Genomic DNA, 288,358 nt, shown 5'->3' with positions numbered 1-288,358 from the left:
AGCGGAAATTGATATTTTTTATTTTTTTCTCACAAAGTCTCCCGTTCCGCTAACTTGGGACAAAAATTTCAATCTTTCATGGACTCAATATGCCCCTCACGGAATACCTGGGGGTGTCTTCTTTCCGAAATGGGGTCACATGTGGGGTATTTATACTGCCCTGGCATTCTAGGGGCCCTAAAGCGTGAGAAGAAGTCTGGAATATAAATGTCTAAAAAATTTTACGCATTTGGATTCCGTGAGGGGTATGGTGAGTTCCTGTGAGATTTAATTTTTTGTCACAAGTTAGTGGAATATGTGACTTTGTAAGAAAAAAAAAAAAATTCCGCTAACTTGGGCCAAAAAAAAGACTGAATGCAGCCTTACAGAGGGGGGGGGGATCAATGACAGGGGGGTGATCAATGACAGGGGGGGTGATCAATGACAGGGGGGTGATCAGGGAGTCTATATGGGGTGATCACCCAACTGTCATTGATCACCCCCCTGTAAGGCTGCATTCAGACGTCCGTATGATTTTTACGGATCCGATCAGTCTATCAGTGGATCCGTAAAAATCATGCGGACATCTGAATGGAGCTTTACAGGGGGGTGATCAATGACAGAGGGGTAATCAATGACAGGGGGGTGATCAGGGAGTCTATATGGGGTGATCACCACAGTCATTGATCACTCCCCTGTAAGGCTGCATTCAGACGTCCGTATGATTTTTACGGATCCGATCAGTCTATCAGTGGATCCGTAAAAATCATGCGGACATCTGAATGGAGCTTTACAGGGGGGTGATCAATGACAGGGGGGTAATCAATGACAGGGGGGTGATCAGGGAGTCTATATGGGGTGATCACCACAGTCATTGATCACTCCCCTGTAAGGCTCCATTCAGACGTCCGTATGATTTTTACGGATCCGATCAGTCTATCAGTGGATCCGTAAAAATCATGCGGACATCTGAATGGAGCTTTACAGGGGGGTGATCAATGACAGAGGGGTAATCAATGACAGGGGGGGGATCAGGGAGTCTATATGGGGTGATCACCACAGTCATTGATCACTCCCCTGTAAGGCTGCATTCAGACGTCCGTATGATTTTTACGGATCCGATCAGTCTATCAGTGGATCCGTAAAAATCATGCGGACATCTGAATGGAGCTTTACAGGGGGGTGATCAATGACAGGGGGGTGATCAGGGAGTCTATATGGGGTGATCACCTCCGTCATTTATCACTCCCCTGTAAGGCTGCATTCAGACGTCCGTATGATTTTTACGGATCCGATCAGTCTATCAGTGGATCCGTAAAAATCATGCGGACATCTGAATGGAGCTTTACAGGGGGGTGATCAATGACAGAGGGGTAATCAATGACAGGGGGGTGATCAGGGAGTCTATATGGGGTGATCACCACAGTCATTGATCACTCCCCTGTAAGGCTCCATTCAGACGTCCGTATGATTTTTACGGATCCGATCAGTCTATCAGTGGATCCGTAAAAATCATGCGGACATCTGAATGGAGCTTTACAGGGGGGTGATCAATGACAGGGGGGTGATCAGGGAGTCTATATGGGGTGATCACCTCCGTCATTTATCACTCCCCTGTAAGGCTGCATTCAGACGTCCGTATGATTTTTACGGATCCGATCAGTCTATCAGTGGATCCGTAAAAATCATGCGGACATCTGAATGGAGCTTTACAGGGGGGTGATCAATGACAGAGGGGTAATCAATGACAGGGGGGTGATCAGGGAGTCTATATGGGGTGATCACCACAGTCATTGATCACTCCCCTGTAAGGCTGCATTCAGACGTCCGTATGATTTTTACGGATCCGATCAGTCTATCAGTGGATCCGTAAAAATCATGCGGACATCTGAATGGAGCTTTACAGGGGGGTGATCAATGACAGGGGGGTAATCAATGACAGGGGGGTGATCAGGGAGTCTATATGGGGTGATCAGGGGTGATCAAGGGCTAATAAGGGGTTAATAAGTGACCGGGGGGGGGGGTGTAGTGTAGTGGTGCTTGGTGCAACATATTACTGAGCTGCCTGTGTCCTCTGGTGGTCGATCCAAACAAAGGGGACCACCAGAGGACCAGGTAGCAGGTATATTAGACGCTGTTATCAAAACAGCGTCTAATATACCTGTTAGGGGTTAAAAAAATCACATCTCCAGCCTGCCAGCGAACGATCGCCGCTGGCAGGCTGGAGATCCACTCGCTTACCTTCCGATCCTGTAAACGCGCGCGCCTGTGTGCGCGCGTTCACAGGAAATCTCGCGTCTCGCGAGAGGACGCACCGGCGCGTCCACCCAGAACAACAGGACCGCCGCAAAGACGCAATCCTGCGTACGGTGGTCCTGAGGAGGTTAATCACAGAATCACACTTCTATCAGCACGCTAGCGTGTGTCTTAGGTTTTTCTGAATGACACTATCAATACCTTCAATGTAAGATTTTCTTTTTGGGATAGATTTCAAGTAGGCCTCAAATACCAGAAACTAGTTATTTTGAGAATGGCAAATTTGGGAATGCTTTTTCAACCCAGAACAAAAAGTCTGCTTTTACGGTCACTACAAATAACTTGACCAGATAAAACACTGCAGATTTGGTTGAATAGAGATGTGAGACCTGTTTTTTTTTTGCGCTGTGTGACAGGTATAGGTTTAATCACAGAATCACACTTCTATCAGCACGCTAGCGTGTGTCTTAGGTTTTTCTGAATGACACTATCAATACCTTCAATGTAAGATTTTCTTTTTGGGATAGATTTCAAGTAGGCCTCAAATACCAGAAACTAGTTATTTTGAGAATTGCAAATTTGGGAATGCTTTTTCAACCCAGAACAAAAAGTCTGCTTTTACGGTCACTACAAATAACTTGACCAGCTAAAACACTGCAGATTTGGTTGAATAGAGATGTGAGACCTGTTTTTTTTTGCGCTGTGTGACAGGTATAGGTTTAATCACAGAATCACACTTCTATCAGCACGCTAGCGTGTGTCTTAGGTTTTTCTGAATGACACTATCAATACCTTCAATGTAAGATTTTCTTTTTGGGATAGATTTCAAGTAGGCCTCAAATACCAGAAACTAGTTATTTTGAGAATGGCAAATTTGGGAATGCTTTTTCAACCCAGAACAAAAAGTCTGCTTTTACGGTCACTACAAATAACTTGACCAGCTAAAACACTGCAGATTTGGTTGAATAGCGATGTGAGACCTGTTTTTTTTTGCGCTGTGTGACAGGTATAGGTTTAATCACAGAATCACACTTCTATCAGCACGCTAGCGTGTGTCTTAGGTTTTTCTGAATGACACTATCAATACCTTCAATGTAAGATTTTCTTTTTGGGATAGATTTCAAGTAGGCCTCAAATACCAGAAACTAGTTATTTTGAGAATGGCAAATTTGGGAATGCTTTTTCAACCCAGAACAAAAAGTCTGCTTTTACGGTCACTACAAATAACTTGACCAGATAAAACACTGCAGATTTGGTTGAATAGAGATGTGAGACCTGTTTTTTTTTGCGCTGTGTGACAGGTATAGGTTTAATCACAGAATCACACTTCTATCAGCACGCTAGCGTGTGTCTTAGGTTTTTCTGAATGACACTATCAATGTAAGATTTTCTTTTTGGGATAGATTTCAAGTAGGCCTCAAATACCAGAAACTAGTTATTTTGAGAATGGCAAATTTGGGAATGCTTTTTCAACCCAGAACAAAAAGTCTGCTTTTACGGTCACTACAAATAACTTGACCAGCTAAAACACTGCAGATTTGGTTGAATAGAGATGTGAGACCTGTTTTTTTTTGCGCTGTGTGACAGGTATAGGTTTAATCACAGAATCACACTTCTATCAGCACGCTAGCGTGTGTCTTAGGTTTTTCTGAATGACACTATCAATACCTTCAATGTAAGATTTTCTTTTTGGGATAGATTTCAAGTAGGCCTCAAATACCAGAAACTAGTTATTTTGAGAATGGCAAATTTGGGAATGCTTTTTCAACCCAGAAAAAAAAGTGTGCTTTTACGGTCAATACAAATAACTTGACCAGCTAAAACAGTACAGATTTGGTTGAATAGAAATGTCAGGTCTATTTTTTAGGCGCTGGGTGACAGGCTCAACTTGCCCCTGATGTAATATATGGACAAAAAATAACCACACTGTTGATGGTTAAATGCACTTAGGGGACACAGGCTCAGCCTGCACCAGATGTAGTATATGGCCAAAAAATAATCAGACTGTTGATGGTTAAATGCACTTGGGTGACACAGGCTCAGCCTGCACCAGATGTAGTATATGGCCAAAAAATAATCAGACTGTTGATGGTTAAATGCACTTGGGTGACACAGGCTCAGCCTGCAGCTGATGTAGGATATAGCACAAAATAACCACACTATCGATGGTTAAATACACTTGGGTGACACAGGCTCAGCCTGCAGCTGATGTAGTATATGGCCAAAAAATAATCAGACTGTTGATGGTTAAATGCACTTCGGTGACACAGGCTCAGCCTGCAGCTGATGTAGGATATAGCACAAAATAACCACACTATCGATAGTTAAACACACTTGGTGATAGCTCGTGCTGGCGCACCACAAGTCACAAAATGGCCGCCGATCACCCCAGAAAAAAAGTGATCTAAAAACGCTCTGGGCAGCCTCAAAAAAGTGAGCAAGTCAATAATAGCACTTCAATGATCCACAGCTGCAGATCGATCACAGAATGAAGTCTTTTGGAGGAGTTAATCTGCCTATTCTCGCCCTAACGTCGCAGCTGCAACCTCTCCCTATACTGATCATAGCAGAGTGACGTGCGGCGCTACGTGACTCCAGCTTAAATAGAGGCTGGGTCACATGGTGCACTGGCCAATCACAGCCATGCCAATAGTAGGCATGGCTGTGATGGCCTCTTGGGCCAAGTAGTATGACGCTTGTTGATTGGCTGCTTTGCAGCCTTTCAAAAAGCGCCAAGAAAGCGCCGAACACCGAACCCGAACCCGGACTTTTACGAAAATGTTCGGGTTCGGGTCCGTGTCACGGACACCCCAAAATTCGGTACGAACCCGAACTATACAGTTCGGGTTCGCTCATCCCTACTTGCAGGTGTTCTGAAGAGGAGTACGACAACTTTGTTATCTGCTGTAATGGGACACATAGTACCCAACAACCTCCAGACTTGTCTGTTGGGTCTTCTTAATCAGGACCACTGGGACTACCATAGTCGAATACTATTAATAAAACCCTGTTCCTAGCCAGGAAAGCGATTACGCTGAGATGGATGGTGAAGTGCCCCCATTCAATCCCTCAGTATATAGTTTGAGAACAGGAATAGATTGGAGACCCTCCATAAAATATGGGATATGTGGTATCATTCTCATCTAACAGTCTATACCCAATGTGGCTTCCAGCATTGATTAGATTCCTTTCAGTCCTCCCTTTCAAAATAACTTTAATTTTGATGATATTTGAATAGCTCTGATGTGTTCTGATGTTTTTGAATGCACAGTTTGGCTTGATACTCCTTTGGGCTTTGTCAGTGATATATCTTCGGGTGATGACCTCCTCAACTGTATGTCTCGAATACCTTATGTCTGTACTCTTTATTGCAGGTTGGCATATCTTGTTTGATTATGCTTATATTCCTTTGCTAATATACTTACCTGTATCTCCTGCCCATATTTTGCCTAATTATCATTGTCACACATGACTGTTCTGTTGTTTCAATTGAGCTAAAAAAAAAGGTCATATATAAGGTTTGTGATTTATTTATTTTTGCCGCCAGAAGACACCTAGTGAGATACTAAATCTCTCCCAGTGTGTCTTACCACAATAAAAGACCAGATTGTAAGGAGTAGGTTCAAGAATAAGGCAACAAGTAATTGGCTGTCATCAAGGAGACCCAAGGGCAATTTCAAGTGTGGGAATTGCTCCTTCTGCAATTATAACAGTGAAAAAAAGTATTTGTCTTTTGGGGGGGTTTCGCACCCAGTCACTTAATTCATTACTTGCAGGAGTAGTTATGTGGTCTACTTGGTCACTTGCCAATGCGGAGCCTTCTATATAGGCAAAACTATCCGTCCCCTATTCGAGAGGTGTAGGGAACACCTAAAGTCTCTAAAAACAGGAAAAGGTTGCACCAGGCTCATTGAGCATGTATGTAATGAACATGGAGGCAATCCACAGTGCCTCTCTTTTGCGGGGATAGAGCAGATGTTAATTAGGTCCCGAGGTGGGGACAGACACCGGGCACTCCTGCAGAGAGAATCCGGGTGGATTAAAAGAGCCAAAGCTGTGGGTCCTTTGGGACTCAATGACAGGAATGACCTGAGTGTGTTCATTAAAATTTCCAGTCTTACCGCTGTGAATGTGTTAATTGTATTCAGCTGGGCTTGACCGTATGGGCGGTAGCAGAGAAGTCTAAGCGTCGTGGTTGCTATGACGACTAGACGCAGTGACGAATATAAGATGCGCCTGTGAGCGCTACCCAGTCACTGGCCTGATGATGCGCAAGTTAGCGCGAAACGGCCGTCGCCGCTGACCTCAGCTGTGTCTTACCGCACCATACGCTCCAGTCCGAAGTGCCTTTCTTTTAACTTTTGTAAGAATAAAGAACCATCTATCAACGCTGGTGAGTGCCGCCTGTTCTATCATCTTCCACATTTGTATACTTATACTATTGAGGTTGTGCACCACCGACAGTGTTAAAGTGACAGGTGCTGGGGACCGGGTAACCATTACATATATGACGTCTCGCAGTGCTGCCTATCTCTCTCCTTCTCAAAACTCGCGTTTTGGCTTTCCGTTTGTGAGATCCGTTCAAGGCTCTCACAAGCGGTCCAAAACGGATCAGTTTGCATTCTAATGCATTCTGATAAGAAAAGGATCCGCTCAGAATGCATCAGTTTGCCTCCATTCCGTCTCCATTCCACTTTGGAGACGGACACCAAAACGCTGCTTGCAGCGTTTTGGTGTCCGTCCGATGAAACTGAGCCAAACAGATCCGTCCTGGCACACAATGTAAGTCAATAGGGACGGACGGATCTGTTTTCACTGACACAATCTGGCACAATAGAAAACAGATCCATCCTCCATTGACTTTCAATGGTGTTCAAGACAGATCCGTCTTGTCTATGTTACAGATAATACAAACGGATCCGTATTGAACGGATGCAGACAGCTGTATTATCTGAACGGATTCGTCCATGACGGATCCGCACAAAATGCGAGTGTGAAAGTAGCCTTACTCCTTCTGTATAAGTGAAAACACCATGAAGAAAAGAAGTAAGGCTGAGTTCACACTTCAGTTATTTGGTCAGTTATGTCAATCAGTTATTGTGAGCCAAAACCAGGTGTGGGTAAAAAAAACACAGAACAGGTGCAAATCTTTACATTCTCTGAGTAGACTTCACTGCTGGTTTTGGCTATCAACAACTGATGTAACTAACTGACCAAATAACTGAAAACACCACCTAATGACCAAAATGCCAGGAGCAAAAAATTGCCTGTGTGCCTTTCATTTCCCATAGACCTTCAGCTAACATCTAAAGCTGGCAGAAAAACAGCACTGAAAAACTACACGTTAAGGCACCCTTAAACTTTATTTTAATGTAGCCCATTATTGAAATACAAAAATGTGGAAAACAAACTTTTTGCAATTTTTTCAAAAATATTAGTACAAAAGAGAATTACTAATATAAAATGATACATAACAATAAAAGCCTAATGTAGCATGGAAAAAAGATACTACAATTATTCAAGTAACCAGTAACAGTAATAAATGTATACCTTTCAAACCCACATGTACTAACAAAATAAGCTCAACTATGTCTTGTCATTGCATGGGAAATGTTGAAGTCCTTAAGTGGTTAAGTCAATAAAAAAACATTACAGATAACCATATGCTATACATGGAAGCATTTGTAGTTCAGACTGTTGTTTATCAGAGTCTACATTTTAGTTCAGTTTTATTTTTATTCTTTAATTTCAAACTGAGAGAAAATTACAGAAATATGCCCTGAAGGCCAGCAGATACCAGTGTATGGATTGTAAACAAGTCTCTTCTAATCGTTATGATTTTGTTTACTGGCTTCACAACAAATGCCCAGAAGACAGTAAGACAATTTTCGCTTCATATTTTCCTCTTCACATTAATGTAATGTTTTCTATTGGAAAATTCACCTTTTTTTTACAAATATTTAGAACATTTCCAGTTAGTTGACATTTTATTTCTTGCTGTAAATACAAAATACTCCTAAAAGGAAAACCATTTCAAAACTGTACATCTATACATAAACCCTTGTTGGCTTCAGAGCGAACTATGAAAAAACTACAGGGCAGATCTCAAACTTTTTAGATCACTTTTACAGCCTAAAAACATTACAAGTTAGGCCCCCATGCACTTGACCGTAAGTCCGCAAACCGTCGATCTGCAAAAAACAGATACCGGCCACAAGAATGCTGTCATTTTTGTCCACCTCCAACAAAATGGACAAGAATAGGACATGTTCTCTCTTTTTTGGGGGCTATGGAACAGACATATGGATGTGGACAGCTCACAGTGTGCTGTCCGCATTTTTTAAAGCTTCATTGATATTAATGGATCTGAATCCGATCCGTAAAACATGCGGATCAAATGTGCCCCTAAAATATGTTCATGTGCATGGTACGTGCCATATTTGCCCCATAATTTAAGACTGTTCACTTTTCTTGCCACTTTTGAAAAGATTTATTATAATTTACATCAGAACCTGGATTAAAATTCTAATCTACAATAGCTGGCCTGGGTTTGATTTTATGGTGAACAAACTGACTGAAGATGTGACCCCTCCAACCCCCATCAACCTTAGATCAGATACCCATCAGCCTCAGATAAGATACGCATCAGACTCAGATCAGACCCCCATCAGCCTCAGATCAGGTCAGACCCTCATCAACCTCAGATCAGACCCCCATCAGCTTCAGAATAGACCCCAATCAGACCTCAGATCATACTCCATCAGCCTCAGATCAGACCCCAATCAGACCACAGATCAGGCTTTAAAAATAAACACCTCGCTTGCTCCGGATGGCGCTGTCACTCACTCACCGCTCCCTGGTTTTCTTCCGAGCCACACTGCATTGTGACCTGATGTTGCACAGCATCAGATCATAGTGTGCACCTACCTGACGCTGTGCACATTTAGGACACAGTGTAGAGTGGGGCCAGGAAGAAGACTAGGGAGGGTGAGTAGAGCCAGTGCAGCGCTTCCCTCAGCACTCCCCGCACCTCCCACATGCTGATGAATGCTTCCATAATGGAAAGCACTCATAAGCATTTGGACTGTAAGACACACTGCCACTATACCCTCTTTTTGGGGAGAAGAAGTGCATCTTATAGTCCAAAAAATATGGTATATCTGTCACTGCATTTTTAATTGAACAATGGCCCACATTTGCTATTGTGGCTATTCCAGAACTGTGGTTTAAATTGCAGTTTTGTGCAATTTGATTCATCTAATTTTAGATATAATTAAGGAGTATGCAGAAAAAAATAATGTACTGCATCTCACATGCTAAGGAGGTGTGGCTTTACAGGAAAGGGATGTAGCTTAAGATATGACATTTTGCACCGCAATTGTGACTTAAATTCTGTTGCAAAGCAAACCAACCAATAGGTGATACGGTTACACAAAATGTTTAGCCCTGCACCAAATTTATCATCTAACAGAAACACTTAAACCAGTGATTGACTGCAGTGGTAAAGTGTATGCATGGCATGTAATCACTGCATGGAAATAAACAAAAACCAGCAGGGAACACTGAAGCAACACATTTCCTGCTGGCATTTGGAATATTTGCCAAATTTATTAACCACATTCAAATTACTAGTGTGCATTAGAGATGAGTGAGTCAATTCTAATCCCAGCCACCAGAGAGGCTGAAGCTTTCTCCTATAGTGTGCAAGCACGACCACCACTGATGGATTGCAGGGTGGTATGTCACCATGGAAACAAGCAGTGTACAATGTGATGGAAAAATGAATCCAGCAAAGGAAGCAATATGGACAATAACAATTACATTAGTAAGTGGGTTGTATTAACTTTCTCTACATGATAAATGCAACTTACTGAAGTGACACAACCCCTTTAAGGGAATAATACCCTGGATGTCAGTGATGAGTTATAAGGGGGCTGTGAGCCCACTTAGCTTGTATGCAAATTAAAACACACAAATCAAGGGGGATTTTTTTCAGTTGGAGTCAATGGTCTATTTATTCAACTTAATAGGCAATGAGGCATAAGGTTGTATACGCTAAGTAATATGTTTGGCAGCACTTTAGTTTTACCATGTTTTATAGTTATTTTCTCTTGGTTGGAAAATGTATTGACTTGTATATGCCAGTAAAAATGATCGTTATGTGGGGCTTGTGGCATATAAATGATATTTGAGGCTACATAACTACAGAAATCAGAGTTCTGATGGGAATAAAATCAACAATACACTAGCCGCATGTTTGCTTTAATAGAAAACCGAAAATGTGATGGTTATTGGCACAGAGATCGGGGTCTATATTCTACCTTTCATTTAGATGGTAATCACAGGTTCCTTATTTTATTTAGGTTTTATGAATAGTATTCATTTTTTGAAGAAATATAAAATATATTTTACGTTTTGGAGAGACAAAACTGGCAGCTTTTGTTGCATTTTCCAGTATTTACGGTAATTGTTCAAAATGCAAATTGTGCAGGGAAAGCGCTGACCAAATAGATAAATGCGCTCCCTTCGGTCAGAGATGTTTTTACATTAGTAAAGTGGGATTCATTAAACACTTTTGATGTCAAAGCTATTTCAGGCTTCTGTGAGGTCTCATAAATGAATGACCAATTATCTAAATTAATATGTACCATCACAGACATGGTTTCTTTCAAAACACTGCATTGTGACTAGGTAATAAAAGTACAGGAAAGCTTAAATATCAACTCCAGAAATGAGAATTACTCTGGACAGTAATTAATTTTTATTTTTTTTATTTTCCTCTTATTAAAATTTTAAAATTATAAATAGAGTCCAGTGGCAATGGTTCACAAATGGGTGATGGACTTTAATAAAAAATTAAATTTTATGAGGAAATGAACATGTTGTCAGTAATACTTGACAAATCCATGAATAAGTACTGTATGTACATAACCGTGTTACTTAAAGGGTTTCTGTCACCCCACAAAACTCATATTTTTTTTTTTGGATAGTTAGATTCCTCATAGCGCGATATAGGAGAATATAATAGTCTTACTTACTTTCATGCGGCCGATTCTTTATAAAACGAAGTTTTATAATATGTAAATGAGGGCTCTACCAGCAAGTAGGGCGTCTACTTGCTGGTAGCCGCAGCAGAAATCCGCCCCCTCGCCGTGTTGATTGACAGGGCCAGCCGTGATCTCCTTCTCCGGCCGGCCCTGTCAGTAATTCAAAAATCGCGCGCCTCTGGTCATTCGGCGCAGGCGCTCTGAGATGAGGAGGCTCGTCTCCTCAGCACTCCCTCAGTGCGCCTGCGCCGATGACGTCTTCTATTTCGGTGATGTCATCGGCGCAGGCGCACTGAGGGAGTGCTGAGGAGACGAGCCTCCTCATCTCAGAGCGCCTGTGCCGAATGACCGATTTTTGAATTACTGACAGGGCCGGCCGGAGGAGGAGATCACGGCTGGCCCTGTCAATCAACACGGCGAGGGGGCGGTTTTCTGCTGCGGCTACCAGCAAGTAGACGCCCTACTTGCTGGTAGAGCCCTCATTTACATATTATAAAACTTCGTTTTATAAAGAATCGGCCGCATGAAAGTAAGTAAGACTATTATATTCTCCTATATCGCGCTATGAGGAATCTAACTATCCAAAAAAAAAAAAATGAGTTTTGTGGGGTGACAGAAACCCTTTAATGTAATGGATCTGTATTAGGGCAGCCATAGAAGTCCATAGGACCTCTACGGTATCGCCATATTCCTGTCATAAAGATGCCTGCAGATTCCACACAGTATAAAATAGTGACATACTCCTTCAGATTCTACAACCTTGATTTATCAAGACCTCTGCAGGTTTGCGCCCGTCTTGATAAGTTCTGCGCAGTCGGAGGAGGCATGCCATTTATGACAAAGTGCAGAACTTGTCACCAATTAGAACCCTCTTTCAGCTGTCCGTGCGCCAAACTGCAACTAGCTCAGAGCTGCCGAAAAAAAAAAAAGTTGCAATGGTATTGAAAAAGTAACAAAATCAGGGTTTTGCTACATTCTTTTAAGCCAAAAAAAATGCAAGGGGAATGATGAATTTCCACCTATATGTATGCAAGTACAAAATAACAAACAAAAAACTGTATCTGCTACAATTTATGTGGGAAAAATCAGCTTCAAAAGTTAACTGAAAAAGTGAGTGAGTTTCCAAGTATGGTTTGATCCCAGATGTGTTTGTCTTAAAGGGACACTGCCAAAAAACTTGTATGTGATTTTCCATTTTTTTCATTTTAGTTTTTTTTTTTACTCTTGGCCTTCCAGTAACCTTAACTCTCATTTTTCCATCCACATAGCTTTATGAGGGCTTATTTTAGGTGGGACAAGTTACACTTTCTTGATATTAAATCCGATGTAGGGGGAAGCTGGAAAAAAATTCTAAATGGGGTGAAATCACCTGCTTGACAGTGGAGGAGACCACTGAACTGCATTTATATGTACGGGGAGGGGCGATGGCTAATGCCATCACTTGTCCCTATACAGATTCATTGTTCATCAACATCAGACGGTGTTTAGACAGCACAATCTGCTGCCGGCAAATGATTTAGGTGTCCGCATGAATGATCCTACTACCTGATGAATGGGTGTTTCGGTAGTTCATCAGGGAATCTGTGGCGTTCAAAATATCGGATTGCCGGATCCTTTCTTCCAGTCTGCGCAAACCGAAAAAAAAGGTGAAAGAAATAAATGCCGGATCCGTTTTGCCGGATGACACCGGAAAAACGGATCCGGCTTTTTAATGCATTTTTTTTGACTGATCAGTATCCTGATCAGTCTTACTAATGCCATCAGTTGGCATACGTTTTGCTGGATCCGGCAGGCAGTTCCGGCGACTGAACTGCTTGCCGGATCACTCTGCCACAAGTGTGAAAGTAGCCTAAGTCTGTTTCTCATTGTGTGGTTGCACCAAATTTATGAAATTTTTATGTATTTGGTGCAACGCACTGTTATATAACTTAGTCTTAAAAAATAAACCAGGGGGCTGCCTGGAGTAGGATGCAACTTTCTTGTAAATGTGCCATAATCCAGGTCTAGTCTTGTGACTTTTTTACGCCACAGAACAAACATATGTGATTTCATAAACCACCCCCTATGTTACTATGTTGACATGTTAAATAAACAGTTGCATGAAAGCTTCACTTGGCTTTTTCAATGGACTTCATTGGCTTTTGTGATGTGATTATCAACCTATGACATGAACTCGCAGTCAAGTTACAAACTGCTCTATCTGTACATTTGAATACTATTTGCAGGGGCCTTATGAGTATGGCAGTGTTCTGTCCTGTGCTGGTGGCATTCACAAGTATCCATTTTTCTTACTGTGTTTTAGTATATTTTTACAATTAAAATTACATAATGTAATGCATAAGTGCCTAATAAGAGCATCAGATAATTACGTACCCAGTTCGCGTCTCTAAGAAGGGCTCAGGAGGCCCCCTGGGCATCGGCCCACCAGGAAATTTTCCTGTAGGGTCTATGGCCAGTCCAACCCTGCCCATAACATTTCTCATGTTTAAATATTTATTATGATATAGATAGTGTTATCGAACCTTAATCAGGTTCCATTGATTTTCATGTGAAATCCACATTAGTAGAAAGTTACCACTCATTAATTAATAGGTGACTACTGTTGACCTGATGAAGGGGACACTTTGAGCCCCGAAACGCGTTGTTCTATTTTATTTATGCATTAAAAAAGATTCACCTACAAGAGACGGTTTGGATCCTATGTGTTTTGCGCCTGACCAGAAAACCCTCTTCTCTACCACTCATTAATTGGCTGAGACGGACTGAAAGGGATTATGGGAAAGCCTGCTGGCCAGGACACCACCCAGGGGTATGTAATCCTCCTTCTTCATCTTCCCTGCTGTCCTCTGAAGTTCTGAATGATCTGTAAAATGGTAGATACTATTTTTGTCAATTTGTCTGAAATAAATACCAAAAATGATTGAGAGATTTAGCAATGCTATCTGTGAGTGCAACAATGTTAAAAGTGCATTATATTATACACTCACCTGAAGAATTATTAGGAACACCTATTCTATTTCTCATTAATGCAATTATCTAGTCAACCAATCACATGGCAGTTGCTTCAATGCATTTAGGGGTGTGGTCCTGGTCAAGACAATCTCCTGAACTCCAAACTGAATGTCAGAATGGGAAAGAAAGGTGATTTAAGCAATTTTGAACGTGGCATGGTTGTTGGTGCCAGACGGGCCGGTCTGAGTATTTTACAATCTGCTCAGTTACTGGGATTTCCACGCACAACCATTTCTAGGGTTTACAAAGAATGGTGTGAAAAGGGAAAAACATCCAGTATGCGGCAGTCCTGTGGGCAAAAATGCCTTGTGGATGCTAGAGGTCAGAGGAGAATGGGCCGACTGATTCAAGCTGATAGAAGAGCAACGTTCACTGAAATAACCACTCGTTACAACCGAGGTATGCAGCAAAGCATTTGTGAAGCCACAACACGCACAACCTTGAGGCGGATGGGCTACAACAGCAGAAGACCCCACCGGGTACCACTCATCTCCACTACAAATAGGAAAAAGAGGCTACAATTTGCACGAGCTCACCAAAATTGGACTGTTGAAGACTGGAAAAATGTTGCCTGGTCTGTTGAGTCTTGATTTCTGTTGAGACATTCAAATGGTAGAGTCCGAATTTGGCGTAAACTGAATAAGAACATGTATCCATCCTCTGATGGCTACTTCCAGCAGGATAATGCACCATGTCACAAAGCTTGAATCATTTCAAATTGGTTTCTTGAACATGACAATGAGTTCACTGTACTAAAATGGCCCCCACAGTCACCAGATCTCAACCCAATAGCGCATCTTTGGGATGTGGTGGAACGGGAGCTTCGTGCCCTGGATGTGCATCCCTCAAATCTCCATCAACTGCAAGATGCTATCCTATCAATATGGGCCAACATTTCTAAAGAATGCTATCAGCACCTTGTTGAATCAATACCACGTAGAATTAAGGCAGTTCTGAAGGCAAAAGGGGGTCCAACACCGTATTAGTATGGTGTTCCTAATAATTCTTTAGGTGAGTGTATGTTGTGTCAGTAGTATCTGTCTTCTTTGGCCTTGAGATAGTCTGAAGATGTCAGTTCTGGACATGCACTGAAAGACTGAACAAGAAGGCAAAAAAGAGGAGTACAAGAGGATGTCTCTCAATCATTTTTGAGATTCATTTCAGACAAATTGACAAAAATAGTATCTACCATTTTACAGATCATTCAGAACTTCAGAGGACAGCAGGGAAGATGAAGAAGGAGGATCACATACCCCTGGGTGGTGTCCTGGCCAGCAGGCTTGCCCATAATCCCTTTCAGTCAGTCTCAGCCAATTAATGAAGGACTCTCTTGACAAGTCTCATAGGAACAATATATGATCCCAACCAGGAAATGTGTGTGCTTTCTTGGCTTACCTTGCTGGCATATAAAGCCTAACAGAAAGAGAAAAAAGATCATATTGCTAGTTTCGTGTCAGGGAGAGTTCAGGATCAGAGAAGACAGTAGCTTGTTAGATTTAATTTATTGACAGACAAAGAAAAGTTTTAGAGACAGGAGTCAGTATAGTGTGTCACTGTGTAACTCAGTCAGGCTGCCAGCCATTTTCAATGAGTGCTGCAGCAACATTTAAAGCTATACTACTCAATTTCTTATTAATTTGTATCACCCCAAACTACATCACATAATTCACAATCACAGACACAAATACTCTAGAATATTAATCCTGATATTGATAGCACTGTATATAAAACTGCACTCTGTCCACATGACCATTTAAAACAAGCCATTGCTTCTTAAAATACCATTGTGTGTATATAAACATTGTAAGATAATTGCCCTCAAAACGGGATAGTTTTTGGACCTTTTTTTTTTCATTTTAAAAAGCATAAAAAATCTGAGTGCAGTGTGCATTTAAACTGACTGTTACCATGTGTTATTCTACATTTACCCATAGCCATATACAGTGTGCATGTCATATCAATGTTTGACATTACTAATGCTGTCTTGGCATTAAGAGCATGAAAGGCATTGGATATAGGCCTCGGAGACCCCAGAGTTCCATACACAACATTTCAGGAGCACCTACGATTTGGGTTAAAATTATTCAGTACCGAATTTAATCCAATGACTGCTTCATTTGAATGGAACATGACGTTTGTGAAATTCTTTCATCCCTAGTTTTTATCTTTTTTAATTTTGCTAATTTTGACAAATGTGTTGTCTAGGGCAGAGCTCCCCAACAACCACCTGAGACATCATGCCCCCTATGATGTCAGCCACCAACAAATCTATATACACCAAGCAGCAATACTTCAATTAGGATCTTCACTGAATAACTGAATTCAATAAAAAAACATTTAGTTTATATCATAAAGTAAGCTAGTGGCAGCATCATGCTGGGTACCTATCTGCTGCAGGCACTGGACAGCTTACAAAAGCTAAAATGAATGCAGATGTAAATACATGGAAATCCTAGTGGAAAATCGACAGCAGAAATGAGAAATGCTGAAGAAATGAGACTCGGGAGAGGATTTAATTGCCAGTAAAAATCTCAAGTGGTCTGCGTGGAAATGGGCTTGTGTCTTGAGGAACCGCTTGAGGAAGGAAATATATTTTCCCCATACTATTTTCCAGCAACTTTTTGATAGTAATTGAAAGGAATCCATGTTTTTATATGTTAAAACTAATTCTGTTTTCTGCTAAGTTTCTGTTCTCTGTAACCATGAATCTTATCTCTTTGGCACTACTCCCGGACAATACCCCAAATATGGAAGTTCCGCTTTTTGCTCTATTTGCCTGTAGAATAGAACGTGTTAATATATGATAGGTTGAATAAATAACTTACGTTGATATGCTAATAAAGGGGGTAAAACCCCCTCTATATAACCTGTGTGCACTAATAATAAACTTCAGAGCATTCATTCAGTACATCATTGTTGTGTCTGTTATTCCCTACTGAGTGAAGCGCTCTCCTGACGTCAGAACAAGACTCAAACCAAGCCGATACTAGAAGTTCGGTACCAGGGGTACCAAGTGGGACGTTGAGATTTCCTATCAGTAATTAACCAACTTTAAGTGATTTGAAAAAACTTAAGAAGCTGCATAAGTCTCCCGACTCCTTCGGAGTTCTTTTAAAGTAGTTAGAAACTAATTTCAGTAGCTACAAGGTTAGCAACCTTAAAGGCTATGCACACCTTTGGGGGCATTTTTGTTATAATTGTATTTTTACTCATTTTGCAATTGGTTGTTATAAAAAAAAAAAATTCAACTGTTTCTGAAATACAAAGGTTAAAAAAATCAGTCTGTTTGCAAGCTATTAATTTGTTTTCTTGGAATTCCATCAGCTGACCTCACGTAGAGCTCTTATCTCTGATCTTCTGACCTTATAAACACTCATTACAGCTCAATTCTTTTCAAACGGATAAAATATTGCTCAGATAAGTGTTTATGGGGTCAGGAGATCAGAAATAAGAGCTCTACATTAGCTGTCAGATGGTGAAATTCAAAGAAAACAAATTCACAGCTTGCAAATAGAGATGTCCCGAACTATTCGCCGGCGAACATCGCTTGTTCGCGTTCGCTGCGGCAGGCGAACATATGCGATGTTCGGTCCGCCCCCTATACGTCATCATTGAGCAAACTTTGACCCTGTACCTCACAATCAGCAGACACATTCCAGCCAATCAGCATACCCTCCCACCTCCTATCAAAAGCAAGGACAGCATCCATCTTAGATTCATTCTGAAGCAGCAGTGTTATTTAGAGCAGGGAGAGTGCTGCTGCTGCTGCTGAATTAATAGGGAAATCGTTAGCTAGGCCAGTGTTCTGTGTCCACTCCAGTCCTCAAAGACTCATCTGCTGTAAGGACAGCGTCCTGACAGCACCCCAAAAAGCCCATTTTAGGGCTGGTACATCAGTCTGCTTTTATTTTTATTTTTATATATATACAGTACAGACCAAAAGTTTGGACACACCTTCTCATTTAAAGAGTTTTCTTTATTTTCATGACTATGAAGGCATCAAAACTATGAATTAACACATGTGAAATTATATACATAACAAACAAGTGTAATACAACTGAAAATATGTCATATTCTAGGTTCTTCAAAGTAGCCACCTTTTGCTTTGATTACTGCTTTGCACACTCTTGGCATTCTCTTGATGAGCTTCAAGAGGTAGTCACCTGAAAAGGTCTTCCAACAGTCCTGAAGGAGTTCCCAGAGATGCTTAGCACTTGTTGGCCCTTTTGCCTTCACTCTGCGGTCCAGCTCACCCCAAACCATCTCGATTGGGTTCAGGTCCGGTGACTGTGGAGGCCAGGTCATCTGGCGCAGCACCCCATCACTCTCCTTCATGGTCAAATAGCCCTTACTTTCAAAGTTTTCCCAATTTTTCGGTTGACTGACTGACCTTCATTTCTTAAAGTAATGATGGCCACTTGTTTTTTTTTTACTTAGCTGCTTTTTTCTTGCCATAATACAAATTCTAACAGTCTATTCAGTAGGACTATCAGCTGTGTATCCACCTGACTTCTCCTCAACTGATGGTCCCAACCCCATTTATAAGGCAAGAAATCCCACTTATATTGTATATATACTGTATATATATATATTGCAGTTGCCTGCCCGTGTGTGAGAGGCCACAGGCCCACAGGCTGTACTGTGTGCACACCACTCATATCGGGTGGCACAGTACCTTGCAGATAAAAAAATTTAATTTTTTTTCTGTAATATAATTGCAGTTGCCTGCCAGTGAGTGTCAGGCCCACAGATTGTACTGTGCCCACTGCCCACCACTCATATTGGGTGGCACAGTACCTTGCAGATAAAAAAGTCATTTAATTTTTTCTCTGTTATATAATTGCAGTTGCCTGCCAGTGAGTGTCAGGCCCACAGATTGTACTGTGCCCACTGCCCACCACTCATATCGGGTGGCACAGTACCTTGCACGCATAGTACCACTAATCTAAAAAAAATGACAGGCACAGGCAGGCCACCCCGCAGGGGCCGTCGTGGTCGTGGTGCTGTGATTTCCTTTGGCCCTAGAATAATGCCCAGTGTTCAGAGGCCACGTACCCTGAACTCGAAAAGTTCTGAGGACATAGTTGACTGGCTTACACAGGACACCCAATCTTCTAAAGCTTCCGCTCGGAACCTTGACGCACCATCCTCCTCCAGCTCAGCTTCGGGCACCTCTCAAGTTACCAATCGCCCGCCCGCCACCAACACTAGCACCACAGCCGCTTCACTTGATCTGTCAGAGGAGTTATTTACACATCAGTTGGAAGAAATGAGTGATGTGCAACCATTATTGCCAGAGGATGTAGATAACAGGGATATGTCTCAGTCAGGCAGCATTACACACATGGACGTACGGTGTGATGATGATGATGTTGTACCCGCTGTTGCTTCCTTTGCTGAGTTGTCAGATACAAGTGAAGCGGTTGATGATGACGATGTGTACGTGGATGTCACGTGGGTGCCCGCTCGAAGAGAAGAAGAACAGGGGGAAAGTTCAGATGGGGAAACAGAGAGGAGGAGGAGACGAGTTGGAAGCAAGGGGAGGTTGTCGCAAGGAGCTAGTGGCACAGTCAGACAGCATGTATCGGCACCCGGGGTCAGCCAGACTGCACGCCAATCAACACATGCTGTTGCCACCACCAGAATGCCGTCATTGCAAAGCTCAGCAGTGTGGCATTTTTTTTTGTGTGTCTGCCTCTGATAACAGCGATTCCATTTGCAACCTGTGCCAAAAGAAACTGAGTCGTGGGAAGTCCAACACCCACCTAGGTACAACTGCTTTGCGAAGGCACATGATCTCACATCACAAACGCCTATGGTATCAACACATGATGAGTACAAGCAGCACAGAAACTCAAAGCCACCATCGTCCTCCTGGTCCAGCATCTTCAGCCACGTCAACCACTGCTGTCCTCCTTGCCCCCTCTCAACCACCCGCCACTCCGCCTCTCACCTTCAGCCGTTCCTGCTCATCTGCCCACAGTCAGGTGTCTGTCAAGGAAATGTTTAAGCGTAAGAAGCCAATATCACAGAGTTACCCCCTTGCCCGGCGTCTGACAGCTGGCTTGTCGGAACTCTTAGCCCGACAGCTTTTACCATACAAGCTGGTGGAGTCTGAGGCCTATAAAAAATTTGTAGCTATTGGGACACCGCAGTGGAAGGTACCCGGCAGAATTATTTTTTCACAAAAGGCAATCCCCAACCTGTACTCTATTGTGGAAAAGGAAGTCATGGCATGTCTGGCACACAGTGTTGGGGCAAGGGTCCATCTGACCACTGATACCTGGTCTGCAAAGCACGGTCAGGGCAGGTATATCACGTACACTGCGCATTGGGTAAACCTGCTGACGGCTGCCAAGCATGGAATGCGTGGCTCTGCAGAGGAGTTGGTGACACCGCCACGACTTGCAGGCAGGCCTGCTGCCACCTCCACTACTCCTCCTACTCCATCCTCTTCGCTAACCTCCTCGGCGGAATCCTCTTCTTGCTCCACATCAACTGCACCCCCCAGCTCCCCAGGGGCTATTCCACATCCCGGATACGACAGTGTCACGCCGTCTTGGGGTTGACTTGCCTGAAAGCAGAGAATCATACCGGACCAGCACTCCTGTCCGCCCTGAACGCACAGGTGGATCAGTGGCTGACCGCGCACCAACTGGAGATCGGCAAAGTGGTGTGTGACAACGGAAGCAATTTGTTGGCGGTATTGAATTTGGGCAAGTTGACACATGTGCCGTGCATGGCACATATGTTGAATCTGATCATACAACGCTTTGTGCATAAGTACCCAGGCTTACAGGACGTCCTCAAGCAGGCCAGGAAGGTGTGTGGCCATTTCAGGCGTTCCTACACGGCCATGGCGCACTTTTCCGATATTCAGCGGCGAAACAACATGCCAGTGAGGCGCTTCATTTGCGACAGCCCGACACATTGGAATTCAACACTCCTAATGTTCGACCGCCTGCTCCAACAAGAAAAAGCTGTCAACGAGTATTTGTATGACCGGGGTGCTAGGACAGCCTCTGCAGAGCTGGGTATTTTTTTGCCACGTTACTGGACGCTCATGCGCAATGCCTGTAGACTCATGCGTCCTTTTGAGGAGGTGACAAACCTAGTCAGTCGCACCGAAGGCACCATCAGCGACATCATCCTATTTGTTTTCTTCCTGGAGCGTGCCCTGCGAAGAGTGCTGGATCAGGCCGTAGATGAGCGTGAAGAGGAAGAGTTGTGGTCACCATCACCACCAGAAACAGCCTTATCATCATCGCTTGCTGGACCTGCGGCAACGCTGGAAGAGGAGTCTGAGAAAGAAGAGTCAGAGGAGGAATGTGGCTTTGAGGAGGAGGAAGACCAACCACAGCAGGCATCCCAGGGTGCTCGTTGTCACCTATTTGGTACCCGTGGTGTTGTACGTGGCTGGGGGGAAGAACAGACCTTCAATGAGATCAGTGAGGATGAGGAACGGGACATGAGTAGCTCGGCATCCAACCTTGTGCAAATGGGGTCTTTCATGCTGTCATGCCTGTTGAGGGACCCTCGTATAAAAAGGCTGAAGGAGAACGACCTGTACTGGGTGGCCATGCTACTAGACCCCCGGTATAAGCATATATCAACAAAGAGAACAGGTACCAAAAAATACCCAAAATATCAAAAATTTATTGGACATAAAAACATATACACTAATACACATTAGAGACAATACAAAGTGCCCACATCGGCAGCTCACAAAGATCCCATAACAATACAGCTAGAGGAGATTACATGTGATATTCACAGCGAGACTACTAAAAATCAGCATCACATATATCCATCAAGGAACATATCTATCTTAATCATTCACCTCAATATGCGATGCGAGTCTATCGGGTACCCATGATATATATGGAATATAACAGGCTCAGTACATCAAGTATACACTTGTATGCATCAGAAAGGTGCAGTCATATGTGTACCGAGCAGGTCAAATCTCTCTTACCCGATATCTCGCTGTGTGTGAGTGAGCTGTCGCTGCCTGGCATGGTCCTCTACGCACGTTTCGCATTTAGCTTCTTCAGCTTCTTCAGGAAAGTGGCTGAAATGTTACCGAATTAAGGATGCAGCAGTTCCAAAACAAGTTAAAAAGTATGCTTTGCACAGCGTATAAGGGTGATGTCACAGAACAACGGGAATCTAACAGGGGAAGAGGTGAAAGTAATCCTCCTCCTACCACGACCACGCCGGCAAGGACAGGACGCTTTACAGACGTGTTGTTGATGGAGGACATGCAGAGCTTTTTAAGTCCTACGAATCGCCACAGACCTTCGGGGTCCACCCTCAGAGAACGACTCTACCGACAGGTAGCAGACTACCTCGCCTTAACTGCAGATATCGACACTCTGAGGAGTGATTAACCCCTTGACTACTGGGTGTGCAGGCTTGACCTGTGGCCTGAGTTATCCCAATTTGCGATAGAACTTCTGGCCTGCCCCGCTTCAAGTGTCCTGTCAGAAAGGACCTTCAGCGCAGCAGAAGGTATTGTCATTGAGAAGAGAAGTCGTCTAGGTCAAAAAAGTCTAGATTACCTCACCTTTATTAAGATGAATGAGGCATGGATCCCGAAGGGACTGACAGTGGGGGATGCATTTGACTAAAAAAGGCCTGATGAGATGCCTTGGGCTAAAAATGGTCCACACGCTGCTGTATTTAATCTCTGCATGCCGGATGACTTGCGTGACTTCTCCGCCACCAACTAGGGTTCAAGCCGCAATGTTTTAGTGCACTTTCTGCCTGGAAAACATATTTTTTTCCGGCCGCTGCTACAGCAGCGGCTGCAACAATACCTGATTTTTCAGGCATGTGTACATGCCTAATTTTTCTGGCCTCTGGTGCTGCACTGTGGCTGCAAAAACAAAACCAAAAAAAAGGCACATACATGTGTCAATTCCCCTTCGTGATCGTTACCTTGTTGTGATGAAGGGGCTTGCGTATCTCAATGAAGCGATCACCTCTATGAGTGTGTTGGCAATGTTGGCACACCCCAGATGATAGGGTCGTTGCTTAATTGTGAACAGATCAAAAGCGATCGGCTGGATAATTTTGCATAGAAAAAACATACATTTTCTTTGTGATCATCTAAGGTGATCATTAAAGCCTACTAGGCCAACAATGAGCCCACACTGCAGAATCATTGTTTTCTGGGTCACTTAACTGTCACTGAACTACCTCAGCACGACCATAGGCTTTGAAAAACCGCCATCGCCTGCAATCTCCCAAACGTGCGCACGCGCACAGTCATCACTACACCAAGATTGACGCATAGAGGAATAAAATTTATATCATGAGTGTGTCAACTATTGACAACTCTTTGCGGTTGTCTAAAATCTATTCGATACACGTCCCCTGATAGGGGACGTAACAGGGATTAAACTGATAGGAATAGTACTACTTAACACACCACTCATATAGGGTGGCAAAGTACATTGCATGGCGCACGCGCAGTGCCCCAAATTGGAAGTAAGCGGACTGACCAACCATCTTTTTCCATCTCCCGGTTCCTAAAATCTATTCCATACACCGGCCCCTGATAGGGGACAAAACAGAGATTAAACTGGTAAGAACAGATTTTTTTAATAAAAAAAAAAAAAGAGGACAGCCTCTGCGGAGCTGGGTATTTTTTGGCCACGTTACTGAACGCTCATGCACAATGACTGTAGGCTCATGCGTCCTTTTGCGGAGGTGACAAACCTGGTCAGTCAAACCCAAGGCAACATCATCGACCTCATCCCATATGCGTTTTTTCTGGAGCGTGCCCTGCGAAGAGTGCTGGATCAGGCCGTAGATGAGCATGAAGAGGAAGAGTTGTGGTCACCATCACCACCAGAAGCAGCCTTGTCATCGTCGATTGCTGGACCTGCGGCAACGCAGAGAGAGGAGTCTGAAGAAGAGGAGTCAGAGGAGGAAGGTGGCTTTGAGGAGGTGGAAGACCAACCACAGCAGGCATCCCAGGGGGCTTGTTGTCACCTTTCAGGGACCCTTGGTGTTGTACGTGGCTGGGTGGAGGAAGAGACCTTCAATGACATCAGTGAGGACAAGGAACGGGACATGGCTAGCTTGGTATCCAACCTTGTGCAAATGGGGAGTTTGCGGTTGTGCAAATGGACTGTTTGCGGTGCGTTAAACGGGGAATTTGGTCTGTCAGAGTTTGGTCTGTCACTGTGAAGCAGGCGTAACCCTTACACTACCTGACCGATACAACATCATACCTGATCGTATACACACACTGGATGTTTTAAAGCACGTTATTCCAAACAATTTAGGAATGTTAGGTGATTTATGCCCTTTATGGATTAAAACCCGACACTGCGTCAACTACGTAATTTTCCATGGGAGTTTTGCCATGGATGCACCTCCGGCATGCCACAGTCCAGGTGTTAGTCCCCTTGAAACAACTTTTCCATCACTATTGTGGCCAGAAAGAGTCCCTGTGGGTTTTAAAATTCGCCTGCCTATTGAAGTCTATGGCGGGTCACCCGGTTCGCAAACATTTGCGGAAATTCGCGTTCGCCATCCGCGAACGGAAAATTTTATGTTCGCGACATCTCTACTTGCAAACAGACAGATTTTGTAACATTTGTATCTCAGAAACAGCTGAACTTTTTTATTGAAGACCATTTGAATTAATTATTGAGTAAAATGCAATCATAAAAAATATCCCTAATGGTGTACACAGCCTTTGAATCATGTGCTGACAAACCAGCTCACCAAATACACGTATGCTGCTCTCAGGACATAAGCTGGAATGAGAACTGACAAGCTTTATATGCTAGGCCATCGGAGGGCATGACTCTTGGTTCGGGTTCTGTTAGAAAATTAAGGTCTGCCAAATGGTACCTGTAACTCCCTGCTAATGTAGATCGTGTTGTGCCTGTAGTCTTAGATTATTGTATTTTTAGTTGCCTATCAATTTCACTTTGTAGCTGGCTTTCTGAGACATAGGGAGATTTTTCTGTCAGATATTGTATACAGGACACTTATATAGGTCCAAGTTTAGTGTTTTGTTTATTTGTCATATAGTTACTTCTTCTCCACATATTGTAAGGGTAATACATAATTTCTGTGCTGTAATTACCCTGGATTCTCGTTTCTGTGACAGATTGGATTACTAAACAGAGGAATGCAAAGTCCACGTGAAGACTTTCCCTAATATATTACTTTTTCTGTATTTGATTAGTAAAGGTGCTTACAATACATCAATTTCCAACATAAAGCCAAAGGAGTGGCTTGAAAAACTTGAACATATGGAAATGGACAAATGACAGTCCAAATTTCAACATGTAAAATATAATAGATTATATTGAGAATTATATATTTATTGAAATGACAAAGAAAGCAGGCATTGCAACATCTATCACGCTTCAACCGGCCATTATATCAGCCATCAGGCTGATTTTAAAACAGCAGCCAACTGGTCTGTACAAGCAGTAACAAAATTGATTTTGAACATATTGCCAAAGTGCAGGCTCAGTTTTTCTTCTGTTGTTTTACAAATTGAAAGAACATAAAAAATGTGGTAGGTTATATAAATTTACTGTATGAACTTATGACCGATAAGAAGGTCACTCTTGGTCTTTTTGGAAAAATCTATACATTTCAGAGCATTAGGTCATGATTAGGTGTTCAAAAGAATAAATATAAATGAAATAAATATGTCAATCTATCATAGGGTGATATTTTGCTGGTACCTTACATACAACCAATTTTTCCTGGGTTATTAACTGATGGAGTGCATTGTTTGCTGTAGATCACTCAATGGAGTTAAATAGAGTGAAATGTGTGCTGTATCAAATAATATAATGACCCTACTGCTTACGAATAACTATACAATATCATTGAGAAAGCTTAAAGGCTATGTACACCTTTTGGGTAATTTTTTTTATTATTGCATCGTACTTATTTTGAGCTACAAATCATTTTTTCAATGTAAAAGCAGAGTACAGTACATGTGAATCTGTGAAACAGTCCAGGGGGCAGGGCAGGCAGCACAAGGTCAGAACAGTGAACAAGCATGGGGCAGGTCAGGTGGCAGAGTCAGAATCCAGGAATCAGTCAGAAGTCAGTACCCAGGCATACAAATGGATTATAGCCTTTTGCAGGGTCTAGCAAGCTAGAGAAAGCTAGGGGATTTCTCTGGCAAGGGATAGAAAAAAAAGCCCAGCATATATAGCAGAACTGATCAGATCATTAGTCAAGCAGCTAAACACAGAGCAAAAGAGGCATTAACAATTGCAGTAGTGCAGGGTGAGGTTTAACCCCTTAAGGACGTCATTTCTTTCTGGGACTTAAAGACCCGTGACGTACATGTACTTCATGGGGATCGGGCGGGTGCAGGAGCTAACTCCCAAGATGAACACCGTAAAAAAAAAATAAACTGTGCTAAATAAACAATTTTTTTGTCACCTTACATCACTAAAAGTACAACACCAAGTGATCAAAAAGGCATATGCCCGCCAAAATAGTACTAGTATGTCACCTCATCCCGCAAAAAATTAGCCCCTACCAAAAAATGCTGTTATTGTGTAAAACTTAAGTAAATAAAAAAAGTATACATATTAGGTATAGGCGCGTCCGTAATGACCGGCTCTATAAAAATATCACATGACCTAACCCCTCAGGTGAACATCGTAAAAAGAATTAAAATACAAAAAGTGTAATAGCAAGCGATCAAAAAGTCATACGCACCCCAAAATAGTGCCAATCAAACCATCATCTCATCCCGCAAAAATCAAACCCTACCCAAGATAATCGCCTAAAAACTGAAAAAACTATGGCTCTCAGACTATGTAAACACTAAAACATGATTTTTTTTTGTTTCAAAAATGAAATCACTGTGTAAAACTTACATAAATAAAAAAAAGTTGACATATTGCATATCTCCGCGTCCGTAATAACCTGCTCTATAAAAATATCACAGGACCTAACCCCTCAGGTGAATACCGTAAAACATAATAATAAAAACGTTGTAAAAAAAGCCATTTTTTGTCACCTTACATAACAAAAAGTGTAATAGAAAGCAATCAAAAAGTCATTTGCACCCAATAATAGTACCAATCAAACAGTCATCTCATCCCGAAAAAGTATTTGCACTTACACAAGACAGTCGTCCAAAAAATAAACAAAACTACGGCTTTCAGAATGTGGAGACACTAAAAAATCTTTTTTTTTCAAATGTGCTTTGTTATGTAAAACTGAAACAAACAAATGAAAAAAGTTGTCATATTTGGTATTGTCGTGTCCGTAACAACCTGCTCTATAAAAATACTACATGATCTAACCTGTCAGATGAATGTTGTAAATAAAAAAATAAAAAAAACTGTGCCAAAACAGCTATTTATTTGTTACCTTGCCTCACAAAAAGTGTAATATAGAGCAACCAAAAATCATATGTACCCTAAAATAGTACCAACAAAACTGCCACCTTATACCGTAGTTTCCAAAATGGGGTCACTTTTTTAGAGTTTCTACTCTAGGGGTGCATCAGGGGGACTTCAAATGGGACATGGTGTCAAAAAATCAGTCCAGCAAAATCTGCCTTCCAAAAACCGTATGGCGTTCCTTTCCTTCTACGCAATGCCGTGTGCCCGTACAGCAGTTTATGACCACATATGGGGTGTTTCTGTAAACTACAGAATAAGGGCCATAAATATTGAGTTTTGTTTGGCTGTTAACCTTTGCTTTGTAACTGGAAAAAATGGATTCTAATGGAAAATCTGCCAAAAAGTTACATTTTGAAATTTATTTTCCATTAATTCTTGTGGACCACCTAAATGGTTAACAAAGTTTGTAAAATCAGTTTTGAATACCTTGAGGGGTGTAGTTTGTAAAATGGGGTCATTTTTGGGTGTTTTCTATTATGTAAGCCTCACAAAGTGACTTCAGACCTTTACTGGTCCTGAAAAAGTGGGTTTTAGAAATTTTCTCAAAAATTTCAAGATTTGCGTCTAAACTTCTAAGCCTTCTAACGTCCCCAAAAAATAAAATGGCATTCACAAAATGATCCAAACATGAAGTAGACATATGGGGAATGTAAAGTAATAACTATTTTTGGAGGTATTACTATCTATTATAAAAGTAGAGAAATTGAAATCTGGAAATTTGCTAATTTTTCCAAATATTTAGTAAATTTGGATTTTTTTTATAAATAAAAACACATTTTTTACTCAATCATGAAGTACAATATGTGATGAGAAAACAATCTCAGAATGGCCTGGATAAGTAAAAGTGTTTTAAAGTTATCACCACATAAAGTGACATGTCAGATTCACAAAAAATGGCCTGGTCCTTAAGGTGAAAAATGGCAGGGTCATGAAGGGGTTAATGAATAGTCACACAATACACACACAGATTTAGCTTGTGACCTACAACATATAACACAGGAGTCTAGCTGCTAGCCCCAGGCAGAAGTTAGATGACTGATGAAATGCCCATGCCCGGCCTGGATAACGAGACAGTGGCAGGAACAGTGTCGCCATGACAATGACAAATATACAAAGAGCATATAATTAATATAAAATTGTCCCCATAAATATACTGTGAAGTCCTGCAGTGATTGCATGATACCATGAAAGTTCAGTTTGGCACAAAACAAAGTTTAAAAAAAATTGAAACACAGTAACATGATAACAAAGAGAAAAATGCTAATAATTGTGTATAGTTTAAGAACTCATAGCCCAATACTTTTAGAACTTAAGTATACTGTATGCCCATGCAATGCACTACACTATATCAGTTGGTAGAGAAGGCAAGGCTTCCAAGTTTTCTGAAATAGTCCCCCTTTCCCCCTTCTGTAAACATACATAGTAACATAGTATATGTAGCCAAAAAAAGACATTTGTCCATTCAGTTCGGACTGTTATCCTGCAAGTTGATCCAGAGGAAGGCAAAAAAAAAAAGCTGAGGTAGAAGCCAATTTTCCCCACTTAAGGGGGAAAAAATTCCTTCCCGACTCAAATCAGGCAATCAGAATAAATCCCTGGATCAACGACTCCTCTCTAATAGCTATAGCCTATAATATTATTACACTCCAGAAATTCATCCAGGCCCCTCTTGAATTCTTTATTGTACTCACCATCACCACCTCCTCAGGCAGAGAGTTCCATAGTCTCGCTGCTCTTACTGTAAAGAATACTTTTCTATGTTTGTGTACAAACCTTCTTTCCTCCAGACGCAGACGAACAAATAAAGAAACACACTTGTATTCCATATAAGCATATTGTCCACCACAGAAATACAGCACAGTAGCCCTTGTCGAGTGTATATACTTGATAAAGCTTCAGCTATCTTAGAATGGAAATTAATAAGGGGTTGGGTCAGCACAACCTGCCTGTAGGTGCAGATCACTATGGCGAAATACATATATAAACGGAAAATGCAAATGTGATCGCACACTACATCCAGCACTCTGCCCTCCATGCTGGATGAGACATTGGTTTATATTTTGGCCAAAGCATAGTAAGCCACTCACCGCGTCAAGGTCGTCTCATGAGTGGTCCCTAACTCTTGTTCCTACCTGTTCATGGGGCATGACAGCCACATAAAATCCAGGGAATGCAGGTCAGCATGCAAGCCAAGTACACTTTGCTTGTAACCCCGTCCGGTGCCATTACAGCTTTCATCGGATCCAGGGATGCAAGTACCAACATGCATGCTGAACCCACCATATACTTCTCCTGGAGACAGATGGCTAATGGTAGGTTCTATACAAGCAGACTCAGTTTTATACTGACTTTAAAACCAGCCTCAAGGACAGATTAACTGGTCAGGTGTGCAATGACTCCAAGGAGATCGCCACGCCTCCAATATATACTACAAAGAAAAAAATAAGGGGTTGGGTCAGCACAACCTGCCTGTAGGTGCAGATCACTATGGCGAAATACATATATAAACGGAAAATGCAAATGTGATCGCACACTACATCCAGCACTCTGCCCTCCATGCTGGATGAGACATTGGTTTATATTTTGGCCAAAGCATAGTAAGCCACTCACCGCGTCAAGGTCGTCTCATGAGTGGTCCCTAACTCTTGTTCCTACCTGTTCATGGGCCATGACAGCCACATAAAATCCAGGGAATGCAGGTCAGCATGCAAGCCAAGTACACTTTGCTTGTAACCCCGTCCGGTGCCATTACAGCTTTCATCGGATCCAGGGATGCAAGTACCAACATGCATGCTGAACCCACCATATACTTCTCCTGGAGCCAGATGGCTAATGGTAGGTTCTATACAAGCAGACTCAGTTTTATACTGACTTTAAAACCAGCCTCAAGGACAGATTAACTGGTCAGGTGTGCAATGACTCCAAGGAGATCGCCACGCCTCCAATATATACTACAAAGAAAAAAATAAGGGGTTGGGTCAGCACAACCTGCCTGTAGGTGCACATCACTATGGCGAAATACATATATAAACGGAAAATGCAAATGTGATCGCACACTACATCCAGCACTCTGCCCTCCATGCTGGATGAGACATTGGTTTATATTTTGGCCAAAGCATAGTAAGCCACTCACCGCGTCAAGGTCGTCTCATGAGTGGTCCCTAACTCTTGTTCCTACCTGTTCATGGGCCATGACAGCCACATAAAATCCAGGGAATGCAGGTCAGCATGTAAGCCAAGTACACTTTGCTTGTAACCCCGTCCGGTGCCATTACAGCTTTCATCGGATCCAGGGATGCAAGTACCAACATGCATGCTGAACCCACCATATACTTCTCCTGGAGCCAGATGGCTAATGGTAGGTTCTATACAAGCAGACTCAGTTTTATACTGACTTTAAAACCAGCCTCAAGGACAGATTAACTGGTCAGGTGTGCAATGACTCCAAGGAGATCGCCACGCCTCCAATATATACTACAAAGAAAAAAATAAGGGGTTGGGTCAGCACAACCTGCCTGTAGGTGCACATCACTATGGCGAAATACATATATAAACGGAAAATGCAAATGTGATCGCACACTACATCCAGCACTCTGCCCTCCATGCTGGATGAGACATTGGTTTATATTTTGGCCAAAGCATAGTAAGCCACTCACCGCGTCAAGGTCGTCTCATGAGTGGTCCCTAACTCTTGTTCCTAGTGTGCGATCACATTTGCATTTTCCGTTTATATATGTATTTCGCCATAGTGATCTGCACCTACAGGCAGGTTGTGCTGACCCAACCCCTTATTTTTTTCTTTGTAGTATATATTGGAGGCGTGGCGATCTCCTTGGAGTCATTGCACACCTGACCAGTTAATCTGTCCTTGAGGCTGGTTTTAAAGTCAGTATAAAACTGAGTCTGCTTGTATAGAACCTACCATTAGCCATCTGTCTCCAGGAGAAGTATATGGTGGGTTCAGCATGCATGTTGGTACTTGCATCCCTGGATCCGATGAAAGCTGTAATGGCACCGGACGGGGTTACAAGCAAAGTGTACTTGGCTTGCATGCTGACCTGCATTCCCTGGATTTTATGTGGCTGTCATGGCCCATGAACAGGTAGGAACAAGAGTTAGGGACCACTCATGAGACGACCTTGACGCGGTGAGTGGCTTACTATGCTTTGGCCAAAATATAAACCAATGTCTCATCCAGCATGGAGGGCAGAGTGCTGGATGTAGTGTGCGATCACATTTGCATTTTCCGTTTATATATGTATTTCGCCATAGTGATGTGCACCTACAGGCAGGTTGTGCTGACCCAACCCCTTATTTTTTTCTTTGTAGTATATATTGGAGGCGTGGCGATCTCCTTGGAGTCATTGCACACCTGACCAGTTAATCTGTCCTTGAGGCTGGTTTTAAAGTCAGTATAAAACTGAGTCTGCTTGTATAGAACCTACCATTAGCCATCTGTCTCCAGGAGAAGTATATGGTGGGTTCAGCATGCATGTTGGTACTTGCATCCCTGGATCCGATGAAAGCTGTAATGGCACCGGACGGGGTTACAAGCAAAGTGTACTTGGCTTGCATGCTGACCTGCATTCCCTGGATTTTATGTGGCTGTCATGGCCCATGAACAGGTAGGAACAAGAGTTAGGGACCACTCATGAGACGACCTTGACGCGGTGAGTGGCTTACTATGCTTTGGCCAAAATATAAACCAATGTCTCATCCAGCATGGAGGGCAGAGTGCTGGATGTAGTGTGCGATCACATTTGCATTTTCCGTTAGAATGGAAATTGTGAGGGCCTAAAGTGGTCGTCTTATCAGTACCCACCCCTTTGAGATAAAAAATGCAGCCTCAATCAGTTAATATTTAATTTGCACACTAGTGATAATTATTTGTTGATGATATATTATTTATTAAAAGATACAATATATCAATATCCCAGGATAACAAAACAGAAGTCTGTGGAAGAACACCGTTTCATTACATAATTTTTTACATAAAATAAGATGTAAACTGAGCAGATGGCTTCACATGCAACAAAGTATATGATTGGACTGAATTATAACTTTCATGATAAATGTCCAACACCTATTTGTAGTAAAGTATCATTAACTGTAATTGTATCCATTTCTAGCTGAATTCTATATGTTAAGAAACTTATCAGATCTGTAATTAGCAACAGATCAAACAAAAAGTTACAAGTCAAGAAAACTGTGGTAGAAAAACACAAATGATTGCTGTCTGCTGTGGGTTTCATGGGATAATGAAGTTGCTTTTACATAAAGGCACAGTTATTACAATATATTCCTCCACATTCTGTGGGTGGAAATCATCGATTTTAAAAGAACAGAGTCAGAAGTCACCAAAATATCTTGACGTAACTGTAATTTCTACTTTTTCACCACTCTCTTCTATGCACTCTAACAGGGAAGAGAATAAACATAAAGAACTGCTGCACCCCATTGTCTGATGCAAGTAGTCCAGAGATTTATTGTGCTAAATAACAGTCATTATGTCTTATGCATGCTTCATCCAATTTGTATATAATAAGCAAGTACATCCATAATATACAGTTGCAAAAAAAAGTATGTGAACCCTTTGGAATTATATGGATTACTGCACAAATTGGTCATAAAATGTGATCTGATCTTCATCTAAGTCATAACAATAGACAATCACAGTCTGCTTAAACTAATAACACACAAAGAATTAAATGTTACCATGTTTTTATTGAACACACCATGTAAACATTCACAGTGCAGGTGGAAAAAGTATGTGAACCCTTGGATTTAATAACTGGTTGAACCTCCTTTGGCAGCAATAACTTCAACCAAACGTTTCCTGTAGTTGGAAATCAGACGTGCACAATGGTCAGGAGTAATTCTTGACCATTCCTCTTTACAGAACTGTTTCAGTTCAGCAATATTCTTGGGATGTCTGGTGTGAATCGCTTTCTTGAGGTCATGCCACAGCATCTCAATCGGGTTGAGGTCAGGACTCTGACTGGGCCACTCCAGAGGGCGTATTTTCTTCTGTTTAAGCCATTCTGTTGATGATTTACTTCTATGCTTTGGGTCGTTGTCCTGTTGCAACACCCATCTTCTGTTGAGCTACAGCTGGTGGACAGATGCCCTTAAGTTCTCCTGCAAAATGTCTTGATAAACTTGGGAATAAATTTTTCCTTCAATGATAGCAATCCGTCCAGGCCCTGACGCAGCAAAGCAGCCCCAAACCATGATGCCCCCACCACCATACTTCACAGTTGGAATGAGGTTTTGATGTTGGTGTGCTGTGCCTCTTTTTCTCCACACATAGTGTTGTGCGTTTCTTCCAAACAACTCAACTTTGGTTTCATCTGTCCACAGAATATTTTGCCAGTACTGCTGTGGAACTTCCAGGTGCTCTTGTGCAAACTGCTAACGTGCAGCAATGTTTTTTAGGACAGCAGTGGCTTCCTCTGTGGTATCCTCCCATGATATCCATTCTTGTTTAGCGTTTTACGTATCGTAGATTCACTAACAGGGATGTTAGCATATGCCAGAGACTTTTGTAAGTCTTTAGCTGACACTCTAGAATTCTTCTTCACCTCATTGAGCAGTCTGCGCTGTGCTCTTGCTGTCATCTTTACAGGACGGCCACTCCTAGGGAGAGTAGCAGCAGTGCTGAACTTTCTCCATTTATAGACAATTTGTCTTACCGTGGACTGATGAACATCAAGGCTTTTGGAGATACTTTTATAACCCTTTCCAGCTTTATGCAAGTCAACAATTCTTAATCGTAGGTCTTCTGGGAGCTTTTTTGCGTGAGGCATCATTCACATCAGGCAATGCTTCTTGTGAAAAGCAAACCCAGATCTGGTGTGTGTTTTTTGTAGGGCAGGGCAGCTGTAACCAACACCTCTAATCTCATCTCATTGATTGGACTCCAGTTGGCTTATACCTCACTCCAATTAGCTCTTGGAGATGTTATTAGTCTAGGGATTCACATACTTTTTCCACCTGCACTGTGAAAGGGTTCACATACTTTTTATTGCAACTACATAATAGACAGGATCTTTATTAAGTCATATCTGGGAAAGATGGACAATAGTAAACATCAGAAAGACAATTTCCAAATATATAAGCAGAGACAGATCCTATAAGTGCTCAATACAGTATACTACTATAGAAAGCCCACCCTTATAGAATGGAGTTTTCCGTTTAGTGGTAAATTTGATTTTGTAGTAAATTTTTAATCCAAGAGCAATTCCATTGTTTCCCAAAGATAGCTGAACAGTTACCTAATATAAATGGTCCTTAATAAGAGCTTCATCAGTAAAAAGAGATCCCTAAAATCCCTAATTGCCCACCCCCCCCCCCACCCTTCCCCATTACTAAAGAAGGAACATTAGTGTTCTGTCGGAGTTACCTGGATGAAGAAGAGCATCAAAGTGAACAGATGGACTGTCAAAGGGAAGCAGTGTGCATGGGAAGCCTGCCTCTGTACATTCCACACAGTCGTCTTTAGTGCTCAGTAGAAGCTATTGTGACACTATAAGTGGCTTTTATTCAGGTGAACCACTGACATCACAACTCTGCTTCCTTCAAATATGCTGCTTGCATCAGAAATGTGTTTGGTAGTCTACTGCAAAATAACAAATAGCTTTTAGTCAGCTGAGCTGCTGTGACATCACTAGTGGTTTTCCATCAGGTGAGTTCCGGTGACATCACAAGTGCTTTCCATCTGGTGAGTTGCTGTGACATCAGAAGTGTTTTCCATCAGGTGAGCTGCTGTGACATCACAACTGTGTTCACTTAGGCAAGCTATTGTGACATCAAAATTTTGCTTTATTCAAGTGAAGTTCTGTGACATCACAGCTGTTTCCATCAGGTAAGCTTCTGTGACATCACAAGTGGCTCTCCATGAGGTAAGGTGCTATGACATCACAAAAGTGATTAATTAGGTAATCACATGACAAGACAGTTTTATTCAGGTGAACTTCTGAGACATCTCAACTCTTTTCATCAGGTAAGACTCTGTGACATTACAAGCTGGTTTCTGTGAAGAGATGACCACTCAGTCAATCACTGGCCACATTGGTGACCCACCTTAGCCAGTGATTGGCCGAGCAGTCATTTCCTGCTTCTCAAAATGAAGCATCAGAACAGTAGAGAATGGGTTAAGGTTTAGTACGACTTATTTTAGCTGATTCAGTGTAAATTGGTTCTTAAGTATATTAAAGGGGTTGTCCAGAATTCCCATTAAAAAAAGAAAAAAATGGCCAGAATCAGTCTTAACACTCATAATAACTCTGTGCAAGAGGATCGCTGTGAACATTTTAGCTCCTTTGGGTCCCTGTGACAGCTTTCAGCCATTTTATTACATACCTGTGTAGGCATTTCTTGTTCACATGCTGTGTCACAAGTATACAGGATGTAGCTGCTCCCTCACAGACCTCTGCTAGCTCTCCTCCACATCACTCTGTAACCTCCCTTCTGTCTCTCCATAGCAGGGGACAGAGGAGCTTACAACTGGCTCAGTATGAGCCACATTACACAGTGTCTGCAGGGTTCTTATCTTCTCCAGTTCTCTTTGCATCCTGGTGTTCTATCCTCCCCTTCCCTCCTCAGCTCGTCACTGTCCTCTCTTCCTCTTCCACATATGAGCTTCTTGCACTGTCCTCTCTGCCTCACAGACATTCTCCCCCCTCTTAGACCTCACTTGCAGGTCTGTGCAGCAGTCACTAGCTCCTCTCTTCCTTGTCCAATTTCTACAAAGATGGGGAATGGTAGTGCCGAGCAGGGGAGAGAGGCATTGACAATACAGAGAGCTGAGGAGCGATGTGGAGGGCATGGGTAGAGGCTGTGCAAGTAGAAGGCTATAAGGAGATGGGAGGGAGTGTACACAGCAGCAGCACCATCCTGCCTTACTGAGGTTACATCTACAGGTCTGGGCTACACAGGAGGGAGACAGAGCACAAGACTGCAGAAATGAGGTCAGATGGCTGCTTTGTAAAGAAGCTAAAGGGAGCAGAAAAGATAATAAAACTATATTAGAGATTTGCTGCTCTGGCCAAGGAAAGTTTAAGGGGTCATAAAAGTCTAATCCCGAGCTACTGCGGCAGGTGGCAACTATTCATAAAAATAAACTTTTAATAGGTTTATTGCATGTCCAAGTTAATTATTTACAACCCTGTACATAGATGGTCAAATAAAAAAATAAAAATAAACTATGTTCTGCAAAAAGTGTGGATAAACTGCAAATAAATCTAATTTTTATTGATAAAATGCCACCGAAGGACCACCTACGTACACAGCCTGCTAGATGGTTATATATATCTTGATCTTTCTACCAACCAACATATGAGTTTGTGAAACTGGGTGCAAAACTGGTCCCCATCATGGTAGGAAAAAATCCCCTTCATAAATAAAACACACTTCCCTATAAAATAAATCAGTTTTTAATGGAAAAAGTCCTGATTTACCCCCAAAAAACTTGGATGCCTCACGTTCCCTTACAAATTTTATGTAATCATGTATAAGCATTGCACATACAATGGGCCTATATTAAAATGTGGTTCCCATTCACCATGCCTTATTGATATTAATAAATCATGCTTCATTTTCATTTAGTATTCCTTCTGATTACCCTTTTTTTTATCTATTCCTCCAACACCCTTTTAAAAAAAAAAACTGCAACAGCATTACAGTGTTACCTCCCAGTGTCACTAAGGGTGTCTCATTATGCACATACAGGTCCCATTCCCGACAAAGCAAAACACAGATTCTTCCAAAACGTGCAGAACTATTTCGGTCTATACTGCCATCAGCCAAGATCATGTTTCTAGGCGCTGTCAATGAGTGCCAGCTTTAAAGCTTAAGAGTCGTGCTACTGGTCAAGGCACTCTCTGTGAATTGTGCAAGTGCCTACTGGACATATAAGACCTCATGGGCTTGCACTAGACCAAAAGTTCTAAATTAAGTACTGAAAAGTAGACAGCACGATGTTAGAGGATTTGTCCCTCTTCTGAAGCACTGACTAGATTACAAGCACAAGTACTGGTACTTATCTGGCTATTGCATACAGGTAGCGTTTAGTAGTGATGAGCGGCAGGGACTATATTCGAATTCGCGATATTTCACAAATATTTTGTAGAATATTCGTGATATATTCGCGAATTTCGCGAATTTGAGATTTTATTGAATGCGATAAATCAGTAATGTAAAAATTGTGTAATGCGAATTCGTAACGCAAAATACAGGCGTGGGTCACTTTGGATACATTTTTCAAGCTGGTAGAAGTTTCTTGAGACTGGAGAAAATGGTTGGCACGACAGAACATTAGAATAGCTTTATATGCAGATAGTCAAGTGCTCCAATATATTTGCGATTGCGCTAATCGGCAGCGATTAGAATATTTTTTTGCACTACGTGCAACTTCACATTTTAGCAGGTCTGACTACAGATTACTGATTGGTGCACTAAGTATTGTTGTGAACTTGACATTGCTTACTTCTCATTGGCCCACAAGCAAGAAACAGAGAGGAATCATGTGTTCAGATGGAAAAAAATGTTGAATATTCGATAGAACGAATATATAGCACTATATTCTAAATATTCGCGAATTCTCGAAGTGGCGATATTCACGATAAAAATTTGCTATTCGAATATTCATGCTCAACATTAGTGTTTAGTAAGCGAGCTATTGCTAGTGACCTTGGAAAAATCACATGAGCGTGACTGGGTTGATAGCGCAGATACATTTGTATATTTGGATTGAAGAGGACTACTGGTGTTGTGGAGAGCAGAACCACAACATACTTGCAGCACTTCCCAGAGTCTTATTTACAAGTAGCAGCACCAAAGAGTTTTTGATTTTAATAGTTATAGAACTTAAAATGACATATTGAATTAAAGTCAATGGAAAACTTTGGAGGCATTTATTTTTTATTTTTGATTCTACTCGTTTTGGGACAAAATAAATCTTTTTTTTTCAGTTGGTCTTTATTGAAAAAAAATGTCTCTACATCTACATCTTTTATTACTGCTACCCCCTTCTCGGTGAATCAATCAAGCAGCAGCTCTGATGGGCCGATCTGTAGCACTTATCTCTGAACTTCTGGATAATTGTGACGAGGCAATCGCCAAATGGAACTACCCAGAAAGCAAAAGTAAAATTTAAACAATCATTTAATAAACTTGTAGATATACATACATTCTCTAAAAAATATAAAAGAAACTTAAGACTTTAAAATATTGATAAAATATCAATAATGTACCCTAAGTGACGATCCTTCCTATAATATGTAACCCCATGGACAGCATCACATATATTGCCAATTTCTATAAAGGGTCACTAGGTTGGATCACTTAATACACTTGACTTTGGAGGGTTAGTTCACAAGTTATCACTGTCACTGCGTAGATAGTATTATTCAAATAAATACCAACAGCCGCTTCTTCTTGTTAGGCTACTTTCACACTAGCGTTCGGGGCTCCGCTTGTGAGTTCCGTTTGAAGGGGCTCACAAGCGGCCCCGAACGGATCCTTCCAGCCCTAATGCATTCTGAATGGATGCGGATCCGCTCAGAATGCATCAGTCTGGCTCCGTTTGTCCTCCGCTCCGCTCAGCAGGCGGACACCTGAACGCAGCTTGCAGCGTTCGGGTGTCCGCCTGGCCGTGCGGAGGCAAACGGATCCGTCCAGACTTACAATGTAAGTCAATGGGGACGGATCCGTTTGAAGTTGACACAGTATGGCTCAATTTTCAAACGGATCCGTCTCCCATTGACTTTCAATGTAAAGTCAAAACGGATCCGTTTGCATTATCATGAACAAAAAAAAATAAATAATAATAATTTTTTTTTTTTTTTGTTCATGGTAATGCAAACGGATCCGTTCTGAACGGATCTAAGCGTTTGCATTATAGGTGCGGATCCGTCTGGGCACATACCAGACGGATCCGACCTAAACGCAGGTGTGAAAGTAGCCTAAGTTTGCAAAGCTTGTGCACAATATTTGGATTAGTTATTGCAGTTAGTATCCTCAAGAGTTAATAGCAGTTGTTAGCTCATAAATATTGAATCAAATGCTTAATAACTGTCCCGTTTCATCAATTGTGGTATAGTGGTTGTAACGAGCCCCTGCTCGCTCTATTCTGCTCTCAAGGCACTCCCTGATGTGACCACAATATCTGCTGGTTCCGCCGTTGATGATCCGGCCTCAAACGACCGCTCGTGCCGTTTTAATTCTCACAGAACTAACACCAGTCAGGCTGTATGTGAGTTCAAACTGACAGAATCTTTATTGAATGCATCACATATATTTATAATTACAGTTGGAACACCTCTTTCAATTGGTAAATTGTAAAACCCCCTCTGATTGGCTATGCAAATGAGGTAAGCAGAGATTAGTTCAAGAGCTTGGCTGGGAGGCAGATGGGTGTGGCCATTGTCACAGAATGAGTCAAACCATGACATTACCCCCCCTCCTGGGAAACAGTACAACAGCCACAGTGGGGCCCTCACGGGGTCAACTCGAGGATGTTGGAAAAGTAGTCTTAAGATTCCAGGTCCGTTTGCTGTGACAATCCATCCGCATTCCCGTTTTGAGGCCCTGGCCGATATTGTATGGTGAAATTGTAGGGTTGCAAAGCCAGGCTCCACCTTAGTAATCGGCCATTCTCTCCCGCCACCCGGTTTAGCCATATCAAGGGATTGTGGTCCGTCATGACGGTAAAAGAGCGTCCATAGACGTAGGGCTGCAATTTCTTTAAAGCCCAGACTAAAGCCAAACATTCTTTTTCCACGGCAGCATATCCAACTTCACGGGGTAACAACTTGCGGCTGAGATACGCCACCGGGTGCTCCTTCCCATCGTCGCCAACTTGACTTAGTACGGCTCCCAGTCCGAACATGGAGGCGTCTGTATGTACGACAAAGCGTTTGTTAGTATCGGGTGCCGTCAGTATGGGAGCTTGTGTTAGGGTGGTTTTCAACTGTTGAAATGCTGTTTCGCACTCCGGGGACCACAGGACCTGTCTAGGGAGATTCTTTTTGGTCAGGTCCGTCAGTGGTTTGGCTATGTCACTATAGTGAGGTACAAACTTTCTGTAGTACCCGGCTGTCCCTAAAAATGCAAGTACCTGGGCCTTGGTTCTGGGAACCGGACAGTTTAGGATGGCCTCGATTTTTGCAGGCTCCGGCCTCTGCTTCCCACATCCCACTCTATGTCCCAAATATTGTACCTCAGACATCCCGATATTACACGTGTCTGGCTTCAGGGTCAGGCCTGCAACTCTGATTCTGTCTAGCACTATGCCCAGGTGTCTGAGATGCTCCTCCCATGTCTGGCTATAGATTGCGATGTCATCAAGATATGCGCATGCAAAATCCTGCAGACCACCGAGGAGTTGATCTATCATTCGTTGGAAGGTAGCCGGAGCATTTTTCATCCCGAATGGCATTACCCGGAACTGGTAAAGGCCAAACGGGGTGATGAAGGCCGACTTTGGAATGGCGGCTGCCTCCAGGGGAATCTGCCAGTAACCCTTACACAGGTCAATAGTCGTCAGATAATGTCCCTGAGCTATTTTGTCCAACAATTCGTCCACTCGGAGCATGGGGTAGGCATCTGTCACAGTGCAGTCATTCAGTCGTCTATAGTCCACACAAAATCGAGTCGTGCCATCCCGTTTTGGGACTAATACTACAGGGGAAGCCCAGGGGCTTGCTGATGGTTCGATCACCCCTAACTCAAGCATCTCCCTAATCTCTGCTCTCATCCCTTCTTGCACAGCTCCAGGAATCCTATAGGCTGATTGTCTCAGGGGCTTCTGCCCGAGGGTCTCCACCTTGTGCACTGCCAAGTGAGTGTATCCAGGGAGTGTTGAGAACATCCCTTTCCGGTCCTGGAGTAATTCCCTGACCTGTTCTTGTTCCTGGGGTCCTAACCCATCTCCTAACTGAACATCTTCCACTTTCCCAGAATGATTACTGATTGCAGGAAGCTCCAGCATCGGCAGGTATTCAGAGTCCCCGGTGGCAGGAGCGCATATGGCGGCTACTGCCTCAGCCCTCTCGTGAAAGGCCTTCATCATATTTATGTGGAATGTCCTCTTAATTCTTGTGTCTGCACAGCTGGCGACCACGTAGGTGGTGTCGCACAGCTGTTTTACCACCTGATAGGAGCCCTGCCAGGAGGCCTGTAATTTATTTTGCTTCAAGGGTTTTAGTACTAGGACCTTCTGTCCGACACAAAAAGTGCGATTCCGAGCAGATCGATCATACCAAACCTTCTGCTGACTCTGGGCTGATTGCATATTCTCATGGACTAGCTCGGTAAGTTCCCGCAGTCGATCCCTGAGTTCCAAGACGTAACTAAGGATGGGGAGGCCTTCAGAATCCTCTCCCCCTTCCCACTGGGCCCTCACTAAGTCTAAGGGTCCCCTAACCCTTCGCCCATACAACAGCTCAAATGGTGAAAACCCTGTGGACTCTTGAGGTACCTCCCTGTATGCGAACAGTAGGTGGGGAAGATATTTTTCCCAATCCTTCCTACTCTCCACGAAGGCCCGAAGTAGCTGTTTTAGGGTCCCGTTAAATCTCTCGCACAGCCCGTTCGTTTGGGGGTGGTAGGGTGCACTCTGGAGGGTTTTAATACCACAAAGGCGCCAGAGCTGCTGGGTCAGCTCAGCGGTGAACTGATTTCCTTGATCAGACAATATCTCCTGGGGAAATCCTACCCTAGTAAACACCCGCAGTAAGGCATCAGCTACCGTGTCAGCCTGGATATTGGATAGGGGAATAGCTTCCGGGTAGCGGGTGGCATAATCCACCACTGTAAGAATATACTTCTTCCCAGTAGCACTGGGGCGGGTCAGTGGGCCAATAATGTCTACTGCTATCCGGCTAAAGGGTTCCCTAATTATCGGCATGGGGTGCAGAGAGGCTTTTGGATGAAACCCCGCCTTTCCTACTCTCTGGCAAGTCTCACAGGTCCGGCAGTATTCTCGTACCTCTGCATTTAACCTAGGCCAGAAGAAAGCACGAGACAACCGACTCCGGGTCTTAGCTATCCCTAAATGTCCGGCCAAGGGGAGGTCGTGAGCCAGCCTCAATAGCTCCTGTCTGTACTTCTGGGGTACGACTAGCTGTTTGTGGGGGCCCTCGCGTTTCCCGTTGCCCACCCCTTCAGTGTAACGATAAAGAAGCCCTCCCACTCTATTCTGTCTTCCCCTAACCCCCCTGGATCCTTGCCCGCCCTGTCCCGATAGCACGCTAAAGTAGGGTCTCTCCGGGTTTCTTGCCTAACGTCGGAAGGAGAATCCCAGGACATGGGGTTGTCAAGTCGGGGTAACGTGGGAGGATTTGGTCTTACCTGGGTCCCCATAGGAGTGGAGTTGCCTTGTAGGTGGCTTTGTTGTCGGGTGGTCACGGCCATGGCGGTCTCTGGTGCAAATGAAGAAGTCAAATGCCCCAAGTCGTTCCCCAAAAGTACTTCTGCGGGTAACTCACGGAGTATCCCTACTCTCAATTGTCGCTTCCCTGAGCCCCAATTGAGGTGAACTCTGGCGGTGGATAAGCGCAGCACCTTGCCCCCTGCTACCCTGACTGCCACAGTCTGGCCGGTTCGGGCCGATTGAGGAACCATGTGAGGCTGAATAAGGGTAATCGTAGCCCCGGAATCATGAAGTCCCTGGGCCGGCTGCCCATTAACCCATACCGCCTGACGATGGTGCTGCCGATTATCTTCAGCTGCGGCCTGGACGGGATCCGCCTCGAACAGCTCACCAAACTCTTCCTGAACATCTAGCGGGTTGGCCTCGTTCTGGAGGCAATAATTTGCCGACTTGGATAACTGGGCAGTCTCTTTGTACCTCGGGGATCGGTTAGGGCAATAACGCTGCAGATGACCCGTTTGATTACATGTATAGCACTTAGGCCCGGTAGAAGATTTTGATTGGGCTAAGGGTCTAGAGGCAGCCCACTGAGATACTGGAGTTGGGCTCGAGGTTGGTACACTGGGCCGCGGTAGTGGATAGCGCTGGCCTCCAATGGATCTCCGAGAGTCCAGATATTCATCGGCCAAAGTAGCTGCTTGCTGTACCGTCTGTGGCCGCTTATCTCGCACCCAATCCCGTACTATCGGAGGGGTGTGGTCAAAGAACTGCTCTAAGAGAACTAGCTGGGTGATGTCCTCTATTGTATGAGCATGGCTTCCCTGGAACCAGCCCTTGAGGTTCCGCTGCAGATGATGTGCCCACTCCACGAAGGTTAGGTTGCCTTGTTTCCGGGATTCTCGAAACTTAATCCGGCTGGCTTCAGGGGTAATGGCAAATCGGGCTAGCAGGGCTTCTTTTACCCGGTCATAATCCATGGCGTCCTCATCCTCCATGGCCCGATACGCATCCGCAGCTTTGCCAGTTAGGTTACTCGCCAGTAAGGCGACCCGATCTTGGGACGGCACTTTATGTATCTGGCACAGTCTCTCAAAGTCCTGGAGGAACTCTTCTATTTCCTCCTCTCCTTCCTTAAATAATTTGAATGCGCGAAAGGGCAACTTACGGACAGGTGCTGTATCTCTAGGTGCTGTCTCTGATCGCCGTATTTCCGCCATTCTCCACTCATGTTGTCGCTCCAATTCTCTCTCGTCGCTCTAGTTCTTTCTCTTGCCGCTCATCCTGCAGCTGGATGTCTCTGATGGCATTCTGTATGGCGGTCTCAGATGGGTTGGCACCATATAATGCCAACCGTTCTCTAACTCGTTGCTGAAACAAGGCTTCCACGGACCGAGGTCCAGCATCACCATCCCTCTGATCCATCTCAGCTAACTCACTGATCAAGGTGGCCTTGTTCTTTGTCCCAGCGATCCCTCCTCGGCTCTCAAGTAAATCTTTCAGCGTGTCTCTCCTGCAGGCTGCGTAGCTGGTCATTCCTAGTTGTGATTTGGAGTGTCCCAGTAACTGGAGAGCCAATCCCACCGCTGCCACCAATGTAACGAGCCCCTGCTCGCTCTATTCTGCTCTCATGGCACTCCCTGATGTGACCACAATATCTGCTGGTTCCGCCGTTGATGATCCGGCCTCAAACGACCGCTCGTGCCGTTTTAATTCTCACAGAACTAACACCAGTCAGGCTGTATGTGAGTTCAAACTGACAGAATCTTTATTGAATGCATCACATATATTTATAATGACAGTTGGAACACCTCTTTCAATTGGTAAATTGTAAAACCCCCTCTGATTGGCTATGCAAATGAGGTAAGCAGAGATTAGTTCAAGAGCTTGGCTGGGAGGCAGATGGGTGTGGCCATTGTCACAGAGAGAGTCAAACCATGACAGTGGTATGTCAGATGTCTATAACAATGTACCATACCACTAAATGTCCATCAATTTGGAATTATACAATCGCTAGATAACATTTATAATCACCGCTCCACCGTGGCGTCCCACGTGGCGGTCAGTGGTGCAGTTTGTTTTACCTTCTCCTGCAGACAGCGCTGAATGCAATACCTTGACTCCCGATTCTGCCGTCAAAGATCCCAGAGGTCTACGCTCGGCGTGTCATGTGGCTCGATGTCTCGGAGCTTGGCGTCGTACGTGTGCCGGCTTTACTTTTTCGGTCCCACCACCTATTTGGTAAGGCGTCGGGAGGGAGATTAGGTATTCAATTAGGCAATCCTCCTGTTATCCATTTCCAGAAGGTGAAATTGTATCTTGATCCAGATGGTAAAAATTGTAATAAGCCGGTATACTGTCTAACAGACGCGTTTCGGAGTGTACACATGCTCCATCAGTGGTTACCTGCTCCGCCATTTTTAGTACATTTATATACCCTATTAGACATCTGAACAGACTGGTCTTCACAAAAATCCGTACTGGAACCGTAATATCAGTTTAAATATTAATACATTCATAGTATTAATATAATTTATTTATAGGCAAAGTAAACGCCCTCTGAGCTATAAGAGACATAAATTGCAATGTCCCTTAAGAACCCGCAAGAAAACGCTCTTGCGTTTTTATTGCGTTTTTGACAAATAATATGTTTTTTGCAAATAATACCTTTTTTGTTTTATCTGCATATACAATCTGCCGCTATATCCCTCATTGACTAACATGTAGCTCACCTATTTTAGTTTCAATCACAGTAAGATAGATAATAGAATAATCCATTGGACTATCCAGATCTTATGCTGATATTCCCTATCCCTCTAAAAACTTGCCTCAGTTTTTCAAAACGATAAAACGTACTTGCGTTTTATATGCGTTTTCATTGCGTTTCTTGGCAAAATAGTATATTGTTTATTGTATCTGCATATGGGTTCTTCCCACTGTATCCTCCTTTGTCCAACCTATAAATTAACTGCTTTGATTTTGAAAAGGAAGTGAAATAGATGAATAAAATGATGAATAGAGATGGCCTTGTGGTTTGCCTGGCGGTCCTTTCGCGGCGAACTTTGCTCGTTCGCGGTTCGCCAAACAGGCGAACATATGGCGATGTCCGCCGGTGCCATATTCTTAGCATTGTGAAGAACTTTGTCCCATGACACATCCATCAGGTGGGACAGGACAGCCAATTGAGATGTTTCAGCACATGTATTACAATAACAAACAGAAGGATCCCTCAGGAGGTTGCGACGCTGTATCAGTTTTGCAAAAAAAAGTTAGGTGGTCACTTGGACCTTAGCGTGACTTTGCAGCCTCTCTCTAACTAATAGTAAAATAAATCTTTATTAGGCTACTTTCACACTAGCGTTCGGGGCTCCGCTTGTGAGCTCCGTTTGAAGGGGCTCACAAGCGGCCCCGAACGCATCCGTCCAGCCCTATCGCATTCTGAGTGGACGCGGATCCGCTCAGAATGCATCAGTCTGGCGGCGTTCAGCCTCCGCTCCGCTCAGCAGGCGGAAACCTGAGCGCTGCTTGCAGCGTTCGGGTGTCCGCCTGGCCGTGTGGAGGCAAGCGGATCCGTCCAGACTTACAATGTAAGTCAATGGGGACGGATCCGTTTGAAGATGACACCATATGGCTCAATCTTCAAACGGATCCGTCCCCCATTGACTTTCAATGTAAAGTCTGGACGGATCCGTTCAGGCTACTTTCACACTTAGAATTTTTTCTAAGTTTTAATGCAGACGGATCCGTTCTGAACGGATGCAAACGTCTGCATTATAGGAGCGGATCCGTCTGATGAAACATCAGACAGACCCGCTCCGAACGCTAGTGTGAAAGTAGCCTTAATCACTCTATTAAAAGACATAAACTTCTTGGGAACTTAATATTTAAAACTCTCAGGAATAATAGGATCAGGGAGATGAATGACACTTACAGTTATATGTGTGTTCTCACATCGGACTTAGCCGAACAGAAAGGGTTAACCACCCCCTGAGTCTCCAATTCTCCAAATATATGTGTGTATCTCACTCACTACATTGCATGTCCCATTGCGCGGTCCCTGCCTTCTATTCCTGACCTAAAACCTAGATTCCTGCATCCCTACATGTTTCGCCGAAGATTCAGCGTCTTCGGGGGATACTATACAGGCTCATGGACACATCCCCTACCCTATAAATAAACCCGATCTGGCAGCCATTTTACATTCTGTTTTTTGCCAGTGTAGGAAGAGGTTTCTGTGTGGAGCAGGGACAGACTGTTAGGGACACCAAACGCTAGCTAATAGGGCTACAAAAGGCCTTTTAAGGACTGGAATTGGTATGCTATCGATAGGTGTGACCTACAGAGGGGTGTGATATACTTATAATATACTTTCTAACATAGAAAGTATATTATAGTGCATTTGTATTGTGCAGCAGTTGTGTGCGGTTCTCCTGAGATACCGCAGCTAGATAGAGGGACAAATGCTATTCGAATAACTAATTGCAACTGGTGTGATATACCTGTTGCCCCCAAAAAAACTGATTAAGGGGTGCAATCTACCTGCTTCCACAAAATACTGATTGAGGGGTGTGATACACCAGCTTCCACCAAATATTGATTAAGGGGTTTGATTTACCGGCTTCCACAAAATACTGATTGAGGGGTGTGATACACCAGCTTCCACCAAATATTGATTAAGGGGTTTGATTTACCGGCTTCCACCAAATATTGATTGAGGCCTGCGATACACCAGCTTCCCACAAATATTGATTAAGGGGTTTGATTTACCAGCTTCTAGCAAATACTCATTATTAGGTTCTATATACCTGTTTCCACAAAATACTGATTGAGGCCTGCGATATACCTGCTTCCACAAATACTGCTCTTCTATAGGGAGTTTGTCACAGGGTCATTTTGAAAATTATAGGCAGAGAAAGAGGCAGGCCATTCCGCAGGGGTGTAGGGGTCTGGCAGGTGCACCAGGCTGGAGCCTAAGTGGGAAGTTGGAGAAGGTGCGTGCGTGGTTACATCAAAGGACGCACCAGAGTTGGTTGAGTGGCTCACTCAGCCTTTAGCTTCTGCACCATCTTCATCCTCTGTATCAGCACCATCCTCACACTCTGCTGTGTGCACCCCCAAAGACAGCACCACCACCACCATAGCCCCTCCACTCGAGTCAGAAGAATTATTTTTCCATGCACTCCCAGACCTTACCGATGCGCAGTCATTCTTGGCATCGGATGAGGAAGAGGAGGTAGCAACGGCCGCCACCCAGCGGTCTGACGACAGTACCCAGATCAGCCCAAGGAGGGTGGTCCCCGCTGTAGCTGCGTACTCCGAGATCTCTAATGTCAGTGGTGGTGAAGGTGACGATGATGATGTGTTGATGGACGTCACGTGGGTGCCCACAAGAGAGGAAGAGGAGGGGAGTTCAGTGGGAGAGACTGAGCAGCAGATAGGGGGGAGAAGAAGGAGAAACAGGCAGAACTCGCAGTGCACAGGAGGCAAAAAGCAGACTGCAACGGCCTCTTCCGCTGCACCCCCCAGCTCCCCAGAACCTATTAGACATGCCAGGTGAGACGTTGCCATGCTGTGCTACGGCTGTTGTGCCTGGAAGCCAAGAGCCACACCGGTCCTGCACTCCTTTCAGCTCTGCGGTTGGTTACAGGCCGATCAGTGGCTAACCCCACTCAATTTCACAGTTGGTAAAGTGGTGTGCAACAACGGTACCAATCTGCTGAGTGCACTGAAACAGTGCAAAATGGCACACGTGCGTGCATGGCACACGTCCTGAACTTAGTCGTGCAGCGATTCCAGGGTCCAGGACGTCTAGCGGCAGGCCAGGAAATTCTCTTACCATTTTAGATCTAACACGGCCACGGCTCGCCTTGCTGACATTGAGTGGTGACACCACTTGCCCGTCAGACGTCTGATTTGTGACTGCCCAACGCACTGGAACTCAACCTTGTATATGCTTGATAGGCTGCTCCAGCAGAAACGTGCCATTAACGACTACCTGTACAAACTCTGCGGCAGGACAGGTTCTGGGAGCTTAGTTTTTTTTCACCGCGCCAGTGGCTGCTCATGCGTGACGCATGCAGACTTCTGCGGCCATTTGATGAGATCACCAAACTGGTCAGTCGCAGCCAGGGCCCCATTAGTGACATCGTACCTTACGCCTTCTTTCTGGAGCGTGCATTGTGTTGTGTCATTGATCAAGCCGTCGAGGAGCAGGAAGCTGCAGTGCTGAATAAATTCCCAGGGGGGGCTACTCCTTCTGAGACAAGTCAGCAGGAGTCTGAAGAGGAGTCAGAGGAGGATGGTGCCTGAGGGGAGGAGGAGGAGCAAGAAGAGCATGCTTTAAACTTTTCTAGGATCCCTGGTGTTGTCCGTGGATGGGGGGAGGAGACCAAGGACGACGAGCAGGAGCCAGGCCGCTCCACCACTTCCAAATTAGTGCAAATGGGGGCCTTCATGCTCCAGAGTTTGAAGAGGGACCCCCGTATAAAAAGCATAAAGGGCAAGGACCAGTACTGGGTGGCAGAGGAATTTCCACTCACAGAGAAACAGTTGCGGGTACCAATCCTACAGCGCATGCAAGAAGACAGCAGTTTGAAAATGTGTTGGTCACTTCGGATATGAGATCATTCTTGCAACCAACCCATCGACAGCCGCCCTCCAGATACAGCCTCAGGGAACGCCTAGACCGACAGGTGTCCGACTACATCGGGTTAACGGCCGATGTGAATGCTCTGAGAAGTGAAGAACTCCTGGACTACTGGGTGTGCAGGCTTGACCTGTGGCCAGACCTGGCACAACTTGCTATAGAACTCTTGGTTTGCCCCTCGTCGAGTGTCCTGTCCGAAAGGACGTTCAGCGCAGCAGGGGAGATCGTGACCAATAAGCGCACTCGCCTAGCTCACGACAGTGTGGACTACCTCACATTTCTAAAAATGAATGAGGAACTTAACACCTGTGACGACCACGTTTACTTGAATTTCCTCATGCCAGCCCACACATATCCGCCACGACCTAGAACAAATAATGGTCCTTGTCTTATGTAAGTACAGCGGCATAAAAGGCCTTTCCTGTCCGGTGAATGCCAAATGTTTGGGGCCACGGAGTAATTCAACACCTGTGATGGACCATGTGTTATCGAATTTCAACTATTATCATTTAATTTGTACGTTGAATGCATAATTTTTGAGGCCTGCAATCTAACTGGCCAACAGTAAAATTGCTATAAGATGACCGCCTAATGTACCTCCAGCCACATAATCGCTTGATGTTTTCTGTACGGTGAATGCATAATGTTTGGGGCCTGTACTCCACTGGCCTGCATTAAAATTGATAACCAATGACTGTCTTATATACCTCCAGCCACATAATCACTAGATGTTTTCTGTCCGATGAATGAATAATTTTTGGACCCTGTACTCCACTGGCCTGCATTAAAATCGATATCCAATGACCATATAATATACCTCCAGCCACATAATCACTTGATCTTTTATGTACGGTGAATGCATAATTTTTGGGGCCTGTAATCTAACTGGCCAACAGTAAAATTGTTATACGGTGACCGTCTAATGTACCTCCAGCCACATTATCAATAGTTCTTTTCTGTACGGTGAATTTATCATTTTTGGGGCCTGTAGTCCACTGGTCTGCAGTAAAATTGATATCCATTGACCGTCTAATATACCTCCAGCCACATAATCACTTGATGTTTTCTTTCCAGTGATTGCCTAATGTTTGGGGCCTGTACTCCACTGGACTACAGTAAAATTTATATCCATTGACCGTCTAATATACCTCCAGCCACATAATCACTTGATGTTTTCTTTCCAGTGATTGCCTAATGTTTGGGGCCTGTACTCCACTGGCCTACAGTAAAATTTATATCCAATGACCGTCTAATATACCTCCAGCCACATAATCACTTGATGTTTTCTGTCCGGTGAATGCCTAATGTTTTGGGCCTGTACTCCCGTTGTCTAAAATAAAACTTTTCTAGGCTCCAGCAGGGCACATTTTTGACAGTTTCCCTTTAAGACGCATAAAAATGGCCCCTGATTAAAATATATTTTTTTTGTGGGAATTTTTGCCATTGATCCCTCTTTGGTATGTCACTGTCCATGTTGTGGGACGATTTGTGCACTTCTAGTAAGTATTTGGTGTCTGCAAGTATGACCTGAAGGTTTTTCAGGTTCGCCTGCCATTAAAGTGAATGGGGCCTGCCGAGAACTTGCGGTTCGCGAACATTTGATCGCGTTCGCGCAATCGAGTTCATGAATCGTCCAGGCCGATGTTCGTCCATCACTAATTAAGAATAAAATGATATACTAAGCTGGCCAAATCTTATTTCTGGTGATTCCATATTGATGATGTTCCTTTTTCCCTAAAAACATGGACTTGTCTCAAATTTTCCAAAGTGACAGTTCGGTAAATCGAGGATTGGGGTGGGGGCCTCCCTCCAAGTGGAGATCGGATCATGTTGCAACAGAAAACACGATCTCCAGTCAGTGGGGGACACCCACCCAGATTCTATAGAAAGCCGAATAGTTCCATTTCAGCATTCAGCCCTCCTGGTTGGAGTGTATTAAATTCAAAGATACGTCTCAATTCTAGCAGAGACATTCTCATGATGTGGTCTCCTCCCTTCCAATGCCTATTGTTCGATTGCTGCAAAAGTAAGGCCTTTAGGATCTTGGTTATGGTATTTTTTTTTATGCTGTGATAGTATATGGTTCTCATAATCCTTCTTTATATTCGTAATATGCTCAGAAATTCTTTTTTTAAGAGTTCTTTTAGTCCGGCCTGTATATTGTTTCCCACATGGGCATTTAATCATATATATAACATTGGTGGAAGTGCAGGTCAGGAACTCTCTAATTTCCTGTACATAGTCATTTAGTGTGGATCTGATTTTATCCGTCTTTCTTTCAAATGTCGTAGCTTTGCAATTTCTCGCACCTATAGAACCCCTTCAAATTAGCCCATTTGTGTATCGATTGTTTATTCTTTGTATTTCTATATTGTTTGATTGATGATGCTATTTTAAGGCATAGTTTGGGGGCCTTAGTGTATCAATGGTTTAGCTGTTAATATTGGGCCTATGATTTTGTCCTGCAAGATAAAGTGGCAATGTTGTTTGATAATTTGCTCAACTTTTTTGGATTGCGAACTATATGGTAGAACCATACGAATAATGTCTTCTTTTCTGTCTGACTGTCTAGTGGGGGGGTCTAAAGAACGATTGTCTTTCCAGTTCCCTCACTTTAGATAAGTATGTCTTGATCACGTTCAACGGATACTCTTTTAATATAAATTGTTCTATTAATAATGTGGCCTCTTTCTCAAACTGTTCTACAGTAGTACAATTTCGTTTGATATGACTGAATTGGTCCATAGGTAGTGTCTTTTATGTATGATCTAATGTCTTTCACAGTTGGTTGGAGCAGCTTGTCAATGTATTGGGACAGGTTTGATGTTAGAGACCCAATACCTGAAATAATTGGTTGTCCTGGAGGGTTTTCTTAATTTTTGTGCAATTTTGATATACAGTAAAATAATGGTAATCTTTTTTGTGTGTTTAATATGAAGTGGTATTCTCGGTCTAAAAGAATTTGATTTTCGAGTCCTTTCTTACAGTATTCAACAAATTTTAGATGAAATTCTTTTGTTGGATCACCCTTTAATTTTTTATATGTTGTCCCATCTGTCAGCTGTTTTCTACACTCTTCACTATATTTTTTGGCATCTAAAACCACGATCGCGCCCCTTTATCGACAGTACGAATCACAATATTTTCCTCTGCTTGCAACTGTTTGATGTTTCTTCTTATTGCTGCATCTTTCACTCTCCTTATATCATTGTCTACGCATTTCCGAAAAGAGGCGATTTCCTAACTTATTTCTTGTCTCGGGAACTTCCTTGACTTTAACTCTGTATGGTTGTATTTTTTATTGATATTAGTAATTTCGTGTTAAACAGGATTCTTTAAAAAATACTTTTTTAAGCAAAGTGAACGGATGAATTTCTCTGACACACTTGCCCAAAAAATACGAAAAATGGTTATTATAAGGGTACTTTCACACTAGCGTTTTTCTTTTCCGGCATAGAGTTCTGTCCTAGGGGCTCTATACCGGAAAAGAACTGATCAGTTTTATCCCCATGCATTCTGAATGGAGAGCAATCCGTTCAGGATGCATCAGGATGTCTTCAGTTCAGTCTTTTTGACTGTTCAGGACGGAGATAATACCGCAGCATGCTACGGTTTCATCTCCGGCCAAAAATCCGGAACACTTGCCGGAATGCATTATATTTCCATAGGAATGTATTAGTGCCAAATCCGGCATTCAAAATACCGCAATGTCAGATACGTCTATCCGGTCTGTGACCAAAATAAATGCCGGATACGTTTTTCCAGATGACACTGGAAAGACGGATCCGGCATTTCAATGCATTTGTAAGACGGATCAGGATCCTGATCAGTCTTACAAATGCCATCAGTTGGCATACGTTTTGACAGATCCGGCAGGCAGTACCGGCGACGGAACTGCTTGCCGGATTCCTCTGCCGCAAGTGTGAAAGTACCCTAAGAAGGAAGGCACTCATATCTGGTGTTTTATCAAGTAGAAACATAAATTTATTCAAGTTAAAAGGTATTGTTTAGATAAAAATATATGTATAAAAAGAGAATATATACATAAAACAGGGAGAAAAAGATTGGATATATGTCTCTACCCCTGTTCTTATCATGTAAAAATCTATAGAACAGGGATATGGACAGAATGCTTTACCAATACATATGTAAACATAAAATTTCCTTCTGAGTACATAAAGTAAATGCTAAATGCATGCGAATAAAGATATGAACATATTAGTATAGGTCAAAAAATCCTGCTAATTGTCAGCTGCTTGGTAAAAAAAAGGGAAAAAAAGGTTTTTCTGTGTATTAATTGGCTAGGTACATCAGGGTTTTGCTGGATACACAAGTATTAATTAGCCGAGTACATCCGGATTTTGCTATATACACAGGTTCATGCTGAATACATCCAATCTTCATTGAATATAAAAAACATAATTTTTACTGAATATAAAAGTTCAAGCTGAATATACAGTATGTGACTGTCCACTGAGTACAGGTGTATAAGGGTTCAATCTTTGCTGTGTTTAGTTATGATTTTTTCAACTGTACGGTAACACCGTACAGTTGAAAAAATCATAAAGAAACACTGGTATCATATACAACGTGATAAAATAGTGGGATCTATACTACCGAATACCCCCTTAATCACATATACAAAAGCACCCAGCTTGGGCCTAAGAGTTGCCCCGACAGTAAAAAGAAATACAACAAAACAGATTAATTGGCTATTCTCAAAAGGGTTCCACCGATGTGGGAGATGCAACAATTGCAAAACCACCCATTTTCCTAAAAAGATAACACAAGTACAATCTACTCAAAACACACTTTGTTACACCATTAAAGACAGTTTATGCTGTGACACGACAGATGTAATATACATCTTGGAATGCCCATGTCAAAAACAATATGTAGGAAGGACTAAAAGAACATTAAAACAAAGAGTGTCAGAACATATTGCAAATATCAAAAAGGGATTTGAGAATCACTCTGTTTCACAGCACTTTAAGATGTACCATAAGGATCCATCTAAACTCACCTTTGTAGCTCTGGAAAAAATTAAGACATCTTGGAGAGGTGGCAATCATGTTGCGAATATGTCTAGAGCTGAGTCCCGGAAATTTTTTGAGTTCGATACAATGATCCCCGTCAGTCTAAATGCTGAGATGGAGCTGTTTGGTTTCCTATAGTAAGGGATGGCTGTCTACAAGCACCTCGATCCCCCCTCCCTGGCTGGTCCCTTCCCCCATACACATCTCAAGTTTTGGGCCAAATTTTCTCTCTCATCACAACAATTAAGCATTATAGATACAGATATAAAATGCATAAGTATATCATAACATATCTTAATATATTTGTGATATATACAGATAGAAATGTTAAAATTATACACTTAAGGTGGTATATATAGATTCATGATCTGTAATATGCATTTAATATGATCGCACCAGAAACGCACAGAAACCACAGGTGCGTTTCCATATATATATATATATATATATATATATATATATTTTTTTTTTATATATATATATATATATAAATGTGTATATATATATATATATATATACACACACAGTACAGACCAAAAGTTTGGACACACCTTCTCATTCAAAGAGTTTTCTTTATTTTCATGACTATGAAAATTGTAGATTCACACTGAAGGCCTCAAAACTATGAATTAACACATGTGGAATTATATACATAACAAACAAGTGTAAAACAACTGAAAATATGTCATATTCTAGGTTCTTCAAAGTAGCCACCTTTTGCTTTGATTACTGCTTTGCACACTCTTGGCATTCTCTTGATGAGCTTCAAGAGGTAGACCCCTGAAATGGTTTTCACTTCACAGGTGTGCCCCGTCAGGTTTAATAAGTGGGATTTCTTGCCTTATAAATGGGGCTGGGACCATCAGTTGCGTTGAGGAGAAGTCAGGTGGATACACAGCTGATAGTCCTACTGAATAGACTGTTAGAATTTGTATTATGGCAAGAAAAAAAGCAGCTAAGTAAAGAAAAACGAGGGCTATTTGACCATGAAGGAGAGTGATGGGGTGATGCGCCAGATGACCTGGCCTCCACAGTCACCGGACCTGAACCCAATCGAGATGGTTTGGGGTGAGCTGGACCGCAGAGTGAAGGCAAAAGGGCCAACAAGTGCTAAGCATCTCTGGGAACTCCTTCAAGACTGTTGGAAGACCATTTCAGGGGACTACCTCTTGAAGCTCATCAAGAGAATGCCAAGAGTGTGCAAAGCAGTAATCAAAGCAAAAGGTGGCTACTTTGAAGAACCTAGAATATGTATATAATTCCACATGTGTTAATTCATAGTTTTGATGCCTTCATAGTCATGAAAATAAAGAAATCTCTTTGAATGAGAAGGTGTGTCCAAACTTTTGGTCTGTACTGTATATAATTTTTTTATTATTATTATTTCTTTAAGACTTTTTTTACATTCTTTTTATTTTTATCATTTATCTTATCCATTTGTGGAGTTTTATAAAATATGAAAAGCTGAACATTAACATTTGGAGTACAAAAAGACAATGGAAGGTCCACACTATGTCCCGATCCATTTCATGTATTATGCTGAATTTAATCAGAGTGACAAGTACCTCCCCCCTCCATTTGAGTATAAAAGGTTCATAATTGTGCATAGCATTATCTCCCACTGATGAAGGAGCAGGAGGCTCCGAAACGCGTCTGGTTTGAGATAGTTAATACATGCACCTATAATCATACTATCTGTTGGATCTATTACAGATGACATCTATTCACAACAAATAGGAGCGCTCTGTAACTTTGAAGGATTAAGCCAGCAAAGGGAAGCTGGGGACTGGCAATCCAAGCACACGTGGGACGCCACGTGAGACGCTAAGACCAGGAAGGAGAAGAATCTTATGAAATACATCGTGATCCACATCGATCCCCAAGCACGTACAAGTTGCGGTAACGTAATCTCTGGTCCCCCTACTCCCTCCTCAATTTATGCCATATTAAGAGAAAGAAATACTGTATACAAATTAACAGGGGGTTACGGCAATTAACCCTCTATGGGCCGAATCTGAAATAATATTCTACAGATATTACTGAACGCCACCTATTATCAAAAGAACATCTGAAACAGGTGATGTAATCATAATACAGCTGGCTGACAATGTTTAATATTGGAATACAGGTGGACAAAAAAAAACTTTTATATTTATGTACTCAGTGGACAGCCATATGTATCTAGAGTACACTTCTATTTTCAGCAAAAATTTAACTTTTTATACAGATGTATCCAGCGTGCAACTATATGTATTCAGCGTGAACCCTTATATTCAGCAAAGATTGAACCCTTATACACCTGTACAGTATATTGTTTTTTATATTCAATGAAGAATTGATGTATTCAGCGTGAACTTGTGTATATAGCAAAATCCGGATGTACCTAGACAATTAATACACAGAAAAATCATTTTTTTTCCCTTTTTTTTTACCAAGCAGCTGACAATTAGCAGGATTTTTTTACCTATACTAATATGTTCATATCTTTTTTTGCATGCATTTAGCATTTACTTCATGTACTCAGGAGGAAATGTTATGTTTGCATATGTATTGGTAAAGCATTCTGTCCATATCCCTGTTCTATAGATTTTTACATGATAAGAACAGGGGTAGAGACATATATCCAATCTTTTTCTCCCTGTTTTATGTACAGTATATATTCTCTTTTTATACATATATTTTTATCTAAACAATTTAATTTGAATAAATTAATGTTTCTACTTGATAAAACACCAGATATAAAAGTGCCTTCCTTCTTATAATAACCATTCCAATAAATGTGTCAAACTTGTTTATTTGTACTGTGGGTGCAAATTTTAAACCCTTGTTAAGTAGTTTTATTTGAGTTTCCGTTAACATGAACTCAAATTTACTATTAAATCATTAAATCATCCATATTATTAGTTGTTACTTGTTGTTTTCGGTTCTTCTTGCCCTGTCCCCTTCGTATTTTCTTCTTCCTACTTCTTGATTGTGATCTGTGTAATGATGTCTCTGTGCAAATTACTGTGTGGTGGATGTTGATACGTGCTCCATGGTTGATGAAAATTGTGCTGATGATGAGTATTGTATTCTTGATTCATGTGCCTGTGTCTCAGGTTGTATTGGTGTCCCGTAGGTGTCTGTGAGTGGTGGTTTGGTACAAGTTATCGTGATGGTGTTTTCCGAATCAGTGTTCTGTAATGTGGTGGAGTCCCATCTAAAAAATGTTGTTCTGATAGTGTCTCAAATCTGCTTGAGGTAGGTATCGTGAATTTAGTGTGTAACCTACTGTATCTGCTTTTGTGTGTTGGTCTTCTTCACATTGATGACTTTGTATCTCCTGTTTATTATTTTTCCGTTGCTCGTTTAACGTTATCTCTATATTTTTTTCACTTTTTTATTAATAATTTCATGTTCTGTTTAAACTTTTACATAGTCTTACCTGCCAGATATTATATTCCTCATTTTTTGGTAGTTTATCCGTTGTATCTTTGATTACATTTATTCTCACAGTTAGCTCGTCTAATATTTGGGTTCTTCTCTTGATAATCAACCTAATCAAACCCATTGACTGAGTTGTCAGGAGAGAGTCCCATTCCCTATTAAATTCTGGACTACACAGGTCCTGTGCCAGGTCTTTAGACAACAGGAGACCCTTTGGGACTTTATTCTGTTCTACATATTGACTCAGACTCCTGATCTCCCACCTCTGTCTTAATTGTTTCTGCAGGAGGGTATCCAATTCTCTAAACACCCCAGACATATTTCTATTGTTTGTACTGTCCTCCATTTGCGGATCTGTCTCAGAAAAAGTCAACCTTCAACCGTTTGTTTTCTATGTGGCTGCAAATGTCCATGATCAACAAGGTGGGGAGCTCAGCTCAATATGGGTGATAAATGAGTGCAAATTATAATAAAAGTATTATAGAGGCTCACCCTCCAAGTGTCATGAATATGGTGCTCTTATGCTTTTGATACACCCTATCAAACTTCTAAATATGAATATATGGATAATTGTGACAAGGCACTCACCAAATGGAACTACCCAGAAAGCAGAGTAAAATTTGAACAATCATATAATAAACCTATAGATATACATACATTTGCTAAAAATCTTAAAAAACGTAAAAGACTTGAAAATATTGATAAAATATCAATAATGTACCCTAAGTGACGATCCTTCCTATAATATGTACCCCCAATTGGACAGAATCACATATAATGCCAACTTCTATAAAGGGTCACTAGGTTGGATCATTTGATACACGCGACTTGAGGGTTAGTTCACAAGTTATCACTGTCACTGCGTAGATAGTATTATTCAAATAAATACCAACAGTATGTCAGATGTCTATAACGATGTACCATACCACTAAATGTCCATCAACTTGGAATTATACAATTGCTAGATAACATTTATAATCGCCGTCCCACGTGGCGGTCAATGGTGCAGTTTGTTTTACCTTCTCCTGCAGACAGCGCTGAATGCAATACCTTGACTCCCGATTCTGCCGTCAGGGATCCCAGAAGTCTACGCTCGGCGTGTCATGTGGCTCGTTTTCTCTGAGCTTGCTGAATGCCACCTATATATTATCAAAAGATCATCTGAAACAGGTGATGGTAATCGTAATACAGCTGGCTGACGTTTAATATTGGAACACAGGTTGACAAAAAAAACTTTTATATTTATGTACTCAGTAAACAGCCATATGTATCTAGAGTACACTTCTACATTCAGCAAAAATGTAAATTTTTATACAGATGTATCCAGCATGCAACTATATGTATTCAGCAAAGATTGAACCCTTATTCAATCGCTAGATAACATTTATAATCGCTGCTCCACCGTGGCGCCCCACGAGGCGGTCAGTGGTGCAGTTTGTTTTACCTTCTCCTGCAGACAGCGCTGAATGCAATACCTTGACTCCCGATTCTGCCGTCAGGGATCCCAGAGGTCTACCCTCGGCGTGTCATGTGGCTCGATTTCTCAGATCGTGGCGTCTTACGTGTGCCGGCTTTACTCTTTCGGTCCCACCACCTATTTGGTAAGGCGTCGGGAGGGAGATTAGGTATTCAATTAGGCAATCCTCCTGTATCTAATTCCACAAAGCAAAAATGTATCTCGATCCATATGGTAAAAATTGTAATAAGCAGGTATACTGTATACCAGACACGTTTCGGAGTGTACACATGCTCCATCAGTGGTTACCTGCTCCGCCATTTTTAGTCCATTCATATACCCTATTAGACATCTGAACAGTCTGGTCTTCGCAAAAATCCGTACTGGAACCTTAATATCAGTTTAAATATAATACATTCATAGTTTTAATATCCTTTATTTATAGGCAAAGTAAACGCCCTCTGAGCTATAAGAGACATAAATTGCAATGTCCCTTAGTTACCTGCAAGAAAACGCTCTTGCATTTTATATGCGTTTTTGACAAATATGTTTTTTTGCAAATAATACCTTTTTTGTTCTATCTGCATATACAATCTGTCCGCTATATCCCTCATTGACCAACATGTAGCTCACCTATTTTAGTTTCAATCACAGTAAAGATAGATAATAGAATAATGCATTGGACTATCCAGATCTTATGCTGATATTCCCTATCCCTCTAAAAATTTGCCTGTTTTTCAAAACGATGAAACGTACTTGCATTTTATATGCGTTTTCATTGCGTTTCTTTGCAAAATAGTATTTTTTTTTAATAGTTTATTGTATCTGCATATGGGTTCTTCCCACTGTATCCTTCTTTGGTCAACCTATAAATTAACTGTTTTGATTTCGAAAAGGAGATGAAATAGATGAATAAAATGATGAATAAAATTATATACTAAGCTGGCTAAATTCTCCAAAGTGACAGTTCGGTAAATCGGTAAATCCCCGAATTACCGAACTGTCTCTTTGGAAAATTTGAGACAAGTCCATGTTTTTAGGGAAAAAGGAACATCATCAATATGAAATCACCAGAAATAAGATTTGGCCAGCTTAGGGTACTTTCACACTTGCGGCAGGACGGATCCGACATGCTGTTCACCATGTCGGATCCGTCCTGCGGCTATTTCGCCGTGCTCCCGGACCGCCGCTCCGTCCCCATTGACTATAATGGGGACGGGGGCGGAGCTCCGGCGCAGCACGGTGGTGCACGGCGAAAGGCCGCCGGACTAAAATTACTGCATGTCAGGCTTTTTAGTCCGGCGCTTTAGCCGTGCACCGCCGTGCTGCGCCGGAGCTCCGCCCCGTCCCCATTATAGTCAATGGGGACGGAGCGGCGGTCCGGCGGCATGGCGAATTAGCCACAGGACGGATCCGACATAGTGAACAGCATGTCGGATCCGTCCTGCCGCAAGTGTGAAAGTAGCCTAAGGGTACTTTCACACTTGCGTCGTTTGATTCCGTCAGGCAGTTCTGTTGCCTGAACTGCCTGCCTGATCAGGCAAACTGTATGCGAACGTATGTCATTTTTTCTGACTGATCAGGCATTTTTCAGACTGATCAGGATCCTGATCAGGCAGAAAAATGCATTGCAATACCGGATCCGTTTTTCCGGTGTCATCAGGCAAAACGGATCAGGTATTCATTTTTTTCTCATTTTTAGAGGTCGGCACTAATACATTCCTATGGAAAAAAATGCCGGATCCAGCATTCAGGCAAGTCTTCAGTTTTTTTCGCCGGAGATAAAACCGTAGCATGCTACGGTTTTCTCTTTTGCCTGATCAGTCAAAATGACTGAACTGAAGACATCCTGATGCATTCTGAACGGATTACTCTCCATTCAGAATGCATGGGAATATGCCTGATCAGTTCTTTTCCGGTATAGAGCCCCTGTGACTGATCTCTATGCCGGAAAAGAAAAACGCTAATGTACTAAGGCTACTTGCCTTAGTATATCATTTTAAGTAAAAATACAAGAAAAAGAACTGGATTGCACATCCTCAATACTATGCTTCTATCTAACTGCTTCTCAGCATTATTTACATCGCTTCTCAGCGCAATTTATCGTATACCTACCCCTATGCTACAATCTGATCAAAAAGCATAGGCCCACTCATCGCGACAAGGTTGCCTCTTAAATGGGACCCTATTCTAAATATAGTATATCATTTTATTCAGCATTTTATTCATCTATTTCACTTCCTTTTCAAAATCAAAACTGTTAATTATAGGTTGGACAAAGAAGGATATAGTGGGAAGAACCCATATGCAGATACAATAAACAATAAAAAAATATACTATTTTGCCAAGAAACGCAATGAAAACGCATATAAAACGCAAGTACATTTTATCGTTTTGAAAAACTGAGGCAAGTTTTTAGAGGGATAGGGAATATCAGCATAAGATATTGATAGTCCAATGGTAGGGTTGAGCAAACCCGAGCTGTAAAGTTCGAGTTCGTACCGAACTTTAGAATTTTTGGACCCCGAACCCGAACTTTTCAGTAAAAGTTTGGGTTCGGGTCCGTTGTTCGGCGAGATAATGGCGCTTTTTGAAAGACTGCAGAGCAGCCAATCAACAAGTGTTTAACTCATGTGCCCTTAGAAGCCATCACAACCATGCCTACTAATGGCCAGTGCAGCATGTGACCCAGCCTCTATATAAGCTGGAGTCACGTAGCGCTGCACGTCACTCTGCTCTGATTAGTGTAGGGATAGGATGCTGCTGCTGTGAGGGATAGAAAAGGAAAGTATCTTTAATCAGAAGTGCTTGTTAACTCCGCCATCTACATAGATTTTGTTTTGTGGGTGCAGTGCACAATCTTTTTGCCCTGCCCTGAGCCCAGTGAAAAGTAACTTTTATCCATCTGTTAGTTAGGTGGGCGTCTGCGGCAATTTTATGCAAGTTGAAATACTGCAATTATATTCTGGGTTTAAAAAAAATCACCCATTTTTTTGCAAGACTCTACATATGGGGCCTTTGCAGCATTTGTCAGTGTGAAATACAAGCTTGAAATACGGCAATAATTTTCTGGGTTTAAAAAAAACAACTTTTTGGGCAATGCCCTACATCTGGGGCCTATGTTGCATTTTTTTGTGTGAAATACAAGCTTGAAATACTGCAATAATATTCTGGGTTTAAAAAAACACCCATTTTTGGCAATATCCTACATCTGGTGCCTTTGCTGCATTTGTCTTTGTGAAATACAAGCTTGAAATACTGCAATAATATTCTGTGTTTAAAAAAAAAAACGCCCATTTTTGGCAATACCCTACATCTGGGGCCTTTGCAGCATTTGTCAGAGTGAAATACAAGCTTGAAATACTGCAATAATATTCTGTAGAAGAAATGAAAAAATGCTCCAGCACCGCAATGGATGAAGTGAAATCCCGGTCTTTATTGACACCAATATTCAGGCATGTACAGCAGTCATATAACTGGCACCCTCCGGTTCCCAAGATCCAAGATCTATGCGTTTCGAACAGTCGTGTTCTTATTCATGGGGGATCATGAATAAGAACACGACTGTTCGAAACGCGTAGATCTTGGATCTTGGGAACCGGAGGGTGCCAGTTATATGACTGCTGTACATGCCTGAATATTGGTGTCAATAAAGACCGGGATTTCACTTCATCCATTGCGGTGCTGGAGCATTTTTTCATTTCTTCTACCTTCAACCAGGACTAGCTTGAGTCCGCCCCGTGCACCACCATGCAGGACACAGAGGTGAGCTGGCTGTAACTTCTTATACAAATAATATTCTGTGTTTTAAAAAACACCCATTTTTGGCAATACCCTACATCTGGGGCCTTTGCAGCATTTGTCAATGTGAAATACAAGCTTGAAATACTGCAATAATATTCTGTGTTTTAAAAAACACGCATTTTTGGCAATACCCTACATCTGGGGCCTATGCTGCATTTGTTAGTGTGAAATAAAATCTTGAAATACTGCAATGATATTCTGTTATTAAAAAAACACCAATTTTGGGCAAAATACTAAATTTGCGGCCTTTGCTTTATCTGTCAGTGTGAAATACAAGCGTTAGATACTGCTGTTATATTCTGTTTTTTTAAAAAACACCAATTTTGGGCAAAATACTAAATTTGCTGCCTTTGCTGCATCTGTCAGTGTGAAATACAAGCTTCAAATACTGCAATAAGTTTCTGGGTTTAAAAAAACACCCATTTTTGGCAATACCCTACATATGGGGACTATGCTGCATTTTTTGTGTGAAATACAAGCTTGAAATACTGCAATAATATTCTGTGTTTTAAAAAAAACACCCATTTTTGGCAATACCCTACATCTGGTGCCTTTGCAGCATTTGTCAGTGTGAAATACAAGCTTGAAATACTGCAATAATATTCTGTTATTAAAAAAACACCAATTTTTGGCAATACCCTACATCTGTGGCCTATGCTACATTTTTTAGTGTGAAATACAAGCTTGAAATACTGCAATAATATTCTGTGTTTTAAAAAAAACATCCATTTTTGGCAATATCCTCCATGTGGTGCCTTTGTAGCATTTGTCAGTGTGAAATACAAGCTTGAAATACTATAGAAGTTATTTCAAGCATTTGGTGTGCTCGTTAAACCTACTGTTTCCATAGAACGGCGCTAGAGGAATTACAGAGTAACAGACAGTCTGGTTAGACTAAAAGTCAGAGATATCAAAGTTCTTCTAATTGAGCCGAGGGTGGGAACTGCTATTCAAAAATGAGACTTTGAAGTCATGTGCAAGAGGTTTAAATCATTTAAACACCTTCCACTGACAGACCATGGCTCTATTACCAAAGCTGCCACCTAAAAGTCTCTCACTAATATACAAACAGATCTTAGCAAAAAGGGACGATCAACCACCCCCTTACTTGAGGGATTGGGAGTCTGAATTAGGCATCAGATTAGATGAGCCTAGTATTGCGTTCATAATGTCTCACACTCATGGGTTTTCCAGGTGTGTCCGGGTTGAGGAAAACTCACTTAAAATCCTCACAAGATGGTACCGCACACCTGAATATTTGTATAAGATCCATCTAAATATGACAAGCGAGTGCTGGAGATGCCTCGGGGGCACAGGCAACATATCTCACATTTGGTGGTTTTGCCCTAAAATCAGGCAGTTCTGGATAACCATAGAGGAAACCATTAATAAGATCTGCCCGGGCCACTTGACGCTCAGTGCACCTTTGATATTATTATGGAGACCCGAAACTAACTTCATCCCCCATAAAAATTCTTTACAGACCCACATGATTACAGCAGCCAAGCTCCTTATTCCTGTACTCTGGAGATCCCCTGACCCGCCAACCATATCCATGTGGTATGAGAAAATGAATCACCTATGTAGGATGGAGGAGTTGGCGGGCTGGGGGACTCACAACAGACGGGGGTTCCTGGACACTTGGCAACCTTGGCTGACGCATATTAGAGAACAAACGGGAACAGGAACTCACACAGACACTCTGGGAATTCAAGATCCCCTAAACAGACACTAAAATCCTGGGACCTTTGGTACCCCGGAGGTATGACAATGCAGTAGCTGTGTAGCTCTTTCCATCCACCCCCCCCCCCCTTCCTTTTCTGTAGGTATTAGAATGTCAAAATATGAGACTATTGGGTGAAATTGAAAACACTAGTAACTCTACGTTACGTATCATCATCAGCTGAAATCAGGATTATAATGAGATCATACCCGACCATATTCCCCCCCACCCCCACCCTCATCAGTTTATGTATTTAGTCTATTGATTTTTATTCTGCTTAGTCATTGGAAACTGGCCTCTCTATGAAATCGTATGATTCATGAAGCGTGATATATAAGGTCAGATGTCCCAAGCTCCAGTGTCTAACACCTGTCATTTTTGTGAATCTTGATGTAATGCCTTTTGACCAGTTGCACTGGTCCTGCCTTTTCTCCAATGACGTTTGACATGATATCCATATACTCTTTGTTCTCATAAATAAAAAGAGATTGATGAAAAAAATATATATTCTTCTAATTGCACAGTGCAAAAGGCACTTCATAGTGCTGCGCCTGCCACTGCGGCGGTTGGTATTTATTTTAATAATACTATCTATGTGATGCTGTCTACATATATATATATATATATATATATATATATATATACACACACACTCACCTAAAGAATTATTAGGAACACCATACTAATACGGTGTTGGACCCCCTTTTGCCTTCAGAACTGCCTTAATTCTACGTGGCATTGATTCAACAAGGTGCTGATAGCATTCTTTAGAAATGTTGGCCCATATTGATAGGATAGCATCTTGCAGTTGATGGAGATTTGAGGGATGCACATCCAGGGCACGAAGCTCCCGTTCCACCACATCCCAAAGATGCTCTATTGGGTTGAGATCTGGTGACTGTGGGGGCCATTTTAGTACAGTGAACTCATTGTCATGTTCAAGAAACCAATTTGAAATGATTCGAGCTTTGTGACATGGTGCATTATCCTGCTGGAAGTAGCCATCAGAGGATGGATACATGTTCTCATTCTGTTTACGCCAAATTTGGACTCTTCCATTTGAATGTCTCAACAGAAATCGAGACTCATCAGACCAGGCAACATTTTTCCAGTCTTCAACAGTCCAATTTTGGTGAGCTCGTGCAAATTGTAGCCTCTTTTTCCTATTTGTAGTGGAGATGAGTGGTACCCGGTGGGGTCTTCTGCTGTTGTAGCCCATCCGCCTCAAGGTTGTGCGTGTTGTGGCTTCACAAATGCTTTGCTGCATACCTCGGTTGTAACGAGTGGTTATTTCAGTCAACGTTGCTCTTCTATCAGCTTGAATCAGTCGGCCCATTCTCCTCTGACCTCTAGCATCCACAAGGCATTTTTGCCCACAGGACTGCCGCATACTGGATGTTTTTCCCTTTTCACACCATTCTTTGTAAACCCTAGAAATGGTTGTGCGTGAAAATCCCAGTAACTGAGCAGATTGTGAAATACTCAGACCGGCCCGTCTGGCACCAACAACCATGCCACGATCAAAATTGCTTAAATCACCTTTCTTTCCCATTCTGACATTCAGTTTGGAGTTCAGGAGATTGTCTTGACCAGGACCACCCCCCTAAATGCATTGAAGCAACTGCCATGTGATTGGTTGACTAGATAATTGCATTAATGAGAAATAAAACAGGTGTTCCTAATAATTCTTTAGGTGAGTGTATATATATATATATATATATATATATGTACATATTATAGGAAGGATCGTCACTTAGGGTACATTATCGATATTTTATCAATATTTTTAAGTTTTTTAAGATTTTTAGAGAATGTATGTATAACTAAGTTTATTAAATGATTGTTCAAATTTTACTCTGCTTTCTGGGTAGTTCCATTTAGTAAATGCTTCGTCACAATTATCCAGATATTTATATTTAGAAGTTTGATAGGGTGTATCAAAACGACGAGAGCACCATATTCATGACACTTGGAGGGTGAGCCTCTATAATACTATTATCTCTGAACTTCTGACAGCTCATAAAAACTCATTATGTAGCTACAATTTTATCAAACTGATACAAATTTTGCTATAATGAGTGTTTATGAGTTGTTACAAAGGGACAGATAATGGATACTGATCTAGCCATCAGAGAAACTCTTTTATTCACTATTACGCAAAATGCAACAGTCTGCAGGTACACTGAAACTGAAAGTTGTAGAGGAAAAACTGTTGGAAATTCTTAATAAAACCTAAATGAAAAAAATATATATTTTTATCCAAAAATGAGCAGAATGCAATGATGAAAAAATTGGCCCAAAAGGTGTCCACAAGCCTTTAAAACTTCCATAACTCAGTTCTGTATTTTGATAAACCTTTTGTAAATAAAAACATTAAATTGTATTAGGAGAATCATTACGTAAATCATTTAAAAATGCACAGGGTATTAGATGGGGGCTTAAATACATTTTTTATTATATACTACCTGGGACACATAAGGGTCCTTCGCTTGACAGGCAAATGCTCAAAGGTTTACTGCATAGTTTGAGACTTGCTGTGTTATGAACTTGACACACAGTTTTACCTCCTCTCTACAGAACACATTGCCTCCTAAGGTATTAAGAGTTTACACACTAATGTATGTTATGTATGCCATGGTGGGATTAGGTTTCATACCATAATTATATTCTCATGCATTATGAATACAAACAGCTATGGACACCATGTACTGTGCATATTGAAAAGACTGCAAGCTGACTCCAATAAAATGTAATATTTTATAACAGATTTCAAAGTTTATACAACCCACTGTCAGCCAAACCAATTTCAAAGGACCAAGTAACTGAGCATCAATAATTTAAGTTAGGGTGGCAATTCAGCTATTGAATTAGGGTTGCACTGGGTATCGAACTTTCTGCGCAGCCTAGTATCTTTTCTCAGTAGAGGCCATGTTCTCATCAGCAACACAGTGGAGAAGTAGGGAGTCGCTCCGTCCCGACTGTGACACGCCGTAACTGCCACCAATTAAAACATTAAGGGAAGGAGGCTCTGAAGCTGCCACTGCCACCAATGGAAATAATTAACCCCTAGACAGCCCCCACCCACAGTATTTTCATTGGTGGCAGTGGCAGCTTCCAATCGGAGCCCAAGCAGTGCAATTGCGGGGCTCTGATCGGTTACCATGGCAGACAGGATGCTGCTGAAGCCTTCTATGGCAAGATCCCGGCTGCTGTGTGCAAAAATTAATTAAGTGGTTTGATATACCTGCTTCCAGCAAATACTCATTAGGGGGTTCTATATACCTGCTTCCACAAATACTGCTCTTCTATAGGGAGTTTGTCGCAGGGTCATTTTGAAAATGACAGGCAGAGGAAGAGGCAGGCCATTCTGCAGGGGTGGTAGGGATCGGGCAGGTGCACCAGGCCGGAGCTTAAGTGGGAAGTTAGAGAAGGTGCATGCGATTACGTCAAAGGACGAACCAGAGTTGGTTGAGTGGCTCACTCAGCTTTTTGCTTCTATACCCTCCTCATCCTCTGTATCAGAACCCTCCTCACTCTCTGCTATGTTCACCCCCAAAGACACCACCACCATAGCCCCTCCACTCGAGTCAGAGGAATTATTTTCACATCCATTCTCAGACCTTACCGATGCACAGCCATTCTTGGCATCTGATGAGGAAGAGGAGGTAACAATGACCGCCACCCAGCGGTCTGACGACAGCACCCAGATCAGCCCAAGGAGGGTGGTCCGCGCTGTTGCGGTCTACTCCGAGATCTCTAATGTCAGTGGTGGTGAAGGTGATGATGATGACGTGTCGATGGACGTCATGTGGGTGCCCACAAGAGAGGAAGAGGAGTTCAGAGGGAGATACGGAGCAGCAGTTAAGGAGGTGAAGGAGGAGAAGCAGGCAGAACTTGCAGTGCACAGGAGGCAAAAAGCAGACTGCAAATGTATCTGGAGCGAGACATCCACCATGCACGGTCACATCTGGCGCTCCCAGGATGCCGGCACATGGCTCCGCAGTGTGGGCTTTTTTTTTAACGTGTCAGCTGCTGACAACAGTGTTGCCATCTGCAGCCTGTGCTGTCAACGCATAAGTCGCGGTAAGCCCAACACTCACCTAGGGACGACAGCCTTAAGAAGGCACCTGGCCTCCCATCACCAAGCCCAGTGGGAGCAACACCGTCAGAACCCAAAAAGCCACACTCCCGGCACTCCACATACTGCCTCTTCTCCTTCTCCTCGAATTTGTCCTCCACTCCAACTTCTACCGTGCAGTCGTCGCGTTCATCTGGAAAAGGCAGGCTTCCGTGGTCCTAATGTTCGAACGTAAAAAGTTGATGACGCCTGATAACCCTCTTGCCTAATGGCTGACCGTTGGCTTGTTGGAACTGCTAGCCCGCCAACTACTGCCATATAAACTGGTGGACTCGGAGGCCTTTAAAAAATTTGTGGCCATTGGCACACCATAATGGAAGGTCCCCGGAAGGAAATATTTCTCCCAGAAGGGCATCCTAGAGCTATATAGCCATGTTGAGTGGCAAGTGAATGTATCTCTGGCACACAGTGTTGGTGCCAAGATACATCTGACCACAGACACGTGGTCTAGCAAACACGGGCAGGGAAGGTACATAACTTTTACTGCCCGATGGGTGAACCATCTGACGGCTGTCAAGCATGCAACCCGTGGCACCCATGTAGGTTTGGTGTTATCGCGGATTGCATGCAGGACTGCCTCTTCTCCTCCTCCTCCTACTCCATCCTCTGTCTCCTCCTTGGCTGACTCCTCCTTTTCCACTGCTACCGCCTCTTCCGCTGTCCCCCCCAGCTCCCCAGAACCTATTCGACGTGCCAGGTGAGACGTTTCCATGCTGTGCTGCGGCTGTTGTGCCTGGAAGCCAAGAGTCACACCAGTCCTGCACTGCTTTCAGCTCTGCGGTCACAGGCCGATCAGTGGCTAACCCCGCTCAATTTGACAGTTGGTAAAATAGTAAGCGAAAACTGTGCCAATCTGCTGAGCGCGCTGAAATAGGGCAACATGACACACGTGCTGTGCATGGCACATATCCAGAGCTTAGGTCGTGCAGCGATTCCAGGGTCTAGGACGTCTTGCGGCAGGCCGGACATGGCCATGGCTCGCCTTGCTGACGTTCATCGTCAGATGTCTGATTTGTGACTGCCCGACGCGCTGGAACTCCACCTTGTATGTGCTTGATAGGCTGCTCCAGTAAAAACCTGCTGTTAACGACTACTTGTATAAACTCTGCGGCAGGACAGGTTCTGGGGACTTGGTTTTTTTTCACTGAGAAAGTGGCTGCTCAGACGCATGCAGACTTCTGCAGCCATTTGATGAGATCACCAAACCGGTCAGTCGCAGCCAGGGCGCCATCGTACCTTACGCCTTCTTTCTGGAGCGTGCATTGCGTTGTGTCATTGATCAAGCCGTCGAGGAGCAGGAAGATGAGGAAGTCGCATTCTACTGTTGCGGGCGCTGGCAGAGGAATTTCCACCCACAGAGAAACAGTTGCTAGTACCAATCCTACAGCGCATGCAAGAAGAGGGCAGTTTGAAGATGTGCTGCTCACTTCAGATGTGAGATCATTCTTGCAGCCAACCCATCGACAGCCGCCCTCCGGATCCAGCCTCAGGGAACGCCTAGACCGACAGGTGTCTTACTACATTGGGTTAACGGCCGATGTGGATGCTCTGAAAAGCGAGGAACCCATTGATTACTGGGTGTGCAGGCTTGACCTGTGGCCAGAGCACTCCATGTCACAATAACTGGATACAAATCAAAACCAGATGTATTGAATCACATATACTTAACTGAGTATATACAGATTACAAAATGAGCCTGAATAAAAGTACTCTACCAAAAAAGATATATCAAGCTACGTGTGTACAGCTGAATACATGTATAATAGCTATTCCATCAGGGTAACACAATGTGAAACCCAAGGAAGATATGTCAAAGCTAAATATATAAGGCTGGATACATGGATAGCGATACACTCACCTAAAATAGCATAAAATATAGCTGCTGTAGGCTGAGTATATAAAGCTGAGTATATAAATAATACCAGATGCCCTATAAGGCTAAATATATTACGCTGAATAGATAAATAATATGAGACACCCTATAAAGCTAGATGTATAACGCTAAATACATGGATAATACAGGTATGAAACGCCCCTTAAAGTTGAGCATATAATGCTGAGTACATAAATGATACAAAAGGCTCTAAAGTATTATACTGTACCTCAAACTAAATGCATGGTGTAAAGTAAATGGACAGTACCCGTTTATTAAAGAAAGTGTCTGGCTAATAAAAGGAGAGAGCCATATAAGGCTACAACAACCTACCCACAGACATGGTATGCAGCACACTGAGATGTCACCACACGAACCAGCACCTCGACACGTGTTTCGCCCCTTAGGCTTTGTCAGGAGGTCCATGTATCCAGCCTTATATATTTAGCTTTGACCTATCTTCCTTGGGTTTCACATTGTGTTACCCTGGGGAATAGCTATTAAACATGTATTCAGCTGTAAACCCGTAGCTTGATATATCATTTTTGGTAGAGTACTATTATTCAGGCTCATTTTGTAATCTGTATATATACTCAGTTAAGTATATGTGATTCAATACATCTGGTTTTGATTTGTATCCGGTTATGGTGAAATGGAGTGCTTCACCTGATTATGTCCCTCATGCAAATTTTCTGTATCTATTTCCATCGTGCCTTTCTCATCTATATTTTATATTGAAGTTGTATATTTGGATTAAATAAAGATTACTATAAATTTTATAATTATAGTCCCATGATCTTTTTTTTTTTTTGGAATGCAATTGTTGGATCTGGGGACAATGTTTGGATTAATATGTGGTTGCTGTAGGTTCTTTTGACCTGTGGCCAGAGCTGGCACAATTTCCCATGGAACTATTGGCTTGCCCCTTGTCAAGTGTCCTGTCCGAAAGGACGTCCAGCGCAGCAGGAGAATTGTGACCGATAAGCGCACTCGCCTAGCTCACGACAGTGTGGACTACCTCACATTTCTAAAAATGAATGAGGCATGGATCTCGGAGGAATTCAACAACTGTGACGACCACTTTTTCAAGAGGGGGGATTTTGTTAGCCATGTTTTTAATCCAATTTTATATTTTTTGTTCTTTTAACCACCTCAGCTCTCCTAGCTTAAACACCCTTAATGACCAGACCACTTTTTACAATTCTGCACTACACTACTTTCACGGTTTATTGCTCGGTCATGCAACTTACCACCCAAATGAATTTTACCTCCTTTTCTTCTCACTAATAGAGCTTTCATTTGGTGGTATTTCATTGCTGCTGACATTTTAACTTTTTTTGTTATTAATCGAAATTTAACGATTTTTTTGCAAAAAATGACATTTTTCACTTTCAGTTGTAAAATTTTTAAAATAAAACTACATTTATATTTAAATTTTTCTCAAAATTTATTGTTCTACATGTCTTTGATAAAAAAAAAAAAATTTGGGGTAAAAAAAAAATGCTTTGGGTTTACAAACTATGGTACAAAAATGTGAATTTCCACTTTTTGAAGCAGCTCTGACTTTCTGAGCACCTGTCATGTTTCCTGAGGTTCTACAATGCCCAGACAGTAGAAAAAACCCACAAATGACCCCATTTCGGAAAGTAGACACCCTAAGGTATTCGCTGATGGGCATAGTGAGTTCATAGAACTTTTTATTTTTTTGTCACAAGTTAGCGGAAAATGATGATTTTTATTAATTTTTTTCCTTACAAAGTCTCATATTCCACTAACTTGTGACAAAAAATAAAAACTTCCATGAACTCACTATGCCCATCACAAAATACCTGGGTGTGTCTTCTTTCCAAAATGGGGTCACTTGTGGGGTAGTTATACTGCCCTGGCATTTTAGGGGCCCTAATGCGTGAGAAGTAGTTTGAAATCAAAATGTGTAAAAAATGCCCTGTGAAATCCTAAAGGTGTTCTTTGGAATGTGGGCCCCTTTGCCCACCTAGGCTGCAAAAAAGTGTCACACATGTGGTCAAATGGGCCCACATTCCAAAGAGCACCTTTAGGATTTCACAGGGCATTTTTTTACACATTGTGATTTCAAGCTACTTCTCACGCATTAGGGCCCCTAAAATGCCAGGGCAGTATAACTACCCCACAAGTGACCCCATTTTGGAAAGAAGACACCCCAAGGTATTTCGTGATGGGCATAGTGAGTTCATGGAAGTTTTTATTTTTTGTCACAAGTTAGTGGAATATGAGACTTTGTAAGAAAAAAAAATCATCATTTTCCAAAATGGGGTCACTTCTGGGGTAGTTATACTGCCCTGGCAATTTAGGGGCCCTAATGCGTGAGAAGTAGTTTGAAATCAAAATGTGTAAAAAATGCCCTGTGAAATCCTAAAGGTGCTCTTTGGAATGTGGGCCCCTTTGCTCACCTAGGCTGCAAAAAAGTGTCACACATGTGGTATCGCCGTACTCAGGAGAAGTTGGGCAATGTGTTTTGGGGTGTCTTTTTACATATACCCATGCTGGGTGAGAGAAATATCTCGGCAAAAGACAACTTTTCCAATTTTTTTATACAAAGTTGGCATTTGACCGAGATATTTATCTCACCCAGCATGGGTATATGTAAAATAACACCCCAAAAGAAGACACCCCAAGGTATTTCGTGATGGGCATAGTGAGTTCATGGAAGTTTTTATTTTTTGTCACAAGTTAGGGAAAGTAGATAAGGAGCCAACATCTGGTCAATGAAGTCCACCCCTCCCATGAGCGAATTATAGTCGTGGACACAGAGGGGCTTTTCAATGACACTGGTTGCTCGTTCAATTTGGATTGTCGTGTCTGCGTGAATGGAGGAGAGCATGTAAACGTCACGCTTGTCTCTCCATTTCACCGCGAGCAGTTCTTGGTTACACAAGTCAGCCCTCTCCCCCCCTTGCAAGACGGGTGGTAACAAGCCGTTGGGGGAAGCCCCGGCGACTAGGTCGCGCGGTGCCACAGCAGCCAATCTGTTCTAGGAACAAATGTCTGAAGAGGGGCACACTTGTGTAGAAATTGTCCACATAAAGATGGTACCCCTTGCCAAATAAGGGTGACTCTTCCCACTGCTCCCCAGGTAGTCAGGGCAACCGACTGGCTCCAGGGTCTGATCTTTACCCTCATAGATCCGAAATTTGTGGGTATAGCCTGTGGCCCTTTCACAGAGCTTATACAATTTGACCCCATACCGGGCGCGCTTGCTTGGGATGTATTGTTTGAAGCCAAGGCGCCCGGTAAAATGTATAAGGGACTCGTCTACGCAGATGTTTTGCTCAGGGGTATACAAATCTGCAAATTTGGTGTTGAAGTGGTCTATGAGGGGCCGAATTTTGTGGAGCCGGTCAAAAGCTGGGTGGCCTCTGGGACGAGAGGTGTTGTTGTCGCTAAAGTGCAGGAAATGCAGGATGGCCTCAAATCGTGTCCTGGACATGGCAGCAGAGAACATGGGCATGTGATTAATTGGGTTCGTGGACCAATATGACCGCAATTCATGCTTTTTGGTTAAGCCCATGTTGAGGAGAAGGCCCAGAAAAATTTTAAATTCAGAAACTTGGACGGGTTTCCACCGGAAAGACTGGGCATAATAGCTTCCCGGGTTGGCGGCTATAAATTGAGTGGCATATTGGTTTGTTTCTGCCACAACTAAGTCCAGGAGCTCCGCAGTCAAGAACAGCTCAAAAAGCCCCAGTGCCGAACCAATCTGAGCTGTCTCAACCCGAACTCCAGACTGGGCGGTGAAAGGGGGAACTACAGGTGCGGCTGAAGTTGGGGGCTGCCAATCAGGGTTTGCCAGCACCTCAGGGACTCTAGGGGCTCTACGGGCCTGTCTGTGCGGTGGCTGCGACGGGGGAACTAATGCACGTGCCACCGTACGAGCTTCAACTGCCCTTCTGGTGCTCGCCACTTCACCATGTTGTACGGCAGTGCTGGTACTAGGTTCAGGATGGGCTGCGCTGCTGTTGTATGCCTCACCACGTAATCAGACAGCGCCAGCCCCACTCTGCTGCCCTTGAAGCGGATCCTGCGCAACCTGTGGTGTAGCAACACGGGACCGGGTACGCCTGGTGGTATCAGGGACCTCAACCTCCTCGCCCGAACTTTGGGTCAGACTGCCACTTCTTTCTACAGGTTCATATTCTGACCCGCTGGATTCGTCAGATGAGGGTTCCCATTCCTAATCCGACTGGGTCAGAAGCCTGTAGGCCTCTTCAGAAGAATACCCCTTGTTTGCCATTTGGTCAACTAAATTTAGGCTACTTTCACACTAGCGTTCGGAGCGGATCCGTCTGATGTTTCATCAGACGGATCCGCTCCGATAATGCAGACGTTCGCATCCGTTCAGAACGGATCCGTCTGCATTAAAACTTAGAAAATTTTCTAAGTATGAAAATAGCCTGAGCGGATCCGTTCAGACTTTACATTGTAAGTCAATGGGGAACGGATCCGCTTGAAGATTGAGCCATATGGTGTCATCTTCAAGCGGATCCGTCCCCATTGACTTCCATTATAAGTCTGGATGGATCCGCTCGCCTCCGCACGGCCAGGCGGACACCCGAACGCTGCAAGCAGCGTTCAGGTGTCCGCTCACTGAGCGGAGCGGAGGCTGAGCGCTGGCAGGCGGATGCATTCTCAGTGGATCCGCCTCCACTGAGAATGCATTGGGGCCAGACGGATGCGTTCGGGGCCGCTCGTGAGCCCCTTCAAACAAAGCGCACGAGCGGACACCCGAACGCTAGTGTGAAAGTAGCCTTAGGGGGTATTCCCTGAGACTACCCAAGAAAAAAAGCAAGCCTGTCTTACAAATGGGAGGCTAGCGAAGTACCGGAGGCCGCTGCGATTGATAAAAAATATCAAAACTTAATTTTTTATCGCCGCAGCGCTTGTAAAGTGATTGTGCAGTGATATAAAAAAAAAAATTTTGTCACTGCGGCGGGGCGGGCGAACGCACGTGTGGGCGACCGATCAGGCCTGATTGGGCAAACACTGCGTTCTGGGTGGAGGGCGAGCTAAGGTGACACGTATACTATTATAGATCTGACTGTGATCAGTTCTGATCACTTACAGATACTATAAAAGTACCAATGCTGATTAGCGATACGCTAATCAGCGAATCAGTGACTGCGGTGTGGTGGGCTGGGCGCTAATCGCTCGCTAACTACCTAACCAAGGGGCCTAAACTATCCTAAAACCTAACAGTCAATACCAGTGGGAAACTGGTCACTTTTTTCCCTTTTACTAGGTGATTGACAGGGGCGATCAAGGGGTGATCAAGGGGTTAATTGGGGTGATCTGGGGGCTAAGTGTAGTGTTGGGTGTACTCACTGTGATGTGTGCTCCTCTGCTGGGACCAACCAACAAAAAGGACCAGCAGAGGAGCACAGAAGCCATTTAACACATTATATTTATAAATATAATGTGTTAACTGGCTTCTGATTCGTTTTTTTGAAAATCATCAGCCTGCCAGCGACGATCATTGGCTGGCAGGCTGATGACGAACTTGTCTTTTAACTTTTGCCGGCCTGCGATGCGCATGCGCGGGCCGGCTTTGCCCGAAATCTCGCGTCTCGCGAGATGACGCGCCGGCGCGTCCACTCGGAATAACAGGGCCGCCGCAAAGACACAATCCTGCGTAAGGCGGTCCTGAGCTGGTTAAACATATGTATTTGACATGTATTTGTACTGGCCTGCAGTCAAATTGATATCCATTGACCGTCTAATATACCTCCAGCCACATAATCACTTGATCTTTTCTCTACGATGAATGCATAATTTTTGGGGCCTGTAATCTAACTGGGGTTGATGCCATCATCCTCTCTCCTCTCCTGGTCAGTATTAGCTGCTTCATGTCCTCTCTTTCATCCATTGCTCCTTGTCTTCTGGCTGCATGTATGTCAGTACACTGGTTATGTGTTGGGATTCTCGGTACAGACCGCACTCTGACTTCTGTGCAGCGGTAATACTATGGGCAGGGTGAAAGTATGTCATGAGGTCAAGTATTGAGTTGCCTACTTCCTGCGCTGGTATACATGTATAATTACATTACAGAGCTTACTTAACACCATAGGAGTCAATATTTTTGTACGAGGGACGGTGGTTGTTATGCTTGTCGCAGTACACTCCTGCACTGCTACCACTACATGTAATTGTATTTTTTTGTATCATGTAATTATTTTTTCTCTTTTAATTAATAAAGATATAGTTATACTATATTGTGTGCTATTTAATGGGTTTACCGTAATCTAACTGGCCAACAGTAAAATCGTTAAACGGTGACCGCCTAATGTACCTCCAGCCACATTATCAATTGTTCTTGTCTGTACGGTGAATGAATAATTTTTTGGCCCTGTAGTCCACTGGCCTGCAGTAAAATTTATATCCATTGACCGTCTAATATACCTCCAGCCACATAATCACTTGATCTTTTCTGTACGGTGAATACCTAATTGTTGGGGCTTCGGAGGAATTCAATACCTGTGACGACCACGTGTTATCGAATTACACCTATTATCATTTGGGGTTTATTCAAGAGGGGGGACCGTTAGACATGTTTTTAATCAAAATTTATATTATATTATTTGTACTGGCCTGCAGTAAAATTGAAATCCAATGATCGTCTAATATACCTCCAGCCACATAATCACTTGTTCTTTTCTGTATATTGAATGAATAACTTTTGGGGCCTGTACTCCACTGGCCTGAAGTAAAATTGTTATCCAATGACCGTCTAATATACCTCCAGCCACATAATCACTTGATGTTTTCTGTCTGGTGAATACCTAATGTTTGGGGCCTGTACTCCCGTGGCCTAAAATAACAATTTTCTAGGCACCTGATTGAAATACGGTACATATTTTTTTGTGGGAATTTTTGCCATTGATCCCCCTCTGGTATGTCACTGTCCATGTTGCGGGACGATTTGTGCACTTCTTGTAAGTACCGTATTTGGTGGCTGCAATAATGACCTAAAGGTTTTTCAGGTTTGCCTGCCATTAAAGTGAATGGGGCCCACCGCAAACTTGCGGTGCTTGATCACGAATGGTCCCAGCCGATGTTCGTCCATCACTAATTGTGACAACCCTATATTGAGTACATGAAATGGAATACAGAACAATTCAGAGTGCTTTGATTTCTCCTAATATTTCTCTGTTGCATTTATCTAGCTAGTCTTACTATTCCTATTTGTTATACAAAGACATCTTGAAAGCAAAAACTCAAAAATTATCCGTACTATGGCTATAGAATTTATTTAGACAACTTTCAGAAACGACAAATACATAATTTTCCAACATAATCTCCCTGCTTAACCCCTTAGTGACCAGCCTGTTTTGGGCATTACTGACCAAGGAATTTTTTTGTCACCTTCCAAAAGTTAAAACTTTTTTTTATTTGTTTGTCTATTTAGCTATATTAAGTCTATTTTTTGTGGGACAAATTGTAGTTTTTAATGGTGGCATTTTGGGGTACACAACTTTCTGATTAGCTTTTATTAACTCTTTCTGTGAGAGAGATGTGAAAAAAAACTGCAATACTGCCACTGAGTTCTTACATTATAAATTTTGCAGCGTTCATTTTTCAGCATAAATAACAATCTCTTTATTCTTTGGATCATTAGGATTACAGCAATACCGAATACGGTACATATAGTTTTCTTTTACGTTTTAATACTTTTTTGCAATAAAACCGCTTTAAAAAAAAAAGGAAATCTTTTTGGATGGCCGCATCCCAAGATCCATAACGTTTTTATTTATTTTTTCTATGGAGTTGTGTGAGCGCTTGATTTTTGCAGGATGACTTGCAATTTTCATTGGTATAATTTTGGGGTAAACAACACTTTTTCGCTTGCTATTAAATTTATTCGGTGACAATTCTGGAATTTATTAGCATTTTTTTTTTTTTACATTCACTGTAGGAGATAATTTACATGATATTTGTGTAGTGCAGGTCGTTATGACAGTGGTGATACCAAACATGTGGGGGAGATTTAATATTTTACATTTTTTTTCTTTTAAAGTGTATTTTCAATTGGAAAAAAAAAAAGTTTTTTTTTTTTTTTTTTTTTTTTTTACAGCTGCTCTGCCCACAGAGCCTGTCTGAGAAGCTCCTCCAGGGAAGTGTGCCATGGTGAACAGGTTAGAAAAATGACATATAGCCAGTACATTTCACATGATATAAATACTTAATGGTTTTGCCTATTGTCTGGGGCACTTTGGATTTTTGATACTTAGGGTGGCCAACCCCTTTAATAGTCTGGTCTATAACAGGCAATATTTTGATTAGTTTTAAAGTCTGATATTGACCATGCAGTGTGCACGTGCCATCTCCCTTCTCTCTTCCTGTTCGCTGCTGTATGTCTATGGGACAGAAGCAGCGGGCAGGAAGAGACAAGGGTGCGCGTCTCCTCTTACAGCTGATCGGCAGGGGTGCCGTGTGTCAGATCCCCGCCGTTCTGATATTGATGACCTATCGTGAGGATAGGTCATCACTATTAAAAAGCCCAGACAACCTCTTTAGGGCAGGCTTGGGGCCTAAACTGGACCAAGCCGCCGTGAAAAGGCAGCGGCCCAGCCTAAGGCCATTTAGTGACTTCTGTAAAAAGGTGTGGTCACTAAGGGGTTAATAACACTTTGTCCAGCTATCAACAAGCTTTCGTATTCCCTCATTGTATAATGTTTTAGGCTGAGCTGAGAGCCACAAATACACCGCAGTCTTTACCTCTTTATCAAAGATGAATCTTTAGATCTTCATCCTCTGTCAATCAACTGTCACTCATCACCAGTCGTGGATGGATGTCTAGTTCCTTCTTCATGGTTTACATATGTGGGATCTTCCTTTAACTTCTCTATCCACTCATATACTGTGTACTTCTTTGAGGCAAAAACGTTCCTCCACATTGTGCACAATGTCTTCAATAATTACCGGCACCAGACACACCCTCAAATAAATCACTGCACGCTGCTCTTCATTCATACAAACCCCACAGTGTTTCTTGCGCTGCAGTCACAAATGAACATTCAAACCTGAACCGCAGTGACTGGGAAATTAGCGAAAAATTATGCATTTGTCTTGTAGTTGATTAAAATAAATTCTACAACAAGAGTGTGGATCATCTTTGACTCGCCCTCATAGAAACATAGCAAAACAGTGATTTTCCGAGTCTCGTGTTTATAGGCTTTCCCATTTGTTTTCATTCTCCAAAAGCATCATGTCAGTATGGTAATTGGCTTTCAATGATTGATTTAGTGAGAATACAGTATGCAGATAAGAAAAGTAGATTGTAAGCCCCAATGGGGAGAGATATCAGTAGAATTTACTCTCATTGCCTTAAATATATCAGCACTATATACATATTTAAAATGGAAAGCACAAGAAAAGAATAAAGCAGCCTGGTTTGTTTTTGGAATGTATCATTTAATTGTTTTTTTCATATAATAAATTAGCAAGACTACATACTGTTCTTTAGTTCTGCATCTTGAGCCTGTGCAATTGTAGTCTCTCCAACCCCCATGTATAGTGAACTGCAACACACTAAAACAGTTTCACATTTATACTTCACTAAAACATGGATTATAATGGGCAAGGAGAACAAACAACACAAAGCGAGTCTTTAAAAACAAAAAAAACATGGATGGGAGATACAGAAGCAAAGCATGGATGCTGCAGCACATCAATGAAAAGATTTAACTTCTGGCAGTCACTGCTGGGGGTTGCTCTGACTGTAGCTGTTTTCCCAGATATTCCCTGAAAAACATTAAATTAGATTATTAGTGATCCAAGCAAATTTCCAAACTTCTATTTCACAAAAAACAGAAGCCATTGATATACTATAGGGACAGGAATGTTAAACATTTTTGCAATATATTTCATTAGAGAAAGATGCTTTTTTATACTAGAAAACAGTGTGTAAAGAGTCTTCTCAGCAGTGTTATGTAGAGAGCCTGTATTCAGTCTTCAGTATTTTACAGAGTGCTGAAGACGCCTGTGCATAACATACAGAGGCTTCCAGCCTGCCTCGTGTCACCACCCCAGTCCCCATGTGCCCCATCTATAACTGCCCATTACCATGGCTATCTGACTTGCTCCACACAGCAGTCTTCACTGCTCAGTAGAATGCTGAAGACTGAAAACAGACTCTCCTCATTTACACTTTAAATATTTAGAATATTCTGTTCTTTAAAAATCTTTACAGATGTGTGCAATAATTTATTTTCTAATTTACAATAAGCTTGTTTCTTATTCCCTAATTTACCAGTATCTACGATATACTGTGGTATTAATTACTGCGGTAGTTTAGTGACATCAAAGAGGCGGTAGCACTTGAAAGAGCTGACTGCTTCGAAAAGGGGCACCATGCAGGTGAATACAGACATGTTATGAGTGTGGACGCAAAACACGTCCCGGCAAGGTCGGGAGGACTGGGGAGCTCAGATTAAGAGCAGTGACGATGGCGAGTGAAAGCCCTGTTCACCGTTTACTCCCCAGGCCTCATTACATGGTGTGGGACAGTGGGGCCACAAGGAGACATTACTATAATATATAGGGGCAACAAGGAGAGCCTACAAGGAGACATTAAACTGTATGGGGGCACACAGAGGCATTATACTGTGCTGGGACCAAAAGGAGACATTAAAACTAAGTTGTAACCCCAACACAGTATAATGTCTCCATTGCTGCCCCTATACAGTATAATTTCTACTTGTGGCCCCATACAGTATGTCTACTTGTAACCCCCATACAGTATAAGGTCTCCTTGTTGTCCACATACAGCATAATGTCTCCTTGTTGTCCACATACAGTATACAGTAATGTCTCTTTGTGGTCCCCATACTATACGGCCGTTTCGGCTGATGGAAATCTAATGTATATGGCCACCTTAAACTACAGAAGACAGTTCAAGTCATGTCTGTTACATTGAATTTTCATTTTCATTACGGTTACCATTATCCAATACAGGATATGTAAATATATATGTTTTTTCTTTAAATCCTATTTCTACTTGTAATCTGAGTTATTGTAAAGACCTGAAACACAAGTATGTTTTTTTCTTCTAAATGGGTATTTATCGTGATATATATCGTTATCATAAAAAATTTGTTAATATTGTTATCGTGGAAATATTTTTGATATCACCCAACCCAAATTCTACATCGCTATAGTAATGAGGCTTGTACCTAGCGTCATAGAAGGAGGGACACATAATTAGAGATAAGGCCATGGCCACAAGTTGCATCTAACTAATAGAATAAACACCATCTCCAAGTAACTGATGTTTTAGATGTTCTGGCCCTGGAGACTGGAGTCACAAGATTAGTCTCTTTTCTGATGTCAGACTATAAGGTCCTGTGTTGCCAACAGAAAGGATCTGGGAAAAAACTGAACTAATCTACAATACCTGAATACGCAGATGTTTTGTGAGCGCTATATGTTACTGATAATTCGGGATGAGCGAATTGACTTTGGATGAAACATCCGAGGTCTATTTACATAAAACTTAGTTTCAATACTCCGTACAGTATTGGAACGACGTTTTATGCGAATCGACTTCAGATGTTTCATCCAAAGTCAATTCACTCATCCCTACTGATAATCTAATCCACAAGTCATGTCATGTGATTACAGACTGTCCAACACAATTCGGGCATACAGAGACAGTAGGTTGGTAACCAGGAAAATAAAATGTTACAGGTGCATAAAAAAATGTTCCTAAAACCAAAAAAGATTGCTCTCTTTCATCCCATATTATGGCTAACAAGCCCAGAGTGTTATTACTTCATGGCCGGGTGGCTTGACTGGTCCAGGTACAGAAAAAAGGACAAAGAATAAGATAGCTAACAGGTGAAATAAAAAATGGACAGTAATATAACTAAAATGTATGGCTTGTTGAAAATAAAAGCAAAAAATAATGAATAAGGGGTTTTTGAGCGTCAAAATAATAAAGTTATTAAAAGGTCTGCATGTTTTTTTTTTCTACATTCAATCTGGTTTGCAATTTAACAGATACGATATAATAGACACATAGAAACATAGAATGTGTCGGCAGATAAGAACCATTTGGCCCATCTAGTCTGCCCAATATACTGAGTACTATGGATAGCCCCTGGCCCTATCTTATATGAAGGATGGCCTTATGCCTATCCCATGCATGCTTAAACCCCTTCACTGTATTTGCAGCTACCACTTCTGCAGGAAAGCTATTCCATGCATCCACTACTCTCTCAGTAAAGTAATACTTCCTGATATTACTTTTAAACCTTTGCCCCTCTAATTTAAAACTATGTCCTCTTGTAGCAGTTTTTCTTCTTTTAAATATTTTCTCCTCTTTTACCTTGTTGATTCCCTTTATGTATTTAAAAGTTTCTATCATATCCCCTCTGTCTCTTCTTTCTTCCAAGCTATACAGGTTAAGGTCCTTTAATCTTTCCTGGTAAGTTTTATCCTGCAATCCATGTACCAGTTTAGTAGCTCTTCTCTGAACTCTCTCCAAAGTATCAATATCCTTCTGGAGATATGGTCTCCAGTACTGAGCACAATACTCCAAATGAGGTCTCACTAGTGCTCTGTAGAGCGATATGAGCACCTCCCTCTTTCTACTGGTAATGCCTCTCCCTATACACCCAAGCATTCTGCTAGCATTTCCTGCTGCTCTATGACACAAAGCATGAAATATATATATATATGCGCATGATAAAACAGAACAATGTACACCCACACAAAAAAAGAAATATATACTTACAAATACAGTACGAATTATGTAAAGTAACTAATTACAATTAAGGGGGTTGTCAGAGTTATTTTCCTTAGGGCTCATGCACACTATGGTTTTCGGCCGCTGTGCAGGGGGGTACCTATTAAATACATTTGCCCTGTGTTTAATAATCCTGTTTTCTTCAAAATGTGGATGGTGTGGTTAATGTATTGTAGGCCGTACTTACATTCTATATCCCATACAGCTCTATATATTACATACTCTGAACACCAGTTGAGGAATAAAGATATATAAAAAACACCCTAACCTTTTCTGATGGATTTAAACACATTTACAGTTAGGGAGGTTAAATCTGGAAAGAGGGTTGTTTTTTTGCACATAGCAAAAAAAGTACGATTAGGGTTTTTGGAATTATATCAACAGATCATGTGACAGAATGTTTCAGTGCTTATATTATTAATGTGACAGTTATTGCAGTCTGTAATTACCGCAAGTTTCTGGTGAATTTCTAGTATTTTAAAATTTAATATTCCTCCTATTTCATCAAGCAAAATGGGGACAGTTTTCATATTACGCTAGTTCAAACAAAAGTCAATACAACCTGACAATCCCTCTTATTATTGAGTCACTCCGTCATTCCAATGGAAAACAATAAATTAAGATCATTCCAATCACTACAGAAAAGTAATCTCAAAGGATGAATCAAATCACATCCTTAGGGTCCATTCACACATCCGTGGGTGTTTTGCGGATCCACGGACCCGCAAAACACAGACAGCGGCAAAGTGCGTTCCGCATTTTGCGGACCAGACATCGCCGGCACTAATAGAGTATAAGAAAAACAGAGAGGCCGGGTTCGATGACCAGACCTATTTACTCCCAAAATTAATGTGGCAAATGTACTGATCCCCTAGGGGACAGAGGGGTAAAACTTAACATTTATTAACGGTATTTCTAAAATAAGTGGACACTAGAGGATGAACCTCTGTAACAAACGACATGAAAACAGCCCTAAGGGCCTAGACTGAACATACACAAACAGTATGGAAAAGATGATATAAATAAACAAGAACGTTCTCACCCAGGTGTGGATGTGGACCACGGGTTCTCTCAGGCGTTGTTGAGGATAGAGACGGACCTGTTTGGTGAATCCACATATGGTTTATTAGGGATTCCGCCCTTACAGGGTCAGGCACGGGGACGCCACTTGCGGGGCAAGTTCCTCGTGTAGATAGGTAGGGCGTACTAGCCCCTGTCCCTCAGCTAGGGTTTTCTAGGGTCAAACCACCCTGTTACCCAACTACGCACAGGGGCACATACGCTTGGTACCTTCCAGTATGGCGATTCACCAACACAGGTCCGTCTCTATCCTCAACAACGCCTGAGAGAATCCGTGGTCCACATCCACACTTGGGTGAGAACGTTCTTGTTTATTTATATCATCTTTTCCATACTGTTTGTGTATGTTCAGTCTAGGCCCTTAGGGCTGTTTTCATGTCGTTTGTTACAGAGGTCCATCCTCTAGTGTCCACTTATTTTAGAAATACAGTTAATAAATGTTAAGTTTTACCCCTCTGTCCCCTAGGGGATCAGTACATTTGCCACTAATAGAATATGCCTATTCTTGTCCGCAATTGCGGACAAGAATAGGGCATGTTCTATTTTTTTCGGGAATGGAAATGCGGACCCGGAAGTGCAGGTCCGCATTTCCGGATCTGCGGCCCCATAGAAATGAATGGGTCCGCAATTCCGTTCCGCAAAATGCTGAGCAGAATTGCGGATGTGTGAATGGAGCCTTAGACTTCTAGGAATAATAGTCTGACACTGGAAGTCACATCCACATAAGCTCCAAAAAAGCATAAAGAATCCAAAAATACCAAAAACGTTTGTAAACTGTGCAGCTCTTCTGCAGAGGTCAAAGATGTTATGCACAGTAGTCAATATATTTAGCACTCCTATACTCCACAAGGTGAGCGGCTTTCTCAAGGATCTGACTGAGACTTTTATGCTTGTATGAGGCTCTGCCCTTTTTTTTTTCCTTTTTCTCAGCTAAGAATATAATGGTCCAGTATGGCAGTAAAAGATATATAAGCTACCGTAACTTTTTTTTTTTTTTTTAAGGAAGTGTTTTGCCTTTCTTCATCTTGTTCAGAGCCATGGGGTATCTTCCATCAAACAGCAATGACATCCTATTAATAAACGTGCTGCAATAATCTGGTCCATTACCATTTTTTGGAAACACAGCGCACACATAACCCAGTCTGCTAATAGACATAAACCATTTTACACTGACAGATCTGATATTCAGCAAGGGGTTTCTTGTAATAGAAAATGGGATTTTTATCAAATAGAAATGCATATACATTGGCATCACTGATAAAAGTACACATGAAATCTAACTCTTGCTTAAAGTGAAGTGTTCATTAAAGGGACACATCCATCAAAATATTTTGGATCACAAATTAACAACCTGTGGGAATATTCTATATGAATAGAATGATATCCAAGGCATTGAACCCAGTCAGCCAGAATCCTACTCCATACTGATGAGAGGGCAAGCACCCCGAAACAGATGTCTACGGATGGATATCTGGCTTGGCGTTTTCCCATGTCATGTTCCAAGGCTTATTTTTTTTATTTTTTTAACTGAGCCACTTCCACGAGGTGGCACTAGCAAGAAGGTTGTCTGTCCTTGGGAAATAACTCTTTACATATTATTTTCCCTGAAGCATTGCCAATAAGTCTCATGCAGCACTCCCAGTAAGTCTCCATACAGGGCGTTTTTTTTTTTAGAGAGCCAGTACCCTGCTTAAGCTGCATCCATTGTACCCAGGCAGCCAGAATCCTGCACAGTACTGATAAGCAGCCTACGGGTGGATATCTGGCTTTGCATTTTCCTTGTCATATTCCAAGGCTTGTTAAAAAGCTGGATTTTGACTCATAGCCACTTCCACAAGGTAGTGCTAGCAAGATGGTTCTCTTTGCTAGGGAAATACCTCTTTGTATGTGAATATTCTATGTATTTTTCAATTTTACAAAAAATGGTGGATGGTGGATATTATTTGTTGAAGTTAAGTCTATGTATTCTACTTCTTGTCTAGAGTCTTTAAAGGGGTTATCCAACCCAAACCCCCCCCCATATGCTGGGCCCCCCCTGCTGAATATACTTACCCGGGTCACCGCTCCCTGCTCCGCTCCTGGTCCCCACACCACCGCTTCTCCCCATGCACGAATGAAAACATCCGGTGTCTGGGGGAGCAGCCAATGGCAGGCGGGGACTTGCCTCCATAGCATTGCAGGTTATGCCAGGGAAGCTCGTTCCCGTCTGCTTTTGGCTGGCTCCCCCCCCCCCCCCCCCCCACATCGGATGTTTTCATCCATGCACGGGGAGAAGCAGCAGCAGCAGTGCGAAGACCAGGAGCACTACAGGGAGCGGGGACCCGGGTAAGTATATTCAGCGTGGAGGGGCACGGCATATGGGGGAGGGCCGGGGGCTTTTTTTGGGGGGATTGGATAACCCCTTTAACTCCCTTTGTTTGGACTATTAGCATGGCAAACAGAGAATCATACTACGTACAATGCTCTTCTGTAGGCATCTTTATCTAGGCCTATCAGGAAAACAATACTGCTGTCTGCATTGTTACTATTATCCGGTTTCCACATCTACTATTATCATGAGAATTATCCTACGGATAAATGTAGTAAACTGACAGTGGATTACCTATCTATGTAGGAGGTCTTATTAGTTGTGTTGACTGTGACAGAAGGAAAATATTCTGAATTTCCATTTTCATAGTTCTGCCAAAATGAACAGGAATAACAGCCAAAAAAAACAAAACAAAAACAATTTTCTATAAATACTGAGCTTAAAAAAATACTCCTTTTTTAAGTGATTGAAATGTCCCTTAAAAGGAGTATTGGGTAAATGTCTAATAGGTGAAGATCCCACCTATGGGAGTCGCACACAACAGCCAATTTCCATAATCCCCATAGCATATATGAGAGTCGTACACATGATCGGATGGACTGTTCAAGCAGAAGAACAGTTCATTTCACAGAAGGAAGGCGTTCTGCCCTCGGTATGATGGATCCAGCAACAGCAGCACAATAAAAAATATATATAAAAATAACTAAAAGTGATTAGTTATAGTCGAAGGCTGAGCATCACTGTTATTTTACATGTGAAGCAGACGTCACATTTACCATTTCTCAAGCATATAAATGTTCATGGTTCTAAAGATGAACCTGTCAAATTTACTAGTAACCTCCTGGGTACAGCCATGATTTAGGTAGTTAAGCTAGCCATTTTGGGCAAATCTTAGTTATTTTGGGCTTTCAAAATGTATTACAAATACATGCAGCTTCATAACCTCCATACCCAAATGCCCCTAAGGCCGTCTACTGCTTCCATGATATGGATCACTAAAGACCCCCATATTTACAAGCTATAAAATAGCCTTACGATGTCTAGCTCTGAAATGGAACCCATATGGGTATATACATTTGGTGTAATGCACTGGAGATAGAGGTCTGGCACACAGATAAAGAAAATGTGCACAGAAATAATGAATCTGCCATGAATAACAAAAATATATACCCCCTGCTGAATGTAATTATCACAATAGGTTTTGCCGGTCACTCAGTTACTGTGCTTGGTCATTACTACTCTATAAGAGGCTTCTGCAGGCTCCTAATTATCATCTCCATTTATGTAAAATACTCATGTATCCTTTTGTTTCTAGGTCTATGTGGCTCTGCATGCTGTGCACGGATTTATCCAAGGCTGAAGAACTGGTTCAGAAAAAAAAAAAACTGTTCAGCACCAGTGGATATCAATATAATCTTTTGTTTTATTTAATTGCACGTTTGAAAGTCAGTCCTGTGACTGAAAATATTATTAAAAAAATCATATAATGGACTATAAACTGTAACTACTGGGCTTTCACAGTATGTATTTAAAAGATGCACCATTATTCAAAAGGTTTTGAACATATTTAAGATTTTTAACCCTTTTCAAATCACTTATTTTAAACAGACCTCCAGCTCTAGTTTGTATTCCTAACCGGCGCGCACATAAGTAATAACAGATGTTTCATGTAGATTTTTTTTGCAGTCTTACTTTTGAATTTTTATTTTGAAATTTGTCATACACACACACACACACACACACACACACACACCAGTTTTCATGCAACCTTCCCAAAAAGAGGGCATGGTAAAAGGTGGAAATGTTATCTTCTTTTATGCCAGTTTTGTGGCCTGAAAGAAGACTGAGATCTATGGCAGCTACCGTAGATTTCAGTCTAGGCACACGGACTGCCAGAGGATGTGCCTAATTTATGACATCATATAAATTAGGTGCATCCTCCAGCCCCCGACACGGATATCAGTGCATTCAAGAGCTTAAAAAGGAATGGGGGGATTGGAGAGAATGAAAAGCAAAAGTTTGTAAAAATTGAAATAAAATTGACAAAGAGATAACCTCTCTTCATAAAAAAAAAATCTTAGCCCTGGGAGACTGGAGGGTGCTATATACTAATTTCCAGGCCAATTGGAACAACTTTGATTCATGACGATAAAATCCCCCTTTTTCTTACCAGGATTTAGAGTGTGTTCTTGATGCATTTGATGGATATTAGATTTGAGGTCACATACATACAGCTAAGCATACTTCTCACAGAACCATCCTAGCCAAACAAATAGACAGGGATGTTGAGATCCAAAAAACACGATAGGTTACTGATTGCCCTGAAATCTGCCACAGGCGGACAGTTGGATGGCCCTCAGTCAGATTACACTGCACCTGCAAACCACTTCCATTTATCTGAGAGCCTCAGGTTCCTATTAGACCGCTCAATTTTCAGGCCAATTGTTGAGAACATCTGCTTGTTAACGATGATTGACCTGTACAATCGAGCAGTCAATCAGCCGATGAACAAGCAAATGCATGTTTGTCGGCTGATGGACGAGGTTCATCAGGATAAAAGATGTCCGATTATCAGCAGTATATCTCCCAGAGTAATTAGGGATGTGCTGCCAATAATCAACAGAACTGAATGAGGGAGGAACGACTGTTAGCAATTGTTCCTCCCACATTCAGTTGGCTTAGCCCTGTGTAATCAGGTCGGTGCAAACGTGAGCCGATGGACGTGTTATCACATATTAACATCAGGTAGTGTACTACAGCCCTTACACACTTGGGGTCCATTCACACGTCCGCATATTGGGTCCGCATCTGTTCTGCAATTTTTCGGAACGGGCGCAGACCCATTCATTTTCAATGGGGCCGCAAAGGATGCTGACAGCACACCTTGCGGCCCCGCAAAAAAAATAGAACGTCCTATTCTTCTCCACAGGCACCAACAAAAGGCATTTCTATTATTGTGCCCGCAAAAAGCGGAACGCACATGGCAGGTTGCAGACGTGTGAATGGACCCTTAGTGTTGACATTCCCTCTGTTTTAAAAGGGGATGTCCAGTTTCATTTATTGATGATCTATCCTGACATCAATGTCAGATCGGCGGGGGTCTGCCTTCTCATCACTATTTACCTGCGACATTGCAGCTGTAATTTCAGCTCCTCTGCCCCATTCACTTCAGTGGGAAGGAGCGGTTACACTCCGTCTGCTCCTTCCCATTGAAGAGAATGGGGAGCTGCAGTTACACCCGCTCATCTCTGCAATGTCAATGGCGAGCAGGTAAACCGTGAAGAGAAGGTAGCACTCCTGACGATAGGTCATCAATATAGAAAACCGGCCAACCCCTTCAACCAACAAAATGCAAAAGCACGTGCAGTTTTACTTTATAGCAGATATCAAGACTTCTCCTCATTTGATTGAGTATATGTGCAGCAATAACCCAAAAATCTTTTTCTCATTTGTGGTAAACTTACTAGCCATTTACATCATTCTATCTTTCCTATAAAAACTAATTTTCAAAATGTGATGGGCTAGGGATCATAAGCAGGAGCCAATCCGAGCACACAGAGCTGTAGCGTCTGAAGGAGGGTCATGAAAAGATGAAAACAACTCAAGTCATCTTCTAATGGCAAGAAGGGAAGTTTAAGCCATGCCTTATACTAAATTGTGAGCTACAAAATTACAATTCAATTCAAAACTAGAAATAAAAGAAGAAAATATATTACAAAATCTTCGATCTTAAACAGTATGACTGACAGCTTCATCAAACTAACATCCCAGAGTGACATAAAATGTGAAGTTCCGAAAGAATTTTCTTCTGAATACTTAATGTCTTCTATCTGATCCCCAAGGATCTGAACACCCCTCCAGACATTAAGATATATAACAAAAATATGAAAAATGCGCTGTAGACTAGATTTTCTAACAGCACCTCTGACAGTCATCTCGTTAACAGGCTATTAAGTGACAAGTAGAATTAAGGTTGTCTATCAAAATGAAAGGAGGTATAAATAACTATAATCGATACCTTTTGGAGGGCCTGAAGCATTGACTATAAGACTTTAATGTATTTGCTTTGTAATTTACAAAAATTGTGAGATCGGTTACTACTGGGCTAGTGGAGTAAAGCAGCGCTGCGGACATTAGGGAAAATGACTGTCCATTAGGGTTATTTGAGCATGACAAACACTGGAACACATTTAACTATATGCTCTTAAGGTGGTTTGCCATCATAATTCAGGAAGTGAAAAATTATTTTTCGTGAATTACTGTGTATTTATGATTGTACTATTTGCCTTTTTCCATTTCAAGAAAATCGCACAGAGTACAAAGTAAACTGCAAGCAAACGGAGGAAGCGACACATGCTGCAAGCAGAACAATCTGATGGAGGGGATCCTAAAGCTTGCGTTTCTCCACTTAATTTTGAGATATGACAAAGGAATATACCTGGAAATATTAAGAAACTTGCATTTGGAATTGCCGAATAAATTAGTAATGGGACATATGCTCTAATAATCTAAAGCTTACAAAGGAGCTAGTCCTGCTAAGGCTTCGCACTCCAGGCCACCTGGTCAGATGTAAGGTATCTCGCCATTTAAAAACCATGGTTTGAATTAGGGCTGGGCGATAAATCAAATTAATTCTGTTAACTCGCCCTTTTACTGCGGATATTGATTTTTAAGAATTGTCTTTTTTTTTCCTTCTGGAGCATGGTATCAGTGCATGTGCGGGTCCTTTTCAGTCCCTGCCGCCCATTCCATTAATAAGTCAGGAGGGACTGAAGAGACGTGTATGTGCTGCGGTGATACAAGGCTCCACATAACTGCGGAAGCCCGACAATCCAACTAACTGTAGCCAGGCTCCAGCCTGCATCTGGTACCCGCTCCAGAGTAGCAGGCACTTCCAAGAGACCAGCAGAAATTTCCCATGCCTCCTTTCCTGCTCTTGTCTCTCAGTCTTTTCTTTCTTCTTCTCTCTGGTCTACTTCTGGTCACCTCAGATCTGCCTGGAGATCCGTGATGGGGAGAAGCGTGCAACACGCAGGTAACGGATGTAGTCACCACAGTGACAGAGAAGGCCAGGACAGCCTGTGTGTATGTGGCCTCCAGTATGAGGTTTGACCCTTCACGTCGTGCCTATAGCAGCTGACAAGGCCCCCCTATGAGCAGCCCGCACCTAGCAATGGGGGGACTTTTAGTTATAGTTGGAGGGGTTGTTTAGAATGTATTTGGTGTTTTTATCCCATCACTCAGACCTGCTTCACACTTGCATTGTTAATTCCAGTTTTGAGATTCGGCAGAAGTTCTCAAAACTGAAAGTAAACAGATCCATGCCATTTAATACATTCGGATGCATTGTAATAAATTTAAACTGAACAAACCGGATCCGGTACGAAAATCATTGTAAGTCAATGGGTGCCAGATCCATTTTTTTTTAACCAACAAAAAAAATGGATCCGGCACCATTGACTTACATTGATTTTGCTGCCAGATCCAGTTTGTTCTGTTTCGCAGCGGTTTTGTGTAAGGTCAAACAACGCAACAAAACAGAACGGAATGCATCCTGATCAGTTTTGTCCCTAATGACAATGAATGGAGACAAAAGTGATCCTTTTCGGACCGGTTTTGAGATCCTCTGCCGTATCCAAAAACCGGAAAGCCACAATGCAAGTGTGAAACAGACCTGACAGTTTTTGTTGTCGTTTTCTTGGTCTCCATGTTCCAGAAGCTGTATATATCTAGCTGTATATACAGTGTTATATTTCCCAAAAATAAGGCAGCACTACAAATCAGGGTGAAAGGTGATGACCCAATTTATTCCCAGGCACCTGCCTCTACATAACTTCGGCGCATCCACCGCCGGTCTAAATGTAAGCAAGCTTCCTTGCTTGCTTACATTTAGATAATCTTCTACAACTAAAACAAATTTTAGACCTGGCGTGAGCAGGGAAAAGTCGCAGATTGCGGCGCATATAACCTGCGCCAGAAATACGCCTAATATAGGTAGGACAGTAAATGACCCTCTAATGTATATATATACACACACACACACATATATACACACACACAGTACAGACCAAAAGTTTGGACACACCTTCTCATTCAAAGAGTTTTCTTTATTTTCATGACTATGAAAATTGTAGATTCACACTGAAGGCATCAAAACTATGAATTAACACATGTGGAATTATATACATAACAAACAAGTGTGAAACAACAGAAAATATGTCATATTCTAGGTTCTTCAAAGTAGCCACCTGGGACCATCAGTTGCGTTGAGGAGAAGTCAGGTGGATACACAGCTGATAGTCCTACTGAATAGACTGTTAGAATTTGTTTTATGGCAAGAAAAAAGCAGCTAAGAAAAACGAGTGGCCATCATTACTTTAAGAAATTAAGGTCAGTCAGTCAGCCAAAAAATTGGGAAAACTTTGAAAGTAAGGGCTATTTGACCATGAAGGAGAGTGATGGGGTGCTGCGCCAGATGACCTGGCCTCCACAGTCACCGGACCTGAACCCAATCGAGATGGTTTGGGGTGAGCTGGACCGCAGAGTGAAGGCAAAAGGGCCAACAAGTGCTAAGCATCTCTGGGAACTCCTTCAAGACTGTTGGAAGACCATTTCAGGGGACTACCTCTTGAAGCTCATCAAGAGAATGCCAAGAGTGTGCAAAGCAGTAATCAAAGCAAAAGGTGGCTACTTTGAAGAACCTAGAATATGACATATTTTTAGTTGTTTCACACTTGTTTGTTATGTATATAATTCCACATGTGTTATTTCATAGTTTTGACGCCTTCAGTGTGAATCTACAAATTTCATAGTCATGAAAATAAAGAAAACTCTTTGAATGAGAAGGCGTGTCCAAACTTTTGGTCTGTACTGTATATATACACACACAGACACACACACACACAGCCCGTCCCAAAAACTTTGATTACGGCACGCATTGGCTGTGGCATTGTTTCGATAAGCTTCTGCAATGTCACAAGATTTATTTCCATTCAGTGTTGCATTAATTTTTCACCAAGATCTTGCAGTGATGATGGTAGAGTCTGACTGCTGCGCAAAGCCTGCTCCAGCACATCCCAAAGATTCTCAATGGGGTTAAGGTCTGGCCTCTGTGGTGGCCAATCCATGTGTGAAAATAATGTCTCATGCTCCCTGAACCACTCTTTCACAATTTGAGCCCGATGAATCCTGGCATTGTCATCTTGGATGGCCCGTGCCATCAGTGAAGAAAAAATCCATTGATGGAATAACCTGGTCATTCAGTATGTTCAGTCAGCTGACTTCATTCTTGGAGCACATACAGTTGCTGAACCTAGACCTGACCAACTGCAGCAACCCCAGATCATAGCACTGCCCCCACAGGCTTGTACAGTAAGCACTAGGCATGATGGGTGCATCACTTCATCTGCCTCTCTTCTTACCCTGATGCGCCCATCACTCTGGAACAGGGTAAATCTTGACTCATCAGACCACATGATCTTCTTCCATTGCTCCAGAGTCCAATCTTTATGCTCCCTAGCAAATTGAAGCCTTTTTTTCTGGTTTGCCTCACTGATTAGTGGTTTTCTTACAGCTACACAGCTGTTCAGTCCCAATCCCTTGAGTTCCCTTCGCATTGTGTGTGTGTAAATGTTCTTACTTTCACTATTTAACATAGCCCTGAGTTCTACTGTTTTTCTTCGATTTGATTTCACCAAATGTTTAAGTGATCGCCGATCACGATCATTCACGATTTTTTTCCCCGCCACATTTCTTCCTCAAATACGATGGGTCCCCACTATCCTTCCAGTTTTTAATAATACGTTGGACAGTTCTTAACCCAATTTTAGTCGTTTCTGCAATCTCCTTAGATGTTTTCTCTCAAAAGACTAATATCTTTTCCACGACCACAAGATGTGTCTTTCGACATGGTTGCTTAAGAAATGAGAAGCAACTCATTGCACCAGTAGGGGTTAAATAACTGGTTGCCAGCTGAAAGCTAATCGCCCATGCAGTAATTATCCAATAGGAGGCTCATAACTATTTGCTTAGTGAAATCCAGGTGGCGACTTTTTTTTGGGACAGGCAGTGTATATAGACTGTTAGGCCTCATGCACACAAACGTTTTTTTTTGCGGTCCGCAAAAACGGGTTCCGTAGTTCCGTGATCCGTGTCAGTTTTTTCTTCCGTGGGTCTTCCTTGATTTTTGGAGGATCCACGGACATGATCAAGTTTGCCTTTAAAATGATTGAAGAAAAAAAAAAAATGGACACTGATCACGGATGCGGATGACAATCTTGTGTGCATCCATGGTTTTTCACGGACCCATTGACTTGAATGGGTCCGCGAACCGTTGTCGGTGAAAAAAAATAGGACAGGTCATATTTTTTTCCACGGACAGGAAACACTGATCACGGACGCGGATGAAAAACGGTGCATTTTCAGATTTTTCCACGGACCCATTGAAAGTCAATGGGTCCACAGAAAAACACGGAAAACGGAACAACGGCCGCGGATGAACACAACGGTCGTGTGCATGAGGCCTTAGTTTGTGGTTCCTGAGGCTAATAAACCTCTCCTCTGCAGCAGAGGTAACTCTTGGCCTTCCTTTCCTGGGGCGTTCCAAATTAGAGCCAGTTTCCTTATAGTGTTTGATTGCTTTCATGGCTGCACTTGAGGATACCGTTTAAGTTCTAGAAATTTTCAGAGTAATGATGGACTGTCGTTTGTCTACTTAGGACTGTCGTTTGTCTACTTAGGCTACTTTCACAGTAGGGGCAGCCTTCTCCGGCAGGCTGTTTCGGCGGGTAAGCAGCCTGCCGGATCCGTGCCGCCGAAAGTCCACTCCGGCCCCATTCACTATAATGGGGGCGGGCCAGAGGTCCGGCCGCACCACGGCAAACATGCCGAGAGGCGGCCGGAATAAAACTATGACATGCCATAATGTGGATTAGAACAGTAAGTAGAATAGGGCTAAACGCTATATGGAACTGTGTACAAGTCCTAGCTCTGCACAAAACATCTCAGTCTCAAATACATTATGAAGACAAGAAATTCCACACATTAACTCTTGACAAGGCATACCTGTTAACTGAAAAGCATTCCAGACAACTACCTCATGAAGCTGATTGAGAGAATGCAAAGCTGTCATCAAAGCGAAAGGGGCTACTATATTTTGGTTTAACAAGTTAATTCCATATGCGTCTTTATGTGGTTAGCACAATTTTATTGGTAACACTGTGTCAGATTTTGCTGGAGATTGGAGAGGAGATTCACCCTTACCTGAGTGTAAGGCAAAATACTGTACTGTAATATATATATATATATATATATATATATATATATATATATAAACGCCTCTAGGTCTGCATTTCAGTTGGGAGAGTGAATTTCTATTGACAGTAAAATAAATGTGAAAGTCAATTTCCATCAGCTTCCCCCCCCCTCCCCCCAAAGAATATCATGTTAACACTGACAAGTTACTTTCAAAGCTGTTACCGGTACAGAATGAATAGATGAATCCAGTTAAATCTCAGACAGCCACTCAAAAGTGCACAAGACAAGCAGTGCATCTGAGAAAGTTTAACAAGGTGAGATGTAAAGTCAGGCAAATAATTTGTATTCCTATGTACATATTGAAGATAATAATTGGATATAAGTAATTTATTTAACCTTGGATTTTTCTATATGATTTTCTCAATTGCATCCAGTGTATGTATGGGATGACTAAACACAAAATCGGACAGTCTCCAATTTTTGGGTTCGGGTTCCATGTCATCCACGAACTATGGAATTACCGTGACCTCAGCACTTGCCTATACAAAAAGGCTGACAACACTGCAGAGAAAAGCCCAGCAGCCATTGTGCAATGGCGTCTCACTCCCGTCTGAGAGACATTGTCCCATTAGAAGCTATGATGCAGAGTGGTCTCGAGAAGTCCCAGTTTTCACAAGATAATGCTACAACAGCAGGAAGAAGCCTCCCCTAGCAAAGACGAGAAATAACTAGTAGATTAACAACTGTCAGAGGACATAAGTACTTAACGGGGGGCTCTATGTGTAAATATGAACATCTCATAGTAAGAGTGGGTAATATTTATACCCCACATTTTATTACAATTCCATTTTTTTCCCTCTGCGTGTTTGGCTTAAAAATTAATTTCAAGAGAATTTCCTAGCAGCGATCCATGAAACACGGATGAGGTAACCACGGCCCCACAGACTGGAAATTCACGTATGTGTGAATACACACACTAAAATCAATGGGTACATGTGCTGTCCCTGAAGAACACTCACAGAAGTGTGTAGAAGGCCTTACACAGAAATCCCACCGACATGGATACATGTACTGTCCGTGAAGAACACTCACAGACGTGTGTAGAAGGCCTTACACAGAAATACCACTAATTTGCATAGGCGCGTTGGTGGCGCTGCAGGGAAAGCGAGCACTTAAGATGGGTTCACATCACGTTTTTGACATCCATTTAAAATACACAGAAAACGTTATGTTAAACGGATGCCTCAGACTATACAGTGGCATCCGTCACCAGAGAGTTCTATTGGAAGAAAAGAAAAAAAATTTTTTTGTTTTTTACTGGACTCTGCAAGATACAGCCTGGTGTGATATGCTTTTGTATTCTATTTTCGCTAACATATACGTCAAACGGATAGAAATTAACATGATGTGAACTCACCCTTAGGCCTCTTGCACACGACCGTATGGTTTTGCGGTCCATTTTAAACGGACCCATTTTTCCGTTTCAGTAGGGTTTCCGTTTCACTGTTCCATTTTTCCGTTTGGTTTCCATTTGTGATCCGTTTTTTGTGGATCGCAAATGGAAACTGAAGCATACAATTATGGTTAAACAGTAAGTACATAAAAAAATTAGGCAGGGCATAAAATTTTCAATAGATGGTTCCGCAAAAACTGAATGGATATGGAAGACATACGGATGCATTCCGTATGAATTTTTTTTTTTTTTTTTGTGGAACCATTGACTTGAATGGAGCAACGGAACGTGATTAGCCGGCAATAATAGTACATGTTCTATCTTTGAACAAAACGGAAAAACTGAAATGGAATGCATACGGAGTATCTTCCATTGTTTTTGGGGACCCATTGAAGTGAATGGTTCCGTATACGGACCACAAACGGAATCCGCAAAAACGGAACGGAAACAATAAATGTTTGTGTGCAAGAGGCCTTACTGTCGGGTTTTCCCACAGATTCCAGCTGATCATTAGGGGTAGGGCTGAAACAATTACTCGATTGAATCGAGTAACTAGACACCAAAAAATCCTCGGATTCGCTTGCGTCATGTGACCGCAGAGCGTGAGTGAAGAGCTTGCTATTACTCACTGCTTCGTGGTTACCCGCCGGCCCGCACCGCGCTGCACAGAATCCTGACACATCGTCAGGACATAGTGCACGTAAGCGCGCACTATGACCTGACGCTGTGTGACATCAGGAGGACAGTGCAGCACGTGGAGAAGATGATGGACGAGCTGTGGAGCAGCGCCCCTATAGGAAAGGCAAGTATTTTATTTCACTAGCGCTGGGGACATGGCTAGGAGATTGTGGTACTGGGGGGCAGCTAATGGCACTGGGGGGAACCTGATTGGACTGGAGGAACCCGATTGCACTGGGGGGGGGGCAGCTGATAGCACTGGGGGGAAGCGGACGGCATTGAGGGGGAAGCGGACGGCATTGAGGGGGAAGCTGATGGCACCGGGGGTTGTAAAGAAAAACAAACATTCTTTTTAATCAATCAGTAGAATGCTCGATTACAAAAATAGTCGATAGCTGCAGTCCTACAGGTCCCAACAGCAGGACACTTTGATTAACAAGTAGGGATCATCCACAGCAGAAAACCCCTTTAATTTGCAGTTTCCAAAAATGTACTATCTGAGAAAGATCAATACTACTGTTCACTCAGTCTGGTTATGACACTGTAAAGTGGTAGCCATTTTGCACCTGTTAGGGCCCGTTCACATGCTGTCAAAATGTGCCATAAGCATATAGCCGCCAAGGCTTCCAGTGGCGGCTGTCCACACACTGCACATGTCCCTTGCTGGCGCGGTCCCAGCTTTTAACCACCAGACCGCAAACTGCGGTGCTGCCTTACAGCGTCTTCATTTTTTTCCTCAGACCCCACCAGTCGACCTATGATAATGTAAATCCAGGTCAAACTAGAAAAACATTTCTCAATTTGCATTTCATCTATTAAACCCCATAAATCATTATAACAAACTAAGCCAGAAGTGAGCGCGGCCAGAGGATTGACTTTGCAGAATACGGTCACTTCTGTCAAAACTGCCTCTCCAGCTGCGCCTCAAACTTTGGGAGGGGGGACCTCACAGCTTGAGAAGCACTGATGTAAACAATGGTTTATGTGAATGTCCATAATCATGCATATTATATATTATATTTTTTGTCTTTAGTCTACACTGTTAATTCACATACAAATATATCATTTTACATTTGAATGGTTTAGGACTCCTGCAGATGTTCTGTGCCATTTTCTATATTAGTAAAGCCATTCCCCTTGTTCGGCAAGCCTTCTGTCTCATTTGCACAGCACTCCGGTCCATAAGATGGATGCAGATGGAAGGGCATTTGACCAGACCTGGTACCAGCCATCTGTGGAGGCGCAGGTCCTGGGCGTCGGATACCTACAGCAGTGTGTTTCAGCGGAGTAGGCCGAATGACATCTGGTCATGAGCCCCTCCAGCATTCATCTTTTGGATGGGAGTGCTGTTTGGACGGATTTGTTGAATAAGTGGGCGTGGCTTCACAAATATAGGAAACGGCGTAGAACTTCATTATCACAAATTGTTATCATTGGCTATAAAGTGGACAACCCCTTTTACAGACTAAATAAAACTTCCACATGCTATATATTTTAAAGCATGTGTGGAATGGGAATCTATATCTGGCACCCCAGCTTTCACCAGATGATGGCAAGACTTTTCAGTTTTATCTGCATTTCTTAGGTGCCTCGGAGGCGTGCTGTAACGTTTAAATAGAGAAAAAAATAAAACTTCAGACAAGTCACACACAACGAGCTTGCTAGGCCTGCCCTTCATGCTTCCCTCCTCGGCCGCCAAAGAAGACCGATATCAGAGAGTAGGACTCTGCTACACTACTGCCACAGATAAGAAAGGTATGTGAATGGACTGGGGGTTGAGAGGAGGATAGTGAGCTTGAGTGGATGGGGGAACGAGTACTGTGACCAGTTTGGGGGTGGGGGGAGGATGGTGAGATTGGGAAGACTTGTGGTAACTAATCACACTTTTTCCTAAAATGGCTGCTGCACATGTGAGGATATGGAGCAAGGAACTCTGGGAAGGCAGGATCACCCATAATGCCATGCATGCAGCCAATCAGCAGCCAGCCTTGTGATGTCACAGCCATCTTGGATTCTGCCATTTTCCAGTGCAGGGAGAGACGTCTGCAGGCGCTAGGGACAGTGTTAGAAAAAACTTAATTGTGCTAACAAAAACGATTTACAAGTGCAGGGAAAGATTATTCGAGGTGTAGGGAAAGGATAGGGAGGAATCATTCCACTGCATTTATGTTGAACAGGGTTCAGTCGGGGAGGTGACAGCCTCGGTAATAGGAACATTCCTATTACACCTTGCTGCACTGACTGCGGATCCAAATTGCCATTATACAGCTCTGTAATTCCAGCAAACCTGTCTTATTAGGGTGCAAGTGCTGATTGATACAGGCATTAACAGGGTGTATTACAAGGCAATATTGCTATGTCTTATTTGCCCTTGTGCGGTGCAGTTATATGTTCTAAAGCATTTTTTGGCTTGTATTAGTGGTAAAAAAGGGCTTATTAGCCGTTGTGTGGTGAAGTGCTGAAATTACAGCCCTTTTTGTCGTGTATTAGTGGCAAAAGTAAAATATATTTACCGTTCAGCGGTGCAGATATAGGTTCTAAAGCCTTTTATGGCATGTATTAGTGGAAAAAGAAAAAATATATTTGCTGTTCAGCGGTGCAGTTATATGTTCTAAAGCCTCTTGTGGCGTGTATAAGTGGGGGGGGGGGGGGAGGGCTTATTAGCTGTTGTGTGGTAAATGAGAAAACTACTGACTTTTTTGGGGTGTTTAATTTCCTTTTTATTTATTTATCTGATCTAACAGTATGTCAGACAGAGAAGTGGCAGAGGTCTAAATGTTTCTGGCGCAGGCACAGGTCGCAGCAGAGTAAGGGGGTGTGGCAGCAGGAGTCGCAGCAAGAAGCCTGAGCTCCCGGTGTCATCTAGCTGTCATGTCTTGACGAGCAACCCAGCGGTTCTTGAATGGTTGACTCTGACATCTCTGTTTTGGATCCACTCCTGTTTTTTTGGCATTAGCAATACTGATGGATTACTGACCAAATGCTGACCGAGTGAAGTCTGATGCTCCACAGACAGGATCCGTTTTTTGTGGGTTATTGTTCTGACTGATCAGAGGAAGGGCAAATTAATCAGTGACGTCAACACAAACTTACTGCTGACACCCTCTCCACTCTGTCGGGGAGGCTCTACTTGTATAAGCATATAATAGAACAGGTTCTGTAGGCATCTATGTGGAATCAGCTGACGACGGGGTAAAAGGAGTGCGCTTCTTCTTGGCGCCAACATCGACCTGTAAGGCGGAGTTCATACTTGAGTTATTTGCTCAGTTTTGGCCCCGTGACTGCCCAAATAAGTGAAGTGTGCAGTGATTCTAAGAGCGACGCCTGTCATCTGCATGTCATACTTGCTCATAGTATTGTTTCAGTACCACAGCAGACTCCCTATGCGTGTTACTGCAAGGCACAGTGTTCCACACCACTATAAAGGCTCTCTGCAGCCAGGAAATAGCAGTTTTTAACGCGATTTGCCGCAAATAAATTCGTATCGAAGCGAGTTTTTAAAAAAAATAATAAAAAAATTGGCGAAAAATTCGCTCATCTCAAGGCGGGATGATGGTGAGCTTGAGAGGATAGGGTCATAGGCACTGTGACTACTTGGGGGTTGGAGGAGAATGCTAAGCTTAGGGAGATAGGGGAACAAGCACTGTGACCAGCTTTGGGGTGGAGGGAGGATGGTGATCTTAGGGAGATGGGGGAAATGAGCACAGTTACCGGTTTATGGATGAGGAGAGGATGGTGAGCTTGGGAAGATGGGGGAATGAACACTGACTAGTTTGGGGGTGGGGGGGGATGAAGGTGAACCTGCATGTAATTTGTAACAGCGGCTGCTGTATGCTGCTGTTTCCCCGCTTATCTCTGCGGTCCCGGGTGCCACGCTCAGCGGTGACCTGTGACCATTTCACCACTGCGGTCCTGGTCTCTGTTTCTGTAGGTGTTATTGCTTCTGAGGATTCTGCTCCACAGCTTCCACTTAGCCGTGGACACAACATAAGTTTGGCAGGTTTTGTGTTACACTGCTCTTCGGGCGGAGCGCATCACTCCCTGGGCTGTGTGGGTTAGGTCAGGTGACCTCGCTGAACAACTCTGGCTCTCCTGCATGTATTTCAGTGGCTCAGCCCCCTTCCCAGATGCCTCAGTGTCAAGGTCCTTGAGTTTGCTGGTTCCTGATACTCTTGTGTGCTCCTGATCTATACTTCGTTCCCGGACTCTGCTTATCGTCTGATTCCTGCCTGCTTGCTTTGTCTCTCCTGTTGCTGTCCCGGATTGTCTGACCTATTGCCTGTCTGACCACGTCTCTGCCTTATCCTTCGGTCCTGCACCGTTGCTCCTGGTAATGTCTCTGCCTGCCTGACTACACTTGTGCTTCTGGTACCTACTCAGTTACCTCCTGGTCCGCCCGGACCAGCTGCCACTGACTCTGGGATTGCTCTGGAGTAGCCCCTGGCAACTACCCTAACGGCTCAAGACTATCCTCACCATCTGAGGCTCTAGTGAAAAACAGGTAGTTGCTTGGACACACCCTTCCAGAGTATAGCCAGTCAGTGGCACAGTGGGTTCACACCCGCTGATCCGTGACATAATTGCTGGGGGGAATGATGGGAAGAAAGCTTTATGACTACTTGGGAGGTGTAGGAGATGTTGAGCCTGCATGTGGGAAGGGGGCGGAGGGAGGATGGTGATGGGGATCGTGATGAAAGCGAGCTCTCTGCTTATTTTTAGAGGGTTGAATGTGATTACTCTGTGTGTGGGGGTTGAAATCTGGATGTTAGTGGCGCATGAGGTTGACCTCTTTAAACCGTGCAAGTCAGGCAGTGTGTTGAGAATTTTGGGATGTAGCTAGTAAATACCTATTTTATGTCACGTTTGTGTTATATGACTTTCCTTTATGGCACGGCACACTGAGTGCTTCAGCTTTGGGTTTTTTTCTTCTTTATTATAAATGTGCACTCCATACACAAAAAGGTTGCTGACCCCTGATCTTTATGATCACTGAAAATGTCATGCACACTGTGACAGGAACTGGAAGATGTAGACATGTCCTACAGTTCAAACTAAAGATAAATAATAAAATGAGAGAGCTTCAATCTAGAAAATCCAGATTTGATTCCTTAAGACCTCATTTAAATGAGGATGGATGAAAGATGGCTCATCTAGTGCTTGATGACGATCTTAAGAAAAAGACCTCAATAACATTAGGCCTTGCAAAAGGTCAAATATAAAAGGTATTTCAGAGACAGATGATAGTAAATTACACATAAAATGCAGCTTTTAACATCAACCCTCAAGTGCTGGTTTGCTTTAATGTAGATATTAATTGTACAAATTATGTTTAGTGACCAGCGATGAAAGAAAACTGCCCTCAACATAATCTACATCTTGACATCTACAAATCTCCTGATTAAAGGGATTCTCTGGAAAAGATTTTAAAAGGCCACAAGCAACCTGTCCTAGAATGGAAGCAGGACTGGTTGCCTCAACTTGCAGAGGTTGAGGGGTGTTGAGGGGGATTGAGGGGCTCACTACACTCTGGCATTTGCATATACAGGTTCTCTCAATAAATTAGAATATCTTTGAAAAGTTTATTTCAATAATTCCATTCAAAAAGTGAAAGTCATATATATATTCATTACACACAGTGATCTATTTCAAGCATTTATTTATTTTAATGATAATGATTATGGCTTACAGCTAATGAAAACTCAAGTCAGTATCTCAGAAAATTAGAATATTAAATGAGACCAATTAAGAAAATGATTTTTAGTACAGAAATGTTGGCTTAGTGAAAAGTATGCACAGTATATGCACTAGATACTTGGTTGGGGCTCCTTTTGCCTGAATTACTGTATCAATGTGACGTGGTATGGAGGCGATGTAGCACTGCTGAGGTGTTATAGAAGCCCAGGTCACTTTGATTGCGGTCTTAAGCTCGTCTGCATTGTTGGGTCTGGTGTCTCTCTTCTTCCTCTTGACAATACCCCATAGGAGTTTAGGTCAGGTGAGTTTGCTGGTCAATCAAGCGCAGCGATACGTGGTTATTAATCATGAGTGGCTTGACACAATGCGACAGGTGTAGCCCATCTCCTGGATACCTCTGTGTGTGGTGGCTCTTGAAGCACTAACTCCAGCCGCTTCCCACACCTCTCCCCCAAATTCTCAAAAGGCCTATCATTGACAATCCTTTTACGGTTGTGGTCATCCTTATAGCTTGTGCACCTTTTTCTACTGCATATTTTCCTTCCACTGAACTTACCATTAATATGCTTGGATACAGCACTCATTGAACAGACAGCTTCTTTAGCAATGACCTTTGGCTTACCTTCCTCGTAGAGGATGCCAACAGCTGTCTTCTGGACAACTGTCAAGTCAACAGTCTTCACCATGATTGTGTAACCTACTGAACCGGACTGAAGGACCATTTAAAGGCTTATGAAACCTTTGCAGGTCTTTTGTGTTGATTAGTGGATTAGAGTGTGACACCATGAGTCTACAATATTGAACTTTTTCACAATATTCTAATTTTCTGAGATACTGACTTGTGGGTTTTCATTAGCTGTAAGCCGTAATTATCAACATGAAAAGAAATAAACACTTGGGGAAAAAAAATCACGTTGTGTGTAATGAATCTATATACGAGTTTCACTTTTTGAATTGAAATTAATTAACTTTCCCATGATATTCTAATTTATAGAGATGCACATGTACTACACGTTGGTGAATGTTCCTGTCAGACTGCTCAGCAATAACAGTATAGCGAAGACAGGATTACATCATTACCATCTATTGTAGAGCAGTGTAGTGTGCAGTAAGGTCCTGCCTCCTCACTCCTTTCCCCACAGGCAGTTCTGCAAATGGAGGCAACCAGTCCCGCTCACATTCTAGGACAGGTTGCTTGCAGCCACTTTAAATAATTCCCAGAGAACCCCTTTAAATACAGTTTATGGATGGTCACTGCCATCCATACCCATAATGAAGAATTCACTGATGCACTGAAATACATACCATCTCAACTTTCAAGATAGTGCCTAAACCTTAAAGGGGTTGTCAAGGATTTTCAGATTGATGACCTACCCTCAAAATAGGCTCTCAATATCACATTGGAATAAACCTGCACCCCACACCCCTGTCAATCAGCTGTTCCCTTGCAGCTCCGGCACCGGAAGTTGCTGCCGGAAATACACAGCGTTGTCCATTGTGTAGTGGATGGGGCTGGTAACTGCAGCGTTGATCCCACTGAAGTGTCAGCCCCCTGCTGATTGATGGCCTATGCTGAGGGTAGGTCATTTGAGATGCAGAGGGTGCCACAGCCGCCGGGTTGGTGCCGTTTCAAACAGCAGAGACCTGCGGCGGATGAATGCGATCAGCCATAAGGCTGATCGCATACATTTAACCCCTCAGATGCTGTGGTCAGATGTAACCACGGCATCTGAGTGGTCCAGTAGGGGGAGCCATGTGCTCCCGCTCCCATAACAGAGTACCCCGGCTGAGATCGGGGAACCTGTTACATTAGTGTAATAGCCGGAAGCCTCAAGCAGGCTTCAGTAGCGATTACTAAACTTACCAAAACAGGCCAGCAGGTGGCAGCACTGTATTGTTATATTGTAAATGAAGTCTTCAATGATTACTATACAGCCATAACAGAACACAATAGGCAATCTTAAGATTGGGTGACTTAAAAAAAAAAAAAAAAGTAAAAAAAAAAAAAAAAAAAAAGCTTTTTAAAAATATAAAATAAATAAAAATTTGAAAGTTGAAGTCATCCCCCTCTCCCCAAAATCTAAATACATGACCCAAAAACAAAACAAAAAACAACACACATCATGGCCAACGCCGCGCGCGAAAACGTCTGTCCTATTATAACACTATTAATCCCATTAGAAGAATGACGCACCGGAAAAAATATAAAACTGGCCAATTTGCCATTTTTATCACTTCAACTCCGCCAATTTTTTTTTTATAAAAAGTGATCAAAAAGTCACACACACACTTAAAAATTGTATCACTGAAAAGTACAGGTTGTCATGCAAAAAAAAAACAAAAAAACCCTTACACAACTCCGCACACATAACTACAAAAAAGTTTCAGTATTAAAATGCAAGAAAAACTATACAAATTGGGTGTCGTCATAATTGTAATGACCTGGAGAATGAAGGTAACAGGTCAATTTTACCACATATTGAACGCCGTAAAAAACAAACAAACATAAAACTGTGGCAGAATTGCATTTTTTTTTTTCAATTACACCCCATTTGGAATTATTTTTCCACTTCCCACAACATTGTATGCAACTGTAAATGGTGCCAATAGAATGTACAACTAGTCCCACAAAAAAACAAGCCCTCATACAGCTAGCGATGTGTAGGGAAAAACCAAAAAGACTGGAAAGTGGGGAGTAAAAAACGAAAACGCAAAAAAAGAAAAACCGCATGGTTCTCTAAGGATTAATAAAAAGAAAACAGATTTTACTCTTACTGGTTAGTTCTAAATCAGTATTATGTCTCTCGAGACAAATTGCTCCCATAGGAGAATGCTGTGCCGTATGACAGTGACTGTGCTTTGTAATTCTGCTCTCCAGGATGTCATACAACTGTAGAGAGCAAATGACCGGAGTAGGGCAACTAAAGCTACATGCACACGACAGTGAAAAAAAAACGTCTGTTAAAAACAGACATTTTTAACGGATGTTATTTTCCACTGATGCCTTTCTGAGAAACGGACGTTAAAAATGGACCCATTCAATTGTATGGGGGCAGTCTGTCAGTGACAAATGGACAAGATAGAGCATGTTCGTTTGTTCTCAAAAAAACTGCCATGTGAATAACCCCATAGACTATGATTGGTCTTAAAACGGACGTGTGATGGCCGTTAAAAAAATGTACATCACATGTCCGTTTTTCACTGTCGTGTGCATGTAGTCTAACAGCATAGTATCTTTTTAAGATACAACAGAGCATTAGAGAGGAGGACTACTGCCTCCAATGTGTACAAAGCATTCACCATACAATAAGACATAAAATTCTAATAAAAAAATAAATTACTCTTGATGTCCTGTATACATACACAAAGTAAATGAATTTTCACTGTGCAGGCGCAATGCTGCCATGTCTGCATGCAGTTTGTATAACATCATTTTTATTATAGGTGATATAATCACTGTATTGCCTGAAGTTTGCTCCAGTTCAATTTACTTCAAACCCATAAAAATAGAAAAGCCTTATTTATTTATGAAATGATAATAAATTCCTTTACATATAATACTTCCTAAGGGCTGGTGAAGGCATCCGTGGATTTATTCACCATGCATTAAAATGCAGAGTGATAAAGTTACACTGTGGTGCCCCTTCATTTCAAAGTCGCGAATATAACACTTCCTAAAAATGCACCTTCCGTCGTACACATATATAGGTTACGAACAGTGAAATAACTTGAATTAAAGGGGTTATCCAAGACTAAAAAAATGCCCCCATATGCCCAGGCCCCTCATACTGAACATACTTACCTGGCTCCCCGCTCCGCTGCTGCTTCTCCCCATGCGCGGATGAAAACATCCGGTGTCGGGGGGAGCAGTCAATGGCAGGCGAGGATGGGGACAAGCCTCCCTAGTATCGCGGGTGACGCTACAGAGGCTCGTTCCCGTCTGCCATTGGCTGCTCTTCCCCCCTTGACACCGGATGTTTTCATCTGCGCACGAGAAGCAGCAGTGGCGGTGCAGGGACCAGGAGTGGCGCGGGGAGACAGGTAAGTATATTCATTGTGAGGGGCACGGACATATGGGGGGTATTTTTTAGTCTCGGATAACCCCTTTAAGTGTAGAATTCTTCATAATATTAAGAATCAAATGTTTGCCTTAAAGGGGTTATCCCATGACTAATGTAAAAAATAATATACATTATATAGTTCATAGCAAACTCTTTCTAACAAACTTAGAACCAGCCATGTACCTCACATGGGTCCAGAGATCTCCTCATTCATTGCTTGCTCCAACTGCTCTGTCCTTTCTACTACAGCTGGTCACAGTTGAAGGATGGATCTGAGCATGTAGCGAGACAGTGACAGAGAATTTAGAAAAAAGGCAAACAGCAGGTGGCGCTATACGGATAGATTTCAGTGAACAACTCAGTTTGAAAAATGTAGAGTAATTTTGGAGGGACAACCTCTTTAGGCTACTTTCACACTCTCGTTTGGTGCAGATCCGTCATGGATCTGCAAAGACAGATCCGCACCGATAATACAACCGCATGCATCCGTTCAGAACGGATCTGTTTGTATTATCTTTAACATTGCCAAAACGGATCCATCTTGAACACCTTTGAAAGTCAATGGAAGCAAACTGATGCATTCTGAGCGGATCCTTGTCCATTCAGAATGCATTAGGGCAAAACTGATCCGTTTTGGACCGTTTGTGAGAGCCCTGAACGGATCTCACGAACGGAAACCAAACGCCAGTGTGAAAGTAGCCTTAAGTGGTGAAAAATCGAGCATGAGCAATCCCCATGGGTGGACTGTGTCTACCCCTGGAAACCAACTCATCAAATAAGCTCAGAATCCTACTTGGTGAAGAGGTTATGGCAACTGGTCAACTGAGGTGCCAGGCCCTCCAACTTAACTCACAATTCTGTATATCTAAGCAAGCTAGGGCTGGGTAGCATGGAGTGGTTTTTTCAACCTTATGGGTGATTCTCAAATGTCTTAAAATTTATTTTGCAAGCAAAAAAATGAAAGCAAAAAAAAATAAAAATATTGAGCTGGAGCTGGGACAATGTGTTTGATATATATGATGGCTTCCCCATTCTGCCACCCAACTATAATTAAATACAATAAAGAAACTGCTGTCATATCTGCTGGCGGGAGCAGAAAGTCTTCTCTAAGGCACCAGGTCACCAAACTGTGCCATCAGAAACTGACGTTGCCACATTAAGTAGAAGTAGGCCACCATTTTATAGGTGACGGTAGCTTTTAGGAATTGTTTTGCATGTTACATTTATACAAGGGAATTAATACACAACAAAAAATGCAGCAGAAAAAAATCTGTTGTGGTTATGGCTGCGTTTCTGCAGCAAAAAAACATACAGAAAAAAACAGCAACAAAACCACACGTATTAGGCTACTTTCGCACTAGCGTTTTTGCTGGATCCGGCAGGGCTCAGCAAAAATGCTTACGTTACTGATAATAATACAACTGGATCCGTTCATAACGGATGCAGATGGTTGTTTCTTTAACATAGCCAAGATGGACCAGTCATGAACTCCATTGAAAGTCAATGGGGGACCGATCCGTTTTCTATTGTGACAGATTGTGTCAGAGAAAACCGATGCTCCGCACCCCATGACAGAAAGAAAACCGCAGCTTGCTCTCCGGTATGGGAACACAACCAAACAGAATGGAATGCATTTTGGGGCACTCCGTTCTGTTCACTTATGTTTTGTCCCCATTGACAATAAATGGGGACAAAACGGAAAGCGTTTTTCTCCGGTATTGAGATCCTATGACGGTTCTCAATACCGGAAAATAGAAACGCTAATGTGAAAGTAGCCTTACATGCATTTTTGCTGTGGAAAAGCTGGCAGAACAAATCCACAATACCGCAGCTTTACTGTAGTTCTTAGAAATTCTTGTCCACTTTGCTGGTAACTGTACAACACTGCCGATTTACCGCACGAAAATCCGCAAGTATTCAGGTCATGTGTGCAGATTCGGTATCATGTGCATAGAATTCCTGGTGTAGGAAACTTTCAACAAGAAAAAAAAAAAAAATTTCCAGCACAAAAAATTGTATGTTTATTAATGCCAATAAAAATATGGTACAGAGCAGTGGAAGAGGTTTAAGCATTTCGGCTTAATGTCCGGTTACGATTGCGCTACTCTGTACCATATTTTTTATGGAGTTAATAAACATGCAGTTTTAATACAGTATCTTTTATGGACTTGCATCACCTACAGGCACCAGAGCTATGTAGCTGATTCATTTGCCATTTCAGCCGAGCACGATTCTGATTTTGGTCAGAATTGAGAAATCCACTAATCCAAGCTATGCTGATCAGGGGAGTCAATCAGGATGTTGAGAACCTAAAGCAGGCCTACGACACATGACAAAGAAACATTGCTTCTTCATTCAGTTTTACGCTATGAAAAAATACCACCCACAGAGTGCATTTGCCAAACTTATTAACAAGGCAAACTGATGCAAATATAAGCAGAGCCCTAGTGGTCGCTAAGCTTTAATAAAAGCTCGAGAGGACGTGTAATGAAAATGAATGGCTTATTCATTTGATTTCTCTCACTCCAGGAAGCCTTTGCTGCCTTGTATCCCTCTTATTAATAAGGTAAATAAGGGTAAAATAAAAAATAAAATACATATTAAAAAAACAGAACTGCTATTCTAAACTGTTTGTATTTAGGGCTGTATTTACCAATGGATAGGAAAGTGCAGAACAATGCCGATAGCTTGCATAAAAGAAGTTATACAAATTCTTCTTAAATTACAGATATTTAGCTGCCATCAGCACAAGCACACTGCTGATAATTAGGAGATTTGATATTAACCAGCTGCAAACTAAGAGATGTTAATTTTTAAGTGAATGAGGACACCAGACAGATTTATTCAAATTGTGACATTAGGCTCTCGTGATCCACAGCTCACACGTCTTCCTATTCTATATTACGTATATATATATTTTATGTGTTCATATTAAGGTGGAGGTGGCTATTTTTGTGGGAGAAATTGCACCAATTAACTTAAAATTACTAGGACAGTGATGGCTAACCTCCGGAACTCCAGTGTGCATCCTGGGAGTCGTTGTTTGACCACATCTGGAGTGCCGGAGGTTGACCATCACAGTACTAGGGCATCTAACAGGTATTCTTATCCAAAGGAGGTCTGGAGTGAAATGAAAGGCTGGGTTTGCAAAGGGTGTTTTTGCTCCATATTTGGAAATACTGCATGTGTTTTCTTGTTTTTTTTATTAAGGTCGCAAGTGGTTGCCACCTTACCAGGTGCAACTTTCTGTATTTTTATCTGCTGAAAATGTGTTGCAACTGGAAAACAGCATGTGGTTTCACCACTGCTTGACCAGCTGTTTTTTAACGAAAGCTCAAAACCACAGCAAAAAACCCGGTGTAATCCTAACCTAAGACTCGACACAAAACCTCCTAAAACGGCAGCCAAAATAATGCAAAAAGAAAACGTGAGAGGAATAGAAACAGAAGACAGAAAATCTGATAGTATGAAGGTTTAGAAGTCTCCAAAATTGGAAGGAAACCTAAAATATGACAAAAGGAGTAGGAAAAGCTTCAGCAGACATATTCAGACATATTTTATTAGTAGCTTCTGCTAACTTTTATAGACATTTCATTGGCAAATGAATAAACCAAAATGTTTGATAATTCAGTATTACCGTATTTTTCGGACTATAAAACGCACCTGGCCCTCAGGTTTAGACAATAGAAAGTTAGATATTAAATATTTATATAATTATACAAATTACAACTGGACCATCCTGACTGCAGACTATGAGACAAAGGCACCTTTAAGCAAGATATTTCAGGCTAAAAATTAGTCAAAAATACTGTATGTCCCATTAATAGGAGATTAAAGTGATTACATCTAGTCACCTGGGTGAATTCAATAACCTAAATCACATCTTAGCTTTTGACAAAACTCATTTAGCAGATTTACCATCAGAACCATTTATTCATGATTTGCCACTTACCAATTATGGACCATCAATTTCTGAACTGCTAGCAAAGCATTGTAGCGAACCTGTTGGTCTTCATGATGCATGTGGTTCATTACCAGCTGCTTCCCACCCAACTGCTCAATCACCCTGAAAGATGAAGAAAGAATGGTCTTATTGATCTTTAGCACAGCCTGATAGATTTATCCGAGAGGGCTGAAGCTTTTCAGAACTTCATGACTCATGAGTATAAAGAAAGTTCTTCTCATATTTCATATCACACGGTATTAACTCTTCAATCATACCTCATGGGTGCATGGGTCTTAGTTTGTAACAATACACTCGCATACATCCCCGGTCACTGCTTCTATGCCATGAAAACAGTACTAAAAGCTTGTGATACGTAGCTCTTTATCTTAAAAGGGTACTCCCATCTCAGACAAAAGGGGCATATCGTTAGGATATGCCCTCATTGTCTGAAAGGTGCACATCACTCTGCCGGCTCAGATTATGAGATAGGTAAGGGTCCCAGAGGTTGGACCATACAAGTCCTCATGATTGGTACCGCAATGATGGATTGGTAAACAAGAAGATTCTGCTGTTTAGTAAAAATAAAAAAGATGGAAGAGTCTTTTGTACACAGTTACAGAATTTCATAGAACATATCTGTTTAAGGCCTCATGCACACGACCGTTTTTTTTTTGCGGTCCCCAAAAACAGGTTCCGTTTTTCCGTGATCCGTGACCGTTTTTTCGTCCGTGGGTCTTCCTTGATCGTTTTGGTGTCCGCCTGGCCGTGCCGAGCCAAACGGATCCGTCCTGAATTACAATGCAAGTCAATGGGGACGGATCCGTTTGACGTTGACACAATATGGTGCAATTTCAAACGGATCCGTCCCCCATTGACTTTCAATGTAAAGTCAGGAGTTAATATACCATAGGATCGGAGTTTTCTCCAATCCGATGGTATATTTTAACTTGAAGCGTCCCCATCACCATGGGAACGCCTCTATGTTAGAATATACCATCGGATTTGAGTTACATCGTGAAACTCAGATCCGACAGTATATTCTAACACAGAGGCGTTCCCATAGTGATGGGGACGCTTCTAGTTAGAATATACTACAAACTGTGTACATGACTGCCCCCTGGCAGCACCCGATCTTTTACAGGGGGCTGTGATCAGCACAATTAACCCTTCAGGTGCTGCACCTGAAGGGGTTAATTGTGCGTATCATAGCTCCCTATAAGAGATCAGGGGCTGCCAGGCAGCAGGGGGCAGACCCCCCTCCCTCCCCAGTTTGAATATCATTGGTGGCCAGTGTGCGGCCTCTGTCGGCCCCCCTCCCCCCCTCTATTGTAATCTCATTGGTGGCCAGTGTGCGCCCCCCCCCCCCCCCCGGCATTGTATTAATATCATTGGTGGCCAGTGTGCGGCCCCCCCCCCCCCTCTATTGTATTAATATCATTGGTGGCCAGTGTGCGGCCTCCCCTCTCCCCCCCCCCCCCCCCCTCCGATCATTGGTGGCAGCGGAGATTCCGATCGGAGTCCCAGTTTAATCGCTCTGGGGCTCCGATCGGTAACCATAGCAACCAGGACGCTACTGCAGGCCTGGTTGCCATGGTTACTTAGCAATATTACAATATTAGAGGCATCATACTTACCTGCTGGCTGCTGCGATGTCTGTGTCCGGCCGGGAGCTCCTCCTACTGGTAAGTGACAGATCATTAAGCAATGCGCCGGGGGAAGGGCCGCACACTGGCCACCAATGAAATTACAATAGAGGGGGGCCGACGGAGGCCGCACACTGGCCACCAATGAAATTACAATAGAGGGGGGGAGGGGGGCCGACGGAGGCCGCACACTGGTCACCAATGATATTCAAACTGGCGAGGGAGGGGGGTCTGCCTGCCCCTGATCTCTTATAGGGAGCTATGATATGCACAATTAACCCCTCAGGTGCAGCACCTGAGGGGTTAATTGTGCGGATCACAGCCCCCTGTAAGAGATCGGGTGCTGCCAGGCAGCAGGGGGCAGTCATGTACACAGTTCTCAGTATATTCTAACTAGAAGCGTCCCCATCACTATGGGAAGGCCTCTGTGTTAGAATATACTGTCGGATTTGAGTTTTCACGAAGTGAAAACTCATCTCTGAAAAAGCTTTTATGCAGACGGATCTTCGGATCCGTCTGCATGAAAGTAACCTACGGCCACGGATCACGGACGCGGATGCCAATCTTGTGTGCATCAGTGTTCTTTCACGGACCCATTGACTTGAATGGGTCCGTGAACCGTTGTCAGTCAAAAAAAAATGCGGCTGCAAAACTGTGCATTTTCCGATTTTTCCACGGACCCATTAAAAGTCAATGGGTCCGCGAAAAAAAAAAGGAAAACCGCACAACGGCTACGGATGCACACAACGTGCGCGCTTGTACAGGCGGCGCATGCGCCGGACTCAAGCGCGATCCTGTAACTGAATCGCGCGCGAGGAAGAGAAGACAGGCAGGCATCGGGGACGGCGCATGCGCGATTCAGTTATCTATAAAATGTACTGGTAATAGTTTATTAAGTGAAATCCAGGTGAAAGGTTCGCTTTAAAGCTAAATTCAGAATTATTCTGATTTCCTTACTAGACTGCAATGGGAACTTTCTTGCACACTATAGCAAAAAGCACTAGCTTCTCTGGTGGCTGGGACGATGGGATAGTGCATAGGCATACAATAGCTCCCGGCCACCTCATATCTGCACTGCATCGGTGGCCGTAACCTCTGGAAACAAGCAGTGTATAATGCATATAGTAAAATAGATCAAGCCAGCAATATGGACAATCACAATACAAGGCACTTACTAATATATTAAGTTTGTTTACATGATAATTGTCATTTGCTGAAGTGAGACATTTCCTTTAACACCTTAGGGCTCTTGCCATTTTTCCCTTTAAGGACCAGGCCATTTTTTGCAAATCTGACATGTGTCACTTTATGTGGTAATAACTTTAAAACGCTTTTACTTATCCAGGCCATTCTGAGATTGTTTTCTCGTCACATATTGTACTTCATGATGGTGGTAAAATTGAGTTAAAAAAATTTTTTTATAAAAAAAAAATCTAATTTAAAATAAAATTTGAAAAAAGTAGCAAATTTCCAAATTTCAATTTCTCTACTTTTATAATAGATAGTAATAACTCCAAAAATAGTTATTAATTTACATTCCCCATAGGTCTACTTCATGTTTGGATCATTTTGTGAAAGCCATTTTATTTTTTGGGGACATTAGAAGGCTTAGAAGTTTAGAAGCAAATCTTGAAATTTTTCAAAAAATTTCCAAAACCCACTTTTTATGGACCAGTTCAGGTCTGAAGTCACTTCTTACATAATAGAAACCACCCAAGAATTTCACTTTTTTGGCAGATTTGCCATTTTAATCATTTTTTTTCTGCTAACAAAGCAAGGGTTAACAGCCAAACAAAACTCAATATTTATTACCCTGATTCTGTCATTTACAGAAACACCCCATATGTGGTTGTAAACTGCTGTACGGGCACACGGCAGGGCGCAGAAGGAAAGGAACGCCATATGGTTTTTGGAAGGCAGATTTCACTGGGATAATTTTAAGCTGCCATATCACATTTGAAGACCCCCTGATGCACCCCTAGAGTAGAGACTGCCCCAAAAAATTACCCCATTTTAGAAACTACACATCAAGGTATTCAAAACGGATTTTTACAAACTTTGTTAACCCTTTAGGTGATCCACAGGAATTAATGGAAAATGGAGATTAAATTTCAGAATTTCACTTTTTTGGCAGATTTTCCATTTTAATCCATTTTTTCCAGTAACAAAGCAAGGGTTAACAGCCAAACGTAACTCAATATTGATTACCCTGATTCTGTAGTTTACAGAAACACCCCATATGTGGTAGTGAACTGCTGTACGGCCACGCGGCAGGGCGCAAAAGGAAAGGAACGCCATATGGTTTTTGGAAGGCAGATTTCACTGGGATAATTTTAAGCTGCCATGTCACATTTGAAGACCCCCTGATGCACCCCTAGAGTAGAAACACCCAAAAAAAAAATTACCCCATTTTGGAAACTACGGGATAAGGTGGAAGTTTTGTTGGTACTATTTTAGGGTACATATGATTTTTGGTTGCACTACATTACACTTTTTATTAGGCAAGGTAACCAAAAATAGCTGTTTTGGCACAGTTTTTATTCTTTGTTATTTACAGTGTTCATCTAACAGGTTAGATCATGTGGTATTTTATAGATCAGGTTGTTACGAACGCGACAATACCAAACATGACTACTTTTTTTGGGTTGTTTGTTTCAGTTTTACATAAAGCATTTTTGAAAAGCCATAGTTTTTTGAAATTTTGGGCAACTATCTTATGTAGGGGCTAATTTTTTTCAGTATGAGATGATCGTTTGGTACTATTTTAGGATGCATATGACTTTCTGATCGCTTGGTCTTACACTTTTTGTGATGTAAGTTGCCAAAAAAATGGCTTTTGACACCGTTTTTATTACAACATTTTTACAGTGTTCACCTGAAGGTTTAGGTCATGTGATATTTTTATAGAGCAGGTTGTTATGGACGCGGTGATACCTAATATGTATACTTTAAGTTTCACACAATAATATTTTTGAAACAAAAAAATAAATCATGTTTTAGCGATTCCATAGTCTGAGAGCCATATTTTTTTTATTTTTTGGGCGATTGTCTTAGGTAGGATATCATTTTTTGCGGGATGAAGTGACTGTTCGATTGGTACTATTTTTAATCGCTTGGTGTTGCACTTTTAGTGGTGTAAGTGTTCACCTGAGGGGTTAGGTCAAGTGATATTTTTATAGAGCTGGTCGATACGGACACGGCGATAACTAATATGTCCACTTTTCTTTTTTTCCCTATTTTTTACTTTATTTTGGGAAAAGGCCGCTTTTTTATTTTTTTTACTTGAAAAATTGTTTTTGTAAAACTTTCATTTTATAAACTTTTTTTTTCCACTTTATTATTTGTCCCACTCTGGGACTTCAACATTACAGGGTCTGATCCCTGTTTCAATGCAGCACAATACATCTGTATTGAACTGTTAGTGTCTTAAACTGTAAGATGCTAACCGTTGCCTAGGAGACCCACCCTGGGGGTTGGGCCTCTTAGGCCTCCGTACATGCCGGGCCCCAAGCCTTGGAATGGCTTGGGGCTGCCATGGCAACCATCGAGTCCCTGCCACTGCAGCGCAGGGACCCAATGGATGAGGTGAGGGAGCGCAAACCTCCCATATGCCACGGTCAGTCCATTGGCATCAGCATCATCACCGATACTGGTGGATGCAGCAGGGATCCGGCTGTCAGTAACAGCTGAATCTCTGCCGCTGATTGCGACCCCACACGCGGGGGGGGGGAGGGGGGAGAGGAAGGACCGCAGGACGAGAATGCTCGTCCTGGGGCACTAAGTACCAGCTCTTTAGGACGGGCATTCTCGTCCTGGGTCCTTAACATGTTAAACAAAAACACTTTGGACAATAAAAAAATAAATGTGTATCTTTTCATAAACAGGATAATAAACTAAATAGACAAAACTATTCTCCCTCTCTTCTAGCACATCATTTAGATAGCATTTCCAGCAAATATTTAAAAAAAAACTTCCATTTGTGCACAGCAGCTTTTCCCATGAGAGCCAGTAGATGTTATCTGCCATCAGCTATTCTTAATGCAAATCGGAAACTGCTAAAGTAAAGGGTTAGCATTCCACTGGCACAAATGTGGCTTATGTTTACTTCATCTTCAATGTGAAGGCACATTATCTAGAATCTCATACAGTGACTATAAATAATCGTTTATAAACAGCTGTAGAATGAAATTTTATTTTTTAAATCAGCACAATTTCTCCTATTGCAATAGATGTCAGAAATGTAAAGAGATTATGTGACATTAGAAAAAAAAAAATGTTTATTGACAAAAATAAATCCCAACACTCATTCTACCTCAACAGTAAAAAGAAACTAACTAGGAGGGCACAAATCCCGGTACTTGAATTTTAAAAATGCTATGTTAAGCCACGTTAAGGTCTTCACTTTAGAGATGAGCAAACCACAGATGATTCATTTCGTTTGAAGTTTGCCAAATTTATTTAAAAATTTGGTTTGGGTACGAGCATACATCCATCACCTGTATAGCAAAAACACCTTCAGCAAATTTTATTTCCCCATTTTGATTCAATGTCATATGAACCAGAGAGACTTCCAAAGTAACATTCAACTAAAAGCAAGACAAGAGAATTACAACATCCTACAAAACTTATACATCTCTCAATGAAACATGCAAGCTAATTCTCTTTTTAGGAGAACAAGAGAACCAGAATGACTCAAGATAAACTCATCTTACTTGGTTGACTTGCCTTGTGGGGTTCTCTTTGGGGTGCTCTCTATCATTAGAGAGACCAAGAAATATGCATGACTATTGTATGCCTGGCAAAACTATTCCTGGTTTCTAGGAAGAGTATATCATATATCTTAATTCTTCTGGCATTAGAAAGGATATCCCCTCTTTTCTTTTTTTGTCAGGCAAGCTAATTTGTATACCTTTTGGCTTTCTGGGAAAGAAATTCAAATTTGCTTTTCTTCCAAAACATAAAAGAATGCTAATCTTTTCTCATATTAGCCGAATTAAGATATGTGAATTGCATATACTCTTCCTAGACACCAAGAGTAGTGTCGCTTGGCAAATATACTGTTAAGAAACACACATTTGTGTACTAGGCTCGCTCGCTCTCAATCTCAAAAAATTCTGGATGGACCGAATCCAAACTTTCAGAAGTTCGGACCAAATGCTGAAACAGTTTACTCATCCTTCACTTCATGACATAAGCTGGGAACAACTACTGTCAAACAATAATACAGATTCTAAATGGGACAGCTTTAAAACTACTTTAAGTAATTACACTGAAAAATGTATTCCTATAGGTAGAAATGACTTCACATGGCTACAGATACTGTTAAAAAAGCAAAAAAATTGCCTAAAAAATACTAATTCTTGCGGGTTAAAAGGTTAAAAAAAAAAAAAAAAGTAAACAGTTAATAAAGACTCTTTAGTGGCTAGTCTAGAGCCAAGAAACTAGCACAAGGAATATGGGGTATCCATTTTAAAAAGGGCTCTAGGTCTTCTCCAGGTAATTAGAGTCCGCTACATTTAATTTTTTTTTTGTTTCAATGGAAAAAGGTGCATTTTTTTACTTAAAGGGTTTATATTATTTAATAGAACTAACTTTTTAACAATTTACCAGTTCTACAAGGGGACATTAACAAGTAATCCTTTTATGGCTTCTATAATACACTGTACTGCTTATGCAGTACAGTGTATTATACTGTCCTGTATTGACAGACACCAGCAAGCTGTGTCACAGAAGCAACACAGCAGGCAGATCTGGGGACTTCATCAGGCCCCAGGCTGCCATGCAAAGACATCGGCACCCCGTGATCTCATTTGTGCCAATGGGAGACGGAGGGAGTTCCCTCCCTCTAAACCACTTAGATGCCAGGGTAGCTCTTGACCACGACATCTAAGGGGCTAAACTGCCCAGATCAGCACTTTTCCCAATCCAGGCCGTTAAAGCAGGAGCCCGGCTCTCCACTGTATGGGGGACCAGCACTTAGACTAAAGCGCCGTAAAAAGGTGGCAGCCCAGCCTAAGGCCCGTTAGCGACCGCTGTAAAAAAAACATTTGGCAGTCACTAACAAGGCTTCTTCACAATGACAGCTGTCAATCTGTGGAAAAGTTCCCTCAGAAGGTTGTCACAGCAGGAACAGTTGATTGCTTCAAAAAAGGTTAAATGATTGGAACAACCTAACATTAAAAACTTATGCAAACTTATTCTGAATGTTGATCTGGTCTCATCACCACTTGCAACCCCTTTAACTGCCTGGATACCAAGCCAAAAAACGAAGATTTTACTTAAAAAGATGACAATTTTTTGCTTTGCACAGTGAATACTTTTAATACAAACAAACATGGCATGAATTAGCCAACAGTTTATCAAACGCCCTTTTGCCGACAGCACGTCTTTCTTCCCGTGTGAAAAGGGGACGCTCTGCTCACAAACAATGCAATTATGACAAGAGGGTTTTGAATGAACATTCAAGATTACAAAAACGACTGCTTGTTCAAATCTCTTCCAGTAATTGCCACATAAACATAAAAGCAAGCAAATGCCGATCAACTTCCTATATTATTAATCAGTGCGCGTTACAGCAGCTCATCTACATGTGTAAAGGGCCTTATGTGAACACCGCCACCGTGATGGATCTGCTGATGAAAATGAAAATGATGGAAGCACTGCAGTTTTCTAGAGATAACTACCTTTAAGATAGGGGGCACAGGAAATTAGGAGAAAGTACAAATTTCCGTTATTTGCAATGGAGAAAAAAACTTGTATACCATTTGCAACTATCGTATTGGATTTGCACAAACTGATATAATTGTGATTATCATGTGAGACAAAAGCGATTTCAAGCTACATAGCCCTAAACTTTAACTAAATGCCGACCTATATTTGTCCGGGCAGTCGGCACATATCTCTGCATGGATATTTTTAAATGTCCTTGCAGAGTCTGCAGCTGTGCATTAATCGTGCAGCTGCGGGAGTGGAAAGCCAGCTTTAATTGACAGCAGGGCTCTCCATAGAGAAGGCAGGGACTTTTTTTCACCATTCCCTGCCTTCCCCATTGATCTATACCCAGCGCAATGTCGCTTCCTGCTACAGTCCCAGTGGTCATGTAATTGCCAGGGCCAGGAGCTTGTGTAAGCTGCTAGGTCTTAGCAGACCCAGATTAGCTCTGCCCCTATTGGACTTGTAGGACTTTACGTGAGGCACGAAGCGTAAAATTAAAAACGAAGGACAAAATAAAAATAAAATACAACCACACACCACAGCTTCTAGCCCCGCCGAAAGCAACAACCCATACATCCCATATATCAAAATGATCATTATGGAAAGGGGACACAATTAAAACAAAAATTTTAAATGGTAAAAAGAGACTCCTTTTCCCTTTGTTAAATTTTCCTGGTTGTAAAAAAAATAATAATACTAATATAAAATGACATAAAAATAAAGCTCTATGGATCACCGAAAAAAGGCACAAAATGTACAAAACCGAAAAGGGAAAAAAAAAAGTCATGGCTTTCAAAGATGCATGCACAAAAAAAAATATGGAAATGCACATGGACAAAATTTTGCTCTTTGGAGTACGACTTTATTACTGAACCATACAATAATTCCCGGAGACAGAGATTTTTCTGTTAAATAGTGATTTATTGCTTAAAGAGGACCTGTCACCACAAAAGGCAATGCAATCTGAAAGCACCATGTTATAGAGCAGGAGAAGCTGAGAAGATATATAGTTTTTTGGCAAAAGATTCAATAAAACTTGTAATTTATACATTTATATCTCAGATTTTTCAACTTTCTGTGAACAGCATCAGTACAGGAGGTAAGTATTATCAGTGATTGATTGCATTTTGCGTGTATAAATGTACATAAGAGATAGCTGTCAGTCACTGATAACACCTCCTCCTGTACCGATAGCTGTTCACAGGAAGTGGAAAAAGCAGAGATATAAATGTATAAAGCTACAAGTTTTACTAAATCTTTTCCCACAAAACTACAGTACAGACCAAAAGTTTGGACACACCTTCTCATTCAAAGAGTTTTCTTTATTTTCATGACTATGAAGACATCAAAACTATGAATTAACACATGTGGAATTATATACATAAACAAGTGTGAAACAACTGAAAATATGTCATATTCTAGGTTCTTCAAAGTAGCCACCTTTTGCTTTGATTACTGCTTTGCACACTCTTGGCATTCTCTTGATGAGCTTTAAGAGGTAGTCCCCTGAAATGGTTTTCACTTCACAGGTGTGCCCTGTCATTAAACCTTGTTTGTTATGTATATAATTCCACATGTGTTAATTCATAGTTTTGATGCCTTCAGTGTGAATCTACAATTTTCATAGTCATGAAAATAAAGAAAACTCTTTGAATGAGAAGGTGTGTCCAAACTTTTGGTCTGTACTGTATATATCTATCTGCTCAGCTCATCCTAAACAGACAGTGTTTTAGGATTGCCCTGCATTTTCTGGTGACAGACTCTCTTTAAGGAGGCAGACAGTAGGTGTCACTTTAAAAGTAAAGGTTTGCTTCACTTGTGTATACGGTATAATGCCCCTTGCAGACGAGCGTGTCCGGATGAGTTGCAAATGCGTTCAGTGAAAAATGCGCAATTTTGCAGGCAACGTCATTCCGTTTCATCTGTGATCGCGTTCAGTTTTTATTGCGCGGGTGCAATACGATTTAATGTGTTTTGCACGCGTGTGATAAAAAACGGAATGTATACAAACAACATTTCTTAGCAACTATGTGCGAAAAACGCATCACATTCGCACTTGCTTGCGGATGCAATGCGATTTTCACGCAGCTCCACTCACTTCTATGGGGCCAGCGTTGTGTGAAAAATCGCAGAATATAGAACATAATGTGTGATGCGTGAGAACCAACGCACATGTACACAGCCCCATTGAAATAAATGGGTCCGGATTCCATGCAGGCGCAATGCGTTCGCATCACGGATTGCACCCGCGGCGGAATAGTAGCCTCTTTCACAAGAGCGAGTTTTCAGCGCGGGTGCGATGCGTGACATGAACGCATAGCACCCGCACTGAATCCTGACCCATTTATTTCAATGGGTCTGTGTACATGAGCGTTTTTTTTTTCATGCAGCAGTTCTGCGTTGCGTGAAAAACGCAGCATGTTCTATATTCTGCATTTTTCATGCAGCCCTGACCCCATAGAAGTGAATGGGTCTTCAGTGAAAAACGCATTGCATCCAGAAGCAAGTGCGGACGCGATGCGTTTTTCACTGATGGTTGCTAAGAGATATTGTTTGTAAACCTTCCGTTTTTCATCACGCGCGATAAAAACGCATCAAAACGCATTGCACCCGTGCGGAAAAAACTGAACGCCAGACAAAACGGACAGAATTTGCTTGCATAATGATGCGAGTTTCACTGAACGCATCCTAATCCGTGACGCTCGTGTGAAAGAGGCCTAATTGTATTTCACTATTCCATCCATGAACGGAGACCGTGACACTGGTAATGTAATGAAACAACATATATGGAAGCTTTCCAGGAATTTACTGTACTTCCTACAGTAACAGTTGTGTATACACATGGAAACAAAAGGCTGAACAAGTCATTGATTTGTACTCATCTTAAATGAGGAAGAAAAGAGCATAATAAGATACTGTACATTGTAAGCAAAGAGGAAAATCTGTTTATAGTTGTTTTCTGCACTAGTTATCTCTTTTGGCATGATATTTCATTAGATAGATAAGTCTCACATTTATTCATTTTGACTCACGTACAGTAGGGTACATGGATCTTTAAATGCAGAGATATTGTGTTATTCTACTGTCTATGGAGCTGCTAGATTGTCACCAAACAAATTATGAGAAATACAAATCTGACAGATTGAATATTTTCTGTCACTAGTGTTTGAGACTGGAGGATCGGGGCACCTGCCTTCCATTCATCTTACCCATATGTCAATTCAAAAAAGCAGGAACACCAAATATACTGTAAAAAACACACAAAAATAAAAACATTTTTAGCAATCCCTCTATCACTAAAAATGTTGATTCTGGCTGTAAGGCAACTGGCTGTAGCAGATGCCCTGCCCCAAAACCTATTTGCCAAGATGGAAGGGAACTGGAAGGAACTGTTTTAGAAGCTTGTAGGACATTCTGGATATTCACACAGACACAGTGGGCTTTCCGTCATTATTCACTTAGGGTATATGTTCACATGACAGATTTTGAAATCTGTCTACAAAATTCAGCGCAGAATCTGTGAATGTTTTTTTTTTTAAGTGTTTTGTCTTGCGGTTATTGAATATGTTTTTTTTTTAACCAATGGGTGTTGTAAGGGATCGCTCTCTTACAGGGAGTCGGCAATGGCAGACTTCTCATTAAACAATAGGTTTTCAAGTCCAAACAGTGCTTTATTGTGTCACTTTAAGCAGTACAGATGATCTTTCCAGTTATAACGTCACTGGGTGAGGTTCCAGTACCAGCACCAGAAAGCATAAATACAAAATAAACACCTGCCCGTCTGGCCTCTAACTAACATATAGGTCTCTATCTCACCTTTAAGTCCCTATTCACACCAGGATATGGATCCAGCTTCACTCAGCCTCACAGTCTGCCAGTTACCAAGTCTTTTAATCACGCAGGACTGTTCCCTGGGGTATATCTCTCCACAGACTTCCCACCACACTGAGGATTGCCGCTGACTTTTAAATGAGAACCATGGACATGGGCCACCTATGAAATCTAGAGTAGATCGTGGGGAATAAGCACCCACCCAGCTCTATGCTTATTCCCAATAAAGCCAGGCGCGGATTAGCTGAAACCAGCTACGCTAAGTAATAGGGATGGGCGAATCGACTCCTCTGCTAGAATACTGTACAGAGTAGGAGCTCCGTACAGTATTACAATGTATTGGCTCTGAAGAGCCAAAGTTATTACTAAGTGAAGTCTCGCGAGACTTCGGGTAATAACTCTAAAAATTAAATTTCTACTGTAAAAAACCTTCTACCGAACTCGGGTTTGGTTCCATGTGGTACCCTGAGGTTTTTTACAATAGAAATTAATTTTTTTAAGTTATTACCTGAAGTCTCGTGAGACTTTGCGACGTAATAACTTCAGCTCATCGGAGCCCATATCTTAACGAAGTTTTATGCAAACTGACTTCGGATGTTTCATCCGAAGTCGATTTGCTCATCCTTACTAACAACAGCATCCACTAACTATGCCAATAGACACACTAGCTACTGGCTTTTACTCCACCACTCCGCCTTGGTGACACGTCTCAGGTGAAAACACCGCAAACCATGGCATGCATCTCCTCTAATAGGTTTCCTGCGCCATTCTAGGAGACACATACCTTCCCTCATATATGAGGCCAGTCACTGCCTCACAGTGTTTACTTAAATACAAAACTGCGGTTTTTGACCAAAAATTGCACACAAAACATGCAGACACGTACGGTGTGTTTTTCTAGCTTCCTATTCTTTTCAATACGAGAATCAAGGAGGATTCCAAGCCAAGATTGAGCTTGATACTTTTTTCCATGCGTCTTGTGTACACGTGAAAAAAAAAGGCAAATGCTGTCTATCATTAAAATTAATAGGAAGCTGTTTAGAGGAATTTTTGCTGTGTATTCTGAGTGGAAAACTCACGAAAAATAGCACCAAAAAACTGTGTGAACTGGCCCTTAGGGTACCTGCACATTGTGCAGAATTGTATGCAGAAAATCTGCATGAATTCTTTTTGGTGCGTTTATTTGCTGGTACTGCATTATTTCCACATGAACATCCTCGAAGAAAAAACACACAATCAACATCGTGTGCAGATTATTTCAAGACAGAAAATCTATGTTGCTTTTCATGCGTATTTGCAAAAATAGCAATTGTTAGAGCTCATGCACAGGACCGTGTGCATTTTGCGGTCTGCAATAAACACGGATGATGTACGTGTGCATTCCGTATTTTGCGGAACGGAACAGCTGACCCCGTCCTTGTCTGTAATGCGGACAATAATAGGACATGTTCTATTTTTTTGCGGAACTGACATACGGAATGCACACTGAGTAACTTCTGTTTTTTTGCTGACCCATTGAAGTGAATGGTTCCGCATATGGTCTGCAAAAAAAAAAAAAACGGAACGGGCGCGGAAAGAAAATACGTTCATGTGCATGACCCCTTACTTGTGGTTTTTGGTGTGCATTTTCCGCAGATCCCACCCTTGCATTGAAAAGAGAAAACCACACAAAAAAAATAAATCATACAAACGATTGACATGCTGCGGAAGTCCGCACAATAGGTCAATTTCCGCATGGAAAAAAAGCAAAATGTATATGACATTTGTCTAATCTCTTACATTGTGCTTCTGGTACTGTACTATGCTGTTTTTCCTGCTCAAAAATCCCCATGGAAAAAAAAACGCACATATTCCATCGTGTGCAGGTAGCCTTAGGCCTCTTTTACACAAGCGAGTTTTACGTCAGGGTGCGAGGAGTGAAGCAAACGCATAGCATCCGGACTGAATGCTGACCTATTCATTTCAATAGGTCTCTGCACATGTTTTTCAAGCATCATTTGTGGAAAAAAAATTGCATGTTCTATATTCTGCGTTTTTCACGCAGCTCTGGCTCATAGAAGTTAATGGGGCTTCAGTGAAAAACAGATTGCTAGGAGATGTAGATGTTATTCTTCAGTTTTTTTTCACGCGTGTGAAAAAAATATCAAAACTGATTGCACCCACGAATAAAAAAACTGAAAGACTGAACGCAATCGTAGACAAAACGGACTGAACTTGCATCCAAAACCATACCCTATCTGGGCATATCGAGGGAGTAGAGAAGGTTCAAGCCCAAGGGCTAGTAGTATTTCAAAGTTTGTGTTTACATCTTACTAAAAGGTGAACTTTTTCATTTTCTTTCTCTTTTTCTTTACGGTAAGAACAGTGAGAATATGGAACTCTCTGCCTGAGGAGGTGGTGATAGTACAATAAAGGAATTCAGGAGGGGCCTGGATGTATTTCTGGAGGGTAAGAATATTACAGGTTATAGTTACTAGAATTCTGGAACGGTCATTCCAGGGAACTATTCCGATTACCCGATTGGAGTCGGGAAGGAATTTTTTTCCCCTAAACAGAGAGAAATTGGCTTTTTTGCCTCCCTCTGGATGAACTTTACAGGATAATAGGCTGAACTGGGTGGACATATGCCTTTTTTCAGGCTTACAAATAGGGCTGCAGCTATCGATTATTTTAGTATGCAAGAATTCTGCAGATTAATCCAATGAGTAATCGAGTACTCTAATAAGAAAAATAGTAATTAAAAGAATGTTACCCTTTATAAAAAAAAAAAAAAAAAAAAAACTCATCAGCCCCCCCATGCCGTGATCAGACCCCCCTGCCATTAGTCCTCAGTGCCATAAGCCCCCTCCATGCCATTAGGCTCCCCCAGTGGCATCAGCCCCCACATGCCATCAGCTCCCACCAGTGCCATCAGTCCCCACATGTGCCATCAGCTCTTCCTAGTGCCATCAGTTACTCCCCCTGTGCCACCAGTGAAATACTTACCTTTCCTGCCAAGTGCGCTGATGACACTCCACAGCTCTTCCAGTCTCTTCTTCATGCGCTGTACTGTCCTCCTGACGCCACAAAGTGTCCGGTCATAGTGCACGCTTACGTGCACTACATCCTGACTAGGTCTGTACGTGAGGAGGACAGTACAGCGCGGTGCCGGCCGGCGGGAGACAACGGAATGGTGAGTAATAGGAAGCGCCACACTCACGGTCTGTGGTCACATAGTACAAACAAATCCTCGACGCAAAAAACTTGCATCGTTGATTTTTTTTGGTGTCAAGTTACTCAATTGATTTGAGTAATCATTTCAGCCCTACTTACAAATTATGTTACTATGATATATTCCCCAGCAAATCAGAATGAAAGTAATACCCTGGTGGAAATATAGCACAGAGATATTAAGATTGCGGTTGTTTTTTATGAATAAGATAAGTGAATGGAAAAATTGGTGGCAATTTAAGTCACCCTACTTCTCTGGATTCTGAATACAGAATAGAAGCGCTGCTATAAAGAGTTTATAACCTTGTCTCTAGTAACTATAGAGATAGTACATGCTATGAAAAGGTGTGGATAGACAGGAGACCTTGGAGATATTGTTCAGGAACATATAGAATGAAGAAACGTGACTAAATAAAAAAATGTAGTAGGGAATCTTAAGACAAACAAAGCACAGATCCAGACAGTACGTGTTGGGTTTTCAATAATGAATTTAAGACATGAGAGATGACCCCTTCCCACAGTGCTGGGGCTTTCAGCAGATCTCTGCAGATCCCACTACTAGCAAACGGATGATATTTCCGCGGTAAGCCATGGCCAGCCAGGCTTGGTAGTATTACATTACCTGGCGGCCACTGAGATTAATGGTTGTCTAAGTCATACAAGGAGAGTTCAAGTTTATCACAAAGGGAGCTTCTGGCTCAAAGAGGGGAGTCCCAAGCCGGGGAACCTTCCTCTCGTGAATTCATATGCCCTAATAATTTAGATTTTTCATTTAGCGGCCCACAAAAAAGTTTCGCCTCTCAAATATCTAGGCTTAGGAGCCAAAGGTGCCCACAGAATTAATTTTTAGTCTGGATCCCTCATTTCAAGTGTGCTTGTTTGTTGTTTCCATAACTCCCATAGACTTGAATTGAAAGAGCTGTGCAAAAGCATGGCAAGCTCTCCGCTCCTTTTCTATCTGAAGCCTTTGACTACTACCTTAGATTGCAAACATTAGTCAAAGTCACCCAATGGGCATGATCTTAGTCGGCAGCCCCCCTACCTAAGAGACAATTACGATGTGTTCTTTGGTTATGTAGCGATACTCTTTAATTAGTTTTTGGACATTAAATCTGCTTACAGTATTAGCAGTTTTAAAGGCAGTATATAGTGATGACCTATCCTCAGGATAGGTCATCAATAACTGACCGGTGGGGGCTCTGCCACGCAGCACCCCCACCGATCAGCTGTTTGTAGAGAGCGCGGAGCTCCATGTGGGAGTAGTGCTCGCATGGAGGATAGGTCATCTATATATACTGCCTGCACAACCCCTTTAAGTTTTACTTTTGCCATTTTTATATTTCTTCAGATAGTAAAGTGCTGTAGAATATGTTGGTGCTATTGAAATAAGGATAGTGATACTGTACCCTCTAATTTTCTTTTACTATATTTTTTTTCATAGCAACTTTTATTCTCATACTAACATTTAAATTACGATTCAAGTCTGAAATTTCTATTATATTGAGCTCCATCTCCAGACTATTCTACCATGTGCAAGGAATATAGAGAGGATGTTTTTGAAGGTGAAAAACAATCATTACAAGGAAATTGAGCATCTTATCTCTCATTTCTGCAGCGCCATTCAGCTGCTTTCAGCACTTGCTTTCTCCCATTGTTCACCCCCTATTCTAAAATCACTGACAATAAAGTGAAATAGTTTTCTATCACACCGTTTTTACCCTGTGCAATAGAAACAATGCTTGCAGAATGCTTTAGATGTCCTTATATTTTTAACCCTTCGCCTAGTCTTTAGCACACATCTGTCCATCTTCCGTCATTTGTAAGTAAAAGTATAATAAACACATCAATAATTACAATATAATTAAAAACGTATTCCAGCACATTAAAAACACTGCCTCATGACATGCAAATGGAAAAATAAATGACATACTCGCCTCTCTAATCCCTCACTGCTGTTGTTACAATAGTGCCTGGATCCCAGATGTGCTCCGCTTCCAGCTGGTTCTTGACATGGCAAGAAATGGCTGTAAATGCCGCTCACCAATCACCAATCCCTGATGTGTTGGGAACAGGAGCAGAAAGTAAAGCACAGCAGGGACCCTGACACTGTCGAAACAAAGCAGCGGGGGGATTGGAAAGGTGATTATTGTAAAAAAAATTATAATAATAATAATAATAATACACAAAACAGTGGATAGTTTTCTGGATATAATTTCTTGACATCACTGTGTATTGTACTTCCTGTCCTTGGGTTTTAACTTCCTCCTTTGTTTGGTGTTTCGGCACAACGCACAGCCTTGCTCGACTTTCTCAAGGTGGCCATATGCATTAGTCTACGGTTGATCAAAAGGGACGATTTCACCCAAACTAACGTTTGCAGATTGAAATTTAACAATGAACGATCGTTTTAGCTGACCGTTGACAGAGCATTATCGTCTGAAAAAGAAGTCAATCGCAACTTTCCTCCGACGAAAAATCTTTAGTGAAAGAATGTTCCCAGAAAGATCATTTGTCCATGGCTGTAATGACTAATGTGGACTAAAATGTGCATGGCCTTGTCTGCAAAACGAATGTTTACCAGATGTTCAGCCATCAACCAAGTTCGATCTAGTTTGTATGGACACCTTTAGTCAGACGATTTACTGCGGCCAGGGAGGGAATGGGATGAGTGACTGAAATAGAGCATTACACTGGTAAGTTCAATGCTCTTCAGTGAGCGTCTTTATCTAGGCCCATAGAGAGAACAATCAAGCTACTATACAGTTATCCCAAGTCTACACATAATATTATGATGAAAACTACCCTTCAGATAACATCTTTCCCTCACAACAGCATTAAAATAACAATGGGATCCCTACCTACATGTGCGTTTTATCTCATTATGATGACTGCTACAGAAGTACAGTATTTTGTATTACATTTTTATAGGCATAGTACTTACGGAGATGAAAAAAGGGCAAAAACTCTAAAGAAAAATGTTTTCTACGAAAATTTAGTTTAATAAAATACACCTTTCTGATGGAAGTGTCCCTTTAAAAAAAAAAAAAAAAAATCATTAAATCAACTCCAAAGGAAACACATATACTCGGGATGGTGCTCTAGTAAGTTATAGGGAGTTGTACTCATTCGCCATATACATGGCACTCGCTAATCCCATCATGGCCAAGTATCGATTGAATGAACAATTCTGTACATAAGGCAGGGCATAAGGGCAATTGCCCTGACAATAAAAACCAAAAAGTACTGGCTCTAGAACCTTACCCTTAGGGCTCATGCACACAACCGTATGTATTTGGCGGCCCGCAAAAAACGGATCAGCAAAAAATACGGACGACATCTGTGTGCATTCCATATTTTGCGGAACGGAACAGCTGGCCCCTAATAGAACAGTACGATCCTTGCCCCTAATGCGGACAATAATAGGACATGTTCTATTTTTTTGCAGAACGGAAATACGGAAACGGAATGCGCACGAAGTAACTTCATTTTTTTTTTTGCGGACCCATTGAAGTAAATAATTCCGCATTTGGTCCGCAAAAAAAAAAACGGGACGGACACAAAAAGAAAATACGTTCGTGTGCATGAGCCCTTAGGTCAGAGTTTTGTTCAGTATTTGGTCAGTTATTTCCATCAGTGATTGTTAGCCAAAATAAGGTTCAGGTCAAAAAACGGGTGCAAATCTTTCCATTATACCTCATCTCCTATTGCATTTTTACAAGCCTGTCCACAGCTGCCTGCAGGGCCGGTGCCACCTGTAAGGCGACCTAGGCAGCTGCCTAGGGCGCAATTTAGCAGGGGCCGCCGGAACCGTCCTAGTTAAAATAATAAAAAAAAAACATTTGTTATGTGGCTGGCGGCGCCCCTCATTCTCCGCTGCGGCTCTAGTAAGCAGGGTCGGCGCGCCGGCCCGCAACTAACTATAGGCAGGACTGTGGACACGTGTCACACGGAGATGAGCGCTTCCATTGTGGAAGCGCTCATCTCCAGTCATCTGTATCACCGTCCTCAGGACGGCGATACAGATGGCTGTGCAGCAGGGCAGGGGAGGGAGAGGTGTGTTCCTTCCCCTTCTTCTGATAGGCTGCCGGCCTAGTGCCTGCAGCCTATCAGAGCGCGGCGCGATGACGTCATCGTGCCACCTGAGCCGTACAGCGCGGGACACAGGCCAGAAGGGGCCTGCATCGCTGACATGGAGGTAAGTATAAGTGTTTTTTTGTTGTTGTTGAGGTTGTCGTCAATACTGGTGGCTACTGGGCTGGCACATGATGGGGGGCTCTGGCTACTGGGACATGATAGGGATAGGGGGGGCCCTATGGCTACTGGGACATGATAGGGGTGGCCCTATGGCTACTGGCACATGTTGATGGGGGGGGGGGGCTCTGGCTACTGCCACATGATATAGGGGGGGGGCTCTGGCTACTGGCACATGATATAGGGGGGGGCTCTGGCTACTGGCACATGATCTAGGGGGGGCTCTGGCTACTGGCACATGATCTAGGGGGGGCTCTGGCTACTGGCACATGATCTAGGGGGGGCTCTGGCTACTGGCACATGATCTAGGGGGGGCTCTGGCTACTGGCACATGATCTAGGGGGGGCTCTGGCTACTGGCACATGATCTAGGGGGGGCTCTGGCTACTGGCACATGATCTAGGGGGGGCTCTGGCTACTGGCAAATGATGGTGGGGGGGCTCTTATTACTGGCACATGATTGGGGGCATCTATGAGAGCACATTTTACTGGCACATTATTGGGGGACATCTATGGGGGGACTTCTTACTGGCGCATTGGGGGCACTTCTTACTGGCACATTATTGGTGGGAACTATAGGGGCATCTACTGAGGCCACAAAGAATAGCTATTTTATATGGGGGCTCTGTATAGGGGCATTTTATACTGGGACACATTGTGGTGGGTACTATGGGGAAGGTGGGAGAGGAGTACTATGGGGTCATCCACGGGGCACTGAGAAGGGGTATTTTATACTTACAAATTATGGGGGACACTGAGGGCATCTACTGGGGCACTATATATGGCGCATTTTATACTGGTACATTATGGGGGGCACTAGGAGGAAGGGGGGAGAGGAGCACTATGGGGGCATTTACTGAGGGCGCTATGTGCCAGTATTTTATACTGGCACATTATGGGGGCATTATGGGGACATTAGCTCAACTGGGGGCATTACAAGGGGGTATTTTTTGCACTGTCACATTATAAGGAGAATTATTTCTACTGGGGGGGGGGGGGGGGGCATTATGGTGGGCTTTATTACTCCCCCATGGTATGACCCCCTAGTAGCAGCACCAGCCTCTCCCTGCTCTGCTATCCCTCTGCCCCTTCTCCAAATCCTTATTATGAAATCTTTCTCATTAGGATAAAACACAACATCAGTTCCGCCGAGCCCCCGGCCAAGTGTTGAAGTGGCGTCCGAGATCCCCAAGGGCCAAGCCAAGTAATTGTAAGTTTTCATATGAAATATGTTTACTAAAATAATAAACACATAACAATTTTTGTTTAATATTTTAGTCACCATGGTAATGGGGCGTGAACCTGTGAGTGATGAGAGGGGAAAAGTAATTGAGATCACATTATGAAAGTCAATGAATGATTGCTCATTCGACAGATAGTTTAAACAGTGAGGTGGCACATGCTGCCTTGGGCATCATTAAAACGGATGGCACTTTGATGCTACTAACAAAAGGCTGTGGAGATCTGTAAATATTTAGACTTTTTCAGACTGAATTTAATTAAATCAAAAGTCGTCTGACTTTCCCCATTACGGCTTTCTGTTAACTAAGCATCAACAAAATTATTTTTTCCCAGGCATTGGTGAGGATTCCAACTTAGGGCCACAAATGCCCGCATCTATTTTCTGTAATTCCCATGTTAGATATTATAGAAAACTTAGAAAATATGCAAAAAGTACTTTTGAACATAGGTTGGATGCTTTTATCTTCTGTCAATAACCCATAAAAGATACTTTCTTCCAAAAATCCCTAATATTTCTAAAACAAAATGGACATGCATTTAAGGGGTTGTCTGAGTATGTAAGGCCTCTTGCACACGAACGTGCATGAACACCCACTGTGGGGCAGCCGTAGATATCTTTTTGCGGAACAGAAGTACGGGCTGAAAACCCCACGGAAGCACTCCGTAGTGCTTCCGTACGGTTCCATTCCGTGCTTCCGTTCCACATCTCCGGACCCATTTAAGTGAATGGGTCCGCATCCATGATGCGGAATGCACACGGAACGGTGCCCATGTATTGCGGATCCACAAATGCGGTCCGCAAAACGGCCACAGAGCGCACACGTTCATGTGCAATAAGCCTAATACTGATGCCCAATCCACATTATGTGAATGCTGGAGGTCTGATCCCCAGCACTCCCACAGATCAGCTGTTCTAAGAGGCTGCACTTCTCCAGGAAGCACTGTAGCCTTCATACAGCTCACCAGGCACAGAGCCTACACTGGATAGCGGCTATGATTGGCATTGCAGCTCATGCCATTCATGTTAATGGAACTGAGCTGCGCCTAGTCCATGTGATCGATGAACGTGAAGATATTGGCCTAGGAAGCTCCGCAGTATCTTCAAACAGGTCAGCAGTGGTTCCAGGAGTCGGACCCCACCAATCAGATAATGTATTAATTCAATTTAACTTTAACCTTTTCATGACCAGGCCCAAAAAAGGCCTAAATGTGCAGGCAACTTTTTGTGATTTTGTGCATGTGGTGGTTTAGTGACCCTTTTGGGTTTCACTACCAAAATAATTTTTGAGATTTTTTTTTTTACTTGACACTTAGGACTTTTTATTAGAATGTTTTTTAGAGATTTTTTTTTTTTAGGTTTAATTTGAAGGAAAACCGCTAGTTATTATAAAAAAAATTTTTTATTATAGCTTATTTTTTTCTTAAAACTGACACAAATAAATTATTGCAATAAACATGTATAGGTTTGAGCGAACGGGGCGACTATGGTGACTGTTTGTTATAGACTGCATTTAATTTTTCTATTTTTTTATTTGTATTTTTCTATTTATTTTTGGCACACAGGCAGAGCTGACCACGGTCTCCGTAGACCGTGCAGCTCGGCTCCGGCGCCAGACACCTCCGACGGTCACGTGACCACAGAGACTAACAGAGGAAGCGGCTCAGCCTCTTCCTGCTCTCCCCCATACGCTCCTGTAGTGCTGTCCTCCCGCCTCAGGAGAAGACAGAAACCGTAATAAACCGCTCCTGTCTTCTCCTTGTATCACAGCCGGGACACGACCTACTCCTGCTAGATTGCAGGAGCTTTAATCCCAGCGCTGAGATTAAAGCGCTGCCTGAACGTTTATATACGTGCTATTTGCAAGGGGCATATGCAGATAGGACGTACTGTATATACTCAGTGGGCAGTCGGGAAGGGGTTAATGTCATACCAATACAAGGTTGTAAAATATAACAGAACAACATCATCCTACTTTTCCAATGCAGTGATGAATAAAAAAAATAAAAAAATAAAATAAAAATAAAAATAAAAATATATATATATATATATATATATATATATATATAGAATAAAAAGACAACAGTGCAAAGACAATAGACAAAAAATACTAAATATGTGCATATCTAAAATGAAAAAAAAGTGCAATTATGTACTCTGAAGAAATTAAAGTATAGGAGTTTTCTGTACATTAATTAAGGTATACAACATATGGAGATAAACCAGGTGTCCAATATATTAGGTATTACAAACACCATATAAACACAGCGTTACAGTAATTATACTAACTAGGTGTACAGTGCACATAGATAAGAACAAACTTAAATTCTATCCCAATACAGGTTTACAGCATAAAAGGTCACGTATGGAAAGGTAAACACTCAGACGACATTTTCAATGTCATAGTAAGGAGTCACTAGAACACGCTTACCTCTTTCCTCTTGGGTAATGTCGTACGTATTCTCCGACATCATGGGCAGCCACAGCAAGGACTTGTGGGTCATCAGAGACTTCCAAAAGCTTTGTTAGGATTCTACAAAATGGTTAGTAAGAGGAGAGGTCCATTTAAGAAGTCTTCAAAAGGATCTTGTTACCGGATGTCTACATCACACATTCATCAGGTCAATATTTTCTGAGCTTTAATATACAATATAACTGGTGCACTTAAAGAGGGCCTGTCACCTCTCCATAACTTTTTATTTTGGTTGCTACTTCTATTTCTCATAAAATCTAACAAAGAGTTATCAATTTATTCCTATTTAGGGGGAATAGTAGGAAAATGGCATTACACAGATCTAAGAAAAGATGCTGGAATGGTTATTACTCTGATCCCTGCTGGGCCTCAACTGATGACATTACTTTCATCAGTTCAGTCACCACTGAAGCCAGCGACTGGTTGCAGCATCACATCACTGCTGCAGGTCCAGCGGGGATCAAAGCGGCGGGAATGAGACCACCAGAGTGGCAGAGCAGAACATTTTAACGTGGAGCATCTTTTCTTTTTCTTAAATTATACACTGCCCTCGACATGATTTGAATAAATAGTATGTGTCCATTATACTCAGAGTTATCAGATACAGACATGTTAAAGGGATTCTGTCATCAGGTTTGGGGCTATAGAGATACGGACATGCACGGCTAGATCGCCGCTAGCATGTCCGCAATATATGTGTCCTATAGGGCTGTGTGGTTTTAATTTCTTTAAAAAAGGATTTTATAGATATGCAAATGAGTGTTGAATGTGTCAAAGGGGCTGCACTAACCTAACTTGTGCCCAGCCGTGCCCGCCTGTGTCTCCTCCTTTCATCAACGATAGATAGCCGTAATCTCGCGATGCATATCTATAAAATCCTTTTTTAAAGAAATTAAAACCACACAGCCCTATAGGACACATATATTGCGGACATGCTAGCGGCGATCTAGCCGTGCATGTCTGTATCTCTATAGCCCCAAACCTGATGACAGAATCCCTTTAAGACATGCAGTGAACACATCACCTTCTGTTCTCATCATAAAATTTCACTTTTAACAAATAAAAAGGACTACAGCTCAGAGTATGTCAGGTCACTGAAATGTTTTTTTTCTTTTTATAAAAGAACCTTAAACAGATCCTCCAGTCATTTATGATAAACCAGTTAGGGCAAGTTCACACTTCAGTTATTTGGTCAGTTATTTCCATCAGTGATTGTGAGCCTATACCAGGTGCAGGTTAAAAAACACAGAACAGGTACGGATCTTTCCATTACACCTTATCGCTGCGAGGCTTCATTCCTGGTTTTGGTTAACAATAGCTGATGGAAATAACTGACCAAATAACTGAGGTGTGAACTTAGCCTTACCAGTGTAAAAGCCCAAATGCAAAACTTTTTTCATATTCTTCATTTTATCTTCTCTATGTTGGTAGCTTGACCATTGCCATCAGAAATAACAATAAAAAGGTCTGTCAGTAGCTGAGGGATTTCGCCAAAATCCAAAAAAGGTGTCTTTAGACAAGGGAAACAGGTTATGAAAACAGGACAGAGTATACAGTGGTTGCACCAAGTTTAGCCCTGCATGACCATAGCTAAAGAATGCATATTATAGATCTTCCTTCAGTTATTGGTTATTAGCATCAAAACATTGAAAACTAAGTTAAAAGGAAAAAATAAAAATTAGAATGTGGTACCTTGGAACCTAACCAGTTCGGTAAAAGGTTCATTACAGTAGAAAATATTTTTTTTAGTTATTACCCGAAGTCTCGCGAGACTTTGCGAAGTACTAACTACGGCTCCTCGGAGCCAATACATTCTAATACTCCCGCTCCGTACAGTATTCCAATGAATTTTATCGACTTAGGATGTTTCATCCGAAGTCGATTCACTCATCCCAATTTATCACACACAGTCAGGTCCATAAATATTGGGACACCGACACAATCCTAACATTTTTGGCTCTATACACCACCACAATGGATTTAAAATGAAACAAACAAGATGTGCTTTAACTGCAGACTGTCAGCTTTAATTTGAGGGTATTTACATCCAAATCAGGGAACGGTGTAGGAACTACAACAGTTTGCATATGTGCCTCCCACTTGTTAAGGGACCAAAAGTAATAGGACATAATAATAACCATAAATCAAACTTTCAATTTTTAACACTTGGTTGCAAATCCTTTGCAGTCAATTACAGCCTGAAGTCTGAAACGCATAGACATCACCAGACGCTGGGTTTCATCCCTGGTGATGCTCTGCCAGGCCTCTACTGCAACTGTCTTCAGTTCCTGCTTGTTCTTGGGGCATTTTCCCTTCAGTTTTGTCTTCAGCAAGTGAAATGCATGCTCAATCGGATTCAGGTCAGGTGATTGACTTGGCCATTGCAGAACATTCCACTTCTTTCCCTTAAAAAACTATTTGGTTGCTTTTGCAGTATGCTTTGGGTCATTGTCCATCTCCACTGTGAATGAGTTCTGAAGCATTTGGCTGAATATGAGCAGATAATATTGCCCGAAACACTTCAGAATTCATCCTGCTGCTTTTTTCAGCAGTCACATCATCAATAAATACAAGAGAACCAGTTCCATTGGCAGCCATACATGCCCACGCCATGACACCACCACCACCATGCTTCACTGATGAGGTGGTATGCTTAGGATCATGAGCAGTTCTTTTACTTCTCTATACTCTTCTCTTCCCATTACTCTGGTACAAGTTGATCTTGGTATCATCTGTCCATAGGATGTTGTTCCAGAACTGTGAAGGCTTTTTTAGATGTCTTTTGGCAAACTCTAATCTGGCCTTCCTGTTTTTGAGGCTCACCAAAGGTTTACATCTTGTGGTGAACCATGTGTATTCACTCTGGTGAAGTATTCTCTTGATTGTGGACTTTAACACACATACACCTACCTCCTGGAGAGTGTTCTTGATCTGGCCAACTGTTGTGAAGGGTGTTTTCTTCACCAGAGAAAAAATTCTTCGGTCATCCACCACAGTTGTTTTCCATGGTCTTCCGGGGTCTTTTGGTGTTGCTGAGCTGACAGATGCGTTTCTTCTTTTTAAGGATGTTCCAAACAGTTGTTTTAGCCACGCGTAATGTTTTTGCTATCTCTCGGATGGGTTTGATTTGTTTTTTCAGCCTAATGATGGCTTGCTTCACTGAAAGTGACAGCTTTTGGATCTCCTCTTGAGAGTTGACAGCAACAGATTCCAAATGCAAATAGCACACTTGAAATGAACTCTGGACCTTTTATCTGCTCATTGTAATTGGGATAATGAGGGAATAACACACACCTGGCCATGGAACTGCTGAGAAGTCAATTGTCCCATTACTTTTGGTCCATTAACCACCTCAGCCCCCCTAGCTTAAACCCCCTTAATGACCAGACCACTTTTTACAATTCTGCACTACACTACTTTCACGGTTTATTGCTCGATCCTACAACTTACCACCCAAATGAATTTTACCTCCTTTTCTTCTCACTAATAGAGCTTTCATTTGGTGGTATTTCATTGCTGCTGACATTTTTACATTTTTTGGTATTAATCGAAATTGATCGAAATGTTTGCAAAAAAATGTCATTTTTCACTTTCTGTTGTAAAATTTTTCAAACAAAACTACATTTCTATATAAATTTTTCTCTAAATTTATTGTTCGACATGTCTTTGATAAAAAAAAATGCAATAAGTGTATATTTATTGGTTTGCGCAAAAGTTATAGCGTTTACAAACTATGGTACAAAAATGTGAATTTCCGCATTTTTAAGCAGCTCTGACTTTTTGAGCACCTGTCATGTTTCCTGAGGTTCTACAATGCCCAGACAGTAAACACCCCACAAATGACCCCATTTCGGAAAGTAGACACCCTAAGGTATTCGCTGATGGGCATAGTGAGTTCATGGAAGTTTTTATTTTTTGTCACAAGTTAGCGGAAAATGATTTTCTTTTAAAAATTTTTTATTTTTTTTCTTTTCTTACAAAGTCTCATATTCCACTAACTTGTGGCAATTTTTTTTTTTTACATGAACTCACCATACCCCTCACGGAATACCTTGGAGTGTCTTCTTTCCAAAATGGGGTCACTTGTGGGGTATTTATACTGCCCTGGCATTTTAGGGGACCTAAAGCGTGAGAAGTAGTTTGGAATCCAAATGCGTAAAAAATGCCCTGTGAAATCGTAAAGATACTCTTTGGAATTTGGGCCCCTTTGCGCACCTAGGCTGCAAAAAAGTGTCACACATGTGGTATCGCCGTACTCAGGAGAAGTAGGGCAATGTGTTTTGGCGTCTTTTTACATATACCCATGCTGGGTGAGAGAAATCTCTGTAAATTGACAACTTTGTATAAATTTTTTTTTTAAAAGTTGTCATTTACAGAGATATTTCTCACACACAGTATGGGTATATGTAAAAATACACCCCAAAACATATTGCCCTACTTCTCCTGAGTACGGCGATACCACATGTGTGACACTTTTTTGCAGCCTAGGTGCGCAAAGGGGCCCAAATTCCAATGAGAATCTTTACGATTTCACAGGGCATTTTTTACGCATTTGGATTCCAAACTACTTCTCACGCTTTAGGTCCCCTAAAATGCCAAGGCAGTATAAATACCCCACAAGTGACCCCATTTTGGAAAGAAGACACCCCAAAGTATTCCGTGAGGGGCATGGCGAGTTCCTAGAATATTTTTTTTTTGGCACAAGTTAGCGGAAAATGATTTTTCTTTTTTTTTTTTTTCTTCTCTTACAAAGTCTCATATTCCACTAACTTGTGACAAAAAATAAAATTTTACATGAACTCGCCATGCCCCTCACGAAATACCTTGGGGTGTCTTCTTTCCAAAATGGGGTCACATGTGGGGTATTTATACTGCCCTGGCATTTTAGGGGCCCTAAAGCGTGAGAAGAAGTCTGGAATATAAATGTCTACAATTTTTTAAGCATTTTGATTCCGTGAGGGGTATGGTGAGTTCATGTGAGATTTAATTTTTTGTCACAAGTTAGTGGAATATGAGACTTTGTAAGGAAAAAATAAATAAATAATCAATTTCCGCTAACTCGTGCCAAAAAAAAAAAAACTCTGAACTATGAACTCGCCATGCCCCTCAAAAGTGATCTTTTTATAGCGCCGCAGCGATTTTACGGTGTTTTTGCAGTGATCAGAAAAAAAATATATTTCTGTCACTGCGGTGGGGCGGACTGAACGCAAGTGTGCGCACAAGATCATGCCTGATCGGGCGAACACTGCGTTTTTTGTAGAGCCTATAGAACATGTCCTATTCTTGTCCGCAATTGCGGACAAGAAAAGGCATTTTCTATATAGTTCTGGGAATGTGCGGATCCGCAAAATGCGGAAAGCACATTGCCGGTGTCCGTGTTTTGGGAACCGCAAAACACATACGGACGTCTGAATGGAGCCTTACAGGGGGGTGATCAATGACAGGGGGATGATCAGGGAGTCTATATGGGGTGATCACCCCCCTGTCATTGATCACCCCCCTGTAAGGCTCCATTTAGACGTCCGTATGTGTTTTGCGGATCCATGGATCCGCAAAACACATACGGACGTTTGAATGGAGCCTTACAGGGGGGTGATCAATGACAGGGGGTGATCAGGGAGACTATATGGGGTGATCACCCCCCTGTAAGGCTCCATTCAGACGTCAGTATGTGTTTTGCGGATCCGTGGATCCGCAAAACAGCGTCTAATATACCTTTTTGGGGTTAAAAAAAAAATCGCATCTACAGCGTGCCGGCGAATGATCGCCGCTGGCAGGCTGTAGATGTACTCGTTTACCTCCCGTTCCTGTGAACGCGCGCTCCTGTGTGCGCGCGGTCACAGGAAATCTTGAGTCTCGCGAGAGGACGCGCCGATGCGTCCAGGAGGAACAGATCGACCGCAGAACGCAATCCTGCGTTAGGCGGTCCTGAGGCGGTTAACAAGTGGGAGGCACATATGGTGCATAGAGCCAAAAATGTTAGAATTGTGTTGATGTCCCAATATTTATGGACCTGGCTATCTAATTATATATATATATATATATATATATATATATATATATATATATATATATATATATTCAATTTCTGATCGGTGGGGATCCAACTCCTGGCAGCCCCCTGATCAGCTGTTTGAAGAGGAGGCGGCACTCGTACAAATACTGCTCCGTTCTGGAGATTACCATGCGCAAACAGCAGATTGGCAAAGGTGCTGGGAGTCAGATCCCCACCAATCAGATATTGATAACCTATCCTGAAGATAAGTCATCAATATGTACTGGCTGCACGACCCCTTTAAGTTCTCTGCACTGAACTAATGCTTACTTCAAGAGCTCATAGTTCTTTTCATTTAGTCTTGCAGCGTTCTCTCTCCAAAACTTCTCAGATTTGTGGACTGGGCTCCATTCCAATCTTCCAGACTTCAGTTCAGAACTGTACTCATCAAAAGAGCTGTAAAGGAGGGAAAAAAATTAGCCTCTTAACAGCACAGTAGCAGGTTTATACACATAATAGATACGCTTGCCAACTGGTATTGTTTATTCCACAAATTAAACAGGCCGCAATATGGCATATTAATAGCACAGCTCATAATATCACAGTCAATAATAAAAATTCTTTAAAGAGACAGAAACAGATGCCATGTAAATTTTATCTACAAAATAAAATAGCTTTGCTCATTCCTCTCCCAATACATATACATGCATGGCTCGCCTGAGCGTGCATGTGTTCTCAATAGATGGGACATAATTTGATGCCATAACTCCCATGAGAACAAAGCATAAGGTATATGGAAATTCACCACAATAAATCCTCCCCCACACCAATGTCTGCAGTTGGGAAGAGTCAGGAGTAGTGTTGGGCAAGCATGATCGGTTCGAACACCAGCTTGGCTCGAGCATCGCTATGCTCGGCACATCGCGTCGTTCGGCCGAATATCGCGTGTGCTCAAGCACGATGCTCGAGTCAGTGTATTTAAATTTAATTTAGCCTCCATTTCAGAAAAGATTCTGGCGGGATTCCAACTCACAACCTTCTACATTAAAGCCCAGAATGTTAACCACTACACTATAGAGCTTCTGCTGTATAGGAATACTTACTACTGTACTCTGTAGAGCACCCGAGCATCGGAAAGTGTTCTACTCGAGCATTAGAGCACACAAGCACTTTGGTACATGACCAACACTAGTCAGGAGACCACCATATACACTGGACTGTCAGCCGGTCCTGCTAAATCGATAGGTTCTGTAGTAGATGTAAGACTGGAATTTTAGACACTGGTCTTAATAAAGCCCTGCACTAGCGGTGGATCCTTCGCACTATTCGTATACACAATCTGTTAGTGATTAATAGGGTTGATCATGCTCTCAGAGCCTCTTTAAACCAGGTTAAAACAATATTATTAAAACTATACCTTACTTTTGTCTCTATGCTAAACAACCTTACTTTTGTCTCTATGCTAAACAGTTGGAGATATCTGCGTTTTTATTGATATGCAAATGAGCAAGCTGGAGCACAGGGAGCAGGGCTGAATCCTTGGAGCACTGCTTTGTAACACCCCCTGTGCTCTGAACGCTCCTCCCTCCCCTATGTGTGGGTAGTCATAACTCACCACCAGTATTCAAGCAGTGTAATTTGTCTCATCCTAAATCAGTTGCATCCATACATTTTGAACCTTTTCATTAAGGGAACCTGGTCATGTGATCTCACGTTTGACGCATTGCTCTAATGTGTACACAGGAACTCGGTCTTTCCCCTGTGGCTGACTTCCTGCGAACTACAGGATGAGATCACCAATTAAATCCCTCCTGGCAGCTCTCAGGCCCCTACCCTCCCCACACTACTCTGTATATCTCTGTAGTCTGTTAATTATATAATGTCTCCCCTATCTAAAGGACGAGGAGTGTAGTTGAATGTATATAGTGATTAGCTGCAGTTATATAAACCTCCTGACTCACACTGCCTGTCTGTACTATCTCTGTGTGCTGACTCTCCAATGTAGTTCTATGGAATGTACTTTAAAGAGGACCTTTCATGGGTCCAAACATTCTAGACTAAGTATCAGAATACGTAGGGGATCGTGCAGGGATCTAACTGCACTTACTATTTTTCATGGGTGCCGTTCCATTTGCCCGCTGTGGCCCCCGTTGTATTCTCCCGCCCTGTATGCTAATTAATAGCATCGGAGCAATGAAGAGGAGACTGAGTCTTTCTCCGTGGGTGTCTCCTTCTCCCCTGGGAGAAAAAAAAAAAAAAAACTCCCCTTCTCCCTGGCTATGACGCTCTCCTTTGTGATTGGACTGCGCTACAGCAAGGGGAGAAGGAGACGCCCACGGATAAAGACTCCGTCTCCTCCTCATTGCTCAGATGCTGTTAATTAGCATAACAATCAGGAGAATAGAACGGGGGCCACAGCAGGCAAATGGAGCGGCACCCAGGGAAAAAAAAAAGGAAGTGTAGTTAGATCTCTGCACTATCCTCTACATATCCTGATACTTCGTTTATAATATTTGGACCCATGAAAGGTCCTCTTTAACACTGGTTTCTCTACCTCCTGTAAGAACTGACAGGGGAGAGAAAGATGACAGGACGGAGAGGGGATACTGGCTGAAGCTGCATCAAATAGAAGAACATGGAGATCCTGCAGTGTGCGGGGATAGAATCTGTGTCGCTAATCAGTCATAGCTGCCATTACACAGAGCAGTACAGTGGTGAGAGCCCACCTCCTCTCTACAAAACCAGGCATGATGGGAAATGAGACTCATTAGGAAAACTATATATCTGGGGAAAGAAGAAATCAAATTACACATCAAATAAAACAGGTATGCACAAGGCATACACAAGAGCCTTTATCTTATTCTTTAACAATGGCTTATCCTGCACTCTGTAGGCAAAGAAAATAAAAATCTAGGAGTGCTTCTTTAAGCTCTTTACCCTATGTGGTTACAGATTGTTCATGCGGGTATTACTGTATATCACGCTATTACTTCTATCATTTGGAGAGAAAAAAAGAGAACTAGGGATTAAGGATTATTCTGGATTACAGTGTTAATATACCTACTATACATGAAAAATTGAAGCTCTTTGCGCACATTTTTGATGAATGGGCCCCAATTACCAACATCAAGGTAGCTTCTGCAGATGGGTAACCAATACTACCAGAACTGCCTCTCCTGGGCATAACAAACAGTAAGCTTACAGTATTCAGGGCGGTGTAGGAACCAGCTATATTTATACTCTGCTTAGATGCCCTGGGCAGATGGGTGGGGAGTGCTTAACCCGTAGGATACCAGCGCCATACATGTACACGGCGCTGGAAAGTGGGTCCGAAATCCCACCGCCATACATGTATGCCGCTTTGATCGGGCGGGCGCCGGAGCTGTGCCTGCTTGGTCAGCTGCAGGGGTCCAGCAGTCACTGATAGCCGACCCCTGCTGTATGCCCCAGCATCGGTGAAAACACCAATGCCCGCACATTATCCCTTGCACTGCCGTGGTCATCGCTGACTGCGGCACGTGCGGGATCCTGCCGTGTGTGGGGTGGCCATCGGGTCCCCACCCTGCTGTGATGGGGACACGATGTCAGGGAAGGCTGCCCGATGCCTTACTTAGGCATCGTGGCTGCCTTCCGTGACAGCCTGTGAGATCCAGCCCCCTAGATCTCTCAGGCAGGAAGCTGTAAGTGTATTACAGTGTGTAATACACTTACAGCCAATGCATTACAATACAGAAGTATTGTAATGCATTGTAAAGAGGATCAGACCCCCAAAAGTTGAGCTCCTACCTAAGACAATCGCCTAAAAAATAAAACTATGCTCTCAAATTATAGAGACACTAAAACATGATTTTTTTTGTTTCAAAAATGCTTTTATTGTGTTAAATGTAAAGAAAATAGGTAGACATATTAGGTATCGCCGCATCCGTAACAACCTGCTCTATAAAAATACCACATGACCTAACCCCTCAGGTGAACAGCGTAAAAACAATAAAATAAAAACGCTGTCAAAAATGCCATTTTTTTTGTCACCTTACATCACAAAAAGTGTAATACCAAGCGATCAAAAAGACATACGCACCCCAAAATCATACCAATCAAACAGTCATCTCATCCTGCAAAAAATGAGACCCTACCTAAGACAATAGCCTAAAAAAAAATATATATATATATATGGCTCTCAGAATATGGAGACACTAAAACATGATCCGTCCCTCAGTTGTTTTGTAATGCCGAAACCGGCATTAATGCAAGTCAATGGGAATTAATGCAGGCATTTTGGACAGACATAATATCGCAGCATGCTGCGGTATTATGTCCGACCAAAACGCCTGACAGTGACTGAACGGAGGGCATACTGATGCAAACTGAACGGATTTCTATCCATTCAGAATGCATTGGGATATGCCTGATCAGTTCTTTTCTGGCATAGAGCCCTTTTGACGTAACACTATGCCGGAAAAAAATAATAATTTCCATCTAGGTAAAATTGGTAATGATGTTTTGGTTTGCTTGGATAATTTTATTATTTTCATATAATCTATACAAAGTGAAAACTATTACCATTTATTGGACGTATTAGCACTTTTATTGGCTGCTTCGTAGGGATGTTTTTTGTAATCTGGCTGGTCGATCACATTAATTGGATAATTATATTATGGAGCAGTGCCTTATACCCAAATCTCACAATTACAAGATGGTTTAATTTGGTCAAGAAAAATGCTACAGTCTATAACCAGCTTTAGTTAACTGGAAAATGAACATCGACATTGCTGCTGTTTTTGAGCCCATTTAGTAATTCATTGAGATGTAAAAGAGCTAGAACAAGCAACAAGTAGAAAGATGGTGCCATTTATAAAGATGGCAGAACCCTAACAAAGAAAAATCTTGTCCTGTAAACTGGTCCAATAAACACGTCAATTTGTAAGATAAGTGAGCTGCACCTTAATGACACTTACCAGAGAGCCAACGATATTTATAACTCTTCTAATCCAGTCTGGAGCTAAGCAACCAATTATCCTTAAATCTTCTGCTACCTAAAGTTGTTCATAAGTCTGAGACTAGAAATAGTGACAGAACCTGGATGTGGAGTGAATATTAATGAGCGCTCCAACTTTCATTAAGTAGCTCTTGGCAGCTAGGGATGGATCAAATCAATGACCATTATAAACAAAAAAAAAATCACTTAAAAAACACAATATGTCCCTGGGGGTGACTAAACAACAAAATCACTCAAATGTAATACATTTCCCCTTAAAACTTTACCTTTATTTGATATATAAAAAAGCCCACATATACATAATAATGAATATCAGATTACAAAAAGGTAATTCCACCTTGGGACTTCTTAAGCATAGAAATATGAATATAAACGCTTTGCCACCATGTGGCTACTCACGATACAGTTGACCACGGAACAATTGGAGATTGATCATGAGAAGTGGGACTAAAACGATATCAGGAGCTCTCCTTGGTGGTGAGCCAATGAAGAACTCTGTTGCCTTATATCCAGGAGAAAGATCCAGTAATTCCGCTTTTAGGCAGTTGGGGAGCTGTCCCTATCCATCTATGCTTACCCTGCCTAAAAGTGGAGTAGTCGCCCCGAAAGGGGCTGCCCCAGTTATCGGTGGCTTTACCCCAATCTGTAATTCCCTTTCGGTGCAACTACTACGCTTTTAGGCAGGGTGGGCATAGATGGATAGGGACAGCTCCCAACTGCCTAAAAGTGGAAATACTGGATCTTTCTCCTGGATATAAGGCTACAGAGTTCTTCATCGGCTCACGGAGAGATCCTGATATCGTTTTGGTCCCACTTCTCATGATCAATCACCAATTGTTCCATGGTCAACTGTATTGTGAGTAGCCACATGGTGGCAAAGCATTTATATTTATATGCTTAAGAAGTCCCAAGGTGGAATTCCCTTTTTGTAATCTGATATTCATTATTATTTATATGTGGAATTTTTAATAGCCCATTATAAACAAGCACAGGACTATGAAGACTAACCGGTAACTACTATAAAGCAACCAAGTTCAGACAATGCTGAGTAGGCATATTGTAAGCCTGCAGTCCTACTAGAAAAACTAGCTGCAAGACTCTACTGTACATACTGGATACGTTACTAACGTAAAATATGATAGTAATACAACTTACTACTAATTAAATATATCCTTCGAAAATACAAAAATGACATATTAGGATAACACCTGAGCATTTCTATCATTAATCATTTTTAACCTCAATCTCCAGGCTGTTACTATCCAAAAAAAAAAAAAAAAAAAAAAAAAATCCAGAAATGTGATCACAAACAGTTGATTGTTAAATTACAAATGTATTATTATTTTCTAACTATAATGAAGGAAAAAAATACCATCACGTAGTATATTTTGGTTGATGTGTAGCTGCATGCCTGCATTTTCAAAGGCACTCATGCAGTGGTGCTTAAAAGTTTGGGAACTTTCTATATTTCTGCATAAATTTGACCTAAAATTACATCAGATGTTCACAAGTCCTAGAAGTAAATACAGATAAGAAAAGCAAACAAATGTGTCAAAAATATTACACCTATTTATTTATTGAGGAAAATGATCCAGTATCACAGGTCTGTTAGTAGAAAAAGTATGCGAACCTTTAGGATTAGCGGATAATTTGAAAGTGAAATCAGAGTTGGGTGTTTTCAATCAATGAGACTGTCAATCAGGTGTGAGTGGGCAGCCTCTTATTTAAAGAGAACACCAATAGAAGTATATGTGGTTCAACAATAAATAACGAGCCAATCACACATCTATCATTATTATAGCATCACATTTTTATTAAACATGTATTACAGATATGATTGGCATACACAAAGAAATAAAAAAGGGTTAAAAACACCAACACAGTGGTGGTGACTGAACGGCAGGATAATAAAGTGCAAAAAAAGTATTTTTAGGTAGGTACTATAAAGTGCAGACTCAAGAGTTCATAAACGAGTATTATACACACAGCCCAATAGTATGGCTGCTTTAGTGCCATTGCTGCACCTACTACATATTAATCTCAAAGTGAACCTTCAAAACAAGCTTTTCTATCTCTTAGGGAAAAGGATTTAGGAGTTAGCCTTCCTGCCACAGCAATTTCATACATCTATAGACACTCATACGGCCCATTCTCTTGCATAAGACTACAAGAGAATTCCTAGAAAATAATTTCTCGTTGGTACGTTACCCCCTTAAGGCAAATAAATGGTACCAGACAATTTCTGAAACGTTTTGTGGATGTGGTAGAGAGAGGGGGATGTATCTACACACCTGGTGGTCTTGCAACAAACTCACTCCTTATTGGACTGAGGTTTTGGAGTTATAAAAATCAATATGTTTAACGCTTCCCAAGCTACCCTTGATGTTTCTCAACTAGTCGGGAGACTCACTGGGTGTGCAGAACCAAAACATTCTGTCTTTTCTATTGGAATCTGCAAAAATTCTCGTTCCACCTCTATAGGGGTCCACACAATGTCTTTCCATCTCCCAATGGTTACTTAAACTTGACCAACTGTATTGCATCGAAGAATTAGCTGCATTCTCCTAACCATTCAAAGTAGCCATTAAATGGACCAATAAATTACTCTGTCATCACATGTATTACCACTCAACATGGTTTGGGCATGTTTTGCTGCATCTGGGCCAGGACGGCTTGACTCTATTGATGGAACAATGAATTTTGAATATCAAATTCGACACAAGTCGTTCTACCAAAGAATGGTTGAAGACAAGTAAACCTTAGTTTTGAAATGGCCATGTCAAAGTTCTGGCCTTAATCCAATAGAAATGTTGTGGAAAGACCGGAAGTGAGTATGTAATGGGGTTATCCCACAAATAATGTAAAAAATGAAAATTAGACATCATATAGTACATGACAACCACTTTCTAACAAAGCTAGAACCAGCCCTGTACCTCACATGGATCCAGAGATCTCCCCATTCATTGCTCTGCTAGATTTATATCAAGCTGGCAGCTCAAGGGGAGTGTCTTATCTGCTGCAGCTCAGGAGGCGTGTCTCAGCTCTCCCTATCACAGCTCAGGGGGTGTGTCCATGCTCTACCTATCACAGATCAGGGGGCGTGTCCATGCTCTCCTTATCACAGCTCAGGAGGCAGTTGAAGGATGAAACTGAGCATGTGCGGCCATCTCAGTGAGCAGGACAAAGAAATAAGAAATTAAGGTGTCCTATACAGATACATTTTATTGAATAACTCAGTAGCTATACAAAATGTTTAATTACATGCAATTACAAAAGTATTTAGATCCAGGTGCTGGTTTGAAAACTGTAGAAAATTTTTCGTGGGAAAACCCCTTTAATGGGAGGAGACCCACCAACATAACAGAATGCAAGCTATTTTGCATGGATGAAAAGGACTAAAACTCCTCTAAGCTGATGTGAAGGACTAAATCAACAATTATAACAATTATGAGAAACGCTTCGCTGTAGTCATTGCCTCATAAGGGAGGGTCACACCAGAAACTGAAAGAAAAGGTTCACATACTTTTGTCACTCACAGACATGCGATACTGGATCATTTTTCTCAATGAATAAATTACCAAGTCTAATATTTTTGACTCATTTGTTTGATTTAGTTGTCTTTATCTACATTTAGGACATAATCTGATGCATTTTAGGTCAAATTTATGCAGAAATATAGAAAATTTTGAAGGGTTCACAAACTTTCAAGCACCACTGTAGTAACTTTGTAGACTGATGAGTCTGGAGTAATTTACACCAATTACAGCAAAAGGAGCAATCCACATTGAAGCCACTGTATTTTGTTTTGATGATAATTATAACTATTTGCTCAAAGGATTCTTTGCCTTAATCAGAGTGGCTCACATTTACTAATGCGAGTGTACCAAGATTTTGGTGTAAATCCAGGTGCAATTTGGCACCATCTACGTTTAGAGAAATTATCTGCACCTAGTTATGGTCCGTGGTAGCGGAATCCATAACAGAATTCTTAAATAACCTAAACCTTGTATGCCGAACTTAGAAATTACAAGTTCGCTCATCCGTAGTTGACATAAAAATAGAAATATTCTGGGTCTGGGAATTTAGCACAAAAACTGATTATTTTGTAAAAACTTAAATTTTTATTACGCAAGTTGTATAACATCTTAAACTACATAATCCTATTGACCCACAGAATACATTTACTGTGTGATTTATACCACAGAGAATGGTGCAAAAATAAATTCCACAAAATAATGTTAAAATTGCTTCTTTTTTTTTTAAAGGAAGATAAAAAAAGTTATTTAATACACCATATGAACCCCAAAATGGTTTTTAAAAAAACTACAACTCAAAAAATTCAAGGTTTCATATTAGTTGAAATGAAGAAAAAAAAATTAAGTTATGACCACTGGAACAAAGAGGGGGGCTTAAGACTGAGGCTGTTCCTAGGGCTCAAAATTGTTATGTCACTAGGGGGTTAAAATGCACGTCAACTAAATTTACTTCAGACATAAATTTAAAATAAAAAAATAAATAAAAAGGTACACTTTTGGGATGTTTTTTTAAATTTTAATGTCATTGTTGAGGAAGTTTAACCAGGACCATGTTTTGTAGGCTAGCACACGTGGCTTGGAAATGCACAAGCCACATGAGTAACAGCTGAGAAACCTAAAATAAATTACAACATGCATAGATGGTACCACAAATGAACTAGGTGGGCGAGTGCTATGTATTCTGTAAAATTTGTTTGAGACAAAGAAAAAATGTATACGATTTATCGGCGCCACATGAAATGAGTTTATTGCAAACTCTTAGAGGGCTGAGTGCTATACACATCTTGGTATAACAGTTTGTTTCAGACAAAGGATTTTTAAACACCTAAACAGGGAAACCAGATTTTAAACACCTAAATAACAGGGACATCAGACTAACACCAACTAAGAACTGCATACCTTAAATCTTGCACACTTTCTCCGAGTTTTTCCAAGAGGAATTTGATATCATCAACTATATCTTCATCATCATATTTCTGCTGCTCCAAGTTTTCCAGTTGCTTCAGAACTTTGCACTGGATCATGGCCAGGGCATACTCCTGACGAGTTTCTCTTTCAGTGGATTTTTCTAGCAGATTCTGTAAACAAAATGAATATTAGACCATTTTGAACCAAATTTCTATAGGTCCTTGTGTGGCACACATTAATTGGACTCAGACCTGTTGGTTATCACTGGGCAAATGTTGTATTACATGATAGTCATTGAAAAGACTGGTCGATAAAATCAAACATGAATAAGCCTCTCTTTATTAGCAAATCTCCCCTCCGAATAAACCCTACTAGATCCAAACACCATTGGAGTCATTTACCATCCAGAAATATGCCTATATAAGGTGAATTTCTGGCGCAGATTGCGGTGCAAAGGTTATTTGTGCTGCAATCTGCGACTTTTCCCGGCTAACGCCTGGTCTAAAAAAAGTGGGCATGGCCTGGGTGAGGAAGGGAACAGGTCGACAGAGAAGGCCAGCACCTCTCCATAACTTCAGCGGATCTACCGCCAGCCATAGGGGTTATTAAGACAGGTTCCTAAAACACCGGTCTTAATAAATGACCCCCCCATAAGTGTTGCACAAAACACAAAAGTTGACATACTATAACTGTTTTTTGTTTTCCCCAAATCTTTACAAGTTCCACATCATATTGTACATCTATGATGGACACAACTGCTTTCTTACCCTTTGTACAGCTCAACCCCAACACCCCAACTTGATTAGTCTACAGCAAGGGTGCACAACATTTTTTTGTCTGGGGGGACGCACTGTGATATTGTTCTATTTCAAGGGCCGCGAAAAATGTGCTCATCTGCATCAGCCTATTACACAAGCCAATGCAAAGTGAACGGGGGAGGAATTATTGCTACCACAGTCATTCCTCCCTCATATGGAAGATATGCTCATAAAACCTCTTTAAGAATATGTTATGTTTGGAAATGAGTAAGGTTTAAGAGAATAAGAAAAGGGTAACAGAGGTTTAAGTTACTGCTGTCTGGATCTATTTATAAATCCCAAAAAAAAGAATAAGAAAAAGGGTAACAGACAGGTTGCGTCACTGCTTTAAAGGTCTAGTTTTAAACCTCGAAAGATACCCTATTGGTTATGGACCAAAAACGTTGTTTTAGGTAAAATTTGGAAGAGGTCACTTACGAGTATAACTCATTAGTTATATAAACCAGTGCAAAAGACCCAGAGAGACCACAAAAACCCCTTGGGTGTTGTACTATTCTTTGGTATATGTAATTGTGTTTTGTTTTTGTATTAACTGTCTGTAATTGTTGTACTAACCATCTGTTGCATACAACGAGAAATTGAAACTCCATATTTTGGTATGCAATACACTTATGATATGTTGTTTTGGACATTACTGTTAGCACTATGGAGTAGAAGAATCCGAGACCGCGTTGTTACCTCAGCTTGAGTTAACATAAAGGGACAGTGGTGTCAGTAGGCTTCACCCTGGGAACCGCAAGTGAGGTGACAGATACTAACTATAATACTAAATGGTGCCGTATTAGTAAGACTGATACCTAGCAAAGCATTGCACATTGCTTTGTTAGCCTGTCTGTGACCGAGTTGCCCCTAAGACATAAATTAGTCATTTATTTTGTGGTTTGTAATCACACGACATCTCCACTATCAGGCACGTGTCACGAAAAGCCGGACAATAATAAGTGGTGTGGAATGTGGTACAAAAGGACGTCATCACTTACGGTCTCCTGGCCAAAGGCAGGAAGCTTTTCTGAAAGTTCATTTAGATCATTTGAACACGTATTTTGAAGCGACCACATCAGGGAAAGATCAGCAACTGCAATTACGGTTGCTGAATAAGTAAAAGAAACAGAGCTAGTAAGAGCCGGCATGTGCACCATCTACAGATGGGGAAGCACAAAAGATTGCTGTAGCCCTATTTGCCCTACCCCCATAACACAAAACCCCTACCTACAGTGAACTTTTAAATAAATATCAAGTGAAAGTCACAGATGGGGGAAAAACCGCCCCTGCTGAGAGATATAAGAATCCCCCGGTAATTGTAAAATATTTCAAGATTAGAGCCAACCATAAAGAGAGAAGTGAAAAGATAGTTCGGGCTTAATTAGAAGAAAAGGGAAACATGTCAGCCCTGGGTGAGTTAGGAGACAATTTATGGGTAAATCTTGCTGGCTTAATTTCTCTTAAAAAAAATCCAATAATGGTAAAGCAATGGGCTAGACTACTCAAAAACAGTCTATTTGAGGAGAGATTTACCTAATGGACGCCAGTACCTGGAGGCATCTAACTAAATTACTTTTCATCCTCCCAAATGTTTAAATAGGTGATGGATGCGTTTAATTTGTAGTAACGAAGAAGAAGACTTTCACAGAATCTCTAGAGAAAAAGAATTGATCCACTAATTAATTTTAACTTTTTTGGTCTGGGGCTCCAATAAATATTTATATTTGTGAAAAGTGTATAATGTCAAATGGGCCTTTTGTTTTAGGTTTGTATTGTGTGTTGTAAGTTCTATATTACATGTTATATATCAGGGCATCTATTTAGGACTAGTGCACTCTTAAACTAGAACTGATTTAGCAAAACAGGCTGCGGTTCATCAGGTCCTTGGAGTTGTGGACAACTGATGTCATGGGAAGGAGAAAAGGTAGTATATTGTAAGGCGTGTATTTGGAATACCAATACGTGTTTAGATTTACTTTGCAGGGAAACCAGTATATTTATACTAGACTTCCCATGGGATATTGTGAGTCCCCATCAGTTTTTAAACAGGATTGTACAAATGGATTTTGCAAATCTGCCTTTGAAGGGAACATTGATCTAATATGTAGATGATCTATTCTTATGCAAAGATACTGTGGAAGATTCCAACTTGTCAAGCTAAAAAGGACATACAGCAAATAAACAAAAAGGTGTAAATGCGTCAGACAGAGAGACTTTATTTAGGGCAAAGGGTTTCACATGAGGAAAAGACTTTAACACCAGAAAGGGTGTGCTTCGACCACTCTTACCCCAAACTATAGAAGGTTGGCAACAATTTCTCACAAATGAATTAATCAAAGCTACTAGCTTTTGTTGTGAACAGGTGACTGGTAAACAGCCGTCCAAATTAACACTAATAACGATAAGGAAGTAGACGTTCCGGGTAATACTAGAAATCTCAGCTTGGATAGAACGTTAAATCAAAACAAAAAAAATACTTTATTAATAGCTTCTTCACTAAAATAAGGGCCACTTAACCCACATACATTATTCAAGAACAGGCTATCAGGATGCTTCAGGTGGTGATAAATATTGAGATGCACAATCCCTACACACCTTGCAACCAGAATGTGCCCATACAAATAGTGGTCAGTAATTGAAACTGACACCACAGCAGTGCCTAATCTCACCCTCCAAATTGTTGGACTAATACTGCTCAGACCACTTGTGCCAGTGTATGTCTCTGTGCAGGCAGATGAGTGAGTAAGGCTACACTACATAACCAAATATAATCCAACAATTTGGATTTGTAAACAGCCGTCCAAGCAAGAGGAACCTCTCCCAGTGAACTCCCAGTATATTCGCAACCAGAAAACTGGGTGGAAGCAGCCATAGTTCCTGGGCCCTTTTGAGGTAATTCTTGCAATGTCAACAGCTGTCAAAGTGGAAGATAGATCAGCATGGATCCATTTAACGCGCTGCAGAAAAGCTCAATAAGACAGAGGGGGCAGACCCTCTTCACTTCAGATTTTAGTTTGGCAAATTATACTGACCAAATTAAAGAAGTTTGGAGAGATTTTATAACTTCATTAACTTCGAGTGGATATCCAGAAGAGAATGGTCTCAAAATCAAGTACAAGAGGGAATTTGATGTAGGTTATTTTAAAGATCAGAAAAGACAAAGGTTGGGGACAAACACAAAGTAAAATGGTCAAATATGAGAAATACTTGAGCCAATGGACTACTGTACTGATGGATGTATATTGGCAATATGGAAGTATCGCATATACCAGACTAGTCAGGTGTGTTATGTGTGTGCTCAATAGTTAAATGAATCCTCCCCTTTTTGGTAATCCCTAAGCAAGTGTGGGTTCCAAGTGAACATTTGCGAACAAAGAGAAGTCCATACTTTTCTTCAGAGAAGGTTCCAGATGACCTTAAAGGCTGAAATCTTTTTTGCAAGTTGGCTGACCCCTGGAGTAAAATCACCAACAAATGCAAAATGGATCTAGAAACACAGGCATGAGCTATTAAAGTTTAGAAATATCACAGACGAGGCCTGGAAGGCTGATGGCTGCGCAGAACCAATATGCTCTTGAAATTATCCGAGCTTCTTAAGGAGTTTGTGCAGTTATTGGAGACTCTTGCTGCACCTTCATCCCAGCAAATGATGATGAGAAGGGGACTCTTGTTAGGTCCATCAAGCCATCCATTCATCAAAAAAGCAGTTGATAGACAACGCTGGACTCACAGGATACTAGTAGTCCTTGAATCTCCCATCTTGGTTCTTGCCATTACGGTCATGCTTGCATGTGCTACAGTATTATTACTGTGTTTTGCAGGCCTGTTGTTATTTTCATGCTGCAAAAGACTGTTCTTGAAAACCGCTATGATGCTCATCTATGCACCTGTTGCAACCCAACAAGTCAAGGATCAGGAATTTGAACTTTGTTCATTGGATGAGGAGAACATTATATACTGAACTGCAGTGTGATAGACATTGTGGGTGGTATAAATATCAGTATCTGTGTTTATTGGGAAAACCAACAACAGGTGGAATGAAGGAGAAATGTAAAAAAATATATAGTATAATACCACCTGATTACGCCAGATATTACAGTTCTACGCATATGGGTCTAGGACGGAGCGGCGGTCCGGCGGCATGGCGAAATAGCCGCAGGACGGATCCGACATGGTGAACAGCCTGTCGGATCCGTCCTGCCGAAAGTGTGAAAGTACCCTAAGCTCTGAGGCAGCTCTGTGTATCTAAGCTCTGAGGCAGCTCTGTGTATCTAAGCTGTACATATCTAATATAGCTTAGATAGATATAGGTGTCATATATGACACCTATATCTATCTAAGCTATATTACAGCCATATCTATGTTGACTATATACTATGTAGTCACTGTCCCCCCTCCCCCATATACAATGCAGGGTCCCCCACCCCTCCAAACACACAATGCAGGGTCCCCCACCCCTCCATACACACAATACAGGGTCCCCCTCTCCCACCCCATACACACAATATACACAATGCAGTCACCCCCACCCCTCCATACACACAATATACACAATGCAGTCACCCCCACCCCTCCATACACAATGCAGTGTCCCCCACCCCTCCATACACAATGCAGTGTCCCCCACCCCTCCATACACACAATACAGGGTCCCCCTCCCCCACCCCATACACACAATATACACAATGCAGTCACCCCCACCCCTCCATACACACAATGCCGTGTCCCCCACCCCTCCATACACACAATGCCGTGTCCCCCACCCCTCCATACACACAATATACACAATGCAGTGTCCCCACCCCTCCATACACACAATATACACAATGTAGTGTCCCCCACCCCTCCATACACACAATATACACAATGCAGTGTCCCCCACCCCTCCATACACACAATATACACAATGCAGTGTCCCCCACCCCTCCATACACACAATATACACAATGCAGTGTCCCCCATCCCTCCATACACACAATATACACAATGCAGTGTCCCCCACCCCTCCATACACACAATATACACAATGCAGTGTCCCCCACCCCTCCATACACACAATATACACAATGCAGTGTCCCCCACCCCTCCATACACACAATACAGGGTCCCCCTCCCCCACCCCATACACACAATATACACAATGCAGTCATCCCCACCCCATACACACAATGCAGTGTCCCCCACCCCTCCATACACACAATATACACAATGCAGTGTCCCCCACCGCTCCATACAGACAATGCAGTCTCCCCCACCCCTCCATACACCCCATACACACAATGCAGTGTCCCCCACAACTCCATACACACAATGCAGTGTCCCCCACAACTCCATACACACAATATACACAATGCAGTGTCCCCCACCGCTCCATACACACAATGCAGTCTCCCCCACCCCTCCATACACACAATACACACAATGCAGTATCCCCCACCTTCCTCTCCCCGGGAAACCTAAGAGCCCAGGCAGAAGCACATGTCTTTACTCTCCAGTGTAAACAGCAGGGAGGGCCGGTCTTTCATCTAATTGGCTGTCCTGACTTGCCTTCTCCCTTTTATTGGCTGAGCTGCTTGTCCTTTATTCCTGCTCCTGGATCACAGCAATACAGCGACTGGCAGCACCTGGGTAACCCTTTCCTTATCAGAGCTCTCCTGTACACTCTTTCAGTGCAACACAGGAGCTCCTGTTTTGCACAGTACTATCAGCCCTGCTGCTCTATTGATATGCTAATGAGATCGCGGCAGAGAGGGGGCGGGCACCAAAGGCTCTGACGTCTCGTTTACAGAGCTGGGCCACTCCCTCAAGCAGGGAGAAGCTTATAAACGAGACGTCAGTGCCAGAGAAGGGTTGATGACGTCGGGGGTCACATGACCCAAATGAGCAGTGTGGAAACAGCGCAAAATCCATAAAGTGAGTACATTAGAAATGTATCTTTAATGATGTATAAAGCAGCCCTAACACATTTTTTTAAGTCGGATAACCCCTTTAATTGTTCCATATTAAAAACAATCTCCAATGGTATATAATTGTCAACGCATTTCGGTTATACAACCTTACTCCTGAGAGACGTATGTCACGAGTAGGTTGTATAACTGAAATGTGTTGACCATTATATACAATACCACTGTTAAACCACTGGAGTCTGTTTTTAATATGGAACAATAAAGAATTCAATGATTTAATCTACTGTGTGCTGGATTACAATTTGCTACACAGGACTATGCTTATGGGAGGCTGAATCTGTGCACTGGAAAGAGACCTTTGCAAGGACAAGCTGACCTAAGTGTTCATAGCAAATATGATGCCCATACATAATCACTAGAGATACATTAACAGGGAAAATGCATGTAGCATTTCAATGTTATTTTGAAGAAATAAATAAGTCTGTAACCTTTTTTCTCCAGATATTTAGTCCACTATCATCAGATATATTCTAGCTTTTATATGGCTTATGTATTCCTGTTCTTAACAGTTAATGGGAAGAATAATTTTACCATGTCAGTAATGGACGAGGTGTAGACAAAACATCCATAACCTGTTTTAGTGCTATTGTGTTCCCTTGCCTTTCTCCTGTGTTTTACGCTGAACTACCCATGCATTGTACAAATATTCAAAGAACATCTCAAAGAATTTCGAATGTAGCCTTGATTTGCTAGCACGGCTCCCATAATCCAGAGCTGGTTCCTAATGCTTGTACAAATTGGAAAGAGATGATACACATAATATCTGTCATTGTGCCTTAAATCTTGACTCTTTAGAGCCTAAAATGTTATTTTCCCCCGGGGAAAAACACTGTTGCCACAGTAACAAGGAAAACTTTCAAGCACACTCAATCCAATTGTGTTGACCGCAGAACAACGACATCTTTTGTCGGACCGGTCTTGAATAGGAATACTAGACCTATAGATTACAAGTTAAACCAGGTATCTGCTACATAAGAAGGGATGTTTTTTTTCACGAATGCTCCTTTGAGCAGTATTATATCAGAAGTTTACATATAGTACATCAACCACACCAAAATCAATGGAAAATAAAGTCTACTTGCATATTAAAATGCAACAGCACCTAAAAAGTCAAAGCCAAATAGGTAAAGGAGTAACACTGCTGACATCTACATCCAACAGTTATCTGTAAAGGGAATGTTAAAACCAGATAACGACATATATGCTTCTTTTCTAATCTGTTTTTATTTTCTGATTGTAGATTTTTTTATTATTTTTCCTGAACATGATTAAACATCTTTATAAATGTTAACAGCATTTAGAAATCTGCTTTAAAGCAGCCAACATGGGCCATTGACTTCTATGGGAGAGTTTTCTAGGTATGCTCTGACCTGTGAAGAAGTCATTGTACAAGAAAGAATAGATAAGCTTTGATATTACCTACTGTGAATTGTGGATCCTGTGTTATATCCATCTTTTGGATAGATCGAGAGAGAGATATTATATATATATATATATATATATATATATATATATATATATATATATATATATATAGTGTAGGTCCCTTCTGATGAGAAGCTACCTTGGCGTCTGGTAGATGGGCCCGACATATTTTTGATCAATTATATGGGCTAAGAGCTTCTTCCCTGCTTAATAGTAAGTATTGGTGTCGTGTATTTGACCCTGTTCACACATTCACCTGTTCACCCATTCTTAGTGCATTTTGTAGTGTGCTTGCTGGGACCTTTTTCAAGCAAGATTCAAGCCAGGTCTTGTTTTAAAGTTGACAATCTTTAAAATTAGACCAAGATCTTACCATTAGAGCACTTAGAAATCGGGTGGGGAATGAAAGCTGCAGGCATATGCAGATTTCATAAGACCCCTTTCTAAGGGCTCTAACTAACCGCTTAAGCCTCAATCTTGGCCTTATTTTAAAAGCTCAGATTGTCAGATTTAGAACAAGACCTGGCTTGAATCCTTAGCTGTCACACAGCTTTATTTTGACATATAATATTTTAGGTCTACAGCCTTTTCGGTCTATGAAGACCTATGCGTCTCCATGGATACACACTACAAACCCTGTTTAGTCATATGTCACTCACTCTGGCTCCTCTTTTTTCGCTAATCTGTAGTTAAAGAGCGGCAGATGACTGATGGATTTTACTACACACAGGAGGTATCATACGTGATTTATAGTGTACTGTAATTCTTCAGTTTGAATGTATGCTTTTAGAGACCATAAAAATGTTTCTCGTCTATGCATTCCACTTGATTTATCTTACAGCAGAAACTGCAAAATGCTTAAATAGGTAGCCTTCGGACACCTAATATGAATGCAAATATAGGTAAATTTTCTGTCAAAGGACATATTCATAGCGTTCTATAACAATAGGTAAGACAAGTGTCTCACCTATCAACTTTTTGTGGAGGAACAAAGCAAAAAAGCACCCTATATAATCCAATACAAAAAAAGGGTGGTTCTGGTTGTGGCTATGCTTCTTAGGGCAGTATTGTGCCGACTTGCAGTGCTCCTGAACTGAAAAATACCTAGTAGCCACTGGCTCCTGAACTGAAAAATTTAGGAGCCAAATTAAATTTTTAGTCGCCAAATCGACTATGTAATATGTTTATTTATTTATTGTTTATATATTTTATATGTAAAATTGGGAAAGGGGGGATTTAAACTTAATATTTTAGGGTACTTTCACACTAGCGTTTTTCTTTTCCGGCATAGAGTTCCGTCACAGGTGCTCTATACCGTAAAAGAACTGATCAGGCATATCCCCATGCATTCTGAACGGAGAGTAATCTGTTCAGGATGTATCAGGATGTCTTCAGTTCAGTCATTTTGACTGATCAGGCAAAAGATAAAACCGCAGCATGCTACGGTTTTATCTCCTGCGAAAAAAACTGAAGACATGCTGGATGCCGCATTTTTCCCCATAGGAATGTATTAGTGCTGGATCCGGCATTCAAAATACCGGAATGCATGCGCAGACCGCTAAAAATGTGTAAAAAGATACAAGACTGATCAGTCTGTCCGCATGACAAGTGGAGAGATGGATTCGTTCTTGCAATGCATTTGTGAGACGGATCCGCATCCGGAACTGCCCGCCGGATCACACTGCTGCAAGTGTAAAAGTAGCCTTAGGCCTCTTTCAAACGGGTGTCACCTTTTGGCTCCGGATGTGTCCCGGGTGCATTGCGGCAAACCCGCGCGGGTAGGTACGCAATTGCAGTCAGTTTTGACTGCGATTGCGTTCCGTTGTTCAGTTTTTATCGCACGGGTGCAATGTGTTTTGCATGCGCGTGATAAAAAACTGACTGTGGTACCCAGACCCGAACTTCTTCACTGAAGTTCAGGTTTGGGTTCAAGGTTGTGTAGATGTAATTATTTTCCCTTATAACATGGTTATAAGGGAAAATAATAGCATTCTTAAAACAGAATGCTAAGTAAAATAGGGCTGGAGGGGTTAAAAAATAATAAAAAATAATTTAACTCACCTTAATCCACTTGTTCGCGCAGCCTGGCTTCTCTTCTGTCTTCATCTGAGAGGAAAAGGACCTGTGGTGACGTCACTGCGCTCATCACATGGTCCATCACCATGGTAATGGACCATGTGATGAGCTCAGTGACATCACCACAGGTCCTTTGACAGGTCCTGAAGAAAGAACAGGAGACCGGCAGCTACGCGATCAATTGGAGGAGGTGAGTTAATTTTTCATTTTAAATTTTTTAACCCTCATTGGCACTGCGCCACCAATGTTTATTATACTGGGGTGTTGGGGGGGCGCACTGCGCCACCAATGAAGGTACCGCACCTGAGGGGTTAACTGCAGCGGATCGCAGCTCCCTGTCAGAGGTCGGGTGCTGGCTATTTGATTCCGGCACCCGCCTCCTGTGTTTGTATTAACAGGTCAGTTATCTTCATTGGTGGCGCAGTGCGCCACAGCCCCTCCCCTCCTCCTCCCATCTCTCTTCTTATTGACGGCGGCAGCAGCACAGGGGGGAGGGAGAGACTCCTCCACTGCGCTGCTGAGAAGAACATCGGCGGCGGGGCAGAGAACTATCATCTCCTGTGCCCCGCCGCTGTATTCAATTGCAGAGTTGCAGCGGCGGGTCTAGTCACAAATGGCGACAAGACTAAAAAGTATTGTCGCCATTTGTAAATTCTAAGTTGCATTGGCGACCATTTTGATCGCCTTTTTGAGCCCTGACTTGGTGCACGGTCTGAAATGAAAGAGGCTGCCTCAATTGTGAGCAATTCTGCAAACCCGGACTGGGTTTGTGTTTCTACGGGTTTTGTCTATGTGACTTTGTACCACATTACCACTTTTAATTATATCATTAAAAGTTAAAGGAGTTATCTGCTTTTTTTTATATTGAATACCTATTCTCGTAATATGTCATCAATATCAGATAGGCGGGGGGATGACTCCCGGCACCCCTGCTGATGAGATGTTTGAAGAGAGGGAAGCAATCATATGAACGCTGACATTTCTTCACTGTTTGCCTGCTTGCCATAGCAAATGCAGCAGTGAGCAGGTGTAATTACAACTACGCCATCCCATTAACTTCAACAGGACAACATAGCTGTAATTACATCTACCCACCACTGTAAACAGTGAAGAGAAGGCAGCTCTAGCATGAGCGCTGTCTCCACTTCAAACAGCTGATTGGAGGAGGTGCTGGGAGTGGGCCCCCCGCTGATCTGACACTGATGACCTATACCGAGGATAGGTCATCAATATTTTTAAAAAAAGCAGACAGCCTCTTCAAAAATTCACTGTGCATGCACACAATTTCATTTTATTTAATAGAGAATGGTGTAACTAGAAATTTTTTAAATCACTTCATTTTTTAAATATACTTGCATCCAACCTGAAAAAAGCTGTAAAGTCATGGTCACTGTTGTGAGGCAAAAGCCGTCCCTAGTAACAGAGACACAAAAGAAAGCAGAGAGGAAGTGGCAGAGCAAGATGAGATCTTAAACCTTATAAAAGAACTGCTTCTACAACGCTTTTGAAGATCACAGGAGTATCCTGCCTTTCTTTAAATGTGACTTCTATGAGTTGCGGAGCTGAAAAATAACATAGTGGGAAGCAACATAAAAAGATGTCACAGCAGTACAGTACTCGCAGATTCCACATAAGGGACAATCCCCTTGCTTATGAGAGAAATTAATCTAGCTGTGCAGCTGAAACAGGGAATAATATGGCTGAAAATGAAATTAGGGAAGCCAAAAAGACCTGTTCATTCACAGGTATGATTGTTCAAGCCATTATGCAAACTTTTTCGAAAACTCAGGTACACGTTAAGTTTAAAACCCCACTATTTTTGTATTGTTAGTCTATAAACATATCCTACCTTAAAAGCTGCAAGGATAATCCTAGTCACTTTCTCTTTGACAGACTCCTGGAGGATATCAGACAATACTGGCACAATGTTATACCTTCGCAGGTATTCGCACATTTGTGGACTGAAGGCAAGGAGCCATATTGAGAAGATCATTTGATACTGAAGTTGAAATCCACATTTATTATGCAGTACAGACATTATGCTGAAATACATAAAATGTAGAACATGTTAGAACAAATATATGACCCAAACTACCCAATAAACGCCATTATATAAAAAAAATAAAAATTACCATTGTTTTTTCTTCTATCTTACATATACTGTACACATATATCCAGAAAAAAAAAAAAAGACACAAATTACACCAAAAATTCTATTATAATTTTTGAATATTACATTATTTGGTTATAGAATTTTTTGACTATTATTAACTATCCATCCCTCCATATTACATACAGATGTGTTCAAAATAATAGCAATCAGACATCACTAACCTGTTCAATCACTGTTTTTGGTAGAAATTATATTTCTACATGGCAAATAATTTACTAACAGGTGTAGTAGAGTAATAGAAACCCAACAGATCCAAAATGACATGCATGCTGCTGATTCTCTGTGATTGAATCACTAATTGAAAGGGGCATGTTCAAAATAATAGCAGTGTGGAGTTCAATTAGTGAGGTCATTCATTCTTTGAAAAACAGGTGCCAATTATTGCCCTTATTTAAGGAAGGAAGGCAGCAAATGTTGTACATGCTGGTTACAGTGCATTTCTCTCAGAAATTCTGAGGAAAATGGGTCGTTCCAGACATTGTTCAGAAGAACAGCGTACCTTGAGTAAAAAGTTGATTGGAGACAGGAAAACATACAAAGAAGTGCAGAAAATGATAGGCTGCTCAGCTAAAATGATCGCAAATGCTTTAAAATGGCAACCAAAACCGGAAAGACGTGGAAGAAAGCGAAAAACTACCGTTCGAATGGATAGAAGAATAGCCAAAATGGCAAGGACTCAGCCAACAATCAGCGCCAGGAAGATCAAAGAAGGTCTAAAGTTACCTGTGAGTACTGTTACAATTAGAAGACGCCTATGTGAAGCCAAGCTATCTAAAAGAAGCCCCCGCAAAGTCCCACTGTTGAAAAAAAAGACATGTGCTGAAGAGGTTACAATTTGCCAAAGAGCACACTGACTGGCCTAAAGAGACATTTTGAGGACTGGTGAAAGATTGTTCTTTTTGGGTCTAGTGGCCGGAGACAGTTTGTCAGACGACCCCCAACACTGAATTCAAGCCACAGTACACTGTGAAGACAGTGAAGCATGGTGGCGCAAGCATCATGCTATGGGGATGTTTCTCATACTAAGGCGTTGGGCCTATTTATCACATACCAGGGATCATGGATCAGTTTGAATACATCAGAATACTTGAAGAGGTCATGCTGCCTTATGCTGAAGAGGAAATGCCCTTGAAATGGGTGTTCCAACAAGATAACGACCCCCAACACATCAGTAAACGTGCAACATCTTGGTTCCAGACCAACAAGATTGACGTTATGGAGTGGTCAGCCCAATCCCCGAATCTTAATCCAATAGAAAACTTGTGGGGTGACATCAAAAAGTTTCTGTTCTGAGGCAAAACCAAGAAATAGAGAAGAACTGTGGAATGTAGTCCAATCATCCTGGGCTGGAATACCTGTTCACAGGTGCCAGAAGTTGGTTGACTCTGGTTATACAACTAAATATTAGTTAAGTGATTCAAAGGAAAGCAAAATCTTCAAACATTTTTCAGTTTATATAGTGAATGTTTGAGTTTGTAAACAAGAATACAAACACTGCTATTTTTTTTAACAGTCTAATATTCACTTTTGATATATTTTTCATGTTTTGATTTGGAATAGAATGTGTAGTGTTCCCAGTGCATTTGTGTGTATGGAAATCAAAGCTTCTAGAAGGATTTTGAGCTTTATTCACTTTTTTAAACACACTGCTATTATTTTGAACACAACTGTATATCCAGAACATAAAAACACAATTCACCGTTAAGTGCACCTAACCTGTCTTCTTCCTACGATTATGACGTTGATCTCTGTGTCTAAAACATTCTTCTCTCCTGTACTTGTTGAGTTTCAATAATCATATTACTCGTATTCCCAAGCTACAGTCAAATCCATGGCGACAGCAATTGTCTTTTCGAGGCTTCTTAGCATTTATCATTATATTCTGTAAGGAGCCTTACCAAGTGACACCATCTGCTTCCACCCACGCGAAACGATACTCATTAACCCTAAGCATCAGCTGAAGGCATCCAGCAACACACTGCACGTACTGGGAGCTCTAGAAGTGGAAGAATGATAGACATTAGCAGCACAAGAAAGAAAGTAAGTAAAAAAAATAAAAGCACAGATACAGATTCATTTGGCTAAGGGAGAATGACAATTATATTTCTAGTCATTTATTGGGAAAAATAAGACTTAGGATGCCAATGCAAATGCGAAAGAGGTTCATCGCCTGTTAGTCGGAGTGACAGTACAACAGTCTTTAATTAATTCTTGACTGCTGAACTCAGGAGACGCCAATTGTTTAAAGGGAACCACTAGTTTGGGGTCACTAAACCACCAGCATGCAATTTTGCAGCTGGAACCTGCCAACAGCAAACCCAGCCATCCCCACAAAAGAAAGTAAATGAAATTGAAACTTATCAGGAGAAGTGTTTGGGAGTCTTCTCCAGTGGCATCATTCCCATGTGCTTTGCACAGATGCCGCTGAGAACGGTAAACCATGCTTCGCTGTGCATGCACTGTACACTGGGGGGCACATGTACAGTGAAGTAAGGTGCGCCATCCTCGGCACAGTGTGTATGCACCCGATTTCGCAGGAGAGGAGTCCCAGACTCTTAAAATATGAAATAAAATATATTATATACGTTCTTTTGTTGGGACAACTGGGTTTGCTGCAGGCAGGTTTGGGACCTTAAGACCCAGCAGGACTTCGCTGGTTTAGTGGCCCCAAACCAGGTGTCAGGTTCCCTTTAAACATTGTAGTCTAGTATACTTTATAATGCTTAAAGGGGTTGTCCCATCTCAGATATGCCCCCATTGTCTGATAGGAGCGGGTCCCACCGCTGAGACCCGCACCTATATCGAGAACGGAGCCCCAAAAGTGAAGGAGGGCGCACTGCGCATGCGCAGCCGCCCTCGATTCATTTTCTATGGGGCTGCCAAAAATTGCCGAGCACTGGCACGGTACGCTTCCATTCACTTTTATGGGAGCAGCGCTTGGTGGTGGACGGACCCCGGGAAAGCTCCCTGATCCGTTCTCGTTATAGATGCGGGTCCCAGCAGTGGGACCCGCACCTACCAGACAATGGGGGCATATCCTAGTAATATGCCCCCATTGTCTGAGATAGGAATACCCCTTTAAAGGGCATCTGTCAGCAGATTTGTACATGTAAAGCTGGCTGACCTGTTACATGTGCGCTTGGCAGCTGAAAGCATCCGTGTTGGTCCCATGTTCATATGTGCTAGCATTGGGGCTTAGGGTCCCAAACCTTCCTGCAGCAAACCCAGCTGTCCCCAGAAAATAAATTTAAATGATGTTTCATACTTCCTGGTTCAAGAGTCTGGGACTCTTCTCCTGTGAAATCGGGGGCATAGATACTAATCTGCTGACAGATGCCCTTAAGATTGCTAGCATAGATTGTCGCACAGCTTTTCCCATCCTCACGCTATTAACTTGCCTAAACAAGTCCTTTCTTGTTTGCTATTCCCGACATGTTTCGTTAGCACAGTGTGCCTTTTTCTGCTGCATGACATATAACACATTATTGGATCTGTGGCAATATGACGCTGTGATGGTGAAAATGCCCATTGAGAGAGTGATTGATATGGGGTTCATTTATGCAACAGCAGAGGCTGTCGACAAGCCAATAAATTCCAGTCGCTGCGGTTACAAAGTTTATGAAATGGATTATTAAGTTGTTCCATGGAGTGCTTGTTTCTAGGTCTAGGCACAAACCTATTGATTTCAGACATTACAGAAGAAATATAGTAGTATGTGAAAAAGAGGAACTCCGGCTTCCATAAAACTGTGCTTTATTTTGCCAAGGATATAAAAGCCAAATTCAGTTTTCTGTAATGTCTTGAGGCGAGCTGTTCTGGAGCTTTTTTTTTTACAGAAGTATTCCATACTGGTTATATAAGGCATAGAGTTAAAGGGATTCCCATCTCGGACATTGGGGAGGATATTCTAGTGATAAGCCACCAATGTCAGACAGGTGCAGTCCGAGAGCGGTGCACCGCACATGCATGGCCGCCTCTCCATTCACTGCTATGGGACTGCCAGTAATAGCAAAACCAGCTCTAGAAACAGAAGCAGGTTCCAAGCGTGGGTCCCACACCTATCTGATAGTGGTGGTATATCCTAACAATATATGATCAATGTCTGAGATGGGAATACCTCCTTTAACTTAAATGTTAATTAATACATTTAGCGCCTCTTACTCCAGCAGAGTTCTTAATTAAGGGGTTCTCCGGGCTTTTAATATTGATGACCTATCCTCAGATCGGCAAGGGTGTCGGACCAGCTGTATGAAGAGAAGGCAGGTGCGCGTCCCGTCTCCTGTCTCTCTTCCTGCTTGCCATAGACATAGCAGCAGCGAGCACGAAGAGAGACTGAGGACGGTACGTGCACACGCCTTTTCATTCATACAGATGATCGGCAGGGGTGCCGGGTGTCGGACCAGCTGTATGAAGAGAAGGCACGTGCCGTGTGCGCGTCCCGTCTCCTGTCTCTCTTCCTGCTTGCCATAGACATAGCAGCAGCGAGCACGAAGAGAGACTGAGGACGGCACGTGCACACGCCTTTTAATTTATACTGATGATCGGCAGGGGTGCCGGGTGTCGGACCAGCTGTATGAAGAGAAGTCACGCGCCGTGCGTGCCGTCTCCTGTCTCTTCCTGCTTGCCATAGAAGCAGCGAGCAGGAAGAGAGACTGAGGACGGCACGTGCACACGCCTTTCCTTCATACAGATGATCGGCAGGGGTGCCGGGTGTCTGACCCCCGCCGATCTGATATTGATGACCTATCCTGAGGACAGGTCTTCAATCTTAAAAGCCCCTTTAAGACTTGAAATGAGGAGCCTTTTTGATCTTTGCATGCACAGAAATCTTGAATATTTTAAACCAATAAACAAAATGCTTATATGGAGCGGTATAACGGAGGATTGTCAATTGTGCCGCTGTAATGCTACATATTCATTTTAATGGAAGCTTGCAAGGTCAACTCCCTTCCACAACACACAGAAATGTACCTTTTCCAACCTCTGTAGAAAAACACTAAGATAAATATATATAGCTCTTAACATATAAAAGGAATGAGGTGGTTTGGTGCCATTATGAGTAAAATTTGCAGGGTCAAATCCAAGGTTTTCTTTTTAAAATGACAAACATCCATTAACGTAAAACTTTCTGTACAACTGTGCTAAAACAACATTTTTATTAGCATATTTGGGTAGATGCAAAATTCTAAAAAAGTAACGTGAATCTCTACACAAGATATATTTATCTCAGCACATAAAAAAAAAAAAGCCAAATCTTAAAAGAGAAAGTGTCACCATTTTGTTGCCAGTTAAAACCAGATAGCAATACATGTTTTTCTAACCAGTTTTTATTTGCTCATTGTAGACTTTTTATATCCACTGTATTTCCTGAACATGATTATGGGGGCAGCCATCTTGCCTGAGCTGTTCTTAACAGCATTTAGAGATAAGCTTTAAAGCAGTCAACATGGGCCAAAGAAACAATAGACAGGAAAAGACTCATGGACTTGTATGGGAGAGTTTTCTAGGCATGCTCTGTGACCTGTGCAGAGGTCATTGTACAAGGAAAGAATAGATTAGCTTTGGCAATCGTCTATTGTGAATGATGGATCCTGTGTGTGTATGATAGATATAGATAGACATACACACACATTATATATATATATTATATATATATATATATATATATATATATATATATATATATATATATATATATATATATATATATATATATATATAGACACATGGAAAATTTTAAATAACTGCCAAAATATCTTTGAAAATATGTTTTACATGAAAACTTGATTTAAAGAATAGGTCATTTTCTGACACATTCCCTTTAAACCTGAACAAACCAAGTAAGCCAGTTTATTCCTGCACAGCCAAAAAAATCAATGGATGTCTATTGCATGAGAAACTCCTGAAAAGAAGGCTAAAAATGACTAAAGCATGCTGAAATAAAAAAATAAAAAAAATAAAGCAGTTGATCCAAAAAGTGACAAGTTTAGGAAAATGAAAAAAAAATTTAAAAACCGCATGTTTGCACAGTGTTTCATAACTCCAATAACAGGGATCAGCGACCTCCAGCTGTTCTAAAACTTAAACTCCCAGAATCCTTCTTTCACTTCTATGGTAGGCTACTTTCACACTGGCGTTTCGGGGCCCGCTCGTGAGATCCGTTTCAGGGCTTTCACGAACGGCCCAAAACGGATCAGTTCAGCCCCAATGCATTCTGAATGGATAAGGATCCGTTCAGAGTGCATTAATTTGGCTGTGTTTGGTCTCCGTTGCGTTTTTTAGACGGTCACTAAAACGCAGCTTGCAGCGTTTTGGGGACCGTCTGTCTATGCGCAGCCAAACGGATCCGTATAGACTTACAATGTAAGTCAATGGGGACGGATCAGTTTTTCACTGACACAATATGGTGCAATTGAAAACGGATCCGTCCCCCAATGACTTACATTGAAAGTCGAGACCGATCCGTTTTGACTTAGACAACATTTGCATAGAGTCTGTATGTTCTCCCTATGTATCAGTGGGTTTCCTCTGGGTATTCCTGTTTCCTCCCACAATCCAAAGGCTTACTGAGATGGAACTTAGGCTACTTTCACACTGCCGTTTCTGGGTCCGCCTGTGGGATCCATTTAGACACAGTCTTCCCCCTGCACTGTGCTATGAGCTGCAGTAGACACAGTCTTCCCCCTGCACTGTGCTATGAGCTGCAGTAGACACAGTCTTCCCCCTGCACTGTGCTATGAGCTGCAGTAGACACAGTCTTCCCCCTGCACTGTGCTATGAGCTGTAGTAGACACAGTCTTCCCCCTGCACTGTGCTATGAGCTGCAGTAGACACAGTCTTCCCCCTGCACTGTGCTATGAGCTGCAGTAGACACAGTCTTCCCCCTGCACTGTGCTATGAGCTGTAGTAGACAGTCTTCCCCCTGCACTCTGCTATGAGCTGCAGTAGACAGTCTTCCCCCTGCACTGTGCTATGAGCTGCAGTAGACACAGTCTTCCCCCTGCACTGTGCTATGAGCTGTAGTAGACACAGTCTTCCCCCTGCACTGTGCTATGAGCTGCAGTAGACACAGTCTTCCCCCTGCACTGTGCTATGAGCTGCAGTAGACACAGTCTTCCCCCTGCACTGTGCTATGAGCTGCAGTAGACAGTCTTCCCCCTGCACTCTGCTATGAGCTGCAGTAGACAGTCTTCCCCCTGCACTGTGCTATGAGCTGCAGTAGACACAGTCTTCCCCCTGCACTGTGCTATGAGCTGTAGTAGACACAGTCTTCCCCCTGCACTGTGCTATGAGCTGCAGTAGACACAGTCTTCCCCCTGCACTGTGCTATGAGCTGCAGTAGACACAGTCTTCCCCCTGCACTGTGCTATGAGCTGCAGTAGACACAGTCTTCCCCCTGCACTGTGCTATGAGCTGCAGTAGACACAGTCTTCCCCCTGCACTGTGCTATGAGCTGCAGTAGACACAGTCTTCCCCCTGCACTGTGCTATGAGCTGTAGTAGACAGTCTTCCCCCTGCACTCTGCTATGAGCTGCAGTAGACAGTCTTCCCCCTGCACTGTGCTATGAGCTGCAGTAGACACAGTCTTCCCCCTGCACTGTGCTATGAGCTGCAGTAGACACAGTCTTCCCCCTGCACTGTGCTATGAGCTGCAGTAGACACAGTCTTCCCCCTGCACTGTGCTATGAGCTGCAGTAGACACAGTCTTCCCCCTGCACTGTGCTATGAGCTGCAGTAGACACAGTCTTCCCCCTGCACTGTGCTATGAGCTGCAGTAGACACAGTCTTCCCCCTGCACTGTGCTATGAGCTGCAGTAGACACAGTCTTCCCCCTGCACTGTGCTATGAGCTGTAGTAGACAGTCTTCCCCCTGCACTGTGCTATGAGCTGCAGTAGACACAGTCTTCCCCCTGCACTGTGCTATGAGCTGCAGTAGACACAGTCTTCCCCCTGCACTCTGCTATGAGCTGCAGTAGACACAGTCTTCCCCCTGCACTGTGCTATGAGCTGCAGTAGACAGTCTTCCCCCTGCACTGTGCTATGAGCTGCAGTAGACAGTCTTCCCCCTGCACTGTGCTATGAGCTGCAGTAGACACAGTCTTCCCCCTGCACTGTGCTATGAGCTGCAGTAGACAGTCTTCCCCCTGCACTCTGCTATGAGCTGCAGTAGACAGTCTTCCCCCTGCACTGTGCTATGAGCTGCAGTAGACACAGTCTTCCCCCTGCACTGTGCTATGAGCTGTAGTAGACACAGTCTTCCCCCTGCACTGTGCTATGAGCTGCAGTAGACACAGTCTTCCCCCTGCACTGTGCTATGAGCTGCAGTAGACACAGTCTTCCCCCTGCACTCTGCTATGAGCTGCAGTAGACACAGTCTTCCCCCTGCACTGTGCTATGAGCTGCAGTAGACAGTCTTCCCCCTGCACTGTGCTATGAGCTGCAGTAGACAGTCTTCCCCCTGCACTGTGCTATGAGCTGCAGTAGACAGTCTTCCCCCTGCACTGTGCTATGAGCTGCAGTAGACAGTCTTCCCCCTGCACTGTGCTATGAGCTGCAGTAGACAGTCTTCCCCCTGCACTCTGCTCAATCTCCCCTTACACTCAACAAGTAACTGACACTTATAATAAGCAGAGGGGAAAAGTGGAATCAAGTAAAGTTCATTTGGATAAAAATAAACCCATTTTAAATTAAACTACAACCTGACAAAACAGACTTGCTGCTTTTTTTCACCAAGCCCTAAGAGTTTCATTATCACCTTTGCCGCCTCCTCAATCCCCTATGTAACTTCTCATCATGTTTCCTGACCAAACCTTGTGATTTTGATTTCCGATGCCATACTTTCTGTGGCGAACTTAGGTCAATCTCTGTTTATCTATAGCTTCGTGCCATGAAATGAGCTGCTTTAAAAGAAACTTGAGTAGCACAAACGAAATACAGAACCGGCTGGATCCGATACAACGTTGACACTGAAGTAATGAGTGAGGTTACAGTAAAACGTACAAAGATACAATGAAGTAACCTGGTGTTAGGCAGCTGTGCTCTAGTCTATGATTCACCATTATACCAGATCTATCATAGCCTGTTTCCATTTCTGAACACCTACATCACTAGGAGAAACTGTTCCTGTTTCCATAGCGCCTCCACTTCCTCGTGATTTCTAAAAGAAGAAAGAAATGTCAAAAACTTATTTAAAAAGTTAGCAGAAAAGCAACTCTCTAAAAAAATTAATAGCACCATGAAAAGAAGGTAAACGTAGGACACACTTTAATATGATGAGGCAACATGGCAGCCTTCAAAGCTTAAAAGGGGTTTTCTCATCATGGACAATGGGGGCATATCACTAGGATATGCCCCCATTGTCTTACAGGCGCAGGTTCCACCGCTGGGACCTGCACCTATATCGAGAACGGACCCCCGAAAGTGAAGGAAGGCACACTGCGCATGCGCAGCCGTCCTCTATTCATTTTCTATGGGGCTGTCGAAAATAGCCGAGCGCTAGCTCGGCTATTTCTGTCGGCCTCATGGAAATGAATGGGTGTGGGGGCCAGGCATGCGCGGTACGCTCCCATTTACTTTTATGGGGAGCCGGCTTGGTGGTGGCCGGACCGGAGTCCTCCAGCCACCACCTTGCCGGGCTCGGCTCTCGATATAGGTGCGGGTCCCAGCGGTGGGACCCGCACCTATATGACAATGGGGGCATATACTAGCGATATGCCCCCATTGTCCATGATGAGACAACCCCTTTAATATCTTAGGAACCTACCGCATTGACATAGCAGTCTGATACGTAGACAGCATCATGTTACAGAGCAGGAGGAGCTGAGTTCTTCAATGGTTTTGTGGCAAAAGATTTCAGTGTAGCTTGTTTACTGATCCAAATTCCACACTCCCAGGACCCCTGCTGATCAGCTGTTTGAAGGGGTCATAGCGCATGTTTGAGCGCTACGTCCTCTTCACTGTTTAACTGCGAGCTGTCTAGCTTGAAACGGAAGTGCAGTGTAACTACAACTGCTCGCCCCGTTTACTTCAATGGCACAAGCAGTTGTAATCACACTGCACCTATATGCTGTTCAAGAGTGAAGAGGACGCAGAGCTCGCACAAGGATCCCAACCCGTCAAACAGCTGATCAGTGGGGGTCTCGCGAATTGGACCCTCGCTGATCTGACATTGATGTCCTGAGGATAGGTCATCAATACTGTAGCACTGCACAACCCTTTTAAAGGGAGTCTGTCACTAACTCTTCAGGTTTTAAACTGCTTACCGTATATTGCGTTCTTGCACATGTACAAACAATAATAACAGGACCTTTCTTGTTTTGGTCCAATTCTGTAAAGCTGCAAAAATGAGGCTATAAGTTTATGCAAATGAGGGCTCACAAGTGCCCAGGGCGTTCTTGCTGTAAGTGCCCAGGCCTCTAGGCGTTTTGCATGCCTAACTTCTCCCCTGTATATTGTCTGGCAGGTCCTTTCATGTTACATCATCATCTCCAATTCCCGAGATCCCGCGGGTGAGCACACCTGCACAGTTTCCCGCGGGGGCCGGGGCATGCGCACTCCGATAACCACTGAGGGTATGGGCTCTGTTTGCGGCAGTGCATATGGGCTAGCTTCTGGTAAAGATGGAGGAGGTGGAGCGGGGAGAGACAACAGTGAGCAGCGGCAATGTGGTTATCGGGGTGCACATGCCCGGGCCCCGCAGCAAACTGTGGAATTGGAGATGATGATTTAACATGAATGATATACTGGGGAGGAGTTAGGCATGCAGGACGCCTAGAGGCCTGGGCACTTCCAGCAAGAACGTCGCCCCCAGGCATTTGCAAGCCTTCATTTGCATAACAATCTAACCTCGTTTTTCCAGCTTTACAGAATTGGACCAAAACTAGAAAGGTACCATTATTATTGTGTGTGCATGTGCAAGAATGCAATATAAGTCTTTAAAGGGGTAGTCTCATCTCGCTAGGATATGCCCCCATTGTCTGATAGGTGCGGGTCCCACCGCTGGGATCCGCACCTATATAGAGAACGGAGCACCAAAAATGGTGAAGGGCGCACTGCACATGCTATTTCCGTCGGGCCCATAGAAGTGAATTGGAGCTCCCAATCACTTCTATGGGGAGAGAGCTTGGTGGTGGCCGGACTGGAGTCCTCCAGCCACCACTTTGCGGGGCTCTGTTCCCGATCTAGGTGCGGGGTGCCAGCGGTGGGACCCGCAGCTACAAGACAATATGATGAGATGAGACAACCCCTTTAAGCTGCAAGTATTTATTTTGGGAGGCTATACTAGAGACACACTTCTTTCCTGTCCTGTCTGTATAGAGGTGTGAGCAGGGAATGTGCACTGACATGACAGCAGGTTAATTCAGTTTTCAGGAAGTGATGGAGTGCACCCCTCTGTGGAACGGACATGGCGCTAAGTGGATAAAGTGGCAGGCAACCAATATAAGAAACATCCGCAGAGAATTTAGAACAAGAGAATAAAAGGCAAAGACATCTATTTGTGCACAGTTTATTTTTCTGCCTTTAGGGACAAATGCAATTTAAAGGGGTTGTCCAACCCCCAAAGCAATTTTAATTATGGCCCTCAAAGTGATCAACTAAGGCTACTTTCACACTAGCGTTCAGAGCGGGTCCGTCTGATGTCTGCTCCTATAATGCAGACGTTTGGATCCGTTCAGAATTGCATTATAGTTTGAAAAAAAAACTAAGTCTGAAAGTAGCCTGAACGGATCCGTTCAGACTTTACATTGAAAGTCAATGGGGAACGGATCCGTTTGAAGATTGAGCCATATAGTGTCATCTTCAAGCGGATCTGTCCCCATTGACTTCCATTGTAAGTCTGGACGGATCCGCTTGCCTCCGCACGGCCAGGCGGACACCCGAACGCTGCAAGCAGCGTTCAGGTGTCCGCTAGCGGAGCGGAGGCTGAACGCTGCCAGACTGATGCATTCTCAGCGGATCCGCGTCCACTGAGAATGCATTAGGGCTGAACGGTTGTAAAACTACAATTCCCATCATGCCCTGCTGTAGGCTGTCTGGGTATGCTGGGAGTTGTAGTTTTGCAACAGCTGGAGAGCCACAGGTTGGCCAACCCTGACTACATGAACATTATACATCATTTTACTTACTAAACGACCAGCAAACAGACGCAATATCACAATCTGCTGCCTCGTTCTCTATGCAAGTACAGCTAATGTATAGCCAGTAATTAAGATTCTGTAATGGCAGCAATTACAGTTCTGTGTCACTTCATACAAAACGGCACAATCAACAAGAAATCCAGTGAAAGAAATACCTGGGAGCTCAGCTGAGTTTTAATCCAGTTGAAGTAGTAATTCAAATCGCTGCCTTCCATTAATTCTTTCCCCCAGGCTGCCAATTTAGCAATTATACGCGCTGCCTGAAAGAGTGGAGAAAAAACATCTAGATCTTCATTTTAACTCATATTATACCCTTCATTCTATGTACTGAAGACACATGTACACGGCTCAAAGTTCATCCGATCGCTCGTTCCCTATAATCTGCCCGTGTAAAAGGTGCAAACCGCTCATTCATCAGGTGAAACAATCGTGTGGGCACCTAAATCCTCAATTCTGGAGAGCAGAATATGCGGTTTAATATGGCTGCCTGCAAACAATGGATCTGTATGGGGATGAGCGATCGCAGTAGCCATCCAGGAATCGCTGCTTGTAAATGCAGCACTTCAGCTCCATTGATGAGCAGCTGCCCCCCAGTGCCACCAGCTTATCCCCCAGTGCTACCATCTCCCCCTCCCAGCCATGTCCCCAGCGCCAGTGAAACAAAATACTTACCTGTCCTGTAAGGGCACCGCTCCACAGCTCCTTCATCTTCTTCTCCTGACGTGACACAGCATCAGGCCGCTCGCTTACGTGCACTATGTCCTGACGATGTGTGCAGCGCGGGGCCGGCCGGCGGGTAACCACGGAGCAGTGAGTAATAGCAAGCACTTCACTCCCGCTACGTGGTCCCATGAGACAAACTAATCCTCAATGCAAAAATTTGCATTGACGATTTTTTTGTGTCTAATTACTCGATTTAACTGAGTAATCGTTTCAGCCCTATAGCCAATCTCCACCCTCTCAGCTCAGAAAAAAAAATATCTACATTTTAAAAACACACCTAGACTTGACTTATAAAATACAACAAGACTGAATTCAGCACGGGGACATTCTCCTAACAATTACTACCACCACAGTTTAGGTCAGTTCTACATGGCTACAGAAGAAGGCTTCCATCCAGCACAAAGCTAAATGCCAGAGGGCTGCAATGTACAACCAGGTTTCCCTGCCCCTGCTAGTGCTGACATCATCATTGAGCAGGTGGCCTAGCGCCAGGGATGCATGTGCTAACGCAAGAACATGATGCTGGTGATGTCACCACGTAGCGTAAAGACACTGCAGCAGTAGATTTATAGTGTAAGGGTATAAGAAGTAGTGCAATGTACATTATATTGTAACACTACCATCTGCCACCACTGACCGCAAAGACCATGACCATGATACAATGCAGTATGGGACTACTTCTGTCCAATGCCCCGTTATCAGGATTTCAAAACCATCAAGTGCCAGATTAAAGGGATTTTACCATCGTAATAAGCCATTTGTCTAAAAGATGAACCCAGCATTTACACATTGGGTGAGGTGGACAGACAGCTATAGGGGGAGTTTTACAAAGGCTGGCGTTTCCTACGCCAGTCTTATTGCAAAGGGTCCTGGAGTAAAATGTGCCAAGTTTATTATGTGGCACAGGTCTCCTAATAAATGTGATGAATCTTCTAGCTTTCCACGTGCAAGAAACAGAAACCTACAATGTATGCCAATTTCTTGAGTATGGCTGGCATACACTTGAGTTTCCGGCACACGGAGGTCCTGAGATGCGCCTAATTTATTAAGAGGCATCCGTCTCTGAATAAATTGGGCGCATCTCACTCCAGAACGCCAGTCTGGATAAATGTCCCCCATAATTTAGACAGGCTCCAAATGCCCCAAACGTCTATTTTAAGAACTATTACTTCACTTATCCCCTTTACTTAGACAGGCATAAGACATAAATGTGAGCTGTCATACGTCACATTCGTAAGTGGAAATATCATTTTACCATGTGGACAGTGAAGAGATCCTGGCGATTTAACATCGGCAGAAAGTAGGACCATGCGGTGTTCTTCCCACGGCGGGCATAGTCAAAGAATATACTGACACGTTGATGATTTTCCTAGAAGACATTAAATGTGAATTTAAATTGAGCAGAATAAAGAAGCATGATGATGATGAGCTAACGACTTAAAGTGCAACATGAAAAATACAGGGCAAGTACATGGTGTCCTTCCAAGACGTGTACACCCCCGATCTACCAATGTTGATAGCAGCACAACTGCTGACAGATAGAAAGTAGAAGGCAGCACTCCAGATTTCCGAAATCTTGAGGCAAGTTACCAGATCAGAACATAGCATTTGGATTAAAAGGAACACATTATTTTTGCATCTATATCCGGAGTACTGGCTTTTACTTTCTGATAGGTGTTGAACACTACAAATTTTGGGGGGGTTGGACTTTGCCTCTAGAGGCGTGGACCCGTAACATCATCTGGCTCTTCGGAGTGCAATTCATCTGGATAGTGGAGGCAGCTGCACAGCTCCTACCCTCCAAAGCTACAGCGGGAACCATTAGGTAGCAGCCACTAATTTACATGTACAGGACCCAAATCCTGCCTCTGTGCCCCTTCTACTCCCGTGTCTGCACACAGACAACGGTGCGAACAGCACGTCTATAATGTCCAGACATTATTCCAAGAAGTAAGAAAAAAAATATATAGAACTTCCTCTAATTTTACTTCCTGGAAAATGACAGAGGTGGGGACAAGTTTGCAATACGTGATGGGGATGAATGTCAAAACTGTTGGACTATTTTGAAGATGAAAAATGGAAAATAGCAAATGTAGTACTATCCTAAAGAAAACACGGGCCTTAGGCCGGGTTCACATCATGTTTTTGTCATACGTTTAATCGTTACAAAAAAAAAAAAACGGATGCCTCATCATAGAGTTCCACTGTAAAAAAAAAAAAAAAAATAAGAGTGTATGTTAACGTGCACAAGTTGGAAAAACATAGCTTTTCCATACTGAAAAGTCCAGCAAAAAAAGTATACGTTTTTTTTTTTTTTTTACAATGGAACTCTATGATGCCACTGTATGGCATCAGTCTGAGGAATACCTATGACAAAAACATGATGTGAACCCAGCCTAAGGCCCATGTTTTCTTTAGGATAGAAATTAGAAAGTGTAGTACTATTTTTCATGCTCAATATGGGTAGATAGTTGACAGCCACAAATATTCATGGGGAGAGCTAACCGATTCGTGTTACACGACCCCCACAGCTCTGCTGCTGCATGTAAACAAAGAGGTCCGAACTATGCAAAGCTGTAAGTATGTTTTTTTTATATATATATTAAGTCCTGATTAACTGGTGAATATGTAACTCCTGATGAGTTTTTATTTTTCAGAACTCTGATAACCCCTTTAAGGCTACTTTCACACCTGCGTTCAGGTGTCCGCTCGTGCGCTCCGTTTGAAGGGGCTCACAAGCGGTCCTGAACGCAGCCGTCCGGCCCCAATGCATTCTCAGTGGAGGCGGATCCACTGAGAATGCATCCGCCTGCCAGCGTTCAGCCTCCGCTCCGCTCAGTGAGCGGACACCTGAACGCTGCTTGCAGCGTTCGGGTGTCCGCCTGGCCGTGCGGAGGCGAGCGGATCCGTCCACACTTACAATGTAAGTCAATGGGGACGGATCCGCTTGAGGAGGACACCATATGGCTCAATCTTCAAGCGGATCCGTTCCCCATTGACTTTCAATGTAAAGTCTGAACGGATCCGCTCAGGCTACTTTCACACTTAGAAATTTTTCTAAGTTATAATGCAGACGGATCCGTTCTGAACGGATGCAAACGTCTGCATTATCGGAGCGGATCCGTCTGATGAAACATCAGACGGACCCGCTCCGAACACTAGTGTGAAAGTAGCCTAAGGCTCTGTTCACATTGGGGTCATTCACTAACAGATATACGCCACTTTTTTGTTGCATATATCTGTCGCAAACGGTGGGCAATCTGAGACTTTTCCCCACTCTCCCCAGGTCTAAAAAAGGGGGCATGGCATGGGGGGGGGAAGGGCGCGGACAGGCAGGCCCGTCTCATTTATCTTTTTCTATGTCTGTTTTAGGCATAGAAAATGGTCTACATATATGCCAGCAAGGAAGTTAGCGTAGATGTAGACAGGCGGTGGAATATGCCAAGGTTTTGTAGAGGCCGGCGCCTCAACATAAAAATCGGCGCATCCACTGCCAGCTAAAGGGGTATTAAGACCAGAGTCTAAAATGCCGGTCTTAATAAATGACTTCCATTATGTTTATGGGTTACATTTAGAAAATGACCATTTAAACCAGGCACAATGTCTTGTAAGGTTAGCTCAGCTGGATTTAAATATGTGCACCGAGGGTGGACCCAAACCACTCTGTGCACCCTTATTCCTTCCCCCTGCCAGCCCCTCCCGTTCCTGCCTGATTAACAGAGCCAGGTAAGAGGACTATGCCCAAACCTGACCCTGGTAATCAGGGGGAAGGGCATGAAGAGGAAGCAGAAGGAGCAGAGGTGCACCGAGTGGCTTGGGCCGCCCTCAGTGCACTTAACAGCTCATTTTCATATAGATCAAAAGTACTTTTTCTTCAGACTGAAGTAATCAATCGCTACATGAAAGGCATCATTGCATTCAACTGCGCTAGCCGTACAAGGCATTGTGCCTGCCATTTGCATATATTAAAGCTTCAATTTGCATATGAACATGGGATCAACACAGATGCCTTCAGCTGTCAAGTGCACATGTAACAGGTCAGCCAGTGTCATAGGGACAAGTCTGCTGACAGATGCCCTTTAATGAAGGATGTCTTCCCATAATCTGCTGAATCTGTATTGTAGACATCCAACTGCCAGGCAAACCCAAAACAGTTCAGAAAAAACCCAGGGCACTCTTAAAAGGCTAAAATGTAGAGTATATAATTAAGCCAGTACTGCAGACTTCATGACATCTGATCTCATGAATAATAAGACTGTGGTCAGATCTGACATTTTGTCTTGAGTGCAGACAAGAGAACAGAACTTCAATTTGAGAACATTGACATGAAAGGAAAATTATAACGTTCACAGAAAACGCTCTATACACTAAAAGAAAAAAATATCTGAAGAAGAACAAAGGAGTCGATGCAGCAACATAACAGAGATCCATTATTCTTCTGAGCACCTGGTAAGTAATGTAAAGCCTAACCCATTATTAGTCCAGGGCGCCTCATCCTTCAGGGATATATCTTCCCATACCTTATACAACAGAATAAATGTCCCCGTATCAGAAATTATTTATTTCTATTCGAATCAAAGCTTGGTCCAAAAAAATTGCAGAGGTCCACCTGAATAGGTTTTGGGAGAGATGCTCCATTTACTGGTTAACACAGTGGTGGAATAACACCCATAAAATAGCCTCAAAGTGTCAATCAAAAAGTATTAAGTTTCAGGGGTATGCATAAAGTAGGAGGTTTACAGGGTTAATCCCCCTCCTCTGTCCCTTTATTAAAAAAAAGTTTAAAAGCATCCCTTGGTTACTAGGTCTAGATCACCTTAGATTGTAAGCTCTTGAGGACAGAGCCTTCAATTTTCTTGCCTGAATTGTTAATTAAGTTTCACAATTGTAACTTGATGTAGAATATGTTGGCCACCTGGCACCCTTCCAGAGCAGACCTACATGTTCCCTCTGCTGGGTCCCGGCTCCTTCACTCCCCGGCCGCCGCGCTTAGGTGCCTCGCTGTTAACATTTGCTTTGAGGCCGCTATAGCAAATCACAGGCCACAGCGGTGACCCGAACACCCCCCTCCCTCCTTTGAGTCATGTGACCAATTGACATGATGCAAGGGGAGCAGGTCACCACTGCGGCCTGTGATTTGCTGCAGTGGCCTCAAAGCAAATGTCGACAGCGGGGGACCTAAGTGAGGCAGCCTCTGATTGGTGCTGGACAGACTATTAATGGGGCTGCCCAACCCCATGAAATATTTTACATATGGCTGAAAAAGGTATAACAACAAAAAGGCTCAATATTCACGTCAACCAATCCCCTGCCAGTCTTTGTTTACCAGGCTCTAGCGATGATCTAGCACGTCGACCTGCGACTGCTGCAGTTAATCATGGGCTGTAGCGGTCATGTGCAGCCACCACAAAGCTAAATGCTGCGGCAGCTGCCACATGTCAAGACAACATGAAAATGCTGGAGGCAAGTAAAACAGAGACCTGCGGGAGACCAGGGAAGTGTCGGCACGGGAGCAGCAGTGGATCGGAAGGGGTCACGGTATAGCTTCTTTTGTTATTTTATATCATTGTACACTCATTGGGTTGGAAAATCCTTATAGGCTGCCTCATCTTATCTTACATTTCAATGCAATTTTATAATATATGTTGTCAGGATCCCTGGTTGCTTTCAATGAGTGGACAGATTCTGGTCTACGTTCTGGGTTGTCTGGCGGGTACAACAAAGTTTACAAAAAGTTTAGAATGGGTCTAAAAAAAATATAAAAGCAGCAATATGCATCTCCCCGATCTTCTGCCACCTCTCGGGTACCCCAACTGTATCTCCTTCTTTCTTGCCAGGTACTGGCTGAGGTGGGTTGTCGTATGATTTTGCCAGAAAAGAGCTGTTTTTCCTGGTCTTTAAGAGGGACAGGTGTTTTCCAGCAAAATCATGTAGCCATTTACCAATCAAATAAAAAACGGCAGTGGCTCCCTGCACCCCCTGTAAACCTCTGCTACAGTCATGGATGTGAGCAATAATTTGAGATGACTTCCATGAAAACAAGCTCTCATGGAAACAATTAAAACGAGAATCCCCTGTGGAAGCGTTATCATTCATTAACGGAGACCGCAAATAAAGAAAATCATCTAATTATCTGATTGGCACCGATTTCTTCCATTCCTCCCTCCAATAATTGATGTCGCAGCCCTTTCGCTCCTTTATTTCTTTAGAGGGCTGATAAAGGAGGTTAAAGGCAAAAGATGGTTTAAGAGGCGAGGAAAGTAAACGCTGTTTACAATGAATGGAAATTACCCTCATTATTACAGAGCATCCATCACCTTAATTAGAATCTGAGCTCCGTTCATTTGTTTACGGCTCAATTAAAGTGTCATCATTAGTCACATAGATAAGGCCATGTAAGTAAATGCATTGTCCCAGCAATAATTTAAATGAATATTCATGTTCTTCAACTCCGTTACATTATGACAGTGGAGCTCCTCAGAATCAAAGTGTCTGTGATGAATGTGGATTCATATATTCATTTTCACACTATATAGCATGTCCTAATCAATATTAATAATGTCATATAACCTATAGTGACAGCATAAAAAAAAAAAACTATACACTGTGCATATGTATTTTTTCATTCTGTACAATACACTTAGACATGGTAGAATGAGAGAGACGAGAAATAGAAACTTCCACATTTAATAACAGGTATCTAATATTGGCACCAATAAGAGGGCCCTTGAGTTGTGGATACTACTGACAGAAAACACTGCAATCATTCCCCATTTACATACGGTAGGTCACTTTAAAAAAAAACTTTTGATATGTCAGAGAAATAGCTACAGTTTTGATCAGTAGGGGTCTTAGTGTCGAGAACCCCACCAATCCCCAGAATGAGGAGAGAGAGAAGTGCTCTCTCTCCTAAATGCAAACAACAGAATCGAGAAGGGCTCAAAAAAAGTCTATGGGCCTGTCTCAATTCTGTCCTCTGCCGCGAAGAGAGAGGGCGATATGTGAGCACTTCACTCTCCTCGTTCTAGGGATTGGTGGGGGTTCTTGGCACCCAGACCCCCACCAATCAAACCTTTGGATGTGTCTCTAGGATATATCAAATGTTCTTTGAAAACTTGGTAACCCAATAAAGCTGCCTCAAACATGTGGTAACTGCCAACCAAAACTTGGTTATTACCCGAACTTCTGTGTATTTGGGTAAGCCAAATGAGCATTTTCTTTCTACAGAAGTAGGAGTGGTGAGCAGTGGCCCACAAGCCCCATCAGCCCTAATTTCGGTGAGAATACAACCCAAACAAGCCAAAAAAAACACCTGCACATCCAAGGGATAGGGTTCAAGAGGGGACTTCACTTATCAGATATTTGAGGCATATCCTATTGGCTGCCACATCTAGTCTTAGAGTTAATAAAGGGGGGGGGGGGGGGGGGGTTTCTCCATTCACTTCAATTGGAGTTAACCAACCAAGAATGCTCAGCTGAAAGTAAATGGGCATGCGCTACTACCTCTACAGTCATTTTGTATTAAAATGATGCAGAGGCCAGTGGCTGCCTGACCATTTAGGAGGTGGAATCTAATACGGGAGACTGGGGTGGGCCTTCATCTATTAGACATATATGTACAGTGCATTTGTAAAGGCTTAAGAAACGTTCACTTTTTCACATTTTGTTTGTGCTAAAGTTAAAAAATATATATATATATATAACTCCCACATCAATCTGCACTCAATACCCTTTAATAAAATAAAAAAAAGTTTTTTTTAGAAATGTTTGGAAATGTACCGGTATTAAAAAAAAAAAAACAATAAGCTTTAGCCTGGACATAAGTATTCACACCTAATTACTATGAGGCTTGAAATTCAGCTCTGGGGCCTCTCATTTCTAGTGATCATCTTTGAGATGTTTGTACATCTGTGGTAAATTCAGCTGACTGGAGGATTTGGGAAGACACCATATCAGTGCAAAAAAACAAGCCATGAGGAGGAAAGAACTGCCTGTAGAGCTCAGAGACAGGATTGTGTGGAGGCAGAGATCTGCAAAAGGGTACAAGAAATGTCTGCTGCACTGTAAGTTCCCCACAGCACAGTGGTCTCCTTAATTCTTCAAGAAGTTTGAAACAACCAGGACTCTTCCTAGACCTGGCCGCCCCACCAAAGTAATGAATAAGGAAAAAAGGGCCTTGGTAAGAGAAGTGACCAAGAACCCAATGGTCACACTGGCTGAAATCCAAAGATTGTGTGTGCAGATGGGAGAAACTTCCAGAAGGTCAGTCATCACTGCATCACTTCACCAATCTGGGCTTAACAGCCGAGTGACCAGAAAAAAAGCCCTTCCTCAGAAAAATACACATGAAAGGTTTGCAAAAACATCTAAAGGGTTCTCAGACTGTAAGAAACAATATTCTCCAATCTGATAAAAACAAGAATGAACTTTTTGGCTTCAATTCTAAGCATCATGTTTGGTGGAAACCAGGTACTACTGAAAACCTTGCCTACAGTGAAGAATGGTGGTGGCATCATGCTGTGGGGGTGTTTTACAGCAGCTGGGGATAGGGAGACTGGTCAGGGTTGAGGGAATGCTGAATTGAGCAAAGAACAGAGATAGTCTTAATGAAAACTTGATCCAGAGTGCTGTGGACCTCAGAGTGGGAAAAAGGTTCACTTACCAAAAAGACAATGACTCTAAGCACACAGCCAAGACAACACAGGAGTGACTAAGGGATAGCTCTAGAGTGGCCCAGCCAGAGCCCTCACTTGAATGCAATCAAATTTCTCTGGAGAGACTTGAAAATGGCTGCCCACCAACAGTCCCCATCCAACCTGAGGTTGAGAGGATCTGCAGAGAAGAATGGCAGAAAATCCCGAAATCGAGAGGTGCAAGCCTTGTGGCATCATACCCAAGAAGACTGAAAGTGGCACTGTACAGTAAACTTTTGATATGTCATAGGGACACATCAACAGTTTAGATGAGTGGATGTCTGAGCACTGAGGCCACCAAACTCTAGAATTAGGGGAGAGAAGTGCTCAATTAGTGTGTTCTCTCTCCTTGCTGCAGGACAGAAAACGACAACGGACTCAACAAAAAATCTATGGGCCCATCTCACCCCCATCTTGTGCAGCAAGAAGACACAGCACGCTAAGCGAGCGCCTCTCTCCCCTCGTTCTAGAGATAAGTGAGGTCTCAGAGCTAAACAATCCAAACTTTTCCCGCGTCTCCGACATATCAAACGTTTACTGTGCCACATGAGGGTTGTATTCTCTGCCAAATGTGTTTCAACTAATGAGTAAAGGGTCTGAATACTTATGTCAATGCAACATTTTAGTTTTTCCTTTTCAATAAAACGCTCGTTCATCAGGTGAAATGATCTGAGGTGCGGACACCCCAATCATCGTTCCTGGGCAGCGGATCGTGTAGCCTAAACAAGTAAATGCAGTGCTTCACCGCCACGTCAAAAGCAGCCGACTGTTGGGAAAGAACATGTCCTACGCAACAACTGGCTGCTCCTCACAGTATTTGAGAGCAGCTTAACCCTTTAATTATCTAAATTTCTGATGAGATAACATTACTCATAACTGATTAGATCAGGGTTCAGCAACCTTTGGCTCTCCAGCTGTTTGACACTACAAACAGATGGAGTGCCTAAGGCTGCTGATCTCTGGATTAACCACCTCAGCCCCCAGTGCTTAAACACCCTGAAAGACCAGGCCACTTTTTACACTTCTGACCTACACTACTTTCACCATTTATTGCTCGGTCATGCAACTTACCACCCAAATGAATTTTACCTCCTTTTCTTCTCACTAATAGAGCTTTCATTTGGTGGTATTTCATTGCTGCTGACATTTTTACTTTTTTTGTTATTAATCGAAATTTAACGATTTTTTTGCAAAAAAATGACATTTTTCACTTTCAGTTGTAAAATTTTGCAAAAAAAACGACATCCATATATAAATTTTGCTCTAAATTTATTGTTCTACATGTCTTTGATAAAAAAAAAAATGTTTGGGTAAAAAAAAAAATGGTTTGGGTAAAAGTTATAGCGTTTACAAACTATGGTACAAAAATGTGAATTTCCGCTTTTTGAAGCAGCTCTGATTTCTGAGCACCTGTCATGTTTCCTGAGGTTCTACAATGCCCAGACAGTACAAACACCCCACAAATGACCCCATTTCGGAAAGTACACACCCTAAGGTATTCGCTGATGGGCATAGTGAGTTCATAGAACTTTTTATTTTTTGTCACAAGTTAGCGGAAAATGATGATTTTTTTTTTTTTTTTTTTTCTTACAAAGTCTCATATTCCACTAACTTGTGACAAAAAATAAAAACTTCCATGAACTCACTATGCCCATCACGAAATACCTTGGGGTCTCTTCTTTCCAAAATGGGGTCACTTGTGGGGTAGTTATACTGCCCTGGCATTCTAGGGGCCCAAATGTGTGGTAAGGAGTTTGAAATCAAATTCTGTAAAAAATGACGAGTGAAATCCGAAAGGTGCTCTTTGGAATGTGGGCCCCTTTGCCCACCTAGGCTGCAAAAAAGTGTCACACATCTGGTATCTCCGTATTCAGTAGAAGTTGGGGAATGTGTTTTGGGGTGTCATTTTACATATACCCATGCTGGGCGAGATAAATATCTTGGTCAAATGCCAACTTTGTATAAAAAAATGGGAAAAGTTGTCTTTTGCCAAGATATTTCTCTCACCCAGCATGGGTATATGTAAAAAGACACCCCAAAACACATTCCCCAACTTCTCCTGAGTACGGAGATACCACATGTGTGGCACTTTTTTGCAGCCTAGGTGGGCAAAGGGGCCCATATTCCAAAGAGCACCTTTCGGATTTCACTCGTCATTTTTTACAGAATTTGATTTCAAACTCCTTACCACACATTTGGGCCCCTAAAATACCAGGGCATTATACCTACCCCACAAGTGACCCCATTTTGGAAAGAAGAGACCCCAAGGTATTCGCTGATGGGCATAGTGAGTTCATGGAAGTTTTTATTTTTTGTCACAAGTTAGTGGAATATGAGACTTTGTATGAAAAAAAAAATAAAATAAAAATATCATCATTTTCCACTAACTTGTGACAAAAAATAAAAAATTCTAGGAACTCGCCATGCCCCTCACGGAATACCTTGGGGTGTCTTCTTTCCAAAATGGGGTCACTTGTGGGGTAGTTATACTGCCCTGGCATTTTCCAGGGGCCCTAATGTGTGGTAAGTAGGTAAATGACCAGTGAAATCCGAAAGGTGCTCTTTGGAATATGGGCCCCTTTGCCCACCTAGGCTGCAAAAAAGTGCCACACATGTGGTATCTCCGTACTCAGGAGAAGTTGGGGAATGTGTTTTGGGGTGTCTTTTTACATATACCTATGCTGGGTGAGAGAAATATCTTGGCAAAAGACAACTTTTCCCATTTTTTTATACAAAGTTGGCATTTGACCAAGATATTTATCTCACCCAGCATGGGTATATGTAAAATGACACCCCAAAACACATTCCCCAACTTCTCCTGAGTACGGCGATACCAGATGTGTGACACTTTTTTGCAGCCTAGATGCGCAAAGGGGCCCAAATTCCTTTTAGGAGGGCATTTTTAGACATTTGGATACCAGACTTCTTCTCACGCTTTGGGGCCCCTAGAATGCCAGGGCAGTATAAATACCCCACATGTGACCCCATTTTGGAAAGAAGACACCCCAAGGTATTCAATGAGGGGCATCGCGAGTTCATAGAAATTTTTTTTTTTTGGCACAAGTTAGCGGAAATTGATATTTTTTATTTTTTTCTCACAAAGTCTCCCGTTCCGCTAACTTGGGACAAAAATTTCAATCTTTCATGGACTCAATATGCCCCTCACGGAATACCTGGGGGTGTCTTCTTTCCGAAATGGGGTCACATGTGGGGTATTTATACTGCCCAGGCATTCTAGGGGCCCTAAAGCGTGAGAAGAAGTCTGGAATATAAATGTCTAAAAAAATTTACGCATTTGGATTCCGTGAGGGGTATGGTGAGTTCATGTGAGATTTAATTTTTTGTCACAAGTTAGTGGAATATGAGACTTTGTAAGAAAAAAAAATAATAATTCCGCTAACTTGGGCCAAAAAAATGTCTGAATGGAGCCTTACAGGGGGGTGATCAATGACAGGGGGGTGATCAATGACAGGGGGGTTGATCAATGACAGGGGGGTTGATCAATGACAGGGGGGTTGATCAATGACAGGGGGGTGATCAATGACAGGGGGGTGATCAATGACAGGGGGGTGATCAATGACAGGGGGGGTGATCAATGACAGGGGGGGTGATCAATGACAGGGGGGGTGATCAATGACAGGGGGGGTGATCAATGACAGGGGGGTGATCAATGACAGGGGGGGTGATCAATGACAGGGGGGGTGATCAATGACAGGGGGGGTGATCAATGACAGGGGGGGTGATCAATGACAGGGGGGGTGATCAATGACAGGGGGGGTGATCAATGACAGGGGGGGTGATCAATGACAGGGGGGTGATCAATGACAGGGGGGTGATCAATGACAGGGGGGTGATCAATGACAGGGGGGTGATCAATGACAGGGGGGTGATCAATGACAGGGGGGTGATCAGGGAGTCTATATGGGGTGATAACCACAGTCATTGATCACGCCCGTGTAAGGCTTCATTCAGACATCCGTATGCGTTTTGCGGATCCGATCCATCTATCAGTGGATCCGTAAAAATCATGCGGACGTCTGAATGGAGCTTTACAGGGGGGTAATCAATGACAGGGGGGTGATCAGGGAGTCTATATGGGGTGATAACCACAGTCATTGATCATGCCCCTGTAAGGCTTCATTCAGACGTCCGGATGCGTTTTGCGGATCCGATCCATCTATCAGTGGATCCGTAAAAATCATGCGGACGTCTGAATGGAGCTTTACAGGGGGGTAATCAATGACAGGGGGGTGATCAATGACAGGGGGGTGATCAGGGAGTCTATATGGGGTGATAACCACAGTCATTGATCATGCCCCTGTAAGGCTTCATTCAGACGTCCGGATGCGTTTTGCGGATCCGATCCATCTATCAGTGGATCCGTAAAAATCATGCGGACGTCTGAATGGAGCTTTACAGGGGGGTAATCAATGACAGGGGGGTGATCAATGACAGGGGGGTGATCAGGGAGTCTATATGGGGTGATAACCACAGTCATTGATCATGCCCCTGTAAGGCTTCATTCAGACGTCCGGATGCGTTTTGCGGATCCGATCCATCTATCAGTGCATCCGTAAAAATCATGCGGACATCTGAATGGAGCTTTACAGGGGGGTGATCAGGGAGTCTATATGGGGTGATCACCACAGTCATTGATCATGCCCCTGTAAGGCTTCATTCAGACGTCCGGATGCGTTTTGCGGATCCGATCCATCTATCAGTGGATCCGTAAAAATCATGCGGACGTCTGAATGGAGCTTTACAGGGGGGTAATCAATGACAGGGGGGTGATCAGGGAGTCTATATGGGGTGATCACCACAGTCATTGATCATGCCCCTGTAAGGCTTCATTCAGACGTCCGGATGCGTTTTGCGGATCCGATCCATCTATCAGTGGATCCGTAAAAATCATGCGGACATCTGAATGGAGCTTTACAGGGGGTTGATCAATGACAGGGGGGTAATCAATGACAGGGGGGTGATCAGGGAGTCTATATGGGGTGATCAGGGAGTCTATATGGGGTGATCAGGGAGTCTATATGGGGTGATCAGGGGCTAATAAGGGGTTAATAAGTGACGGGGGGGGGGGGTGTAGTGTAGTGTAGTGGTGCTTGGTGCTACTTTACTGAGCTACCTGTGTCCTCTGGTGGTCGATCCAAACAAAGGGGACCACCAGAGGACCAGGTAGCAGGTATATTAGACGCTGTTATCAAAACAGCGTCTAATATACAGTCATGTGAAAAAATTAGGACACCCTTTGAAAGCATGTGGTTTTTTGTAACATTTTTAATAAATGGTTATTTCATCTCCGTTTCAACAATACAGAGAGATTAAAGTAATCCAACTAAACAAAGAAAACTGAAGAAAAGTCTTTTCAAGATCTTCTGTAAATGTCATTCTACAAAAATGCCTATTCTAACTGAGGAAAAAGATAGGACACCCTCACATGTATTCCCTCTTAAATTGGCTCAGATCTCACACAGGTATATCACACCAGGTGCACATAATTAGTAGATCGTTACTCTGCATGTTGAATGAGGCTTGCCCTATTTAAACCTCAGACATTTAGTTTGGTGTGCTCCTGACTGTTGAAGTGAGAGTGAGCACCATGGTGAGAGCAAAAGAGCTGTCAGAGGACTTCAGAAAAAAGATTGTAGCAGCCTATGAGTCTGGGAAGGGATTTAAAAAGATCTCAAAAGATTTTGAAATCAGCCATTCCACTGTCCGGAAGATAGTCTACAAGTGGAGGGCTTTCAAAACAACTGCCAACATGCCCAGGACTGGTCGCCCCAGCAAGTTCACCCCAAGAGCAGACCGCAAGATGCTAAAAGAGGTATCCAAAAACCCTAAAGTGTCATCTCGAGAACTACAGCAGGCTCTGGCTACTGTTGATGTAGAAGTACATGCCTCTACAATCAGAAAGAGACTGTACAAGTTTAACTTGCATGGGAGGTGTGCAAGGAGGAAACCTTTGCTTTCCAAGAGAAACATCGAGGCCAGACTGACATTTGCCAGCGATAAAGTTGACAAAGACCAGGACTTCTGGAATAATGTTCTTTGGACAGATGAGTCCAAAATTGAATTATTTGGACACAACAGCAGAGGACATGTTTGGCGTAAACCAAACACAGCATTCCAAGAAAAGAACCTCATACCAACTGTGAAGCATGGAGGTGGAAGTGTCATGGTTTGGGGCTGCTTTGCTGCAGCAGGACCTGGTCAGCTCACCATCATAGAATCCACGATGAATTCTACTGTGTATCAGAAGGTGCTTGAAGAACATGTGAGACCATCAGTTAGAAAATTAAAGCTGAAGCGGAACTGGACCATGCAACATGACAATGACCCAAAACATACTAGTAAATCAACCAAAGATTGGCTGAAAAAGAAGAAATGGAGAGTCCTGGAATGGCCAAGTCAAAGTCCAGATTTGAATCCCATTGAGATGCTGTGGGGTGACTTGAAAAGGGCTGTACGTGCAAGAAACCCCTCAAACATCTCACAGCTGAAAAAGTTCTGCATTGAGGAGTGGGGTAAAATTTCCTCAGACCGATGTCGAAGACTGGTAGATGGCTACAAGAACCGTCTCACTGCAGTTATTTCAGCCAAAGGAGGTAACACTCGCTATTAGGGGCAAGGGTGTCCTATCTTTTTCCTCAGTTAGAATAGGCATTTTTGTAGAATGACATTTACAGAAGATCTTGAAAAGACTTTTCTTCAGTTTTCTTTGTTTAGTCGGATTACTTTAATCTCTCTGTATTGTTGAAACGGAGATGAAATAACCATTTATTAAAAATGTTACAAAAAACCACATGCTTTCAAAGGGTGTCCTAATTTTTTCACAAGACTGTACCTGTTAGGGGTTAAAAAAAACACATCTCCAGCCTGCCAGCGAACGATCGCCGCTGGCAGGCTGGAGATCAACTCTCTTACCTTCCGTTCCTGTGAGCGCGCGCGCCTGTGTGCGCGCGTTCACAGGAAATCTCGCGTCTCGCGAGATGACGCGTATATGCGTCCACTCGGAATGAATCAACCACCTCCAGGACGCGTCTGTGCGTACAGCGGTCCGGAGGTGGTTAAATAACACTGCTCCATGTAGGCAATGTATCCATAAATACTGCCATAAGGTGATGCGTGTATACATAAACTAAAATAATGGGGAATATAAAGAAAGGACTACTGGCCCCAATTTATGAAAATTAATACTACAGACTGAGGACATTTAGTGTATGATAGATCTCTTGAAGCATTGGATTTACCTGAAGCATATCATCCACCATAGTTAAAATATACTGGACGGTTTGTTCCTTGGAGATGTGGGTCATCAAGTTGATAAAGGTTTTAGCACACTGAAGAAAAAAAAAAAAAGAAAATAACAGTTTTACCATCCTTTCACAAATCAATGCCGTGAAGCCTACTAAAGGAATATACAAAAAAACAACAACAAGGAAAGGAATAGAAATGGTAATTATAATACGATGTTACTAATCAGAACTACGGTATCCAAAAAAAGTAACAGAACTGCAAAAAATAAATAAATATAATGGAACGGAAAGAAAATACGTTCGTGTATATCAGCCCTTAGCCTTTTGAGACAAGTGGTGTCGGACCCCCACCGATCATATACGGTCATCAGTAGACTAGGAATGATCACTAGCTAAATCACTGCAGAGATCGATCAACATATGCTTCTTTAAAGGGTTTCTGTCATCAGAAAAATCGTCATGTAGCTGGCTGACATTAGCGACGTGTGAGTTATATCTCCCTGCCTGCCGCCGGTCGCGCTAAATAATGACTTTTATAATATGCAAATGAGCCTCTAGGTGCTAGTGGGGCGTTGCTGCAGCACCGAGAGGCTCTGTCCTCACCGTCTGGCACGCCCTTGTAAAGGTGATTGACATCCTCGGTCTCCTCCATGCCCCGCAAATCCCGCGCCATCCATTGTAGCATTAGGCGCAGGCGCAGTAAGTGAAGGACGCTCGCCTGCTGCCGTCCTTCACTCACTGCGCCAGCGCCGAGGATGTCAATCACCTTTACAAGGGCGTGCCAGATGGTGAGAGGACGGAGCCTCTAGGTGCTGCAGCAACGCCCCCACTAGCACCTAGAGGCTCATTTGCATATTATAAAAGTCATTATTTAGCGCAAATGGCGGCAGGCAGGGAGATATAAGTCATACAGTTATGTTCTGCTGACATTAGCACATCGCTGATGTCAGCCAGCTACATAACGATTTTTCTGATGACAGAAACCCTTTAATGACCGTGGTTTATAGATCGTGAATAATAAAGGGTTCATTGACAACTCTAAAGTCTTTCGGCACATGTGCAGTTCCGTTGATGAGGACACTGCCCATACAAGGGCCCACATGGTACAGGTGTAACCACAATGGTGAGGTGCGCCTGCCTGAGCTTTCCAGCAGCTGCTTGATGATGTCGGGAGAGGAGGCGGAAGGGGGAGGAGTGGGGCTCCGATTCAGATGGGAGTTCCTGGGCTCCGTTTTCGATAGGTATTGCTCCATGGGCTCTTTTATGCTTATTTGCCCAACACTAAAAAATGTTTTTCAAAGGCAAAAAAGTATGTCTGGGATAGGGCGTATGAGGGCACCGGGAACAATTTAAAATGTGTTTTGGTGGTGACAGATTCCCTGCAATTATTTACTTATTATCAAAGAAGCTACGGCTAGTCAAAATTGAACAGTCTCACTTTCCGACCCCCGCCGATCAGCTGTTTGAGAAGGCAGAGGCGCTCCAGTAGCATTGCAGCCTTCTCACTGTTTACCGCCGGCCCACTGACGTCATGACTAGTATCAACTAGCGTGGGCGGGGCTAAGCTCCATTCAAGTGAACAGAGCTTAGCCCCGCCCACGCTAGTTGATACTAGTCGTGACGTCAGTGGGCCGGCGGTAAACAGTGAGAAGGCCGCGGCGCTACTGGAGCGCCTCTGCCTTCTCAAACAGCCGATCGGCGGGAGTCCCGAGTGTCTGATCCCCGCCGATCAGAAGCTGATGATCTATCCAGAGGATAGATCATCAGTTAAAACAAAGTGCAGAACCCCTTTAAGTTGAATTTTTAACATGACAATTTTGCATGTTTGCATTCTTTAAAGGGTTTCTGTCACCCCAATTTTCGCTATTAAACAGGCTGACATTATAGATGTGAAAATGTCACCTAAATTTAACTGCATTTTATATAAGTATGCCCCCGTTTGCGTGTAATTTTAACTTATTATATGCAAATGAGCCTCTAGGAGCAGGGGGGGGCGTTGCACCTGCTCCTAGAGGCTCCGTTCGCCCACCTCATTTCCACGCCCTTCTGTCTTGATTGACAGCGCCAGGGCTGCCATATAAATATCGCGCCTGGGCAGTCCCATTCAGTATTCGGCGGCAGGCGCCGTGAGAAAGCTGGATAGCGAGATTTACATGGCAGATGAGGCCAGCAGGAGAACCAACGCTGGCCTGGCCCTGCCAATCAAGACAGAAGGGCGTGGAAATGAGGTGGGCGAACGGAGCCTCTAGGAGCAGGTGCATGTAACATACCCAAGACAGATCAGTCATGAACTCCATTGAAGGTCAATGGGTGACGGATCAGTTTTCTATTGTGTCAGAGAAAACGGATCCGTCCCAATTAACTTGCATTGTGGGTCATGCCAGATCCGTTTTGCTCAGCACCCCATGACGGAAAGAAAACCACAGCTTTCTGCGGTTTGCTCTCCGGTCTGGGAACGCAACCCAACGGAAAGGAATGCTTTTTGGAGCACTCCGTTCTGTTCAGTTACGTTTTGTCCCTATTGACAATGAATAGGGACAAAACGGAAGCGTTTTTTTCCGATATTGAGATCCTATGACGGATCTTAATACCGAAAAATAGAAACGCAAGTGTGAAAGTAGCCTAACTAATGTGCATGGCTGTCCTAAGTGCAAATGTAAGATTTAATGCACAAGGTGGCATGAAGACAGCTATTGCAATTGTCACAGCTTCTACTTTCAGAAAGTGTACAGGGTTTAGGGGGTACACTGACTTTTCAAGGTGTGTAATCCTTGTTTTTATATGTTGTTACTTGGCGGTTCCTTGAAGATTTGTGCATGTAAGTGTCTTAGACATGAGTGGTATATATGAATCGGCACATCCTCAGGATAGGTCTTCAGTGGAGGGACTAACTTCCAGCACTCTTGTCCTCATTGTATAGCAGGCACAGTGCTGGTCATGGCATAGAGTGTGCTTGGTATAGCAGCTCAATCTCGCTACGCCTAGGCACGTGATGTCATTGGCCTAGGCTGCAGCGCTCACCCAAATGCTGCAGCCCCTTCCAACAAAATAGGCCCAGACATGTATGTTAATGCATGACCATCCAACTGTACATGAATAAAAGTAGACTTATTATATTTTTTCACTGTGCGTAATACCTGGCAATTTGCAGACTCCCTGACACCAAGCAATCGTGTGCGGACAACTAAAAAGGACAGGAAAGTAATAACATGTCACTATACCTGATTGCCTTCATTGGTTAATATGGCTTTTTTCTCTTCTGAATTGGACTTTTCAAACCTCAGGATAAATTCACAGTCTTCTCCTGAAATCATCTGACCTCTGCAATAAAGTGATTCAGTATAAGGGTTATATAATACATGTACAGCCGAAATGTAATAATACAGTCAGACCGTCTGACACAGGGTCACGCTCCTGAACAGACCTCCATTTACAACAGCTATTTCTATCAATTGTATTACATCTAAAACATAAATAAACTGGAATTTCTGAATGAAATCGTAAATGGCACAGTATCTCAAGAATCTAACCCTGCAACTCACCAACATACCATCACATACTATCCTAATACTAGCTTAAAAAGTAACTAACCTTTTAGCCAACTTTCTTTATAAACGTTCCAAATGCCTTAAAATGATTTGTGTAATGTTATTGCATTTCTAAAGAAATATGCACCCAAAGTCCTGGCTGCCCATCTCACTTGTCAGCAGTGTATGGATTCTACTGTATGGGAGCAATGGGGGCTACATAGAAATCTGAACAGACAGGATCCCACATTGCTGCTCCTGCCTGTGCCCCACTCAGCTTGGCTAAATCCTGGCACATCACTTACCAATGTGCTATGCTTGGATTTAGCGGAGCAGAGCTGACTGGAACACAGCTGACTGGAGCACTGAGGGGTCGGCCAGAGCTCTCAGAGCACCAGTAGTAACACCTCTACTAGCTCTAGTCCCTCCCCCTTCTCAGCGCTTGTTCAGTTGGAATCTGCCCTGCTTGGAGAGCAGAATCAGATCCATTCATTACACAAGTGCCAAGACCAGAAGGCACGGGACAGACACTATATTAGGCGTATTTCTGGCGCAGATTGCGGCACAGAGGTCATCTGCGCCGCAATCTAAGACTTTTCTCCGCTCATGCCAGGTCTAAAAAAGTGGGCGTGGCGCAACAGTGTCTTGCTAGGCCAGTGACATCACTGTACATCTGTCACATGGCCTAATTGCAGCTCAGCCCCATTCAAGTCAATGGGACTCAGCTGCAATACCAAGCACTGCCACTATACGATGTATGGCACTGACCTTTAAAAGCTGACGGGAGTCTGTATCGCTTACCATACCTCCGGTAAGCACCGTGGCTCCCTCAAACAGCTGATTGGCGGGGGTGCCTGGACTTGTTCAAGCACTGATGTGATAATGATGACCTATCCTGGATAAGTCATCATTATCTTTTCAAGGATAACCACTTTAATATGTTTGTTTTGATAGGGTTGATCATACTGACAGATCCGCTTTAATATCCCATGCAATGTCGTCATACAAAATTTTAAATGGAGTGGATTTGGGGGGGGGGAATTAAATTCCATCCACTATTGTTTTATACATTTTGTTTCGTTTCCACATCCTTCACTGTGCAGTGAAAACGATGTTCCCTTTATTCTGCGGGTCAGTAGGTTTACAGGAATTCGGGTCATTATAAATGAAAACAAACCTTGAACATTTATATTCTTTGCATTTCAATATTCTGACACCCATAACTTTTTTATATAACTTTTTGGGGGTGTTCTGTAGAGTTTGTTGATACCATTTTAGGATATGTATGACTTTTTGATCACTTTTTATTCAAGATGCACACTTGCTTGGCTGTTCTCAGAAATCCACAGAAATGAATGGAGCATGCTGGGAGTTGTAGTTTCACCACAGCTGGAGTGCCAGAGGTTAGCCATCACTGCCATAGGTGAAGAGACCAAAAAAAACTGCGATTCAGCCATTCTGATTTTGTTCCGTTACGGCATTCACCACATGAGATCAATACATTTATATTTTAATAGTTTCAGCAATTTCTAATTTATTTTAATTCTTTAATTCTTTTTTCATATTTTTAAAAAATGTATTTATTGTCTCCCAGTCTCTCTGGCTTACACCATAGACTGCAATGGTATACCATTGTGGTCTATTGTAAAACAACAGTTTATTTCAAAGGGCATCTGTCAGCAGATTTGTACCTATGAAACATGGCTGACCTGTTGCATCTGCACTTGTTAGCTGAAGGCATCTGTGTTGGTCCCATATTCAGTATACAGGTCCCTATGTCACCATACTTATTACAATGAATCCATGGATCCATGTGGGGGTTGATGAAGATATGGACACTGACACTACAAGATACTTAAAGAGCATCTGTCAGCAGATTTGTACCTATGAATTTGTTTGACCTGTTGCATGTGCGCTTGGCAGCTGAAGGTATCTGTGTTAGTCCCAAAATGTTTTAATATATGCAAATGAACCTCTAGGAGCAATGAGGGTGTTGCAGTTACACCTGGAGACTCAGCTCTCTCTGTAAATGGCACGGACAGGACTAGGACGTGAAAACGTCATCATGCCTGCCTGGCCCTGTCAATGAAAGTGCAGAGGGCATGGTAGTTACCAAGAGACCAGAGTCTATAGGTGTAACGGCAACGGCCCCGTTGCTAGTAGAGGCTCATTTGGCTATATTAAAACTTAATTTTTCTCAGCAATGCCGACACATACGAACATGGGACCAACTCAGCTGCCAAGCGCACATGTAACAGGGCAGCCAGTTTCATAGGTACAAATCTGCTGACAGATGTCCGTTAAGCCCTACCACAGTTAGGGCTTCTATGCCAGGCCTGGGAGCCTTCAAAAGGCCCCAGGCTGCCATAGCAGCCGAATGGCTCGCTTGATCTCATTGCTGGGGTTTTTTCAGTCACCGCGAGCAGTCTGTTCCTGATAAATGACCCCCTGGATGCCATAGTCACAATCAACCATAGCACATGAGGAGTTAAGAATCCACGAGTTGCCTACGTTCACAGACTCTGCCGGCATGCTGCTCTGTACATGGTCAGTATTGGAGGTCTTTATACACAAAGCGTTAGAATGGTTGTTGATCACAACTGAGTCATTCTAAAGATTTTCACTTTTTTCTCTATTAACAAAGACTCAAAAGATCCCCTGATTATGAAATGGGCTAAAGCTCGCCCACAGGCCGCACATTTGTATGGTAAGGTGCACACAGGGGTCCATTCCAAGTACAAAATCCTATAAAACGGGAATAAATCTTGGCTTCTATAAAGCAGCACTTGAACTTTCTTTGCCATCAGAACTTCTAGATCCACTATTATTATATCTAATCATATGTTCAAAATAAAATCTATATACAATACAAAAAAATCAAAAAAGCGCATTCCACAAAGACTTCTAGAAATGTTTGTGGTAAAACTAAGGCTGAAGTTGATGACAGACAATTATGTGCTGAAGGTCAGTTCAATAACGTCTACATTAACACAGCTATAGAACATTCCCATAAATATCCCCCTATTCCCCTGGTCTGGACAAGCAGCTTTCTACAAGCCCCGGGAGTAATGTTGACGTGCATACATGACCTCTGACACTGTGTAGATGGCGTGTGTGTTATGTACACATGTAGTGTGCATCCACACTAATCTACTGGAGCCTTATCTGTAGTAGTGGACCTTCCACATCCCAAAATACCAAGATCAAGAACCTGTATTACCAGATGCTTCCAGCCTTGTTCTAGACAAATGATGGAACTAGCATGTGAACACAGCACAGTCATAAAACACTAAAAAAGCCGATATTCACTTTAGGGTAGCACCGGGTATCAAATTATCGATATTTTTGTACCGGTATCGATTAGATACCGGGATTTGCCTCTTACCGATGCTAGGCTGCGCTACTGCACAGCCTAGTATCAGAGAACATGGAGCACGCTGAGAGAAGCGCGCTCCATGTTACCTCAGCAGCACAGGGAGAAGGAAGCAGTCTCTCCCTCCCCCCTGTGCCGCTGCTACCAGTGAGGAGTGAGACGGGAGGAGGGGCCAATGAAGACAACTAGACCATTAATACAAATATAGGAGGCGGGTGTCGGCAGCAGAGTCACATAGCCGGCACCCGACCTCTATGACAGGGAGTTGCAATCAGCGGCAGTTAGCCCCTCAGGTGCCGCACCCCCCCCCCCCCCCATTCCCCACCAGTATTAAAAACATTGGTGGTGCAGTGCCCCCCAACCACCCCTGTATTAAATCATTGGTGGTAGTGGCCACAGGGTCCCCCTCCTCATTGGTGGCAGTTCTGATCGGAGCTCCAGCAGTGTAATCCTGGGGATCTGATCTGTTACCATGGCAGCCAGGACGCTACTGAAGCCCTGGCTGCCAGGGTCAGCTCCCTGCTGCTGTGTGTACTTTGCCCAGGGCAGCAGGGGGAGTGCGAAGTCCTATTCACCCTAATAGAGCTCTATTAGGGTGAATAGGACAAGGGATCAAAAGATCCCAGGTTCTTGCCCCTAAGGGGGGGAAATGGTTATTAAATAAAAAATTACAAAAATAAAAACATTAAACTATTAAGTATCAAATCACCCCCTTTCCCAATTTTACATTGAAAATATATAAACAATAAATAAACATATTACATATCGCCACATCCGAAAAGTCCAAACTGCGCGATTCACCATTTTTTAGTCACCTTGTCCCCCCCCAAAAAATAGGATAGGACTGTTTGATTATGGGCCGGACGTTCCATAAAATGCGGAATGCACTTTTTTTTGCGTGGTATTGAATGGTATCGAGTATCGCAATACTTTTTTATGGTATCGAAATCGAATCAAAATTTTGGAATCGTGACAACCCTAATTCACTTATCTTTTGCTCTGTGCCCCTTTCCTCCACAGCTTGTCATATGGAATATAACTACTAACAGTCATATATTGCCATATTTGCAAACTACATGTACTTGCCTGCCCTTTTCTTACCAAACATATTGAAAAGGTGCACCATCGATCCTCTGCTGAGCGGTGATAGATATCTATAATATACCCCACAAACGGAGCCACAATTACACAAAGGGGCATCATTGGATATTAATCCTCTGTACAGCGATTATGAAAGACTATCCCATACATCCTCTACTTGATTTTATCTTCTGATCAGCGGCCACCACTATATGAAAACTGTTTATGAAAGACTTTATGAACATTTTTATCTAGATATTTTTTATTACCATTTTTTAATCTAGATTTTTTTCCAGGACATCCATCACCCCCTACCCAGTGGTGATCACCTATTATTTTACATCTTTTATATCTTTTTACTATCTATTAAAAGGGACACCTTTGTACTCACATTTTATATCCATCTACCAGATCTCACAACCACTAGAGTATAAATAAATTAATACCTTGTACCCAAATTAAGAGTGTGCCTGCTTATCCTTTTTCTTTCTGTAATTATTGTCCATATTGCCTTCTTTGTTGGCTGGATTCATTTTTCCATCACATTATACGCTGCTCATTTCCATGGTTACAGACCACCCTGCAATCTATCAGTGGTGGTCGTGCTTGCGCACTATAGGAGAAATCGTCAGCCTCTCTGGTGTCCGGGACCATGGTAGTGCACATAGGCCGGTGCTTTTTCCTATATTGTGCAAGCACGATCACCACTGATGGATTGCAGAGTAGTCTGTAACCATGGAAACAAGCAGTGTATAATGTGATAGAAAAATGAATCCAGACAGCAAAGGAAGGAATATGGATAATAACAATACATTAGTAAGTGCCTTGTATTCACTTTCTCTACATGATAAATGCCACTTACTGAAGTGAGACAACCCCTTTAAATCTACGTCGGCTACAGACTGGCATACATTTCAATCTAGGTGCACAGACTGCCAGAGGACGCACTTCATTTATGACAAAGCGTGCGCCTCGTTATAAATTATATGCATGCTTTGGCGGCGCAGGTGGATATCAAAACCGGAATACAAATGCCGGTCTTGGTACATGACGCCCATGAGGTGTACCCAGCCTGACACAACTGAAGCTTGCCCATTAGGACTCATAACAGAAAGGCATTTCCCAGGATGAGGAAGGATGGACATGTGTACTTACTGTAGATAGGACTGCCAGTTCACTTTGTTAGCGCGAACCTCTGCGGCTTTGGCTGCAATAACGTTTGTTGGGACAGCCGCATCCACAGCACCTCTGATGTCCATCTTCACGTTTCTGTTCCTATAGATACAGAAAATGAGGTCACTGATGCCATGCCAATATAAAAACATATATGGTCCCATAAAGGGGTGCAGAGCTATGGGGCAACATTTTGGGAGATGTGCATCCTTTCCCTGCACTGTCCAAACAATAGTGCCAAATGGCACTGTTAATGCTGCAATTATTCGTAAACAGTAGTGACCGTACTGGCACCATGAGGACTAGGGCAAGAGCCAATTCAAAGATCATGTCTAATGGATTACATCTGAAAATGTGTCACTCCAGTCCTCTTCCCCGTCCCTCATTTAGTGAGAGGGGTGCCATTCCATATTCTGTATCAGGAAGCTAAATGGCTACAGTCATCCCTGCCACATACTGCATGTTCGTCAGTAACAGATGGTTTGTAACTTCCCCTTTGTTACAGAATTAGTAAATCATAACACCACTGAAAAAGCAAACTGAAGCTTAAAGAGCATTTCATCTTACAGGGAATCTAGGTAAAAGCAGAGGAGAGAAGGAATTTTTATTATCAGGAGTAGCGTCAATATGAAGTTTGATTCTGCCACAGGTGCACTGGAGGCAGAGCTTCACAGTCAGGTGTCCTCTGCTCTCTGCACTGAGTTGCTTCACAGCTTCTCCCCACTGCTCCGAGTGATAGTTGTAGCATTCTCCTGGCTGGATACTACAGCTGTCACTCAGTGAGTGCAGAGGGGAGGGACTGTGAAGCAGCTAAATGCCGAGAGCACTTCACAGTGAAGCTCCTCCTTCAGGGCACTTGCAGAAGCAGAACCTGGCAGAATAAAAACTAATTTTCACACTACTCCTGATCAGTGATGGTCGGTCCGCAGCGAACATCTGTGTTCCCTGCCAGTTAAACACATGCGGGCTGCCATCTTTAGTAAGGTAGACTCACCTGTGTGAAGCCATCCGGCGACGCACAGGTGAGCCCTTACCTGTGCCTGTTCCGGGAGCCGGTCTGAAGACCGGCTGCCAGAGCTCCGGCACCGCTAGGCGAGTCATCCCGATGAAGCCCACCGGCAGCTGTCCTCGGAACTGCCTGCTCCCCATGACTGTATTTGATAACATCTCGGGGATCAGGCAGCTATGTGGACAGCCACCGGGGGCCTTCATCGGGATGACGCGACAGCAAATGGCCATCACTACTCCTGATAATAAATGCTCCACAAAAGGTATGTCCTCCCTTTTCTTCTCAGCCCCTACCAAGTGCCGTCAGCAGTTTAGCATGATCATATCTGCCGAAAGACTCCCTTTAAATAAAAATCACTAGAAATTCTTGACTTCTACTCTTCCGTCACCATAATATCTCTGCTCTGTAGCTTCTCAGTAAGGCTGAATGCACAAGGCCGTGAGCGGTCCGTGGTATCACGGCATGGATTCCTTCTGACAGCAGGAACGCACAGAGTCATTGGTTGCTATGACGCCGTGCGCTTCATGCCGCCGCTGCACTACAGTAATACACTCATATAGATCATACGAGTGCATTACTGTAGTGCAGCGGCGGCATGAAGCGCACGGCGTCATAGCAACTAATGACTCTGTGCGTTCCTGCTGTCAGCAGGATGCCAGGCCGGGATACCACGGACCGCTCACGACCGTGTTCCACGGCCGTGTGCATTCGGCCTAAGGCTGGGTTTCAACATTTTAACCAGTTGTCTTATGCCTGGCACAAGTGATGAGAACTAATGGCCATCCTGCCTTCTGTCCGATGATTGCCTCAGATGCGGCACAGAGCCGGACCCGGTTAGACCTGTTAACACGCCGGCTGGAATAACGCTGCAGTGACTGTTTACTGATCTTGCCCAACTATGTCAAAAGGAAACTATGCCATCACTGGACGTACATGAAGGCACCCTAACATTAGATCCAGGGAGTCCATTATAGCTGCCATTACAGACCACACAGGGGCTGTCAGTCATACAGCTTACCTAAAGTACTGAATGTGAAAGTACAGCAACAGACCGTGTGAGTGTTCATCAGCATCTTTAACAACCCATCACAGGAGGTTTCTATTTAATGTAGTGAGTGCTGTATGGGGACAACTAGGGGTTGGCACTATTTTGGATAGAGAAACTGTGGCTGCTGATGTCTGATGGGAGGAACCTGTTCCTGACACAGTAATACACACTTAAAAGCCTGGCTCACTTCAGCAAATGGCATTTATCGTGTAGATAAAGTTAATCCAAGGCACTTACTAATGTAGTGTTATTTTCCATATTGCTTCCTTAGGGTACTTTCACACTAGCGTTTTTCTTTTCCGGCACTGAATTCCGTCCTAGGGGCTCTATACCGGAAAAGAACTGATCAGGTATATCCTAATGCATTCTGAATGGAGAGTAATCCGTTCAGGATGCATCAGGATGTCTTCAGTTCAGTCTTTTTGACTTTTCAGGACGGAGATAATACCGCAGCATGCGTTTTTCTGACTGATGAGGCATTTTTCTGACTGCTCAGGATCCTGATCAGTCTGAAAAATGCCTGATCAGTCAGAAAAAATGACATGCATTTGCATACAGTTTGCCTGATCTGAACTGCCTGCCAGAATCAAACAACGCAAGTGTGAAAGTACCCTTTGCTGGCTGGATTCATTTTTCCATCACAATATACACTGTTCGCTTTCATGGTTATGACCACTGCTGCTGTACATAGCTGCCTATACACGCTCCCACGGTCCCGGCCTCCAGAGAGGCTGGAGCCTTTTCCTACAGTGGGCAAACATTGTAGCTTGCCAGCTAAGACCTGTCCTAGGTTGCTAATACAGCTAGACCTGCCAATAACCTTAACCCCTTAAGGACCCATGACGTACACCATGTACGTCATCTCTGGCCGTGACTTAAGGACCAGAGAAGTACATGTATGTCATGGTGATCGGGCGCGGTGTAGGAGCTGCGCCCACCCGATCAGCGGCAGGGGTCCGGCAGTCACTGATAGCCGGACCCCTGCTGCATGCGCTGGCATCAGTGAAATCACGATGCCGGCACATTAACCCCAGCGCTGACTGCGGCACGTGCAATGTCCGTGCGGGGAGAAAGCAGCCATCAGGTCCCCGTGCTGCTCTGACGGGGACCCGATGGCATGCCTTAGGCATCGTGGCTGCCTTCCGGGAGAGCCTGTGAGATCCATCCCCCTGAATCTCACAGGCAGGAAGGCTGTAAGTGTATTACAGTGTGTAATACACTTACAGACAATGCACGACAATACAGAAGTATTGTCATGCATTTTAAAGGGGATCAGACCCCCAAAAGTTGAAGTCCCAGAGTGGGACAAAAAAAATAAAGTGAAAAAAAATAAATAAAATTATATATATATATATATATATATATATATATATATATATATATATATATATATATATATAATATATATATATATATATATATATATCTCTATATCCGTTTGGCAAAATAACGTGAAAAAAATTTTGGGGAAAAAAGAAAAAGTAGACATATTAGGTATCACACCTGTTCACATGGTGCAGTACTGCACGGCGGCCATTGTTGCTTTGGTGCTGTCCCGGTGGGTTGGTGGGGCCCAGTGCCAGGGTGGCTTTGTCGGACAGCAGGGGCGCTGTTTGACTGCTGTGTCCCACTGCCTGCCGGGGTGGTGCTGTGGCGTCAGTGGTCGCCGTGCAGTGCTGCGCCAAATTTAGAATAGGGTCCCATTCAAAGAGGCAACCTTGTTGCGGTGATTGGGCCTATGCTTTCTGATCAAATTGTATACTAATGCCTCATGTATAGCATGCAGCATAGGTGTAGGTATACGATAAATTGCGCTGAGAAGCGATGTTAATTATGCTGAGAAGCAGTTCGATAAAAGCATAGTATTGAGGATGTGCGATCCAGTTCTTTTTCTTATATTGTACACACACTTACAGACAATGCATGACAATACAGAAGTATTGTCATGCATTTTAAATGGAATCAGACCCCGAAAAGTTGAAGTCCCAGAGTGGGACAAAAAAAGGAAGTGGAAAGAAAAGTTAAAAAGTAAAAAAAAAAAAAAAAAAATTTTTAATAGGGAAAAAAATTAAAGTAGACATTAGATATCGCCGCGTCCGTATCGACCGGCTCTATAAAACAATCACATGACCTAACCCCTGAAGTGAACATCGTAAAAAAAAAATAAAAAAAATTTAAAAACTGTGCTAAATAAACCATTTTAGGTCACAAAGTGAAACACCAAGCGATCAAAAAGGCGCATACCCCCCAAAATAGTACCAGTCACCTCATCGCGCAAAAAATGAGCCCCTACCTACGACAATCATCCAAAAAATAAAAAAAAACTATGGCTCAGAATATGGAGACACTAAGGCCTCCTGCACACGGCCGTTTTTTTTTCTCCCCCGTTTACTGGCCGTTTTTTGCGTTCTGTATACGGTCCGTTTTAACATAGAACATGTCCTATTATTGCCCGCAAATCATGTTCAGTGGCTCCATTCAAGTCAATGGGTCCGCAAAAAAAAAAACTGAACACATATGGAAATGCATCTGTATGTCTTCCGTTTCCGTTCTTTGCTGAACCATCTATTGAAAATGTTATGACCAGCCCAATTTTATCTATGTAATTACTGTATACTGTATATGCCATACGGAAAAACGGAACGGAAACAAAAAACAGAACAACGGATCTGTGGAAAACGGACCGCAAAACATTGAAAAAGCCATACGGTCGTGTGCAATAGGCCTAAAACATTTTTTTTTGTTTAAAAAATGCTGTTATTGTGTAAAACTTAAGAAATGAAAAAATAAGTATACGTATTAGATATCGCCGCGTCCGTAATAACCTGCTCTATAAAAATATCACATGAACTAACCCCTCAGATGAATACCGTAGGAAAAAAAGTGTCAAAAAAGCTATTTTTTGTCACCTTACAACACAAAAAGTGTAATAGCAAGTGATCAAACTGTAAAACTGAAACAAACCAAAAAAAATGTGGTATTGTCGCGTCCGTAACAATCTGCTTTATGAAATTACCACATGATCTAACATGTCAGATGAATGTTGTAAATAACAAAAAATAAAAACGGTGCCAAAACAGCTATTTCTTGTTACCTTGCCTCACAAAAAGTGTAATATAGAGCAACCAAAAATCATATGTACCCTAAAATAGTACCAACAAAACTGCCACCTTATCCTGTAGTTTCCAAAATGGGGTCACTTTTAAGGCTGCATCAGGGGGGCTTCAAATGGGACGTGGTGTCAAAAAACCAGTCCAGCAAAATCTGCCTTCCAAAAACCATATGGCGTTCCTTTCCTTCTGCGAAATGCCGGGTGCCCGTACAGCAGTTTACGACCACATATGGGGTGTTTCTGTAAACTACAGAATCAGGGCCATAAATATTGAGTTTTGTTTGGCTGTTAACCCTTACTTTGTAACTGGAAAAAATTGATGGATCTGCCAAAAAAGTGAAATTCTGAAATTTCATCTCCATTTTCCATTAATTCTTGTGGAACACCTAAAGGGTTAACAAAGTTTGTAAAATCAGCTTTGAATACCTTGAGGGGTTTAGTTTTTAAAATGGGGTCATTTTTGGGTGGTTTCTATTATGTAAGCATTGTAAAGTGACTTCAGACCTGAACTGGTCCTTAAAAAGTGGGTTTTGGAAATTTTCTGAAAAATTTCAAGACTTGTTTCTAAACTTCTAAGCCTTCTAATGTCCCCAAAAAATAAAATGGCATTCACAAAATGATCCAAACATGTAGTAGACATATGGGAAATGTAAAGTAAAGTAATAACAATTTTTGGAGGTATTACTATCTATTATAAAAGTAGAGAAATTGAAATTTGGCAATTTTTCCAAATATTTTGTAAATTTTGTATTTTTTTTAATAAATAAAAATACATTTTTTTTTACTCAATTTTACCACTGTCATGAAGTACAATATGTGACGAGAAAAATCTCAGAATGGCTTGGATAAGTAAAAGCGTTTTAAAGTTATAACCACATAAATTGACACGTCAGATTTGCAAAAAAATGGCCTGATCCTTAAGGTGAAATATGGCAGGGTACTTAGGGGTTAACACAGTTCCTATGTTTGTGTGTTAAAGACAAAAGCAGTGTTATTTACAGTGACTTCATGTTTGGATGTCATAACTTATTATATTATGTTCACAGAAGCAGAAAAGATAATATGCCTTTAACCCCTTTAGGACACAGCCATATTTCACCTTAAAGGGCTTCTGTCAGCCCACTAAACCGTTTTTTTTTTTTTGCTTAATAATAACCCCTACACTGCGATTTATCCATACAGAAGTAAAATAAGAATTTTGGTTCAGTAGAATTTGCTAAAACCCTATTTTTATAATATGTAAATTACCTTGCTACCAGCAAGTAGGGTGGCTACTTGCTGGTAGCAGCCGCATCCTCCGATGGTAATGACGCCCCCTATGCTTGTTGATTGACAGGGCCAGCGGACGGGATCTTTCTCCGCTGGCCCTGCCTGTTTTCATTCAATATCTGGCGCCTGCGCCGCGGCCGTACCTATCTTCAATCGGCGCAGGCGCACTGAGAGGCGGCCACTCACTCGGCCGCTTCATCCTCAATGCGCCTGCGCCGATGACGTCACATCTACACCCGGCGATTGAAGTGGCCGCGGCGCAGGCGCCAGATATTGAATGAAAACAGGCAGGGCCAGCGGAGAAAGATCCCGTCCGCAGGCCCTGTCAATCAACAAGCAGAGGGGGCGTCATTACCATCGGAGGATGCGGCTGCTACCAGCAAGTAGCCGCCCTACTAGCTGGTAGCAAGGTAATTTACATATTATAAAAATAGGGTTTTTGCAAATTCTACTGAACCAAAATTCTTATTTTACTTATGTATGGATAAATCGCAGTGTAGGGGTTATTATTAAGCAAAAAAAAAAAAAAAAACGGTTTAGTGGGCTGACAGAAGCCCTTTAACCCCTTAAGGACTCGGCCCTATTTCACCTTAAGGACTTGGCCATTTTTTGCAAATCTGACCACTGTCACTTTAAGTGCTGATAACTTTAAAACGCTTTGACTTACCCAGGCCGTTCTGAGATTGTTTTTTCGTCACATATTGTACTTCATGACACTGCTAAAATTGGGTCAAAAAAGTTAATTTTTTTGCATAAAAAAATACAATTTTTACCAAAATTTTTGAAAAATTAGCAAATTTCAAACTTTCAGTTTCTCTACTTCTGTAATACATAGTAATACCCCCAAAAATTGTGATGATTTTACATTCCCCATATGTCTACTTCATGTTTGTAGCATTTTGGGAATGATATTTTATTTTTTGGGGATGTTACAAGGCTTAGAAGTTTAGAAGCAAATTTTGAAATTTTCTGAAATCTTCAAAATCCCACTTTTTATGGACCAGTTCAGGTTTGAAGTCATATTGTGAGGCTTAGATAATAGAAACCTCCCAAAAATGACCCCATTCTAGAAACTACACCCCTCAAGGTATTCAAAACTGTTTTTTCAAACTTTATTAACCCTTTAGGTCTTCCACAAGAGTTAATGGCAGATGGAGAAACAATTTTGAAATTTCTATTTTTTGGAAAATTTTCCAATATAATCAATTTTTTCCAGGAGTAAAGGGTTAACTGCCAAACAAAACTCAAAATGGGTTGCCCCGATTCTGTAGTTTGCAGAAACACCCCATATGTGGTCGTAAACTACTGTTTGGCCGAACGGGAGCACATAGAAGGAGGGGAACACCATATGGGTTTTGGAAGGCAGATTTTGCAGGACTGGTTTTGTTTATACCATGTCCCATTTGAAGCCCCCTGTTGCACCCCTAGAATAGAAATTTCAAAAAAGTGACTCCATCTAAGAAAGTACACCCCTCAAGGTATTCAAAACTGGGTTTACAAACTTTGTTAACCCTTTAGGTGTTCCACAAGAGTTGATGGCAGATGGAGAAACAATTTTGAAATTTCTATTTTTTGGAAAATTTTCCAAAATAATCAATTTTTTCCAGGAGTAAAACAAGGGTTAACTGCCAAACAAAACTCAAAATGGGTTGCCCCGATTCTGTAGTTTGCAGAAACACCCCATATGTGGTCGTAAACTACTATTTGGCTAAACGGCAGGACATAGAAGAAGGGGAACGTCATATGGTTTTTGGAAGGCAGATTTTGCTGGACTGGTTTATTTACACCATGTACCCTTTCAAGCCCCCTGATGCACCCCTAGAGTAGAAACTCCACAAAAGTGACCCCATCTAGGAAACTACGGGATAAGGTGGTTGTTGTTTTGGGACTATTTTAGGGGTAAATATGATTTTTGGTTGCTCTATATTACTCTTTTTTGAGGCAATGTAACAAAAAAAAAATTCTAAAATTGTTTCTACATTCGCTATTTAGTTTTGTGGAACACCTAAAGGGTTAACATAGTTTGTAAAGTAACTTTTGAATACCTTGAGGGGTGTAGTTTCTTAGATGGGGTCACTTTTTTGGAGTTTCTAGTCTAGGCTACATCAGGCGGGGCTTCTAATGGGACATGGTGTCAAAAAAAAAAATGTCCATCAAAATCTGCCTTCTAGAAACCATATGGAGTTCCCTCCGTTCTATGCCCTGCCGTGCGGCTATATAGCCATTTACGACCACATATGGGGTGTTTCTGCAAACTACAGAATCAGGGCCATAAATATTGAGTTTTGTTTGGCGGTTAACCCTTGCTTTATTACCGGCAAAAAGGATTCAAATGGAAATTTTGCCCAAAAATTAGTGTTTTGGCACCGTTTTTATTTTATATTTTTAACACCGTTCATCCGAGGCGTTTGGGCAAAAGTTATTTTTATAGCGACGACTTTTACGCACGCGACGATGCCCAATATGTATGGTTCTCAGACTTTGGAGACACTAAGCAGGCATCCTAAAAACTGCGGCCCTCCAGATGTTGTAAAACTACAATTCCCACCATGCCCTGCTGATGGCTGTAGGTTGTCTGGGCATGCTGGGAGTTAAAGTTTCTGGAGGGCCGCAGTTTGAGGATGCCTGCACTAAAACTAATATTTTTTTGGGAAAAAAAAAATGTTTCCGTGTCTCCAAAGTCTGAGAGCCATAGTTTTTTATGTTCTCTAGTGGACTGTTGGGGATTATAAAAATTTAGTACTCCATGGAAGTGTGATACTCCCTGAAGCAATCGATAACGCAGAGGCCCGGATGATCGGGGCAAGTGTCGCACTGAGTGGTGGTGTCCTTCCGTATCCCCCTCCTGCGACACACTCTGCACTTTTTTTGGGTTCGTCCCTTCTTTCCAGTATGGGGGACCACACCTGGAAAGTGTTGGCCAGGGACGATCCGGGCGCCTCCAATTCCCGAGGTACTCCGGCCTGCTCTTTCCCGGTCCGAAAAGATCAGGTCCTTGAGGACTGCCTCATAGAATTGGAGGAATGTCCCTGTGCTGCCAGCGCTTCGGGATAGTACAAAAGAGTTGTACATGGCAACCTGCACCAAGTAGACCGCAACTTTTTTGTACCATGCCCGGGTTTTGCGCATGGCGTTATATGGCTTGAGGACTTGATCCGAGAGATCAACTCCTCCCATATACCGATTGTAGGCGACGATACAATCGGGCTTGAGGACCGTTGCCGCGGTACCTCGCACAGGGACTGGGGTGATGCCGTTACCGTGGATTGTGGACAGCATAAGGACATCCCTCTTGTCCTTATACCTGACCAGCAACAGGTTTCCACTGGTAAGTGCACGGGTCTCACCCCTGGGGATAGGTACCTGGAGGGGGTAGGCAGGGAGGCCGCGTTGATTTTTCCGCACGGTCCCACAAGCGAACGTGGATCTGGCGGCAAGGGACCTGAACAAGGGAATGCTGGTATAAAAGTTGTCCACGTACAAGTGGTAACCCTTATCCAGCAGTGGGTACATAAGGTCCCACACGAGTTTCCCGGTAACACCCAGAGTGGGGGGACATTCTGGGGGTTGAATCCGGGAATCTCGCCCCTCGTACACACGAAATTTGTAAGTGTACCCTGAGGTACTCTCACAAATTTTGTATAGCTTCACGCCATACCTCGCCCGCTTTGTGGGAATATATTGGCGGAAACTGAGTCTCCCCTTGAACGCAACGAGAGACTCATCAACCGCGACCTCCCTTCCAGGTACGTAGGCCTGCTGAAATGTGGCCCCAAAGTGATCGATGACCGGCCGTATCTTGTACAGCCGGTCATAGGCAGGATCACTTCGGGGGGGACATGCTGCATTATCGGAATAATGCAGACATTTCCGGATGGCCTCAAACCGGGGACGTGTCATGACCATACTGTACAGTGGGGTCTGGTATAGGACGTCCCCACTCCAGTATTGCCTGACACTGGGTTTTTGGACTAGACCCATATGCAGCACGAGGCGCCAAAATGTCCTCATCTCGGCTGCACTGACCGGCGTCCAGCCACCGGGTCTAGCCAAAAATGAGCCTGGGTTTTGAGCGACGAACTGTTGGGCGTACAGATTCGTCTGCTCCACCATCAGATTCACCAGTGGGTTACTGAAAAAAAAACTAAAATAGTCTATTTCAGTAAACCCCACTGTGGGAATCTGGATTCCAGGATTGCCAGCAAAATCCGGAATCTCAGGCTCAAAGTCCACTGGGGGACACCAGCTAAGTTCATCGGCAGGGGGCTCCGGTGGACTTATTTGGTGGGCCGGGAAACCAGTACGAACCCCAGGGCGGCTCGTACTAGGGTGGGCCACAGGATCCCTAGCATGTGGGGCCCCTGGCTCCGCCTGGCGGCGTCTCCGCCGCCTTGGTGGCTCATCGTCATCAGATGATGATGAGGAGGATGCGGATGATAAAAGGAACGTGGGGTCATCCTCATCCTCACTGGGGCTCTCAGAGTCGGAGGCAATCTGGGCGTATGCCTCCTCGGCCGAGAACATCCGGCGGGCCATGGGTGTGTGTGCGTGTATGTGTGCGTGTGTGGAAACCTTTATTATATGTGCGTGTGTGTGGGGGCAACGGGTGTTCGCGTACTAAAAAAGGCAAAAAAAGAAAGGGCAAGTGTTAGGAAAAAAAAAGTTCAAACTTGCTGATCAGCGGTACAACGCTGATCAGCGGTCGGTGGGGTGGTGGGGCGGGCGATGCGCTAACACTGGACGGACGCTAAAAAGTGCCGGCCAGTCAGCGCACGCAGAAAAAAAAAGTGGTGGTAAGGGGGCTGGTGGTGGGGAAGGGGGGTGGGGTGGGGGTCTGGTGGTGGGGGGGTCTGGTGGGGGGGGGCAAGTGGCAGGGGGGGATCTGGGGTCTGATGGATGGATCAAAGAAAGTTTGGAAATAAAAGTTTTTTTTTTTCTTTTTTTCTAACTAACTTTTCCCTTTCCCTGCCTAACGGTGCCTCTCCCTCACTGACCCTAACCTACCTGGGTGGCGATGGGTGCAGGAGGGTGATGGATGCCGATTGTGGGGACACAGGAGCTCGTTCTGGACGGTGCTGCACGGTCAGGGTGCTGGACAGGAAGAGGAGGGGAGAGAGGAGCGCAGGAAGTTTGAATCTCGCGCCTCTCTCCCCTGCTCCAATCAGCACCCTGGACAGCGGCGTTCAGCACCAGGGCCAGCACCGCCTCTCCAAATCCTCGGACTGCGATAGGTGGTGTAAAATTACGCCACCGATCGCAGTCTTTTTCCAGTTCATCGGGTCACAGGACACCCGAATGGACCGGAAACGCAGAAAACCGCAGGTCTGAATTGACCTGTGGTTTTCTGCGATCGTCGATGCGGGGGGGTCAAATGACCCCCCCCTGCATTGTTACGGGATGCCGGCTGAATGATTTCAGCCGAAATCCCGTTCCGATTAACCCCTGGGGCGCCGGAATGCCGATTTCAAGTTAGGACGTACCGGTACGCCCTGAGTCCTTAAGGACTCGGGAAATAGGGCGTACCGATACGCCCTGCGTCCTTAAGGGGTTAAAGAGGACCTTTCACCGATCCTGACATTGTGAACTAAGTATCATGACATATACAGCGGCGCCCAGGGATCTCACTGCACTTACTATTATCCCTGGGCGCCGCCCGTTCTCCCGTTATGTCCTCCGGTATGTTCGGGGACTTAGTTATAGTAGGCGGAGTCTGCCCTTGTTCTGCAGGCGTCTCCTTCTCCTAGGCTGTAGCGCTGGCCAATCGCAGCGCAGAGCTCACAGCCTGGGAGAAAAAAACCTTAGGGACCAGTTCAGGTCTGAAGTCACTTTGTGAGGCTTACATAATAGAAAACACCCCTCAAGGTATTCAAAACTGATTTTACAAACATCGTTAACCCTTTAGGTGTTCCACAAGAGTTCATGGCAAATGGTGATCAAATTTCAGAATTTAGATTTTTTGGGCAAATTTTCCATTTTAATCCATTTTTTCCAGTAACAAAGCAAGGGTTAACAGCCAAACAAAATGCTATATTTATTGCCCCGATTCTGTAGTTTGCAGAAACACCCCATATGTGGCCGTAAACTACTGTATGGGCACACAGTAGGGCGTAGAGGGAAATGTGCGCCGTTAGTTTTTTGGAGGGCAGATTTTGCTGGACTGTGTTTTTTGACACCATGTCCCATTTGAAGCCCCCCTGATGCACCCCTAGAGTAGAAACTCCATAAAAGTGACCCCATCTAAGAAATTACACCCCTCAAGGTATTCAAAACTGATTTTACAAACGTCGTTAACCCTTAAGGTGTTCCACAAGATTTAATGGAAAATAGATACAAATTCAAAATTTAACTTTTTTGGCAGATTTTCTATTTTAATATTTTTTTTCCAGTTACAAAGCAAGAATTAACAGCCAAACAAAAAATCAATATTTATGGCTCTGATTCTGAAGTTTACAGAAACACCCCATATGTGGTCGTAAACCGCTGTATGGGAACCTGGCAGGGTGCAGAAGGAAAGGAATGCCATACGGTTTTGTAAGGCAGATTTTGCTGGACAGGTTTTTTTGACACCATGTCCCATTTGAAGCCCCCCTGATGCACCCCTACAGTAGAAACTCCAAAAAAGTTACCCCATTTTAGAAACTACGGGATAGGGTGGAAGAATTGTTGGTACTAGTTTAGGGTACATATGATTTTTGGTTGCTCTATATTACACTTTTTGTGAGGCAAGATAACAAGAAATAGCTGTTTTGGCACCGTTTTTATTTTTTGTTATTTTCAACATTCATCTGACAGGTTAGATCATGTAATATTTTTATAGAGCAGATTGTCACGGACGCGGCGATACCTAATATGTATACAATTTTTTTATTTATGTAAGTTTTACACAATGATTTCATTTTTGAAACAAAAAAAAAATAATGTTTTAGTGTCTCCATAGTGGGCAAAGGTGGGCAAAATTTCAATTTCATCAGTTTTTAATTTTTTATTTTATGCCGTTCACCGTTCGGGTAAAGTAACATGACCGTTTTATAGATCAGGTTGTTACGGACGCTGTGATATCAAACATGTGTGGGGAATAAAATAAAAAAATTCTGCCTTTAGCAGAAGTCTAATCAGCACCATGGACAGCCTCTGATCAGTACCATGGACAGCCGGATGCCTGTGAAGGCGTCCGGTTGCCATGGTAACCATCACTCGCTGCCACAGCAGAGCAGTGGGTGATGGGGAGGGAGGGTGGCCCCCTCCCTCTCCCATCGGGGGCTGAAAAGGCACAGCAGCCCCCAATGGGAGAGAGCTCCCTCCCTCTTAACCTTTTCAATACAGCGGTCCCTACGGACCGCGGCATGGAAGGGGTTAAACGCATGGCATCTGTGCCAGCACAGATGTCAGGCGTTTCGAGCAGAGTGTCAGCAATGTGCTGACACTCTGCAAGCCGCTCAGCTATCCTGAGAGAGGGGGCGGGCGGATGATCGCATGCCTGCCCGCCCCCCCCAGCCGCCGCCCTCCCTGCCGCACTCCCCCGCTGCGCCCGCCGGCAGATAACAAAGAGGGCAGCAGGGAGGGGGGGTTAAACATTAAAATAAAGGTTATTTGAAGTTTCTGATCCCCACAGTCACAGACCGCAGGGATCAGAAACTTCCGAAACCGCAGGTCTGAATTGACCTGCGGTTTGCTGCAATCGTTGACATGGGGGGGGGGGGGGCAATCGTTGACATGATTTGAGCAGGCACCGGGTTCCGATCACCGCCCGCCGGGCGGCAGTGATCGGAACTATACATGACGTACCGGTACGTCATGTGTCCTTAAGAGGTTAAGATTCATTATATGATGCGAGGTAAGCTCAATGACACAGCAGAAACAACATAAAGCATAGAGTTAAACTGTTGTTGCTGGGCAGGAGTCTAGACCAATCACACAGTCTGTGTGGGAAATGCCCCTAGCAGGAGCTGCTAGAATCATTACACCAGAGGAGAGAAGCTAAACAGACATTCACTCCACTAAGAGCTGTGTTTTATGGAAGCAGAGAGGCCAAAATAGGTATTTAAAACAGTTATATAATGTTCCTACTGTTAATATAGTGATTAGAACTGTATACTGAACTAGTTATATATGTGTTTACTTACAGTTCCACCAATTGCAAACTACAAAGTTCACAATTGCAACCATTTAAATTCCATATTGCAATCCAAATTGCATACAACCATACCAGATCATACTCAACCAATCTGCAAATAGTAACTGCTAACTGCATACTGCAAATTGCGACCAAATTCAGCAAGCAGAACTATTAGTTAACCTCAGATATACCTCTCAGAGAGATCATAAAGTGCTTAAATAACTTAAAGTGAGAGTACAGATACTCAAGAGAGAAATATATCCACCATCTTATGCATACCGTTATTCTGTGATATCTTTTCAACACGTGTTATGTACATGGACTATCTGCTGCGGAGGCGGCCGTGTTATATGAAGAAAAGTTGAAGTTAATAATTAAAATTATTTCAAGCATTTGGTGTGCTCTTTAAACCTACTGTTTCCATAGAACGGCACAAGAGGAATTACAGAGTAATAGACAGTCTGGTTATACTAAAAGTCAGAAAGATCAAAATTCTTCTAATGCCACAGCGCAAAAGGCACTTCATAGTGCTGCACCTGCCACAGTGGAACTATTACCCTCAGAGGGTGAAGTGATAGCGCTCCTCAACGTGCACAGTAAAGAGCGCATTAGAGCAGCAGAGCGCCAGCATATACCGCCACGCAGCAACTGTTCCCTGACATAGCAAGCAAAGACACCTCAGCGGAGCTACCATAGAGGCCATAGAACATTTGCATTAGTCAAACTGCAGCTGACTCTTAAAGTGGCAAAACGGCAAAGGCAAAATAGTCAGAGAAAGAGCGCCAACCCTCCTGCGATCCCTAGAGAAAGAAAGACGCATGGTGGGAGACCAAAGTCCAGAGCTAGAGTGCCCGCATCGCTATCCACGGAGAGACCACCTACTGCAGCCAGCTAGTTTCCCGCCACTAGGCCCAAAGCCTGCAGCAGCGTATCCAAGCCAGCACATTGCAAGTCTGCACAGAGCATCGCAAGTCAGCGCAGAGCATCGCATCATCAATAAAAGACACTTCTCCTTTAAGACAGACATTTGTTCCGGCTCTTCAGAATAAGGTCAGAGCTTTCCTTATTACTTATCATTGCACATAGGTTTTGGTATAAAGTGACATTTTCGTGTTCAGGAATAAAAGACAAAAAGGACTCTATTGCATTAAAAGTGAAAGTCATTTCTGCATTTGTCAGTATTGCATTTAAAGTGTAAGGCATTTTATTATTGATTGTTATAGCATTTAAAGTAAAATGTCTGAGCCTAGTATTACCATGCCACTGTTAGAGGATACAAAGATAGAGTAGAAGTTGAAGAGCAAGGGAACCTGTCTGAGGTAGAAGAGCCTGATGCAGCATTAGTCTTGCCTCAAACAAATATAGCCCAAACAGATGAACTAAGACGTTCATGTGCCAAAAAACCGACCTCAAAGATGCTGGAAAATTTGGAGCAAGAATCAGCATTAAAACAGAAAAAGTTTGCCCAGAAGTATGATAGGGGGAAATCGTACATTAAAGACATTCATTGAAAGCTAAAGCAAGAAAGTATAAAAAGGAACTTGAGTGATATGGTAGAGACGGTAGAAGAATCTAAATCGGAGCTTATGGCAGCATATGTCAATCTGCGGTCATTTACGACACCTTCCCAGGATATTGCAAGGAACATGGACACATGTACTGCAGTCACTAAAGATTTGGTAAAGCTCATGAGAGAACTATCATTTGCAGAAAACTATGATGAAGTTAGAGCAAGAAGTAAAATGAATGAGCTTTTTATGAGAGAATATGCTAGGTCCTCAGGTGGTACCACAATCTAAAATGTGACTTCCTTCACTAGCAGTAGAGCCACCGACATATCAGGGTCCTCAAATACATCAGCCAAAAGAAAAAGAATTAGCTGAACAACTTGCTGTCAAAAGAGCAGAAATTGAAATGGAAGCTGCCATCGAGGCGCAGTGCCAACTGATAGCTGAAATGGAGGCACAGCGCCATCAGATGGAAGCTGAAATGGAAGCACAGCGCCAAAAGATGAAAAGTCTGGAAAGGCAGAAAGAAGTTAAGATCATAGAAGCCAGACTCAGAGTACATGAGGAGGATATGAGTCAGAGTAGTCATAGGTTCAAATCTGTACTAAGTGAAGAAAAAGACTCCTATTTTCCATCATACGCTCAAGAGAATGAAAGGAAATCTCCAGCATGTAGTGAAGAAATACGTTTTTATCCTTCCATCCCTGCTCAGAAAAACAAAGAGGCCTTATCCAGTGTTAGTGGGTAAATTCACACCTTTTTCCTATCTCTACCGGAAAACATGAAGAAAGGGACTCGCCTAATTCAGAACTAAGTGAGAAAATAGAACAGGATGATTCAATTCCTAGATGCCATGGCAATGTTCAGGAGAATATTACAACCTTTATTCCAGCAAGACCACAGAGAACAGTCCTAGTTCCGGAACCTACTGTATTTTCGGGAGACGTACTGAAGTTCATAAAGTGGAGGGCAAGTTTTAAGATAATCATTGAGCATCATTGCTTCAGTCCAGTTGACAAGTTATTCTACCTTCAGAGATATGTTGGTGGAGAAGCCAAGGAAGTTCTTGAAGGTAACTTCTATAGAAAAGACGAAGAAGCCTAACAGCAAGCTTGGAAAAAATTGAATGCAAGATATGGTCATCCTTTCTTAGTACAAGGAGCCTTTAGAGATAAACTGAAAAACTGGCCTAAAATAGGTCCTAAAGAACACTTCAAACTCCAAAAGTATGGTGACTTCCTGCAAGCATGCAGCAATGCCATCCCACATGTACGAGGACTGGAAGTACTGAACGATTATCTAGAAAACCACAGGATGCTAACTAAGCTACCTGAAGAAGTGGCTTCTAGATGGAATCGCTGTGTGACTGAACAGTTAGGTCTAGGTAAGGAATTCCAAAGTTTTAAAGAGTTCTCTGAGTTCATCAATAAGGAAGCACGGATAGCATGTAATCCAGTAACAGCATCTTATGTCTTAAAATCCTTAGAAGAAAGGCCTGAGAGGGATATAAGACGCGCAAGAGCAACTAGCTTTGCAACCAACACAGCAGATGAAGGTCCAGATACCTACGAGAGCAGTCCAAAGTCACTACTGGGATCAGTAAAGAGACAGAACCAACTACTACCTTCAAATGTATGTTCTGTGGAGAGAACCACTCCATACACAAGTACAAACAACAAACGAGAAGTCCCCAGATGAAAAGAAAAGGTTTGTATTGGATAACCAACTGTGTTTCGGATGTCTAAGAAAAGGCCATGTTACTAAGGAGTGTAAGAAAAATGCCACATGCAGCATTTGCAAAGGACGTCATCCTACACCACTACATGAAAAACGTCCAAAGAAGGATAAATCCTCAATACTGAGGAAGGAAAGAAAGTATTGGTATTTTCTTGCAGAGTGAGGGAAGGAGAAAGCGACGGCACATCAATGATTGTACCAGTTTGCATTTCAAATCCTAAAAGGAGGAACAAGATGGTATACGCCTATGCGCTACTGGATGCCCAGAGTGATGTCACCTTCATTGATCAAGAAATCTGCAAGAAATTACAAGGGGCTACAGTACCAGTGAAGCTCAAACTCACCACAATGACTGGGAGAAACACATTAGTGAACAGTCAAAAGGATCAAGGGACTGAGAGTTAGAGGACTTCATTCAAACTGCACATTAAATCTACCTCCAGCTTATACAATAGACGATATACCTCTAGATCGAGATCGCATACCTACCTGTGAAACAGCCAATAAATGGGAGCAGGATTGTGTCATTGTGTCCTTGAATCCGACATTGCAGACATAAGTTCTAAAGAAAAGAGTGTATCCCAAGAAGACAAAGTTCATACACACTCTAGAAGAAAGTATTCAGCAGAATCATCTTGAAATGCCCTTACCTTTTAGAGAACGACCTCGTCTGCCAAATAACAGAAATCTTGCCCTAGCAAGATTAAAATGTTTGAAGAAAAAGGATGGTAAGAAATCCCATACTGAAGAATGATTTGAAATTCATGAAAGGCATCCTCGAAGAAGGACATGCAGAGAAAGTTAATAATCAGCCTAAAGAAGGAGAAGTGTGGTACATCCCACATCAAGGTGTCTACAACTCAAAGAAACCAGATAAGATTAGAGTGGTATTTGATTGCTCAGCAAAGTACAATGGTGTTGCATTGAACGATCATCTACTAAAAGGACCAGATCTTACAAACACTCTGCCTGGAGTACTCAGTAGATTCAGAAAGCATCCCATAATAGCAGTCATGTGTGACTTTGAAAAGATGTTCCACCAGTTTCATGTGAAGAATGAAGATAGAGACTTCCTGAGGGTCCTATGGTGGGAGGACGGAGATACAGATTCAGAGCTAGCAGAATACAAAATAAAAGTACACTTGTTTGGAGCAGCATCGTCTCCAGGTTGCGCCAATTATGGTATGAAGTACCTGGCCATTTAGAATGAAAAGGATTGCCCATCAGCAGCAAATTTTCAGAAGAAAAACTTTTGGGTTGTATCAAAAAGGGCATAGATGCCCTTGATGAGAACATAGTCCTACCACTGTACAAATCACTGGTCAGACTACACTGAGTACTGTGTACAGTTCTGGGCTCCTGTGAACAAGGCAGACATGGCAGAGCTGGAGATGGTTCAGAGGAGAGCAACCAAAGTAATTACAGGAATGAGGGAACTGTAAGTACCCTGAAAGATTATCAAAATTAGGGTTATCCACTTTAGAAAAAAGATGACTGAGGGGAGATTTAATTACTATGTATAAATATATCAGGGGTCAGTACAGAGATCTCTCCGATCATCTATTTATCCCCAGGACTGTGACAAGGGGACATCCTCTGCGCCTCGAGGAAAGAAGGTTTGTACACAAACATAGAAGAGGATTCTTTACTGTAAGAGCAGTGAGACTATGGAACGCTCTGCCCGAGAAGGTGGTGATGGTAAGTTCACTAAAAAAAAAGAGTTCAAGCTGGGCCTGGATGTATTTCTGGAGTGTAATAATATTACAGGCTATAGCTAGTAGAGAGGGGTCGTTGATCCAGGGAGTTATCTGATTGCCTGAATGGAGTCTGGAAGGAATTTTTTCCCCCTAAGTGAGGAAAATTGGCTTCTACCTCAGGTTTTTTTTTGCCTTCCTCTGGATCAACTTTCAGGATAAAAGGCCGAGCTGGATGGACAAATGTATTTTTTCGGCCTTATATACTATGTTACTATGTTGATAATGGTCTCAAAAGTCTAGAGTCCACAGAATCTGCAATCAAACTAGTGAAAGAAAGCCAAGAGTTATGCGCAAGAGGAAACCTGCGCCTTTGCAAATTCATCTCAAACAGAGAGGTACTGGAATCCATCAGTGACTCTAAACGTGCAGCAACAATGAAGAATGTAGATCTCAATTATGATCATCTTCCGGTCCAGAACGTACTTGGATTGGGATGGAATGTAGAGAATGACAAGTTCTTCTTTGAAGTATCTATTGAAGAGAAAGTTGCAACTAGACGCACCATTCTTTCCGCAGTGGCTTCTATATATGATCCATTGGGATTCTTGGCCCCAGTAATCCTCAAAGCAAAATAAATACTACAAGAATTATGCAGACAGAAGTTGGGATGGGACAAGCGCATACCTGAAAATTTGAGGCAAAGGTGGGAGAGTTGGATAAGAGACTTGCAAAACTTGAGAGAAGTTCGGATACCCAGATGTTTTGTACCTCATGATTTCAGAAAGTACAAGAAAATAGAACTTTATCACTTTTCAGATGCCAGTAGCTATGGTTATGGTCAGTGATCCTACATCAGAGTAATAGGAGAAGAAAAGATACACTGTGCCCTGGTTATGGGGAAGGCTACAGTTGCACCTACCAGTTTTCAAACTAGTGAGAAGAGTGTTGTTACAAATAGGAGACTCAAAACTTGACAAAAAAAGTAAAAAAGGTCTCACTACTCCACTTTTGGAACGTCCTATACAGAAGTTAGTTGTTCTACTTGAGTGATAAGACATTTGGAAGTTGAAAACATGATGGAAAACTCCTCAAATTCATGTTTAAGTCCTACCAATACGAACATAGAATTATAGGTAATTTTGGTGGGAGTCTAGCTGGCCAGCTAAGACCTGTCCTAGGTTGCTAATATGGCTTGTGTGTTTATACAGCTAGACCTGCCAATAACCTTAATACAATTCCTATGTTTGTGTGTTAAAGACAAAAGCAGAGTTATTTACAGCGACTTCATCTTTAGATGTTATATAACTGTTATATATATTTTGTTCACAGAAGCAGAAAAGATAATATGCCTTTAAGATTCATTATATGGATGTGAGGAGCTGCTAGAATCATTACACCAGAGGAGAGAAGCTGAACAGACATTCACTCCACTAAGAGCAGTGTTTTATGGAAGCAGAGAGGCCAAAATAGGCATTTAAAACAGTTATATAATGTTCCTACTGTTAATATAGTGATTAGAACTGTATACTGAACTAGTTATATATGTGTTTACTTACAGTTCCACCAATTGCAAACTACAAAGTTCACAATCACAATCCAAATTGCATACAACCATACCAGATCATACTCAACCAATCTGCAAATAGTTACTGCTAACTGCATACTGCAAATTGAGACCAAATTCAGCAAGTGAAATATTAGTTAGACCTCAGATATACCTCAGAGAGATCATAAAGTTCTTAAAGGGAACCTGTCACCTCCAACAAACATCCCAAGCTGGCAGCAGTACCTAAGAGTAGCCAGCAGCATGTTTGTAACGATAATTTTCTTCCTGCAGGTAGAGAAGCAAAAGCTGTAAAAACGTTCTTTAATCCCCTGCCCGGCGCTTCTCTAGTAAGGCTTGAAGTCACGAAGGCAGCGGCGTCCTTGCTTCAAGTCACGGTAACCACGCCCCCTTCCCTGCCTTCTCTGTGACTGAAAGCCGGCAGTTCGGCAAAGCCAGCCGAACTGTCCTGCATAAGCGCTGTCAATCACAGCGAAGTGGCAGGCAAGGGGGCGTGGTTACCGTGACTTGAAGCAAGAAGGCCGCTGCCTCCGTGACTTCAAGCCTGACTAGAGAAGCGTGCCGGCAGGGGATTAAAGATCGTTTTTACAGCTTTTGGTTCATCTGCCTGCAGGAAGAAAACGATCGTTACAAACATGCTGCTGGCTACTCTCAGGTAATGCTGCCGGCTTGGGATGTTTGTTGGAGGTGACAGGTTCCCTTTAAATAACTTAAAGTGAGAGTACAGATACTGAAGAGAGAAATATATCCACCATTTTATGTTGAATGACAAGATTGAACAGTTGAACCACCATCTTATGCATACCGCCATTTTGTGATATCTTTTCAACAAGTGCTTTGTACATGGACTATCTGCTGCGGAAGCTGCAGTGTTATATGAAGAAAAGTTGAAGTTAATAAAGAAGTTATTTCAAGCATTTGGTGTGCTCTTTAAACCTGTTTCCATAGAACGGTGCTAGAGGAATTACACAGTAATAGAAAGTCTGGTTAGACAAAAAGTCAGAGAGATCAAAATTCTTCTAATGCCACAGCGCAAAAGGCACTTCATAGTGCTGTGCCTGCCACAAACATGGCCACCGCTGTTGGATTGCAGGGTGGTTGTACCCATGAAAAGAGCAGTGTATAACCCAGCCAGCAAAGGAGGCAATGTGGAGAATCACAATACATTAGTAAGTGCCTTGTATTCTCTTTATCTACATGATAAATGCCATTCGCTGAAGTGAGAAAACCCTATATTCAGTTGTTTCAAGATATCTCTTATGCACAGGACCAGCCACTCCACTCATTTCAGAGGGCTGCAGGGGGCCCCTGTTTTTGTGATCGATGGGGTTCCCAACGGTAGGACCCCCACTGATATAATAGTTGTCCTCCAGTGGATAGGGGATAACTTAAAGCAACCGGAATATCCATTTAGGATGCTTCAGATTTTTTTTTTCCTTTGCAGTTTGTTTTAGTTTTACATAGAACAATAGAATGTGTCGGCAGATAAGAACCATTTGGCCCATCTAGTCTGCCCAATATACTGAATACTATGAATAGCCCCTGGCCCTATCTTATATGAAGGATGGCCTAATGCCTATCCTATGCATGCTTAACCACCTCCGGACCGCCTAACGCAGGATCGCGTTCCGGAGGTGGCAGCCCTGCGCAGAGTCACGCATATATGCGTCATCTCGCGATGGCCGAGATTTCCTGTGAACGCGCGCACACAGGCGCGCGCGCTCACAGGAACGGAAGGTAAGAGAGTTGATCTCCAGCCTGCCAGCGGCGATCGTTCGCTGGCAGGCTGGAGATGTGTTTTTTTTAACCCCTAACAGGTATATTAGACGCTGTTTTGATAACAGCGTCTAATATACCTGCTACCTGGTCCTCTGGTGGTCCCATTTGTTTGGATCGACCACCAGAGGACACAGGTAGCTCAGTAAAGTCCCACCAAGCACCACTACACTACACTACACCCCCCCCCCGTCACTTATTAACCCCTTATTAGCCCCTGATCACCCCTGATCACCCCATATAGACTCCCTGATCACCCCCCTGTCATTGATTACCCCCCTGTAAAGCTCCATTCAGATGTCCGCATGATTTTTACGGATCCACTGATAGATGGATCGGATCCGCAAAACGCATACGGACGTCTGAATGAAGCCTTACAGGGGCGTGATCAATGACTGTGGTTATCACCCCATATAGACTCCCTGATCACCCCCCCTGTCATTGATTACACCCCTGTCATTGATCAACCCCCTGTAAAGCTCCATTCAGACGTCCGCATGATTTTTACGGATGCACTGATAGATGGATCCGATCCGCAAAACGCATCCGGACGTCTGAATGAAGCCTTACAGGGGCATGATCAATGACTGTGGTGATCACCCCATATAGACTCCCTGATCACCCCCCTGTCATTGATCACCCCCCTGTAAAGCTCCATTCAGACGTCCGCATGATTTTTACGGATCCACTGATAGATGGATCCGATCCGCAAAACGCATCCGGACGTCTGAATGAAGCCTTACAGGGGCATGATCAATGACTGTGGTGATCACCCCATATAGACTCCCTGATCACCCCCCTGTAAAGCTCCATTCAGATGTCCGCATGATTTTTACGGATGCACTGATAGATGGATCCGATCCGCAAAACGCATCCGGACGTCTGAATGAAGCCTTACAGGGGCATGATCAATGACTGTGGTGATCACCCCATATAGACTCCCTGATCACCCCCCTGTCATTGATTACCCCCCTGTAAAGCTCCATTCAGATGTCCGCATGATTTTTACGGATGCGCTGATAGATGGATCGGATCCGCAAAACGCATCCGGACGTCTGAATGAAGCCTTACAGGGGAGTGATCAATGACTGTGGTGATCACCCCATATAGACTCCCTGATCACCCCCCTGTCATTGATTACCCCCCTGTAAATCTCCATTCAGATGTCCGCATGATTTTTACGGATGCACTGATAGATGGATCGGATCCGCAAAACGCATCCGGACGTCTGAATGAAGCCTTACAGGGGCGTGATCAATGACTGTGGTGATCACCCCATCTAGACTCCCTGATCACCCCCCTGTCATTGATCAACCCCCTGTCATTGATTACCCCCCTGTAAAGCTCCATTCAGACGTCCGCATGATTTTTACGGATCCACTGATAGATGGATCGGATCCGCAAAACGCATCCGGACGTCTGAATGAAGCCTTACAGGGGCGTGATCAATGACTGTGGTGATCACCCCATATAGACTCCCTGATCACCCCCCCTGTCATTGATCAACCCCCCTGTCATTGATCACCCCTCTGTAAGGCTCCATTCAGATATTTTTTTGGCCCAAGTTAGCAGAATTTATTTTTTTTTTTTCTTACAAAGTCTCATATTCCACTAACTTGTGTCAAAAAATAAAATCTCACATGAACTCACCATACCCCTCACGGAATCCAAATGCGTAAAATTTTTTAGACATTTATATTCCAGACTTCTTCTCACGCTTTAGGGCCCCTAGAATGCCAGGGCAGTATAAATACCCCACATGTGACCCCATTTCGGAAAGAAGACACCCCAAGGTATTCCGTGAGGGGCATGGCGAGTTCCTAGAATTTTTTATTTTTTGTCACAAGTTAGTGGAAAATGCTTATTTTTTTTTTTTTTTTTTTTTTCATACAAAGTCTCATATTCCACTAACTTGTGACAAAAAATAAAAAGTTCCATGAACTCACTATGCCCATCAGCGAATACCTTGGGGTCTCTTCTTTCCAAAATGGGGTCACTTGTGGGGTAGTTATACTGCCCTGGCATTCTAGGGGCCCAAATGTGTGGTAAGGAGTTTGAAATCAAATTCTGTAAAAAATGACCTGTGAAATCCGAAAGGTGCTATTTTGAATATGGGCCCCTTTGCCCACCTAGGCTGCAAAAAAGTGTCACACATCTGGTATCTCCGTAATCGGGAGAAGTTGGGGAATGTGTTTTGGGGTGTCATTTTACATATACCCATGCTGGGTGAGAGAAATATCTTGGCAAAAGACAACTTTTCCCATTTTTTTATACAAAGTTGGCATTTGACCAAGATATTTATCTCACCCAGCATGGGTATATGTAAAAAGACACCCCAAAACACATTCCTCAACTTCTCCTGAGTACGGGGATACCAGATGTGTGACACTTTTTTGCAGCCTAGGTGGGCAAAGGGGCCCACATTCCAAAGAGCACCTTTCGGATTTCACAGGTCATTTACCTACTTACCACACATTTGGGCCCCTAGAATGCCAGGGAAGTATAGCTACCCCACAAGTGACCCCATTTTGGAAAAAAGAGACCCCAAGGTATTCGCTGATGGGCATAGTGAGTTCATGGAAGTTTTTATTTTTTGTCACAAGTTTGTGGAATATGAGACTTTGTATGAAAAAAAAAAAAAAAAAAAAAAAACTCATCATTTTCCACTAACTTGTGACAAAAAATAAAAAATTCTAGGAACTCGCCATGCCCCTCACGGAATACCTTGGGGTGTCTTCTTTCCAAAATGGGGTTACTTGTGGGGTAGTTATACTGCCCTGGTATTCTAGGGGCCCAAATGTGTGGTAAGGAGTTCAAATCAAATACAGGAAAAAATGAGGAGTGAAATCCGAAAGGTGCTCTTTGGAATATGGGCCCCTTTGCCCACCTAGGCTGCAAAAAAGTGTCACACATCTGGTATCCCCGTACTCAGGAGAAGTTGAGGAATGTGTTTTGGGGTGTCTTTTTACATATACCCATGCTGGGTGAGATAAATATCTTGGTCAAATGACAACTTTGTATAAAAAAATGGGAAAAGTTGTCTTTTGCCAAGATATTTCTCTCACCCAGCATGGGTATATATAAAATGACACCCCAAAACACATTCCCCACCTTCTCCTGAGTACGGAGATACCAGATGTGTGACACTTTTTTGCAGCCTAGGTGGGCAAAGGGGCCCACATTCCAAAGAGCACCTTTCGGATTTCACAGGTCATTTTTTACAGAATTTGATTTCAAACTCCTTACCACACATTTGGGCCCCTAGAATGCCAGGGCAGTATAACTACCCCACAAGTGACCCCATTTTGGAAAGAAGAGACCCCAAGGTATTCGCTGATGGGCATAGTGAGTTCATGGAAGTTTTTATTTTTTGTCACAAGTTAGTGGAATATGAGACTTTGTAAGAAAAAAAAAAATAAAAAAAAAAAATCATAATTTTCCGCTAACTTGTGACAAAAAATAAAAAGTTCTATGAACTCACTATGCCCATCAGCGAATACCTTAGGGTGTGTACTTTCAGAAATGGGGTCATTTGTGGGGTGTTTGTACTGTCTGGGCATTGTAGAACCTCAGGAAACATGACAGGTGCTCAGAAAGTCAGAGCTGCTTCAAAAAGCGGAAATTCACATTTTTGTACCATAGTTTGTAAACGCTATAACTTTTACCCAAACCATTTTTTTTTTACCCAAACATTTTTTTTTTATCAAAGACATGTAGAACTATAAATTTAGAGCAAAATTTCTATATGGATGTCGTTTTTTTTGCAAAATTTTACAACTGAAAGTGAAAAATGTCATTTTTTTGCAAAAAAATCGTTAAATTTCGATTAATAACAAAAAAAGTAAAAATGTCAGCAGCAATGAAATACCACCAAATGAAAGCTTTATTAGTGAGAAGAAAAGGAGGTAAAATTCATTTGGGTGGTAAGTTGCATGACCGAGCAATAAACGGTGAAAGTAGTGTAGGTCAGAAGTGTAAAAAGTGGCCTGGTCTTTCAGGGTGTTTAAGCACTGGGGGCTGAAGTGGTTAAACTCCTCCACTGTATTTGCAGCTACCACTTCTGCAGGAAGGCTATTCCATGCATCCACTACTCTCTCAGTAAAGTAATACTTCCTGATATTACTTTTAAACCTTTGCCCCTCTAATTTAAATCTATGTCCTCTTGTAGCAGTTTTTCTTCTTTTAAATATTCTCTCCTCTTTTACCTTGTTGATCCCCTTTATGTATTTAAAAGTTTCTATCACATCCTCTCCGTCTCGTCTTTCTTCCAAGCTATACATGTTAAGGTCCTTTAATCTTTCCTGGTAAGTTTTATCCTGCAATCCATGTACCAGTTTAGTAGGTCTTCTCTGAACTCTCTCCAAAGTATCAATATCCTTCTGGAGATATGGTCTCCAGTACTGCGCACAATACTCCAAATGAGGTCTCACTAGTGCTCTGTAGAGCGGCATGAGCACCTCCCTCTTTCTACTGGTAATGCCTCTCCCTATACACCCAAGCATTCTGCTAGCATTTCCTGCTGCTCTATGACATTGTCTGCCTACCTTTAAGTCTTCTGAAATAATGACCCCTAAATCCCTTTCCTCAGATACTGAGGTTAGGACTGTATCACTGATTTTATATTCTGCTCTTGGGTTTTTACGCCCCAGGTGCATTATCTTGCACTTATCAACATTACATTTTAGTTGCCAGATTTTTGACCATTCCTCTAGTTTTCCTAAATCCTTTTCCATTTGGTGTATCCCTCCAGGAACATCAACCCTGTTACAAATCTTTGTGTCATCAGCAAAAAGACACACCTTACCATCGAGGCCTTCTGCAATTTCGCTGATAAAGATATTAAACAATATGGGTCCCAGATCAGATCCCTGAGGTACCCCACTGGTAACAAGACCATGGTCTGAATATACTACATTAACTACAACCCTCTGTTGTCTGTCCCTCAGCCACTGCCTAATCCAGTGATGGAGAACCTTTTAAAGACAGAGTGCCCAAACTGCAACCCAAAACCCACTTATTTATCGCAGAGTGCCAACACGGCAATACTATAGTCCAGTATAGTATATCTTCCATGTACTTTATCATTTAGCTATAATAGCCTGCCTACATTCAGTGCGCTGCCTGAGCTGTTCATAGTGCGCCCTGCGCTGATGAATAGCAGAAGTCACTACTTTCACACTAGCGTTGTTTAAATCCGGCATTCAATTCAGACACCGGAACTGCCCGCCGGAACCGGAAAAACGTGTGAAAACGGATTACATTTGAATCCTAATCAGGATTTTGATCACAATGAAAAAATGCATTGAAAAAACGGATCCGCCATTTATGGACTTTAACTTTTTTTTCACATTTTTCGGGTTTAACATGCAAAAGCCGGATCAGATTTGACTGAACACACGGCGCCGGATCCGGCGTTAATGCAAGTCAATGGGAAAAAGACCGGATCCGGCGTTCAGTCAAAGTGTTCAGGATTTTTGGCCGGAGGTAAAAATACAACATGCTACGGTTTTCTGAAAAGCCTGATCAGTCAAAAAGACTGAACTGAAGGCATCCTGAACGGATTACTCTCCATTCAGAATGCATTAGGATAAAACTGATCAGTTCTTTTCCGGATTTGAGCCCCTAGGACGGAACTCAGCGCCGGAAAAGAAAAACGCTAGTGTGAAAGTACCCTAAGGCATATTGGTACACCATAGACTTTTTCCAGGGTGCGGGTGCCCACAGAGAGGGCTTTGAGTGCCGCCTCTGGCACCCGTGCCATAGGTTCGCCACCACTGGCCTAATCCATTCAAGAATATGGGAGTGCAAACCCAAAGACTAATTTATTGATAAGCCTTCTATGTGGGACAGTATCAAAAGCCTTACTAAAGTCTAGATAAGCGATGTCTACTGCACCTCCGCCATCTATTATTTTAGTCACCCAATCAAAAAAATCTATAAGATTAGTTTGACATGATCTCCCTGAAGTAAACCCATGCTGTTTTTCATCTTTCAATCCATGGGATTTTGGATGTTCCACAATCCTCTCCTTTAGGGTCCATTCACACGTCCGTAGTGTATTGCGGATCCGCAATACACCTGGCCGGCACCCCCGCAATTGCGGACAAGAATTGAACATGTTCTATTTTTTTCGGGAGCCGGAAGATCGGGGGCCGCGCTCCGGAAATGCGGATGCGGACAGCACACTGTGTGATGTCCGCATTTCTTCCGGCCCTATAGAGAATGAATGGGCCCGGATTCGTTCCGCAACGTTGCAGAACAGATCCGGATCCATTCTACGGACGTGTGAATGGACCCCAAGTATGGTTTCCATTAATTTCCCCACTATTGATGTCAGACTTGCTGGCCTATAGTTGCCCGATTCCTCCCTACTACCTTTCTTGTAAATGGGCACAACATTTGCTAATTTCCAATCTTCTGGGACGACTCCTGTTACCAGTGATTGGTTAAATAAATCTGTTAATGGTTTTGCTAGTTCACCGCTAAGCTCTTTTAATAGCTTTGGGTGTATCCCATCAGGCCCCTGTGACTTATTTGTATTAATTTTAGACAGCTGACTTAGAACTTCTTCCTCTGTAACGACACATGCATCAACAGATTCATTGGTCTTCCTCCCTAACTGAGGTCCTTTTCCTTCATTTTCCTTAGTAAAAACTGAACAGAAGTATTCATTGAGGCAGTCAGCTAGTTCTTTATCTTCTTCCATATACCTTCCTTCTTTTGTTTTTAATTTGTTAATTCCTTGCTTTAATTTCCTTTTTTCATTTATGTATCTGAAGAATGTCTTATCGCCTTTTTTCACTGAGCTAATTTCTCTTCTGCCTGTGCTTTAGAAGCTCTTATAACTTACTTGGCCTCTCTCTGCCTAATCTTATAAATTTTCCTGTCATCCTCGTTTTAGGTATTTTCATAATTACTAAATGCTATCTTTTTGTATTTAATGATTTTGGCAATTTCTGCTGATTACCACAGTGGTCTTTTTTTTTTTTTGGCTTTCACTGACAAGCCTAATGCAATTATCTGTTGCCTTCAATAGTGCCACTTTTAAGTGGTCCCATTTGTCCTGGACTCCATTGAAACTGTTCCAAATCGGATAGGGACTCATATACCACTCATCTAATTTTAGAAAAGTCAGTTTTTCTAAAATCTAATACTTTTGTTTTTGTGTGGTGTGACTCAGTCACATAGTAAAACACACTGACTGGTGATCACTAGATCCCAAGCTTTCCCCCACAGTAATATCAGATACCATATTCCCATTTGTGAATACTAAATCTAAAATGGCCTACTTCCGGGTTGGCTCCTCCACTACTTGCTGTAGAGATAATCCCAGTAGGGAATTTAGAATATCTGTACACCTGGCAGAACTAGCTATTATCCAGTTTATATCAGGAAGATTAAAGTCTCCCATAATGATAACTTCCCCTTTCAATGTCCTTTTAGCCATTTCCTCAACTAGTAGATCATCTAATTCTTTGACTTGGACAGGTGGTCTATATATCACACCTACACAAGCTACCTTATGATTATCAAGCTGCAATGTAACCCAAACTGACTCTAAATTGGTCTCGCTAACTTGTATTAGATTAGATGTTATGCTATCTTTCACATACAGGGCCACCCCTCCCCCTTCTTGCCTTCTTTGGCTTTCCTATATAGAGAGAACCCTGGTAATGTTATATCCCAGTCATTACTCTTATTGAACCATGTCGCAGTAACAGCCACTAAATCTATATTGTCAGATGCCATTATAGCCTCAAGTTCATTGATCTTATTCCCTAAACTGCGAGCATTTGTAGACAAGAATCTGAGCTTGTCATTTCTTAACCTATGTGCTACTGGCATCTTCTGGCATTGTTCCGGGGGGCAGTCGAGCTGCTGGATTATCACTCTTTTGCCCCCCTTTCCTAGTTTAAATGCTCCTTAGAAAATACTTGGAACTGTTCACTGAGGACATTCGTTCCTTTAAGAGAAAGATGCAAACCATCTTTCTTGTACAGTTCTTTTCCATTCCAACGAGAGCCAACATGAGACACAAAGCCAAACCCTTGGTTCAGACACCATTCACCAAGCCATACATTGAATTCCTTAATGCGAATCTGCCTGTCATGCTGAAGGTTATGTACACGCAAAACTGCAGAGAACGAAACAGTCGATGCAACCTCCCGTATATCATTACCAAGTGTGTGAAAAGCTTCCTTTACCTTTGAAACCTCATTGCAAGATAGATCATTTGTCCCAAGATGGACAAGAACATCCAACTCCCTTTCCTGCTTTGCTTGCTTAACAATATTAAGGATACGTCTTATGTCCCTGCTAGCAGTAGCACCTGGGAGACATCTCAGAAAACCCTTTTCCTCAAATTCACACCTCTTATGATAGAATCGCCCATCAACAGCTGCTTACTCTCAGTCCTCACCTTATCCTTTTTGTCTTTGGCAGCAGTCTTGCATACCTTAGGCCAGGGCTGGCCAACCTGCGGCTCTCCAGCTGTTGTAAAACTACAATTCCCACCATGCCCTGCTGTAGGCTGATAGTTGTAGGCTGTCTGGGCATGCTGGGAGTTGTAGTTTTGCAACAGCTGGAGAACCGCAGGTTGGCCAGCCCTGCCTTAGGCATAGGAGATGATTGTTCATCACCCACTGTGCCTGAGCAATCCTCCATGTTGCTCTTGCACTCTGAAGGTGCTACAAATAAATTATGGAGAGCCACAGGTTGTGGGACATGTCTTCTATCACTGTGTTGTCACTGTGATTTCGTAGTAAAGAGATCACAGAGAGGCACGGAGCATTATCAGTCATGTTAATGCTCCGTGCCTCTGCAGTCTGCATCGGGTCTTGGCACTCTTTCACGGAGCGGATGCCACGCACGGCATCCGCTCGTGTGAACCCAGCCTAAGTCTACCAGAACCTGCAGTAACCCATCTTCCATTTCTAGGGGGCCTCTGTGGCAGTGGCATTGCAACATTCCCAGCCCGAGTTTGTTTAACAGTTAGTTTACAAATCTTAGGTTTGATGGACGGACCGGCACACTTAATATCTGAGATCCAGTGAAGGAAGAAGAGTGAGAAGGGGAGAGAATCAGTGTATAAAAACTAATTTATTGACCTAAAATGGCGTTAGAGGTAAAATACAAAGAGTAGGGATAAAAATAGTACAAAAATACTACAAAAATAGTGTGGAATTCCGGATAGAATTGGTGCAGAGGGTAGTTCAGTTGTCCGGATTAAGATAATCTTATAGTAGTCCAGGAAAAAGGTTATGAATAGGTGTAGTATTCCGGAAAAAGGGGGAAAGAGAAAGTCTCAGTGCACCAGCCGTGTTTGGTGGTCAAGGTGATCTGTGCCTGTACGGCCGGGAATAATCCATTGTATAGTGTGCTGGAGTGGTAGTTATGGTGCACAGTGTGAGGTACTGATAAATTAATGCATAAAATTAATATCAGTTGATGCATAAAAAATGCAAAGATTAATGCATAAGATTTATATAAATCGCAAGTAGGTCGCATGAGATGGTGAGAGTTTGTTAGAAAGTTATGTGGCAGGCAGATCAGTTGTAAAGGTCTCCGGTGGCGTCCCACACAGAAGCCATGATCTGCCTGCTGTTACCTTTGCGGCGTCTCATCAGTGCTGCCGATCCTTTCCTGTGTGCTGCAGGTGGATTCTCCTCGTTCCCGGCTTGTGGGCAGAGTGCGCAATGGACTCTACGCCTCACGTGGTGTGTGATCGGCGTCCCATGTGATTCAGGACCGCTGGTTATGTGAATCTTGTAGTGAGGGATATGCCAGCTGGAAAGTTGATCGGGAAGCGCTTCCTATTGGTGGTCGATATCCTCTATTGGTGAAAGACCCCCTACAGAGGATATCGACCACCAATAGGAAGCGCTTCCCTATCAACTTTCCAGTCGACATATCCCTCACTACAAGATTCACATAACCAGCGGTCCTGAATCACATGGGATGCCGCTCGTCTCAGACCACGTGGGACGCCTATCACACACCACGTGAGACGCCAAGACCACGTGGGGCGTAGAGTCGATTGCGCACTCCGCCCACAAGCCAGGAACGAGGAGAATCCACCTGCAGCACACAGGAAAAGGATCGGCAGCACTGACGAGACGCCACAAAGGTACCAAAGGTAACAGCAGGCAGATCACGGCTTCTGTGTGGGATGCCACCGGAGACCTGATCTGCCTGCCACATAACTTTCTAACAAACTCTCACCATCTCATGCGACCTACTTGCAATTTACATGAATCTTATGCATTATTCTTTGTATTTGTTATGCATCAACCTTTTTTTATGCATCAACTGATATTAATTTATGCATTAATTTATGCGTAATTTTTTTGCACTACAAACAGTACCTCACTCTGTGCACCATAACTACCACTCCAGCACACTATACAGTGGATTATTCCCGGCCGTACAGGCACAGATCACCTTGCCCACCAAACACGGCTGATGCACTGAGACTCTCTCTTAATTCCCCCTTTTTCCGGAATACTACACATTTTTATAACCTTTTTCCTGTACTACTATAAGACTATCTTAATCCGGACAACTGAACTACCCTCTGCACAAATTCTATCCGGAATTCCACACTATTTTTGCACTATTTTTATCCCTACCCTTTGTATTCTACCTCTAACGCCATTTTAGGTCAATAAATTAGTTTTTATACACTGATTCTCTCCGCTTCTCACTCTTCTTCCTTCACTGGATCTCAGATATTAAGTGTGCCGGTCCGGCCATCAAACCTATCACTCTGTAACTCTGCCTCTGGCTGGGTGAGCCAGTTAGACCTAGAGCACCTTGCATGATATTAGACGGGTGAGCACCCACACAACCTATTGCCTCAGTTTACAAATCTTAGATTTCAAAAATCTAATTTCCTGCTGCATTACTGAGAGCTGTCTACAGCTCAGACAGCATCCAAACCTCCGAAGAGTGGAACCTGAAATAAAAGCACAACAATTCCTGCACAGAACCAGGTCTGCCATTTTAAAGAGGGGAAAGATTTTAAACAAACCTTACTTTTTTAGATTGTATTAAACCTCCTGAATATCTCTAGTGTACTTAGCAAAGGACTGAAAACTAAAGTGATTTATTGAAAAATTTCCTTTAAATTGATGAGATTTGTTATCTTTATGTATATTATAAGGGATGGTGTACCCTAAGATAAATGGTTAAGAATATCAGAAGTTTCCTGATCATTTTGACCTGTGGAGAACTCTCCTTGCAGCCTCGCTTATTTACAGGGTCACTTACTCCTCCTGGACGTGTAAGTTACAATGGTGGGGGGGGGTTTCATTAACCCTATACCAGGGGATTGTTGTAATTAAAGAACAGACATAATAAGTGCGGTTGATACAAAGTCCCTCTCATTTTTCGTGTCCTTCACAACCTGGAGAGTCCTGTGATGGCACAACAAGCCGTCTGTTTCCTGTAAACACTCATCTGAGGGGAGGACCATGATGTCCACACCAGGACGGGTTCTTTCCAGCTCTCAGTCTTACCTCTAACAAGTAACAAGCAGGAGGATCAGGATTCTGGCGGTGCTGGTAAAAATGAACGTGTCCTACGGAAAAAGATAAAAAATTATTATAGTGAAAGGCAGCATTGTTCATGAAGATAGTCGTCGGTGTGCTTCTTAACCCCAGCTAGAGGATCTCGTGCTCACATGTGTTATTAAACCAGTCACACATTCCTCCCGGCACAGAGGAGGGGGGACACGAGGTGCTTTTCTTCTGATTTTTCATAGATTCTTCAGAGAGGTGGACTGTGCCCCAAATCAATCATTCCCTATTCTCATAGGCTTTGGGCCCACCTTTGGCTAGCGAGCAGGTACAGGGCCCAGCTGAGCAGTTCTGCCAGCGCTCGGATCCGCACCAATCAAAACATTTGACATGTGAAACGGTTTTTAAATGACACCTACAAGTAATATATATATATATATATATATATATATATATATATATCACTCCCGTAACATCGCTTTCTGGTGCAGTGTTAACATTACAAAACAGGGGCATGTCACCACCGCAGCCAATGACCAGCTGTAGCGGGTACCCTCTTAAAGGGGCTCTGTCACCAGTGACCTCCCTATCCAACTGTTTTTACAGACACATAGCTGGGGTTCACCCGATTAAAGCACTGTTCTTCCTTTGTTGATTCGAGGCCCCATTGCTGAATTATAGTGCTTTTGCTTAATATGCAAATTAGGCCTTTGGTGCAATGAGGGCATCACCATTGCTCTCGTTGCACACAAGCTCCACTCATTTTTGTGGGCAGACCCTCCCTCAATGGATTGATTGAGAGGGCCAGGCAGTGGCAGAGCAGACGGTTTTGGTCAATCGCATTAGTAAAACATAAGGCAGATTTGCTATTGTGGGGCCTGGGAAAGCTGGGTGACAACCACCTGGAGAGGTGTAAAGGCAGTCATATTAGTTGTGTCACCCAGAGACAGAGAAATCTCTAACTGCATGCCTATGGAAGACCATGCAAAAATCCTTCTGCCATTTACTCTCCCATGTACAAGCAGAGCGCTCGGAGGAGACACCGACTGCTGCTCCAGCATCTAATGCTGACACATACTTGTCGAATATCTGGTCCACAAATGAAAGCTTCAGCAGAAACATGGCATCCAGAAGAGATCCAGGCTTTATGTGGCACCACCCTGTTAGCCAGGGCCTCAATCACACCTGCATTGGCTGTGAATTAGGTACAGAATACTGAGTCAATGGGGGTCATTTACAGAGTGCGCCATGCCACTCTTTGGGGTTAAAGTCCCAAGACCCCATTGCAACTTTTGATGCGTTTTGACATCGTTCTCGCCACTCGGAGGGCGAATAGCCTGGCAAGTTCACTAACATTTCTGCCGGGAAACAGGCATAAAGGATGGCGAGAAACCTCTGCACTACAGGCGCACAAAGCGCGAGCGTGATCTTAAATTAAGCGCGTCCTCCAGCAGCATATAAAACGCCAGTCTTGGGTATAATAATGCATCCTTAGGCACCAGCAGAGGCTGGCATTAGAGCTCCGTTGGACTGGATCCATCATACAACGTGGCCCTCAGACCAGATAATGTTGAGTATCCCCGGTATTGGGGGGGGGGGGATCTTTAAGCCTATGGCGTACACGTGGTCTGCCACTTACCACAGTCCTGAAATATGGGGTCTTATAATATATTGGAGTAAGACACTGAACCTCGCATTGAGCAGAAGCGCGCCAGGACAGGTTTACATCTTCTACAAGACAGGGTCACCCAATAATGCCCCTAGGGCATGCCACTCATGGCTTACTATGTCAACAGGCAGGCTGCGTAGAAGACTAAGCTCACTCCAGGTAAAGAGTCAGACAGCTCCAAACATCTGTGCAGTGACAAACCCAGCTCTGCTACATACATGATAATGCACTGGTATATCGTACACACAGTGCACAGCCCGTGACATCTAGCAGCATCCTCAAGGCCGGGCCAGCACTGGCGCAGGAGGCCGCACAGCCGCCATTAGCCCTTCTGCACAGAGCGGACAGCACACAGCACCAATGTGCCCATCACTCACCTCCACCACAGGCTCGGCGCCAGGAGCGGGCAGACGGCAGGATCCTCACACCCGTGACCTCTCCGCTGCACTGCTACGGCTGACAAGAGGAGCACGGTCATGTGACGGGAACTGGGTCAGGTGACTCGATCCCGGAAGCAGGTACAGTATGGTCACGTGATTCCTGGAGGGGCGGGGGAGGAGTTACTGTTATGTATACAGCGCTGCTGTGTGCTGTCAGTGTACACACACCGTGGAGATACTACACCTCCCAACATCCTAACCTTCTTATACTCCGTGCCCTGGAGTACATATTGGGAGGTTTTTATGGTTTAATTTTTTTTCCTCCTGCCATATAATTTTTATTTATTTTATTTTATTTTTTCGTGCCCATGCTTATATGGGGGCTTGTTTTTTGAGGGATAGTTTGTCTTCTTTAGTTTAACCATTTAGGGTTCGGCTGCACGTCGATGTGTCCCAGAAAAATTGCTCAACACAAAACGATAAGGCTACATGGCGACATTTCCTATAATGTACTGCCGCGCAACGGTCGCAGCAAATGTATACAGCCCAGATAAGCCCCCGAATGTGTACAGGCCACGGTCATCCTGCTACCCCCAATACTGTGCCCGCTGGCGACAAACACTATACTGTCAGAAATAACAGTGCCGTACAGATACTGCTAATACTCCCCAAGAGTGCCTCCATTAGTAGCAATGCCCTCTATACTGTGCCCACACAGTATCCCTGGTAGTAATAATGCCAATACTTATAATGCCCCTCCTGTAGTGCCCCCTGTATTATATAGCTCCCCCATAGTTCAGGTATATAATGCTTCTCCAACCCCCCGCCCCTCTGTAGTGCCAGTATATATATACCCCCTGTAGTGTTAGCATATAATGCTCCTCAGCCTCCTCATATTGCCAGTATATATATATAATGTCCCCTCGTAGTACCGGTATATAATGCTCGTATATCTCCCCTGTTCTTCCTGAATATAACGCTCCCCCTGTACAGCCAGTATATAATTATATAATGCTCCCCCTGTACAGCCAGTATATAATTATATAACATATAATGCTCCCCCCTGTACAGTCAGTATAAAATTATATAATATTATATAATGCTCCCCCCTGTACAGTCAGTATATAATTATATAATTCTCCCCCCAACTTAGTGCCAGTATATAATGCTTCCCCCACCCTAGTATCAGTATATAATGCTCTTCCATCCCCCTGTTGTTCCTGTATACAATGCTCCCCCCTGTACAGTCAGTATATAATTATATAATTCTCCCCCCAACTTAGTGCCAGTATATAATGCTTCCCCCACCCTAGTATTAGTATATAATGCTCTTCCATCCCCCTGTTGTTCCTGTATACAATGCTCCCCCCTGTACAGCCAGTATATAATTATATAATGCTCCCCTTCACCCTTGTGCTAGTATATCAGACATCCCAACCCGCAAAAACTCATTTCAGGGAGGTTTTCTTTTTTTTTTTCTTTCACAAACTTTTTATTACATTTTCCAAACATAAGCAGTATCTGCACACTTTGCTCTATGGTGTGGAGGACTGGGCTCATCACCCTGCCCTAAATTATCATATTTATGTATATGATTAAAGGGATTCTGTCACCACCTATAAGCCCTGTGAGCTAAACATATGCTCTCGTCCAGGGTAGCATTCTGATTTCTATGGTGGCCTTATAAAAGCCATTTGTGGCTTTATTCTGCGGAAAAAGAGGTTTTACTAACCTGTCAATCATTGAATTAAGGTGCCCAAGCAGGGGAGGTCTGTGGATGCATGGTGCCCGGCCGCATGCATCGCCGTTCGTGCCCAGCGCTGCCTTCTACTCCTCAGTGCCGCCTCTCCCTCCCGCTTTGAGATCCCGCGCGTGTGCACAGGCTCAGCCTGATGCGCCGTTGCGGACTGCTGGCATCAGCTTCTTCTTGCACTATGCGCACGCGCCGAGAAGGGGACACTGCTACAGGTTGCCGGAAAGGTTTACTGCGAGTAAACTAGAGATGGGAAGTTCGGTTCTTTCACATGAATCGGTTCATTTGAATCAGTTCATTCAAATGAACCGATTCATGAATCGAATCTTCGGTTCATTCGCTGAGCTGACAAGAAGCAAGTGAACCGAAGCTTAGGTTGCGCAATGCGCATGCGCGGATGCTTCGATTCACTTGCTGAGTCGGCTCTTGGTCTGAGTCAGGAAGTTTATTCTTTAAAACCCAGTGTGTAATTATCTACCCCACCGTAGAAAAAAAACAAGCATCCAGGGGGGTGAATTTAACACTGGGGTAAATAATATAATTAAAATGGAGGGTTAAATGTGTAAATGTATTTAAAAAAAATACATCTCTCTCAATAGTTATATAGCTACTGAATGAGATAAGAAGGGATGCCTTTAACATACACTGCTCAAAAAAATAAAGGGAACACTTAAACAACACAATGTAACTCCAAGTCAATCACACTTCTGTGAAATCAAACTGTCCACTTAGGAAGCAACACTGAGTGACAATCAATTTCACATGCTGTTGTGCAAATGGGATAGACAACAGGTGGAAATTATAGGCAATTAGCAAGACACCCCCAATAAAGGAGTGGTTCTGCAGGTGGTAACCACAGACCACTTCTCAGTTCCTATGCTTCCTGGCTGATGTTTTGGTCACTTTTGAATGCTGGCGGTTCTTTCACTCTAGTGTTAGCATGAGACGGAGTCTACAACCCACACAGGTGGCTCAGGTAGTGCAGCTTATCCAGGATGGCACATCAATGCGAGCTGTGGCAAGAAGGTTTGCTGTGTCTGTCAGCGTAGTGTCCAGAGCATGGAGGCGCTACCAGGAGACAGGCCAGTACATCAGGAGACGTGGAGGAGGCCGTAGGGGGGCAACAACCCAGCAGCAGGACCGCTACCTCCGCCTTTGTGCAAGGAGGAGCACTGCCAGAGCCCTGCAAAATGACCTCCAGCAGGCCACAAATGTGCATGTGTCTGCTCAAACGGTCAGAAACAGACTCCATGAGGGTGATATGACGTCCACAGGTGGGGGTTGTGCTTACAGCCCAACACCGTGCAGGACGTTTGGCATTTGCCAGAGAACACCAAGATTGGCATATTTGCCACTGGCGCCCTGTGCTCTTCACAGATGAAAGCAGGTTCACACTGAGCACATGTGACAGACGTGACAGAGTCTGGAGACGCCGTGGAGAACGTTCTGCTGCCTGCAACATCCTCCAGCATGACCGGTTTGGCATTGGGTCAGTAATGGTGTGGGGTGGCATTTCTTTGGAGGGCCGCACAGCCCTCCATGTGCTCGCCAGAGGTAGCCTGACTGCCATTAGGTACCGAGATGAGATCCTCAGACCCCTTGTAAGACCATATGCTGGTGCGGTTGGCCCTGGGTTCCTCCTAATGCAAGACAATGCTAGACCTCATGTGGCTGGAGTGTGTCAGCAGTTCCTGCAAGACGAAGGCATTGATGCTATGGACTGGCCACCCCGTTCCCCAGACCTGAATCCAATTGAGCACATCTGGGACATCATGTCTCGCTCTATCCACCAACGTCACGTTGCACCACAGACTGTCCAGGAGTTGGCAGATGCTTTAGTCCAGGTCTGGACCGTCCACCACCTCATCAGGAGCATGCACAGGCGTTGTAGGGAGGTCATACAGGCACGTGGAGGCCACACACACTACTGAGCCTCATTTTGACTTGTTTTATGGACATTACATCAAAGTTGGATCAGCCTATAGTGTGTTTTTCCACTTTAATTTTGAGTGTGACTCCAAATCCAGACCTCCATGGGTTAAAAAATTTGATTTCCATTTTTTTATTTTTGTGTGATTTTGTTGTCAGCATATTCAACTATGTAAAGAACAAAGTATTTCAGAAGAATATTTAAATAATTCAGATCCAGGATGTGTTATTTTTGTGTTCCCTTTATTTTTTTGAGCAGTGTATATATCTCCTTGAGAAGCCAATTTGACCCTAAATGGTTAATTCAACCTGTAATCTAAACTGTGTCCTGTCACTTCTCTTATCTCTCTGCTCTGTTATCAGTAAACCTTTCCTGGATATATTGTTTCACATGCGGGTGTCAGGGAGCCGCTATCTAATAGCGGGAGACTCCCTGAACGTCCGGGAGACTTGAGATCCCTGGTATATAATGAATCCCCCTCCCCTGTAGTGCCAGGTATATATGATGCTCCTTCGTCCCCTTCCTTGGTGCCCCCAGTAAGCCATTGCTTAAAAAACTTTAAAAAAAGACACCTCACTCCTGTTCCCCCACCGCTATCTGTGCTGCAGGCCACTGACCTCTTCCAATCTGTGGTCTGTGCTGACACAGGCAGTCCACATGACATCACCACTCCTGTGTCGGGTCTCATGCACTAACATGATCACGCGAGACCTGACGCAGGAGGTCATGGTGATGGGTGATGTCATTGTGGTCTTTTGTGCCACTCTGCAGCCGTAATATTTAAGCATTTTCATTTTCTTAATTCCCAGAGAACCCCTTTAAGGACAGCCTATCGGTGAATCGTATCTTCATCTCCATATTCTGAAAGCCATAACTTTTTTTTTTTTTTTCAAAAACATTATAAGGGTATGATTTGGAGGTTATAAATATTTTTCCAGAATTCCCCCATAGTTATTTTTTGTTAGTTTTTTCATTTTTTTTATAACATTCACAATGCTGAATAAGTAATATGTGTGTATTGGCTTAATATTGATGATCTATCCTTAGATCGGCGGAGGTCCGACTCTCTGCACCCACCAATCAGTTATTTGAAGGGGTAGCAATGCTAGTGCGAGGGCTGCTTCCTCTTTAAAATTAGCCGCAGACTCAGTGAGCCCCGTTCTTTATAGAGCCCCTGATGTTGGGGATGAAGTTACCCAAGGGCTCACTGGTCGCACCTCCAGGATAGTCCCGGTGCACTTGGCCACTTACCTGCAGAGCCTGATGGTGCAAGCACCAGCGGTCCAGACAAACACGGGACAAACTGGAACCCAGGCACATGAACTGGAAACAAAACAACCGTACAGGACTCAGTTCAGACAAAACAAACGGGAACCAGAACACAAGCGGATGCCTGGACCCCATGCAGAGGGACACATGGCGGTCACGGGCAGAGCTGCCCAAACAGGCAGACAAGCAGATGCTTGAACCCCATGCGAAAAGACACATGGCGGTCACAGGCTGAGCTGCACACAGACTAGATGTCCTCCCTCCAGAGAACCCAAAACCTTTCCACTGAAAGCATAGACTCGGACTAGTAGATGCCTGTTCCCTATGCAGAGTTAGTCCATGGGCGAACAGACAGCGCTGCACACAAGACATAGAACCGGACTAGCAGATGCCTGTTCCCAGTGGCGTTGCAAGGGGGGTGCGGGCCGCACCGGGTGACACCAGTCTGATGGGGTGTCACCCGGCCGCCGGACTAACTTACTACAGTGCAATTTCAATGTGTTACATAATTTAATTAATCACCTAGGCAGGTCTGGCTGGCGGCTGCTGCTACAATGGGGCAGATGTAGCTTCGCTTGTGTTGCCAAAAAATCCTTGCACCGGCCCTGGTCACGTCCACGTGACAGGGCCGGTGCAAAGAGTCCCACAGTACATAATGTGGGCAAAATATACCTACTGACATAACATTCCCAATAAATACATTTTTTTTGGGGGAATAAAGCCTATTTTACATTTTTAATAGTGATACTCTTAGGTGCCAGGGGGTGTACCCTGGCATTTTTATTATGGTACACCACCTGGCACCATTTTCCACATAAAAATAAGTTTATGTATTGGGAATGTTATGTACTTAGGTATATTTTGCCCACATTATGTACTGTGGGACTCTTTATTTATTATATAAAAATATAGGGGACACGTACTGTGCTGTAAAAATATTGCTGTAGCCAAAGTCAGGAGGTAGGCAGGCTGGCAGCTCCAACACGGCACGCCTCTTCTTGGAGCTCCGAACAGCCCTCCGATGCGGCGCTTGCAGGAGTGTCACTGTACGGGCCTGCGGGCATCCGGATCCTCAGCGCAGGCGAGGGATTTGGCCACTGGAGGAGGAGGACAAGCTGAAGACACTGGGCGGGCCTTCTGAGTGAAAGGGGGAGTGGAAAGTTATGAAGATGAGCGCGCGGCCTGGGCACCGGCCGTTATGACGCCGCCCCTTAAGATGCAGCCACCTCCAGACTCGGTCATTGTACCGCATGTGGTCTCTTCATGCTGCTGCCACATCCACTCTCCTTGCCACTCTGTGGTATCCTGATGCTGATGCTTCTGCCATATCCACACTATGTCACCTTGCCACTCTGTGGTCTTCTGATGCTAATGCTGCTGCCATCTCCACACTATTTCACCTTGACCACTTTGTGGTATCCACCTGATGCTGCTCCTGTCGCCACCTCCAGACTCTATCATTGTGCCACTCTTTGGCCTTCTCATACTGCCGCCAACTCCTCACTCTGTCATTTTGCCTCTCGGTGGCCTTCTCCTGATGCTGCTGCCCTGAACTCCAGACTCTGTGCTTGTGCCACTCGGTGGCCTTCTCCTGATGCTGCCAACTCCAGACTCGGTCAATGTGCCACTCGTTGGCTTTCTCCTGACACTGACGCTGCTGAAGCCAACTCTAGACTGTCATTGGGCCACTCTGTGGTCTCCTCATGCTGATGCCACATCCACACTCTGTCATTGTGCCGCTCTGCGGCCTACTTAATTATATTTGGGGGCGGGGGGCATTTCCAAACTTTAACCTGGACTCCAGGTTGGACCTGGAGAGATGTCAGGCACTCAGAGCCCTCTCTGTGGGCACCCATCCCACACCCTGGGAAAAAGTCTATGGTGTACCAATATGCCTTAGACTTTTTCTGCCATTCATCAGTGCACTATAAACAGCACAGGCAGCACATTGACTGTAGGCAGGATATTATAGCTATGTAAATGATAAAGTACATGGAAGACAGACCATATTGGTATTCAGGTTAAATTAGTATTCAGGTTAGCGAATTAGTGCAAACCATTGATTTCGATGAAGCAATTAATAGTTTTGCAGCTTTGAAGGCCAGGAAAGCAAAGTTCTGAATTGATTGAGATGTTCTTTAAGTGCACTTGTATTTGTTCCTGTTCAATTTTCTGTTATTTAATTATTTATTTATTTATTATTCATGTTGAAGTTTGTGTTATTTGGGGTACTTTCACACTTGCGGCAGGACGGATCCGACAGGCTGTTCACCATGTCGGATCCGTCCTGCGGCTATTTCGCCGTGCCGCTGGACCGCCGCTCCGTCCCCATTTACTATAATGGGGGCGGAGCTCCGGTGCAGCACGGCGGTGCACGGCGAAAGGCCGCCGGACTAAAATTACAGCATGTCAGGTTTTGGTAAACAGCCTGTCGGATCCGTCCTGCTGCAAGTGTGAAAGTACCCTTAATTATTTATAATTTTATCCTGTTAAATTTAGTGTTGTAAAATGTTATTTGTTCAGTAAAGGGGTTGGATTTAAAATAAACGTCACCATTTGACACCATTTTCTACCGCACCGGGTGTCACCGGCCCTAGCAACGCCACTGCCTGTTCCCCATGTGGAGTTAGTTCATGAGCGAACAGACACCTGCACCACAAAAGACTAGAGTTGAGGAAAGAGCTAGAGGGCTGCAAAAGGCAGCAACATGTAGGTAAATCCCCTGCAAACAAATGTGGATAGGGAAATGAATAAAAATATAAATAAAACAAATAAAAATTAACCAATATCAATTGGAGAGAGGTCCCATAGCAGAGAATCTGGCTTCACGTCAGCAGAGAATCAGTCTCTTCATGTCATAGAAACATAGAATAAACCCAGGGTGTCCCAAAAAAAGGGGAGGAGAAGGGCGGAAACACGTTGTCCACCCAAAATACCCCCAATGGGGACACACAAAGATAAAACTCGGCAAAAAGCTCCCGAGCTAAATGGCAGAAACAAAGAAAGCGGAGCTCATTGTACCAAAAAAATATATAATTTATTGAGACATGATAAAATGACATAGGTAAAACACATGAATAAATGATGCCATAGACATGGTTAGGAGCGGAGGACAGAAAACGAGACACCACCCTGGGAGCAAGAGCACACGGATCTAAAAGACATGGTACAAAAAGAGTGTAAGGCACATGAACATCAATGTGAAGTCAATGCTCAAATCCATGTGCAAGATACAAAAATAAAGTACCAGGTGGGCCACCTGTCTGACGCATGAACACCTCTGTATAAATAATCGTTGGTGTGCAGACAGCCAGTATGCTATGAAATTATTGTGCTGCAGACCAATGAGATGTAAAGATGGATAACAATAATAAAAGTAACCAGAGGGAAACAGCGGGAGACAGGAACTCACCAGAGAAAAGAACCGTGTGCCAGAACGAATCTGGCTTCACGTCACCCACCACTGTAACAGTCCATTGTCATATATTTAGGCCCCGGCACCCAGGCAGAGGAGAGAGGTCCCGTAACAGAGAATCTGGCTTCATGTCAGCAGAGAATCAGTCTGCATGTCATAGCAGAGAATCATGCTTTACGTCACCCAACACTGGAACAGTCCATTGTCAGATATTTAGGCCCCGGCACCCAGGCAGAGGAGAGAGGTCCCGTAACAGAGAATCTGGCTTCATGTCAGCAGAGAATCAGTCTGCATGTCCTAGCAGAGAATCATGCTTTACGTCACCCAACACTGGAACAGTCCATTGTCAGATATTTAGGCCCAGGCACCCAGACAGAGGAGAGAGGTCCCATAACAGAGATTCAGGCTTCATGTCAGCAGAGAATCAGTCTGCATGTCATAGCAGAGAATCAGGCTTCACGTCACCCACCACTGGAACAGGCCACTGTCAGATATTTTTAGGCCCAGGCAGAGGAGAGAGGTCCCATAACAGAGATTCAGGCTTCATGTCATAGCAGAGAATCAGGCTTTACGTCACCTAACTCTGGAACAGTCCATTGTCAGATATTTAGGCCCAGGCACCCAGGCAGAGGAGAGAGGTCCCGTAACAGAGAATCTGGCTTCATGTCAGCAGAGAATCAGTCTGCATGTCATAGCAGAGAATCAGGCTTTACGTCACCCAACACTGGAACAGTCCATTGTCAGATATTTAGGCCCAGGCACCCAGGCAGAGGAGAGAGGTCCCGTAACAGAGAATCTGCAGCGTACTCAAGTTGTGTGTAATAGAGTTTCTGGGTGTAGTAGTGCAATGACACTAACCTGAGACGGCTGACTCTCTGCAATGGCAGGTGATGGAAGCAAATTGTTCGTGACGCCAGTGCCAATTAAACGGTGGCACGCCGTTTGCTGATAGCAGGAATAACTTGAGGAACACGTGGTATTAAAACAGAACTCCAACTTTAGTAGTTTTCATGCAGAGACAATAATGGAATCGCAGTTCCTTGGCATACAGTCGATTTTGCAATACGGTTGATGCAGGCAATACAGATTGAGCAAGGTGATTACAGAGTGTTAAACACAGGACTTGCAGTACAGGAGCTTGCACTCTATTTCTGACTGATCCTGGAATGTAGCATATCTTCCCCAAGGCCCAATAGCCTAGCTCTGGCATATATCCTTGGTTCTAGCTTCATAAAGTACCTCCTCTGTTATCTTGAGTACCTCTTGCTTTCTTGAGTTTTTGCCTCTGTCTCTCTCTCTGCTTCCTCAGGCTCTTTGACTTAAGTATTCCTGTTTCTGCATATGGGAATTCAGGAGGGAATCTTCTCCTGGACAGCAGGCTTCAGGCCTGGACTTGTCTCTGACATTGTCTAATCTCCAACTGTAGATTACAGACACTAGACTCCGTCTGCCTTTCACTTCCCTGACTGGGCCTTATATAAACTAGGGCTCCCTAGCTCCCTCTACTGACTAAGAGCTGGAATGACACCCCTAGCAGGCCTGTACATGCAAGTTTCACAGTAACAGGGAAATACATAGCATTGCATTACATGACATTTTATAAAACTGACATATACCAACTTCCCATGATTAAGGAGGGACGACAGCACACCAAGTGACACTTTTGTAGTGACGGGCATTACAGTCCCTGTACACTACAAATCTGGCTTCATGTCAGCAGAGAATCAGTCTACATGTCATAGCAGAGAATCAGGCTTCACGTCACCCACCACTGGAACAGGCCACTGTCAGATATTTTTAGGCCCTGACACCCAGACAGAGGAGAGAGGTCCCATAACAGAGATTCAGGCTTCATGTCAGCAGAGAATCAGTCTTCATGTCATAGCAGAGAATCAGGCTTCACGTCACCCACCACTGGAACAGGCCACTGTCAGATATTTTTAGGCCCCGGCACCCAGACAGAGGAGAGGTTCATTCAAGTTTGGGTTGCCCCGCAATATAATGGTAAAATGAAAATAAAAATAGGATTGAATGAGGAAGTGCCCTGGAGTACAATAATATATTGTTAAGGGGAGGTAGTTATAAATGTCTAATCTGCACAAGGGATGGACAGGTCCTGTGGGATCCATGCCTGGTTCATTTTTATGAACGTCAGCTTGTCCACATTGGCTGTAGACAGGCGGCTGCGTTTGTCTGTAATGACGCCCCCTGCCGTGCTGAATACACGTTCAGACAAAACGCTGGCCGCCGGGCACCTCCAAGGCATAAAAGGCTAGCTCTGGCCACGTGGACAATTTGGAGACCCAGAAGTTGAATGGGGCCGAACCATCAGTCAGTACGTGGAGGGGTGTGCACAGGTACTGTTCCACCATGTTATTGAAATGTTGCCTCCTGCTAACACGTTCCGTATCACTCAGGTGGTGGTGCAGTTAGCTGTGGCGTGGTGACAAAACTTTTCCACATCTCTGCCATGCTAACCCTGCCCTCAGAGGAGCTGGCCGTGACACAGCTGCGTTGGCGACCTCTTGCTCCTCCTCTGCCTTCGCCTTGGGCTTCCACTTGTTCCCCTGTGACATTTGAGAATGCTCTCAGTAGCGCGTCTACCAACGTGCGCTTGTACTCGCGCATCTTCCTATCACGCTCCAGTGTAGGAAGTAAGGTGGGCACATTGTCTTTGTACCGGGGATCCAGCAGGGTGGCAACCCAGTAGTATGCACACGTTAAAATGTGGGCAACTCTGCTGTCGTTGCGCAGGCACTGCAGCATGTAGTCGCTCATGTGTGCCAGGCTGCCCAGAGGTAAGGACAAGCTGTCCTCTGTGGGAGGCGTATCGTCATCGTCCTGCTTTTCCCCACAGCCACGCACCAGTGATGGGCCCGAGCTGCGTTGGGTGCCAGCCCGCTGTGAACCTGCTTCATCCTCATCCTCCTCCACCTCCTCCTCATCCTCGTCCTCCTCGTCCTCCAGTAGTGGGCCCTGTCTGGCCACATTTGTACCTGGCCCTGCTGTTGCAAAAAACCTCTCTCTGAGTCACTTCGAAGAGACTGGCCTGAAAGTGCTAAAAATGACCCCTCTTCCTCCTCCTCCTCCTGGGCCACCTCCTCTTCCATCATCGCCCTAAGTGTTTTCTCAAGGAGACATAGAAGTGGTATTGTAACGCTGATAACGGCGTCATCACCACTGGCCATGTTGGTGGAGTACTCGAAACAGCGCAACAGGGCACACAGGTCTCGCATGGAGGCCCAGTCATTGGTGGTGAAGTGGTGCTGTTCCGCAGTGCGACTGACCCGTGCGTGCTGCAGCTGAAACTCCACTATTGCCTGCTGCTGCTCGCACAGTCTGTCCAGCATGTGCAAGGTGGAGTTCCACCTGGTGGGCACGTCACATATGAGGCGGTGAGCGGGAAGGCCGAAGTTACACTGTAGTGCAGACAGGCGAGCAGCGGCAGGATGTGAACGCCGGAAACGCGAACAGACGGCCCGCACTTTATGCAGCAGCTCTGACATGTCGGGGTAGTTGTGAATGAACTTCTGCACCACCAAATTCAGCACATGCGCCAGGCAAGGGATGTGCGTCAAACCGGCTAGTCCCAGAGCTGCAACGAGATTACGCCCATTATCGCACACCACCAGGCCGGGCTTGAGGCTCACCGGCAGCAACCACTCTTCGGTCTGTTGTTTTATACCCCCCCCCCCCACAACTCCTGTGCGGTGTGGGGCCTGTCCCCCAAACATATGAGTTTCAGAACGGCCTGCTGACGTTTACCCCGGGCTGTGCTGAAGTTGGTGGTGAAGGTGTGTGGCTGACTGGATGAGCAGGTGGAAGAAGAGGAGGAGGAAGCTGAGTAGGAGGAGGAGGAGACAGGAGGCAAAGAATGTTGCCCTGCGATCCTTGGCGGCGGAAGGACGTGCGCCAAACAGCTCTCCGCCTGGGGCCCAGCCGCCACTACATTTACCCAGTGTGCAGTTAGGGAGATATAGCATCCCTGGCCGTGCTTACTAGTCCACGTATCTGTGGTTAGGTGGACCTTGCCACAGATGGCGTTGCGCAGTGCACACTTGATTTTATCGGACACTTGTTTGTGCAGGGAAGGCACGGCTCTCTTGGAGAAGTAGTGGCGGCTGGGAACAACATACTGTGGGACAGCAAGCGACATGAGCTGTTTGAAGCTGTCTGTGTCCACCAGCCTAAATGACAGCATTTCATAGGCCAGTAGTTTAGAAATGCTGGCATTCAGGGCCAGGGATCGAGGGTGGCTAGGTGGGAATTTACGCTTTCTCTCAAATGTTTGTGAGATGGAGAGCTGAACGCTGCCGTGTGACATGGTTGAGATGCTTGGTGACGCAGGTGGTGGTGTTGGTGGTACATCCCATGTTTGCTGGGCGGCAGGTGCCAACGTTCCTCCAGAGGCGGAGGAAGAGGCCGAGGCGGCGGCAGCAGCAGAAGAGGCCGAGGCGGCAGCAGCAGAAGAGGTAGCAGGGGGAGCCTGAGTGACTTCCTTGTTTTTAAGGTGTTTACTCCACTGCAGTTCATGCTTTGCATGCAGGTGCCTGGTCATGCAGGTTGTGCTAAGGTTCAGAACGTTAATGCCTCGCTTCAGGCTCTGATGGCACAGCGTGCAAACCACCTGGGTCTTGTCGTCAGCACATTGTTTGAAGAAGTGCCATGCCAGGGAACTCCTTGAAGCTGCCTTTGGGGTGCTCGGTCCCAGATGGCGGCGGTCAGTAGCAGGCGGAGTCTCTTGGCGGCGGGTGTTCTGCTTTTGCCCACTGCTCCCTCTTTGTCTTTTGCTATGCTGTTGGCTCGGTCTCACCACTGCCTCTTCCTCCGAATTCTGAAAGTCAGTGGCACGACCTTCATTCCATGTGGGGTCTAGGACCTCATCGTCCCCTGCATCGTCTTCCACCCAGTCTTCCTCCCTGACCTCCTGTTCAGTCTGCACACTGCAGAAAGACGCAGCAGTTGGCACCTGTGTTTCGTCATCATCAGAGACGTGCTGAGGTGGTATTCCCATGTCCTCATCAGCAGGAAACATAAGTGGTTGTGCGTTAGTGCATTCTATCTCTTCCACCCCTGGGGAAGGGCTAGGTGGATGCCCTTGGGAAACCCTGGCAGCAGAGTCTTCAAACAGCATAAGAGACTGCTGCATAACTTGAGGCTCAGACAGTTTCCCTGATATGCATGGGGGTGATGTGACAGACTAATGGGCTTGGTTTTCATGCGCCATCTGTGCGCTTTCTGCAGAAGACTGGGTGGGAGATAATGTGAACGTGCTGGATCCACTGTCGGCCACCCAATTGACTAATGCCTGTACCTGCTCAGGCCTTACCATCCTTAGAACGGCATTGGGCCCCACAAAATATCGCTGTAAATTCTGCTGGCTACTGGGACCTGAGGTAGTTGGTTCACTAGGACGTGTGGCTGTGGCAGAACGGCCACGTCCTCTCCCAGCACCAGAGGGTCCACTAACACCACCACGACCATGTCCGCGTCCCTTACTAGATGTTTTCCTCATTGTTACCGTTCACCACAATAAGAAAAATATTATTCGGGCCAATGTATTGAATTAAAATTCAGGCCTTTTTTTACAGACACCTAACACTATCTGGCTATCTATTTAGGTACCGTATTACACTAATACAGGCACACCAGTAATGACAGATTTAGCTGAATATAAATTTGAGGCCTATTATTTAGGCGCTGGGTGACAGGTATACGTTTAATCACAGAATTAGACTTGGATCTGCACTGTAGCGTGTGTGTGAAGTTCTTGAGAATTACCCTATCAGCACCTTGAATCTAATATACCCTTTTAGGGATAGATTTAAAGTATGCCTGATACAACAGAAACCACTAATTTTGAGAATTACAAAATTGGGAATTGTTTTTCAACCCAGAACAAAAACTGTGCTTTGACGGACACTAAATTACTTGACCCGCTAAAACAGTAATGACAGATTTGGATGAATATAAATGTGAGGCCTATTTTTTAGGCGCTGGGTGACAGGTATACGTTTAATCACAAAATTAGACTTGGATCTGCACTGTAGCGTGTGTGTGAAGTTCTTGAGAATGACCCTATCAGCAACTTGAATCTAATCTACCCTTTTAGGGATAGATTTAAAGTAGGCCTGATACAGCAGAAACCACTAATTTTGAGAATTGCAAAATTGGGAATTGTTTTTCAACCCAGAACAAAAACTGTGCTTTCACGGACACTAAATAACTTGACCAGCTAAAACAGTAATGACAGATTTGGATGAATATAAATGTGAGGCCTATTTTTTAGGCGCTGGGTGACAGGCTCAGCTTGCCCCTGATGTAGTATATGGCCAAAAAATAACCACACTATTGATGGTTAAATGCACTTGATGACAGCTTGACCCTGATGTAGGATATAGCAAAAAATAACCACACTATTGATGGTTAAATGCACTTGGTGGCAGCTTGTGCTGGCGCACCACAAGCCACAAAATGGCCGCCGATCACCCCAGAAAAAAGTGATATAAAAACGCTCTGGGCAGCCTAAAAACACTGAGCAATTGAATAGCAGCAGTTCAATGATCCACAGCTGTAGATCGATCACTGAATGAAGTCTTTTGGAGGAGTTAATCACTGCCTAATCTCGCCCTAACGTCGCAGCTGCAACCTCTCCCTACATTTGTATCAGCAGAGTGACGTGCAGCGCTACGTGACCCAAGCTTATATAGAGGCTGGGTCTAGGGTGACCACGTGTCCCGGTTTGCCCGGGATCGTCCCGTAATTTACGTTTTTGTCCCGTGTCCCGGGAGCCTTCAAACCGGGACAATAGAGAGTCCCGGAATCAACTGCCTGCCAGTCAGTGGCGTCGCCAGGGGGGGGCCAGAGGGGGCCACGGCCCCCCCTACATCATGCTGTGCCCCCCCAACTAAAATGCCCCCCCAAGTGAGCCGCCGCCGCCGGGCACAGGGAGATGAGCGCTTCCATTGCGCTCATCTCCTTAGTAATCTGCCTGTGCCAGCGGAGGTGCAGGGGAGGGAGAGGCGTGTCCCTTCCCCTTCCTCTGATAGGCTGCAGGCACTAGGCCGGCAGCCTATCAGAGGCCGGCGAAGGCGGGGCGATGACGTCATCGCACCGCCCGAGCCTTACAGCGCGGGACACAGGAAGAGTCTGCATCGCATCGCTGACACTGAGGTAAGTATAAGTGTTTTTTTTTTTTGTTTTTTGTTTTTTTTACAATAGTGTTACTGGCATTGGGGGGGCTTATTACAATGGGGGGACTTATTACAATGGGGGGGCTTATTACAATGGGGGGGCTTATTACAATGGGGAGGCTTAATACTGGCACATGATGGGGGGGCTTAATACTGGCACATGATGATGGGGGGGCTTAATACTGGCACATGATGATGGGGGGACTTAATACTGGCACATGATGGGGGGCTTAATACTGGCAAGTGATGGGGGGGCTTAATACTGGCACGTAATGGGGGGCTTATTACAAGCACGTAATGGGGGGCTTATTGCTGGCACGTAATGGGGGGGGCTTATTACTGACACGTAATGGGGGGCTTATTACTGGCACGTAATGGGGGGCTTATTACTGGCACGTAATGGGGGGGCTTATTACTGGCACGTAATGGGGGGGCCTATTACTGGCACGTGATGGGGGGCTTATTACTGGCACGTGATGGGGGGCTTATTACTGGCACGTGATGGGGGGCTTATTACTGGCACGTGATGGGGGGCTTATTACTGGCACGTGATGGGGCTCTTGTTACTGGCACGTGATGGGGGGCTTATTACTGGCACGTGATGGGGGGCTTATTACTGGCACGTGATGGGGGGCTTATTACTGGCACGTGATGGGGGGCTTATTACTGGCACGTGATGGGGGGCTTATTACTGGCACGTGATGGGGCTCTTGTTACTGGCACATTGGGGGGCTCTTGTTACTGGCAGTGGCACGTTATTGAGGGCACTTATTACTGGCACATTATTGGTGGGCACTATAGGGGCATCTACTGAGGCCACAAAGAAGGGGTGTTTTATATGGGGGGCTCTGTACAGTAGCATTTTATACTGGGACACATTATGGTGGGTACTATGGAGAAGGGGAGACAGGAGTACTATGGAGTCATCTACGGGGGGCACTAAGAAGGGGTATTTTATACTTGCAAATTATGGGGGACACTGAGGGCATCTACTGGGGCACGATATATGGGGCATTTTATACTGGTACATTATGGGGGGCACTAGCAGGAAGGGGGGAGAGGAGCACTATGGAGCCATTTACTGGGGCACTATATAGGGGTATTTTATACTGGCACATTATGGGGGACATTAGCTCAACTGGGGGCATTACAAGGGGGTATGTTTTGCACATTATAAAGAGAATTCTTTCTACTGGGGGGCATTATGGTGGGTTTTATTACTCCCCCATGGTATGACCCCCTAGTAGCAGCACCAGCCTCTCCCTGCTCTGCTATCCCTCTGCCCCTTCTCCAAATCCTTATTATGAAATCTTTCTCATTAGGATAAAACACAACATCAGCTCCGCCGAGCCCCCGGCCAAAGTGTTGAAGTGGCGTCCGAGATCCCCAAGGGCCAAGCCAAGTAACTGTAAGTGTTCATGTGAAATATGCTTTTTTTATATATGTACACTACTGTGAGAGGCGGGGAGGGAGATCTGTGGATGACACTGTTATAGGGAGGGAGATCTGTGGATGACACTGTTATAGGGAGGGAGATCTGTGGATGACACTGTTATAGGGAGGGAGATCTGTGGATGACACTGTTATGGAGGGGGAAATGGGGATGACACTGTCATGGGGTGGATCTGGGGATGACACATATAGCATAAGATGCTATATACGGTATGTGGCATCCACAGATCCCCCCCATAGCAGTGTCATCCACAGATCCCCCTCTCTATAAAAGGGGATTAAGAGATGTCTAACACATTAAAAATATGACCTGTTTTAGGTAGCCAGTGATTGTGTGCAGGGCACAATCACAAATTACTGAACAATGCACAGGCAGTTATGTTTATAGCAATCTCAAGCATAACTTCGATGCAATGAACTTGCCAGCGTAAGTACAAAGTACGCCGCTGTCACTAAGTGACTTAATTTTTTTTAAAAAGTATCAAAAATCATATTTTTTGGGGAGTGGACATGGGTGCGGGGGGGGCCGGGGCGGGTGTCCCTGAATGGCAGTTTGGAAATGTGGTCACCCTAGCTGGGTCACATGCTGCACTGGCCAATCACAGCCATGCCAATAGTAGGCATGGCTGTGATGGCCTCTTGGGGCAAGTAGTATGATGCTTGTTGATTGGCTGCTTTGCAGCCTTTCAAAAAGCGCCAAGAAAGCGCCGAACACCGAACTCGAACACGGACTTTTACGAAAATGTTCGGGTCCGTGTCACGGACACCCCAAAATTCAGTACGAACCCGAACTATACAGTTCGGGTTCGCTCATCCCTACAAAAGACAGAACCAGGCAAGGAGACCTTGATGTCTCATTAGGTGACCGGCAGATGGAATATCCCCAGGTCAGGTGCATAGCAAGGCTGGAAACAGACTGACCCCCAAACCCACAGCTCACAGGATCAAATTGCAGGGAACAGGGAAAATTAACCCAAAACGAACCAGGCACCAACAAGTAAAAGAGTATCCACAAACACAGGCACCGTTCACACACGAAAGGCCGCAGCCAGCACGCATTCCCTAGCAACCAGCATACATGTTTTTTGTGGCCTATTTTTATTTGTAAAAGGGGGGAAGCGAGCAGTGTACAGTTGTGTTCAAAATTATTCAACCCCCACTGAAATTGAGTGTTTTGGCCAGTTTGACATTGATTTTGATCATTTCAGTCATCTTGTTTACAAATAAATCAAAGAGGCACTTGTAAGTCAGACAAATATAACATAACATTTATAATGAAATAACCACAAATGTCTTTTCTGTGCTCACATCATTATCAGTTTTATTCAACCCCCAAGTGACATTCAATCTTAGTACTTAGTAGAACATCCTTTTCCAGTTATAACAGCTTTTAAACGTGAAGCATAGCTTGACACAAGTGTCTTGCAGCGATCTACGGGTATCTTCGCCCATTCTTCATGGGCAAAAGCGTCCAGTACAGTCACATTCTTAGGCTTGCGCGCTGCAACTGCTTTCTTTAAGTCCCACCAGAGGTTCTCAATCGGATTTAAGTCTGGTGACTGTGATGGCCACTTCAAAATGTTCCAGCCTTTAATCTGCAACCATGCTCTAGTGGACTTGGAGGTATGCTTGGGATCATTGTCCTGTTGAAAGGTCCAACGTCTCCCAAGCCTCAGGTTTGTGCCGGACTGCATCACATTTTCATCCAATATCTCCTGGTACTGAAGAGAATTCATGGTACCTTGCACACGCTGAAGCTTCCCTGTACCTGTAGAAGCAAAACAGCCCCAAAGCATGATTGACCCCCCCCCCCCCACCCCACCCGCCATGCTTCACAGTAGGCAAGGTGTTCTTTTCTTCATAGGCCTTGTTCTTCCTCCTCCAAACATAGCGTTGATCCATGGGCCCAAACAGTTCTAATTTTGTTTCATCAGTCCACAGAACACTATCCCAAAACTTTTGTGGTTTGTCCACATGACTTTTGGCATACTGCAGTCGACTCTTCTTATTCTTTGGAGACAGCAAGGGGGTGCGCCTGGGAGTTCTGGCATGGAGGCCTTCATTACGCAGTGTGCGCCTTATTGTCTGAGCTGAAACTTCAGTACCCACATCTGACAAATCTTTTTTCAGTTCCTCAGCAGTCACACGGGGACTTTTCTCCACTTTGCGCTTCAGGTAGCCCACAGCAGTCGAAGTCAGCATCTTCTTTCTGCCACGACCAGGTAGCGTTTCAACAGTGCCCTTTGCCTTGAATTTGCGAATGATGCTACCTATGGTGTCTCTTGGTATGTTTAACATCTTTGCAATCTTCTTATAGCTATTGCCCTTCCTGTGAAGAGAAATCACCTCTTCTCTTGTCTTCCTGGACCATTCTCTTGACTTCACCATGTTTGTAAACACACCAGTAAATGTCTAGAAGGAGCTGAGTATCACAGTCCTTTTAAATCTGCCTAATTGGTGCTTATTATGCTTGATTGCTGCTCCTTGACATCCACAGGTGTTTTCAATACCTGATCGAAAACACTTGAATGAACCTCTGTTCTTAAGAGTGGTAGTCTTTAACCACTTAAGGACCACAGGTTTATACCCCCCTAAAGACCAGGCCCTTTTTTACAAATCGGCACTCCACAACTTTAGCGGTTTATTGCTCGGTCATGCAACTTACCACCCAAATGAATTTTACCTCCTTTTCTTCTCACTAATAGAGCTTTCATTTGGTGGTATTTCATTGCTGCTGACATTTTTACTTTTTTTGTTATTAATCGATTTTTTTGCAAAAAAATGACATTTTTCACTTTCAGTTGTAAAATTTTGCAAAAAAAACGAGATCCATATATAAATTTTGCTCTAAATTTATTGTTCTACATGTCTTTGATAAAAAAAAAAATGTTTGGGTAAAAAAAAAATGGTTTGGGTAAAAGTTATAGCGTTTACAAACTATGGTACAAAAATGTGAATTTCCGCTTTTTGAAGCAGCTCTGACTTTCTGAGCACCTGTCATGTTTCCTGAGGTTCTACAATGCCCAGACAGTACAAACACCCCACAAATGACCCCATTTCGGAAAGTAGACACCCTAAGGTATTCGCTGATGGGCATAGTGAGTTCATAGAACCTTTTATTTTTTGTCACAAGTTAGTGGAAAATTATGATTTTTTTTTTTTGATTTTCTTTTATTACAAAGTCTCATATTCCACTAACTTGTGACAAAAAATAAAAACTTCTATGAACTCACTATGCCCATCAGCGAATACCTTGGGGTGTCTTCTTTCCAAAATGGGGTCACTTGTGGGGTAGTTATACTGCCCTGGCATTCTAGGGGCCCAAATGTGTGGTAAGTAGTTTGAAATCAAAATGTGTAAAAAATGACCGGTGAAATCCGAAAGGTGCTCTTTGGAATGTGGGCCCCTTTGCCCACCTAGGCTGCAAAAAAGTGCCACACATGTGGTATCACCGTACTCAGGAGAAGTTGGGGAATGTGTTTTGGGGTGTCATTTTACATATACCCATGCTGGGTGAGATAAATATCTTGGTCAAATGCCAACTTTGTATAAAAAAAATGGGAAAAGTTGTCTTTTGCCAAGATATTTCTCTCACCCAGCATGGGTATATGTAAAATGACACCCTAAAACACATTCCCCAACTTCTCCTGAGTACGGAGATACCACATATGTGACACTTTTTTGCAGCCTAGGTGGGCAAAGGGGCCCATATTCCAAAGAGCACCTTTCGGATTTCACCGGTCATTTTTTACACATTTTGATTTCAAACTTCTTACCACACATTTGGGCCCCTAGAATGCCAGGGCAGTATAACTACCCCACAAGTGACCCCATTTTGGAAAGAAGACACCCCCAGGTATTTCGTGATGGGCATAGTGAGTTCATGGATGTTTTTATTTTTTGTCACAAGTTAGTGGAATATGAGACTTTGTAAGGAAAAAAATAAATATAAAAATCATCATTTTCCGCTAACTTATGCCAAAAAATATAAAATTCTAGGAACTCGCCATGCCCCTCACGGAATACCTTGGGGTGTCTTCTTTCCAAAATGGGGTCACTTGTGGGGTAGTTATACTGCCCTGGCATTTTCCAGGGGCCCTAATGTGTGGTAAGTAGGTAAATGACCTGTGAAATCCTAAAGGTGCTCTTTGGAATGTGGGCCCCTTTGCCCACCTAGGCTGCAAAAAAGTGTCACACATGTGGTATCGCCGTATTCAGGAGAAGTTGGGCAATGTGTTTTGGGGTGTCTTTTTACATATACTCATGCTGGGTGAGAGAAATATCTCGGCAAAAGACAACTTTTCCCATTTTTTTATACAAAGTTGGTATTTGACCAAGATATTTATCTCACCCAGCATGGGTATATGTAAAATGACACCACAAAACACATTGCCCAACTTCTCCTGAGTACGGCGATACCAGATGTGTGACACTTTTTTGCAGCCTAGATGCGCAAAGGGGCCCACATTCCTTTTATGAGGGCATTTTTAGACATTTGGATCCCAGACTTCTTCTCACGCTTTAGGGCCCCTAAAATGCCAGGGCAGTATAAATACCCCACATGTGACCCCATTTTGGAAAGAAGACACCCCAAGGTATTCAATGAGGGGCATGGCGAGTTCATATAAATTTATTTTTTTGGCACAAGTTAGCGGAAATTGATTTTATTTATTTTTTTCTCACAAAGTCTTCCTTTCCGCTAACTTGGGACAAAAATTTCAATCTTTCATGGACTCAATATGCCCCTCACGGAATACCTGGGGGTGTCTTCTTTCCGAAATGGGGTCACATGTGGGGTATTTATACTGCCCTGGCATTCTAGGGGCCCTAAAGCGTGAGAAGAAGTCTGGAATATAAATGTCTAAAAAATTTTACGCATTTGGATTCCGTGAGGGGTATGGTGAGTTCATGTGAGATTTAATTTTTTGACACAAGTTAGTGGAATATGAGACTTTGCAAGAAAAAAATAATAATTTCCGCTAACTTGGGCCAAAAAAATGTCTGAATGGAGCCTTACAGGGGGGTGATCAATGACAGGGGGGTGATCAATGACAGGGGGGTGATCAATGACAGGGGGGTGATCAGGGAGTCTATATGGGGTGATCAATGACAGGGGGGTGATCAATGACAGGGGGGTGATCAATGACAGGGGGGTGATCAGGGAGTCTATATGGGGTGATCACCCCCCTGTCATTGATCACCCCCCTATAAGGCTCCATTCAGATGTCCGTATGTGTTTTGCGGATCCGATCCATGTATCCGTGGATCCGTAAAAATCATACGGACATCTTAATGCAGCCTGACAGGGGGGGTGATCAATGACAGGGGGGTTGATCAATGACAGGGGGGTGATCAGGGAGTCTATATGGGGTGATCACCCCCCCTGGAAGGCTCCAGGGAGACGCCTGTATGTGTTTTGCGGATCCGATCCATCTATCAGTGGATTCGTAAAAATCATGCGGACGTCTGAATGGAGCTTTACAGGGGGGTGATCAATGACAGGGGGGTAATCAATGACAGGGGGGTGATCAGGGAGTCTATATGAGGTGATCAGGGGTGATCAAGGGTAAATAAGGGGTTAATAAGTGACAGGGGGGGGGGTGTAGTGTAGTGGTGCTTGGTGCAACATATTACTGAGCTACCTGTGTCCTCTGGTGGTCGATCCAAACAAGGGGACCACCAGAGGACCAGGTAGCAGGTATATTAGACGCTGTTATCAAAACAGCGTCTAATATACCTGTTAGGGGTTAAAAAAATCATATCTCCAGCCTGCCAGCGAACGATCGCCGCTGGCAGGCTGGAGATCCACTCGCTTACCTTCCGTTCCTGTGAGCGCGCGCGCCTGTGTTTTAGATGCCATGTCCCATTTAGGCTAGGTCTACACGACGACATTTGTCGCGCAACATTTTGTTGCACCAATGTCGCGCGACAATTTTTATAATGGCAGTCTATGGTGTCGCACTGCAACATGCAACATGCTGCGACTGCGACGCAACAGTCGCAGAAAATCCATCGAGATGGATTTTTCTGCGACTGTTGCGTCGCAGTTGCAGCATGTCGCATGTTGCAGTGCGACACCATAGACTGCCATTATAAAAATTGTCGCGCGACATTGGTGCAACAAAATGTTGCACGACAAATGTTGCGCCCTATTTGTGTAGACCTAGCCTTAAAGCCCCCCTGATGCACCCATTCAGTAGAAACTCCCAAAAAGTGACCCTATTTTGGAAACTGGGGGATAAGGTACTATTTTTGGGGGCATATGCCTTTTTGATCGCTTGGTGTTGTACTTTTTGTGATGTAAGGTGAAAAAAATTGCTTTTTGCCAATGTTTTTATTTTTATTTTTTACAGTGTTCACCTGAGGGGTTAGGTCATGTGATATTTTTATCGAGCATGTTGTTACGGACGCGCCAATACCTAATATGTACACTTTTTTTTTTTATATTTCACTTTAACACAATAATGGCATATTTGAAATAAAAAAATTATGTTTTAGTGTCTCCGTGTTCTGAGAGCTATAGTTTTTTTATTTTTTGAGCGACTGTCTTATGTATGGTATCATTTTTTGCGGGAGGAGGTGACGGTTTTATTGGTACCATTTTGTGGGACATACGCCTTTTTGATCGCTCTGTGTTGCACTTTTTGTGGTGTAAGGTGACAAAAATGGCTTTTTTGACAGTTTTTATTTTTCTTATTTTTTATGGTGTTTATCGTACGCGGTCGATCATGTGATATATTTATAAAGACTGTCGTTACGGACGCGGTGATACCTAATATGTCTAGTTTTTTTTTTCTTTTTCATTTTTTAAAGGAAAAGGCAATTTATTTTTTTAAATTACATTTTTAGTTATTTTTTTATTTTTACTTTTATTATTTTCACTTTTTTTTTTTATCAAGTCCCACTTGGATCTTGAAGATCCAGTGGGGCTGATGCCTGTGCTATACTTTGCAATGCTTTTGCATTGCAAAGTACAATACTATCAAATGTCCCGTAGATGGCAACACCGGGCGCTTTTGCAAAGCGTCCGGTTGCCATGGCAACCATCGGGACGCTGCAATCACAGCGCGGCAGCCCCGATAGTTGAGAGAGGGAGCCCCCTCCCTCTATTAACCCCATGGATGCCGCTACCGCGGCATCTAAGGGGTTACAGCAGAGTGTCAGCATACAGCTGACACTCGCTGCTGATGTCGGCGGCTCAGGAATGGAGCCGCCGACATCAAATAAAGCAGGGGGGCCGCATCGGGGCAGGAGGCACAGATAGGGGGCAGCGCTTTAAAGGGGGGGATGGCCAGCAGGAGGGGGCATATTTGGGGGTCTGATGCATGCATGGGGGGGGAGGCGGACCGCAGCAGGGGTACAAAAAATGGATGGGGGGGCGGGGATCGCAATCGCATCGGAGGCCAGGCTCACGGAAGGGGTGGGGAGGTTGGAGGCGCACAGGAAGGGGGCAAAGATCGGGGGCACAGATGGGAGGCTTCATTACACATTACCTGATTTCAGGCTCTGATCTGCAGAGCGCAGATCAGAGGCTGAAACCGGCATTTTAACACTGCCGCGATCCAATTGGTTAGTCTGCACAGACTAACTAATCGGATCGATTGCCAGCAAGGGGCCACTCTGATTGGTCCCTTGCCGGCATTACTAGACTGTATGCTGTCCCTGACAGCAGCATGACAGGGGCAGAAGCTTTAATCCAAGCGCTTTGCAGCGCTTGGATTAAAGAACTGCCTGACGTCTATACACGTGGTAGCTGCACGGGGCACGTATATATACAGATTGCGGTCGGGAAGGGGTTAAAAAGTCCTTGTAAGATTTCATTCTGAACACAATTACAAATGTACACTAAATTCCCTAAAACCCTTTACAGCATTGGGGGTTGAATAATTATGAACACAACTGTATAATGTGATGGAAAAATGAATCCAGACAGCAAAGGAAGCAATATGGATAATAACAATACATTAGTAAGTGCCTTGTATTAACTTTCTCTACATGATAAATACTATTTTCTGAAGTGACACAACCCCTTTAAGAATTTTTGAATGTCTTTCTTTTTCATTTTGGCAATACTATACCTAGTATGAATACAGAGATAAGAAAGGAAAACAGGGTCACCATCTGGGACCCACCAGCAATCTCTTAGGCCTTTTTCTCACCAGCGTGACGGATTAGGTCCGGATGTGTTCAGGATGCGTTCAGTGAAACTCGCACCATTTTGCAAGCAGGTTCAGTCAGTTTTGTCTGCAATTGCGTTCAGTTGTTCAGTTTTTTCCGCGCGTTTTGATGCGTTTTTTTCACGTGCGTGATAAAAAACTGGAAGTTTGCAAACAACATCTCCTAGCAACCATAAGTGAAAAACGCATTGCATCCGCACTTGCTTCAGGATCCAATGCATTTTTCACTGAAGCCCCATTCACTTTTATGGTGCGTGGAAAAAAAAAAAACCTCATGTACACAGATCCATTGAAATGAATGGGTCAGGATTCAGTGCGGGTGCTATGCGTTCACGTCACGCATTGCAACCGTGCAGAAAAATCGCTCGTGTGAAAGAGGCCTTATTCACGGGCAGAACCACCACCATGGCTGGTTACTGTATGTGTTTACTGGCAAGTGATGCCTGGGCCGTAATGGATAACAGACATACTGTAGCAGCCGAACCCAGGCCCAAGTCCAGGTGCTGTGTCTGCCATCCATTACGTCCCAGGCCTCTTCCCCAGCCTGTGCTCTCCTCAGCAGCAAGCTGCACCCCCAAATGCTGAGCTGAGTAGGAGAGTGCATCAGCCGGGGATATCATGATGAACGTTGTTAATCAGGGGAATGGGGCTAGGTGAGAATTCATTTTTTATTTAATTAACACCACAGGGGCTTCAGTACAGTAAGGGGGGCACTGAGGGGCCAGCACTACTGTAAGTGTAGTGAGGAACTAAGGAGCCAGCACTACTGTAAGGGGGACATGACTAATGTGTGGGGGCACTACAAGGGCATGGCTACTGCGTGGTGACACCGAAGGGGCGTCACTGCTGTGAACGGGAATCTACTGTGTGGGCACTAAGGGGGCATATCAGGCCCAGACGGCATTCTATAAAGTAAACTCTTGATTCTTCCTCATGTCCAGCACTAGTAAGTATTTTATTTTCATATTTTTTACATGAGTGGGTAGGGGGTTGTATGGCAGTGTAGGCAGTCTTGACTAGCCTGCTAGGGACCGAGGCTACATCTGTAAGTAAGGAGTAAGGCGGCAGAAAACAGGTGTGCGCTCACAGGCAGCAGACAAATCAGATGCCAAGGAGTAGCAAAAGACTAGAGCAACCGAAAGTCAAAGCTAAGAGAGTCAGTAAATGCCTAATCAGTAAAAAGGGTAAATCCTGAAACAAGCTGAGGTCAGGACACTGGAAGGTTCAACAGAAATGCCACCTGTTAACAGCACACAGGAGCCAGGAATCCAAGAATCACAGGCACTGACAAATAGTGAGAGCCGGACTTAAATCCCCTGTCTAGCTCTGGGATTGGACACCGAGCCAGGGACCTGATTGTATGGCATCCAGGCTCACTGATAGACTGACCAGCCGGCATAGCAACCCTCCTGGAATAAGTATGCAGCCGTGCACAGGAACGTAGCTGGGTAAGGTTCTGACAATACAGCTGAAAATTAAATACTAAGGGGGTCCATTTACAAAATAAATCACAGAAAAAAAATGCACCAAACGGATATGCCACTGACTATACTAGCTAGTCATGCAAGCAGATATTAAAAGCTGAGACTTTTTCCAATATATTTCTGTCAGGAACACATCGGAGCCCCTCATGCACCACGTCACGGTCTCTCAGCATGGCAAGGGGTCCTACCACTACGCTACCTATGGTGTGAACACGGTCTGAAGGTGATGTAATCCAGCTCACAGCCAAGCTTCCACACAACCGCCTAGCAGGACAACTAATGCAATGTGAATAAAGCAAGACTGTAAGCCACACCCATATCAGACCGTGTGATGGACCAGGTGCAAAAGAATGTTAAATGCCAGGTAAAGGCACATTCAATACATATAAAACAAAATCACAGAAATATAGTGGCCTATATGGGGGAACTGCTCAGACTCCAAATACTGTAGCGTGTTTCTCATTGGGGGAGCAGTCCCACCGCATGTGGACCGCAGCAAACGACCATCCCCAGCAAAAAATGCGTACAATGGAGGATGCCGGCGCGGTCCACATGCACTACCATTGTACGCGCCGGCATCCTCCATTGTACGCATTTTTTGCTGGGGATGGTCGTTTGCTGCGGTCCACATGCGGTGGGACTGCTCCCCCAATGAGAAACACGCTACAGTGTTTGGGGTCTGAGCAGTTCCCCCATATTGGCCACTATATTTCTGTGATTTTAGGTCCATTTACTAACCAGAAATACGCCTATATTAGGCGTATTTCAGGAAGCTGTCTTACATTTAGAAGCGGCGGTGGATCCGCCAAAGTAATGCCTCTGCGTAACTCCGGTGGATCCACCGCCAGCTATAGTGGATATTAAGACCGGCGTCTAAAAAGGTGGTCTTAATAAATGACCACCTAAATATTTTCCTTTTCTAGCTGTCAGAACAGAGCGATATAACTCCTATATAAACAGTGGCAATCCATTGTCAGTTTACTGCTGCTGTGAGGGGAAGATCTTATCCGCAAGTTAATCCTCATTATTAACAGTAGATGTAGATTTGGGATGCCAGCTCTATTGTTCTCTTGATAGGCGTAGATAAAGATGCCAACAGAAGAGCATTGCACTCATCAGTGTAAAGTGTGATGCTCTAATTCAGTCAGTCATCCCCCTTCCCTCTTTGGTTGGAGCTAAAAGTGCTAAAACTCCAAACAAAGCAGAAAGTTCTCCAGGTAATATTGCGCCTTTCTGCAGAGCTGCCGTGGGGCATACCTCCCAACCATCCTGGATCTGGCGGGATAGTCCCGGATTTCAGTGGCGGTCCCGGTACAGGGGAGGTATGTCCCGCTTTCAGGCAGCTGTCCCTGCTACCATAGGAAGCAGAGACAATTGATTGTAATGATGAAGCAGAGAGCGGTGGGCTCCCTGCTTCATCATTCCTCCCCCTGCCGGCACTCCACACTGGGGAAAGGGGGGGGGGGGGCGTCAGTCAGCCTCAGCTCCTACACAGACCAGAGCAGCCGATGTATCCTGCTGCTAGGAACAAGGTGAGTATGTGGAGGTTTGTTTGTTTCTTACCTTCCTGTGAGGGGGTACAGCTGGGCATAATTCTGTGAGGGGTACAGCTGGGCGTAATTCTGTGAGGGGGCACAGCTGGGCGTAATTCTGTGAGGGGGCACAGCTGGGCATAATTCTGTGAGGGGTACAAGCTGGGCATAATTATTTGACGGGGCACAGCTGGGCATAAGCTGTGAAGGGACACAATGCTGGGCATAATCCTGTGAAGGTGCACAGCTAGGCATAATTCTGTAAGGGGGCACAGCTAGGCATAACCTGTGAAGGGGGAACAGCTGGGCATAATTCTGTGAGGTGGCACAGCTGGGCATAACTACTGTGAGGGGCCACATATCTGGACATAACCTGTGAAGGGGGAACAATGTGGGCATAAATACTGTGCGGTGGCATAAAGGAGGAATAATTACTGTGTGGGGCATTTAGGGGACTGGCTGGGATTAGGTGTTTAGTTATGTTTTAGGCAGAGTTAGAGGCGCGCTGAAAATGTTGTCCCTCTTCCTTCTTTGCAAAAGCGGGTTGGTGAGTGGAGGCGGACTCCCTACACACTGGCGCGTACCTTTATCTTAACAGGGCTTAGCTTTCCTGTGATTTGCAATCACAGAAGCATAACATCACATATTAGTATGCAATATCATGCATTCCCATAGGCTTACATGCAATTTAGAATTCATGTGCACAGACAAAAATCACAAGCATTAAAACTATGTATTAGCATGGCGGTGTGCCCGCCTTATTTATCCTCCCCGTCCTTCAACCTGACCAGCTGCCCCTCTTCTCCTGTAGACCACAGCTTTCGTTTCTCTAACCGGTCTGTTCTTTCCACCTGTAGGGTGCGTACGCATGCTTCCTGGCTCTTAAAGGGCTACACGCCCTAATTCTTTTCCAGTCTATTTTTCCTAGGGGTAATTTGGCTTTATCAGGATGCGGCTCAGCAGTGCTCGGAGTTTGCCAAAATGCACATTGTTTTTACCCAGTATGAGAACCTTAGAGTGAGAACAGCATAGAGGATGAGCAATGCCCTCAACAGTGAAACCTTCAGACCACCCAAAACTGCATTAAATGGCCACTATGCATCACAGGAAATCTTTTCAGATAAAGGGATGGTATTGTCAAAGAGATGGTCTTTTTGAGGGGTGTCACTGTGTTATTCTATAGCATGGTTATTAGGGTGTTTCATTTTTCCAAAGATGCGATTTTCAAATAACCTTGTCTCAGTGATGTAAAAGATATACTGTATATGTTAAATTTCAAGAAGATTGGATAATATTTAGGGGTTGCACACATTGATCACTTTTATTACTACTCTCACTCCTGTACCTAGGAGGTTGGTCTAAAAACAACTTCAGTTTCAGGATCCCAGGGGCTCTGCATCAAGCAAGGTGGATGGCAAAGGCAAGTTATGCACTTAAAATTGTCCTCTTCACTAAAAAGTTGAATATTCCTCAACGAGAATTGAAAGGAATGAAACGGGTGGCACATTTTGTCAGCCTCATATGTTCGCTTTTTGCACAAGGCAATTGTAAGTCGATGGGCTCCAAAGAATGATTTGGATATACTACAGCGTCTGAGCACTTACCAGATGCAGACGTAAAAAAAAGTGCTCTCACAGTTGCTAAGAGACACCTTTGGTATCTGTCAGAAACAAACGTAGGATTGGCTTTTTTGGATGAACGTATTACTCAGGCTGTTAAGGAAAATATGACTAAAAATTAGGATCCAAACCTGCAAAGAAAAAGGAAATGAAACGATTAGAGGGTAAAAATCTAGTTTTTGAAGGAAAAGACAGAAACACCAAGTGAATGGATCCGCATCTGTGATGCGGGGAGCACACGGCCGGTGCCCGTGTATTGCGGACCCGCTGTATGGGGGCCGCAATACGGCCACGGCCAGACAACGCCATGTGCATGAGCCCTTACCTAGAGCACTCTCTTTTCAGGACTGTGGATATACCATCAGTGCCACTGTCATATCATAGTGGAGCTTCAAATTTCTCGGATAAGATAGATTTTTGTGCACATTCACTTTAGTGCTGATAAAGCATTCTGCTGATTTATGTACTCAATGATGCTAGATACACTGCTCAAAAAAATAAAGGGAACACTTAAACAACACAATGTAACTCCAAGTCAATCACACTTCTGTGAAATCAAACTGTCCACTTAGGAAGCAACACTGAGTGACAATCAATTTCACATGCTGTTGTGCAAATGGGATAGACAACAGGTGGAAATTATAGGCAATTAGCAAGACACCCCCAATAAAGGAGTGGTTCTGCAGGTGGTGACCACAGACCCCTTCTCAGTTCCTATGCTTCCTGGCTGATGTTTTGGTCACTTTTGAATGCTGGCGCTGTTTTCTCTTTAGTGGTAGCATGAGACGGAGTCTACAACCCACACAAGTGGCTCAGGTAGTGCAGCTTATCCAGGATGTAACATCAATGCGAGCTGTGGCAAGAAGGTTTGCTGTGTCTGTCAGCGTAGTGTCTAGAGCATGGAGGCGCTACCAGGAGACAGGCCAGTACATCAGGAGACGTGGAGGAGGCCGTAGGAGGGCAACAACCCAGCAGCAGGACCGCTACCTCCGCCTTTGTGCAAGGAGGAACAGGAGGAGCACTGCCAGAGTCCTGCAAAATGACCTCCAGCAGGCCACAAATGCTCAAACGGTCAGAAACAGACTCCATGAGGGTGATATGAGGGCCCGACGTCCACAGGTGGGGGTTGTGCTTACAGCCCAACACCGTGCAGGACGTTTGGCATTTGCCAGAGAACACCAAGATTGGCAAATTTGCCACTGGCGCCCTGTGCTCTTCAGATGAAAGCAGGTTCACACTGAGCACATGTGACAGACGTGACAGAGTCTGGAGACTCCGTGGAGAACGTTCTGCTGCCTGCAACATCCTCCAGCATGACCGGTTTGGCATTGGGTCAGTAATGGTGTGGGGTGGCATTTCTTTGGAGGGCCGCACAGCCCTCCATGTGCTCACCAGAGGTAGCCTGACTGCCATTAGGTACCGAGATGAGATCCTCAGACCCCTTGTGAGACCATATGCTGGTGCGGTTGGCCCTGGGTTCCTCCTAATGCAAGACAATGCTAGACCTCATGTGGCTGGAGTTCCTGCAAGACGAAGGCATTGATGCTATGGACTGGCCCGCCCGTTCCCCAGACCTGAATCCAATTGAGCACATCTGGGACATCATGTCTCGCTCTATCCACCAACGTCACGTTGCACCACAGACTGTCCAGGAGTTGGCAGATGCCAGGGAGGAGATCCCTCAGGAGACCGTCCGCCACCTCATCAGGAGCATGCACAGGCGTTGTAGGGAGGTCATACAGGCACGTGGAGGCCACACACACTACTGAGCCTCATTTTGACTTGTTTTAAGGACATTACATCAAAGTTGGATCAGCCTGTAGTGTGTTTTTCCACTTTAATTTTGAGTGTGACTCCAAATCCAGACCTCCATGGGTTGAAAAATTTGATTTCCATTTTTTTATTTTTGTGTGATTTTGTTGTCAGCACATTCAACTATGTAAAGAACAAAGTATTTCAGAAGAATATTTAATTAACTCAGATCTAGGATGTGTTATTTTTGTGTTCCCTTTATTTTTTTGAGCAGTGTACTTGCCTTTGCTTTTAATCTTGACAGCCTTATTCCTAGTCTGTGTTCCAACGTTTTATTATCTTTCCTTATGAGAGGGCAGGTAATCAGTGGCCGAGATGAACAAAGCATGCTTTATTTTGTAGCTATGACAGCTTATGGAGAATCTGGTTTTATTCCTCAAGCTAAGATATTTTGCCTGTCAATTATTTTTTATTTTAATGCCAAGATAAATATGGCACTGGGAGTCTCTCACACGTTCATTAGTAAAATACAGGAATGTTTCAAATTGCTGCAGAACTATTTTCCGCTTGTTATTTTTCTTCTTATGCTCTGTATTATAGCATAGTTGTGTAAGGTTACATTTACACATGAAAACTGGCTGTATGACGGCCGTTTAAGTACCAGCCATCACACAGCCACTTTTACAACAAATTGTAGTCTATGGGTCTATTCACACGGGCATAATTTAAGTCCTTGACAAACTCCTGAAAAACTGTCGAACTCCCAGCACTCCTACTAATTCGCTGTTTGAAGCTCTTTGTGCTTCCAGGTCCGCGCCGCAAAAGTGTCACGATCGGTAGGTAAGCGGGGAAATAACCAAACACAGGAAAACAAACAGAACAAACGACTAGGCCCAAAAGCTAGGGAGAAAAGGGTCACCTCCTAGCGATCCCTAAAAGCTTTTCCTAGACTGCTGTGCCCATGTGCATACCCTTATGGTGGATATGCACATGCCCTCGTGCTTAAACCTAAACACCCTGGGCAAACCCTAAGCAGCAGGGAAAAGGGAAGAGGAAACCTGCTTCTTCAAACCAGGAGGAAGCAAGCGTCTCTCTAGAGGCGTAGATAAAACACACAAAGGGGAATAACGGAGAGGACTTATCTTGAGCAGAGCTAGAGCAGACAATCCACCACAAACCAAGAGCTCTCAGGAAAGAACTATAACCCGCACAGGCCACTGGGGGAAGGATGGATAAATAGCCTAACTAACAATGAAACCCAGTACACCTGAGGGAAGGTGGATCCAGCTCAAACCCAAATCAAAACAAACAGAGCCAGTCTGACAGACCTCTGCACATTCACAGGGCAAGGCATGACAAAAAGATAGGACATGCTGTGTCTTTAGCTGCAAAATGCAGATTGCAGACCCCTTGAAGACAATGGGCCCGCACCTTGATATGGGGTGCACACGGCCGGTGCCTGTGATTTGTTGATCCACTGTTTGCACTCTGCAAAATGAACACACTGTGTGAATGCACCCTTATGGTCAAATATTGGATGTCCGGTAGTTGTAAGGGCGAAGCTTCAGTGTTTTGGAGGGTGATGCCATTGATGAATTACCACACGTAAAGTCAAACAAGGCCAAGGGTCCAGATGGGATCCATCCCAGAGTCCTTAACCTCTTAGTGACCACCAATACGCCTACCATGCAGCTGGGTCTTGGCTCTCACATGAGAGCCGTGCTCCTGCACTAATGGCCCGGAAATGGAAGAAGCATCCATCTAGGCCGCTGCATTTAAACTGCTACAGAGGGAGCAGACTCCCTCTCCCATCGGCACCCCGCAAATGAGATTGCGGGGTGCTCATTTCAGTGCAGGCAGGCCAGGGCCCAGTGTAGGCCGTGGTCCGGTATTTAAGGTGACTTAGTGGTGCTTCAAATGTATCTCAGCTGACTTGTAGTTGATACATATATATATATGGGCCCAATAGATATGAGCAGACTGCCAATATGTTATGATGCAATCTACAAAAGGATCAAGATGGTACAGATAAATGACCTTGAGTTTAATATATATCCTATAAGGTCGCCCCTACTCTGTCAAAGCAGAGACTAAAGCAGGGGCAAAGACCGTAATCATTGTTACTCCAGTCTTTTATAAAAGCTAAAATACCTGTAAAGCAGTCTGTCCATATGTGTGCGGCGTCCGACAGCCTCCTGGCGTCTGCAGTGGTACAGAGCATCGGTATGCTGTGTCCAGCGCTTTTTTCCTCTGTGGTTCAGCCTGCTGGTGAATGTCAGTATAGCACTGACATTAAAATGCATTGCACTATAGGAATAGTGCAATGTATTTTAGAAGCGATCGAAAAATCGCATATTATAGTTCCTTTGTGGAACTATTAAATGGTTAAAAAAGTTTTTTTTAAAAACCACTGTATTAAATAAAAAAATTATAAAGAAAAAAAGCATTATTTTTTCCATAGAAAAAAACGCTTTTCAATGGAAAAAATAGCAAAAATAAAATCTCCACGTTTAGGATCATCACATCCATAACCTGCACTACACAGATATCATTTAAATGATCCTGTACAGTGAACGTCTTAAAAAACTAAACAAAATTGCTGCTTGTTGCTTAGGTACCACCAAAGAAACAGAATAAAAATCGATCAAAAAGTTTTATGTACCCTAAAATGATACCAATGAAACCTACAAGTTGTCCTGCTTAAATCAAGCACACACAGCTCCGTAGAAAGAAAAATAAAAAAATTATGGGTCTTGGGATGCAGCAATGCAAAATCATTTTATTCTTTTAAAAAAAAGAGGGTTATATTGCACAAAAGTAGTAAAATGTAAAAAAAAACCTATATATTATTTGGTACTGCTGTAATCTTACTGACCCAAACAATAAAGTTATCATGTTTAGGGATGAGCGAACCCGAACTGTATAGTTCGGGTTCGTACCGAATTTTGGGGTGTCCGTGACACGGACCCGAACCCGAACATTTTCGTAAAAGTCCGGGTTCGGGTTCGGTGTTCAGCGCTTTCTTGGCGCTTTTTGAAAGGCTGCAAAGCAGCCAATCAACAAGCGTCATACTACTTGGCCCAAGAGGCCATCACAGCCATGCCTACTATTGACATGGCTGTGATTGGCCAGTGCACCATGTGACCCAGCCTCTATTTAAGCTGGAGTCACGTAGCGCCGCACGTCACTCTGCTATGATCAGTATAGGGAGAGGTTGCAGCTGCGACGTTAGGGCGAGATTAGGCAGATTAACTCCTCCAAAAGACTTCATTCTGTGATCGATCTGCAGCTGTGGATCATTGAAGTGCTATTATTGACTTGCTCACTTTTTTGAGGCTGCCCAGAGCGTTTTTAGATCACTTTTTTTCTGGGGTGATCGGCGGCCATTTTGTGACTAGTGGTGCGCCAGCACGAGCTATCACCAAGTGTATTTAACCATCGATAGTGTGGTTATTTTGTGCTATATCCTACATCAGCTGCAGGCTGAGCCTGTGTCACCGAAGTGCATTTAACCATCAACAGTCTGGTTATTTTTTGGCCATATACTACATCAGCTGCAGGCTGAGCCTGTGTCACCCAAGTGCATTTAACCATCAACAGTCTGATTATTTTTTGGCCATATACTACATCAGCTGCAGGCTGAGCCTGTGTCACCCAAGTGTATTTAACCATCGATAGTGTGGTTATTTTGTGCTATATCCTACATCAGCTGCAGGCTGAGCCTGTGTCACCCAAGTGCATTTAACCATCAACAGTCTGATTATTTTTTGGCCATATACTACATCTGGTGCAGGCTGAGCCTGTGTCACCCAAGTGCATTTAACCATCAACAGTCTGATTATTTTTTGGCCATATACTACATCTGGTGCAGGCTGAGCCTGTGTCACCCAAGTGCATTTAACCATCAACAGTGTGGTTATTTTTTGGCCATATATTACATCAGGGGCAAGTTGAGCCTGTCACCCAGCGCCTAAAAAATAGACCTGACATTTCTATTCAACCAAATCTGTACTGTTTTAGCTGGTCAAGTTATTTGTATTGACCGTAAAAGCACACTTTTTTTTCTGGGTTGAAAAAGCATTCCCAAATTTGCCATTCTCAAAATAACTAGTTTCTGGTATTTGAGGCCTACTTGAAATCTATCCCAAAAAGAAAATCTTACATTGAAGGTATTGATAGTGTCATTCAGAAAAACCTAAGACACACGCTAGCGTGCTGATAGAAGTGTGATTCTGTGATTAAACCTATACCTGTCACACAGCGCAAAAAAAAACAGGTCTCACATCTCTATTCAACCAAATCTGCACTGTTTTAGCTGGTCAAGTTATTTGTAGTGACCGTAAAAGCAGACTTTTTGTTCTGGGTTGAAAAAGCATTCCCAAATTTGCCATTCTCAAAATAACTAGTTTCTGGTATTTGAGGCCTACTTGAAATCTATCCCAAAAAGAAAATCTTACATTGAAGGTATTGATAGTGTCATTCAGAAAAACCTAAGACACACGCTAGCGTGCTGATAGAAGTGTGATTCTGTGATTAAACCTATACCTGTCACACAGCGCAAAAAAAAACAGGTCTCACATCTCTATTCAACCAAATCTGCACTGTTTTAGCTGGTCAAGTTATTTGTAGTGACCGTAAAAGCAGACTTTTTGTTCTGGGTTGAAAAAGCATTCCCAAATTTGCCATTCTCAAAATAACTAGTTTCTGGTATTTGAGGCCTACTTGAAATCTATCCCAAAAAGAAAATCTTACATTGAAGGTATTGATAGTGTCATTCAGAAAAACCTAAGACACACGCTAGCGTGCTGATAGAAGTGTGATTCTGTGATTAAACCTATACCTGTCACACAGCGCAAAAAAAAACAGGTCTCACATCTCTATTCAACCAAATCTGCACTGTTTTAGCTGGTCAAGTTATTTGTAGTGACCGTAAAAGCAGACTTTTTGTTCTGGGTTGAAAAAGCATTCCCAAATTTGCCATTCTCAAAATAACTAGTTTCTGGTATTTGAGGCCTACTTGAAATCTATCCCAAAAAGAAAATCTTACATTGAAGGTATTGATAGTGTCATTCAGAAAAACCTAAGACACACGCTAGCGTGCTGATAGAAGTGTGATTCTGTGATTAAACCTATACCTGTCACACAGCGCAAAAAAAAAACAGGTCTCACATCTCTATTCAACCAAATCTGCACTGTTTTAGCTGGTCAAGTTATTTGTAGTGACCGTAAAAGCAGACTTTTTGTTCTGGGTTGAAAAAGCATTCCCAAATTTGCCATTCTCAAAATTGTGGTGAACGGGAACAATGAGGAAAACATCTAATAAGGGACGCGGACGCGGACGTGGACATAGTCGTGGTGGTGTTAGTGGACCCTCTGGTGCTGGGAGAGGACGTGGCCGTTCTGCCACAGCCACACGTCCTAGTGAACCAACTACCTCAGGTCCCAGTAGCCAGCAGAATTTACAGCGATATTTGGTGGGGCCCAATGCCGTTCTAAGGATGGTAAGGCCTGAGCAGGTACAGGCATTAGTCAATTGGGTGGCCGACAGTGGATCCAGCACGTTCACATTATCTCCCACCCAGTCTTCTGCAGAAAGCGCACAGATGGCGCATGAAAACCAAGCCCATCGGTCTGTCACATCACCCCCATGCATATCAGGGAAACTGTCTGAGCCTCAAGTTATGCAGCAGTCTCTTATGCTGTTTGAAGACTCTGCTGCCAGGGTTTCCCAAGGGCATCCACCTAGCCCTTCCCCAGGGGTGGAAGAGATAGAATGCACTAACGCACAACCACTTATTTTTCCTGATGATGAGGACATGGGAATACCACCTCAGCACGTCTCTGATGATGACGAAACACAGGTGCCAACTGCTGCGTCTTTCTGCAGTGTGCAGACTGAACAGGAGGTCAGGGATCAAGACTGGGTGGAAGACGATGCAGGGGATGATGAGGTCCTAGACCCCACATGGAATGAAGGTCGTGCCACTGACTTTCACAGTTCGGAGGAAGAGGCAGTGGTGAGACCGAGCCAACAGCGTAGCAAAAGAGGGAGCAGTGGGCAAAATCAGAACACCCGCCGCCAAGAGACTCCGCCTGCTACTGACCGCCGCCATCTGGGACCGAGCACCCCAAAGGCAGCTTCAAGGAGTTCCCTGGCATGGCACTTCTTCAAACAATGTACTGACGACAAGACCCGAGTGGTTTGCACGCTGTGCCATCAGAGCCTGAAGCGAGGCATTAACGTTCTGAACCTTAGCACAACCTGCATGACCAGGCACCTGCATGCAAAGCATGAACTGCAGTGGAGTAAACACCTTAAAAACAAGGAAGTCACTCAGGCTCCCCCTGCTACCTCTTCTGCTGCTGCCGCCTCGGCCTCTTCTGCTGCTGCCGCCGCCTCGGCCTCTTCTGCTGCTGCTGCCGCCGCCTCGGCCTCTTCCTCCGCCTCTGGAGGAACGTTGGCACCTGCCGCCCAGCAAACATGGGATGTACCACCAACACCACCACCTGCGTCACCAAGCATCTCAACCATGTCACACGGCAGCGTTCAGCTCTCCATCTCACAAACATTTGAGAGAAAGCGTAAATTCCCACCTAGCCACCCTCGATCCCTGGCCCTGAATGCCAGCATTTCTAAACTACTGGCCTATGAAATGCTGTCATTTAGGCTGGTGGACACACACAGCTTCAAACAGCTCATGTCACTTGCTGTCCCACAGTATGTTGTTCCCAACCGCCACTACTTCTCCAAGAGAGCCGTGCCTTCCCTGCACAAACAAGTGTCCGATAAAATCAAGTGTGCACTGCGCAACGCCATCTGTGGCAAGGTCCACCTAACCACAGATACGTGGACCAGTAAGCACGGCCAGGGACGCTATATCTCCCTAACTGCACACTGGGTAAATGTAGTGGCGGCTGGGCCCCAGGCGGAGAGCTGTTTGGCGCACGTCCTTCCGCTGCCAAGGATCGCAGGGCAACATTCTTTGCCTCCTGTCTCCTCCTCCTCAGCTTCCTCCTCCTCTTCTTCCACCTGCTCATCCAGTCAGCCACACACCTTCACCACCAACTTCAGCACAGCACGGGGTAAACGTCAGCAGGCCATTCTGAAACTCATATGTTTGGGGGACAGGCCCCACACCGCACAGGAGTTGTGGCGGGGTATAGAACAACAGACCGACGAGTGGTTGCTGCCGGTGAGCCTCAAGCCCGGCCTGGTGGTGTGCGATAATGGGCGAAATCTCGTTGCAGCTCTGGGACTAGCCGGTTTGACGCACATCCCTTGCCTGGCGCATGTGCTGAATTTGGTGGTGCAGAAGTTCATTCGCAACTACCCCGACATGTCAGAGCTGCTGCATAAAGTGCGGGCCGTCTGTTCGCGCTTCCGGCGTTCACACCCTGCCGCTGCTCGCCTGTCTGCGCTACAGCGTAACTTCGGCCTTCCCGCTCACCGCCTCATATGCGACGTGCCCACCAGGTGGAACTCCACCTTGCATATGCTGGACAGACTGTGCGAGCAGCAGCAGGCCATAGTGGAGTTTCAGCTGCAGCACGCACGGGTCAGTCGCACTGTGGATCAGACCCACTTCACCACCAATGACTGGGCCTCCATGCGAGACCTGTGTGCCCTGTTGCGCTGTTTCGAGTACTCCACCAACATGGCCAGTGGCGATGACGCCGTTATCAGCGTTACAATACCACTTCTATGTCTCCTTGAGAAAACACTTAGGGCGATGATGGAAGAGGAGGTGGCCCAGGAGGAAGAGGAGGAAGAGGGGTCATTTTTAGCACTTTCAGGCCAGTCTCTTCGAAGTGACTCAGAGGGAGGTTTTTTGCAACACCAGAGGCCAGGTACAAATGTGGCCAGACAGGGCCCACTACTGGAGGACGAGGAGGAGGTGGAGGAGGATGAGGATGAAGCATGTTCACAGCGGGGTGGCACCCAAAGCAGCTCGGGCCCATCACTGGTGCGTGGCTGGGGGGAAACACAGGACGATGACGATACGCCTCCCACAGAGGACAGCTTGTCCTTACCTCTGGGCAGCCTGGCACACATGAGCGACTACATGCTGCAGTGCCTGCGCAACGACAGCAGAGTTGCCCACATTTTAACGTGTGCGGACTACTGGGTTGCCACCCTGCTGGATCCCCGGTACAAAGACAATGTGCCCACCTTACTTCCTACACTGGAGCGTGATAGGAAGATGCGCGAGTACAAGCGCACGTTGGTAGACGCGCTACTGAGAGCATTCCCAAATGTCACAGGGGAACCAGTGGAAGCCCAAGGCGAAGGCAGAGGAGGAGCAAGAGGTCGCCAACGCAGCTGTGTCACGCCCAGCTCCTCTGAGGGCAGGGTTAGCATGGCAGAGATGTGGAAAAGTTTTGTCAACACGCCACAGCTAAGTGCACCACCACCTGATACGGAACGTGTTAGCAGGAGGCAACATTTCACTAACATGGTGGAACAGTACCTGTGCACACCCCTCCACGTACTGACTGATGGTTCGGCCCCATTCAACTTCTGGGTCTCCAAATTGTCCACGTGGCCAGAGCTAGCCTTTTATGCCTTGGAGGTGCTGGCCTGCCCGGCGGCCAGCGTTTTGTCTGAACGTGTATTCAGCACGGCAGGGGGCGTCATTACAGACAAACGCAGCCGCCTGTCTACAGCCAATGTGGACAAGCTGACGTTCATAAAAATGAACCAGGCATGGATCCCACAGGACCTGTCCATCCCTTGTGCAGATTAGATATTAACTACCTCCCCTTAACAATATATTATTCTACTCCAGGGCACTTCCTCATTCAATACTATTTTTAATTTAATTTTACCATTATATTGCGGGGCAACCCAAAGTTGAATGAACCTCTCCTCTGTCTGGGTGCCGGGGCCTAAATGTGTGACAGTGGCCTGTTCCAGTGGTGGGTGACGTGAAGCCTGATTCTCTGCTATGACATGAAGACAGATTCTGCGCTGACATAAGGCCAGATTCTCTGTTACGGGACCTCTCTCCTCTGCCTGGGTGCCTGGGCCTAAATGTGTGACAGTGGCCTGTTCCAGTGGTGGGTGACGTGAAGCCTGATTCTCTGCTATGACATGAAGACAGATTCTGCGCTGACATAAGGCCAGATTCTCTGTTACGGGACCTCTCTCCTCTGCCTGGGTGCCTGGGCCTAAATGTGTGACAGTGGCCTGTTCCAGTGGTGGGTGACGTGAAGCCTGATTCTCTGCTATGACATGAATACAGATTCTGCGCTGACATAAGGCCAGATTCTCTGTTACGGGACCTCTCTCCTCTGCCTGGGTGCCTGGGCCTAAATGTGTGACAGTGGCCTGTTCCAGTGGTGGGTGACGTGAAGCCTGATTCTCTGCTATGACATGAATACAGATTCTGCGCTGACATAAGGCCAGATTCTCTGTTACGGGACCTCTCTCCTCTGTCTGGGTGCCGGGGCCTAAATGTGTGACAGTGGCCTGTTCCAGTGGTGGGTGACGTGAAGCCTGATTCTCTGCTATGACATGAAGACAGATTCTGCGCTGACATAAGGCCAGATTCTCTGTTACGGGACCTCTCTCTTCTGCCTGGGTGCCGGGGCCTAAATGTGTGACAGTGGCTTGTTCCAGTGGTGGGTGACGTGAAGCCTGATTCTCTGCTATGACATGAAGACAGATTCTGCGCTGACATAAGGCCAGATTCTCTGTTACGGGACCTCTCTCCTCTGCCTGGGTGCCTGGGCCTAAATGTGTGACAGTGGCCTGTTCCAGTGGTGGGTGACGTGAAGCCTGATTCTCTGCTATGACATGAAGACAGATTCTGCGCTGACATAAGGCCAGATTCTCTGTTACGGGACCTCTCTCCTCTGCCTGGGTGCCTGGGCCTAAATGTGTGACAGTGGCCTGTTCCAGTGGTGGGTGACGTGATGCCTGATTCTCTGCTATGACATGAAGACAGATTCTGCGCTGACATAAGGCCAGATTCTCTGTTACGGGACCGCTCTCCTCTGTCTGGGTGCCGGGGCCTAAATGTGTGACAGTGGCCTGTTCCAGTGGTGGGTGACGTGAAGCCTGATTCTCTGCTATGACATGAAGACAGATTCTGCGCTGACATAAGGCCAGATTCTCTGTTACGGGACCTCTCCTGTGCCTGGGCCTAAATGTGTGACAGTGGCCTGTTCCAGTGGTGGGTGACGTGAAGCCTGATTCTCTGCTATGACATGAAGACTGATTCTGCGCTGACATGAAGCCAGATTCTCTGCTATGGCATGAAGAGACTGATTCTCTGCTGACATGAAGCCAGATTCTTTGCTATGGCATGAAGAGACTGATTCTCTGCTGACGTGAAGCCAGATTCTCTGCTATGGGACCTCTGTCCAATTGATATTCGTTCATTTTTATTTTTTTAATTTTAATTTTAATTCATTTCCCTATCCACATTTGTTTGCAGGGGATTTACCTACATGTTGCTGCCTTTTGCAGCCCTCTAGCTCTTTCCTGGGCTGTTTTACAGCCTTTTTAGTGCCCAAAAGTTCGGGTCCCCATTGACTTCAATGGGGTTCGGGTTCGGGACCCGAACATCCAGGTGTTCGCTCAACTCTAATCATGTTATTTATGCCAAAAAATGAACCCAGCTAAATTTATAACGTAAAAACTTAGGTGCAGTATTGCTGTTTTTTCCTATCCCCCTCCCAGAAATAATCAGTAAGTTATGTTTACCTCAAAATGCACCATTAAAAAATACAACTTTTCCCGCAAAAGCCCCCATATGGCTACATAGACTGAAAAATAAAAAAGTTACGGCTCTTGGAAAGCGACGATAAAAAAATGAAAAAACAATTCCTGGTCATTAAGGCCCAAAACAGACTGGTCACTAAGGGGTTAAAGAACTCCAGTCTGTGATTGCTATTCCTCTAATTGATTTGTTTACCTAGTCCCTCTTAATTGGTGATGTTCCTGAAGATTGGAGAATAGCCAGTGTTGTACCCATCCACAAGAAGGGTGGCAACGAGGAAGCTGTAAACTGTAAAAGTAAAAATAATGGAAACCCTAAAATTCCTGTTCACCAGGAAGTTACATGAAGGTGTCAGTATCCAATCAAGACAGCAGCAATGATCAACTTGTCTGCTTACAGGAAATATGAAGGGTTCAGGGGTGCACTTATGTTTTCATTTACATACCTACATTTTGTAGGTTGCTGCTTTTTTATTTGCTTTTTAAAACCTTAATTTTGGTCATTCCATGGGGGTTAGTATGATTTTTTTTCTATTTTGTAATTTGCATGTGTCAAAAGTGAAAACATGTTCTGACTACTAGAGGTGAAAAATTCCCACAAATTCCTGGCAGCTAAAGTATTAATCAAGACATTTCATCTGCCATTATATTATACAGTGAAACCAAGAGAACTACCCAAAATTGCACTGAAAAGTGGTCTTTTAGAGGAGTGGTCTTCCCAAAGAAGATAGCCAGTATGCATAATACATATTGGAACTGAAAATCTGTCACAGGAAATCTAATCTGGATAAGAGAGTGTGGTCATCTCAAAGAGGTGTTCTTTTAGGGAGGTTTCAGTGTATATTATATATTGCATGATATGTTATCATAGTAACAGAACTTCCTATTACAGAATGTATACACCTTTCCCACCAAGAGCATTAGATATCAGTTCTGCTGGTAGTATTCTACTTACCACAGGGATGCACTGTATATGCCCTACTGGATCAAAACATCACCAGATCGAAGAACATATTCTGTGACTTTAACAGCATGGCTTTAGACTCCATGTAGTTCAATACAAATGAGAAAAAAATCCAGAGAACGCATCCAAAGAATTAGAGCAGTGGAGGCAATAGCCACGTCTAATTCAATGAATGTGATTTCCTAATTTTGTCAAGCAGTTCTAAAAAAAGGAACACAGTAAACACCACAAACAAGAGATGTGAGGTCAAAATATCTCAATGGGCACTTGAGGCTAAGAGGAGCAGATGGGATTCGTAAGACAAACTTACACACAAATAACTTGGCTTTCATATACACTGATTTGAAAACATTCTTGCTGCTCCCTTGAAGTAATGTTGGTAACGCTGTGTCATCCTAGAGACTTACCAACCTTCTCGGCAGCTTTCCATCAGTGAAAATATCAGAGTGGCTATCTCTTCCAGATGGCACCAAGATGGATACTATCCCATTACCACAAAGGGAGCCCAGAACACCTCGCCATAAGATCCAGCGTACCACCAGAGGTCAAGGTCTACTGGGAGAAACAGCTGAAGTTCCTGCGAAGTAGAGTGATCAGGTCGCAGACGTGGACTTTCTCCATAACCTACCCAACAAACTCCATTTTGAAGCTGTCTCAGGACTCTAAGCATTCTTGTTTTCCCTTTCAGCCAATTCAGACAGTTCAGGATGTAGAGGAAGTGGCTTATAGCTGGCGGTCAGATGTTGATAATCCGCGCCAGATATACAGCTATGCAACTTAGAAATATTTGTTCTCAGGTTAAATTTAACTATTAGTTCTTTAAATAGCGATGTCGTTAAGATTGTTTATCTGAATATCTTATAGGGTCTCTTTGTCCAGGGGGGGTAGCTCCTCTATTGAAAGCTCGCTTCCGTAAAGGGACCCACATCTCCCTTGATGTGGGATAAGTTCTTTCCTCTTTTAATTGTGCCTCTTAATGCTGTTATTGATTGTAATCTAAAATTACTATTACTCATTTTCTATTTACTTATCCTCATCAGCATCTATTTGCTGATATTTGCCTTCATTCCTTCTCTCTTTTCCTTTCTTCACCTCGTACCTTTTCTTCCCTAATAGCAGATTACCCAATCCTCTCTTGCCCTCCTTATTTGTTTAGTGTCCGGCAGGGATGACTTCACTAAAGATCGGATCCCTAAATGTCTGTGGATTTAGCACACGACAAAAGAGGTCACATATTCTTTATCACATGCATAAACAGAAAGTACAAATTTTTCTTCTACAAGAAACTCATTTTAAGAAAGGGCATGGGAGTCTCAGTGGCCCTGCACAGGTCCTTACAATGGACAGTGGTGGATGTCAAAATGGATGGTGAGGGGAGTTATATTATCCTAAAGCTGAGGGTTTACTCCAATTTATTCACAGTATAAATTTTTTTCCTCTCCACACCAGTCATATAGTCGTATAGATCTTTTCTTAGTCAGCCATCATACCTTGGCATGGAAACCACAAGCCTCTATTGGGGATATCTTGCTATCAGATCTCGCTCCAATTTACTTTGCCATAGAGCTACCTGATATAGCATCTAAACCTTGGAATTGGAGGCTGAACGACAATCTCAAGGATTTAGCCTGTTCAGCCGACATCCAGGACACAATCAGAGATTTTTTACAGATACACTCCTCTGACAATACTCCAATGCCAACACAATGGGAGGCATTCAAGTGTGTCCTTAAAGGAACCTTTATAAAACATGGCTCACGTTTAAAAAAAGAAAGAACACTTAAACTCACCAACCTCCTTTCAGAAGCCCATAATTTAGAAATGTTACATAAACAAACACTTTCTCCAGCCACTTATATAGAGTTACTCAAGGTTAGGGACTCCATCAAAGCCTTACTTGACCAACAATTTAAAAGATACTGAGATCGGGACGTCGTTTTTTCTACGAATATACTAATAAATGCGGTAGGCCGCTAGCATGCCAAATACATCCCAGATCGTAACAAACATTTATACCCCATATTAAGAAAGGTAACGGGAAAGCACACACAACCCTATGGAGATTTTGGAAGTCTTTAGGGAATATTATTCTCAGTTATATAATATCAAAGGTCAATTCTCAGACATGTCACCTACCTCCTTAGCTACACGCATAAAGGAATACATTTCAGAAAAGGCACTACCCGAAATACCCAAAGCGGATAGAGAGACGCTAGATTCTGACTTTTCTGAAGGGGATGTGAAGACTATTATTAAGAATTCACCGTCTGAGAAATTCCCAGGCCCGGACGGTTTGACAACAGCGTTTTACAAACGCTTTAGTGACTCTATCTCCCCCTTCCTAGCAAAATTTTTCAACAGCATTGGCCCAGAATCCACATTCACTAAACAATCATTAGAAGCGCACATTAGTGTATTACCCAAACCCGACAAAGATCATTCCTTGTCTTCAAATTATAGACCAATCTCTTTAATTAACATTGTGTCGGGATTCGAACCCGTGACCAGCCACATCCCAGGCGGTAGCCCTGCTTACTAGGCTACCGTCCTCTCTGGACATTACTCCCTGAAACCTATTATGTAACCTCAGTCTTGCCAAGCCTTGCTCATCACCCTTGATTCCCCACACCTGGTACTTCCCTATATAAGTCCAGCCCCTTGCACTCTAGCTTGCTGATTATTGAGCTCCTGAGCCTTGATCAAGCTTCTCCTCATCTGCTGCTCTTGCTACAACTGGAAGTCCACTGCTGACCAGGAATTGCCTACCGACTACTCTTCTGCTTGTCCCTACCTACTGAACTGCTACCACCGTTGCCATCCGGATTGTCTGACTACGCTTACTGCCGCCTGCCCTGACCCACCGCCTGCCTACCGACTACTCTTCTGCTTGTCCCTACCTACTGAACTGCTACCACCGTTGCCATCCAGATTGTCTGACCACGCTTACTGCCGCCTGCCCTGACCCACCGCCTGCCTACCGACTACGCCTCTGCCAGACTTCCTGCACCTACTACCTGCCTGCGGTCCTTGCCACTGGGCTCCACTCCTACCTCCAGCCAGCGGTCCTCTGACTCAGGTGAGCCTGTAGGACTGTTACAGAATAATCAGCCACACTATGGAGTCCGCAATGGCCACTCTGCGTAAGCAGGTCTCCGAACTTCAAGAATTTGGTACTACATATCAGGAGAAATTTGCCCAGCTCCAAGGCGTAGTCCAAAGCCAACAGAGGGAGATTATTGAACTACAGAGGCAACTCCTGGACGTTCGCGGCGCGCCCGCAGACACCCGCATGCCACTCCCATCAAGATTCAGCGGCGACAGACGCCAGTATCAGGGGTTTCTAAACCAATGCCGCATCTATTTTCAGATGTACCCGGCCCCCTTCACCACCGAGAAAAAGAAGGTGCTATTCGTGGTCAATCTCCTGACGGATGAAGCATTAGCATGGGCATCACCATACGTGGAGACTAACAGTCAGCTCCTGGACAACCTAAACAACTTATCACCGCCATGAGCCAAGTCTTCGATGACCCCAACCGCTGTGCGACAGCCGAGGCGCGACTACATGGTCTGCGGCAAGGGAGACGCTCCGTCGCCGAATACACCGCCGAGTTTCGCCGTTGGGTCACGGACACCACCTGGAACCCAGCGGCACAGAGAAGCCAATTCCGGCGAGGCCTGTCAGAATTAATAAAGGACGAACTCGCCAGAGTTGAGGCCCCGGACGATCTGGATGACTTTATTCAGTTATGCATCCGGATAGATCAAAGACTCTCCGAGAGGAAGAAAGAAAGACTCTGGTCCTCGGACCACAGACCCACTTACTCCTTCTCTTCCACCGCCCAGCGCGACCCCCAGTCAGTAACTGAACCTATGCAGGTCGACGCTCTACATAGGTCTCTATCCACAGCTGAGAAGGAGAGAAGGCTGGCCGAAAACCTCTGCCTCTACTGTGGGGAGCCGGGTCATTTTGCCATCAAATGTCCTCATAAGATCCGAAAGACTATTGCCGTCACGGAGCTAAAGGAGCAACCACAGACTCCAACCCCGCCAGCAGCCCCGGAAAATAACAACACGGCGGCTCATGGATCCCACTTCATCGTCCCCATCCTCATCGACATTGAGGGGCGACAACTCCCCTGTTCAGCGATGTTAGACTCCGGGGCGGGAGGCAACTTCATGGACCTAACCTTCGCCCGCGAAAAGAACATTCCACTGACAATCAAGGCAGCCCCCGTTGACCTGGAAACCGTCGACGGATCCCCACTCTCCTCGGGGCCGGCCACTCACGAGACCACCGAACTACAACTCCTCATAGAACCTGATCACCGTGAAAAGATCCACTTCTCTCTGATCGCCTCCCCGAAGTTCCCAGTGATCTTGGGCATCCCATGGTTGGCCACCCACAACCCCTCGGTGGACTGGGAAACCCGCTGCATACGATTCCCATCCGAGTTCTGCACGCTAAATTGCTCCCACAAACCCGTCCTTCCACCCGAAGACACCACCATCTCAAAACTATCCGTCAAGGATCTGCTACCCCCTCAATACCGTGAGTTCCAGGATGTCTGCGACAAGAAAAACGCAGACAAGCTGCCACCACACCAACCCTATGACTGCCCTATAGAACTGTTGCCCGGGGCCGAAATACCCTTTGGCAGTATCTACTCCCTCTCAGAGCCTGAACTCAAGGCTCTGAAAGAGTACCTGGACGAGGACCTGAGGAAGGGGTTCATCCGGCCCTCCACCTCCCCCGCGGGAGCCCCCTTTTTCTTCGTAGAGAAAAAAGACTCCTCCCTGCGTCCCTGCATAGACTACAGAAAGCTTAATGACATAACCGTAAAAAACCGGTACCCGCTCCCACTGATTGCCGAACTCCTTGAGAGACTCCGGGAAGCGAAGATCTTCACCAAACTCGACCTTCGAGGGGCCTACAACCTCGTCCGAATCCGCCCTGGGGACGAATGGAAGACTGCCTTCCGGACACGTTATGGTCATTTTGAGTACCTGGTCATGCCTTTCGGACTCTGCAATGCTCCCGCCACCTTCCAGCACTTCATTAACGACGCCCTCAGGGACATGCTGGATCTGTTTGTAGTCGTTTACCTGGACGACATCTTGATCTTCTCTGAAGACCTCGAGCAGCACCGCGAACACGTCCGCAGGGTACTGCAGAGACTCAGACAGAACTCTCTCTATATCAAGCTAGAGAAATGCGAGTTTGAGCGAACCACTACTCAGTTCCTCGGATACATCATCTCCCCAGAGGGCCTAAGTATGGACCCGGGAAAGGTCCAAGCTGTGATGAACTGGCCCATTCCGAAAAACGAGAAGGAGATACAAAGATTCATTGGCTTCGCCAACTTCTATCGGAAGTTTATCCGGAACTTCTCAAAGGTCATATCACCAATCACCCAACTCACCAAGAAGGCAGTCCCCTTCTCCTGGACACCCGAGGCCCAGGAGGCCTTCACCAAGTTAAAACTCCTCTTCACTTCTGCCCCAATCCTAATCCACCCGAACCCCGAGCTCCCATTTACAGTCGAAGTGGATGCATCAGACTCTGCGGTGGGGGCAGTTTTGTCACAACGGACAGGGGAGAGGATGCTATTACACCCGTGCGCATATTTCTCCCGCCAGATGTCCCCCTCCGAGAAGAACTATGACATCGGGAACAAAGAACTGCTGGCGATCAAGGATGCCTTCTCCAAGTGGAGACACCTGCTGGAGGGAGCCACCAACCCCATAATCGTACTAACTGACCACAAGAACCTCGAGTTCATCCGCAGCGCTAAGAGACTCTCAGCCAGACAGGCCAGATGGAGCCTATTCTTTTCCCGCTTCAACTATCTCATCACCTATCGCCCTGGATCAAAAAACGGCAAGGCTGACGCCCTCTCCAGAATGTTTTCCGAACCCTCACAGAGTAACAAGGGCCAAAATAACATCTTACCCGAGAGAAGGGTCGTAGGGGCCACCTACTCTAAAGAACTCCTGGGCACAATCAAAGAAGGATACGAAAATGACCCCTTCCTCGCCCACCCCACAAGGAATATCAGCCTTACGTTTAAGAACGGTCATTGGTTTCATCAGGACCTACAACTATATGTACCAGAAATCGCACGGCTCGAAGTGCTCAAATTCAACCATGACTCCAAGCTGGCCGGCCATTTTGGCATAAGAAAGACCCAGGAGCTTCTCTCCCGCTCCTTCTGGTGGCCAACATACAAGGAGGACATCAAGAGGTACATCTCCTCGTGCGCGGTCTGTGCCCGCAATAAGACTCTTCGTTCCTCCCCTGTGGGTCTGTTACAACCCCTCCCTATTCCCTCCCGCCCCTGGGGCTCGATCTCCATGGACTTTGTGGTAGACCTTCCTCCTTCAAAAGGGATGAACACTATCCTGGTCGTGGTCGACCGTCTCACCAAGATGGCCCATTTCATCCCCTACAAAGGCATACCCACCGCCAAACAGACGGCCGATCTAATTCTCAGAGAGGTCTTCAGGCTGCATGGGATCCAGGACGACGTGGTCTCCAACCGAGGCGTACAATTTGC

General features: G+C 43.5%; 1 protein-coding gene across 2 annotated transcripts; it reads right to left on the bottom strand.

Moving 5' to 3' along the window:
* Positions 1–80,652: 80,652 nt before the first annotated feature.
* Positions 80,653–238,670, bottom strand: ATP6V1H (ATPase H+ transporting V1 subunit H). Of its 2 annotated transcripts, XM_040433044.1 has the most exons (15): positions 238,536–238,670; positions 236,490–236,551; positions 202,120–202,239; positions 196,206–196,305; positions 192,979–193,068; positions 178,282–178,395; positions 176,459–176,563; positions 173,270–173,323; positions 166,065–166,162; positions 163,843–164,035; positions 151,718–151,896; positions 142,118–142,243; positions 135,751–135,852; positions 112,438–112,551; positions 80,653–80,952 (listed from the first exon to the last, which is right to left on the bottom strand). In XM_040433044.1, exons 3-15 carry the CDS (start codon positions 202,221–202,223, stop codon positions 80,892–80,894), a joined length of 1,440 nt encoding a protein of 479 aa, XP_040288978.1. In that variant the 5' UTR covers positions 202,224–202,239; positions 236,490–236,551; positions 238,536–238,670; the 3' UTR covers positions 80,653–80,891. The 2 variants fall into 2 exon arrangements, with proteins under 2 accessions (XP_040288978.1, XP_040288979.1); XM_040433045.1 differs by lacking the exon at positions 80,653–80,952 and having other exon boundaries at positions 112,434–112,551.
* Positions 238,671–288,358: the final 49,688 nt, after the last annotated feature.

This window comes from Bufo bufo, chromosome 5 (genome assembly GCF_905171765.1).
Source record: "Bufo bufo chromosome 5, aBufBuf1.1, whole genome shotgun sequence".
Classification (NCBI taxonomy): domain Eukaryota; kingdom Metazoa; phylum Chordata; class Amphibia; order Anura; family Bufonidae; genus Bufo; species Bufo bufo.
Note: the sequence above shows the minus strand (reverse complement) of the source record. Positions and strands in the feature narration are given on the sequence as shown.

Bases quoted from the DNA above. Each gene is read 5' to 3' on its own strand.
- ATP6V1H (XM_040433044.1), bottom strand. From the start codon at position 202,223: ATGGACATCAGAGGTGCTGTGGATGCGGCTGTCCCAACAAACGTTATT. The intron at 196,306-202,119 runs GTAAGTACACAT...ACTTTATTGCAG, and splicing joins AACTGGCAGTCCTATCTACA to AGGTCAGATGATTTCAGGAG. The intron at 80,953-112,437 runs GTAAGTGGCAAA...AATGTTTTTCAG, and splicing joins AAATTGATGGTCCATAATTG to GGAATATCTGGGAAAACAGC.